Source organism: Loxodonta africana, chromosome 13 (genome assembly GCF_030014295.1).
Source record: "Loxodonta africana isolate mLoxAfr1 chromosome 13, mLoxAfr1.hap2, whole genome shotgun sequence".
Classification (NCBI taxonomy): Eukaryota; Metazoa; Chordata; class Mammalia; order Proboscidea; family Elephantidae; genus Loxodonta; species Loxodonta africana.
In genome coordinates this window covers 13136457-13424814 of record NC_087354.1, presented here as the reverse complement: position 1 = coordinate 13424814, position 288358 = coordinate 13136457, and the positions used below count along the sequence as shown (strand labels likewise).

General features: G+C 46.6%; 2 protein-coding genes across 5 annotated transcripts; both read left to right on the top strand.

Moving 5' to 3' along the window:
• Positions 1–51795: 51795 nt before the first annotated feature.
• Positions 51796–94218, top strand: ALDH1A3 (aldehyde dehydrogenase 1 family member A3). Its single transcript, XM_064296243.1, has 13 exons — positions 51796–51946; positions 57200–57304; positions 60502–60642; positions 65416–65545; positions 65843–65904; positions 68711–68839; positions 70683–70796; positions 74559–74661; positions 77585–77769; positions 83034–83198; positions 84970–85127; positions 85973–86047; positions 92022–94218. The coding sequence occupies exons 1-13, from the start codon at positions 51848–51850 to the stop codon at positions 92092–92094; spliced, it is 1539 nt and encodes a 512-aa protein (XP_064152313.1). The 5' UTR covers positions 51796–51847; the 3' UTR covers positions 92095–94218.
• Positions 94219–97003: 2785 nt separating this feature from the next.
• Positions 97004–258040, top strand: LRRK1 (leucine rich repeat kinase 1). Of its 4 annotated transcripts, none has more exons than XM_010593871.3 (34): positions 97004–97136; positions 104268–104491; positions 146201–146364; positions 158686–158857; positions 163788–163967; positions 165811–165959; positions 183598–183824; positions 185105–185232; positions 185326–185489; positions 187038–187175; positions 189621–189733; positions 190383–190459; positions 196062–196191; positions 196823–196935; positions 197728–197942; positions 200785–200949; positions 202479–202651; positions 203674–203794; positions 204045–204204; positions 205018–205294; positions 217981–218152; positions 220639–220802; positions 222073–222212; positions 223809–224058; positions 226364–226530; positions 237914–238111; positions 239442–239719; positions 240719–240913; positions 241680–241831; positions 247234–247351; positions 248747–248863; positions 253188–254041; positions 254672–254773; positions 257032–258040. In XM_010593871.3, exons 2-34 carry the CDS (start codon positions 104395–104397, stop codon positions 257207–257209), a joined length of 6048 nt encoding a protein of 2015 aa, XP_010592173.1. In that variant the 5' UTR covers positions 97004–97136; positions 104268–104394; the 3' UTR covers positions 257210–258040. The 4 variants fall into 4 exon arrangements, with proteins under 4 accessions (XP_010592173.1, XP_064152311.1, XP_023408838.1 ...); XM_064296241.1 differs by lacking the exon at positions 97004–97136 and adding an exon at positions 97363–97462; XM_023553070.2 differs by lacking the exon at positions 97004–97136 and adding an exon at positions 97491–97773.
• The last annotated feature ends 30318 nt before the right edge of the window (positions 258041–288358 follow it).

Below are 288358 nucleotides of genomic sequence, written 5' to 3'. Positions count from 1 at the left end.
GATACCTTAAAAATTGGGAAATGGGATATTGTAAGCTGATGACTGACTAGTAAGTGCCAGCTCTAATCCAATCTCGCTCTCTCTCCCTCCCTCCACCCAAGCACACACACAGACAACACATACAACTGAATTTAATTATAAGCTATAAAGCATTAGAATGCTTGATTTCTTTTTGGCTGATAATTATAAAAGAATATTAATTACTCTAAAGGATCATTATTACTATAGTACACTGACATCAAGTACTTATCAATACTTTCTAAAGAACATGAGCAAGCTGCACTGAAATCCATATACAGCTGTGTTTGCTCTAAAGAAGAAAAGCAGTAACGGAAAAAGAGAAAAAAAAAGGTAATGTACTCTATTCCCATAGCTGGAGCTGACTTGGTTGAGGGGACCCACACCATTCCCACCACCCAGCAATAGAAGGAACACCACCAGCTGCCTGGCTCACAGGACAATGTAGTGGCCTTAATGGGAAACATCCCTTGGCCCGATGGAACGGCGGCCCTCCATAGTTGATAGCATGTAATACAAAACACATTTGTCATTTTCCCTTATACCTAAGTAAATAAGCACCCAGGGGGAAGGGGAGCTCACTGCAGAAACCTAACATAGTGATGTATCTGGAGAAAGAATGCACACCCAAGGGCTGGCATGTAAGATGGGGAAAGCAACCAGCCAAGAGAAACAATGGAAAAGACCCACCACATTGGGATGGGGTGGAAAATGGCAAGTGATATGGGCAGTGGAACCAAATGAATCCCTCGAGAATTATATCATTTTCATCAGATTGAGTCACTGTGGGAAGATTTGGGGGAACAAGTCAAAATCCATTACTTAGGGAGCGTTCAGGGCTGAAGTCACAGTTTTATAGGTTGTGTATGCATATTCATGAAATCCATGTGGGGTTTTTATAAGCCACATTCCTGAATGATTTGAAGTAATGCCTTACCTTTGATTGTCTCAGATTGTAGAACTGTTAGAGAAGCTCTTGACCTCTGCGGTCATCACACAGAAAAGATGAGGGACGGGGCATGACCACTCTGAAGGCTGGGGGGGGTGAGGGGGGCAGCACTGCCTGTCTGACAGTGACGCTGTCACATGGGGGAACAGGCTTATCTGTTCTGAAGTTGTTGACTAGATTCTCAATTTCCCTAGCTGGAAAATGGGGCTGAAAATGCTGGCCACCCACTTAATGATGTGAGTGATGCTCTTCTGCATTGAAAAAAAAAAATTGGTTGCCATCAAGTTGACCTTGACTCATGGCAACGCCATGTGTGTCTGGGTAGAACCGGGCTCCGCAGGATTTTCAATGGCTTATTTTTTTGGAAGTAGACCATCAGGCCTTTCTTCTGATGGCCTTTGGATGAACTCAAACTGCCAATCTTTTGGTTATCAGCTGAGCGTGTTAACTGTTTGCAACACCAGGGACCCCTACATTGTACCAAAGGGCCCATATTATTTCCAACAGGGACTCAGGAACATCCTAAGGTACAGTGGAGACTGGAGGCACTTGGCTTCCTATAATATGAAATTCACAGTTTCAGGAGGATATTTCATTGCTTCTTTCTCCCCTTTGTGTCATATATGCCTCTATCATTATACATTTTTTCCTAAATCTTCATTGAACCTAAACTTCTAACCTACACAACCTCTCAAAATGACATGACCTAAATGTGTACTTATTTTCATTTCACTGAAAGCCTAGTCCTATCTCTGGTAAATTGTGAAAGTGAAATTAAATAAGCTTGGAAAAGGAACTTCAAGTTTTTAAAGTGTGGAGATACATGGCAGAAATGAAGACAAAGAGTTTTGCTATATCTGTTTCTGATTTATCATGAATATTCACAGTCTAATAAGAATATTCATGGAGAAAAAAGTAACCGTCGTTACTCAACAATAAGGACTTTTAATAAAATATAATCACTCTAACAAGTATTGTTTTTAAAAGCAAAAATTTCCTAAAAATTTTTAAGCTTTCTCTTAAAAAAAAAAGTCTGTCCCAAAATAGAAAACAGAACTGCAGACTATCTGAAATAAAAGTAATAAAGATGCATTTATGAGAAAAGATATGATACAGCTAAAGCAATACTCTGAGGAAAGTTCATAGTCTTAAGTACTTAAATTAATAGTACATGCACTCAACTCAAGAAATTAGGGAGAGAGCAATAAAATTAATCTGAGGAAATTGCAAGGAGAGATGTACAAGGGTAAGTCAAAAAGTATTCCTACTAGGGTTCCAGTTCATACATGTATGAGTTTATTCCAAATAAAAGGTATTTAAACATGTCTCTGCCATGTTCTCTCAGTAATACACTTGCCTTAGCCTTGTTAGGGTGCCTTCAAAAAAAAAAAAGGATACTTTTTATGCCATGGAAGAAAACGATTTTGAGGTCAGGCCTAATATCAAATTTTCAGCAAAACCCAAGTGGACAACTTCCCAAATCACTGAAGCTTTGCAATAAGTTTATGGCAGTGCTGCCCCACATAAGACAACAGTTTTTGGATGGATCAAGCATTTTAAGGAAAGTCGGGAAGACCTCAAAGATGAGCCAAGAGAGGGGAGACAGCTCAGAAGGTTATGGCGACTTTTTGGGGGGTGACTCCAAAGGGGTAATCTTGATAGATTTTCTCGAAGGACACAAGATAATCACCGGGGCTTATTATGAAGAAGTTTTCAGAAAATTGAAAACTGCATTGGTGGGTAAAAGGCCAGGAAAATTGTGCTGAGGAGTTTTTTTCCATCACGAAAATGCACCTGCTCATTCTTCGAGGGTAGCAAGGGCTGTCCTACAAGAATTTCTTTGGGAAACCTTACCCCATCCACCTTACAGCCCTGATCTTACCCCTTCAGTTTCTTTTTGTTCTCAAAACTCAAAGAACATTTAAAAGGAAAACGATATGAGTCTCTAGAGGATGCCAAAACTGCTGTTTGGACGTGGTGTAAATCGAAGAGGATTAGAGAGATGGAAAGACTGCTTTCAGAGCTGTATAGACCTAGATGGAAGATGTGCCAAGAAACAATAGCTTCACATTTTGATATTTTTATTTAATAAACTTTTCTATGATTTTGTAGCAATACTTTCGGACTTACCCTCATAGTAAAGATAGAAGAAAAAACCAGACAAATGGCAGGAGTGCCAAATAAGCCCAAGAGCTTGGTTTTTGGCAGAGAAATAAGCACAAGCTAAACTATACTGAACCTAATCAAGGAAAACAGGGGGAAAGAACACAAAAAGAAAGGAAGATGTGGAAACGGGACAATTCTCAGCTACAAAGGAAATGTTTTAATGATTTTCTAAGAAAATATAAATTACTGAAAATAAACACCAGAAGAGGTAGAAATAGAAGCAAAACCATTTGCATAGTAGAAATTTTAAAAGAAAATGTTAACATTCTAGAGAGCACTGAGCCCAGCTGGTTTTGTAGATGAAATCTATCGACAACCCAAGTAGAGATACCATCAAAAGCTCTTTAAATTCTAAAGAATCGTAAAGAAGGAAAGCCTCCAAATTACTTTTTTTCCCTTTATTTTAGAATACTTTCAGATTTAAAGGAGTTGAAAAGATAGGCACAGAGCTTCTATCTATCCTTCTAGCTTCCTCTAATGTTAACATCTTAAAAAACCAGAGTACATTTGTCAAAACTAAAAAGTTAACATTGGTACAAAACTATTAACTGAACTACAAACCTTATTCGGATTTCCCTTGTTTTTTGTTTTTGTTTTTTTCCCCACTAATATTCTTTTTTCTGTCCCAGGACCCAACCCAACATACCATGTTGCATTTAGAAATTATTTTTATAAGGCAAAAAAATTATATACAGGCAACATTCGACAAGACCTCCCAAAAGAAAAATACAGACAAATCTCACTCATGAATATAGTTCCAAAATGTCCAGTTACGCTGCAAAAGAAAAATACACCACAGCTGAGTGGAGTTCAAGATACGAGAATGTTCTATTTTAGGAAATCTGTTAATATAGCACAGAGTAGGTCAAAGGAGAATAAATTATTTTTCTACAGATATATAAAAGGTATTTAATAAAGTCAACATAATTCAAAATTTAATATCTTAATAAACTAGAAACAGGTACTCATTTAACATGATTTTATACACACATATGCACTCGCCAGCATTTTGCTTAATGAAAAAGCACTGGAAGTATTTTTGTTAAAATCAGGAAAAAGAAAATGATGCCCATAATTGCCACAATTATTGAGAAATTGTGCTGGAATTACTACCCAATATAATCAGAAGAAAGAAACAGAATGAAAAAAAATTGGGAAGTAAATTTTCATTATTTGCAGATGACATAATTGCACGCATCAAACACACACACAGAGGAATCAGCGAAAAACTATTATAAACAAAAGGGAATTTAGGAAGATGACTGGTGACAAACCTATGCAAAAAAATCAATAGTTTTCTTATTAGAAAACATAATGTAAAAAAAAAAAACTCATTACCATCGAGTCAATTCCAATTCATAGCAACCCTTTACGACAGAGTAAAACAGCCTGATACGGTTTCCAAAGTGGATTCGAACTTCGACTTTCTGTTTAGCAGCTGAGCTCTTAATGGCTGCACCACCAGGGCTCCAAAGCATGGTAAGAAACAAAGAGAGGGAGAGAATGGTTGCACAACTTGAAGAATGAAATCAATGTCACTAAGTTGTATGTGTAGAAATGGTGGAATTGGTGTGTTTTGCTGTGTATATTCTCAACAACAACAATAAAAGTTAAAAAAAGAATACCAAGGAACATAAAAGAAAACTAAAAAGCAGGAAAGCCTACGTTATTATTGGGTAGAAACACTCAAGGTTGTGAAGATGGCAATTTTCCCTAAACTAATGTGATCTCAATAAAAAATATTAACATGATCTCAGCTACACATGCCAATGATAAATCCACATAAAATTAAACATTTGGTCATCTCTAAAAAAATTTTGAAAAACAATGTTAGAGAGGGTCAGCCCTGCCACATATTAAAACATTATATAGCTGTAGCTTGATTTTGGAGTCCCTGGTGGTATAAGCCATTAACACACTCAGCTGCTAACTAAAATGCTGTTTTGAGTCCACCCAGAAATGTGTTGGAAGAAAGGCCTAGTGACCGACCTCTGACAAACCAGCCATCGAAAACCCTGTGGAGTGAGCGCAGCGCTACTCTGACACATGGGGGGTCACCGTGAGTTGAAATCAACTCAATGGCAACTGGTTTTTTAGTTTGGTTTTAACATGCAAATGGCCAAAACAGACCAATGAAGCCACACAGTGAGTACAGAAACAGGTCAAATGGGTACAAAAATTTGGTATATGATAAAAAACTGCACATTAAATCAGTGGATAAAAGGGTAGATTATTCAAAAATGGCATTGGGCCACTGGGGTAGCAATTTGAAAAATTATTAATAGAGATCCCTACCTTATTCCATTTAACTAAAAACTTTTAGATGGATGAAAGATTTAAATACACACAAAAGATTAAACTGCCATAATACTGGAAGAAAACTTGGAGACACTAAATATAAATATATATATATATATACTTTTAGAGTGTTTTTGGAAGGCTTTCTATAGAAGACAAAAATCCCAACACATAAAATGAGAGCTATGAGTCAGACCACTTAAAAATTAATCATTTCGTTTAGGAAAAACCAAACCCACTGCCGTCGAGTTGATTCTGACTTGTAGCGACCCTATAGGACAGAGTAGGACTGCCCCGTAGAGTTTCCAAGGAGCGCCTGATGGATTCGAACTGTCAAACTCTTGGTTAACAGCCGTAGCACTTAACCACTACACCACCAGGGTTTTTGTTTAGGAAAAGTTATCATAAGTAGGCTAAAAGAAAAAAAAAAAATGACATCAGAGACTGGGAGGGACAATAGGGAGTTGTTGCTTACGGGGTACTGAGCTTCTGTTTGGGGTGATGAAAGTCTTCTGGAAATTGGTAGCGGTAAATGAAATTAATGTCGCTGTATTGCATACTTAAAGGTAATTACAATGTCAATTTTTTTTGCTATATATGTTTTACCACAATCTGGGAGAAAACATTTGTCACAGATAGGCTAAAGAAAGGGATGATTTCCATAATATGTAATGATCTGTTCAGATCCAATAGGAAAAAACAAATAACAGAGAGAAATAAGTCAGGTTATTTTCATGTAAAAAGGAATACGAATGACTGCCCATCCTCAATCATAATTAAATAAATTTGATTTAATTTAAAAGTATAAAATTTTCACCTTTCAAATTGGCAATGATAAAGAAGTTTGATTCTGCACCCTATGTGATGAAGTGGGACTCATTCATCAACTGTGAAAGGTGTGATTGGTATAACTTTTGGGGAAGGAAACTTGGCACTACCTACCTTTTGACCCAGGTGACCTAGGATTTTACCTTTCAGGATATTCACAGAGAGGTGCAAAGACAAAAAGAGAAAGAGGTTCACTGCAACAACGTTGTGACAGACAGATGATCCAAGCAACCTAAATGGCCATGAGTTGGAAAGCCAGTTAAGTCAATTATGGTACATCCAGACGATGGAACACGACACAGTGGTGAAGGTGAATGAGGGAACATTACACCATTTTCATAAAGACCAAACAACAACATCAAAAATAACAAGTCAAAACTAAATAAGATATTGTTTAGAGGTTATTACATAAGTAGTGAAATTATTTTTACACAGCAAGCAGGTACATAGGAACCCCTACAGTGCAGGACATGGCCTGGTCAGTGGGGGGTGGGGAGTCCAAGCGTCTAGATTTTATTACTGTGCTTGATACTACATTCTCCTTATATATTCTATTGTATGTATCAAGTATTACATAATTTTTTTTTTTTTTAAGAGAGAAGTGGCTCTAGGGTGACAACATTGGTAGCAGTTACATACAGACCCTGAATTCAGAATCCTGGGTTGGCCGTAACAGGCTGGTGGCCTTGGACAAGTCATGTTCCCTTCTATGCCTTCATTTCCTTCTGCAAAATGGGTTGCATACTTGCTGCCACCTCACAGGGCTGTTGAGAGCATTAAGAACAGAAGCCCAAGCACAGAGTAAGACCGTAGTAAGAGTCAGTCATTATTATGGCTAATTTGACCTACAAAATGCATGGTTAAGTGAAAAGGGCAGGAGGCAGAAGCTGGTACATAGCTTGCACCCATTCATGCAGAGGTGAGAGAGGACTGTGCTTTGTAAACTTCTGGAATATTTACCCCACACAAATCCGGTAACAACGACCACTCTGGAGAGAGGGACTCAACCAGGAATTTAGACTTGCTTTCCATTACCCTGGTGGCATGGTGGTTAAGAGTTCGGCTGCTAACCAAAAGGTCAGCAGTCAGGTGCTGGCCAGGGTAGTAGGGAAGGGGTTTTGAGGACCATGGTTTCAGGGGACATCTAGATCAATTTCCATAACAAAATGCATTAAGAAAACATTTTGCATCCCACTTTGGTGAGAGGCTTCTGGGGTATTAAACACTAGCAAGCAGCCATCTAAGATGCATCAGTTGGTCTCAACCCAGCTGGAACAAAGGAGAATGAAGAACACCAAAGACATATGGTAAAGATGAGCCCAAGAGACAGGGCCACATAAACCAGAGACTACATCAGCCTGAGACCAGGAGAACTGGACGGTGCCTGGCTACCACTGACGGGTGCCCCAACAGGGAACACAACAGAGAATCCTTGATGGAGCAGGAGAACAGTGGGATGCAGATCTCAAATTCTCGTAAAAAGACCAGACTTAATGGTCTGACTGAGACTAGCGGGACCCTGGAGGTCCTTGTCCCTGGACCCTTTTTAAGCCCAAGACTGGAACCATTCCCAAAGCCAACTCTTCACACAGGGATTGGACTGGACTATGAGATAGAAAATGATACTGGTGAGTAGTGAGCTTCCTGGCTCAAGTAGACACATGAGACTATGTGGGCAGCTCCTGTCTGGAGGGGAGATGAGAAGGCAGAGGCGGACAGGAGGTGGTTGAATGGACACGGGGAATACAGGGAGGAGAGGGGAGTGTGCTGTCTCATTAGGGGGTGAGCAGCTAGGAGTACATAGGAGGGTGTGTATAACTGTTTGTATAAGAGACTGACTTGATTTGTAAACTTTCACTTAAAGCACAATTAAAAAAAAAAAAAAATGCCCACAGCTCGAATCCACCATCTGCTCCTTGGAAACCTTATGGGGCAGTTCTACTTTGTCCTGTAGGATTGCTATGAGTCAGAATTGACTTGACAGCAAAGGGTTTGGGCTTTTGGTCCCATTGTACAGTTTGACTTTTTCCCCTTATGTATATGAATTGCTTTTTTAATTAAAAAAAAAAAAAAGAGTATTAAGCCAGTAATAAGCTGGAAGTTTCTCTGCTCTGGCTGGGAGGAATTCCACATGCCCCCAGCCTTTCTCTCTGCCCACTGACGCTTAAGCTCTCCATAATCATAGAGTTTGATGTCATGCCAGTTCCCAGTGGTGCTGACAGACCCCATCTCAAAAGTCCCTTTATTAGAACTTGTCCCTCGGTAAAGCTTGCAAATTGCTCAGATCTGAGCAGACAAAGCCATCGCTCATTCTCTGGATCCCTGAGTATCCTACACAATAATGTAGGAATTGGTGAAAATTACCCGAGATAAAGCGTCCTTTAGAACATCAAAGACCCCAGTTTCCAGGCTGTAGGCTGCAGGTATGCGACAGGCCTGACAGGCCAGATGGACAGCAGAGATAAAGCAAAAAGTGAAATTCTCCAGCCAGAGAACCAAGACTTGGGTTTGGTGCTAGGGTTTCGTGAAGGGGATTAATGTTATCCTCGGAGGCGTGAGCACAGCATTTTGCTTTTACCTTCAAAACCAGGTAATCGACAGCAGATAGAAATCAGAGGAGGAAGCCCCTAAGCCCTCTCGGAGCTGCAAAGCCTTTCTCCTGCTGGGTTTGTTTAATTCCAAGCTGGGTCATCTCTCATGATATACCTGTTATCGCCCAGGATATGGCTAAATTCTTGTTTCTAACTTTATTTGGGATATCAGCGTCTTTCCCTTCCCACCATCGTCTTTGTGCTTTCAGCAGCAGCCTGGCCTGCAGTTTTGAAGCCTGGCTCTGGCCAACTTACCACTTTCCTCAATTGACATAAATAACACACATAAACGTCATAGCCAGAATGGAAGCCTGCACACATGCCCAAAATGTATACACACGCAATCTGAAATCAGCAACAGGTTTAGAAATTTGAATATCCCTTAGAGGGAAATGATGGTGTCTTAGAACTCCCTAGAGGTTGCTTAGCACCCCTGCTTGATCTCTGAGCTCCAGCTGTTGTTCTGAAAAGGAAATATTTTACTGTATAACAGGGAAGAAATGTGAAATGGTTTATATCAGACTGTTGGGCAATTAGCTTTACCCTGCATACTGCAGCATCAAGAGTTGTGTTCGTGAGTAGCATCTGGGTCCTTAAAAGCCTGTGAGCAGCCACCAAAGATACTCCACTGGTCGCACCCGTTCAGGAGCAAGGGAGAATGAAGAAAACTAAAGACATAAGGAAAAGATTAGTCCAAAGGACTAATGCTCCACACCTACCACGGTGTCCACCAGACTGAGTCCAGGACAAGTCTGATGCCCAGCTACTGCCACTGGCTGCTCTGACAGAGATCACAATAGAGAGTCCTGGACAGAGCTGGAGAAAAAAGTAGAACAATATACTAACTCACAAAAAAAGACCAGACTTGCTGCCCTGATAGAGACTGGAGAAACCCCCGGACATCCTTTTGGCTCAGTAATGAGGTCATCCCTGAGGTTCACCTTTCAGCCAAAGATTAGACAGTCCCATAAAACAAAATGAGACTAAAGGGGCACACCAGCCCAGGGGCAAGGACTAGAAGGCAAGAGGGAACAGAAAAGCTGGTAATAGGGAACCCAATGTGGAGAAGGGAGAGTGTTGACATGTCATGGGGTTGGTAACCAATGTCATAAAACAATATGTGTGCTGTTTAGTGAGAAACTAGTTAGTTCTGTAAACCATCTAAAGCATAATTAAAAAAAAATAGAGTTCTGTTCATGAAAACATTTCACCAATTCTCACATTACTGTGTGGGATACTCGGAGAGCCCTGGATGGAGACATGTTCTTCTTTCCTTAACGTGGATCATGGGACACCGACAAGACAGTGGCTGGTAATATGGACAGACAGACTGAGGGTTTTAGCACCACGAAGACCATCTGAAATAAAGTGAGAAGTAGAAAAATAATAATAAGTATGTTTTGGTTTTTTTTTTGTTGTTGTTGTTTGTGTGTGTGTGTGTGTGTGTTTGCTGAATCCAAAGTAATCTTAATGTGAGTATAATCCATAAATGTCACTGAAGACCAAAGCCCTGGGGCAGTATTTCCAAGGAAAGCAGAAGATAGTTCAAATAATTCTTGCACTCTGATCCCTGGCTGAGGTGAATAATCTACAAAATCTATCGTTTGGATAAACTCTACATTGTCAGAAATTCGTCTGGAAGTTGGAAGCAGCTGGGATGGCTGCCGGTGAGTCTGTGAGTAAACACGCAGACCAGGGTGGGCATCAGGGGATGGGTGTCTCTTTCAGAACGTAGTGGCCTTGGGGAAGTCTAAGGCACTATGATTAACACAGACCGGCTCCCAAACAGTCGAATCCAAACTCACACATTCAGATGGACACTGCCTTTTAAAGTCATCTCCTTAGGAGGCTGGACACTCACTCCCGTGACACGATGCAGCTTTGGAATATACTTGGAATTACTAGTCAATAAATCTCACCCAAAACGTGGTCTCATTACTTTTCTCATGGGCACAGATGGTATTACCCACTGTTATGGATGGAATTATGTTTCTCCAAAATATGTGTTGAAAATACTAAGCCCTCTACCAGTAGAAAGGAGCCCCGGTAGTGCAGTAGTTAAGCACTCAGGTACTAACCAAAATGTCCAAGGTTTGAACTTACGAGCTACTCCCTTGGGGAAAAGACCTGGCGATCTGCTCCATAAAGATTACAGCCTAGGAAATCCTAGGGGGGGCAGTTCTACTCTGTCCTATAGAGTCATAATAAGTTGGAGTTGACCCGATGGCACACAACAACATACCTGTAGATGTAATCTTATTTGGAAGTAGGTTTTCTTTGTTAGGTTAATGAGGCCATATCAGTGTGGGCAATGGGTCCAAAACGTAATCACTTCTGAGTTATAAAAAGAGCAGATTAGACACAGAGATTCACAAATATGGGGAGAGGAAGGGGACACGGATGTCATGTGAGGATCTTCTATAAGCCAAGGAACCCAGGACTGCCCAGAACTACCTAGGAATTGACACAGGTGAGTCTCTGATTTGGACTTCTAGCCTCCAGAACTGTGAGGAAATAAATTTCTGTCCTTAAAAGTCAACCCTTTGTGGTACTTTTGTTACAGCAGCACTAGGAGACAGACACTATAATTCTTCACCAGAACTGAATGACTTATAACTGTTTTCAAACATGAAGCCCACCCTCAAAGAGCAAAGATTTGCCACCCCTGAGGAAAGTCAGAAGAATATGCCCGCAGCCCTGAGCCATCTGGTTAAGCTTTAGCCAGGGCTGAATCACTGGAGTGAAATGCCATCTCCAGAAGAGCCTACTCTGAATACAACACCGTGTGAGGGTTGTGTATTCTCTAAGCACTGGCCTCAGGACCTCAGTTGTCATTTGAAGGGTACGTGGTCCCCACCATGATCAGCATGTTCCTCTGGTGTCAGGTCTCTGGAAACTGATCTAGCAAAGGGCCAAGTGGCCTTGGAATGTGGGAAGGAGCTTTGTTAGTCCACCTTACCTCAGTCAAGCCACACTTAGCCATTGCCCAAGGGCCATTTAGGGCTCTGTCCCAAGGTCAAATGGAGTCACTTCAGAGGGTTCTGTCTACTGACTGAGACTTACTTCCAAGAGGCCCAGGTCACAGGTGCCTGATTTTGGTAGCTCAAGGAGACCCTTAGGCAGCACAAAGGGAAGCAGGGGAGAGAGGTGTGCAGGGGGCACTGAGCGGGGCTCAGAAGTTGGCTTTGACCTACTTCACAACCTTCTCTAGAAGCAGAAGCCCCAACTGAGTGTTTCAGAAAGAGGGAAGGGCATCTGACATTACAAGACTGCTCTGCTTTTTGGTTCATGGTTGCATTCAGTTCAAGACTTTAATCAGAATAACTACTTATTTCCCTATAACTCTCAACACAATGGATAAACAACACAATGATGTGTTTTTCCACTAGAAGCCGTTTAGTTTTATGAAACAGCCTGACTTGGTAATGGTATCTCTCTTTTCATCTTCTCCAAACCTCTTGCTGCTGTCAGATCAGTTCTGACTCACAGCGGCCCCATGTACAAAAGAACAAAACACTGCCCGCTCTTTCGCCATTCTCGTGATTGTTGTTATGCTTGAGTCTACCATTGCAGCCACTGTGTAGATCCATCTCATTGAGGGCCTTGCTCTTTTTCACTGACCCTCTGCTTCACCAAGCATGATGTCCTTCTCCAGGGACTGGTCCCTCCTGACAACATGTCCAAAGTATGTGAGACAAAGTCTCGCCATCCTTGCTTCTAAGGAGCATTCTGGCTGTACTTCTTCCAAGACAGGCTTGTTCGTCCCCTGGCAGTCCATGGTATATTCAATATTCTTTGCCAACACCGTAATTCAAAGGCGTCAATTCTTCTTGATGCCAAATCTCTCAGGTTTCAGGAATTAACATCTCAAAATGCTTAGCAATGTCTTCCCTCATGGTTAAGGCATATGCACGTTTGGGATTTTAAACATATTTCTAAAATGAGAAGAGTGTGTTTACCTCAGGGCAGGGCAGGGGGCACTGGGCAGAAAGGAGCATGTTAAGTTATAAGCTATGCTTCATGAGCGGTCATCAGTATTATGCTTTACAACTAACCCATGTTTCATATAATCTTTTTACATAACAAGTATATTTTTCAAACTATAATGAAGGAGGAAAAGCAAACATCTTCAATCACTCTAAATTAAAAGCTGCTGTGTATTAATAGCCTGCCACTCACAGCCACACGACCTCCAAGGCAGGTACTGCTTCCCCCACTGCACAGGTGAGGAAAGAGAAGCTCCGGGTGGAACAGGCCGCGGAGCTGAGAGAGGTCCAGGCTGGGGCTGGGATCAGCACCAGCTGTCCAGGCACTGGCATGCTTGCTATTCAGTGGCACTCACTTTGGGTGAACCACGTGTTGGAAAAAACAGATTCACTGACTTGTGTATAGTCAGGGACATGGTCCTGGCTGCTTTTGTTTTTAGGCTCTTGTTGTTGGGGGCTCAGAAAAAGTAAATAACCCACTTAAGGAGGGTATTAAATGGAACACAAATGTGAATCAAACCTGGGACAAACCTTTGCTGTTGTTGTTATTGTTAGGTGCTGTCGAGTCGGTTCCGACTCACAGCGACCCTACGTACAACAGAACGAGACACTGCCCGGTCCTGCGCCATCCTCACAATCGTTGCTCTGCTTGAGCTCATTGTTGCAGCCGCTGTGTCAATCCACCTCGTTGAGGGTCTTCCTTTTTTCCGCTGACCCTGTACTCTGCCAAGCGTGATGTCCTTCTCCAGGGACTGATCCCTCCTGACAACATGTCCAAAGTATGCAAGACGCAGTCTCGCCATCCTTGCTTCTAAGGAGCATTCTGGTTGTACTTCTTCTAAGACGGTACTTTAAAAAAAAAAAAGGTTTTTAAAACATAAAAAGGTAAATAATACATAGAAAAAAGCAGCGGCATGCTTCCTGTCACTCCTTTTTTCTATTTTTGCAGACTCTCACCTATTTCTGGGTGGTGCAAATGCTTAAAACTTTCAGCTACTAACCAAAAGGTTAGAGGTTAGAGTCCACCCAGAGGCACCTCGGAAGAAAAGCCTGGTGATCTACTTCTGAAAACTCAGGCACTGAAAGCACTATGCAGCGCAGTTGCACTGACACACGGGGGGGCCGCCTCGAGTCAGAACCCTCTCGACAGCGGGTGGCCTATTACACGTACTCACATCATCGCACAGACACCCTGGTGGCAAAACGGTGAAGAGCTACAGCTGCTAACCAAAAGGTCAGCAGTTCGAATCCACCAGGTGCTCCTTGGAAACCCTATGAGGCAGTTCTACTCTGTCCTAAGGGTCGCTATGAGTCGGAATCGACTCCATGGCAACGGGTTTGTTTTTTTTTTTATTTTTAAATCACTGTAATTATAATGCATATGTAATTTTACTATCTTCTCTTTCAAAAATGCTCCCGCTAATATTTTCCCTGTTTCTAGCTTTTACGTAAATTTAAACTGCTGAATGTCATTCTGTCAATTTAACCTATTGACATGTTATTTTTAGCTTTTCTACTCTTGTGCAACACACTATAATACACTCATACAATATTTTTCCTCAGTTATCTTAGGATAAATTCTCGAGAGGGAGATATCAGTCAAACAGTATGGAATATTCTATGGTTCCTGATCCATATTATCAAATTTCTTTCTCAAAATTAGAGGATGAATTCAGAGTGCCACCACCAGTAGGTCTGCAGGTGGTACCAGCATTGTCACAGCCTCGCCAACCCAAGTGGCCAATCTTCCGAATAATATTAACTGATCTACGTGATCGCGAGCTATTCAAGATGCTTGTAAAATGCTTAAAGTAGAAAACAATAAAAAATCAAAAGACATATAAAGCTGCATGTAGGTATGGTTCTACTTACAGAATTACACAGCTCAGAGACACCTGGGGTGGAAAGAAAGGGAAAAGAAGAGACACTTCACCCTCGTTCTTTGCTTAACACATGAAAAGTCTGGCACTCGATTGCCCAAAGTCACCAACCAGGCTAGCAACAAAACAGGATGGATAAGGCAACTAGGCCCACCAAGGCCATGTCCTTGATGAGAAGCCCAGAGCACAAAGGAGACTCAACCCCTTTTTCCTTCTCAGGCAAAAGCCCTGGAGTGAGTCTGCCTCTGGAGTTCCTTGGTGGTACAAATGCTTAGTGCACTAGGCTGTTAACTGAAAGGTTGGAGGTTTGAGCCCACTCGGGCACTTCGGAAAAAAGGCCTGGTGGTCTACTTCTGAAAAACCCACCATTGACAACCCTAGGGAGCACAGTTCTGCTCTGACACAGGTGGGGTTGCCACGAGTCAAAGTCGACTGGACAGCAGCTGGTTTACCTGAAGTCTGCCTCCTCTGCCGTCCACCACCCTGGAGAGAAAGCTACACGCGGTGATCTCGAGTGACTCAAGACAGAGTGTTAGGAGCGTTCTCAGAGGAGATGCAGCCAGCGATGAGTTCCAACGAGTCATGTGTCCTGGACCCCTCTCCGCTGGGATCTTGCCTTTTCCCCTGGCTCCTCCACTCCTGCTTTCTGCTTTTAATGAGGACCTTGGAAGTCACAAGAGAGCCTGGGTGGGCAAACAGTTAAGCGCTTGGCCACTAACCGAAAGGCTGGTGCTTCTAACACACCTAGAGGCACTTCAGGAGAAAGGCCTGGTGCTCTGCTTCCAAAAAACTAGCCATTGAAAACCCTATGCAGCATAGTTCTGCACACATGAGGTCACCGTTAGTCAGAGGACATTCAATGGCAGCTGGGTTTTGTTGTTGTTGTTGTTGTTTTAGCTCACTAGTACAGACCCAAGTCATTTAAGGAATGACCTTTGAGTCATCTCTCTTAAGAAAATGGCTCTTAGTCTCCAGCCTTTATCTGTCATTACACCCTCATGCATTTCAGGGAAATTAGCAACCTGATTCTTTCCCCGGCTGTCATTTAACATAAAAAGCTTTCTTCTTTGCCATTCACAGAAAAGTACAGTAAACCTAGCAGCAGGCAGATGGGGGTAATGAGACCCAATTAACCGCATCAGCGGGTTCCCAGGATCATGTTCTCCTGCACGTTTTCCAATGCTGCAACGTGGTGACGCTGAGTATTTGCAGTTTGTGGTTGTGCTGCCCCAAAACATGCGAGTGTGTGTGGTACTCTGTGGATGATGGAGGGAGCGCGTGTCCCGCAGCGCAACCCCAGCACATAACCAGGCCTGCTCACACTGCCTCTTTGCTGAATACACAGAACCAGCACAGGAGATCCATTCAGCACTGGGCTCCAACAAAATCCACTGAGTTTGTATTTGGTCTCTTCACGAGGCCTTTGAAAGGTGCTTACACCTTCTGATGACTGAGGCTGTTTGGCTAAATATATGTTTTACCAAACCCCGCCTTAACTCTTTGTTTTGAACTAAATTGTGTACCCCAAAAAGATATGTTGAAGTCCTAGGCTGTACTTATGAACCGGACCTTGTTTGGAAATAAGGTTTTTCTTTGAAAATGTTATCAGTTAACAAGGTCCTGCCAGAGTAGTGTGGGTCCTGATTCCCTCTGAGTGGTGTCTCATAAAAGGGGGAGAACAGACATGGGGAGTCACATAGTGGAAGAAAGACACCACGCAAAGAGGCATCTATAAGCCAAGGAAGGCCAAGAAACGCCCAGGGCTACCAGAGGCTGAAAGAGACAAGGAAGGACCTTCCCCTATAGCAGACGGTGACAGCACGGCCCTGCCAACACCCTGGATTCAGACTCTGTCCTCCAGACTGTGAGGCAGTAAATTTCTGTTCTTTAAAACCACTTAGTTTGTGTATTTTGTTAGAGCAGCCCAAAGAGACTGAGACACCCCAGCTTTCTGGGCCTTACTATGTGCCGGACACTGCTGAAAGCACTGTCCAGGTATTAATTTATTGAATTCTCTCAACAATGCTATGAGGGAGATTCTGCTACTATCCCCAGATGATGAAACTGAGGCACAGAGAGGTACAAAACCCACCCAAAGTCAGTGGGGAGCCAAGGTTTGAAGCCAGGCAGTCCTGCTCCAGAGACTAGGCTGTTCCCCAGGGTGATGCTGCTTCTGCGGCGGGTGCGTTGCAGCTCAGCCTCTCAGCCGCCCGGAGCACCCAGAGATACGGGATAGCACGGCCTCATGTGGGAGCAGTTCCCATCAAGAACATTTAACCTGAATCTAATCGTGCCTTTAGACTTAACTTTAGAAGTACAAGTTAAAGGTCGCCATGAGGAAACTAGACATTATACAAGGTAACTGGCCTAATCTCTTAAAAAAGTCAACGTTGTGGGGAAAAGTCCAAGAGGGTGGGTGGGTGTGATTGTTTCAAATTAAAAGAGACTAAGGAAGGGGAAGGGAGTAAGGAGAGTTATTGCTTCACAGACACAGAGCTTCTGTTTGCACTGATACAAAAGTTTTGGAAATAAAACCTGGTCGTGATTGCACTATATTGACCTGGTCGTGATTGCACAATATTGTGAATACAATTAATGCCACTGAATTGTACAATTAAAAAGGGTAAAATGGTAACATCTTAGATGGTATTACAGTATTACAATATTGTAGTCAGATGATAGGACAGTATTGCTTTTCTTCAGTGTGATGACTGTGTGTGTCATGTGGAAGAACGTCCTTATTTCTAGGAAATGCAATCTGAGCTCCTGAGCTGCAAAGGGTCATGATATCTGCAACTTACTTTCAAATGGTTTGGCAAGAACACACATTAAAAAAAAAAACAAAAAAAAAAACCCAGTGCCAAGATAAAGCAAATATGGCAGAACGCTCATGACTGTTAACAGCTATTCATTGTCCTACTCTTTCACCTTCTCTGTATGTACAGAATTTTTTTATAATTAAAGTTGGAAAAAAGAAATAGATCTTGATAAAATTATTTTAGAAAGTATCTGACTAAAAAGAAACTTAAAACCAAAAGCTTAGTACATAAAATTTGAGGACCAGAAGGAACCTGAGATACCTCGTCGCTCATCTCCTTGCCTTGAAGATGAGGAAAGTGAGCCGATTTAATGGTTTCAAGCTATTTAAAGTATAAAACCCATTGTGTTAGTTTATTTATCCTTTTAATGGTCTTCATTATTTTGATCAAGTTGACAAAAATTAAATACAGTCCAGGCCCTGGAGAAGGACATCATGCTTGGTAAAGTACAGGATCAGCAAAGAAGAGGAAGACCCGCGATGAGATGGATTGACACGGTGGCTACAACAATGGACTCAAGCACAACAATGATCATGAGGATGGCGCAGGACCAGGCAGTGCTTCATTCTGTTGTACACAGGGTCGCTATGAGCACCTAACAACAATGACAACAGATATTTTGCTAGCTATTTTTTAAATGTTTAACAATTTTAATAATATTGATAGGAGTCCTGGAGTGACACGAATGGTTAAGTGCTCAACTACTACCTGAAGGGTTGGCGGTTCAAACTCACCCAGAGGTGCCTTGGAAGTAAGACCTGGCAATCTGCTTCTGAAAGGTCACAGCCTTGAAAACCCTGTGAAGCAGTTCTACTCAGCACACATCTGGTTACTGCGAGTTGGGATCAACTCAACAGCAAACACCACCACCAACAATAATATTGATAATCACATGGTATAAATTTAAGTGATTAGAGTGTTCAATCCATGTCACAAACGCAACTAAAGGACCAGAAAAATCCAGACTTTACCAGAAGAGTAAGTGGGACAGGCAGCATTTGTCTCCTGCAAAGACTTGAGTTTAGTTCTTCCCAACTCTAGGGTGCAAAGGTAAAACAAACCTAGAAAACTTTGGTTCCATCTAGGAAAAGGGGCTGGAGAGAGGGTGGAAGTGATGGTTTTATCGAGGACTTCCACTTTATTTCCACCACCATCTGTCACTTTGTCGTACTGTAGTGGCTTACATGTTGCTGAGACACCGGAAGCTCTGCCACCGGTATTCCAGATACGAGCAGGGTCACTCATGGTGGACAAGTTTCAGCAGAACTTCCAGACTAAAACAGACGAGGAAGAAAGCCGGATGACTGACTTCCAAAAACTAGCCAAAGAACACCCTATGGATCATGGCAGAGCTTTGTCTCACTTGCTTGCTTTGAACACATCATCAGAAGGGATAAATCACTGGAAGAGGACATCACGTTTGGTGACAGAGAGGGCCAGTGAGGGTAGGGAGACCCTCAGAGAGATGGATTGGCACAACAGCCACAACAATAACCTTGAACATGCCTGTGATCCTGAGGCTGATACAGGACAGGGCAACATCTCATTCTGTTGTACGTGGGGTTACCATGGATCAGAGTTGACTCAACAGCAGCTATCTAGCTAGCTACTCTATTTGTATCAACCAGGCAATGCTTCCAGCTAGAGTAACGAACTTGGGAAGCCAGATCCGACACGACTGGACCAAAGTGCATCTCAGCGGTCATTCGCTGAGCATTTCTAGCTGACCATATCTGCGACCTGCTGAGTGTGCTCTTCCCTGGACCCCTGTGGTATGTCGAATTGTCCACCATGATGTGTGCCCACCTTGAGGACGAGGGCAGAGATGGGGGGAGAGGAGCATCTGGAAGTCAACAGTAAATCAAAGTTCCCATACTCCTGGTTTCCATCCTCCTCCAGAGCCCCCATTTATGCCACCTCCCCAGCCCAACCCTCATCCCCCACCTCCAGTCAGCAGTAAGGCTTACCACCCATCAGCCAATTCCCCAACCAATGGGTTCAAAGGGGTGCAAAACAAAGAAATAATCACTAGAACAGTTAGCTAACCACAGTGCTTGTCACCAGGTATCTTAATGCTCTCTGATGTTGTCCCCGTGTTGCCTCGAAGAAACTGGCCATGGGCATTTCCTGGAATTGGAAGCAAGAGTGAATTTGAGGGCTTGTAGTGCCTGCTCCAAAAAATGTTCTTACTCCTTCAACTTTCGCTGCCTGGCCCTGGACAGCAAGAAGGAACTGTTCAAGAATGCTTAAATAAATGCCCTACCAGGTCTGGGCGGTGATAAAAACCTCATCTAATCACTCTCACGTTACATTTACATACTTCTTAATGCTTTTCATCTGAGATGAAATATATTCCAATAAATTAGATTTTAAGCCATTCAAACATTCATAAGGGGAATACCCATTCATTGCTACAGAGTCAATTCCAACACATGGCAACCCCGTGTGGCAGAGGAGAACTGCTCTATAGCAGTTCTACTATAACCTTTATGAAAGCAGACTGCCAGTCCTTTCTTCCACTGTACCAGTGGGCGGGTTCAAACCAGCAACCTTTAGGCTAGTAGTACTGTTGGTACCACCCAGGGACCTTATAAGTGAATTGTCAATGCAAATATTCAAATATTCAATTTACATTCAAGTTAATTGATACAAATCTTTACAATTTATATTATAGATTTCTTTAACTGATACAGCAGTAATATAAATAAAAACTCCTGGGAAGATATGGATTAATAGGTTTTTAAAAAACCTACAGGTACTCTTTCAGGTCTCCAAGGAATACTTTATAAAATTATTTTCTTCATGTACCAAATACTATATAGCATCTCCAGCAAATTTGTAGCAATTGGCATCTGGCACTCTGAAGCGCTGGGATTTGGTTCTGTTACATAACGCTGTTTGTTCAGGCTTCAGAGATGCACCTTAGCAATCATCAGAAAGACTGAATCAGGTGGAATAATGTGGATCATGGGAATTGTTCAGGGTGTTATACTTAGAGTAAGGCCAGCAAAACCTCCAGGGCTAAACCTGACCTTGGAAACTGGTGGGGGCCTGGCAGTCTCTGCACCAGGTTCCGCCCAGAGGGCTGAGCGCTGACCCCAGGGAAACTCTCGTTAGCTAGCTCGGGTCCCCACCCCACTCCCACCCGGCCCCCTGCTTGGAGTTTTCCCAGTGACTACATGAATCAAATTACGGGTACCTCTGCTGGGTTTCCTGTGAAATCACAGATCTTACTGTAACCAAATATTACCATCTCGGAAAAACCTTATGCAACTCGGGAGGACTCTTCATTCTCAGGCAACAGAAAAAAGCCTCTTTGTTTCCAGGTCGAACACCTGGAACACTTTATCCGGGGCGGCAGCCCCCTTCCGGGGCCATGGAGAAGAGGGGGCTCCGCGGGCCCAATCGCACCCCTGCCTGAGGAAGGCAGCCCCACAAGGGCTCAGCGCACCCCTGGCCCTGCAGCACGCCGTAGGCAAATGGCCCGAGAGGGCACTCCGTCCAGCCGAAGGACATCATTTCTCTCATAAGGACCAAGAACGCTGCAACAACTTCCTCCCCTCTCTGGATGCAGCCGGAGGAGGAAGGGACCAGAGCGCAGGGAGCTAGGAGAGCTGAGATCCTCCGTCCCTGCGCCCCGCAGCGCTCCAGGGATCAGAACGCTGGCTGTGTCTCCAGGAGAGCCGCAGGCACTGCCGCCTGGGGTCAATCCGCACGCACATCTGTGATGGCTTCACTGGGAAACCAGGACACTCCCTGTTTCCACCTTCATTTCATAACACGACTTTCCAGAAGAAAATCTTGTATGGCTTTTTTTTTTTTTTTAATCTTTGACCATGGCCAGCCAAGCAGTGCAGATGGAAATTCCGAGAAAGCAACGCGGAGCAGTTCAGAACCCATCGAGGCTCTTGGCGTAGGCGGCTGGTAGCTTGTCCTTCCTTCAGTCAGGCCGTAGAACCGTCACCTCAGTCCTCATTGGTGATGCGAGAGCAGGACCACACCTCATTGTGCACAGACAGGGAAGAGCCTTAGGACAAAGGCAAACTTTGGATGCAAGGTTTTTTGTAGTAAAGATTCAAACACCAATATAACTTGTGCGTGTGTGTGTTTTAAGTGAAAGTTTACAAATCATGTCTCTCATACAAAAATTTATGGACACCTTACTGTGTACTCCTGGTTGCTGCCCCATAATGAGACAGCACAGTCCTTCTTTCCACCCTGTATTCCCCACGTCCATTCAGCCAGCTCCCGTCCCCCTCTGCCTTCTCATCTCACCTCCAGACAGGAGCTGCCCACATAGTCTTATGTGTCTACTTGATCCAAGAAGCTCACTCCTCCCCAGTATCATTTTCCGTCTTATAGTCCAGTCCAATCCCTGTGTGAAGAGTTGGCTTTGGGAATGGTTCCAGTCTTGGCCTAACAGAAGGTCTGAGGACCATGACCTCTGAGGTCCTTCCAGCCTCAGTCAGACCATTAAGTCTGGTCTTTTTATGAGAATTTGAGGTCTGCATCCCACTGTTCTCCCACTCCATCAAGGTTTCTCTGTTCTGTTTCCTGTCAGGGCAGTCATCGGTGGTAGTCAGGTACCATCTAGTTCTGGTCTCAGGCTGATGTAGTCTCCAATTTATGTAGCACTTTCTGTTCCTCGGGCTCATAATTACCATGTGTCTTTGGTATTCTTCATTCTCCTTCGCTCCAGGTGGATTGAGACCAATTGATGCATCTTAGATGGCCACTTGCTAGCATCTAAGACCCCAGGTACCACTCACCAAAGTGAGATGCAGAATGTTTTCTTAATAGATTTTATTATGCCAATTGACCTAGATGTCCCCTAAAACATGGTCCCCAGACCCCCGCCCCTGATATTCTGGGCTTCAAAGCATTCGGTTGTATTCAGGAAACTGCTTTTGGGTTGGTCCAGTTGTGCTGACCTCTCCTGTATTGTGTGTTGTCTTTCCCTTCACCTAAAATAGTTCTTGTCAACTATTTAAGTTAGTGAATACCCCTCTCTCCCTCCCTCCCCACCCTTGTAACCATCAAAGAATATTTTCTTCTCTGTTTAAACTATTTCTTGAGTTCTTGTAATAGTGGTCTCACACAATATCTGTCCTTTTGCAAGTGACAAATTTCATTCAGCATAATGCCTTCCAGATTCCCTCATGTTATGACAAACACCAATATAACTTTTTGAAGATAAAAACCCATCTGGGTTCTTAATATTTACCATTTGCTGTCAAGTAAACGCCAGCTCGTGGTGATCCCATGTGTGTCAGAAGAGAGCTGCACTCCACAGGTTTTCAATAGCGGGTTTTTCAGAAGGAGATCACCAGACCTGTCTTCCAAAGTGCCTCTGCATGGGTTCAAGCCTTCAGCCTTTCTGTTAGTGCCAAGCTGTTAACAGTTAGCACCACCCAGGGACTCCTCATGTTTTAGTCTTAATAAAATGTAAGGGACCAGCTCTTGCTCACCTTTGGGCCCAGCCATCGTGTGAAAAGATCCCCCTGGGATTTTGATGAGAGGCACATTGCAATTCAACAATGGAATGAGGCCTGAGATAGCCCTTTCCTAACAAGCTCCCAGCAAAGGCTGGTGCTGCTGGTCCAGGCCACACTCTGAGTTACAAAGGGACGTCACAATGACAGTATTTGCTGCAGAGCAGGCAGTCTCCCACAGCCAATAAAATTCCCATTTCTCACCCTGAGTATCTAATACAGTCGTTTGAACGTATCTTTTTATCGTTTCGCCAAATGAGAACGAAGCATAATCGTGTTTGTGCTCTGGTTCTTGTTTCATCAGTCAGATCGTTTACGTGTGAATATTTCAGAATAAACCTAAGTAACTAAGCAGGAATCCACTCTCCTAGCATCTTAGATGACAGCTTGGGAGAACGGAGCGGAGAAACGCACACTTCCGCCAGAAAGGTAGGAACTGCGTTACCATTGAGCTATTGTTATTTTTAATAATTTTTAATAAATTTGAATAATGACCATTAACTTTTACTAAATACACAGATACGCTTTGGGAGGAACAGAAAACCAGTCGAAGCCACTCTCGAGTCTGTATCCTGTGCTTGGATGTGACTGGGATGTTATGCCTGGTTGAGCCTTTAAACATGTTGGTTTCTTTGTATAGGGCAGTGGTGGTTCCGCAGTGGAATTCTCACCTTCCAGGTGGGAGACCTGAGTTTGATTCCTGCCCAATGCAACTCACATGCAGCCACCGCCCCGTCTGTCCATGGAGGCTTGCGTACAGGATAATGCTGAACAGATTTCAGCAGAGCTTCCAGACAAGAAGACCAGGAAGAAAGACCTGGCAATCTACTGAAAATCAGCCAGTGAAAACCCTATGGATCACAATGGTCCAATCCAAAAACGATCATGGGGATGCCTCAGGACTGGCAGCTTTTTGTTCCTAGTTCTGCATGGGGTCATCGTGAGTCAGAGGCCAACTCGACGGCAGCTAACGACAACAGCAGTCTGTTTGAAGACTATTTCCTTTAAATGGCAGGGGTACTGTTCATTATTTCTTGCCCAGTGTTCTGTTTCAGGGAATCTAGTGTATTTTTTTTTTTAAGCTGACCTCTTCCACAAGACGCAATTGCACTGTTTCATCTTGCTTTAGAGCGAGTTTAGTTTACTTGATTAAAAGTATGCCCATGTTCAGTGTGCCTCACAAGAGCCAAGGAAAGACATTAATGAAGAGTTTCTCTTTGAAATAAAATATACAGATTTTGTTTCCCAGTGTTTCCACGTTTATCTTGCTTGCTTTCTTAGTTTTCATGGAGTATCCAATATCACAGAAGCTGGCAACAGAGCTGCGTGGAAAGGCTTCTGATGGGGGCCGGTGCTCAGGGAGTGTAGGCGTAACATATGTTTTACAAGAACAATGAGAAATCAGTTAGGGATTCACTTTTTGTCATCCCCTTAGAAGAAATGCTCTCTGGGATGGAAGTGGGGCGGTGAGTAGATGAGCATTATATAAAGCACTCAGCAGGAAGAAAAGTAAACCCTATTTCTTGGGATTTTCTGTCACTAAGAGCTCCTTCATTTTTTCTCCATCACAAAGTTTCTTTGCCTTGACTTCCCACAAACCTAAAAAATTAGTGAAGAAATATGAATCCTGTCAAGTAGACCTCGTTACACAATAAAAGAATTGAGCATTTTATATTTGTTCGTATATTTATATCTTTCAGTGGAAAATATAGGATGTGTATTATTTTTGCCATGACATGCAAAAGTTTCTTAAGCAAATATGTAATTAGGTGTTTTTGAAATATAAAAGGTATTTAGAGCTTACATCCACACATTTATTTTTATTTATCCAAATGATTTAAACTTGGATTAGTTCTTTCTTTGATTTATTGTTAAAATATGTAATTAAACAGATTGTTACCATGCAGATAGCCGTGAGGAGACTGAGCGTCTATCTTTTTGAAACTTTAAAAATATTGGTAGGAAGCTGTTCTTTGCTTTTTTTTCCCCCAAGTTCAATAGCTTAGCTATTCGTTTCCTGTTTCCAATAGCCAAGATAATTAGGCCATAATGAGAACTCTGCTTGGAAAATGACATCTGAAAGTTGAAACTATTTGAATGCTACGCAAACCTCAACACAGAGGAGAGGGGGCAGGGATCGCCTCCTCAGAGGTGGAAAGCCCTGCGACTGAAAGGTCACTTCCCCCTAAAATTATTTCTTCCTGGGGACACTCTAAAGCCCACAGGCAAAGTGACATCTGTACTGTGTTTCATGGAATGATCAGCTCTTCATTGTTAAGGAAACATGTCCGCATGGTCTGGAAAGAGCCAGAATGGACAGAAAACATGTTTACCACTTATTTCAACTTTTTTTTTTTAAGGTATAACAGACACAGCAAAGTGCACACGTCTCCAATGTAGAGCTTGATGAATTTTTCACTTATGCGTAAGCCTGTAACCACCACCCAGGGCAAGAAAGAACATTTCCAGCCTCCTGAGGGTTCCCTCCCGCGAAGGGTAGCCCCGGCCCTGACTTCCATCCCACAGGCTGGTTCTGCCTGTTCTTGGATTTCACGTAAACAGGATCGTGACTTTTGTACTTTTTCTGGCTGCTTCTTGTGCATATAGTCTGCTTTTGCATTTTCATTGCTGCATGGTTTTCCTCGGTCTGAATATACCACAACTTATTTATCTTTGTTTTATTTATCCATCCCGCCTTTGATGGACATTGGGGGTTTCCAGTTTGAGGCTATCAGCATTCTTGTCCGGGCTTTGGGTGGTGCAGCATTTGTTTTTCTCAGGTGTACGCCTTGGAGTGGATTCCTGGGGCATAGAGTAAGTGCAGGTTCAGCTTTGGTGGATACCGCCAAACCATCTTCCAACACGGTTGGAGCGACAACTGTCACTCCCACCGGGGTCCACTCACCAACTTTTGAAGGGCAACAAGGGGTCAGTCCCACAATGAAGGAGAATCCTCAGCTGTCCCCAAATGGGAGCACACAGATACTGAGCGACAGAAGACCTGTGGCCACCTCGTCCATTTAGTCCACCGCAACCCCACATGTGTCAGAGTAGCTGCGCTCCACAGGGTTTTCAACGCCTGGTTTTTAGAAGTAGATCGTCAGGCCTTTCTCTGAGGCACCTCTGGGTGGACTCGAACCTCCAGGCTTTAAATTAGCAGCCGAGCTCATTAACCATTTGCACTACCCGGGGATTCCAAGTGGCGGGAGAGGCAGGAAAAATATTTTTATTAAAAAAATGAGAACGGCCCCCCAGGGAAGGAACTGGCACAGGCTGACTGGGCTCTGGCCAGATCCTGGGCCTCTCTGGTGGAGAGTGGGAGCAGCGATGCTGGCTGGGCAGCTCACGCCCTCAGGACTTTTGGCCACGTACTCACGGCCAAGGGTTCCCTGGGCAAGCGAGCTTTCTGCAGTGAGGGCAGCTCCAGTTCCTGCAGCCAGTTCTCAGCCCCGTATAGTGTCACTTGTGGGACTTGCCTAGTTGATCCAGTAAGTCACCTTGAACCCTTCTCATGTGGGCCAAATTCTGCATGTTATCTCTTTCCAGAAATTTTTCTAATTATTGACCAAAAAGTAAATCACAGGGCTATCTACTAGTCCCAGCTCCAAGGAAGTCTGCTACTTTCATGGCCAGCAACACGCAATCTGCAGTGGCTTGCCTGCTGTCTTCCGATAGAACTGCCCCTTGCCCTCCCACTTACACTCAGGCCCTGAGGGGCCCAGGAGGGGCTTTCTGGCTCTGGACTCCAACTAGGGCAGAATTCCAGGGCAGGTAGGGTTTAGGGACACTCTAGAAATAAAGAAGATGGAGACCGTAATGGGTTGAATTGTGTCCCCCCCAAAAACATGTGTTGAAATTCTAATATACCTGTGGATATAATCCTGTCTGGAAATAAGCTTTTCTTTGTTATGTTAATGAGGCCCCCCATTCATGTAGGGCGTGTCCTAAACTTAACCACTTCTGAGTGACAAGCAAGCACACAGGGGAGAAGATAGATGCCACCTGAAGATCACCAAGGAAACGAAGAATGCTCAAAGAGACAAGGACCTTCCCCACACAGTGGACACAGAGGGTGCCTTCCCCTAGCGCCAGTGTCCTGAATTTGGAGTTCTAGCCTGTTGGACTGTGGGAAAAGAAAATTCTGTTCTTTAAAGCCACCCACTTGTGGTATTTCTGTTACCACAGCCCTAGGAAACTAAGACAGAGACCATTGTCCTTACTGACAACTTTTGTGAATCAACCAATGCAATGGCATTTTCTAAATTTAATATTCTTGCTGCTTCCTCTGCAAATTGGGAATCCTCCACTGACAAGACCTGTGTGGGCTGAGAGACGGTGACTTTGAAGGCCCTGTTACCCACAGCAGGCTGGAGCTCAGGATCAGCCTGTGGGTGCCACCCTCTGCCTGTCTCACGCCAGTCTCCGTGACTCCATCTGCCAACTTCCTGTTTGGTTTTCTCTCACAACTTCTGCATCTCCCTCTCTTCCTGGCACTGATTGGTTGAGGTCTGTGCTGGGAGCTTCACATATGCCAGGTGGTTCAATAGACCCTTGGCCCTGAAGTCTCAATTCGCAACTCACAGAGATAGAGTGCATAGTTGTTTTTTATCCTGTGGTGGCACAAATTTGAACCCGGTGCCCTGGGAAGCTTACATGTAGCCACTTAGCCAAGTCCCATATCCTGACAGTCAGCTGGAGAGCTTGTGGAGGTGTGGTGGTTTTAAGCTATGTCCCCAGGTTCACTGGCACGCCTCCCATCAAGAAGTGGAGTCTCATTCCCTTCTGCTTGAATGTGGCTTGATTTAGTGGCTTGCTTCTCGTGAACAGAATAAATCAGAAGTAATGGTGTGTGACTTCAAAGAGTAGGTCATAAAAGGCACAGAGTCTTCCTGCTTGCACTCTTTCTCTCTCTCTCAGATTACTCGCTCTGGGGAAAATGAGCTGCCATGTTGTAAGTACACTTGGGCAACCCAGTGGAGAGATCCAAGTGTTGAAGAACTGATGCCCCTAGGCAACAGCCATGTAAGTGCCCCTTCTTGGATTGAGCCTACAGTTCCAATGAAGCTTTCAAATGACTGCAGTCCTGGCCAACATCTTTTATTATTATTATTTTTATTATGTTTTAAGTGAAGGTTTAGAAATCAAGTCAGCCTCTCATACAAAATCTTATACACACCTTGCTACGCACTCCTAGCTGCCCTCCCCCAATGAGACGTGGAACCAGGGGTATCACTGCTGCTGTCAGATGGATCCTGGCTGAAAGCAGAGAAAACCAGAAGGATGTTTACCGTGTTTTATTGACTACGCAAAGGCATTCAACTGTGTGGATCATAACAAATTATGGATAACATTCTGAAGAATGGGAATTTTAGAACACTTAATTGTGCTCATGAGGAACCTGTACATAGATCAAGAGGCAGGTGTTCAGACAGAACGAGGGGATACTGAGTGCTTTAAAGTCAGGAAAAGTGTGCGTCAGGGTTGTATCCTTTCACCATACCTATTCAAACTGTATGCTGAGGAAATAATCCGAGAAGCTGGACTATATGAAGAAGAACGGGGCATCAGGATTAGAGGAAGACTCATTAACAACCTGTGTTATGCAGATGACACAACCTTGCTTGCTGAAAGTGAAGAGCACTTGAAGCACTTACTAATGAAGATCAAAGACCACAGCCTTCAGTGTGGATTACACCTCAATATAAAGAAAACAAAAATCCTCACAACTAGACCAATAAGCAACATCTTGATAAACAGAGAAAAAATTGAAGTTGTCAAGGATTTCATTTTATCTGAATCCACAATCAACACCCATGGAAACAGCAGTTGAGAAATCAAAAGACGCATTGCATTGGGCTAATCTGCTGCAAAGGACCTCTTTAAAGTGTTGAAGAGCAAAGATGTCACCTTGAAGACTAAGGTGCGCCTGACCCAAGCCATGATCTTTTCAATTGCATCATATGCATGTGAAAGCTGGACAATGAATAAGGAAGACTGAAGAAGAATTGACGCCTTTGTATTGTGGTGTTGGGGAAGAATATTGAATATGCCATGGGCTGCCAAAAGAACAAACAAATCTGTCTTAGAAGAAGTACAACAGAATGCTCCTTAGAAGCAAGGATGGTGAGACTGCTTCTTAAATACTTTGAACATGCTGTCAGGAGGGGTCAGTCCCTAGAGAAGGCCATCATGCTTGGCAGAGTACAGGGTCAGCGGAAAAGGGGAAGACTCTCAATGAGGTGGATTGACACAGTGGCTGCAACAGTGGGCTCAAGAATAACAATAATTGTAAGGATGATGCAGAACCAGGCAGTGTTCCGTTCTGTTGTGCCTAGGGTCGCTATGAGTTGGAACTGACCCGATGGCACCTAACAACAATAACAAGACAGCACACTCTTTCTTTCCACCCTGTATTCCTGTGTCCATTCAGTCAGCTTCTGTCCCCCTCTACCTTCTCATCTCCCCTCCAGACGGGAGCTGCCCACTTGGACTCATGTATCTACTTGAGCCAAGAAGCTCACTCCTCACCAGTATCATTTTCTGTCTTATAGTCCAGTCCAATTTCTGTTTGAAGAGTTGGCTTTGGGAATGGTTCCAGCCTTGGGCTAACAGACGGTCTGGGGACCATGACCTCTGGGGTCCTTCCAGTCTCAGTCAGACCATTAAGTCTGGTCTTTTTACGAGATCTGCATCCTACTGTTCTCCTGCTCCAGCAGGGATTCTCTGTTGTGTTCCCTGTTAGGGCAGTCATCCGTTGTAGCCAGATATCATCTAGTTCTTCTGGTCTCAGGCTGATGGGGTCTCTGACTTATGTGGCCCTTTCTGTCTCTTGGCCTCATAATTACCTTTTGTCTTTGATGTTCTTTGTTCTCCTTTGCTCCAGGTGGGTCGCGACTAACTGATGCATCTTAGATGCTAGCCAACAACTTGACTGTAACTTCCTAAAAGACCCTGAGCCAGAACCACCTTCCTAAGTGACTCCCAGATTCCTGACCCACAGAAACTAAGAAAGAAAATAAATGTCTTAAGCCACTAAATTCTAGGGTAATTTATTACACAGCAGTAGATAACTCAAACAGGAGGTTATTAATACTACTTACCAAATATTTCTTATTCTACCTTCCGGAAAAACGGTAGTGTGACATACCTCCCCTCCTTCGAAGTTAGGTGTGTATATGTAACTTGCTTTGGCTAATGAAGCGTACTCAGGAGTGATGTGAGTCTCCTCTGTGAAGGTGCTTCAAGAGCCAGCGTGCTGTTCACCATCTTTCTTTCTCCCTCTACAAAACCAGTCCACAGTGCTAATGGGGTGATGCTCCATCAGCTTTCATCCCTGCGTGAAGGTGGTGTGGAGGAACTCCCAGCTGACCCACCACGGACATAAGAATAAACTTGGTTGCTTTAAGCACCTACACTTTGGGTGTTTGTTACTGCAGCATGGCCTAAACTATACTGACTGGTCCAGGGAAGGATACGCAGGGATCCTCCATTCCTTCACCCCATCTCTTCACACTCTTGGGGCCCAAGAAACCAACATCTCCAGTGAGATCTGTAGGATTGCACCCTTAATGTGGAGCCCCTGTCATCCACACAGGGAGAAGCACACCCCCAGGTCCAAGCGCAGGTGAAAGTGTAGAACCTGGTGACAGGAGTGGGTTGGGGGCTTGGGCATTGTCCTCACGCTCTTGTTTAGGATCCAGTGGGTGAGAAAGCTTGCATGTGAGTTGGAGGATTTTAAGGTGTTAAATTAATGGCCCATACGATCTAGTTCTGGAAGTCACAAAGTAAACACTGATTGATCCTTTGCTTTCTTTTCTGGAACCGTACAGAATTTGGGGAAATTACTGTCTGGCCACCCAGAAAACAAAGGCCGGTTAGGATTTCTTTTACTTTATTTTCTTCCCAGATCAGTCCACAGCTCCCCCGGGATCCGGTGTGGTTTTGTGCTTCCTCTTCGCCTGCTCTGCTCTTCTTCACACACCACTCCCACCCAGCCCTTCCCACCCCCTCCGAGGACCCCTCCCCTCTCCACCAGGCCTCAGCCCCTAGCCTCCTCATTACAAAGTGTTAGAAAGTTGCTGGAGTGAGAAATGAGCCTGTGAAACCTCGTTGTCCTAATTAAACTTCGACAAGGAGAGTGACAAGAGGCGACAGGGGGGAAAAGGTGCCACCAAGGTCTCAGCCTCTGTCCAGGTCTGGAAAGCCTTTGTCCTGAAGAACAAAAGGCACTGTTTGCATGTGTTAAACCCTATCAAACTCCATCAGGCCCAGGTGCAAAACCCTACATCCCAAATGCCATCCAGGCTTATGCCACCTTCCCCAGCATGGACAGACCCAGGCCCTCAGCCCTAATCAGGGCAGGAGCCCCACATCAAAGCCGCACTTCCACCGTGGACAGATTCTGCTCTGAAACGCATTGTCCTTACAACTTCCTACACTGGATGAATTAGGGCAGAGTCCCCCGAAGGCATGGCTGCTCCTGCATTTGTTAATGAGCTAGGCAGGGCTCCTCCTTGCCTGGGACCAGCATAATCACTAAAGCTGTTGCTTTGGAACAGGCCAGGCTGCTCCAGAGTCCATTTCCCTGAAAGCAGAGCAGAGTTTCCTGGGAGAAGACACAATGCTGCCTATTGTCTCTGTCACCGCAACCCCCCACCCCCCAGAGTCAAAGCATCAGGCTTCCAGAGCCGCAGCCCTGTGCAAAAGCTGTTTGCTGAGGCCCAGCAGCGGTTTGCAAAACCCCCATGAGAAACAATTTCTCGCTGCAGTCATTGTTTCCAGACTGGCCGGCTGGGGAGGAGAGGCCAGGCCCAGAGAGGCTGTCCTCCTGGTCCTGGGAAGGGGCTGGGCTTGCGGCACAGAACCCCAGTGGTTCCTGGGATCCCCTGGTTAGGTGGGAGGCAGCAGACCCAGGCCCTGCTGGATTCGCCCCTGTACCCAGGCAGAGACAGGGCAGGGGGAGCAACATCCCCACAGTGGGTTCAGTTCTGTCCCACAGCGAGGCCCCAGAAATAGGCTCCCCAGGGTCCAACTCCTCCAGAAGAAGGCAAAGAGAGCAGATGATCAGGCATGTCCTCTAGCTCTGGTCCTCCGAAGGCCAGTGTGCATTCACCCCTAGGACTCCAGCAGTCTTTTCCACGTCTGCTTACTCAACCCCTGATCTGTGCTCAGTCTCAAGGGTGTAGGGTGTAGGGTAGTTTCCCAAAAGTGGCTGAGACTGGAAGGAAGTTCCCTCCACACCCGCCAGATTTCCCTATGTTTATTTGTACCAACCTACTCTTTGTTCTAGAGAACTGAGACAGGAGCCACTGGGCTGGGGGATCCCAGAAGTAGGTGGAAGGTGGAAGGAAGGCTTGAAGGATAGTGCAGTCAAGCAGGAAGTGCAAAGCAGAGGGACTTGGATGGCATGTGGGTGCTGGTCTGTGCTGAGCTCAGGGGAGGAGACAGGCTCTCCCCATCTTCCTGGATGGACTGTGTATTTGGGGCATTCTTTGGGGAGCTACAGGAGTCTTTGGGTGGTGCAGTCAACGGGTGTCTTAGTCATCTACTGCTGCTATAACAGAAATACCACAAGTGGCTGGCTTTAACAAAAAGAAATTTATTTCTTCACAGTAAAGTAGGCTAAAAGTCCAAATTCAGGGTGTCAGCTCCAGGGGAAGGCTTTCTCTCTCTGTCGGCTCTGGAGGAAGGTCTTTGCCATGAATTTTCCTCTGGTGGAGGAGCTTCTCAGCGCAGACCCCCCCGGTCCACGGATGCACACTGTTCCCAGTGCCTCTTTCTTGGTGGTATAAGGTCCCCTGTCTTTTTGCTTGCTTCTCTCTTTTATATCTCAAAAGAGATTGGCTCAAGACACAACCTAATCTTGTAGATCTTATCAATATAGCTGCCTCTAATCCAGCTCATTGACATCATAGTGATAGGACTTACAACACATATGAAAATCACATCAGATGACAAAATGGTGGACAGTCACGCAATATTGGGAATCACGACCTTTCCAAGTTGACAGATATTTTTGGGAAACAATTCAGTCCACGATGACATCCTGACTTCCTTCCCCTTTACACCTCGCTCAGGCCAACTTTTCCACCTCGGAAGTAGCCCTCAGTTAACTCTGCCACGGGTCATGGTTAGTCATTCACGTGATAGTTTCCCACAGGTGGTAAGAGTGGGACCATGTCTTGGTTGTCCTGGAATCTTGGTGGTCTTCCAGAGCCTTTTAGAACTTCCCCAAACTAAAAACCAAGCCAGTTGCTGTTACGTCAACTTCAACATGGCAACTCCATGTGCATCAGAGTAAACTGTGCTCTATGGGATTTTCAGTAGCTGATTTTCAAGAAGTAGATCACTAGGCCTTTCTTCTGAGGTGCCTCTGGGTGGACTCCACCCTCCAACCTTTCAGTTAGCAGCCTAGCATCTTAACTGTTTGTACCACCCAGGAACTCCCAAAGAATACTTTCTGATCCTGAAAACGAAGCTGTCCTGCAGGGCTCTTAGAAACCAAAAGGTCCTACTTAAGCAAATCACTCTTGAACGCTGGCAAGGGTGAAATCAGCAGATAGGTATTTTGTCGTGTGTTTCTTTTTAACTATACATAAAAAAAAGAGGGGGTGGATGTGCAAACCAAACCCAAGAATACCTTGGCTCAGGCTCAACTAGATGAAGCTCTAAAAGATGATTTAATGTCTTATAAGACTGTTGCATATTAAAGCCGTGTAATGCCTGCTAAGAGATGGGACTCAGATTCTGACAGGGGGTACCTGGGCACACTTAAAGAGTCACAGCTCGCTTCTCAAAGGAGCAACGATAGACACAGCTCACTCAAGGGAGCAGCCTGGGCCTTTCATGGAAGTATGGAAATACCCTGTTTTTTTTGAATTATGATTCTACTACCTTCTCCTTCCCCTCCCGAGACACACGTTTCTAAACAGCATCTGTGTGAGGGATGGGAGCTCGTGGGGGAGGAAATATTCCAGGCTGTGTGGTCACTGAATTGCAAAGTCAGAGCACTTCCCAGTAAACAGGAGTTTCCGATGGCACTCTGGCCGGGGCTGGTGGGGAGCTGAGCGGGTGTATGTGTTGGTAGGTTGCATCATGAGCTGTGCAGCTGTGGAGGCCTCTCGGTATGAAGGCAGCAACGGAAAACCATTGGGCACTCGGCCCACGGCAGATGTGATGGTGACTTGAGCCAGAAGGGGCTGAAGTGGCGCAGGAGGGGAGGGGATGTGGAGGGCCTGGGAAGCCTCGCAAGGTAACCACAGGCGGAAACATGAAAAATGAAGACGTTCCCACCGGCTCCAGAAAACGAAGCGAACTTAAAATGCAGCCCCTTTCCTTGAAGTGGGCTTGGCAGACTCAGTTGTTGAAAGGAAAGGGAGAAAAAAATCAGCATGTTTTACATTTGTCTGGCTGCAGATCTAGCTGAGTTCCCCACAGACCCCCTCACAGGCTGAACTCGTCTGTGGGAGCAGAACAAAAGGAATTTAGAGGAGTCATTGCGATAGGGCCCAGAGCTAAGGAGGTAATAATTTAAAAATATCATTTCACGTATCTATTATCAGCAAGCAGGTGGAAGAAGGCTGGATTGTCTCAGAAGCCGCCAGAATTCTCATGGCTGTAGCCTCTCTGGCCGCTGCTTTAGAGGCCCACCTGTTGCAATCACCCCTAGAGGTCACCTCAGGCCAGAAGGGAAGGCAAGGGGCATCTACCCAGGCATCAAGGATTCCCCCTTTTCCCTCCTGGTCCGGAGCCATGGTTCCTCAGCTTCTCTCGTAGTACGAGTCTGCCCTTGGGTAGAGAGTGGAAACCCAGTCTCCCTCAAGTATAAACAGCTGATGGGGAAGCTCGTGGTTTAACAAGTCTTGAGCTAAAGGAAGCTCCTGCTAAGCCCATGAGGGCACTATATTTAGGGGTAAGAGGCCGATCCTGGACGCTGTCAGTTCCTTGAAGGCTTCATGAGGTTCTTATCTCTGGGCTCTGTGGAGAGGTTGGTGCTCTTCGTTTGCAATCCTCTTTGTCTGATTGACCCCTACTTTCCTTCTGCTTAAAGATCTCACTTCTTGGGGATGGCCTCCTGAGGTTATGAGCAGTCCCTGAGGCAGAGGTTGCTATTTGATGCCAATACCTACTCCCCTTTTTTCTTTACTAACAGATCCCTATATTGTTGGGGGGGAGCAATGGGGCCAGTGAAAAAACTACATTTCCCAGGTTTATAGACATCTATGGCCAAGGAGATTTAAGAAGAGGATGGGGTGGGGGTGGGGGTGGAGGAGGGATTTTGGGAAAAGTTCTTCAAAAGGGGAATAATTAAGCTAGGAGGCAGGCTTTCTTTGACTTTCACCCTTGGAAGGTGGTCATGATAGCTGGCACTTCAGCTGCCATTTTGGCACCAACCTGAGCGTGGAAGTTACAGGCCAAGATGACTGAGCAGACAGAAGACATCAGGCTCTCTGATGAATGGCGAATGGCTCTCAAGCTGCCGTATCAGTCCTGGATTTCCCTCTCCACATTTCTTTTAGGTGAAAGTAAAATAAACCTCTATCTTCTTTAAATTGCTGTAGTTTCCAATCTGTTTCTAGCAAATGAACTCACCCTAGCCACCCCCTCTCCTCCCTGCACTTCTCCGTACAACTACTCACACATGCAGTTTCTCCTTCCCTGTTTGTTTTCTCCTCACCTCCATAAAAGCTGTGGGATGAACCACGTGTCTGTTGTGTTCACCACAGGACCCTCAGTGCCTTGCTTGGGCCCCCGCACATAAGGGCAGCCCTGTGAATGTCAGACGAGAGACCTCTGAACTATTCTGCCTGGGAACAGGCAGCTGTGGGGCACCTTTTCATGGATTTGAACAAGATTCCAAGATATAGGGATCCAGGGTCCATGACGGATCAGAGTTTAGACTGAATGGGGTTCAAGAGGGGAAGACCACCTATTTATATTCATTTATAATAGTAACAGCTTTTTTTTTTTTTTAGCACCTGCAGATGTTAAGCTTTCACCTGCTAACCCAAAAGTTGGCTGTTCAAATCCATCAACCAGCCACTCCTCGGGAGAAAGATGTGGAAGCAAAGATGTGGCAGCCTGCTCCCATAAAGACTACAGCCTTGGAAACTCTATGGGGCAGTTTTACTCTGTCCTATAGGGTCGCTATGAGTTGGAATCAACTCAACAACAACGGGTATATGCCAGGCACTGTATTAGAACTTTAACAGAAGACCATTCCAGTCCTCACAGGGGATACAGTGCAGGCCAGTGGTGTTCCTCATCCAAGGTACACCCATCCCTCTGTGATCTGTTGCTGCATCGCATGCCCCAAAACTCAATAGCTTAAAACAACAGACATTTTATTATTTCTCGTGATTCTAAGGGTTGGCTGGGCTTCAGTGAGAAGGTTCTTCTGCTGGTCTTCTTTGGAACTCTCCTGCAGCTACAGGCAGAGGGTGGCTGGGGTTTATCCAAGGTGGCTTCACTCTTGCCTGGAGCCTTGACAGGAATGGCAGGAGGCCGGGTTCAACTAGGACATTGGGATTGCTGGGCCTCTCCCTCTCTGGGTTTCAGGGCCTCTCCCTCTCCATGAGGCCTTGCCACATGGGCTCTCCTAAAGATAGCTGGACTTCTTACATGGTGGCCCGGGGCCCCCAACAGTGCAGAAAGAGAAGCCACCAGGCCTCGCACAGGGTTAGGCTCAGAACTGACCGTGTGCCACATGCCACGTTTTGAGGTGAATGCAGCAGCAGGTCCAGCTTGAGTTAGTGAAGGAGGGAACTACACAAGGGCATATACACCAGGGGACACGTTCATGGGGCCATCTGTGGAAACGAGCTGCCACTGCCCATGGGTCAGTGTGATTAGAGGAGGCTTGCATGTCGCTATGATGCTGAACAGGTCTCAGTGGAGACTAACAGGTTTCTAGACTAAGACTGACTAGGAGGAAAAACCTGGCAATCTACTTCCAAATATTAGCCAATGAAAACCCTATACATCACAGCAGTCCAATTTGCAACAGATCATGGGAATGGCACAGGAATGGGCAGCATTTCATTTTGTTGTGCATGGGGTCACCACGAGTCAAGGGCCAACTGGACAGCAGATAATAACAACAACAGGCCAGTTGGCTGAGACTGAGAGAGACAAAGGGGCTGGCCCAAGGCCACCGGCCACTGAGAGTAGGACTGAGACCCAGAACACTGCCTCCCCAGCCTGCCCTCACTCCTCTGCCTCGCCTGCCTCTCAACCAAAGGGATGAGCCCATAGGCACATCCAAGACCAGAGCCCTGCACAAAGTCCATAGGGTCGAGGGCTACAGGCACGGGGATTAAAGATGGTTCTTTCACTTGTATGGTTCGTATCTGCCATTGACAGCAGTGAGGCCCTGGGAAAAACGCCACTAAGACAAAGGGTGACTCAACAGAGGGGCTGACACACAGAAGGTCAAGCGTGTCCACACTCCGGTTCATCTACAATCACCAGCCCTGTCTGATCTCTTGCTCCCATTTCCTTAAGCTCTCTGCAAGGGCATCATTATCACAGACTAAGACATGCTCCCATGGGCTGCCTACCTCCCTCGCCCCCATCCTCCTCAACCAAGAATTTCCCACTGAGTCACTGCAGGTGCAGCTGGGCCCAGGGGTCTCCAGAGGTGACAGAGCTCGGCAGGGAGGGGGCACGAATCCAGGGCCCAGAACAAGCCCCTCAAAGCTTGAATGTTTCCTTCATCCATGCACATCAATTCTGCCCAAACGTGTTTTTGGACTCACAGTCCTCCAGGAAGAACAGGCCCTGCCCCCTGGCCCCAGAGCTCAGCCTTCAGGGTAGGGCAGGAAAAAGAATGTAATCAGAGTTGTGGCTTAATGAAGTGACCCGTGATAACCATAAACAGACAGTTTGGGATTTGGTTTGTTGTTTCATACAAGCCAGTACCTTTCAACAGCAACTGGTGTTAGGGTCAAGCTTAACATTTTTTGTGTCACCAACAAAAAAACAGTGATGTATTGTAACCCTGTACTTCCCCACCTTAAAATGGGATTGGTTTTGTTGATTGGGAAGGTTACCAAAAATAAGTTTCTTCAATCACAGATATTAACAGGAAGGAAGTTGCTAGATGGTTTTAAAGATGAGAAAGGGCAGTAGATGAGTAATAGCTTTTAGACAATGGTAGACAGACCACCTACACTCAAGCTTCCAACACAAGTTGGGGGGAAAAAGAAAGCTCGTCTATGGGTCCCTCTGTATGGGGTAGGAGCAGAAATAGCTACGTGTAATCACTCAGAGCTCGATGCTGTGTTTTAAGAAATTCAATAGTTAAAAATGTTTTCCCTCTTGAGAACCAACATCCCAAATGCGATAAACCTAGTTTGGGGTGCCATCCAGCCTTCTGAGAGCTGGGCCAGGACAGAGGGCCAGGTAGTACAGAAGGCAGCTCTCTAAACTACCTTTGGACAGGAGCTTGGCTATAATTTGGTGACCTTTATTTTGTGTTCAAACACATAAGCAAGACACTACCTAATAACAGCCAAAGTCATGCCTATATTGGGCACTCCCAGCACCTGAGGGGTTTGAAGCCAACTGGCACTCCCCAAGGAGTTTTTCCTCTTTACGGTACATACTACGAATGCCTTACTTGCCACCAGTGTTCACTGCGGCATTATTCACAATAGCCAAAAGGTGGAAACAACCCAAGTGTCTATCAACAGATGGATGGGTAAGCAAAATATGGTAGAGCCATACAATGGAATATTTTTCAACCATAAAAAAGATACATACTGCAACTTGGATGAACCTTGAAAACATCGTGCTGAGTGAAATGTCAGTCACAAAAGGACAAATATTGTATGAGCCCACTTATATTAAATATCTAGAATAGGTAAATGCATAGAAACAAGTTTTGTTAGTGGTTACCAGGGGCTGGGGGTGGGGGTTGAGGAGAGGAATGGGGCGTTGTTACTAAGAGAATACTGAGTTTCTGCTTGCAGTGGTATGAAAAGTTGGCCCTGCTTGCACAACGTGATGAATGTAATTAAGGTCACTGAATTGTACACTTAAAAATAGTTAAAATAGCAAATTTTATGTTATATATACTTTAGCACAATAAATTTTATTTTTAAAAGCCCTACTTGGGGAATGCTGAAGGGCAGGCAGAAACGGCAGGACCAGAAGACACTGTACTCAGGCGATAGGTTTGGGGCCCTGGCTCACCAGGTCTGTGGCCCAGCAGCATCCACAGAGGCCTTGCAGAGACGTGAACTTGGGACTCTCTGGCACTTTCAAAAGGTTGAGCCAATGCTGTCTGCTTCTAATTTGCCCAAGTTGGGTGATGACACAGAGGCCCAAGCACACAGCCATGGATATGGCTATTGTTAGTTGTCACTGAGTTGGCTCCAACTCATGGTGACCTTGTGTATATGAAACACTGCTCAGTTGTGTGCTGTTCTCAGAATCTTCCGTGTATTTGAGCCTATCGTTGAAGCCACCATGTCAATCCATCTCATGGGGGGTTTCCTTCATTTTCACTGTGGATACCAAAACCAAACCCCTTGCCGTCGAGTCGATTCCAACTCACAGCAACCCTACAGGACAGAGTAGAACTGCCCCATAGAGTTTCCACGGAGTGCCTGGCGGATTCGAACTGCCAACTTTTAGGTTAGCAGCTGTAGCACTTAACCACTATGCCACCAGGGTTTCCAATAGTTCTCTTAAAAAAAAATCTTTCCTATACCCAGGAAAAGGATCCCTGGTGGTGCAATGATTAAGCTCTTGGCTGCTAACATAAAGGTTGGCAGTTCAAACCCACCTGTGGATCCACAAAAAAAAAAAAAAGAAAGAAAGAAACTGGCAATCTACTTTCATAAAGATTACAGCCTAGGAAGCCCTATGGTGCAGTTCCACTCTGTCACATGGGGTTGCTACGAGTTAAAATCGACTCGACAGCAACGAACAACAACATACCCAGTAGTACTATCCCTTGTCTCCAACCTTTCCTCTCCAGAGGGTGTAATATCTTCAATTGATCACTAATCATTCTATGTTGACAGATGTTATTTTCCCAACTAAATTATAAACTCCTTAAGAGTAAAAACCATGTCCTATTCTTCTACGGTCATGGTGCTAGCCCATAAAATGTTTTTCAACATAGTAGAAAGCCCTTTGGCCTACCAGAAGCCCATTAGGATTGGCCTTTACTATTTCATAAAAGATACAAACCAAAAGGCTGCTTTGTCATGTGCCCAGGGATTATGGGTTTTCACAGACTGCAGAAGAAAGCATCCTGGACTGGGAGCCAGTAGCCTGGGATCCTCTGCTCCTAGCTCAACCACAACTATGTTCGTCTGGGCAGACACTTGCCCTCTGGTCCAGAGTTTATTTACCTGTGAAATAAAGAAATAGGTTTGGATGACCTGTAAGGAATCAAACAATGTATTGCATTGGGAAAATCTGCTGCAAAAGACCTATTTAAAGTGCTGTAAGGCAAGGGTATCACTTTGATGACTAAGGTGCACCTGACCCAAGCCAAGGTCTTTTCAATCGCCTCATTAGCATGCAAAGGCTGGACAGTTCCCAGTCCTAAGCCATCCTCACTGGTAGGCTGGAGTCCATTGTTGGGGCCACTTTTTTTTTTTTTCTGACCTAGGGGACTCGTCCTCCAGCACTATACCAGATGATGTTCCATTGTGATCCATAGGGTTTTCACTGGCTGATTTTCAGAAGTAGATTGTCAGGACTTTCTTCCTAGTCTGTCTTAGTCTGGAAGCTCCACTGAAGCCTGTTCACCATGGGTGGCTCTGTTGATATTTGAAATATAGTGGCATAGCTTCCAGCATCACAGTAAGACACAAGCCACCACAATAGACCAACTGACAGACAGGTGGTGGAAATACAACCTCCTCCTAATAGTATTGCCCTGATGTTTCTGGGCTTTGATTTTGTAAAACTGTATTAAGTTCTGCAAATCCATTCCTTTGCAGGTAGCTGTCAGTAGGCTCTGAGGGTGGGGGAGTTGGGACCGTAGGTGGGACTGGTATTGGACTTGCCTTGGGCTCACAGTGAAATAAGACATCATCTCCAGTTTAAACAAAGAGAACTAGGAAGAGAAGGACATGTTTCAGGCATCCTAAAGAGGTGGGCTAGAGGATGGCAATCCCAGCTAGCAGGGATTGGGTGCCCTTCACAGGAGGTCAGGAACAGCCAGACCAGAGCCTGGAGGCCCCTCTTATAGGACTTGCCTGGGGCTCTGGTTAACAGGGGATGGGGTGGGGCCTGGGCTTTTGCATGCCTAACAAGCTCCCAGGAGGCCTGAGTCTGCCAGTCTAGGGCCCACACTTTGAGTAGCTTGTTTGAAGTGTAGAATCCTGAGCCTCTTCTCAGCCCTGTGAGTTGAATCTGCATGTTCACAAGATCCCAGGTGATTTCTATGTACATTACGGCGTGAGAAGTGCTGGTTTTGAGGCTTGTCTCCATCCTATCCATGACCCATCCACCAGTTTGTCATACCGTGGTAACGTGCATGTTACTACGATGCTGGCAGCTATGCCACCAGTATTTCAAATACCAGCAGGGTCACCCATGGTGTACAGGTTTCAGCAAAGCTTCCAGACTAAGACAGACTAGGGAGAAATGTCTAGTGATATACTTCCAAAAATTAGTCAATGAAAAATCTTATGGAGCACAATAAAGCATCTTCGGACTCGCTAGCTTTGGACATGTTATTGGGAGGGATCAATGCTGTAGGAGGACATCATGTTTCGTGAAGTAAAGGGCCAGCAAGGGCAAGGGAGACCCTTAGTGAGACCAAAGTCCACAACAATGGACCCGAATATGCTGGCAATGCAGGATCAGGCGTTTCCTTCTGTTGTACATAAGGCTGCCATGACTCGATGGCAGCTATCTATCTAGCTATCTAGCCATCTATCTACCTGCATCCCATACCACAGCAGACATAGCTAATCAGTCCCAACATCCTGATGATGAGTCTATGAGCTTCAAGACTCTTCTCTACACAATGCTGCAAGGGCCCCAGCCAACCTGCAAGAGTCAGCCTGGGAGGGCAGGGGAGCGTCAGCCCTGATATATGGCTGTGAGACAGGAGAGGGAGAACAAGTCAGGCAAAGCTGGGTTTTCAGAAGCCCAAAGCCAGAAAGATTTTTAGCAGGAACCCAGGAAATATCTGTGATCTTGGGTGAAGCATAAATATACGTGAGGGGGATGTGTTTTGGGAGACTGGGGCCTGGAGTCCATGAAAGTAGGACCTCTCTCCTCAGGATCTGGAGCTACAGAAAGCCACCTGTGGCACAGACCAAAGAGAAAACCAAGAAACAGGTTCCAGGAGTGCTGAGAAGCTGCCCGTCAGGCTGGGGGTTCCCTCGACAGGGCTGAAGTCCATCTCCCACCTACCGCACACAGGCAGGAACTTTCCCTGTCACGTCAGGATCTCACTCAGGTTTCTCAGCCATGAGCAAGGTTGTCATTGGTAGCTGCCATTGAGTCAGCCCTGACTCATGGCAACCCCATGTGCAATGGAACAAAACACTGCCCAGCCCTGTGCCATCCCCATCATTGGTGGGTTGTAGATCAGACTGCTGAGATCCACAGGATTTTCACTGGCTGGTTTACAGAAGTGGATCTCCAGGCCTTTCTTCCAGGTCCGTCTTAAACTGCAAGCTCTGCTGAAACCCGTTCAGCATCATAGCAACACACGAGCCTCCGTATGGAACATGAGATTTCTACCACCGAACCACCACTGCCCTCAGTGTCAGGAAGGTTCCATTCCTCCTGTAAAGACGAGAAACTAAGGCCGAGGGAGTTTCGCTAATGAGGCTACTAAATGCTGTAGCTGGGTTCCCACCCAGTCTGCCTGCGAGACTAACCTCCCAGGCTCATGTATGTCCATTCTTTGGCATAAGAAACCATCTATTTCCTGCAGTCCCTTGGAACATTTCCAGGAGGAGGTCCTTGGCTGTCTTGCCTGTGTGAGGGGACGGGAAGGATGAAGGTCCCTATGGGCACCCAGGGTACAATCAAGCAGCCAGGTGGGGTGATGCCTGAGAACAGGCATCCTGCACCAGTGGCCTGAGGCAGCAGGGTAGGGCCCCAGGCAGGGCTTTCAGCCAGGCTAATCATGACAGGATGTCAGAGAGCCCTGATGTCTTTTTTGCTTTATTGCAAATGCACTTGGCACATCACAAGTGCTACTTTGTGACTCCTCAGACCCTCTTGTTGGGCAGAAATCATTGCTCCTGGTTTCAGAAGACAAAGGCTCACAAAGGCCAGGTATCAGCCCAAGTTCTCACTTGGGCTCACATTCGCACTCAGATCTGTCTGGTCAAAAAGCCCAAACCCACCTTAGGCTCGTTAAAAACGAGTGGGCTTTTGTGGGCTCACCTGGGCACTAGTCATCAATTCCAGCACGTGTCTAGGGTACGACTCAAGTTGGGGGAAATCTACTGTCAATAAAACTTTGCAAGGCCATTTATTTAAGTTGGGGAATGCTTCCCACAGTAGAAGAAACTTCCTACTCAACTTTGTCCCATGACATCTAGTGGCCCACTGCAGAAGTGCAATGTACTCAATGGACGATCGCCAACAGGTGCAAATGCTCGCACTTCCTGGAATAAAAAATGGGCCAAACTAACAATAACTAAAGTATTCGTGGAATTTATAAGATGCATGCCTAAGCTATGTAAGGTCCAGAATATTATGTCTTGTTCCTAAGATTTATGCTGATTTCCTGATACTGGGGGAAAATACACCATATCAATTCATTATCTCTTAATAAACTATATTTGCTATAATAATAACATAACATAAAGTAATATAACATAATATAAGCCATAAAAACCGAACCCATTGCTGTCGAGTCAATTCCAACTCATAGCAACCCTGTAGGACAGAGTAGAACCGCTCCATAGGGTTTCCAAGGAGTGCATGGTGGATTCGGAGTGCCTGCTGGATTCAAACTGCCGACCTTTTGGTTAGCAGCCAAACTCTTAACCACTGCGTATAATATAATATAGTATAATGTAATATAATACAATGTAAACTCAATGCTTGCAGACATACTCAATGATGAAAAGTATTACAAATGCGAAAATGCTGGAGTTCACTAAGTAATCCATGCCCCTGGTGGTAATGAATGTTTTGGGGTCACCATCCAAAAACAAAAAAAACCAAACCCGTTGCCATCGAGTCGACTCCAACTCATTGCAACCCTCTAGGACAGAGCAGAACTGCCCCCATAGGGTTTCCCAGGAGCAGTTGGTGGATTCAAACTGCCTACCTTTTGGTTAGCAACCAAACGCTTAACCGCTGTGCCACCGGGGCTCAGGATCACCGTAGTGCCATATTAAAACAACTAGATGAAGATATACATAATAAGCTGCCCATCCGTTACGCCCGAACATACGAAAGGACATGGTGAGCTTTATAGAGACTTCCTGATTACAGGAAACCTCAAGAGTGCTTCCTAAGTGACTTTCACACCACAAAGGCACAAATACAAGAGGAACCCCAAACGATCTCGTGAGAACACAGATTTGAACCACCTCTCATCCCCACCCCTGTCTCCACTCCAGAATTCAAGTCACGGCAAAAATCCAGGGGAATATTCTTCGGTGACTGACGCTCCTGTTCAGGGAGTCTGGGCGGAAAGGCAAGGGGAACATGGCGTCGCTGTGGGGCTAGGAAGATGAGCCCAGGAGTGGTTTGCCAAGCCTTCACACCATCAAATTGTTTTTCAGACATTAGGGTTTGTTAAGACGCATCTTGCTAAGCCCCTTTTCCCAATGTTTTTTATACCCATGTGGATTTCAAGGGAAATTTAATATGTATGTTTCTGATTCCCTTAGGCTTAACTCAACACCATTGTTTAGTGAGAGCCACTTTGTGTCCAAGAATCTTCCAGAACCCTTTCTTTCATAAGCCCCTTTAAATGATTTTCCTTCTAACCAGGAAGTAAGTTTTGTCTGGAGTAAACTGAACTCAAACACCACAAGATTCAAGTTGGATTCAAAACTCAGAATCTCTGAATTTTGAAGAGGGCTGCGAAGTTTGCAGACAATTTCTCGTGTCGCTGAGAATGTCCTGTGGCAGTATTGAGAAGTGTAGAGTGTTAGGAGCAAAGTGCAATGATTATATGGAGTGATATTTTGTATACATTAAAACAGGAATTCTGACTTCTTGGCTTCTTGCTCCCTGGATCGAGTGCGTGCACCTTTGCAATGAAAGCTATGGGTGAATCAATGAGCTGGCTTCATTTATTCCATCCTAGGATGAGTTTGGAAACCCTGGTGGTGTAGTGGTTAAAGAGCTACACTGCTAACCAAGAGGTCAGCAGTTCAAATCCACCAGGCGCTCCTTGGAAATCCTATGGGGCAGTTCTACTCTGTCCTATGGGGTTGCTGTGAGTCAGAATGAACTCGATGGCAATGGGTTGGGTTTGGGTGGGTTAGGATGAGTTTTGTCTTTGTTGTTTTACTTACTATGAAATTAGCACAGCATGTCCAGCACACGTCAAAATAGTAGAAACAGTGATAAGATTTTTTAAATGCGCTGCTCTGTATATATGAAGGTGTTGTAATTATTCCACCTGAGTTTAGGAGTTTGTTGTTTCTAGTCATGGTGACAGGGCAGAATTTAAACAGCCAGCTGTATCACTTAGGATTAGGTTCAGTCACATACAGCCAAAACCAAACCCAGTGCCGTCAAGTCGATTCTGACTCATAGCGGCCCTATAGCGACCCTATAGGACAGAGTAGAACTGCCCCATAGAATTTCCAAGGAGAGCCTGGTGGATTCGAACTGCCAACTCTTTGGTTAGCAGCCATAGCACTTAATCACTACACCATCAGGGTTTCCTCACATACAACAGAAAGCCCAAATACCAGGCTTAAATAAGACAAGGATTTACCTTTTGCTCATGTCAAAGAATTCCCAAGTGGAAATCCAAGACCGAAAGGATGGTTCCAGAACCATCAGGGACCCAGGAACTTTCTATGTCTCAGCTCCAGCTTCCTTACCATCTGACTGCCATTTTCAGACTTGCTTCAGGATCACAAGATGGTTGATGGAGCCCAGCCCTCTTGCCCAAGTTCCAGGCAACTGGAAGAAAGAAAGGGAAGAGCAATAGTGTTTGCCTCTCAGATGACTCAGTCCTATTTAAACAGCTTCTTTGGGGGCTCAAACCAAAGTCTTCTGCTTATATCTCATTAGCCACCCCTGTCTACAAGGGTGGGTGGGAAATATGTTTTATCAAGACACAGTGCTGCCCTTAATAATATGGGGTTCCACTGGATAGAAGTCTACCAGCCAGTGGTCAACCAGCTGTCTCCACCTCACCTGCTATGCTTTCGCCTGGCCTTGTCACAACTCTAACTACCAGGTAGAGCCAAGAGGAAAGTTCTTGCAGCCATGAATCATCAGGCTGTTTGTGCATAAGGCCTAAGCAAGGCCCGACACACAAATATTTTGATGTCTTCCCCTTTGCTTGTATGTAGTTCTCTATTTCTGCCTGGTCTAAATCTGATTTACCTCAGGCCAGTATTGTGTGTGGAAGATCTTCCCTCAGGACCAGAAAAGACCATCAGGGCTGAAAAGAACACAGCTGAAAGAAGTGGCGTAACCTCCACTTTCTGTTTGCCTCGCTGGGTACCAGCTGGCTCACCTTCTTAGGGCTGGAGTATTCTTGCCTCTGTGTTATCACTGATGAAAATTCTCAGAAAAACAGATTTGCTTGGGTGTTCCCTGAGGATGGAATGGTATAGTCGCATCTACTTCATTTATACTGGTGGGAAGGTGGAGTCAACCTTCCCTCACCTCAGCAGCACCTGTCACCCCATTTTATAGCCAAGGAAACTGAGGTTGTGCCACTTGCCTTGAGCCACCAAAGAGCCCACATCAGAGCTGCAGGATGAGGTGAGCTGCACTGGCTTCATTCACCTCAGAGAAGCACTCTTGAACGGTAAGCTTGGCTCTCCAAGAAAGGGCTCCGCACAGCTGGGCTCAGAGCCTCTGACTAAGGGGTCTGGGGGATACGAGCAGCCTGGGGAGGGGCAGCCTACAGGGCCCTGGGCTGGTTCTGCCTGCCAGAGCCAGGAGTCCAGAAGGTCTGAAGTTCTGCAGGCAGGCAACTGCTGGGAGGTCCAGCTCCCCTCAGCCAGGCTTAGGTGTTGTTGCTGCAGCTAGGTGCCATCAAGTCAGTTCAGACTCACGGCAACCTCACGCACAACAGAAAAAAATGCTGCGTGGTCCTATACCATCCTCACAACAACTGTTATGCTTGAGCTCATTGTGGCAGGCACTGTGTCAATCCCCCGTGTTGAGGGTCTTCCTCTTTTTTTCTGGCCCTGTACTTTTCCAAGCGTGATGTCCTTCTCCAGGGACTGATCCCTCCTGACAACATGTCCAAAGTACATGAGACGAAGTCTCGCCATCCTCTCTTCTTAGGAGCGTTCTGACTGTACTGCTCAAGAAAGATTTGTTTGTTCTTCTGGCAATCCGTGGTATATTCAGTATTCTTCACCAATGCCATAATTCAAAGGTATCAATTCTTCAGTCGTCCCTCTTCATTACCCAGCTCTCACATGCATATGAGATGATTGAAAATACCATGGCTTGGGTCAGGCACATCTTAGTCCTCAAGGTGACATCTTTGCTTTTTGACACTTTCAAGAGGCCTTTTTGTAGCAAGTTTGCCCAATGCAAGGCATCACTTGATTTCTTGACTGCTGCTTCCATGGGAATTAATTTTGGATCCAAGTAAAATGAAATCTTGACAACTTCAACATTTTCTCCATTTATTATGATGTTGCTCTTTCTTCCAGTTGTGAGGATTTTTGTTTTCTTTACATGGAGGTGTAATCCATAGTGAAGGCTGTAGTCTTTGATCTTCATCAGTAGTGCTTCAAGGCCCCTTCACTTTCAGCAAGCAAGGCTGTGTCATCTGCATACTGAAGGTTATTAATGAGTCTTCCTCCAATCCTGATGCCACCTTCTTCTTCATATAGTCCAGCTTCTTGGATTATTTGCTCAGCATACAGATTGAGTAAGTATGGTGAAAGGATACAACCGTGATGCATACCTTTTCTGATTTTAAACCACACAGTATTCCCTTGTTCTGTTTGAATGAATGCCTCTTGGTCTATGCTCAGGTTCCACATGGGCAGAATTAAGTGTTCTGGAATTCCCGTTCTTGTAATGTCATCCATAATTTGTTATGATCCACACAGTCTAATGACTCAGATAAACACCTTTCTAGTATTCTCTGCTTTCAGCCAAGATCCATCTGACATCATCAATGATACCGCTCATTCCACATCCTCTTCTGAATCTAGCTTGAATTTCTGGCTGTTTCATGCTTATTTTTACTGAGTTTTAATAAAACAAAATGTTCTGAAGCCAAGGACAGAGGATGGCAGCCCACAGACCTGAGTATGATATAAAAAATTTTTTCACAACAAAATCAACAGAATAACTACTGACCAGGGAGCTCCCATGAGGTGGAAAGAAGCAGGGGAAACTTACTGACTTCCACAAAGAGATACCTGCTAAGAGGGGCCAGTCTCCAGGAACAATAGGACAGTGAAGAAATGGCATTTATACAGCACTTTACAGTTTGTAAAGCAATGCTTCACACCATTATCTTGTTTGAGCCTCCCGAACACTAAAGTGGGAAGATATTTTACAGAAAAGGAAACCAAAGCTCAAAGAGATCAAGCGCGCAACCCCAGGGCACATAGCTGGAATCTAGGCCAAGGATGTAGTAAAAAGGGACTGGAATCTCTGTTATCTTGGATGCTCAGGCAACAGCCCACACCCCTGGCCACTCAGATACTCAGTGGCTGCCATCTCTGAGGCCCAGGCTGCAGGTTTGATTCCTATGAGTGGCACAGCCAGGAGGGATGCTGCTACCGTTTTGCATTTTGCCCCCACCAAGCACTTGGTACCTTCATTGTGCTCTAGGATGGCCCAGTGACGTGGGGTCTAGGACATGTGCTCACCTTGGTAAACCAGGATGCTGAGCAAGGATGCAGAGCAAGGGAAGAGAAATTCCTCCTCCCACACCCTGCACCACCCACACCCTACTGTCTGCCCTTGGTTCCTCCACTGACAGTGATGTCTGGGGCAAGAACCTGCATGCCTCTGTTTACTCATCTGTAAAATGGGACAATAACATCTTGCCTTCATCCCTCCCAGTGAGGTCAGAGGCCTGCTGAGTAGCAAGAAAAGGGCAACAGAGGTAGCCTGCTGGTCTGCACAAGCCCGGAGCCAGGCCCAGTCTGCTGACCTGCTCTCGAGAAGCCTCCTGCTATGACAAGGCCCATCATTGAGTGTCCCGCTCTGATCTCTAGCTCCCAGAATCACGCGGGTGTCAACAGGAGGAGCTGCCGGTGAGGCAGTTGGCACCATTGCAACATCCGCCAACACCAGATGCCAAGAGCCATGAAGGGTGTCTGTGGGTGTGAGGTGAAACAGTCTCCACTCCTGACTTCCTGGCCTGCAAGGTGGTGCCTGGCCACCTCTGAGCAAACAAGCTTCACTCCCTTGCTGTAAAGGAGCAGAGTTCTAAGCCCGTACCTTGTTTGCCCCCATTAGCCCAGCAATTATTTAATTAAAACACGTGGTTCCTCTACAACCCCTCCCCACCCGACCTGTTCCAAGTCCTGGCTCTGGTGACATAAGTGGAACTATCCAGGATCCCAGATAAACTCTGGAGATGGGAGTTCGGTTTGGACAGTTCCTCTAGTTGCAGCCTCACGGTGCTCAGGGTGCCCACCAGCTTTGAGTCCCTAACCCGCGTGCCGGGTAGCAAAGCTGCTGCCAGAGCCTGCAGGCCCTCCTGGGCCTTGGCACCCAGGTGCCGGGTCTCAGATCTGGCCGGGGGCCCTGGGATGATACATCTACCCAGATGTTTCCAGGAGGCCCAAGTGGGCAGAGAGCCCAGGGACCAGCAGGTGCATAGAGGGAAGCGGCAGCATCAGAACAGGCTCACTAGTGCTAGCGAGCCTGGCACTGCTGAGGGACTCACTGATCCAGGGACCTCACTGCCCCTTTCCTCTGCCTCCCTGTGCATTCCAACCCAGAAAGGCACAGGCTCCCCCAAGGCAGATGGACTGGTGAGGGGTTTCCAAAAGCTTGCCCCATTTACCCAGAACGACACCCTGCAGCACTGCAGTGATGGAGAAGAGAGGAGAGAGGGACACTGAGGCCTTCAAAACAGACAGAAGGAGCCTCAGGGAAATAAGGATTGCCCCTCCCCATTGTCTGTCAGAGAGAGATGTCTGTCATTAGGGGACTAAAAGGAGCCCTGGTGGCACAGTGGGTAAAAGGGCTCTGCTGCTAACGGAAAGGTGGGTGGTTGGAACCCACCAGCCACTCTGAGGGAGAAAAAACCTGGCAATCTGCTCCCTTAAAGATTAAAAAAAAGCCCAGGAAACCCTATGGGGCAGTTCTACTCTGTCCTATAGGGTGGCTAAGAGTCGAAACCAACCGCACTGCACACAACAATAAGGGGGCTAAAGAAGTTGATCCCATCTGTGAATTAAACCACTGCTTTTTTCAGCGAGGAAACCCTGGTGGCACAGGGGTTAAGTGCTATGGCAGCTAACCAAGAGGTCCCTTGTTTGAATCTGCCAGGCGCTCCTTGGAAACTCTATGGGGCAGTTCTACTCTGTCCTATAGGGTCGCTATGAGTAGGAATCGACTCGAGGGCAGTGGGTTTTGGTTTTTTTTGTTTTCCTTTTTGTTTTTTTGTCAGAGTTCATGCCCCACTCACTGTCCCAGCGACCTGACTAATGCCCTGCCTAGGAGCCGACTCCCCTGTTTCCGATGGAACCTGGGGCAAATCCCTGGGCTTGGTGGAGCTTCTGTTTCCCAAATGGCAAAATGGAAGGAGTTAGTCGTGCCTCTTGCTTTCCTGGGAAGTCATGAGAGATTCATGCGGCAAGTGTTTCAACTCTTAAAAAAATTCGCTACAAAGATCTCCTGTACTTTCTTTTTCTTCATTTTTAATAGAGGCGTAATTTATGCATTTTAAAAATCAAAATAATTGTATTCCAGGGGGCCTGGGCTGGAGGGCGGTGTGCAGCTGCGATGGATGGGCAGCTCAATAGCACGATGGAGAAAGGACGGAACGCTTTACCGTTGCCTTTCTGCCCTTGGCGGGTTAAGTTTCAAGGCCGAAGGGCAATTCCGGGCCAGCCAGGCAGGACCAGGGCGCGTCTGCCGGCGGTCCCGGGCTCGGACCAGGTGTGCCGCGGCGGCAGTGTGTCCTCAGAGCCAGGACCTGGCGGCCGGACTGTGGGCCAAGGCACGTGGAGCAGCGACGTGGGGCCTCCGGCCGGGAGCCTCAGCCCCCAGGCGAGTGCGCAAAGGTGGGAGGCTGCGCGGAGTGGCGGCGGGGAGGGGGCGGCAGGTGCCGCAGATGAACCTGCCTGACTGCGCACCCCATCTCCCTGCCCCGGCTGCAGGCGGAGCCCTGGGACTTCCAGGGCCCGGGCGGCGCTTCGGGGAGCTAGTCCTAGGGCAGTCTCCGGGTAGGGGAGCGCGCGGCACCTCAGCCGGCACCCGGGCCGGGGCGGGGGGTGGCCTGGCTCTCGCAGGGGCCGCGGGCGGGGTGGAGTGAGGGCGGGCGGGCCCCCTCTCCTCCCTCCCGCCCGCCCGCCCTCCTTCCCTTCCTCACTGTCCTGCAGCCAATTAGACGCCCCCTCGGGTGGGAGGCGTGGGGCGCTTCATAAAGCCGAGTGGAGCTGTCACCCCGAGAGCAGGCTGCGCAGTGCCCGGAACGGAACCGGCGCGCCACAGACTCGGGCGCCTCGGCGGGAGCGTGAGCAGCCATGGCCACCACCAACGGGGCCGTGGAGAACGGGCAGCCCGACAGAAAACCGTCTGCCCTACCGCGCCCCATCCGCAACCTGGAGGTCAAATTCACCAAGGTGAGGCGGGCGCCCCTCCCACCCGACGGCCGCCCGGCCCCGCGCTGGGCAGCCTGGCCCGGGAAGAGAGGGTCATGCGCTCCCGGGGAGACGGGGCAGGCAGGGCCGGGGGGCTAGCAGGCCGGAGCTACGCGCTCGGCCCCCGAGGCCGCCCGGGCTGCTGGAGGCGGTCCCTCGGCGGCCTCCTTCGGGCGCTGCAAGACCGGTGCCGAGCCCTTCGCCGGGTCCCCGCGAAGCCGCGCCCACGCCGGGCATCACGGGAGGGAACCCGCGCCCCGCGCGCCTACAGCGGTCCGGGGGTGGGCTCCGCGGTCTGCGCCGCAGGCGGGCTGGCGGGCGGCCCTCCAAGCCTCGCGGCGGGCGGAGGTGGCGCGGCCCGGAGGTTCCCCTAGAGCGCCGCATGGAACGCGAGCGGAGGTGCGCTGCCGGCGGGTGTCCAGGGCGCGGTGGTCCCCCGCAGGCCCCCGGGGGTGGTTTCCTAGGCTGAACCGGTCGGGCTTCGGGAGAGTCAGCGAAGAGCAGCTCTGAGAGGACTGACCACATCCGGAGCTGCAACTGGGATACTTAAGGGGCATGTCGTCTGGAGCGACGGGGAAACGTCGGGCACTTTCTGTTTAGCTTGGACCCAGGTTACCAGGAAAACTAGGGGAAGTGGGAAGGTGCTTGCGTAGTGAAACTGCCCCTAGCCGCTGAGGTCCTGATGTTTACGGACCAGGAGCGCGATCCCAGCGGCTGGAAAGGTCGGAGCGCCCGGGCCTATCGCGCCTCGGGGCCCTGCGGCTCTCAGTTTCTCTGCGCTGTGGGCTGGGAGGTTGAAGCGGCCACAGAGCAGTGACATCACCTGCCGGGGCAAAAAGGAAGGTGGTGAGCCCCGGCTCGGGGCGGTGGGTGAGCTGCACAGAGAGCCGAGGCAGTTCCGGTGCGCGCTGCTCGGCCCCGGCTGGGGATGAGGGCACTGACCAGGGCGCAGGCTGAGAACTGCTTTCGGACTCACTTTTCCCAACCTAGGCTCTTCTTGAGGTTTTGCATCTTATCCATGCCCCCCAATTCCGGCTGACAGCACTTAGAAAATTCTCGCGTCAACTTTACTTTCAAAAATAGCAATTATGTCTCTCAAATAGTTTTAATCAAGCGGCGAAAACGTCGCGCCTTTACGTGTGGCCTTCAGATTTTGATTACTTGGCACTTAATTCCCAAAGTCGGCCTTGCCACTGATCACATGACATTTCAATTAAGTGTTTTCAGCGGCCTCTGTAATTGACCGAGACACATTACAGCAAACTCTGGAGATTATTTTTAATGTAGTTTCTTTAGAGCAAAAATTCCAACACGAATTCTGGCAGCCTTGAGAATATCACCTTAATTTTTTAGACCGTAATGGTGGGAACGTTAGTAGGGAACACTGTTGGTGGTGGGTGTCTCTCCTGCCCCAACCCCTCAGAATTAAAAAGAACTGTATAGAAACCAGAAAGTTAATACGTTATTGTCCGTTTACTCTTCAGCTTCTTGGTCTTGGCAAGGTGATCAGCTCTGATATGAAATTGTTTCTGTCTTCTTTAAGACCACTGAGAAGTCCAAGTGCAGCCCTTATGAAGGAGGATCTCGGAAGGCTCGCAGAGCAATGAGTGTCTGCCAGCTTCATGCATCCCCCACTTTGCTAGTTGAGCAAAAAAAAAAAAAAAGATGTGTGTGTGATTAAAGCTGAGGAAAGGCAGTGAGGTGGAAGGGGCTGGTAAACCAGGATCCTTAGGGGGCTGCCGGAAGTGAGAAGGCCCTCCTCACCTGGGGTGTGGGCCACTGCCTTGCTCCTGGCCCACCTCTGCATAGGCCTCAGCATAGCAGGTTGTGGGATGGGCAGCCTCACAGTGCTTAGGGAGCCTCCGCCCACAGAGGGAAGCCAGAGGCCCAGAGAAAGAGTAAGTGGGAGAAACAGGATTGCAGAGTGGAGTCCTGGGGCAGGCAGCAGGGAGGGGTGGAGTGTATGAGTCTTATTTTTCAAAACTGACTCATGGTGCTTCTTGCTGGTGGAGGACGCACCGCAGATGGTCCATCCAGCCCAGCCTCGGCAGTGCCACTTTCCAGGGTGGCCCAGCTTCCAGAAGGAAGGCTTTGTCAGAGCCCCTTAACTGGTCCTTGCATTTTCACTTGGGACTCTGTAGGGTCATGCTGTGTGGTTCTCATGAGTAGGGGTTTCAGAGGTAGCAACCTTTTTTGCTTTATGGGGCCTCTTCCTTTCCCTATAAAATTTCTTCTAGTAGCATAGATTCTCTTTAAGGTTTTCTGGTTCATTAAAACACCTGCTTTATTTTCTTTCTTATGAAAAATAAAATTACCTAAATCTCCGTTTTTGAAAGCTCCTATATAAATACCCTGAAAGCATGCTTGCTTTTGAGTTTAGCTGAGCAGCCTGAGAGTTGGATGGAAGTTACTAAAAATGGCGGCCGCAGAGTTTACTCGTGTGGCTGCCATCATCATCTTCATCTCCACTCAGGCAGCTGCCACCTCACAATAGCTGTGGTGTTCCAACCCGACCTGGCTCCATGTCGCTCTGCTCCTTCTGTAAAATGCAAACTCCCTCTACATTATTATACCTCTGGAAGGCTTGTTTCATACAAACTCACAAGTCAAGGAGGACAGACCTTCTCCCGACCCTTTATACTAACTCAGGGTTCAACAAATAAAACATAATTGACAGACCACTGTCACTGATGCCCTCCTAATATGTGTTTTTGTGTTGTGTTATTGGAGAGAAAGTCAACAGCAAAAACCACTTATGGGATTCCTTTTTAGTATAGTATAAAGAAAAAAAATTTTTTTTTGCTAAATTGGAAATATCGTAATAGGAAAATAGGGTGAGAATCAAGCAGTCTGAATTTCTCTTTAAAGTTGCTGGTTGGAGAGGACTTATGAATCAATGTTATGAACAACCAAATAATGGGTTTTTTGGAGGCACATGCTTGGAGATGAAGTATAACAGACATCTGATCATTGCACTCTGTTTCTATCCCCCTTATTTATATTCTCTTCCGCGCCGCCTTCTCATTTTCCTTGCCTCCTGGAACTGATACCAAGAAGAACCTAGAATCAGCAATTTTCACTGACGGTCTATTATCTAACCCACGAAATTTCATCTTCCTCTTGCCTGCTGCACTTCCCTCCCCATGCTAACTGAATTCCTCTTCTCCACTTACTAATTTCTTGCTGTTACTGAGTGATTACTTGCTGGACGGCAAAAGTGAACTCTTGGATTTGGTTTCAGCTGAAAGAATAAACCTGTAATTGTAGCCTGGCCTCTCCCTCACGTGCTTCCCTGGGGGCCTGGCCTCATGTTATAGGTGCTGAGCTTTGAGGAGTCGGGTGAGCACATCCCACTTGGTCAGGGGTGCTCTCAGCTCTGGATCCCACACTGGGAGAGGGTGATCTTGCCCACCTGGCCACCCAGAGCCTGTCTTCTATATTGTACCCAATGGACATGGATCTCCTGGCTTTCCACTGAGAGCTAGCAAAACGGGGCTCACCAGTAGCTTCCAGCTGAGGCTTCCTTCCTGGTGTGCTTCGGAATCCATGCCGGAAAGCCTGCTCCAGGGAACATAACCAACCCACACATCTGACGAAACAGTCCCCTCTCTCATCTGTCATTGCTGGCAGTCGAGTGTTCCAAATGAATACATTTCACAATAATCTAAATTAGCCCTGGTAGTGACACAATTTAAAGAATCTGAAGAGGAGCAAGGGATATGGAAATGGGCTCTGATGAGATAGTTCCATACTTACAAATTACTGCCGGTATTTCATTTGATGGAAATGCTGCCGCTTGTTCTGTTTATTTAATTTTATTTTTGGTGAAAGTGTACACAGGAAAATCTGCTCTTGTTCCATGGCTTCTAGACATAATGATCATTGACATTGGTTACATTCTTCACATTGCGTCAACCTTCTCATTGTTTCCGTTCTAGTTGTTTCGCTAATATTTACTTCATCTCCCTGCCCCCCCACCCCAACTGTGCAATCTATGCTTTAAAATAGCGGTTGAACCTTCGGTCATTTATATGACCAAAGAGTCAACAGCTATATATATATATATATATATATATATTTTTTTTTTTAATGCAATACTCAGGGGTGAGAATCGTTAGTCTTTGGGTTAAACTGTTACTGAGTTTGGGATAAACTGACTTTACCAGGTAGTTTGAACTCAAGGCTTGAAGAGCAGCTCAGGGTGACGGAAGTGCTTCTGAAGCATCTCACGCGTTTCCGTAACTGGTGCCTTTCTCACCCTGAGTGGGCTTTGAGGACAAGGTGTTACAGAAGGGCTGTGTCCTCTCCCTGGACAGCTGGGACCACCACACCATCAGAATGTGTTTTATATGGGATCGGTCACCTCTCTTCCTACTTCTTTTCCAGAAGCCCTTCTCTCTATTGATGTGATCCTTTCAAAGCTGTTAGAATTTCAAGTCAATGAGGTGACTAGTTCATACAGATCAGTGCATGGACTTTGTGAATTCTTTTTTTTTTTTTTTTAATGTTCTCTTTCTCGGCTGTGTTCTGTGTTCTGGTTAATTCTTGGGTCTGGATGTAAATGGTATAAAAGGTTGTTTTTTACATCTCTTAATATAACCCAAAAATTTTGTAACCCACGTTTTTATCTTTGTCTTCCAAAACCAAAGTCCACCTTGCTTAATTACGCTCAATGTAAACGTAGACATTGTAAAAAGCGGGGAGAGGGTTCTGATGCGCATTAACGAAGACAAATGGGTTCTGCTAAGATCCTTGTGAAAAGTGGGTTCCTGGTGATCTCCTCACGGGTGGCGACAGGAAAGGGGAGAAAGGGAACGCTTCGGTGCCTCGGGGGCAGGCAGATTGTTTGGCGCTTTATATATGTATGAACCCATTTAATCTTCCTGCAAACTCTATGAGGATGTGGAATTCAATTTACAACCTTTAATAAATTAAACTATTCCTCTGCAAATCCATGGTATTGCTAAAAAAAATTTTTTTTGACCATTTTAGAAAAAAAATTATATTAGTTTTATTATGACAAAAGCTAATTCTCCAAAGATGTATTACAAGCTGGGAGACGTGGATTCAAATTCTAAGTCCACTCCTGGTTAGCCACAGAACTCTGAGCACAGGGGGGCAGGCAGGCAGGAAGTGGGGAAGGGTCAGACAAGACGTTACCTAAGGTTCTTCACATGTTAAAATAATATGATTTTGATTTAAACCTAATGCATTGCAACCTTCTTTCCTGGTTAGATATTTATCAACAACGAATGGCACGAATCCAAGAGTGGAAAAAAGTTTGCCACATATAACCCTTCAACTGTAGAGAAAATATGTGAAGTGGAAGAAGGAGATAAGGTGGGTGCTTTTTATTTTTTATTTTTCTAAGTAATTCAATTACAGACCAGTAAAGGATGAGGAAACGGTTTGGCTCAGCTATCAGACAGAATTGGCCCACACTCAGCCTGGGGCAGGGGCTAGCTGCACTCAGCAGACACATGGCCCAGAATGGGATCAATTACGACGCCTGCTGCAAACCCCAGCCCCTCTCCTCTGATAGATGTTTCTCCATCTATGAGGATGACCTCAGCTACCCTCATCACATGGCTCAAGGAAAGGTTTTTATCAATTATTTGAACCTGGAGGCATTAAAGAATCTTTCCAGAACGCATTTCCGGCTAACGTGTTTCACAAAACTGTAGCATTCTAGCAGGAGATACTTAAAAAATAGGCTTGAAGGAAAAAAAAAAAAAAAGACTCATTGACCAGGTGACGGGAGGTGATAACATCACATAACTGACAGATCTCTTTTCTACCTGAAACTTACATGATCATGTAAAGTAATCCTATTTCGTAGGGCAGGGCATATACTATAATGTAGAAATTAAGAAACTTGTGGGTGTGCTCTTTATAAATTTCAAGGTCAAAGTACATTTGCATATAAGAATTGTTGCAGAGAAGGACACTCAGCCGCTAGAGTGCTCCTTTGACATTCATAGCAAGTGTACTGTTCATGTTGAACTTAGATAGGGTGACTGTCAAATACAGAGTGTAGGCTTGAATTTTATTCCACCAGCGGTACTTTTATCAGAGGTGTGCAACACACGGGTTCCGTGTGTAGGGACCTATGTGCAGTGCCTCATTCTAAGCTCTGTTTACAGAGACATCAGGGCATGCGGGCAGGGGGAGGTGGCATGGTGCTGAGTGGGATTCCAAGCTAGAGATTCCAGGGATGGGGCTGCACAGGTGCAGGAGAGGAGAATGAGGCCCTGGCCCCAGCCGCCTGTTTTCCCTTGGTCTAGGTGACACCCCCTAGAGCACACACAGAGAGGCCACCCCCTCCTCTGCAGCTGCAGCTGGAGGGGTCCTGGCAAAGCTGGCCTCCAGGCCAGAGCCCTGACGAGGAATTCAAGGTCCCAATATCTCCTTTGCCAAAGCTTCTGCTCTCCCCCAAGCAAGCTTTAGAGGAGCTCTGGGGTAGGGTGGGGATAGACGCATTGGAAACTTTTTATTTTTAGTAATTATTATTTGTAAATTACTAAGTCCTGAAAAGTCTGTAATTAAAAAAAAAAAAAAACATTGCCATCATCGAGTTGATTCCGATTCATAGCAACCCTGTAGGACAGAGTAGGACTGCCCCACAGGGTTTCCAAGGAGCGGCTGGTGGATTCGAACTGCCAACCTTTTGGTTAGCAGCCAAGCTATTAACCACTGCACCATCAGGGCTCCAAGTCTCCAATAATAAAATAAATAAACCCATTGCCATTGAGTTGATTCCGACTCACAGCAACACTATAATAGTTATCATTAAAAGGAAAAGAAAGATTGGAGTAGGGTCTTGGGGGAGCCACTCCTGACTGTATGCAATGTCTGCTCCTGCTGGAGATCCAGAGGGGCCTGGAAGATGAGCTAATATTCATGATGGCCCATAAATAAAAATAAGATGAGTGACATTACTCTAAATAGCTCTCACTTCTTTCTTTTTAAGGAGACTCTACTGTAATTCTACTAGTGCAGAAAAGACCCCTGTCTATAAAATGGTGTATAACTTGGGGGGAGGCTGAGGGGAAAAGGGCTAAACAATAGCAGCTGTACTTACCTGTCTGCCAACTTTTCCAACCCGGCCAGCTCTCAGGTCCAGAGAAGGACTTACTCCCCTGTTCCCCCTGTTGGAACACAGTTTTCAGCAGGTATAAAATGTAAAGACAGATATTTCCCACCTATTTTGTGAACTGTGGGATTAGGGATTGTGTGTGTTCAAGTCTTCTAGTAAGTGGAAATCTTTTCCTACTTGGGTCATCCAGAAAAATACTTAAGAGATTTTAGAAGATTTTTATAGATATTTTACAGTATTATAGTATAATATAATACAGGTAGCCCCTGACTAACAACCAGGCTCCCTTCCCACTATTCCGTCGTCAGTCAATTCTGATATTAAGTCTTATCCTCATTTTTTTTAAAGTTTTCATTATTATTGTCTTTTATTATCAGTATCTTTATAAATCTGATCTTTATTTGTCTTTGGGGGTTGGAAACATTACATATAAACTTACGGATATGATGGCGTCAGCAAATTACATACTGCATATTGTACGTAGCATATATAACAAGTGATACGATGTAGAAAAACAACAACAAGAAAGATGGACAGTTGTAAGTGGTCATAAGTGCCATTCGTTGTAACTTGAATACAGCGTAAGTCAGGACTACCTGTTTGATATAATACAATATATAATTATTAAAAAATTAAAATATTTATTTTTTAATAATATACGATATGTAAAAATAACATATTTATAAGAAACACATATTATGTATAAAAATATAATATACATATCATAGGGAGCCCTGATGGAGCAATGGTTAAAGTGCTAGTTTGGCTGCTAATAGAAAGGTCAGTGGCTGGAACCCACCGGTGGCCCAGAAGGAGAAAAGACCTGGCTATCTGCTCCTGTAAAGATTTTTAAAAAACCAAACCCATTGCCTTTGAGTCCATTCCGACTCATAGTGACCCTACAGGACAGGGTAGAAATGTCCCACAGGGTTTCCAGGGAGGAGCTGGTGGATTCAAACTGCCTACCTCTTGGTTAGCAGCTGAATGCTTAGCCACTTCTCCACCAGGGCTCCCCTGTAAAGATTACAGCCTAGGAAACCCTATAGGGCAGTTCTACTCTGTCCTATAGGTCACTAAGAGTCAGAATCGAATCCACGGCACAGAAAACAACATACATATTATATTACGTTATGTATAATTTTGTAAATTATGATATATATTTTTGTATATTACATATATTATACTAAATTATATTTTATATTATAATAAAGGTATTTTACAATATTTTTAAATGCTTTTCTAATCAGAAAAAAGTTACTTCTAGGTCACTGTAGAATTTAACAAGTGGCAGCGGCTCTCCACCCACCTGCCTTCCCCCCTTATTGGGTACCTCCCAGCAGAGGCACAGGCGCTGCTGTCCTCTGTGACTGACCGCACAGACTTTCCAAGCCATGGTTACATTAGAAGGTGACACCCGCTGTCTGTTATTCTGGCCCCGCAGCCCGACGTGGACAAGGCGGTGGAGGCCGCCCAAGCCGCCTTCCAGCGGGGCTCACCATGGCGCCGGATGGATGCCCTGAGCCGGGGCCAGCTGCTGCACCAGCTGGCGGACCTCATGGAGAGGGACCGCACTGTTCTGGCCGTGAGTGCGCGCGCCCACCCCACTCACCCCACCTCACCCCACCGGGGCAGGCCTTGGCCGAGGGCGGGGGAGGGAACTCGGTGGAGGGCACTGGCTTTACGTGGCGGTGGGTCTGTTCGGTTCTTAGGCTGTAGCTCTCTGGCCATATCTTGGTACTACCTGTGCATTTCTGTACTTAACGTTTGTCTTTACGCTAACTCCCTTTTAAACTTAGATTTCACCTCACCAGAAGTGACAGGATTCATGAAATCACAGGTTTAATGTGCTACTTGTTTTTTCCCAATACTCGTTAAAATAAATACCACCACTTAACAGAAAAATTGTCCAGCATCAGCTAGAACAATCCCCGGTATCACCCCTGACCTGGGCAGTGGTAAGTGTGTGCGGCATGGTAGTAAGAGCAGGATAACCTGGTTACAGGAACCCTCAAAATGTGAAAGATCTAGGTTCACATCCCAGCTCTGCCACTTACTTACTCTGCGACTTTGGACAAGTTGCTTAACCTTTCTATGTAAAGTGTCACTAATAAAGGTGTTTAAGTGTTGCGAGACTAATACATTTAAAACCCTTGGGAGATTTAGTAAGCACGAAATAGATGATAGCTATTATTAATAAAATAATAAACCTAAAATGCTATCCTAGGTTCTAACTCCAGCTACATGCCCTCCTGGCTAGTAATTTCTAGGCACCTTAGTTCCTCAGCTGTAAAATAGGGAGATGACTTCAGCCCATCCCACGAGCTTGGGTGGCTTCCACACAATGGGCTGGCAAGGCTTTCATAAGTCGTAAACGTGTTCTTTAATGGGATCTCAGACCTTCCTTGGGTCTTGAGGTGGGTGACCAGAGGTGCCTTGAGGGCCTTTGCAACCTGCTCATCCAGGCCTGGAATCGCTCCTCCTTAAAATTACTCCCAACCTTTTTTTTTTGAGGCCAAGTTCAGAGAGGAAATCTTTTCAGCCTTGGATTTGGAAACCTGGTTCTGTCCTTTCTTGATCTGATGTGAGAACAGGCAATATTGTGACCATCCTGTGAAAGAACGTGGAGAGCAAGGAATCTAAAATTGCTTTTGTTCCGGAATTTATTTCTTAGGGGCCAAGGGTGGCGGTCTGACCTCATCTTGAGGAGCGCTCATGTTCTGCTCTCAGGTGCCTTTCTCTAAGGGTGCATTCGCACAGAAGCCCAAGTGCTCCTTCCTCCTGCCTTTGCCAATCTTGCGTGGAATGCTTGCCCACATCAGGGTGAGGGTAGCACCCGCCCAGAGTAAATGCTGTCTCCACAGAGCCTCTGGCTTCTTCCTGGCACGAAAGCCAGCCTCAACTCTCAAGCTGCCAGACTGGCTTTTTCAAAAACATTTCTGTTTTCACCCGGCATGAGCTCATTCATCTGCAATGTCCGTGTGGACTAATACCAAATGGGAGAGGATGTGCCCTGGGCACCCTCCCACCCTGTCCTCAAGGGTCGGTATCATCTTAGGAAACCGTGCACGAAAAGCCACCTTCCCGCCACTGTGTTCTGAAAGCAGACAAGCTGGAGGACCGCTGGACTCGTCCTAGCACCTCTATCCGCCACCTGGACCTTGTGCGCACAAGAAATCAGACCCAGCTCTCTGCCATGACATGAAAGGGACAAGAGAAGGCTGGCAAATATGGTTTTGAAAGCCCTTGACCACATCACAGGGCAAGGTGCCTCACTCCCCACCTTGATATGGTTTCCTGCGTTTTCATACCGGAAAGTGCCTCTTTGGTCATGTTCTCATGCTGGGCCATGGTTCCCACAGAGTTGGGTATTTGTATCTGTATGAGTGCTTGGGAACAGATGTGGGGGATCGGCAGCCCCGGACCTCTCTCCCTTGCTGAGGCCCCCTGGTCCTACATTTGAGCTCTTAGGCTATTGTTTGGGGCTCCCAAAGAGGAGGCTTCACTGTTTACTCTCTGATGTGAGCCCCATTCTGAGCCCCCATTTTTTTTAAGCCATGGCCATGTAGTGGGCAGGTTTCCACACACTTTTCCTTCATTCTTTAGCATCTGAGGGCTGTGACGTACGCATTTGTCCGCAAGTACATTTTTTTTTTTTTTCTTAAAATGTTGAAGGAAGTAAAGTAGGAGTGGCTGTGGTTTACTTATTATGGTTGAGCCACAGTCACGTTTTCAGAGGTGGCTGCTCCAAACAGTAGCTAACACCTGGTTTCTCAGGTTCAGCCCCATGTACTTCTGCAGTTTTGTTATTTTTTTTAAAAGACTTCCTTTCTAAACGTACTGTGACCTGAGTTTTGCTTAGACAGATTCCATAAGTCCAACCTGGCAAATTCATGCTGTCACTCCAAGAAGCAAATACGCCTGAGTTAATAATAAAAAAATAGCCATTGCTTACATGCGCCCGGCCTGTAGTAGGCACCTAACCTGTAGTATTTAATATCCCACTTCACAGATCAGGACACTGAGGCCCAGAGAACCTCTCTTACCCGGTGAGAGGTGGCGTGTCGGGCCTGGAGGCAGCAGTCAGCTGCACACCCGGCACTCACCCACAGCGCTGCGCCCCAGCCCTCTGCCCCGCTCGCCCTTGTCCCACCCAGAAAAGGGCAGAGAGCAGCTGAGGGAGCCACAGATACACAGGTACTGCCTGGAGTGGCCTAGTCTTGGAGACCATATTGGCTTATTTGCAATTGTTAGCTTTCCCCTGAGAAAACAAAGTTCAAACTTGGAATGTGAATCAATAGGACCCCAAAGTACAGTGTATTGGGTGTCAGATTGGCCTGACCCAGCCCCCAAGTGGTGTCTTCTGGGGGGTGGGTTGTGTCACAGATCCATATCAGCCTGTCACCTTTAGCAGCTCACAGCCCTGTTCCTTGGTGTCTCCAGATGAGGACTGCCAAGCACCTGTCTGCTGCCTAAAGGGAAGATGTAATATTCGGGGTAGCTATTACTGTCTTATTTTTAACACTTACCTAGCACTTCCTGTGGGCAGGCACTATTTTCAGGGCTTCGAGGGTACGGACTCATTTAACCCTTGCAGTAACTCTGTAAGGTAGCCAGTTGCCGCTGAGTCGGCTTTGACTCATGGTGGCCCTGTGTGTGTCAGAGTAGAGCTGTTTCCCGTAAGGTTTTCAATGGCTGGTTTTTCTGCAGTAGATTGCCAAGCTTGTCTTCCGGGACATCTCTGGGTGGGCCCGAACCTCTAACCTTTCGGTTAACAGCCGAGTGTGTTAATCATTTGCACCATTTGGACTCCTGAGGTAGGTACTATTATTATCCCCATTTTACAGATGAGGAGACTGAGGCAGGGGGGAGATTTTTTTTTCATGCAGCCCTCCAGGGGAGATTCAGGGAGCTGCCCAACACCACTTAGCTAAGGTCCATAGAAAGTTGTTGCCTCGTGTTTAGAGAACACTTGTCTAAGACCTGAAGAAAAGATCAAGCAGAGAACCCCAGCACCCAGCGTTGCTGTCCTGGAGCATGTCCAGTTGCAAGTGTGGGGTGACAGCAGCCCACAGGAAGTAATGTGCTAGCCGGAAGTTGAAAGCTGGAAGTTCAAGGGTGACCTTGAACAGGTCACTGGGCTCTGTTAGCCTCGGTTTCCCCACTCTAAAGGGGAATCGTGGTGTCACACTCAGCAGGGAGCACGGGCAAGCGTGAGCTGAGAAGGGTCCCAGTGCACTGTGAATTAAAGCCTTGCCCGCACAGTGGCCTTTCTCCTTTGTAGACCATCCTCCCAGTCCATTGATGCTGCTACAAGAATCCAGCCCTGGGCTATGTGTCAGGGCGGCCACTTCCTGCTGCAAGGGTGACTGGCAGGTTCAGTGCTGGGCACACTGGGGCTGCTTGTCTGAAGACAAAGGGGCCCTCTTAGACCCAGGCTGGATGTGGAAAAGAACCCTGCTATTGACCACCATTATCCAGTCCCTGCCCTGGGTAGTCACCTCCCTCACTCACCATCAGGGAATCTCAGCTCAGTTCCCACACTGCATCCAGCCTTTGCAGCGCAGATGGGGAAGAACACATCTCTGTGCTGTGATGCAGCCCCTGGGGGCTCTGTCACTCTCTCCACGGCCAGCCTGGCAGAGAAGGAAGAGACCCAGCCTTCCTGGGCTCTTTCATGAGAGAGATGATGGTCCTGAGAAGCTGGCCCCGGTGTGGCCACGTCACAGCCAGCTCACCGCTGAGTCTTCCCGGGAGTACGTGAGCCTCCAGGGCCAGGGCACCTCGCTGAGCCAATTCTCCTCCCAACCACGGAAGATCAAACGCTGAAGTGTACTCCTTCCTGTGAGACTTCAAATCAGCCCACATCCGAGCGGTCCCCAGAGGCACGTGTAACCAGAACCCCCACCCTGCCCCTGCCCAGCTCCGGGTGTTTTGAGGTACAAGCGGTCCTTGCCAACCTGGGACGGATCTCATTTAAGTTTTGTCGTCATTAGCTGCTGCGGAGTAGACTATGAGTCACGGCAACCTTACGTGTGACAGAATGAAACATCGCTGGGCTCTGTGTTATGGCCATTGTGACAATCCATCTCATGGAGGGTTTCCCTCTTTTTTGCTGACCCTGTACTTTACCAACAATGATGTCCTTTTATGGATTGGTCTTTCCTGCTGACATAACCAAAGTAAGCGAGCCGAAGTCTTGCCATCCTCACTTCTAAGTTTAGTGTCTTACTTTTTGACAGAGCGATATCCAAGGACTAAGTTCTCTGCCCCTCCCCACCGCACCTTTTACAAGCCGACAGTTAAAAAGAAAAGAAAGTGGTGTCTGAGAGGGTGGTTTGTCCTCTTATTATTGCAGACCCTAGAAACCATGGACACAGGGAAACCATTCCTTCACGCCTTTTTCATCGACCTGGAGGGCTGCATAAAAACCCTCCGGTACTTTGCAGGGTGGGCGGACAAGATACAGGGCAGGACCATCCCCACAGGTAAGCCACAGCAGGACACGGCCTCAATGGGTGGCTCTTCTGGGGCTCTGCCTTCCCCTCACCCCAGGGCACCCTCCCCAACCCCAAAAGGACATGACGCTGGTCTGGTTCTTCTTCTTTCTAATAAGTTTTACTTTTGAATTTGAGTTAAAATCACTTCTTGGTGTCAGGGGCAAGACGTGGAGTTGACACCCTTGTGGGCCTCTTGGTTCCTTTCTTGTCTTTTTACTACATACTTAGGGTTCGTAACCTAGGTTGATGTGAGTGTGCCTTTCTCCCTATTCACCTCTCTTCCAGATGACAACGTGGTGTGCTTCACCAGGCATGAACCCGTAGGCGTGTGCGGGGCCATCACTCCCGTGAGTATGGCAGCTTTTTGAAACATTCTAAATAGATCCCATGCCCCTCCCCCGGGAACTTTGGAACCAATTTCTACTGTGATTCAATTGCGGCCAGCATTAATTGAGTACATTCTCAGTGGCATAGAGCTTGGGGCTTGAGGGATATGGAGCTGACTTAGACCCCATCCCCCATCCCTACTCTCAAGGGGCCAGTTCAGGAGTTGCAATGAATTGGAATTGAGGAAGACAAGGGGACCCCAAGCCTTAGTGGGAAACCATGAAATAATTCCTGATATCATTTAATGGAGCACACAGACCCCTGGGAATAAGGCCCATGTCTGAGTCCAGCTGGATGGGTCAGAAAGGCCAGTGCCCCTAGGGAGATGGTCTCTTAACTGGGTCTTGAAGGGTAAGAAAGGCGTATTCTGCAGGAGAAAGGGTTTTCCAAGCAGCAGGAATGGATGGGGAAGGAGCAGAAGTGCCTGGGTGACTGGGAAGGCATGGCAGGAAAAGGGGCAGGGCCAGAGCTTAGTGGGGAGAAACAAAAAAGAGGGGAGCACCTGTGGCAGAGGGTGTGGCTTGGGCTGCCGAGGGCTGGGACTTTGCCCACTTGGCAGGGGAGCTGTGCAGGTGCCTGGGGAAGGCCGAGATGCTGCCATGTGTTTGGGGCAGGGGATGGTGAGCCAGACACATGAAGAGTGGGCTGGAGAAGAGCTCGAGAAGGTCCTGCCTTGTCTCTTCCAGCTTCTGGTAGCCCTAGGGAGCCCAGGCGTTTCTTGGCATTCATGGCTTTCAAATGTACCTTCACCTGGCATCTGTTTCCCTCCGTGTGACTGTGTCCCTGTGTCTGTTCTCCCCTTTTATAAGCCACCACTCAGAAGGGAGCAGGACCCACCCTGCTTTGGTATGACCTTATTACTTAACTGCTCACAAAAGAGAAGCCGTATTTCCAAATAAGGTCACATTCACCAGTACAGGGGTTAGGACATCAATGTATCTTTTGGGGAACGTAATTCAATCCATAAGAGAGACTCAATGGACATTTGCACGTTTGGGTCTGGGGCTCAAGAAAGTGTAGGGCTGAAAGTACTCACCAACAGTCCAGAGGGGCTCCTATCTGTCAGGTGGGTGAGGCAGTTGGGTGAGTAGGAGGGTTGCCCAGGGAGGGGTGTAGATTACAGAGCGAGAAGTGAAGAGGCACAGGAAACCATCCAGGGTCAGCAGCAGCCCAGTGGAGAACTGAATATATCTCCAGAAAGAGACTCTGGTCCGTGGGGTCAAATCCTACATAGAAAGTAAAAACAAGGACCGAAAAGCACCTCTTGGATTTGCTCACTGAGAGTATTTAGAGGGGGGTTCCAGGTGCAGTGGGAGCCACAGTGCTGGATGGGTGGGTACAGCTCTTTTAAGAAGTCAGGATGAGAAGAAGAGAAGGGAGTTTCTCGAAGAGTGAAAAGCCAAGAGAAGGTTGTATGTTTGCTTATAGGTTGGGAGATGATAGTGTTTATGAGCTAAACAGCTGGAGTTGGGGAAGATGAAGGAACCCCAAACCCTAGTAAGGAACCCTAAAATAATTACCGATATCATATAATGGGGAGTCCCTGGGTGGTACAAGTGGTTAATGTGCTGGGCTACTAATTGAAAGGTTAGAGGTTCGAATCCACCCACAGGCACCTCAGAAGAAAGGCGTGGCAATCTACTTCCAAAAAATCAACCATTAAAAACCCTATGGAGCACAGTTCTAGTCTGACACAATGGGGCCGATGACTGGATGGCAGCTGATCAATTACTGGGTATCACTTAACAGTGCACACGGACCCTTGGGAGCAGGGCTGTCGTCTTCGTTGTCTAGTGGTAGGAACTGCAGGCAGAGCTGGTGGGTGGGGGAGAAACGCACATTGGGGGGGTGCTGCCAGCTGTCCCATGAGGAGACCATCTTTAGTTGGCCCTGTGGGGCTGGGATTGTGTATTACCTTCTCTGTTTGGCCTCCTTGGAGCATAAGGAGACCAACAGATTCTTTTGGGGAGGTTCAGGGACAGTTAGAGTCAAGCGATCTGCTTCTCCTGGAAATTTTGTGGTTCATCCCGTCTCATCCAAGCTGACATTCTAAGCAGCGTGTAGCAGACAGGACCTGAGCATGGCTTGAGTCCTGGCTTTGCCGCCAGCCAGCTTGGACCTTGAGCAAGTAACCTCACCTTTCCGTGCCTCAGCTCCCCCATCTGTAAGTGGGCATGATGATAGTACCACCTCATAAAGGTTTGTAGGGATTAAATGAGCTAATTTTTTTTTTTTTTTGGCAAAGTTCTTAGAACAATGCCTGGCATACAGTGAGCACTGGGTAAGTGTTAGGGCTTGTTCTTTTTAACACCACAGTTTTAGAATTTCAGAATCCTTGCTTCTGTCATTGAGGGACGAGAAAAGCATTTCCTAAAGTGCCTTTCACCAAACACCAGTTCAGGGAGGCGTTAGCATGCATTTTGTAAGGAGAGAAAATGAACCTGTGGCATCCAGGGTTAGGAGACATAGGTCTTGTTCCTGCAGGACTTCTCAGAGCCTTTAATGGGCTCATAGCATTGTAAACCTCCAAGAGGGGAAGGCAGTGTTCATACAGCAGAATCCTCTTTGCAAAGACTACCTATTAACATCTCCTAGCATACAGTTTAGGAAGCGCTGGGCGGGAATACAGCTCTGATCGTTGTGCACTCCTATGTTACCCTTTATACCCTGAGCCTAGACCACGCAAGCCAGTGTCCTCCATGGAGGCGTCGCTGGGCACCTGGGATGGGGCAGGGGTGGGTCCAGGCCCCGTGTGCTCTGTTGCAGTGGAATTTCCCTCTGCTGATGCTGGTGTGGAAGCTCGCGCCCGCCCTCTGCTGTGGGAACACCGTGGTCGTGAAGCCGGCTGAGCAGACTCCCCTCACAGCCCTTTATCTTGGCTCTCTGATCAAAGAGGTAAGACGTCCAAAAAGAAAATACTATGTGTTCTTGATAACCGGTCCACTCCCAGGAACCAGGCCACTGCCACAAGAGAAAGCTGCCCCGTTGAACTGCCCTCTGTGTGGTGGTGCCAGCCTGTTCACGGTTGAGTGGGACGGGAATGGCTCCCGTGTTTTGCTTGGCAGCTGCAGCCTCTTTCTCTTTCCTGTGGTCGCTGAGCTAGAAGAAACTCCATCCCTCCCTGTGATCCTAATGAGAACACTTAATTCTTATTACAGGGTCAAACCTAGGGTTTAAGACCAAATGTTTTGTCTAAAGAATTTGCAGGAGGGTCACCCTAGAGGGAATCATGTATTTGGGAGGTTTTCTGGGCTTTGCATTCGTGGGGTATAAGACGGTCCCTTTTTCTCCTGGGGGCTAAGTGGCTGCAGCAGTGCACGCTCACACCAGTGCCTCTGCCCCAGGGTTCTCTGCTCGCAGGCAACTGTCTTCTCCCCAGGGGCAGCTACAGCTGGGGAAACAAGCTGCCAAAAGGGACACTTCCTCCCAGACACAATGGGCAATGTACTTCAGTCATTCTCTCTCCAGCTTGTATGTGGCAAAGATTTAGAAAAAGAGATAGAACAAAAAGAGAGATGGGAGAAAAGATATATTCATTTCACATCTGTTCTGGGCTGGTACGAGTGGGGGCACACCTTTTAGCCCTTTCTTGCTTAGCTGCAAGATGGGAACAGCCAACCAATGACCAGTTTCCTTTTACTAGTAGGACATGATTAATTCGCATTGATTTAACCCACAACTTCTAAAATCACCATTGCTAAAAATACAGTGGCTAGAAAAACCAAACACTCAAGCACCGTGTCCTAAAAGCTTGACTTTCTAAAAGAATGTGTTTAAGTACGTCACTGGAAATGGGAGGAAGAGCACACCCCCACAAATGAAGCTTGTTCATTTTGTGGTGTACTCCGTTAATAAAGAGTCCTCGTACGTGCAGGGCTCCAGGCCAGGAATGTGAAAACCAAAGAAGTAGCACTGCCTATTTTCTGGAAAAAGTGTCTGGGTGGTACAAACAGTTAACACGCTCGGCTGCTAAATGAAAGGTTGGAGGTTCAAATCCACCCAGAGTGCCTCAGAAGAAAGGCCTGGGGATCTACTTTTGAAAAATCAACAACCGAAATCCCTATGGAGCAGTTTGTTCTGACACACGGGGGATCGCTATGATTTGGAGTTGACTCCACAGGAACCGGTACTGGTATCTTCAAGAAGGGGCAGTTCTGGGGTGTTACAGGTTGAACGAGTGAAGAATTTTGGGGGGGTAATGTCTTTTTTTTAATGTCTCGTGGCCACTTGGAAAAATCAATGGGTCCTGTTAAAAAATAGAAATGGGAGCTTGGGAAGGATATATTTCAATGCCTTTTAGTGTTGGGGGCTGTGTCCAAAGGTTCTTCCTGCCGCCCCCGCAATGATGCTGTGCTGCGGGAGGGGTGCCGCCATCTTGTGACCTCACTGCATGCCTGCTCACAGACACTTCTGGGGTTGGAAGCACTGCCTGGCAGAAGGGCGTGTGCCTCCCCCTGGTTCAGCCTGCACACGGGGGTGGGAGGAGGGAGAGCAGGAGACAAGCCCTTCAGGAGGACTGAACCAGGACAGCCCCAGGGCGCCTGACCCAAGCAGACTCAGGGTCCACTGCTGACCTGTGTCTGGGTCATGAGGTGGGCGTGTTGCCCAGGCTCAGATGTCCTGGGGGGATGCTGCTGTGCTCGGTGACATCTGAGGCCAGGGTCTCTCCGCCCACACACAGCCTGTGGCCGCCTTGGTCTGTCCCTTTCCTCTGACCACCATCTTTATTTCTCCCCAGGTTGGGTTCCCTCCAGGTGTGGTGAACATCGTGACAGGGTTTGGGCCCACAGTGGGAGCTGCCATCTCTTCTCACCCTCAGATCGACAAGATAGCCTTTACTGGGTCCACAGAGGTAACCCTTCTCACAGGCTGCTGACAAAAGTGACAGTCACTAGATGGAGACTCATGAACCTGTCCTTTGAGAGGCTAAAATAAGATTTTTTTTCTTCTGAATTGGACCACTTTTTAGCACATAATAACCAGTAAAAAAAGTCATTGGTCCAGTTTTCAAACCAAATAAATATCTAAATAAATAGAACTCAGAAGCTTTAGAAGAAAAGATTGATAGATAAAATAAAAATGTAAGACATCCTATGGCAAGCAACATCATAGTCAAGGTTAAAAGTTAAGTAACAAGCAGGGAGAGGAGCAGGGGTAATGTCTGCCACTCTCCAAAGGTATAATAGTCATCATATTTAAAGCACTCCTACAAATCAATGAAAAAACAGCAAACTCAATGGTGGTGGGAAAATGGGCGACTCCAAGAGAAACACTGAATGACCAGTAAGCTTAACCTAGTTCACTGGTAATCAGGGAAATGCGAATTCAAATGGAAATCAGACCTCTCTGCTTTTGTCTGTTAGATTGGCGAGGACTGAAATCTGGTGTTGTTGAGAATATGGGGAAACAGGCACTGGCTTACATTGCTCCTAAAATGGAAGGCAACTTGGCCATTCCGATCAAAGACGGCAAAACTTGACTCAGAATTCCATTCTGAAGAAACTACTTACGGAAATAATCCCACGAGCACTTACCTGTACCTGTTGCCCTCAAGTCGATCCCAACCATAGCAACCCTACAGGACAGAGTAGAACCGCCCTGTAGGGTTTACAAGGAGCGCCTGGTAGATTCGAACTGCCGACGTTTTGGTTAGCAGCCATAGCTCTTAACCGCTACACCACCAGGGTTTCCCTGAGCATTTAAGGACATATTTTCAAGTATGTTAGCTCCATTCTGTGAAACATTTTTCAGCCATTGCAATAAGGGGTGTGTGGAATTCCAGCGAGGAAAGCTGTCCATGACCTATTGTTCAAGCACCAAAAAGTAAACTGAAGGAAAGCCTGTATAATAAGATTCCATTAGAAAAAGTGTGTGTGTGTGTGTGTGTGTGTGTGTGTAAATTGACTAGAAGGATTCCTAAGAAATATTACCCTGGCTTCTCTAGCCACCTCTGGGCCTGGTCCTGGGGCAGGGTGAGAAGATGAGAGGAGACAGACTTTTCACCCTTAAATTCACACACAGCTGTAAGCGGAATTATTTTTAATGAGAATGTACTTGTTGTGCACCTAAAAAAGAAAAGAACAGATCCCCTGATGCAGTCAGTGTACCCCAATTCCTTGCCAGCTTAGTCCATCCAGGAGACTGCACCCCTTCCGTAGCCCTGAGAGACCAGTGCCGCTGCTGCCCTGATCTGACAAGCCAGGCTGGGTGTCTTGGGGAATCAGAATCGGGTTCCCAACATACAGCCAGGGCATCACAAGTACGGGCATTAAAGTAGCAATGAGAAAATCAAACCACAATGAGATACCACTTCACGCCCAATACACGACTATTATCAGAAAAATGGAAAATAACCAGTGTTGGTGAGGATGTGGAGAAAATGGAAACCCTGTGCATTGCTGCTGGGATTGTAACATGGTGCAGCCACTGTGGACAGCAGCTCGACAGTTCCTCAAAAAGTTAAACATTGGAATTACCACATGACCCAGCCATTCTGCTTCCTAGGTATATACCCAGGGACACGACAGCAAGGGATCAGACAGATACAGGCACACGCGTGTTCACTGCAGCACTATTCACAGTAGCCAATGGGTAGAAACAACCCAATGTCCACCAACAGACGAATGGACGAACAAAATGCCCTATATTCGTACAATGGAACGTTGCTCGGCCATCAAGAGAAACAAAGCCCCGATACATGCTGCAACATGGATGAGCCTAGAAAACGTTATGCTGAGTGAAATAACTAGGACACGAAAGGACAAATATCGTGTGAGCCCACTTATATGAAACATCTGGAACAGGCAGATGCATAGAGACAGAGGTTTATTAGTGGACGCCAAGCGATTGGGGAGAGTAAGGACTTCTTGCTCAATGGGTACCGCGTTTCTGTTTGGCTGATGAAAGATTTTTAGAAACAAACCGTGAGGATGGTTGCACAGCATTGTGGATGTGAATAACGCTCCCAAGTCATATGCTTAAAAATGGTTAAAGTGGCAAACTTTTTGTTACATATATTTTACCAGAATAATATTTTTCCAAAGACAGCTGGTGTTGCTCAGCACACTGAACCGGTTAGCAGCTCCGCATCTAGCCCCAAAGATAGAGGCCAGGAGAAGCAAGGCAGGGCTCCTGCCCTCCAGCTGCTTCTGAGGCTGTGTCTGTCCTCTGGCCCAGCGTCCAATGGCCTCTCCCCTCCCTTACCACGCTTCTCTGCAGAGGCTCCCTAAGCCTCTGGGTGACTCTAGGGCTGCCCATGGATCCAGCCAGGTGGTAGCGCCCTTGGCAGCCAATGTCGTGGGTAAGAATGTGGCTTCTGTGTCACCAGGGATCTGTCCACTCGGCCAGCATCCGGGATGTTTTTCTACAGCTCTAAGCCCCTCAGCACCATCAGTAAACCTTGAGCCTGTGGCCATCTTGTTTGGCTTTTGTTGTTCTCCATGGAGGCAAACGTTGTCACTGTCTATTCCAGACTCACTCAGGCCATCACCCATGGGCTTGTTGATCTTTAAAACGCACTCGCACCTTACCAACTAGTTGCCATCGAGCGGATTCCAACTCATGGTGACGCCACATGTCAGAGTAGAACTGTGAGCCATAGGGTTTTCAATGGCTGGTTTTTCAGAAGTAGATCCCCAGGCCTTTCTCCTGAGGCATCCCTGGGTAGACTCGAACCTCTAACCTTTTGGTTAGCTGCTGAGCGTGTAAACAGTTTGCACCACCCAGGGACTCCAGACTCACACCTTAGTGCTGCAGAAATGGCTCCTGACTTGGAATAGCCCGGCCCTGCCTCTTTTTGCAGGGTGTCTGGCCCTAGCCTACGTGTCCACATCTGTAGAACAAGAGAATTTGAGGGGGCCATTTGCGAGACCCTTTTTAGCTCTGGAGTTCCTGGCTCCTGGTTTTACTTTTTGCCCAAGGTTGATCAGAGTGACATCTGGGCCAGCCCTACCACCTAGTGCTGCTTCTGGAGCTAGGAGAGGCCCCTTCAGGTACCTTCCAGAGGCTGAGCACTGCCGTTTGGTGAGCAGTTCTGTTACTTCACTGGGGCCCAATCCTCTCTCCCCCTTTTGTCTTTTCAGAGAATTGGTTCTTTCTTATAACACTTAGAAGTTCCCTTAGATTGCACTAAAGAGCACACAGGCAGGCCCACTTCCCCACTGGACCACCGGAATCTCCCTGTTAGAATTTCAGATGTCACTGGCCAGAGGTGGAAGAGCTGCCCCTTGGTGTCCTCGAACCCTGTAGGGACAGGTGGCTAGGACAGGTGATCCTGGACTCAGGAGCTCTTGGGGCAAAGGCTGGCAGCAGCAGGGGCCGCTCTGCCACAAGCCAGCTGTGTGGCCTGGGGTGAATCAACTGGCCTTCCATGGCTCCCATCCCACACCTGTAAGTGGATCAGACGGAACCAAGGATTCCAGGGAACAGAGTTCTGACCTGTGAGCAGATATGGGGAGAGGCCTGGGGAGTGGAGGCACAGCATGGGGTCCTGGGAGCTTGGGAGGGGACGGAGTGGCCCTGGACACATGGCTCTGCCAGCTTGTCCAGAACATGCACTGATGAAAACGCTTGGGCCAAGTTCAAGGTATAAACTTGCCTGTTTTTTATCCTGAAGGTTGGAAAGCTAGTTAAAGAAGCCGCCTCCCGAAGCAATCTGAAGAGGGTGACGCTGGAGCTTGGGGGCAAAAACCCATGTATCGTGTGTGCGGATGCCGACCGTAAGTCCCCCGTTCTGAGCTCTGCTGGGCCTCGGGGGTCCGTAAACCTCTTCCTGTCCCTGTGTGTCTCTCAGTGGCCTGGATTTGGGACCACTTGAGAGACACACACACTGTGAATGCTTTTTCCACCTGAGGTCATCCTGTCTGCATCACCCAGCCACAAATAGGCAGATGGAGATCAAAATGCCAGCTTTAGGGCTGATAAAAAGCTGCCCTGGAGGAGGACTTAGGTGGCAGCCAGAGGGCTGTCTGTTTCTGCCCCTCACAATTAAGTTCACCTTCCCCAGCCCAGTGGAGCTGGGGCCACAAGTGGCAGGTCCAGTTTCTTCTCCGGAGTCTCCTGGGGGCTGGGGAGGCTGGTGGGAGTACGGCAGTGGGGAGAAGGGCAGGTGCTTTGTGCTAATGAGCATTAATTATTCTGTCTCCCAAGCCAGTAATGTCCTATGGTGTAGTTCTCAGGTGCTCCAAACAATTGAGGTGTTTCTTCCTTCTTTGCTTCCAAAACCGGTTAGCACAACGATGCCGACTGGCGGCCACCTGTGTGTGTCCGAGTAGCACTGTGCTCTGTGGGGTTTTAAATTGCTGATTTTTTGGAGGCAGGTCACCAGGCCTCTCTTCTGAGTAACTCTGGACTGACTCGAACCTCCTACCTTTCGGTTAGCAGCCAAGAGTGTTAGCTATTTGCACTGCCTCCTTTGTGGCTGGCCTGCCAAATCAGAGGTTGGCAGTAAAAATACCCCTTGGTCTGGGGTACTAGCCTCTCCTCCCACCAAAAGTAGCCCTGTCTGGCAACTTGAGGGCAGCTGGTGTCTTGGTAAAACAGCATGACACAATATTAAAATATATGCTATCGTTGGCTGCTATGTCCAGAAGAAGGAAGAAGGGGCCGCACTGAGAGTTCATTCTTTTGCTGGCAGGGTCAACTATCCAGAGGTGTGACCTCCAGAGTACAAAAGTACCTTTGCCTTAAAGAGTAGCTCCCCTACCTGCCTACTTATGCCAGAAATTCCTTTCATTGAGAATAAAGCTTCCCATTCCACACTCAGATACGGTTGAAATTGCAAATATCACGGAGAAAATTCTCACTAAAGTGTAAATGACTGATATCAGTTCCTTGCCTTGGAGCTGGCTTTCAGTGAGACAGTGTACTGAAAGAGAAAACAAGCTCCAGAGCAGGAAGACAGGGTAGGAAAGCTGGGAGTGAGAATGGACTGCCCATTCCTTGCCTGAGTTAGTGCTCCCTTGTGGAAGCATCGTTAGTGTTGCTAATGGTTTCTGGAGCCACGTGGAGCAGTTCTGGGTATCCCCCACTGTCACCCACATTTGGAATCAGGAGCCAGGACCCCCGTTTTGTGTTCTTGTGCCACCACATCTGCGTGCCACATCTGCCCCTCAGGTCATCATTTCTCCCAGTAAGGAGGACTGCAGCTCAAACACAGGGCTTCTGTTGGGGCTGGTTTCACCAGGAGCCATAAAAACGCTCTGGAGCTATCCTACTCCTGATTTGGGCAGTGCCAGTGCACAAAATTAAATCCTGACGTAAGTGGCATCCCAGGCATGATATCAACTGCAGCACCACCGTTCGCTCCACTGCCGCTGCCGCACTGCCCCTGGCAGCCTGCAGGGAATCAGTTAGTTCTCCTGGAGGAGGGGCAATTTAAGTTGGCACTGGGCTGCAGAGAGCTTGGGGAGGTGCAGGAGCGGCAAGAGCCTGATGGTGCTCTCCCAGCATCTTACACACACCTTGCCCTGGGGGCTCTTGCCTTTGCTCCCTGCAAACAGAAGCTTCATTTCTCCAGCAAGCAGTGGTGGGGGGCGGTGGGTGGAGGAGTGAAGGAGGGCTGGAAAACTAGCCGTTGATTGAACACTGGAAGGCCCTGTTTAAATATAAGTGGCGTCCAGTTACCATTCTTACCGATATCCTCACAGATCTTACTTAATAAGCACCCTTCTATCTTGGTTTTTGTAACTGGTTTTAATTAAATGTCTGCTCTACAATTCATATTCAGCTCTTCTCAGCCATAATAAGTGCTTTTATTTTTTTTAATCCTTCTAAGTCATGCATGGAGCCCTGGTGGCATAGTGGTTAAGAACTTAGTTGCTAACCAAAAGGTTGGCACTTTGAGTCCACCAGTTCTCCTTGGAAACCCTACAGGGCAGTTCTACTCTGTCCTTAGGGTCACTATGAGTCAGAGTTGACTCGACAGCAATGGGTGGGTACATGTTGTTATGTTATTCAATAAGACCTTTCTTTCACTCAAGGTGGGAAATTCTGGGCTCCTTCAAAAGTTCTGTCCAATTGGCCTACGTCTATACTTGCAAAGTTTGTTCAAGAGAACCTTTTTGTTGTTAGTTGGTCCCAACTCATGGTGAGCCCATGCACAACAGGATTGGATCCCTGTGATCCATAGGGCTTTCACCGGCTGGCTTTTTGGAAGCAGATCACCAGGACTTTCGTCCTGGTTTGTCTTAGTCTGGAATCTGCTAAAACTTGTTCAGCATCATAGCCGCACACAAACTTCCACTGACAGATGGGTAGTGGCTGCACACAAGGTGCCTTGGCCAGGACTCGAACCCAGGTCTCCCGCAAGGAAGGCTGGAATTCTACCACTGAAGCACCACTGCACTAGTCCTCCAGAAAAGGGGGTGGGGGCCTCCATGGGCAAGTGACAATGGGGAATGCTACAACTCTGTGTGCTCATTAGCACATTAAAGGTACTGACAAGTCCTGCAGTCAAGGATATAACCCCAAACCTGGTTGACCTGAAAAGCCTTTTTCCATCCTCTCTGTTTGTGAAATACTGAGAACAAAATTAACTTCTGAAATGTGCCCATTTGGGGGCTACCTTTCTTTCATGGGCACTTAGAGTTGCAGCTGCCACCTGCCCTGCTTTCCTGACTCACCTGCTTCCTCCACCTGCAGTGGACTTGGCCGTGGAGTGCGCCCATCAGGGCGTGTTCTTTAACCAGGGCCAGTGCTGCACAGCGGCCTCCAGGGTCTTCGTGGAGGAGCAGATCTACGCCGAGTTCGTCCGGCGCAGCGTGGAGTACACCAAGAAGCGGCCCGTCGGAGACCCCTTTGATGCCAGAACCGAACAGGGGCCCCAGGTAACCAACTGATGGGTCTAACCCCAAGATGCCTGGTTGGGGGCTGGTGTGCTGTGATTCCATGGCCCCTCGAAGGGAAGGGGAGCTGACTTACCCTGCTAGTGAGGTTTGGTTTAGACGCCCATCAAGAGTGCAGTCCTTTGGGTCTCTGCAGTGTCAATGAAATGGGGCTAGGCTCACAGAGTCGCTCAGCTCTCTGCAGCAGGTGTGCAGAGCACAGGAGCTCAGGAGGAGGGCGCCCCTAGTTCACAGTGCTATCTGCCTTCACCTTCCTGCCCTCTCACCTTCTTCTTCTGGCCCACCCCCAACCTCAGGAGAGAGCCTTGGGCAGAGCCTACCTGGACGGCCTCCCTAAAGAAGGGTGGTAGAACCCTCCTTAGCCAGGAAGGGAAGGCCTAGGCTTGTGGTCCACCAGTCCCACTGGGCTGAAAAGTCACAGAGTACAGATCAAGTCTCCCGGACCCCACGTGCCTTATAGGAGCAGGTGACCCTGAAACCAAAGGGCCCTGGATGTAGGTCGGGGAGGCATCTCTGGGCAGTAGGAACACGTCTCCGGAGGCCTGGTCTGGCGAGCCAAGGGCGGAAGGAAAATGATCATAACCACCAGGCTTAATCACCTCTTTAAAAGGGCACATCCTGTATCACTTTCTTGCTAATTATGAAGTGAAGCAGATGGATAAATATTTAAAAGAGGGCAGCCTGACCATCCCATGCATTATTGAAATGGAGTGTGACAGCAACCCACTGTGCTTTTAGCCAAAGTTCTGCCCAGCCGTGGAGTTCCAAGTTAACATGTCTGTGAATCCTTGGGGAGAGCTTGCCTCTTGCCCACTTTCTCTGTTTGCATGGGAAGCCGTGGCTCTAGGTGCACAGTTGGCTCTGTGAGTTTATGAAGCCCCCCAAAATCTTCCTAAGCCTCAGTTTCCTCATCTGGAAATTGGGAATAATACGTGAATATTATGGGAATTTCATGGCACTTGGTAGATACTCAATAACCCAAAAACCTACTGCGGTCGAGTTCGATTCCGACTTATAGTGACCCTGTAGGACAGAGTGGAACTACCCCATAGGGTTTCCAAGGAGCAGCTGGTGGATTCGAACTGCTGACCCCTTGGTTAGCAGCCAAACTCTTAACCACTATGCCACCAGGGTTTCCAGACCCTCAGTACAGGGTAGCTTTTATTTTTAAAAGGGGAGCATATAAATGACCGAGGCTCCCCGGTCTAGGTAGTAAAGAATGACTGTGTGTGACTTCAGGTCCTGTCCATCAGGACTTGCTTAACTGTCTTGTGGGGATGCTGGGGCTGGTGGAGAGTTGAGGACCACGTGGAAGAGGGGTGCTTTCCTGGCAGCACTGCCAGTCCTTCCCCAGCCCCCATGCCCTGTGTCTCTGGTGCCACGTGGCCCTGTGGAGGAACACTGCCGCTGTGGCCGACATTCCTCACCCCAGTCACTGCCTGCCTGGCCTCCACTCCAAACCCAACGGCGGTGGTTGACTTTCAGATCCAAACGCAAACACGACCACAAGTCGTTATCGAATCCACTATGATTTTGAGAATTCAGAATCGGTAGGAAATACGTGAGACTATCCGTGTACTTAGGAAACCCTCTTTCTACATCATTATTTGCAAACCTCTTTCCAAAGCTCTAGTGTTGAGTTTTGAAGCCAGATACAACAGTGTCTTCCCAAGGAGCAGAGCCAAGCAGAACGGGTGTTGATTTCATCAGGACTTTTGATGCTGCTCCTGAAAGTCCTCATGAAAGCTCACTTAAGCTGTCTAACCTCAGAATATTATTTTAGGACACTGTCGGACTTCTTCCCCTCCAAAGTGCTTTTTCATCCACAGTAATAAGATTTTGCTCTGGGAGGCCTTACAGCTGTCTAAATAGCCCTGTCTGTTTCATGCCTGTAAAATAGCTAGCTGACCTAGATCCGTGTCCACTGGAGGCAAGCTACTCTCCTGAACGCCCCAAAGCCATTCAAGTTTATTTGGCGACTGAGCAACGAGGCACATAAACATTATGCAAAACACCTGGCCTGTGTGGAGTCTGGCATCCACTCTGCCCAGCCGAGAGCGCAGCCTTCGGGCCCAGTCCCTAGGGGACTGTATTTTTCGGTTTCTGGGGCTGTGCCCTGCGTCGTCATCTCACATCCTGGCAGCTTCCTCTTCCTGCGTAGAAGGCACCAGCTGAAACTTAATGGAGGAGTCCTAGATTTAAACAATATGTTCCTACGGACTCCCCATGGAGAGCTTAGTTAGGATGTGTAGGGTTTCTATCGGGGGCCTAGCGTTGCCGGAAGAACAGACGGATGCTGTGGCCTGGTCGTGCAGGGGAGATGAGGTCAGCAGCCACCCGGGACACATCACCTGTAGTTTGACGAAGCCACTCAAACTCTTCCTCCTCCAGGGAGAAGGAGGAGGCTCAGCAACACCTGGAACGTTTAACCCAAGACTTGGTTCACCCAGGGAGAAGTGGAGAAAGCCTTGGGGGATTACTGGATCTATTATGGTTATTATTTTTTTTTCTTTCATTTTTTGAGTGGAAGTACATTCACTTGGCTCAAAAAAACAAAATGCATAACAAGGAATATAGTAAAAAGGGTCCCTCTCACCCCTTCCCACACACTGGTTCTTACTGCCCCCCACCCACCAGGTAGCTCATGTTCTTAGTTTCTCAGTGTTCTTCTAGAGTTTCTTTATGCATATACAAGCAAATGCGAACATGTACCCTTATTTAAGCCACTGTTTTTAGGCAAAAAATACTATGACATCTATACCATTTTGCACCTTGCTTTTGTCCTTTAACAAGAAATTGGAAGAACTTTCCATACCAGTCCATGGGAACCTTTGTTGTTCTTCCTGTTTCCATAGAAGCCCGGACATGTGTGTGTGTTATCTCACACCATGCAACAGCGAGCACACAATGTTATACACGTGCAAGGGAATGCCCAGGACAGGGTCTCCAGAGTGGAATTGCTGAGTGGGGACACAGTTATGTGCTAAATTACACTCCTCCAAGAAGGAGCTGATGTATGCTTCTCCAACAAAGTCTTAGCTGGTCTGTTTCTCCAGCCATCCCAACAGAATATGTTGCCAACCTTTTGGATTTGTGCCCGTCTGAGAGTTAAAAGTGGTTATCTCGTTTAGTTTTAATATGCACGTGTCTTAGTCATCTAGTGCTGCTGTAACAGAAATATAAGTGGATGGCTTTAACAAAGAGAAGGTTATTCTCTCACAGTCCAGTAGGCTAAATGTCTGAATCCAGGGCACCAGCTCCAGGGGAAAGCTTTCTCTTTTTATTGGCTCTGAAGGAAGGTCCTTGTGATGCATCAGTCTTCCCTTGGTCTGGGAGCATCTCAGCACAGGAACCTCAGGTCCAAAGGACGCGCTCTGCTCCTGGCACTGCTTTCTTGGTGATCTGAGGTCCCCAACTCTCTGCTTGCTTCCCTTTCCTTTTATCTCTTGTAGGATAAAAGGTGGTATAGGCTGCACCCTAGGGAAACTTCCTTTACATTGGATCAGGGATGTAACCTGGGTAAGGGTGGTGTTATAACCCCACCCTAATCCTCTTTAACATAAAATTACAATCACAAAATGGTGGACAACCACACAATACTGGGAATCATGGCCTAATCAAATTGACACATATTCTGGGGGGACACACAATTCAATCCATGACAGCATGTATCTCTTATAATGTGTAAGGTGGAACATCTTATCCTATGTTGAAAATCCATTTGCATTTCCTTTTCTATCAGCTATGCGTTTTCTTTGCATATATTGTTGGTCATTTTTCTTGTCAATTCTAGAAATACACGTCTAGGTACATACTAGAGAGGTTAGCTCTGTTTCTATGATAGGGCTTGTCAGTTTTTTTTTCCCAGTTGATTGTGTTGCCCTTCAGCTTTGCTTAAGATGTTTTTGCCCTTTTTTTTTTTTTCATACTCAAATGTATCAACCTGCTCTCTTTTGGCTTCTAGATTTTGAGTCATGGAAAGTCCACCAGCACTCCAAGTTGGCAGAAACATTCTCCTACAGGAGAGAACTTGAAAATGTTTTGGCTTCATTTTTCACAGTTAGATCTTTGCTCCCTCTGGAATTTATCTTGGTGTAGGTGTGAGGTGGAGATCCAGCCCAGTATTTTTAAACTGGATCCACATCTTTGAGATGACTAGGCAAGCACTCCTCAGGCGCAGACGATTGTCCAAGTGTACCATCGAGTTTTGCTTACTTTTTCTTTAAAATTATTTAAGTGAAACCAGTATTTCTATCTCAATTCTCAGCTACAGTAAACCTATCCAAGCTCTGTCTCTTCCAGCCAAAGAGGAAGGGACCATTTACAGGGTATTGGTAAAGAATAGGGCTTCCACAGATTTCTGAAAGAAGGGTCAGGGAGGGGGAGTGGTCAGGAAAAGCACTTCTCTCTTTGAAAAGAGTCTCCTAAAAAAGGGTGCCCTTTCAGCAGCTCTTAGGTACCACGTCCACCAGCCAGGTGTGAGGCCAGTGGCAGAGGACAACCTCCAGCCACAAAGACCCTTAGACAAGATAGCAGAAGGCGGAACCTTTTTGATGAGCTCATTAACCACTAGCCAAAGAGCAGCCCCTCAGGCCACCTTCGGCTTACTCCACTCTGCTTCCAGCGGGTGCTGAGTAAAGTGACCAATGTTCCTGCTTACTTCTCCGTTCTACCATGAACAGACAGTTCTGGTAGCTGTTACCCTGGAGGCAGATAAGCAGAGCACGTGGGCGCCAGATAGGACTCCCAGTTAGATTCGAATTTCAGATAAACAACAAATATGTTTTCAGTGTAAGTATGTCCCAAACCTTGCTTGGGACATACTTAAGCTCAAAAGTCATTTGTTATGTATCTGAAATTCAAATTTAATGCCACATCCTGCATTTTTCATTTGCTAAATCTGGCAACCCAAGCTGGACGCAAAGAATCATGAAAGCAGAGAATGTGATCAACTTAGATCTCACTTCACCTAGGGACTGGCCTAACAGGGAGAAAGGGCATAGGAGGTATGAATAAATCGCAGACCTAGAGAGGATGAGAATAGCACATTTCCCCATCTCTCCCCTGTTCCAAAGAGCCTGGATCAGAGGGATACTTGCATACAAGGAACGTTTGGTACATGGATTATGACTTGGAAAATAGTCAAGGATAGGACAGCTGACAATTTGGAAGACCTTTGAAAATACAAAATGGCAGCCACTGCCCTAAAGGAAGCTTGGGTTCTACTTCTTGTTTTTGTTTTGCAGATTGATCAAAAGCAGTTTGATAAAATCCTCGATCTGATCGAGAGTGGGAAGAAGGAAGGCGCCAAGCTGGAATGTGGGGGCTCAGCCATGGAAGACAGGGGGCTCTTCATCAAACCCACTGTCTTCTCAGAAGTCACCGACAACATGAGGATTGCCAAAGAAGAGGTACCTGGGGGCTTCAGCAAAAGCTACTGGCCATGGGGGCAGTGGGCTGAGCTCGGGCTGGACCTTTCAAACAGGACTTCTTCTCAAGGGCCCAAGGGTCCCAAAACTCTTCATGAGGGAAGGGCTTTTCTTGTGGCCTTTATCATCTCCTTTGGGAGCCTTAGGGAAGCCATCTTGCCCCTGCTGAACACTGAGAACTGTATGGCAATTACAGAATCTGTTAGAACCCCCCACCCCACCCTGGTTTCCACACATCTCCCACTGTCTCTAGGGAGCAACAATCCCTCCCGTGTCTTCTGAGCACATCCCTGAGTTAGTCACGAGGCCTGGCAGGGAGGGCTGTGGCCACCTGTGAATCCTGTCAGGAATCAAGACTTGGATTCAGGGCCCGAAGCTGATTTCATTCTCCCCAAACCAAACTTAAACAACAAGTGTTAATTTAAAGAACTTATCATGGGTAGAATTTTCATTAAAGTTAAACAGTTAAAACAGTTGCCACCAAATCAATTCCAACTCATGGTGACCCCACGAGAGTTCAGAGTAGAACTGTGCTCCACAGGGTTTTCAATGGCAAATTTTTTTAAAGTAGATCTCCAGGACTTTCTTCTGGGGCGCCTTTTGGTTAGTGGCTGAGTGCATTAACTGCTTGCACCAGCCAGGGACCCCTTTCCATCACAGGCATCCTTAAAATGACAGAAATTAAGGAGACCCCCCCAAGAGTGTAAATCTAACTTTGTCTTTCAATTCCATCACTAGGCTAGATGCACAGTGGTCCTGCACAACATTTATGGAGAACGAGAACCTGGTTCTGGGTGGTTACCTCCTGGGAGGTGTCTTTTGAGATTCTCAACAGAGTGAATCACTGCTGAGGGCTTCCTGGTGGTGCGGGGACTTTATAGACTTCATCCTTGAGGCGTTTATGGGTTACTAACTGTACCACGATGGCGTGAAGCTCAGCTCTTTAAACATCCCTGTGACACAGAGTTCCTAAGGAACCTGGGAAAGTATCTTACTGGGCAGGGCACAGGCCTGAGGGGCTATCGTAGTGCCTGCCATTGAATCAGTTACAAGCTCCCTTCAAAATTACTTTAAATATTCAGCCGTTAGTGCTCTCCTTTCCCTTTCTTTGCTGTGGGGAAGGCTGGAATGAACAATGTCTTATCCTTCCCCTGGGAGTTACTATGGAACATTTCAGGGTATCTTCAGTGGTGAAAACACCAACATAAAGAGGCCCAGGCACTGAGTCTCCACAGCTCAGGCCGTGAACACCCTTCCCAAACCCGTTGCCGTCAAGTTGATTCCAACTCATGGCGAGTCCATGTATTGCAGAGTAGAACTGTTCTGTAAGGTTTTCTTGGCTGTAATCTTTATGGAAGCAGACCACCAGGCCTTTCTTCCATGACACTGCTGGGTTCGAACCACCAACCTTTTGGTTAGTAAACAAGCACAAACCATTTGCGCCACCCAGGGACCCTTCCCAATAACCTCCCAATGAAAATTCTCAAATGTTGTGTCGTCTGCACACCCCAACATGTATGGGTTACTCCAAGGCCGGGGGCCTAGGACAGTGAGAGACTTGACACCCTACATAGATTTTTTGTCTTTGTAAGTTTGAGTGCCATTCAAGGTTCTTTCTCCTCTAGTCATCGTATATCATGCATGTGTGTGCTTTGGGTATGTGAAAATGGACAAAACTAAGGAAAAGCCCGCTCAGGGCATAAATTTCCCATTTGAACATGCCTCTCACTGCCGTTCCTGCCATTAATCACAGATTTTTGGACCAGTGCAGCCAATACTGAAGTTCAAAAACATTGAAGAAGTGATAAAAAGGGCAAATAGCACTGAATACGGACTCACAGCAGCCGTGTTCACAAAGAACCTTGACAAGGCCCTGAAGCTAGCATCTGCCCTAGAATCCGGGACGGTCTGGTGAGTTGATTTGTGTGTATCGGCTTCCCCAAGCTGCCTTGGTTACTTGCTAGCTTCGTGACTCCTCTGTAACAGCGTCTAATGGCATGTAATGGGCCAAGCACTCTTGTAAGTGCCTTGCTCTATCCTCATGGCCCCCTTTTGAGATAGGTGCCATTATTAACTCCATTTTACAGACAAGGAAATGGAGCCAACGAGCGATTGATGACTTGCCCAGGGTCACACAGCTACTGCGTAGCAGAGCTGAGCACCAGCCCTCCTGTTCCAATGCCCTTGACCACCGTGCTGTACTGCCCTTGAACTTCACCCGCTCTGGCTTTAGCTTTTATTTTGATTGCAAAAGCAACACGTGCTCATCTACAAAGTATGGATAACAGTCCCTGCCTCACCAATATTCTACAGATTATGTATGGTTATCCCCAAAGATGATTGGATTGGGGCTCAGAGCGGTTAAGTAACGAGCCCAGAATTATACCGCCAAAAAGGAGGAGAACTTTGAGGTTAGGTCTGCCTAATCTCAAAGCTAATTCTTATTCTCCTATGCCATCATTTCTCTGTGTGTGTGTATGTGTGTGTCTGTGTGTGTGTGTGTGTCTCCCCTTCTCATTCCATTCCTATCCCAATGAAAAGCTCTATACTTAAATATGTTCAAACATTAGTTTCTGGTGGGAAGAATGCGAAGGCAGAAGCTGAAAGCCCACTGTGTCTGAATTATTGAAACTTAGACAAAAGGCCATTCGTTAGGCATGGTCTGCATTAAGTGCCTTCTAGCTGGTCTCCATGGACACCGTGGTCCAACTGGGCCTCATCTGGGAAATTATGATCATCTTTAATTCCTTCCCTAGGATCAACTGCTACAATGCCATCTATGCACAGGCTCCATTTGGTGGCTTTAAAATGTCGGGGAACGGCAGAGAACTGTAAGTGTTGCATCACTCAGCCTGCAGGTGGGGTGCATAAGTGGTCTACTAGACTTGCAGGGTGGTAACCCTTCACCCTCTGTCCTGCATCTCAGTCTGGATCAGCAGTGCCATGGAGGCTCATGGTCCATTCCCTCTGGGGCTGGTCTGGATCCCTTCCTTCCTTTTCCCCCTGCCACTCCCCACTTCTGGCCTTCCCTACCCTCTTTTTCTTCCCAACCTCCTTCTGGCCCCAGAATCCACCTGCAGCCTCTACTCTTCGTTTCTTCCCAGCACACTTCACACTTGGGATGTTCAGTAGATACGTAATGTCTGCTCACTGGGTGAGGACACAGGCAGAACTGAAAAGGTGCCCTTTTTTGCCAGGTGTAGGATGTAATTACTCATGCGAATCCTGGCCCTCAGCAGGGGCTATAGGCTCTCCCCAGCTTGGGCTCCATACCTCTATGGCCTAGCTTTCTGAGCCTAGCAGAGGCCCCGGGAATGTGCCATGAGAGACTCTGGCTCCTTCTCGATGTCCCTCTGGGAGGCATATTGTACCACCTCCTACTGGACCCGTGTAGCCTCATCAGTGTGTTCCCACTCATCTCAAACCCCTTCACATTTCCTTTCTATCTAGCCTAGTGGGAACATGAGCTGTGCAGGTTTATGCTAACTGACGGGTCTAGTATCTAGCCCCAGATGAAAGGCATGGGTACAGGGCTGTTTAGACATTCCAGGGGTGGATGGGCAGTGGTCTCCAGCCAGACACCGTCTTCTCTCCACATGTCCTTCTTGGTGGGGCTCAGGGTTCTATCACCCTTTGTAGACAAACAGCTCATGGATCAATCTTCCCACAGAGCCATCGGTGATAACATCCCCCGGGCCTTTCCTGGGACATCACTAACAGCTCAGAGTTCTCCCTTTTATTTAAACAGTTTGTCTTATGTGCATACAAATGCATCACCTTGTGCTTGCTTGTACATCCTCCGTGGGAACAGACTCTGAAGCTTCCTCTTGGCTTGGCTCCTCTGTGGCTGGGCCTTGGTGGGGCCTTCAGGCAGCCTCACTTTCAGATTCTCAATAAAGATGCTAAAACAGAATGGTGTGGCATCTACCCCTAAGCAAATGCTCTTGGCCATTTCCCTTCCCCCATCATGGTCCTTCTTTCTAGTCCATTCCTGACTCATGGCAAAACACCCCCATAACAGTCTGAATGTCTGAGCAGAGCGTGTCATTAGTCTCCCCCTATTCCTATCCCTGATCTCCCCTCCAGAGAACTTAGTAAATTCTTGGGCATGAAAGCCTTTTGCAGAACCCCAGCATCTTGTTTGTTTGCATTCTGGGAGCTTTTTCGTTGTTGCGTATTCATACCCAAATGCCCACTAGGGACATGAGAGCTGGGCTGGCCCCCTGCAGAACCCTCCAACGAGAACAGCACTAGCACCCACTAGTGCTCACTAAGCACGGACTTTGTGCTAGACCCTCTCTGCACGTGCTAACTCATGTTACAGCCTGTGAGATGGGTACTTACTGCTGCTTCTATGTTCAGGGAAAGGAATTGGGCCAGGGAGTCACATGACTTCCCCACGGGCATGCTGCTAGTGAGAGACAGGGGCAAGATTGAGCCCTGGCAGCCTGGTCCCTGGACCCACCACCACAGGGGTCACGTTCACAAGCCACCTGGTATGCAGCCAGCCAGGGCCATAGGCTCATTTATGTCCTCTGCAGGCTGACCCCTCTGATCTGCTGCCTCACCCAGGCAGTTCCTGGCAGCTGGGGAGTCAGGGTCCCCAGACCACACACAGTCCTCCCAGAGGCCAGACACAGCTTGTTCCATCAGCAGCATCCTCAGTCCCAAACTGGGGGGTTAAAAGGACAGAAAATTATTGTCTCATAGTTCTGGAGGCTGGGAATCCAAACTCAGGCTGTTGGCAGGGCCATGCTGTCCCTGAAGGTTCTGGGGGAAGATCCTTCCTGTCTCTTCCAGCTTCTGATAGCCCCAGACATTTCTTGGCATCCTTCAGCTTACAGCTGCATCTTCCCATGGCAACTACCTCTGCTCTTTGCATGTCTTCTCCTCTTTTCTAGAACACCACTTACATGGATTAGGATCCACCCTCCTCCAGTATGAGCTCATGTTAACTGATAACATCTTCAAAGACCCTGTTTCCAAACAAGGTCACCTTCACGGGTACCAGGAGCTAGGACTAAAACATATCTTTATGGGACACACAACTCAATTCATAAGTCCCCAAAGCAAATGTCTTTGGATGTAGAAGCTACCAGGAGGGTGGGTGGGGCCCACTTGATTTCTAGTGTGCAGTAACCTATACAGATTATTTGCCTTCTTTGTCTTCCTCACCTGAGCCACCTTTTTCCCTCTTCCCGACACCCAGACAGTGCTTCGACCCCTTTAACATCCCCTTGCCTGGCACGTGGCAGCCTTCTGAATATTCACTGAACATGTCCAATGTCCAATCCTGCCTGTTAGCCACAGTTGGGATTTTTTTGATTTTTTTTCCGACCCTCAGCACGTATTTTCCCAAGGCTTTTGGTAAAGTGTTTAACAATAATTCACAAGGAGCCCAGAAACTGACTTTACAATGAGTGTTCCTTTCAGTTGTCTCCGATTAATGTCTGCATGCTGCAGTGTGGTTCCCCTTTCGCGGGCTCAAGTGCTATGTGGTGCATTCCATGGTTTTCCCCGTCCTGGGCCACCCACCCACGGACCCTCCGGGATCCATTCCCATCCCGGCCACTCTGCTTCTTAGTAGAAATAATCATCACAGCAACAAAAGTTCCCCACAGGAGACATGTACAAAGTCAAGGTCTCCCTCTTGACCCTCAGTCCCATCTGTTAGAGGTAGCCACTATTCAGTCATTCGTTTTAGTCATTCACTCTTTTGGCAAATATGTATTGAACACCTTTGATATGCCAGGCATGACTAGGCTTTGAGGGTACGGCAGTGAACAACATAGACACCCATCCCTGTCCTCCTAGTGCTAACAACCCAGAGGTTTCACATGAGAAAAGTAGGGCTCGAGGATGGCCTTGAGCGCCAGAGCAGATGAGATGGGGTGAGATGCTGCAGTGGGTCAACTAAGGGCTGGAACTAGGGCAGTGGCTCTGGGACAGAAAGGATGAGGGATTGACGTAATTAATTTTGCAGGAATGATCTGGTACTAGATTTATTAGTTATATGCTAATTCAACACGATTTCATCACTTCGTTTGCTTTTCTTTAAATACCAATTGATAGGAAGTTGACCCTGACTCATGGTGACACCATGTGTGTCAAAATAGAACTGTGCTCCATCGGGTTTTCAATGGTTGATTTTCAGAAGTAGATTGCCAGGCCTTTCTTCCAAGGTGCCTCTGGGTGGAGCCAGGAGCTGGGACTTCAACATATCTTTTGAGGGGGACACAGTTAAATCAGTGTCCTTTGTTGATTTTTTTCCATTTGATAGTTGGTGTTTTTCTTATCGATTTGTAAGAATTCTTTATATATTAAAGGCAAACAGCACTCTGTCTTTCATACAGGATTAAAAATGTGCAAACGTGTTTTTTTAGTTTTTTATTTGTCTTTCGAGCTTTTAAACGGAGTTTCTGTTGAATTTAGCAGTATGTTTATGGCCTATATTTTGTGTTATGTTTAGAAAAATTTACAAAATAATTCACCCATTATCATGGATTATTAAACTCTTTTAGGAAACTGTCTATCTCAAAGACATATTAATAATAAAAAAATAGTAATACTTTCTACCACTCAGTTTTTACCTAGCGTATGGTAGGTGTTCTCCTGCAATTATCGCTAATTGTTATAACTGCGAGATGACGGTGTTCCCGTTTTACAGATGATGAGAGTGAGGTTCAGGGAAGATGGAGAACTTCCTTACATGACATGGTTCTAAGCCAGTGGTTCTGCGACTCGAGGATGTGTCCACATCACCTGGAAAACAAATCGCTGGGCCCTGCCCCTGGAGTTTCTTATTCAGTAGATGTATTAGTTTTCTATTGCTGCTGTAAAAAATTACTGCAAAATTAGTGGTTTACCACAAATTTATAATCTTACAATTCTGTAGTACAGAAATCTGACCCAGGCTAAAATCAAGGTGCCGGCAGGGCTGTGTTCCTTTCTGGAGGCTCCGAGAGATAATCCATTTCCTTGCCTTTTCCCACTTCTAGAGTCTGCCTGTATTCTTGGCTCATAGCCTCATCTTCAAAGTCAGCAGAGTGGCATCTCTTCGGCCATTCTTTCATAGTCTCGTTTCCCTCTGACTCTCTTCTTCTGCTTCCCTCTTCTGCTTTTAAGGACTCTCATGATTACATTGGAGCCCTGGTGGCACAGTGGTGAAGAGCGCAGCTGCTAACCAAAAGGTCAGCAGTTCGAATCCACCAGCTGCTCCTTGGAAATACTATGGGGTGGTTCTACTCTGTCCTTTAGGGTCACTATGAGTTGGAATCAACTCGACACCAGCAGGTTTGGTTTTTGGTGATTACATTGGGCCCACCTTGATATGGCTGGATAACCTCCTCATTTAAGGTTGCTCACTAGCAACCTTAATTCCGTCTGCTATCCTAATTCCCCCTTCCCATGTAATCTAACATATTCACAGGTTCCAGGGATTAGAACATGGACATCTTTGGGGAGGCCATTGTTCTGCCTACTACAGTAGGTCTGTCTGGGGCCCAAGAATTTGCATTTTTAGCAAGTTCCAGGGTGAAGCTGATGCTGCTAGCCTGGGGAGCACACCTTGAGAACCACTGGTCTAAGGGATCTGATAGGTTCAATCTGATATCTAAAGGGTCCAAAAATACTCAAATAGCCACTTCACTCCACTTCTTTCCCTCAGCAAGTATACATTTATACATTTTTATTGACTTAACATCAGAGCAAATGCTGTTGAGGAATTTAATCTATGCAAAGCCGCCTCTCAGTTCTGGAACTGAAAACTGCCCTGAGATGGCCCATGATGCCCAAGTAGGGCCACCAGGGCTCTGAGACTAAGAGAGAGGAGATGTACCAGGATGTGTAACAGAGGCGTAACTAGGGTATGACAGGTGTGGCAGGTATTGCACCGGCCCTGGCTGTGTGGCACCACTGAGAAGTTTCTACTAACCTGGTATGGCCAGCAGTGAATCTATGGAAAATGGCGCCTATGGCCCACACTGAAATTGTGCCCCATCCAAACATCTGACCCCTCTCTTTTAGATAACTTCACCATAATATCAGCTCAAGTTAATTAACACATTACCAGGCTTGAGGAAGGACACTGGGCTGTATTGGGTTAACAGAAACTGCTCAGTGGTGCCCCGCGCCCAGGGCCAGTGCAATACCCTAGATACGCTAGACACACTGTCTCCCTTGTGTCTGGTCTGTGGTGACCTCTCCCCTCACTGCCCCCGTCCGGCCTCCGTCTTCTCACAGCTGGTTCCCAGCTGTGGGTTCCAAGGCCAGCTTCAGGCCCCATGTCTTTGCTGCTCTTGAGTCCTCTAGCCACATCCGTGGTCAATAGCCGTGGGTCGCTGCCTCTTCTAGCTCTCCCAGTGGCTCCAAACTGCCATCCAAAAATTATGAACCCAGTGTAATTTCCATTCCCAGCTTCCTTTTGTTCCCCCATGCAGGCCCTCTCCTCCTCTGCTCTGCTCCTCCTACCCTGGGAATGTACCTCTCTCTGTTTTTAATTGCCTTCATTCTTCAAGGGGAAACCCTTATTCCTTCTGAATATTTGAAAGCATCATACACAAAAACCTTGATATTTAAACTTAAAGTTACATATTCAATCACTCAAACTGACTATTGGTGTTACTCTAACTGACTTATTCTATCAAGAAATCACATTTTGGCCTTTTGCATAAATTCCAAATTTATGCATAAATTTGGCCTTTTGTATAAACTCCCGACAGAGCCATAATAATGCATTAGAACAGTTTCCATGGAAAGGCTAAGGAAGGCTCTCCTTTTGAATCTTTCTCTTTTCCGTGATCACAGAGGTGAATATGCTCTGAGCGAATATACAGAAGTGAAAACCGTCACCATCAAACTGGACGACAAGAACCACTGAAGGGAAGGCAGGGTCCTTCCTCCAACATTTGACAACTGAATGTGGCGGATTACACTTGCCGAAGAAAAAAATGACATTTCTGACCTTTTTGTGACACTTTCTTCTGGAAGCTTTCAATCTGCTGGATTTGAATGACTCTTCTCCTCCCACGCTAAGTTTTATTGATCAAGCTGTGGATGCCCGTATGTTGTGCAAAATTGCGTTCCTGCCTGGGGATGGCGCTATTGGCCATTTCTGTTTTGCCCTTTAAACTGGGTACCAGCGGACAGTGAAGATGCTCAGGGCACTGTTAACAGGAAGTGGTATTTGCAGTGGCCAGCAGCTCCTGAAAAATGTGTTGCTGAATCTGACTCTAGTAAGAATTTGGAAAAACTCCCTGCATGTTCCACCAGCAGAGCCCTGCACCTACGGTCTCCTCAGGTTCACCTGTCCACAGAACAAGCCTCTCTTTCTCGGGGAGGGCTGACGGTACCATGCAGTGGGAAAAGCATTAACACTAAGTTAAAAAAAAAAAAGGCTGCAAGGATCTGATGGGCGGAGATTTGGGGGTTGTGGGCATGTGTGGGTGAGGGTCTTTGAGGTCTGCATATTTAGTGACCACGGCACTCAGCTTATAAAAACAATACTGCCTTTGGAATCTGACCAAATCGTAGCCCAAAGAGCATATTCTAAAAATGTGTCATTGTCTATCTTAACCAAGGCACTTTCTTAGGCAAAAAAAAAAAAAAAGTTCTATCGCCTTTGCTGCTAAGGAGCCAACGCTCTGACCCTCCAACAGCACAGCGAATCCTCCGGTAATTAAGTTCCACATTTTACAAACACACCAAAGCAATAATTCATTTTAGGAATTCTGCCTTTCTACTACACTCCTTAATGGTTTATGATAAGCCTACATACTTATCCTTTTTCCAGTTCTGTTACCCGGTTTAGATTAGGAAAACATACAGAACTGGAAAGACGACTGTCATAATATAGACCTGCTTTTTCAAAGTCCTATTTTGATGTTAATTTCTGAGTAATTAACAGATAAGACATGGGCTCCCTGGAGGACCTGGGTCTCCTACTAAATCCAAGTGGTCTGAGTACTTTATAACAGGTTGTGAAGTTTTCTTTTCCTCTTTGTGTATCCAAAGGGTGTGCAATCCCATCAACTTTGACTTGGAAAACGGAAGGTGTTTCCATAGAGCTTTAAAAAAACAAAACCAAACTTAAATTGTGTTATTCGGACACTGTTACTGTTACTAACTAGTCATTTTCTAATGGGAAAAATGGTGCTTGTGCTTGACAATTCATTGGCGTGAGCACAGTGATAAGATGAAGCTCCATGTCACAACCTGTGTGTATAAAGAAAATCACGCAGGAAATGGGGTTATCATCCTCGTGAGCAATATGCAATATGTACTTCACCTTCTCTCCATCAGTTAACACTTACATTAACAATTCACTTGTTAGGTCAGGATTAGACTTCTTACACTGAATCGTCAGGATTTTATCTCAACTAACTATAGACACTAACCTCGATAGTAATGCCTTGGAGGGTTCTTTTTCTTCCATTGTACAATAATGCCTTTAATATGAAACTCTACATTAATTACGATTGGTATAGGGTCGCTATGAGTTGCAATCGACTTGACACCAATGGGTTTTGGTATAGTTAATTATATCTTTTTATAGCTGTAAGTACACAGAGGTGGTATATTTAACCTTCTGTAATATACTGTATTTAGAAATGGAAATCTATATCCTGTTTGATTTCACTTTTTTAAAGGTTTACCACTGTGGTATGGTTTAAAAATGTATCAGCCTGGAAATTCAGCTCCTACCTACAGATTGAGCTCAACAATGCAACAATGATAAAATAAACTTAGGTATTTGAGAAACATTATGTTGTGTTTTGTTCTGTTTTCATTTGAGGACTCAATCCCTTTTAATTCTGTGGCTGACCCCTCTTTCCTGGGTCTTCTGTACAAAATGTCTTGTAACAAAGCAGGGTCAGTAACTGAGGCTACAATTCCCCTTGCTCAATCGATCAGGCCTAGTGCTTTGCCTGAGCGTGAAACCCATTCCTATCGGTTTTGGAGTCAACCAGGCAGGGAGCCTGGCTTCACTGTCTCTCTGTCTTAATTGGCTAACTTTAGACTGGTCACCTGAGCTGCCCGAGTCTCTTTTTAGTATAAAGTGATGAGGACATTTGCCATGAGTGTGGAAAGTGGTGGGGAAGATCACAAGAGAAATTTAGTGAAAATACCATGTCCTCAGTTGTGTGTCTAAGTGTCTGTTTTTGTCACTTTCTTCACAAGGATCTAGGTGCTTGTGTTTAATTTACCTAACGTTTCTAAGACTTCTAACCAAGAAGCCTCAATCACCAAGTCATGAGCTGTCACTGAAGTTGGATCAAGAACACTCCTTGTACTTGGTTAGGTCCCCTGAGCTCAGCCTGTACACATAATGTTGAAAATCTAAATCACTCTTGCCGTGTGTTGACAAAGCACAGCTCCTTTAAGAGAAAACGAATCTGATCCCTCTTAAAACACATATGCATTTAGAAATATCCCGCTTCTCAATCCAGGTGTGAGCAGAAAATTATGGTAAAATGACATTTTATTTCATTTTGGTTTACCAGTGTATTGCTCCCTGAAGAGAACCATCCTGGGGACAATAGGTGGGCCATGGTGCATGTGTGTGCACTTGTGTGCCTGTGGGATGAGTGAGGGGGAGGCACGTTCTCTAACAGTGGCCCCTTTGGCGTACCCTTGCTCCTCCTGATGGTATCTGAAGCCTTTTGAATGTCCTTGCTCTTACCCATATGGCTAACTTGAGTTTGAAGGTGACCGGGACAGTGAGGGACATTTTTTTAAAAGCATCCATGGAGAAACATCTGAGGAAACTGAGTACCACACTGAAGAAACATAGCTAGAAGACATGGAGGGAACAGCCTGCCACTGTGCCTTCAGAAGGCAGAAACCGAAGTTTCTGGAGGCAGCTTCCGGCTGACCCACCTTAGGCGGGCCATTCCATTCTGAGGTGCTGAAAATCTGGGTAGGATGCTGAGTACAAGCTAGAGGACACGGGCCAGTGGGATCCAAGAAGAAGCCAAAAGGAATCTTAACTGACCTGTAATAGCCTTCTATGGGAACCTATGACTCATGCCTAATGCATAGAGTTGAGTTGAATGCCCGGATATAACTAGCTCAAAATAGGATATCTGAGTGTCAAATGTCAGCTGCTTTTCATGTTGGGACCATTTTTTAGCCTGTCTCCAAGCTCATTTAAGAGGGAAGTTGAGTGGACCCTGCAGGTGTTGGCAGGGTGGATTACCTAATAGGCAAGGTAAGCACAGTATTTATCTTTCTTACCAGACCATCTGTAGTGAACAATTTCTCATGGGTTTCACCATATCTTTGATTGTTCACTACAGATTAGTAAGTAAACACAAGTAAACTGGTGCTTACCTTGCTTACTGGGTCATCCGACCCTGTCAGGGACTGTAAATTTGAAAAGAGGTTTTGATTCTGTGGGAAGGTGCTATGGGGTTGAAAGAGGGACAGATGCCAGCCATACCTGGAAGCAGAATCTTTGATGTGGTGAAAAAATGTGAAATAATCCTCCCCTGGTTTTTTTTTGGGGGAGGGGGGTGTTGGTCCAGTCCGCTCCAGGGTCACCAACTAGGATCGTGCGCTTCATCACTGCGTCGCTAGGTGGCGGGGCCTCGCCGGGGAGGCGCCTCCCCGCCTACGCCGGGCTCACTCAGCACAGCGCACGCCAAGTCCTGCAAATTATTAGGGACTTTTCGGTGGCAGTCATACTGATGACCTAGCATATGATACTAAGACCCCAGTGGTGGGGATAGAATTGCAAAACTGAAAAGGCGCCGCGTGGCCGTCAGTTCTGAAGGCAGTCTCCGGAGAGCAGAGCAAAGCTGACCAGTGGTTCCCTCGCCAACCAGGGGCCCCCACCAGCCGCTATAAGGGACCACTACGCGGGGTGTCCGTCACGTCGAGCCAGGGCCCTATGGCTGCTCCGGTTTCTGTGAAATGGCAGCGAGGGTCGTAGCCGTTTATCGTTGCGCTTTGCGCTAAATCCTGGGAATGTTCCCATCATTACATTACATGAGAGGAGCCTATGGGGCTGGCCCTTACAGGGCGTCCATTGATAGGTTTTTCCGAGCGGGCTTCTCCGCCCTCAGTGAACACGCAGAGCCTGATCTGAAGCCTGCGTTGGCGTGTGAGCCTCAGTGGTGTGACGGGCATCCTTACGTTAGGTTGAAAGAAAGTTGTCGTTATTCCACCACGTTTTACCTACAAACAAAATAAGCCATTAAAAACGATCCATCAAATAGTTGCGTGTTTGCATACATCCGTAATTAAATCAGTTAAATTCATGTAGGAGAGGAGCAGTTTGCAAAATATTAAAGCTTACAAAATACTCATCTTTGCCCTGTAGAAGGGATGTACACAAGGGAATTTCCGTATTTTTCATATTTACTGCCAGAGAATATGGCCAACACGCAAGTTAGAGTTAATTCGCCGATTTGGGTGCAGAGCAGAGTAGAGGGACAGGGCAAGCTGGGTGAAGCCGAGAACTAATTTTCTCTTCGCCTTCCCGCGTGCACCGGCGGACTCGGAGGAGGACTCCACCCTAGAAGGCTCCCCGGAGCCTGTCACCTTCCCGGGGCAGGGAGTAAGAAATTTGGCCACCTAGGTTTAACGACTAGGGAAACTGAGGCGGGGCACCCCGGGGCGCCTCGTCCCCACACCGTGAGAGCCAGCAGCGCCCAGACCCTGGGCGCGCGGCACCCTCTCCCTGCGCGCCCTTTGCGCCGCCGACGCCCGCCCGCCGGCCCGCCCTCCCGCCGCCCGCCCCAGCGCCCTCCGCAGGATTGAGGAAGTGCGTCTGGTCCCGGCGCGGCCGAGGCGCGGGGGCTGGAGGCGGTCGGACCTCCAGGCCCAGGCCCCCTAGTCTCCTCCTGGCTGCCCCGGGCGCCCCAGCCCCGCGTCCGGAACGACCGCGTCCCTCCTCTCCGCCGGCCGCTGCCGCCGCAGGTAAGCACTGCCCGGGCCCGCGCCGCCGCCCGCCCAGGGACCTAGCCGCCTCCTGCAGCCCGGCGGGGACCCGAGAGCCGGCTCCCACTCGCCCTGGCCCGTGCTCGGGCCTCTGCCTGCTTCTGTGCCCCTGGCCCCGCAGCCCGGCCCTGCGACCCAGGCGGCATCGTGGTCGGGGAGCGGGACACGGAGGCGCGGGCGAACCCCCATCTCTCGGCCCCGCGGCCTCCAGTGCGCGCGGACCCAAGCCAGCCCTCGGGGTGGGAGTGTGCGAAGCCCTGCACCGGACAGCGCCAGGGCGGACGGAGCAGCGGCAAGAAACAAAAGTAGGAAATTGCGCCAGGGTGTATCCACATTTCCTCTGCCTTTGAAGGAAACCTTCTACAGCTTGGAGCGGGGAATTTGTGTGTGCGCGCGCGTGTGCTTGTGAGGGCGTGTGCGCAGGGAAGGGGCTGTCCCAGGACTCTCTCTTCCTAGCCGCGGCCTCAGTGATGCGGGGTGGCTCAGCGCGCCTTCACCCACCACAAAGTCGGGGGCATTCTTCTCGCCCAAGGGTTGCGTCTCTGACCAGATACCGATTAAATCCGCTTTCTCTGTGGGCTTGGGCAACCTCCCCAAGCGTGCTGGGGTCGGCGAGGTGAGTGTGACCCGGGGGTGCAGGTGTTAGGGAGGGTGCTGGGGGTTGGAGAGAGATGATGATGGAGAAGATGAAAGATAGGTGGTCAGCCAAACCTACCCCTTAGCCTAGTGAGGCCCACACCAAGGTTTTCTCCCACAAACTTTCAAAGTGTGGCGCCTGCAGGGGTCTGAGAGGTGGAGAAATCAGGAGCGTGGAGCTACGTTCTTAGCCAGCCCCTCACCAAACGATTAGACGATTTTTAGAGTTTCCCACTCACATGGTATCAAAGTTAATGCTGTCAGTAGATGTCATCTAGTTGATTTCAACTCCTAGCAACCCATGTGACCAAGTAGAACTGCCCATAGGATTTTCTAGGCTGTAATCTTTATGAACGCAGACGACCAGGTCCTTTTTTTCCTGGAGCATATGGGTGTGTTCGAACTGCTAATCTCTCGGTTAGCAGGTTAGCAGCCAAGCACTTAACTATTGTGCCACGAGGACTCTTGTTGGTATCAAAGTATGAGGATCCTAAAGAGACAACTAGAATATGCATGATTTTGGAAAATGTTAAAGTTAAAGGCTTCATTATATTATTTTCATTATCTTTGCTTATGTCCTAGAACAAAAAAAAAAAATTACTGAGTTGATAACATACAAACCCCACACTTAATATGTCCCTAAAACAGGTCTTGGGATGAGCCAAACCTTTCCATCTCCTGGGGAAGGCCCCATAGCTCAGTTGCTCAGAGGGAAGCCTAGGAATTAACCCTGGGAACATCCCATTCCCTTGTCCCCGGGATTCTTCCGTTAGCAAGTCCTGCTGGGTCTACCTCCAAAGTGTGTCCTGGGTCTATCCGCTTCTTTCTCACACACCCTCCACTCTAGTCCAAGGTGTCAGGATCTCTTGTAAGATTCTTGAGTGATTTCCGTGATAGCTACATCTGATCATGTCACTATGTGCATGGAACCCTGTAGCGCCTTCTTCTTGTGATTGGTGTGAAATCCAGAGGAACTCCTTCCTCTCACCGCTCCCCCACTGTGTGCTCCGGCCACTGCCATCAATGTTATCCCCCGAACCTCTGCCGCCCCGTCCACCCTGGTGGCGCTTGTTTGCCAGCATGAGGCATGGGCGTTGCTGTTCCCTGACTTCACGTGGCTGACACCTCAGGAGGCCTTAGAAGGCCTTCCCCGGCCACCCTCTACACCCCTCCTCAGTCTCTCTTCCATCCCATCTCTGTGTTCTTATGCCCACCACTATCTGCGTATACCTTCTTTATCTCTTCAATTTCTTCTTTAATTAGCGGGCTCCTGAGGTCAGAGACCATGTCTGTCTTGCAAACCACCGTGTCCCCAGCTCCCAGGACTGTTCTTGGCGTAGGAGATGCCCAGTGCATACTGGGGAGTGACCAGATGGTTAATGTTGTTGTTGTTATTCGTTGCCCCAGAGACAGCTCCGACTCACGGCAACCCCATGTACAACAGAACGAAACGTGGCCCTGCCCTACACCATCTTCGTGATCGTTGGTATTGAGTCCGTGGTTGCAGCCAATGTGTATTTTGAGTCTCTTTGAACCTAGGGAGCTCACCTTCCAGCAACTTCATTGGCTAATTTTTAGAAATAGATATCCAGGCCTTTCTTCCTAGTCGGTCTTAGTCTGGAAGTACTGCTGAAATGTGTCTACGATGAGTGGCCATGCTGGTATTTGAAATACTGGTGGCATAGCTTCTAGCGTCGTAACAACATGCAGGTCACCACAGACAAACTGACAGATGGGTGGTGGAAATGGTGAATGACACCAGCCTTCACTAACTGGTGGTTTGGGACTCAAGAAGTGCCTCTGTGGTCAAATCCTTGGGTGCTCATTTGGGATCGAGAGCTATATGCTCCTCCAGCCTGCAGATCCATGGTTATTTTGATGTTCACAAACCTGTCAGATACATTTTGCAGGCAGACCAATATTGGTAAAGGGATCCTAGAACCATAGACCAGCCTTCTTGACCAGCCTACTACTATCAATTCAAAAAGAAGCTAGACTACAGGAACATTTCGAATATACTTCATTTGCCAGTGTCTTCCCACTCTTTGGTAAAGTCCCTGAGTGGCCCAAATAGTAAGCGCTCAGCTACCAACCTAAAGGTTTGCAGTTTGAGTCCACCCAGAGGTGCCTCAGAAGAAAGGCCTGGCCATCCCCTTGTGAAAAGTCAGCCATTGAGGACCCTGTGAGCACAGTTCCACTCTGACACACCTGGGGTCGCCATGAGTCAGGGTCAAATCCACAGCAACTGGGTTTTATTTCACTGTCTTCCCTTTACATTAACTGTAAGTTTCGAGAACTCATGAAGTCGACTCCTCACAGAGAAGGGTTACTAACTATTTGTAGAATGAATCGTAGGTTCCTTTTTTTCTTTTTCACCAAGTATTTAGGTTTATTCAATAGTGCAAGTATAAGGAATTAGCAAAAGGAAATTGGTGAGGTTTAAAAAAAAAAAAAACATTAAAACAATTATGATTTCTGAAAAGCGCCTGAAGCCCTCTTTAAGATGTATATACTGTAACAAAAAGAAAAAGTATTATTTGCCACCAGGATTTATTGCTTAGGTCTGAACCCGAAAGAAGCAGCAGAAGGAAACAAAGATCAGCTTGAGGGCAAAGACTGAGCAAAACTTGTGTTACCTCATCTTAAAACGTCTGCCTTTGAATGTAAGCCAAAATACAAATTACAGTTTAAAAACTGCTCCAGTGGCAAAATCCTCCATCGGTAAAGTGATTTTCAAAAGGAAACTGAAAATGAAAAGAGGAACAAATGTGCTGGGTGAAGGTTAGCCAAAAATATTTTTTTAAGATTTTTACTTTTTTTTTTAATTTAAAACCATTATGTGGTAATAAAGGAGCCCTGGTAGTGCAGTGATTAAGCGCTCAGCTGCTAACTGAAAGGTTGGGGGTTTGAACTCCCCAGTGGCTCCTAGGGAGAAAGATGTGACAGTCTTCTTCCGTAAAGATTACCCCAAAAAACTCAAACCCGTTGCCGTCGAGTTGATTCTGACTCACAGCGACTGTATAGGACAGAGTAGAGCTGTCCCATGGGGTGTCCAAGGCTGTACACTTTATGGAAGCAGATGCCACATCTTCCTCCCTTGGAGAAGCTGGTGGTTTGAACCACTGACCTCTTGGCTAGGAGCCGAGTGCTTTAACCACTATGGCACCGAGGCTCCTTCTGGGAAGTTACAGCCTTGGAAACCCTGTGGGGCAGTTCTGCTCTGTCCTATAGGGTCGCTGTGAGTCGGAACCGACTCGACGGCATGGGGTTTTGGGTTGGTTATCTTAGTAGCTGTTTTAGAGATTGTTTGGAAGCAAAGAGCAACTATGCTTCTCGGTATGGCTTGGAGCCATTATTTTTACTTTTTTTTTTCTTTTTATGTTTTTATTGTGCTTTAAGTGAAAGTTTACAAATCTAGTCAGTCGCATACAAAACATACATCTTGAGATATACTCCTAGTTGCTCTCCCCCTAATGAGACGGCACCTCTGCCCTGTATTTCTGTGTCCATTCAGGCAGCTTTTGTCTGCCTCTGCCCTCCATCTCCCCTCCAGACAGGAGCTGCACATGTAGTCTCATGTGTCTACTTGACCCAAGAATCCCACTCCTCACCAGCATCATTTTCTATCCCATAGTCCGGTCTGATCCCTGTCTGAAGAGTTGGCTTTGGGAATAGTTCTGTCTTGGGCTAACAGATGGTCTGGGGACCATGATCTCCAGGGTTCCTCTAGTCTCAGTCAGACCATTAAGTCTGGTTTTTTTAATGAGAATTTGGGGTCTGCATCCCTCTGTTCTCCTGTTCCTTCAGGGATTCTCTGTTGTGCTCCCTGTCATGGCAGTCATTGGTTGTAGCCAGACACCATCTAGTTTTTCTGGTCTTGGGCTGGTGTAGTCTTTGATTTATGTGATCCATTTGGACTCTTGGGCTCATACTTACCTTGTGTCTTTGGTGTTCTTCATTCTCCTTTGTGGAGCCATTATTTTAAAATGGAGATTCTGCCTGGTTTCTTTCTCTGGTCCCAGTCTCTAGGTAATTTTCCTAACCAGGCTTTGCAATTTATAAGGTTTTAACCATTATCCTAAATTTTGGCCAGATTGACCATATTTCCTGTCCGGCATAGAATCTTCAGGCTCCCAGACTTCAAATGCAGTGTTTCCCACCCACGTCTTCTATAGACCTTTTCCTCTTTGGTTGGGAAAGGTGCCAATCATAGTGAGCAGGCCTCTGGTGCAGGGCTCTCCAACCCTGCTTTCCCCTGGCTTAATGGGAGCTTCATCAGTGCAGGTAGTCCTAGGGGCCAGACAGCTGGGCCAGTGCCCTATTTCCAGGCCTTTAAATGAGCAAGCCCAGAGCTCTGGTAGCCTTGTTCTGTGCCTATTCAGTGCCCACACTGTTCAGGGCACCTGCTAGGACCCTGAGACAGGGCGCCCGGGAGATAGGTAATTGTATTACCAGCTTGTGAACCAGAGACAGGTGGGAGACTGTGCTCACCTCCTGCCCTCACAGAGTTATTGCAGGTAGTACCACTCCTAGCCCTCTGGTAGAAGATGACCACGGGAGCTTTACCTTTGCTGAATTCTCACAAAAACCGTGTGAGGTCACTGGGCGAGGGGAGGTATGTCTGTTTTTTACAGATGAGGAAACAAAAACATACATCATTTCCAGCTCGAGGTCACTCTGCCACCATGTGACAGAGATAATCCAAGCCTGTGACACCCAGATCCTGCTTTTTCCTTTATATGTTATCTTAAAAAAGTAAAAAAAAAAAGTTTCCCGTTGAGTCATTTCCGACTGGTGGCAACCCCACGTGCATCAGAGTAAAACTGTGCTCCATAGGGTTTTCAATGGCTGATTCTTCAGAATTAGATTGCCAGGTATTCCTGCGGACTTGAATTTCCAACCTTTCAGTTAGCGGCAAAGCGCAAGTAACCATTTGCACCACTCAGGGACTCCGTGTATTTAGGAATCATCTATATGGCCCTTATTATATGGCTGAGATATCACCACCCATTTTAAGCAGTCTGTCTCAGAATACGGACAAGGGTTTCTAAATATCTTGTACTTTGCGGACAGTATAGACCCTATACGAAGACTTACGGAAACCCACGCATTCCATATGGTAATACTCTTTCTGTCATCCAGTTGACCCCATGCCAGGCCTTAGCTGGGCCTAGGTCTTTCATCACATAGCAGGATGAACACTCACCTCAGGGAGCCCTCCATGTTCAGTGGGAGCCCAGCGTGGAAGAACAGTGCCTTGACTCAGCCGTCCTCATCACAATCTCCTTAGCCTTACTTGGTTAGTCTTAATCAAACTCAGGTTTTTCAGCCTTGGAAATGTTGACATTGAACCATTCTTTGCTGCCCTGTGCATTATAGGATGTTTAATAGCATCTCTGGCCTCTGCCTACTAGATGCCTATAGCACCCCCTTCTCGCTTCTAGTTGTGACAACCAAAAGTGTCTCTCCCGTTGCTGTCAAGTCAATTCCGACTCATAGTAACCCTATAGGACAGACTAGAACTGTCCCGTAGGGTTTCCAAGGAGCGCCTGGCAGATTCGACCTGCCGACCCTTTGGTTAGCAGCCGTAGCACTTAACCACTATGCCACCAGGGTTTCCCTTGCCAACCTTTAGACGTGGCCAAATGTACCCAGGGTAGTGGGGGGACTTTCTGGGGCTCCTGTCTATTTATGTCCGAAGCTCAAACTGACTTGACTTCATCTAAAACAAACAAACAAAAAAGTTACCATTGAGTTGACTCCGACTCCTGGCGACCCAATGTATGCAGAGTGGAACAGTGCTTCATAGGGTTTTCAAGGATATAATCTTTCGGAAGTAGATCACCAGGCTTTTCTTCTGAGGTGCCTTGGAGTGGATTCCAACTTCCAACCTTTCAGTTAGTAACCGAGTGCTTAATTGTTTGCACCACCAGTAATGATCCCTTCCATACCCTTCTGTTTAGGGTTGTTGCCTGACTGCCCCTTTGGGTTTAGAATGTCCCCTCTAGGTGTCTTGGAATGTCAGTTGTGGGGAAAGGGAGAGCCTTGTACTGTGACCAGCTGTAAGTATGTCTGCGTCACCCCAACTGGAATGTGAGCCCCTTGGGAATAGGGACCTCATTTAGTTGTCTTGGAATCACTGTGCCTCACCCAGGGCTGGCTGCCTGGCAAGTGACGATGAATATTTGTTGATTAAACAGTGAGTCCCTTACTGGTAGGTGTTTTACAGTTGTTTGAGGTTTCTTCATGGCTCTTCTTGAGTAGACATGCTCGGAACCCAGCAGTGAGGTCAGGTGGAAAAAGAGGTGTCCTTTCACGGCCCCAGCTGTTGGGGGCTTCGCTGCGCACATGGGACATGAAGAATGTTGCAAAGGAGAATGTCCATGAGTAATATAAATATGAATGTTTGCACGGGTACAGGAAGAGGCTTAACAATTAATTTCTATTTTTATGTTTTTTTTTTTTTACTACCAGGACAGCAAAGCTTTCTGCTCATCCATGAGTCTGTGTGTCCACGCCTTAACTCACCCCATAGGGGGCGGCGGCAGCGGCGGCGACAGTGACGGCACAAAGTGATTTTGAACAGTCACCTTGAGGATTGATGGCTGGCATGTCACGGCAGCCGCCCAGCATGTACTGGTGTGTGGGGCCGGAGGGGTCAGCCATGTATCCAGAGCGCACCATGGAGACCCATAACGGTAAGGGCGGGGCAGGCCATGCTTGTCTGGGCACAGTCTGTCTGCTCATCCTCTGTAAGAACGAGGGATTCCAACCAAACGGTTTTCATCATAAAACATATCTCAGGATTCTCACTGAAATTGTGAAAGTTGAGGGGCCATGGTACAAAATTTATTCTGGGCTCAAAGATCTTAAGAATCAGGGCATCACTTCATGTTTGTTAAAAAGTTTTTTTTTTTTTTAAATGGGGGTTTGATTTGGGTTTCTTGTTATAAAAATAACACGTTTAATAAAGAAAATTAGAAAAAAAAAAAAAAGAAGGACATAGGGAAAAAAATCGCCCAGACACAAGCACAGTTAACATCTTGGTATATTCTTTTCTAGTCTGCTTTTCTGTGCTTAAGGGTTTTTGTTTTAGCTTTTATGATACTTATGCAGTGTATATAATTGTGTATTCCACCTTTTTTCTCTTAAGCTTTGTCTTGGTCATCTAGTGCTGCTATAACAGAAATACCACAAGTGGATGGCTTTAACAAAGAGAAATTTATTTCTTCACAGTAAACAACAGGAGGCTAGAAGTCCAAATTCAGGGTGTCAGCTCCAGGGGAAGGCTTTCTCTCTCTGTCGGCCTTCTCATCAATCTTCCCCCGACTAGGTGCTTCTCTGCGCAGGGACCCAGGTCCAAAGGACACGGTCTGCTCACTCTTTCTTGGTGGTATGAGGTCCCCAACTCTTCGCTTGCTTCCCTTTCCTTTCACCTCTTGTAAGATAAAAGGTGGTGCAGGCCACACCCTAGGGAAACTCCCTTTGCATATGCTGCCTCGACAACTTCTACAGGTTCCATGCAGTGATCCAGTGTAAAGGGAGTACAATGCAGTGGCGTTGATTACGCTGTTCAAGTTGTGCAGCCGTTCTCACCTTCCTTTTCCGCATCTTCCCACCACCACTAGCATAACCTCAGTGCCTCCTAAGCCAAAGCTTCCCCTTTCTGCCTCCCTTCCTCCTCTGGTAACCATTAATAATCTTTGGTTTCTATATTTTCGCTTATTTCATATAAGTGAGATCACACAGTATTTGTCCTTCTGAGACGGACTTGTTTCACTCAGCATGGTGTTTTCAAGGTTCATCCATGTTGTGGCACGCATCAGGACCTCATTTCTCTTTATGGCTGTGTAATGTTTCGTTTTATTTTTCCATTCATCTGTTGGTGGATATTTCAGTTGTTTCCACCTTTTGGCTCTGTGAAAAGTTCTGCGATGAACATTGGTGGATAAGTTTCTTTTGCTTTCCTGTCTTCACTTCTTCTGGGTGTATACTTAGGATGGGAATTGCTGGGTTCTATGTTCAACGTTTTGAGGAACTGCCAAACTGTTTTCCACAGTGGCTGTACCATTTTGCGTTCCCGTCAGCAATGGCTGAGGGTTCCAGTTTTTCCACAACCTTGTCAACACCTATTGTTTTCCATGTTTTTGATCATTGCCATTCCAATGGGGGTGAGGTGGTGTCTAGCAGCTTTTTATGTGCTTATTTGGGCATTTGAACATCCTCTTCAGTGAAATGTTTATTCAAGTCTTTTGTCCATTTTTTTGATGAGTTGTTTGTCTTTTTGGAGTTATACAACTCTTAACACCCATAGAATATCATTAACATTTTTATTAACAATAAATATCTGTTAAGCCCTTAGTACGTACCAGGCACTGGGTTCAGTGCCTCACAAAATAATGAAGAGGTACCTTTGTCCCTGTGTTATATCTGAGGAACATGAGGGCAGGAGAGATTGAGTAACTTGCTCAAGGACACAGCTAGTAGATGGCAAGACTGGAATTTGAACCCTGTCTTAACTCTGGAACTCCCGGTCTTAAATCCTGGGCCATGCTGTGAACTTTGAGAGAGCCCATATGTGTGAACCCTCAGCCGTGGTAGTGAACGAGTGTTGTAACTGGTTCCGCAGACATTCTGTTCAGTCGCTTGAGTGTTTTTTCCCCATCTAAAGTGCCCAGAGGCTAACTAGGGTGATGTTTCTGGAAAGTTCCTGTGCATATAAATCAGATTATGAAATGAGAGAAAAATTCACTTTTTGATGTTGCCTAGCACTAAATGTTCCCAGTGCTCAATCTGCATCTTTTTAAAATTCCTTTTTTTTCAGACATTATCTTTTTTCAGTTGCTTATTCGGAAAGCCTGGCTTTATTAGTGTGAGATCCAGGTGCCATGTATAACAGAATGCTAAACTTGATTTTTGGACAGCATATCTACCTTCCCAGTACACTCCCTGCCCTGTTATCCCAAAGGCTGCTCCTCATGGCTGTCTTGAGGATGAGGGCGGGCTAGGGACTTTGGACCCACTTAAGGCTTCCTGGCTGGGATTGTGTTGTCTAGAAAGGCCCCACAAGTGACTCTGCCCCTTACCGTCCTGTTCAAGAGTTGGTGATCTAAACCCTGGCCCGCACTGGTCATTGGGAGCTTCTAAAGTGCCGATGCCCAGACACTCGAGTGTCATTGCTCAGATGATGGCTTTCCCAGGTCCCCAGTACCCCAACTGATTCTTACAGGGCCAGGGAGCTGAACACAGCCAGAACTAGCCCCACCTCTTGGCAGCAGGCAGGACAGATCACCAGAAAATGTTAGTGTGTGCCCACAGCCAAAACACTGACCTGCCCAGCCCCAGTTCTCTTCCTTTAAAAGTTTCTGTATCTGCTCCTGAGGCAATTCCTCTCTTCTGACAGCTGTGATTGCCACCCAGAACGAGTAGACCTGGGAGCCGCTGTCCCAGTGGGGTCTCAGGACTCTCCACCACACCTGTTTAAATAAACCCAAGGACACTCACAAGGGACCAGGAGCCTGATGGGAATGAAGGAAATTATGCAGTCCCCCACCCCCATACTGTTCTAGGTGCTGGGGGATGGAGTGGAGTTTGAGGACAGGGGAGGGAGTGACGGCCTGTGAGCCCCAGACCTGGGGTGAAGTGTTTATCCAGAGACCAAACATAAACCACAGAGTGGGAAAAGGTGAGAGGAAAGTGGTTTGAAATATGTGGAAAACTCCGTCCTGTGGCTCAGCATTTAAGGAAATTATAATGATCGTCCTCATAAGAAACCCTGTAGAGAAGGTACTGTGAGACTTTAAAAGTCCCGCAGGTGGAGGCTGAACCTGGGACCCCGGGGACTGAACCCGACAGCACCCTCCTCCAGCTAGAACCGGCTGCTCCCAGGGTGGCCAGGCGTGGGCCCCTTCTGGCCTCCTACAGCTGATACTCACCCCTGAGCCCAGTGGGCGAGTCAGGGCAGGGGAGAACCCCCTCCTGCTGGCCTGCCCCTCAGGGAGGACAACCTCACCTCAGCCCCCACCCCCACCCCAGGCACAGGAAAGCTGACTTCATTACAGCCGGCTCTTGTTTAAGGAGCCCCCTACTAAGTACATGCCAGATGGAGAGGTACAGTGATGGGCACTTCATGTCACTGTCTGTTTTAAACCCCATAGGTACTTTATGGCTGCGTTCCCTTTTGGTGGGTGGAGAGGGGTACGGAGAACCTTCTGGTGTTTTTATTGTGTAGTGGGGGCTCAAGAGCCTGCCTTCAGGGTTAGTCAGGCTGCATTCTGTTCTAGTGCTGAGTGACCTCACCTGAGTGGCTTAACCTCTCTGAACTCTGATTCAGACAGGCACAGAATCTTCCATGGAATACACCAGTAAACAGGAGGCTGGGGGTCCTGCTGCGTGCTGCCACCTGTGGCTCCAACCCAAGTGACTCCTGTCCTCCTGGGACGAGCAGGCTAACTCCCTGGCCGTGGTAGCGACATGAGTGGGAACATCGGAAGCTTGCGATGCCTCTTAAGGCCTACGCTCAGGATGGCATGCTGTTGCCTCTGCCAGTAGGCCACTGGCCAAAGCAATCACGTGGCCAAGCCCAAAGTCAAGGGGGGGAAACATACTCCCTCCATGGGGAGGCCATGTCCAGGCTGTGGATGGGGGCAGGGGTGCTGCAGGAACTGGAGCTGGTTATTCAGTCTAATCATGCAGTGTGCTGGTGGGTTTCAGTCCTTTCTAAAAATTGTATCTTATTGAGCTGAGTGTTAGGTTTATTTATTTATTTAAGCAGCCCGCAGAACCCTTTTCTCACATAAAGCCTTACCTGGAACCCCAACCCACGTAGCAGATAACAGCGGAGTTGCTCTGGTGAGCAGTGGTGTGGGGGTAGTGTTGTAAATCCCCCTTCCCGAGTTCCCCTGGACCCCAGAGCTCTGGGGCCCAATTAAAAACACTGTGTATTGGATCTCATTTTCACAAAACGTGAATGTATCCACCAGGACCAGAGCCAGGGGCCAGTGACACTCAAATGGCAGCGTGTAGTCATGCCTGTGTGTCAGGGTTACAGCAACTGTTTGCTCTGCATTTTCTACAGTGATCATGCATTACCTTCCTTTTTTTTTTTTTTTTTGCATTACTTTTGCAACCAGAAATATAATATTGCAATTTATTTTAAAAATGGTTACTTCATTAAGTACTGATGTGTGGGGGTTTTGCCCTAACTGGCCATACTTCATATATTCACACCCAAGTTCAGATTTACTGCAGCTGACCTCTTTCACCATAAGTTCTTTCTAGAACGAATGGGGTATCTTTGACCAGAGGAGCCTGGGGGCCTGCCTCCTGGGGGACACCTTCTGAGCTGTGTCCTGAGCAGATGAGCTGGACTTGTTCCCCTCCACCTTCTCCCGAGGCCTCCTGAGTCCCTGAGGAGCCCTGCTTTCCCTCAGCTCCCAAATCCACCAGCCTCACCCCACAGAAGACTGCTCCAGCCTGAATCCCAGCTCTGGCAAAGGAACATTGATGGCCAGAAGGAAAACAAATTATACTCAAAGAGAAACTTCTGATGTAAGGGCAGCTCTCTCACCTTTCAGAAATCATGGGACATGCATGTTTTTTCAAACATGCTCTGAAAATTGTACATTTGTTATTGTAATTCCAAGTATAGTTGAGAAAAAGATTCAAACTTTAATAAAACACATGTTTTACTTTTGGGTGTTTTGGTAGTGGTAAAAACCAGTTGTCACTGAGTTGATTCCAACTCATGGCAACCCCAAGTGTGTCAGAATAGAACTATGCTCCATAGGGTTTTCAATGGCTGATTTTTCGGAAATAGATCACCAGGCTTTTCTTCTGAGATGCCTCTGTGTGGACTCGAACCTTCAACCTTTCTGTTAGCAGTCAAGTGTATTAACCGTTCGCACCACTCCTATCTAGTGGCATCAGAAGTCAGCTAAACTTACAAGGTGGAATGAGAATCAAAATCAGCCCAAAGCTGATTCCTGTGAGGTAAAGGTCAGACATACCTCCATTCTTCAACTTTTTTACCAATTCTGACACCAGCCATCCTCCCCACGGTTCTCTACTTCTCTGCTGAGTTTGACGCTTCATTGCGATGGCCACACAGAGCTCACAGACCATACTCACGATTATGTGGTTTATTGGGGGAGTAACAGAATCAGGACCAACTTGGAGGTAACAGGATACAACTCAGGAGACAGGACACAGTTTGTCAGTCAGGAGAGCTTCCAGCCAAGACAGCTGTCAGGCTCTTCTCAGTCATGAAAACAGGCAGGCAGGTGGCCGTTTTGACCTGGCCTCTGCTTCTAGGCCTTGCACTCGGCCATGCTCCGCTAGGCAAGTGTTATATCTCTTTAGCTCCACCGACAAGTGTCTGGAGGTACCCCACTCCATCAGCAAGCCTCTGCCCAAAGATACTCAGCTCTCTCGTTCTGTGGGTCAGCAAGCCAACTGTTGCCATCTTGCTCCATGGGCTAGGAAGCCCACTGCAGCTGTCTTATGCTAGTCTCCTGGTTCCCACTGCCCGTGCTGTCTCACGCCATTACCACTGTTACAGATCTCTCTGTCACCTGGGTCTAGACGGTTCTCAGTGTAGAGATCCCAGATCCAAAGCTCTTCTTCTTGATGGTAGTGAGGTCCACCTCAACCACTGTAGGATTGGCTCCTTTTCTAAGCCTGCTCCTCCAACAAAGACCTCGAACTGACCAATCCCGCTGTAGGCCACAGTCACCTAATTTGCATAGTAATCTACCAATTCCCACAACAGTTTTTACATATTTTTTTTTATTTGCATAGTAGACTAACCAGTCCCTTTGAAGATTATGGCCTAGCAAATCATCTTGGCAGAACTGCAAACCCAGGGCCAGAAAGGCCACATATAAAAAGAAACCTGTTGCCCTGCAACTGCCAGGGACTCCAGAGTTTGTATTTTTAATATGCTAAAAACCAAAACAAACAAACAAACTTGTTGCCATCGAGTCGATTAGTGACTTGTTAGGGCAGGGTAGACTACCTCATAGGGTTTCCAAGGAATGGCTGGTGGATTCGAACTGCTGACCTTTTTCTTAGTGGCCATGCTTTTAATCTCTGCACCACCACAGCTCCATTGGTATACTAACCAAAAAAATCAAACCCAGTGCTGTCGAGTCAGTTCCAACTCATAGCAACCCTATGGAAACCCTGGTGGCGTAGTGGTTAAATGCTGTGGCTGCTAACCAAACAGTTGGCAGTTTGAATCTGCCAGGCGCTCCTCGGAAACTCTATGGGGCAGTTCTACCCTGTCCTGTAGGGTCGCTATGAGTAAAATGAATGATTGGTATACTAGGTGGGTTTTCTTCCTATGTCCCTACCTGTTCAATTTGCATAACCTCACCTTGTGCTTGTTCAGAATCCTTAACCTTTTCAAAGCTCATGAACAGGTGAGTGCTTCCCCAGCTGCAGTGTGGTCTCCTTAGCTTGCTTGCAGGGTCCATGATGGGGAGACTGCCGGGTGTTCCTGAAGCAAAATCAAGTCTTAGGTGGGTGTGGCCCACCTTGACCTCATTAGCACCGTCAGCAGTCAGCTCCCCTCAGTGCAGGCAAACATTTGAAAAGCTTGGATGAATTTAGGGTGTGTGAGTTGACAGGTGGAGGGTCAGATAAACAGAGGCTGGTGCTAGTGGGCAGTCTACTTTGACGACATGTCATTAGAAACTCTGTGCTCTGCGTATCTGGTGAATCAAAACACCACTCAGGGTGGAAGAACCTGTCCTGCCAGCTGAGGTAAGGCACCAGGGAAAAGTGGCCAAGTGAGGAAACTCCCAGATAGCTCAGGTCGAGAACACTTGAGCAAGACCTTTCTGGATGATGGAGGGTAAGGTGTGCTTGGTGGGTATCCCCAAGAGGTGGCTGGTGTTTCCCACCTCTCAGTGAGTGGTCACAGCCTCTGACGCTAGCTGCCTGCCTCTCAGAACACTGTCCTCTGCCGAATCTAGCACGCTGGGCCAGAAGCTGTTGAGACAGCAGAACCAAAGAAGGAGAAGGAACATTCCAGGTCTTCAGCTCCCAGGTTTTTATGCAATTATTTCCAATGTCTTTTTTTTGTTTTTGCTTTTTCAAACTTGTATTACAAATAACTCCGTAATCTATGAGCCACATAGTTTTCCCAAATGGGGGCTTTTCCTGCCTTCCAGAAATAGAAGTAGGAAATGGACTGAAATAGAAGTACCCCTTTACTGGTAGCAGGCTTTCTTGGTGGACAACTTTAAGGGGGTCCCTGGGTGGTACATATGGTTGATGTGCTTAGCTGCTAACCAAAAGGTTGATGGTTCAGTTTCACCTGGAGGCGCCTCAGAAGAGAGGCCTGGTGATCTACTTCCAGAAAACCAGCCATTGCAAACCCTATGGAGCACAGTTCTACTCTGACACACATGGGTTCACCATGAGTTGAAATTGACTCAACAGCAGCTGGTTACGAGGGACAGATCTACATTAATGAAAGCCGTTCAGAGTGTAATTGCCGGCCCCAGTCTTTAGCCTGTTCTGGGGTTGGTGTTCTGCTTGTGCCTGCTGGGCTGTGCTTACACCGTGGGGTGAGATGAGGTGGACAAGGACTTTGCTGGGAAGGAGGCCATGGTCAGCGAGCACTTTCCTCCAGCCTGGCCACTATGACCCTACAGGGAGCATTGCCAGTGTCCGGGAGTGAATCCCTAGGAGTGAGTGCAGGAGAAGGGGCTGAGTGGTGGCCTGAGGACTAGAGACATGGCTGTGTCCATCCACCCGTCCATCCATGTGTGGCAGTTAGAATAGCTGTTTGAATGGGGCATTTAACATTCATCCTTCATCCAAGGCCTTGATCTTCTATGTCCAGAATACGCTTGCCTGCTTCTAGCAACAGGGAACCGGCTACCTCTCCAGCAAGCCTTTCTGTGGACAGCTGTGTTAGGAGGTTTATGCCGTGGAAATCTGTCTTGTTCTCCTTGTGTCTAGCTCCACCCCTCCTGCTGATCAGGATCCCTAGCCCCTTTCTGGAGACAAGTGAGAGCAGAGGCTACCCCCTCCCTGTGGAGTCCTTTCTAGGCTGAGCAAGCCTCTACTACCACCCTGAGAGCAGCAGCCCATACCTCCACCCACTCCACCTGGTTATCATTTGAGCCTTTGCACTGTGTCATTAGGTGGTGATGGGCCCCGGGCTCAGAGTTGCCTCCCGCCTCCTCACCCTACCCTGCTGTGAGTGGACTCTCAGGAGCACCCTTCCCCAATTCTAGGTGGCCAGAGCCTGAAGGTGGTGCCTCACCCAGGCCTCAGCCCTCACCCCCTACCCAGCCTTCCCCTGCCCCACACTTGCCCCTGCCTTGCCCCTTTCATGTGGGGGATGAGGGGTGGTGGGAGGAGATGGGGCAGAGTAGCCTCACGTGGCGGTTCCTATACTTGCTGGGGTACAGTCCCGGCCTGCTGGGCATGTATTGAGTGGCCAAAAGAGGTTTTCGTACCAGCCATGCATCCTGGCCCCCATGAAACAGTCAGAAGGTTCAGCAGCCTGTGAGCACGGAGATGCCTGGGTAGACCTCCTCAAGTCCTGTAACACAAGCAAGGCCTGGACAGGGCCAGGATTTTCACCCATCTGCCTACTACCCATCTGTCAGTCTGTCATGCTGTGGTGGTTTGCATGTTGCTAGGATGCTGGAAGCTATGTCACCAGTATTTCAAATACCAGCAGGGTTATCCATGGAGGACAGGTTTCAGCAGAGCTTCCAGACGAAGACAGACTAGAAATTAAGGCCTAGCGATACACATCTGAAAATTAGCCATTGAAAAAACTCTCTGGATCACAATCAAATATTGTCTGATACGGTGCTGGAAATGAGCCCCCTAGGTTGGAAGGCAGTACACAATAACCACAGCAGTGGGCTCAAGCGTACCAATGAGTGTGAAGATGGCACAGAACCGGACAATGTTTCATTCTGTTGTACATGGGGTTACCATGAGTTGGAGCCAACTTGATGGCAAATATCAGCTAACAAAGCCTGGTTTCCCAGTCCACACAAGTCAACCTTGAAGGAGCCATACTTAGGAATTTTTCTGGAATTTTTTAGTTCTCTGGGAATGCCCTCCCCCAGCACCAGTAACAAATAAGTCTGAACTCTAGAGTATGAATTTCACGTGTATTTTCAGAAACCCTGATGAATGAAAATAGACAGCTACCAATATTCTTTAGAAGACTTGGTCCCTATTCCGTTCACCATCCCAGCTGCCCCATGTTCAATTTGTCCAGGCTCCACTTAACCATCTTCCCATTTATTGGGTGATTTTTTCAAAAAGAAGGTAAGAGTGGGTGGCCCATGGAAACCTCGAAGTACTGGCAGAAATACAGCTTTAATCACAGGGCCCTCATTCCTCATCTGTAAAACGAGGCCAAGGCTGCACATAGAATTACCTGGTGAACTTTTGAAGAATGTAGACGCTTCCTGTCTACCCACAAGGCCAACTAAATCAGAATCTCTGCGGGTAGGCTCTGGCATCAGTGTTTTTTTAAAGCCCCTCAGGCAAGTCTAATGTGCAGCTTGGGGTCAGAACCACTGCACGTGAAGATGTGGGAAAGGCCTTTGTAAACTGTAAAGTCCAGTGTAACTCTTGAGGTCCTACTATAAGCCATTAACCCATTGCCACTGAGTCGATTCTGACTCATAGTTACCATATAGGACAGAGTAGAACTGCCGCATAGGGTTTCCAAGGAGCGCCTGGTGGATTCGAACTGCCCACCTTTTGGTTAACAGCCATAGCTCTTAACCAATACGCCACCAGGGTTTCCAGGGTGCCATAGGAGCCTAGAAATCCCAGAGCTGTCCTCTGTGTGGCTCAGGCACAAAGTAGACAAGAAGAAATTTCTGCATGATTGAGATTTATTCTCAAAGACAAGAGGATGCTGTATTCATTGGACAAAAGTGGACAAATCTAGAGTTTGTCCAGTGAGAACGCTATCAGAATAGATGTCAGGATCAGCGCTTTGGGGAAATCCAGCCATCAGGACTCAAGTGAAGACGATACACGTTGAGATTTAACGGGCCCTGCCTTGGACTTAGAGGCTTCCTGAGAAGGTAGATTGCATTGTGTGAGGGTCAGTTATGAACAGTGAAAGCAAGACTTCCAAGGATTGAAGAAAAGAGAACAAAAGTAGAATAGTCTCATATATCACAAGGTAAATTCCAGAAAGTGGTCATCTCGTTAAATTTCCGTGCTGCTAAGGTATTCAGAGTTTAGTCAGCCAAAGCAAATTGCTTGTCACGGCCCGATCCTGGTCTCAGTGGGAGTTAGCCTACTTGGCATTCATGGTCTGGTGTGGGCTTTTATGGTGATGTGTGTAGATCATAAAGCTAAGCAAGAAAAACCATCCCCCTGCAGTCATTCCACTCCTTTTCCAGCTGCAAAAAAAAAATCATCTAGATATAATTTAGATATTTTGGGAAATATTATTATAAGTTCCTGGATTAAATGATTTTTTTTTCTATTCAAGAAAAACCTTCATGGCCTGTAAGACTTAGTTCCAAAAAATAAGTAACTTGAGAAATTTTACTAGGAGAAACTGACTCAGGAAGGAAAAAGGAAACCTCAAAACAAAAAACAGAAACAAGGACTCAGTCACAGAATGAGTAAGGAAGACCAAAGAACAATCCATACCTTTGAATTATGGTGTTGGGGAAGAATTTTGAACATACCATGGACTGCCAGAAGAACGAACAAATCTGTCTTGGAAGAAGTACGACCAGAATGCTCCTTAGAAGCAAGAATGGTGAGACTTCATCTCACTTCGAACATGTCAGGAGGGACCAGTCCCTGGAGAGGCACATCATGCTTGGTAGAGGGTCAGTGAAAGAGAAGAAGACCTTCAAGGAAATGGATTGACACAGTGGCCGCAACAATGGACTCAAGCATAGCAACGATTGTGAGGATGGTGCAGGGCTGGGCAGTGTTTCATTCTGTTGTATGTAGGGTCCATGAGTCGGAACCATGAGTCGGAACCAACTTGACGGCACCTCACAACAACAATCCTCCCAGAAAGAGTTTGCCAAGACTTCTTACCATGGTATCACTGGGTTGGTTTGAACCACCAAACTTTAGGTTAGTAGATGAATGCAAACTATTTGAGCCACCCAGGAACCTCGGGGATTAAAGAATAAGCACATTAAAAGTAATCAAAGTGATACACACTCATGGTTAAAGAAGCAGGTAGCCCAGCAGGGGCTAAAAGGAAAAGCAACAAGTCTCTGCAACAGTGTCCATCCCAAAGGATCTTTATTTCCTGTTTCTGGTTTTAGTTCTTTAGAGAATGACCATTTCACTAAAGAATATGCCTGCACCCCACTCTTGCCTGATCTATTGGGACGGTGTCTGTTCACTTCCTGCCATGGTAGGTGAAGATTTTGTTCACTTTTGGACCCACACTGCCTGCTGCCCCTCCACACTTAGTTATTTCACTGTGTTGACTCATCTCTGGGTTGTATTTGTGACTCTAAATGGTAGGTTTCAATCTCTGCAACTTGTGCCTAGAGACTCAGTGTCATCCTTGTTCTGTGAGACGAAGGATGGGAGCACGTCTTTTCTTCCTTCCACCTCCATCCCACTTCCACTTCCCACCAGGAACTCATACTTGGAGCCATTACATAGCAAGTCTGCAAAAAAATCCCTTAGAAAGGGTTCAGGGGTTCATGGGAGGCACGCGTAAGACTTCTTATGCTGAAAGCATCTTCATTTGCGCTGTAATCTAAGTTGGAGCCCATCTGCCTTTGGAACTTGGAGGAGCTTAGTCTGCTGTCTGCTGTTGTAATCTGATTCTCGTTGCCTTGTGGAGGACCTGGTTTTTCCTCTCTGGAAGATTTTAGGGTCTTCCCTCTATGCTTGCTTTTATGAAATTTTGTCTCGAAGGATCTGGGGGAGGGTCTTTTTCATTCATGCTGCTGGCTCTGAGTAAGCCAAGGCTTTCTTCTTTTCAGCCGGGGAAATTTCCTTGGATTGTCTTCGATAATTTTTTCTCCTCTGCTTTTTCTCTTGTTTGTTTTTCTGGAACTCCTGTTAGTTAAGATACATGTTGTATATCTTTTCGCTGTTTTCCAGCTCTTCTTTTCCTTCTTAAACTTTGAGAGATTCCCTTGACTTTCTCTTCCAGCCCCGCATTGAACTTTTTACTTTGATACTGATTTTTAATTTCCAAAAGCTCTTTCTTGTTCTTGATTGCTTCTTTTCATAGCATTCTGTTCCCGTGTTATATATGCACTACCATCTTGGACTCTTCTGAGGACCCTGACTGGTGTTTATTTTAGTTTGATGTCGATCTCATTATCTTCTCAGTTTATTTATATTTATATTTTACATGTCAGGGTAAAATATAAATGCATTTATTTATTAAAATGCATGCATTTATTAAAATCAGCATTTTCATAGTAGATTCCAGATAAACTAACAATTACATGGTTCAAAGTGTTATTAGGGAAATTTGTAACCAGCTGACTTTGTAGGCGGTGCCTGTACATAAATTACACGGAAAGCAGCTTCCTAAGATGCTAAGTCAACAAAACTGCTGATGGAAAAACATTTTTTCATTGGTTTTTTTTTTTTTTTTTTGAAGTTCTTTTTAGTGGCCCATGTTATCTATGTTTCCTCTAAGACCTGGCTTTTTGGTTGTCTTTTTTTTTATTAATTCAACATTATTATTTCAACCATCATCAACCATTTTTTGTGGTAGACACTGTTGTCCATGTGCAAGCTGTAGCAGAAATGGTCTCTGCTCTTAATTCCAGAGGGAAAATAGACAACAAAGAAGAGGGTAAATCAGAGAGCGCTGCTTGAAGTACAGAATTACAGCAAGGTCACGTCTTCAAGGGGCAACACATGGCTTTTTCTAATTGTTATTGGGTGAGACTTCTCTAAGGAAGTGGTGTTGAATCTAAGATGTGCTTGGTTGACCAGAAGGAGGGAGCCATGGGAAGATTGGGAAAAAGAGTGTTTTTCAAACAATCTGAAAACAACAGAGAATGATAACGCCTTCCTCCTCTTCTCTGAATGCTCTCATTCCCTCCCTGCTACACATGGGCACTGGGACACACACTTGTACTTGTGGCGCTTACATTCTGGGGGAAACACAGTAAATAAACATGTGCTTGTCACTGTGAGTCAGAATCGACTTGACGGCAGTGGGTTTGGTTTTGTTTTTTTTGTTTTTATTTTACTTCTGAAAAAGCAGTTGCCTACAAGTGGATCCTGACTTACGGGGACCTCCCATGAGTGCAAACGATTACCACGCTTTGCTACTAACAAAGTCTGGTGGTTTGAGCCCACCCAGAGGCACCTTGGAAGAAAGGCCTGGTGACCTACTTCTGAAACTTCAGCCATTGGAAGCCCTGTGGAGTACAGTTGTACTTTGAGTCAACTTGATGGCAGCTGAACTAGTTTTACTGTTAGGAGTGAAGAGGGCCAAGAGGAAATTCAGTCAGGGTTGGACTAGAAAGTGATGGGCAGTGGGCACTGTTTTAGATTGAAGGTCAGGGCCGGTGTCCATGGAGAGGTGGCATTTGAGCAGAATCAAGGGAATGGCATGACAGGTTAGTCCTGTGACCAAAAACCAAACCCACTGCTGTCAAGTCAATTCCGACTCATGGTGACCCCATGGTACAGAGTAGAACTGCCACGTAGGGTTTCCGAGGCTTTAATCTCTACAGAAGCAGACTGCCATGTCTTTCTCTCATGGAGCAGCTAGTGGGTTCGAACTGCTGATATTTTGGTTAGCAGGTGAGCACTTAACCACTGCACCACCAGGGCTCCTTAGCCCTGTGAAGGGCTAGTGAAATGACACTCCTGGCAAAGGCACCAGCAGTTGCAAGCTATGAAGTGGGCCTGGCTTTGGAATGTTTGAGGAACACCAAGGTGGCCTCTGGGGCTAGAGCAGAGTGAGGGAAGCTCCAAGCGGGGCGAGAGAGGCGATCCTCACGGCAGAGCATGCTGCAGAGTGATGGAAGCATCCAAGGAGCGAAGTAGTCTTGATTTGGGGATATTGAAGGCTGTTCCCAGAGTCCTGGGTGGTGGGGCTAGAGTGGGGAGAGAAGGAAGGACTGGGAATATGTTTTGAAAGAAAAGTATCAGGACTTGTTTACGTATTTATTGTTATGTAACAAACCACCCCATCACTTACCCATTGCTATCAAGTCGATTCCAACTCATGGCAACCCTATAGGTCTTATTGGCTTAAAACAACAGCATTTTATGATTTCCCAGGATTCTGTGGGTCAGGGATCTGGGCAGGGCTTGGCTGGGCGGTTCTTCTGCCCCAGGTGGTACCAGCTGGGTCACTCATTTGGCTTCATTCGGTTGATGACTAGACTAGGCTGAAGGTCCAAGGATGCTTCGCTCACGTGTCTGGTGCCTCAGTGCTCCTCCATGTGCCTTCCTTTGACCACATGCTCTCTCATCACTCGGCCTTCTAGCTCAAGTGTCTTTGCAGCATAACAGTCGTGTTCCCAGAGTTCAGAAAGGGAAGCTGCTAGGCCTTTGTACACTTAGACACAGAACTGTCGCAGCATCACTACCGCTGCCCCCTGTTGGTTAAAACAAGTCACAGCCTAGCCTATATGCAGTGCCATACAAGAAATAGACTCCACCTGTTGATGGGAGGACTAGCAAATAGTTGGTGGCCATCTTGAATGCACCAATGGGTTAGATGTGAGAAGTAAAACAAGAAGGAATAGAGGATGCACCCACCATTCAGATTTAATAAATGCTAATATTTTGCCATTTTTGTTTCAAAAAAATTTTTTAAAGAAGTAAAACATCACAGATTTAGCTAGAGCCCTATTTGGGCTTATCCCTGATTTCTCTTCTCCTTCAACCCCTAAAGGTGGCCATAATTTTGGAAATTAGTGTGAATCCTTTGCCATGTTTTTATGTTATTGTTGTTTTATGCATTCAAGTCAATTCCAACTCATGGTGACCCCATGTGTTACAGAGTTAGAACTGTTCCGTAGCACTTTCGTGACTATCATCTTTATAGAAGCAGATCAGCAGGCCTTTCTTCTGTGGCACCACTGGGTGGATTAGAACTGCCAACCTTTAGGTTAGTAGTCAAGTACAAGTCATTTGCGTTGCCCAGGGACCTATGGCCGTTATTCTGAAGTCAGTGCAAATTCTTTGCCATGTTTTAATACCCTTACTGAATATGCGATGTCCATAAATACATAGTATTATTTCTGTCCTGCCTCTGGGCTGCCACCTATTGTGCAGTGGGTTGGTATGAATTTCACAATGTCACCCATTCTGGGTTAAGAAGAGGTTTCATTGAAGAAAAGAGATCATAAAGCCTGGCTTTACCAGATGGAGTTGCTAATGAATCACCCCTAGTGTTTCGTCCTCTTGTAGGGTGGAATACCAAGGTGTCTGCTGGACAGGGCATCTCCTGAACAGCACATGGGTTCCAGTCCAGTGAAGGAGCCCCTTCCCTGTGGGCTAGCCTGTCAGTGGTATACTGGGTGCCAGACACATCTGGGTTATGTGTGCGGGCTGCTTACAGAGAGCACCTTGGGGCCTGTGTAATGTTACAGTCCTCCTTACTGGGAGGTGGGAGCCACTAGACTGATAGGGAACTGAACTTGGGTGTTTCCCCTTCAGATGGGAGAAAGGGGTGCCTCTCACGTCCCAGCTAGCAGCTGGGGTGGGAGAATAACCAGGTCATGTTCTGGCAGTCTTTCTTCTTGCAGAACTGTTTGCGTATTAAATATTTTTTATGCTATGCCAATCCTTTTGTAACTTGCATTTTCATTTGACGTTAAGTTTGTACAAGGTAGGAGTTATATTTTCCAGGAAGTTGGATGAAATCTTTTGCCTATAAAACCATCTAGGCCTGGTGCTTTCTTATGGGTAGATTTTTTTTTTTAACTAGTGATTCAATTTCTTTAAAGGTTTTTGAGCTATTTATATTTTCTACCTCTTCTTAAGTTAATTTTGGCAATATGCCTTCTAGAAAGTCATCCATTTCTGCAAGTATTGTCATAAAGTTTATAGTGACCACAGGGTTTTAAAATTTATTTTTAAATTATTTTATTCTGTTTTAATAGATAAATCCTATACTTGATATAAAATTCTAAAATACCAAAGGGAATACAGTGAACAGTGTTCCCTTCCACCATTGTTGTCAGACTCCTAGTTCCCCTCTCTTCCAAAGAATCAGGGAAAATTGTTAGTTCCTTTTTTTTTTTTTTTTGCCTCAGAAACCTCAGTTTCTTAGGCCAATATTTAAAATGGCTTTTTTCTTTTTATAAGCCCTTAGCCTTGGGAGAATTGTGGAAAGTTATGCTTTTGTCTTAGCTTTTTAATACATTTTTTATAGTATGAAAAATTTCAAACATCTTTTATAAGTAAAGAGAATACTATAATTGACTTCTTCCCTATTGTACCCATTGCCCCATGTCAGCAGTTATCACACATGGCCAGTGTTGATTTACTTACATCCCTTTTCTCCAAATAATTTAATAATCTAAATAATCTTTTCTTTCTAGATTATATAGAACCAAATTTCAGACTTTGTATTTTAAGAATTCTAGAAAAAAATCATAATATATTTAACATACATTGTTAGAATTCTTTTTAAAAAGTCATTAATAAATAAAAAAGACATTAATGACACCAATTATCTAAACAAAATGAAACAAAACAAAAACCCATTGCCATCGAGTCAATTCCGACTCCTAGCGACCCTAGGGGACAGAGTAGAACTGCCCATGGGGTTTCCAAGGAGCGCCTGGTAAATTCAAACTGCCAACCTTTTGGTTAGCAGCGGTAACTTTTAACCACTATGCCACCAGGGTTTCCACCAAATACCAAGTAAGTGTTTAAGTTTCCTTGATTGTCTCCTAATTTGTTTTTATAGTTGGTTTGTTTGAATCAGGATCAAACAGCTAAACAAGGCCCCTTCACTCTATTCGGTCTGTATGGCTTTCAAGTCTCTTAATTTCTATCTGTGTTTTTCCTTGCTATTTAATTGTTAATAAAACCATGCTGTTTGTCCTTTGCAGTTCCCCACGGTCTGGATTTTAGTGATTGCATTCCTTTATGTTGCATAATGTGTTCCTCTGTCCCCTGTGTCTGTAAACTGGGGGTTAGCTCGAGGCTTGATGAGACTAGATTCAGCATGAGTTCTTGGCAAGAGCACTCTAAAGATGGTGTTCTGTAATTCCTGCTGCATCACCTCAGGAGTCAAGAATGTCTCATTGTCTGTCTTTGATGTTAAGATCTTTCAGTGGTTTCAGGTGCTGTTAGCCTGCTCATTCATTATAAAGGTCCCAGTCTGCTTTTCAGCTAATGGTTTTATCAGTCATAGATCATTGAGTAGATCATTCTGTCATTCGTGGTTGTAAAGTGGTGATATTTTAAGCCTATTATTCCTTTTTTATTCCTTCTTTGTTTGCTGAAATCCGTCTGTAAAGAACGTTCTTCCATCAGCTCTTTGGTACTTTGAGTTAAAGTTTGTCTGGGGAAAGCAGGGTAAATGCTTGGTTCTTCCCCTCAATTTACTTGTTAATTTTTCTGAAAATAAGTCAGTTCCAAAGCATCTGTCAAGATTGACCAATGAGGGTTTTTTTGGTATCATGATGAACTCATAAATTTTTAACATATTTGACATGTTTTAGTCCATTAGCTGCTCCTTGGGAACCGTATGGGGCAGTTCTACTCTGTCCTGTAGGGTTGCTATGAGTCAGAATCAACTTGATGGCAATGAATTTGTTTTTTCTTTTTTTTTGTTTTTGGTTTAGCACATTACACATATTTTTGATGCTCAGATTGTCCATATTTGGCCAGTAGGAGCCCCTTCAGGTTGGTTCCTCTACCTTTTCACATTAACCCTAATGTCCTTGATTCCTGGTGTGACAAGTTATTCCAGGCCTATGTTTCCCATTTCTTGTCTCAGACCTACAATCTCCCGTCACCCCAAGGAACTCATAAGTTTTAATTCTGTACTGTGTCTATAGTTTTGTCTCCTTCCTTATTCTGGATATTGTTTGTACTTGCCTTTTTTTTTTTTTTTTTTTTTCCCCTTCATTAGTCTTACCATAAGATTATTTCATCAGTCCTTTGAAGGAACCAGCTGTGGGTTTGTTGTTGTTCTCTTTTAATTCTTTGTTTTTCTCTTTATTTTCTTCTTTTTTTAAATTTACCACCCCCACCCCCACTTTTAACTTCTTAAGAAGTATCCTGTCATTCTGAGAACAACTTTTTTCAGCTTGAGAATTTTTCTTTTTCTTATTTATTTGGGAAGTATATAGTTCTGGAATTCTTATTAGACACTAGTTGAAAAACTTGAAGAAGTATCTTCCACGGATGGTGCCACATCCTCTGCTTGATCTTCCAGATTACTGATTCATCCTTCAGCAGTGTCCATTCTGCTCTTCAGCCCATCTATTGAGCTTTATAATTAAACTCCTCTGGTTTTCATTTCCAGCATATCTAGATGATTCTTGTCTGTGAATTTCACGTCCTCCTTTACCTCTCCAGGATATCATGAATATTTATTCCGAGGTCTTTTTCTTGTTCTACTAACACTAGTCTGGGTAGAGATGATCTCCTGAGATGCTGAAAAGCTGGAGCTAAAGAATTTTCTCAGGCATGTTCAGGCATTACTTCGGTCTTTTCTCCTGATGACCATGGGGGTTACTGATATCGAGTTTCATCCTGAACCAGAGGAGCCCAAAGTTTGCCCAGCCAACCAGTAACCAGCTGCCATGAGGCGGGCTCTGACCCATTGTGACCCTACATGTGCCAGAGCAGAACTGTGCACCACAGGGTTTTCAGTGACTGATTTTTTGGAAGTAGATCACTAGACCTTTTTTCTGAGGTGCTTCTGGGTGGGCCCAAACTTCCAGCTTTTCAGTTAGCAGCCAAGCTTGTTAACCATTCGCACTACTCAGGGACTCCAAATCTCAGTGACTGGGTTACTTGTGTAAGTTTTTTCCCTGAGTAGTAAAGTAAGAGTTCAGTAAAAGATGCAGGCTCTCCTGTCTGGCAAGTCCCTGCTTTGCACAGACCTTGCCAGCACCAGCTGCTCGTTTCCCCTCAGGGACTCTGAGGCCCAAGAGTGCTGTCGTGAAATATGGCATCTCTTCTCCTGTACTGGGTGGTTACCAGGCGTCAGTGAGACTGCACCCTTAGCACATAAACAGGGAACTTCACTTTCTGTGTGTGAGGTGGGAAGGAGAAGTCTCTTCCTGCCAAACTGTAGCCAGCCCTGCTTGCTGGGTCTGTTGGTGGGGTTTGGTGCTTCTTCTTTATGCTGCCGATCTTCCTCATTGTTTTGGGGGTTCCTGGTTGGATGTTCATCTTTGTGTCTGTGATTCCCCTTAGCTATCTGGGAACTCAGCTTCAGTTACTGCAACTTGTAGAGAAGAGGGTAGAGAGGACTGAAGTGGGCTACCTTTGGGGGTCCTGGAGCCTGTGTTCTGAGCGGGGGCTCCATATTCCTCCTGATATCCCCCACCAGTTGAGGTCCAACTTCCTGTTAGGCTGGATGGGGCTGAACTGTGGCACTCCGCTCGCTGTGGTTCCCCTACCCCCAGCTCCCCTGCTGGTGACCCTGGAGGGCCTCTCGCACCCAGGGGGCACCCCAGGCAGCCTTGATTCACTCCCAGAGCCTTCTCTACTTGTACAAACCTTGGCTTCTGGCCCTCTTAAGATCTCCCTGTTTTCTTGTGCTAATGTGGCTTGGTATTTTTGTTACGTTTTTATAATTTCTAAGAATTCGGGGCAAGAGGTGGTGGACAGCTCCACCTGCTGCCTTGACCCCATCTTCCAGTATCTCCTGGGCATCTCTGAGGTACGCAATTTGGAAGAAAAACTGAGTAACAGTGTCAAAAATATGGGTTTTGCTGTTGTCAGGAGCTGGGTTCAATTCCTGGCCCTGCCACACAGTGGTCAGAAGACACTGAGCATGTCTTTGGCCCCTGAGGCCCAGTTTCCTCATCTGTAACACAGGCATGGTTATGATCTATCTGCAGAATCCTTAGCACCGTGCCACGTGCCTGGGCTAGGTAGTCAGTCCCTCAACATGTGTTCATTTCTACATCCTTCCCTGTGAATTCTGTGGCTTTGGGAAGTTATCTTGCCTCACCTGGACTCTATTTTTGTTAGTGAAAATGACAGTACTATTTTGATGATAAAAATGGGGTGTTTGGTTTTATTTGACTGTAAGCCATTGAAGGCATGTAATTTAAAACACAGTCATCCATTGACTTGTTTTCCAATATTAGCTGAAATGTGATGACCCCTAATCTAATCATTAAAATTAAATTGCCTCAATTAAACTTTTCATTTATAACTGTTTAATTAAAGTTGAAATCTTTCCTTGCCTCTTCTTCAGAGCACTTTTTTTTTTCCAAAATAGTAAAACATGTATGTCTCGTGGAAGAGAAGTCCTGGAAAAGTTGAAGTTCTAATATTCATGACTAAACAGAGCAGACAGTGTGGTGGACAGAGACCCAGAGACCCCCTCCGGTTCTGTCAGTAGCCAACGGTGTCACCCTGGAGAGTCCCCTGGCCTCGGACCCACAGTGTGTGAGGGGCGTGCTGGTCTAGATAATCCCTGCAGTTCATTTTAGCTCTCAAGTCTTATCCAGCCGTGCTTGCTGACAAACTGGTAGTGTTGTTAATCCCTTGTGAGTGAGTGGGAAAAAGTGTTTTCCCTCAGATTTTCACAGCATAAACCCAAAGTGACTTAATAAAAATGCCCACAAACTTTCTTGGTATGTCCCAAATTGGAACTTTATATGGAGAGTTCCAGCTCTAAAAAAAAACAGTATATGTGAAATGAATTCACTTTCCTCCTTCCAATAGAGACAAGATGGCCTGCTTTTCCTCAAGTATAATTTTATTCACTTCATCTTACTCCAGCAGGGTGCCACAGCTTGCTAGGTCATTGTTTTCTGCCCTCATGTAAAAACCACACATGGGAGGCAATGAAGAAGCTTAGAGTTCAGGACGGGCATTCTGGAGCCAGACCTCTGGATGTTCTTTTCGTAAGAACTCTGCCTGGTCAGTTACTTCGTCTCTCTGGACCTGGTTTCTTTACCTGTCAATGGGGATGATTCTGGTACCTGAGTAGATGACATGAGTTTATCTAACTGCCTCCTTGAACATTTGCTCACGGCCTTTGTAACATAATTTTCTATTTTCTTTCTTCCTCCCAAAGATTTCTGCAAAACAATGAATTTCTATCTTTGTTGTGATTGTCTACAAGTTTAAATAAATAGCAGTTTTAGGACGTGGTCCTGGGTGGTTTGCATTAGGCTATTAACCTGAAGCTTGGAGGTTCAAACCCACCCAGCGGTGCCGTGGAAGAAAGGCCTGGCAATCTGCTTCTGTAACAATTACAACCAAAAAAAACCCTATGGAGCAGTTCTACTCTGTAACATATGGGGTTGCCATGAGTCGGAATCCACTCGACGGCAACAGGTTACTGGGTTAGCTTTAGGAAGTTGTGGAGATAAGCTATCACAAACTTAATTCTTTCAAAGAATTTAATCTTAGAAAAATGTTACTTTTCTCTCAATTCTTTCATTTTTTTCTTGTTTAAAAATAGACTTAGTCTCATCCCACCCCCAGACCCAACACCTTGGCCTTTTTTGTAGCCATTTGGTTGCAAGCGATGGAAGAGAATCATGAGGCCCCTGAAATATTCAGCCCCAGGCTGTCCATAGTAAGTGCCTTGAACTGAAGCCATGGGCAATTGTGAAAGGGCAGGTTTCGGTGAGCAAGGGGCCTCGGTAACAACCTAGGCATTCTTGGGATGTTTGTGGTTACTGAGGAATCTTGGAGCGCCTCGCTTTAATAACCAGAATATCACTCAGAAGAGAAAAGAGACATGTTGTTGTCCAGCCAGGGTTTGCACTAAGCTAAAGAGATGGTGCTGCACAAGTGGGCATTTCCACTTAGGAGTGATGGCTGTGAAAGGCAGCCACAGAGCAGCCTTGGTCACCTCAGCCGCTCACGGAACACCAGCTGCTGAGGAGAAACTCTCCAGGGATGTTAACCGTCTCCAAAGACAGAACAGCTCCCCAGAGCTTTGGTCTTTGGTCAGAGAGGCGGGGAAGCAGGTTTTCAGATCTCTGTCAAACGTCTTCTTTTACATGGATGGGTGGACTTTGCTTTAACCTTTCTCACGTGACACTGTAATCACCTCAAATCCAGGCATTAAATACACCAGCTTACAACCGAGAGCTGCAGAGGAGCCCTGGCGCAGGGGTTTTACTTTCTTTTCATGTGTTCGCTTTTGGGTTTGAAAGGCAGACGCAGTCCCAGGACTGAGGCGAAGCAGCTGGAGTCAATTTTTACTGTTAGAACTTGAGGGTATGTGTCACATCTGCAGACACGCAGAGGAAAAGGAAGAGCAAATGACTCATATTCTTTTCCTTGCCAAAATTTAAAAAATTTAGTTGTTTGAATATGTAATACCCTCGCACAGCTCAAAACCCCTAAGTATTGAAAGCATGAAAAATCTCATGATGCCCTACAATCCTTAGATTTCTACATCCTTCCAGAATGTCATTATATTTGTACAGCAAAAAGAGTCCCTGGGTGTTGCAAATGGTGAATGTGCTTGGCTGCTAACCAAAAGGTTGGAAGTTCGAGTACACCCAGAGGTACCTCTGAAGAAAGACCTGGTGATCTGCTTCCCAAAAATCAGCCACTGAAACCCCTATGGAGTATAGTTCCTCCCTGACACACGAGGGGAAGCCATGAGGCAGAGTCGACTAGACGGTGTGGGGTTGGCTGGTTGGATACAAGCGAAACAGTCGTAGATCCTTGTTTTCTCCCCCCTTTTCCATAAAAGTTAGCCGGTCATACCCATTGTTCTATACCTCGTTTCTCTTAACATACTAGTACATAAAGGGTAGCATCATCTTTCCTTTGGACAGCTTTAGCGTAAGCAGTCTTCTCTTACTGGATGTTTGGGCTGTTCTTAAAATTTTGCTATAAGAAATAATGCTAAGATGTCTTTTCATATGTAGACATGTGTATCTGTGAGATAAATTCCCCCAAAATGATGGATCCAAGGGCATATGCATTTAAAATTCTGAGAGATACTACCAACTGCCCCTCCACCTGAGTTTTACCTGTTTATACCATCTCCTTCCCTGCAGGCCTGGTGATAATATTGTTATCAGAATTTTGGTATTTTCTGATCTGATAAGTGGAAAATGGTGTGTCCCTGTAGTTTTGATATGCATCTTCTTCCTACGAGTGATGCTGAGCGTGTTTTAGCATATGTAAAAGCTGGTTGTATTTCCTTTTTTGAATTCTCTCTTCGTCTCCTTTGCATATTGGGTGGTTGATCTCATCAGTTTCTCAGTGTTGGCGTCGTATCTCACAGATGTCATCACAGAATGTCGTGCCTTAAGACACGCTTGAGATCCCACAAAGCTGGAACGACACCTTTGAATGTCTGGGAGTTGTAATTAGAAATGTTCTGCTTTTTCCATCCTTAATTATGAAGTCCATATAAATATAAAATATCTAGGGAAAATAATGAGAATTATGCAGAGTCTATTGGAATAAAACTTTCAACTCTGAGCACAAAGAATATTTGAGTAAATAAAATGACGCATCTTGTCCCTGGATAGGAAGACAATATTGTCAATATGTCAGTTCCCTACAAATTGTTTCTGTGTGCCATGACAATTAAAATACCAACCGGATTTCTTTTTGGAGCATAAAAAAGTATAATAAAGTGTACAGAGAAAAGTAAACATATGAGAATAGCTAGGAAACTTCAAGGGGGAGAAGGTAAGTGGAGAAGAGGAGGGGTGATTAGTTGGGTCATTTGTTAGAATCCATGATTGCAAAACTACAGTATTTACACGGGCTTGAGACCAGAGGAAGAAAGGACAGAGAAATCGATGGAACTAAAAAATGGCCGAAAATGCTCATCGATTTTGCTTTACTATTTACAGTTTCAAATTCGTGAAGAAAAAGTTTGTTTGGTAAATTACATAAAAACCAGTTGCCGTCAAGCCAGTTCCGACTCATGGCAACCCCGTGTATGTCAGAGTGGAACCGTACTCCATAGGGTTTTCAATGGTTGATTTTTTTTGAAAGTGGATTGCCAGGCATTTCTTCCAAGGTACCACTGGGTAGGCTCGAACTTCCAACTTTTTGGTTAGCAGCAGAGTACCTTAACTGTTTGTACCACCCAGGGACTCCAGTAAATAGCACGGGGATAGATTAGTCATTTCCTCACTTCCACACCAAAATCCATTTCAGATGAATCAAATTTTTAAACACGCAAATGGAAACTATTTAAGGTCCAGGCGAATGATTAAATTAAAATGATCTTGGATCAAGGAAGGCCTTCTTTTCTAAGCACAACAACAAAACTAGAAGTCATAAAGAAGATTAGTAAATGTGACTACAACGCAATTAAAACTATTCTGCCTCAAAACCTCTCTTAAATGACAAACAACAAACAGGTTAAAGATGTTTTCAGCATATACCACAAAGAGCCGAGTTCCTTCATCTACGGTGAGCACTTGCGAACCCATGAGAAAAAGGACAGTCCAAGTTCAAATGAGCAAAAAAGCAGGATTAGGGAGCTTAGTTTCCACTTCACAGAAAAGATGAGACTGATCAATGAACATATGAAAACAGGCCACATCTCACATATATTGAAAGAAATGCAAATCAAAACCAATTTCACGATAATGTTATTTTGCTTTTCACATTGGAAAAAAATCAAAAAGTTTGATACTGCCTGACACAGGAAGAGTATAGACAAACAGTTCTACTTTTCGTAGGTATCTGATATTTAGCTTATATTGAGTTGGTAGTGAAATAAAGATATAATTAGTGTGACTTTTTTAGAAAACAAATTAGCAGTATTCATAAAAATTAAAGCTGAATATGTCATCTGTTCCTTCCAGGGCTAGGAATTTAACCTATAGATGTATTTCACAAGCAAGCAGAAATTCACACACAGGGATATCCGTTGCAGCATTGCAGGCAGTAACAAAAACTTAGAAATACCCTAAATGCCCATTAATACAAAAACAAAAACAAACCCATTGCCACCGAGTTGATTCCAATTCATAGCGACCCTATACAATAGAGTAGAACTGCCCCATAGGGTTTCCAAGGAGCGCTTGGTAGATTCAAACTGCTGACCTTTCGGTTAGCAGCTGTAGCACTTAACCACTATACCACTAGGGTTTCCCAAAGTCCATCAGTGGGGACCCAAAAAAACAGTTGCTGTCGATTCTGACTCATGGCGACCCCATGTGTGTCAAGTAGAACTGTGCTCCATAGCATTTTCAATGACTCATTTTTCACAGGTAGGTCACCGGGCCTCCCGAGGCACCTCTAGGTGGACTTGAGCCTCCAACCTTTCAGTTAGCAGCCAAGCACTTAACCATCTGCAGCACCCAGGGACTCCAGCGGGACCAAGGCACTACCATGAAAAGGGATTCACTCAGTCTCCACTTGCTGATATAGGAGAGGCCTTGTAAGTGGAAAAAAGCAAGTTGTAGAACATCATTGTAGTATAAGCTGTGTTTTTAAAAAGAAGAGAAATGAATAGATATGTGAGACCCAGAGAGATCTGAGCCACATCATGACTCTGTGAGCACACCTATGTATTCAGGAAAAATACCAGCCTGAAGCATTAAAATCAAATCAAAATGCAGCTTAAATCTTTACTGAGGTTTCTTGACTAGGCATCTGTTATGAATTGAATTGTGTCCTCTGAAAATGTGCATCAACTTGGCTAGGGCATGATTCCCAGTATTGTGTGATTGCCCACCATTTTGTCATCTGATATGATTTTCCTATGTGTTATAAACCTTGCCTCTAAGATGTTAATGGAAACCCTGGTGGCATAGTGGTTAAGTGCTATGGCTGCTAACCAAAGGTTGGCAGTTCAAATCCACCAGGTGCTCCTTGGAAACTCTGTGAGTAAGTTCTACCCTGCCCTGTAGGGTCACTATGAGTCAGAATCGACTCAAGGGCAATGTTTTTTTAAGATATTCATGAGGCAGGATTAGAGGCAGTTATGTTAATGAGGCAGGACTCAATCTACAATATTAGGTTGTGTTTTAAGTCAATTTCTGTTGAAATATAAAAGAGAGAAGTGAGCTGGGTGGGCGGTGGGGAACCTCATACCGACAAGAAAGCAGCACTGGGAGCAGAGCGCATCCTTTGGGCCCAGGATTCCTGCACTGAGAAGCTCCAAGATCAGGGGAGGATTGATGGCAAGGACCTTCCTCCAGCGCCAGCAAAGAGAGAAAGGCAGCCCCTGGAGCTGATGCCCTGAATTTGGACTTCTGGCCTACTAGACTGTGAGAGAATAAACTTCCGTTTGTTGAAGCCCTCCGCTTGTGGTATTTCTGTTATAGCAGCGCTAGATAACTGGGACAGCAGCCAAGGGGAATTCCATTTAAACCACATAGCCAAACTTTGAAACTCTTTCCGCTAGCATTTTCCCAGTAGCCTACAAAATACAGCCTCTGGCCTAAATCTCTCATCTCATTCCCTCAAAGAAGGCCCCAGGTCCTTCCCCCAAAGCCAACCTGTCTTGATGTGTGTGTATGTTTCTATCCATTTGTCTGTCTGTCCCACTTCTGCCATTTCTAATGCAGACATCAGCCCCTCGGCACTCCTACTCCCACAGCCCAAGGAGGTATGCTGGGCTCCATCTGGGCATGGCTGGGCGGTGGGGGTAAGGAGGAGACTGGGAGTCAGGGGCACCTCCTTTTGGGTTTTGTCCTCGCCATTTCTGTGCCGTGAACAAAAGTCACTGTGTGGTTGGAATCCAACCACAGGTGCTACGGCTCTGCCATGGCACCACCTGAGTGCATTTGGGGGCACGGTCCAGCCCCCTTGCTGGCCCTCTGCTGAGCCTCAGTCTTCGCAGCCCTAGGATGCGGTGAGCAGACCCAGCACACACAGCCCTGTGGGCCTGGGATTGCCTTAGTTTTTGAGTGCTGCTATAACAGAAATACCACAAATGGGGGGCTTTAAAGAACAGAAACCTATTTCCTCAAAGCTCTGGAGGGTAAAAGTCCAAATCAGGGTCTCAGGTGTGTCAGTTCCTTCCTGTCAGTAGCCCCGGATGTTCCTTGGTTCCCTGGCCATCCTCACATGGCACCTGTCTTCCACTGTGTGTACATATCTCTGTGTGTGATGTGCTCTTTTTATGACTCAAAAGGGATTAGATTTAGAACCCACCCTACGGGGATATGGCCTAATTAACATAAAAAAGAAAAGCCTGTTTCTGTGATTTTTGTTTTCGCAGAAGGATGGTTGTTTCTTCGCTCGGTCAGTTTTTGACTGTTGACCTTCCCAGTACTCTTGAGCATCCCCTGTTGGATAAGGGCCTGGCTCGTGTTGCAGATGTCCAGAAGTAAAATCCAGAACAAAACAGCATCACACTCTAGCTGTTCCTGCTTTTTCATCATGCCGTGTCCCCAGGCCCGAGCTCGGCACCTAGTAAGAACTCAATATTTGTGGAGGGAAGGAATGAGTGAATAAATAAATGAAATTTTGGAACAGGAAGTCAAATAAATCTAAGAAAGGAATCAATCTTTGTAGCTCTGTATTTCTGTGTTTCTCTTTTTCTGCTGCTGAGAGTTCACGGAGGAATTGCTTTCAGTGTCCTCTCTGGCTTTTCTACGTAAGGAGAAAGGACCATCTCACCTTTGAGCTCCCAGTCCTTGCCATGAATGTTGTCATTGTTTGTTGCCTCGATTCGATTCCATCTCATGGCGACACCATGTGTGCAGAGTAGAACTGCTCCATAGGATCTTCAAGGCTGTGATCTGTCAGAAGCAGATTGCCAGGCCTGTCTTCTGAGGTGCGTCTGGGTGAGTTCAAACCACCAACCTTTCATCTAGGAGATGAGCACTTAACCGTTTGTGCCATCCAGGGACTTCTTGTCATGAGTATTAGCTTCCTAATAACAGTCTCCTAGTTGGTTGTGAGCAAACAGCCCACAGGTGCTGGGGGCTTAAATCTCAGCTCTGCTGCTGGGAGCCAGGTGGAGCAGGAGGCCTCCCTAACCACTAACTACGCTGGTCCCAGTGGAAAATGGTGAGGAGAATACCTGCCTTACAGGGATGCCGGAGGAAGGCGGATATACGCATCGCACCTCCTGCTGCGCTTGGTGACACTCAACCCATGGCCCTAATTGTTGCTAGTTGCTGTTGAGCCAGCCCTGACTTATGTCAGCCTTACATGAGTGTAACAGAGTGAAACACTGCCTGGACCTGTGCCATCTGCACAATCACTGGAATGTCTGAGTCTGTTGTTGGGACTGTTGTGCAATCCATCTCTTGGAGGCTTTCCCTCATTTTCACTGACCCTCTACTTTACTGACCACGATGTCCTTTTCTAGAGATTGGTCTTTCCTGATGAGGGTACCAAAGTAAGGGAGCCCAAGTCTTGCCGCCCTCACTTCTAAGGAGCATTTTGTTTGTGTATTTCTTCCAAGACTGATATGTTCATTCTTCTGGCATGGTACCTTATGACACAGATTATAGGCACACTAGATATTATAAACCATTTATTTTATCTTTTAAGATCTGGAACACCTTTGCCAATTATTCTCCCAGCAGATTTCCTTGCTGTCTGTCCTCCTAGAGCAAAGAGTGTATCCAAGGTCAGAACGTGCTTCAGTTTAGATGATGTAATGTTTAAGAATTAGCACCTAAAGCCTAATTGAAAGCAGGCTTTTTTTAAAATTGTGCTTTAATTGAAAGCTTACAAATCAAGTCAGCTTCTCATACAAAAACTTATACACACCTTGCTATGTACTCCTAGCTGCTCTCCCACTAATGAGACAGCACATTCCTTCTCTCCACCCTGTATTCCCCGTGTGCATTCAGCCAGCTTCTGTCTCCCTCTGATTTCTCATCTCCCCTCCAGACTGGAGCTGCCCACATAGTCTCATGTGTCTACTTGAGCCAAGAAGCTCAGTCCTCGCCAGTATCATTTTCTGTCTTATACTCCAGTCCAATCCCTGTCTGAAGAGTTGGCTTCGGGAATGGTCCCAGCCTTGAGCTAACAGAGGGTCCGGGGACTGTGACCTCCGGGGTCCCTCTAGTCTCAGTCAGACCATCAAATCTGGTCTTTTTACGAGAATTTGAGGTCTGCATCCCATGTTCTCCTGCTCCATCAGGGATTCTCTGTTGTGTTCCCTGTCAGGGCAGTCATCAGTGGTAGCCAGGCACTATCTAGTTCTTCCGGTCTCAGGCTGATGGAGTCTCTGGTTTATGTGGCCCTTTCTGTCCCTTGGGCTCATACTTCCCTTGTGTCCTTGGTGTTCTTCATTCTCCTTTGGTCCAGGTGGGTTGAGACCAATTGATGCATCTTAGATGGCTGCCTGCTAGCATTTAAGACCCCAGACGCCACTCACCAAAGTAGGGTGCAGAATATTTTCTGAATACGTTTTGTTACGCCAATTGACCTAGATGTCCCCTGAAACCATGGTCCACAGGCCCCTGTCCCTGCTACTCTGGCCTTCGAAGCATTCATTTGTATTCTGGAAACATCTTTGCTTTTGGTTTAGTCCAGTTGTGCTGACCTCTCCTGTATTGTGTGTTGCCTTTCCCTTCACCCAAAATAGTTCTGGTCTACTATCTAATTAGTGAATACCTCTCTCCCTCCCTCCCCACCCTCATAACCATCAAAGAATGTTTTCTTCTGTGTTTAAACTTTTTCTTGAGTTCTTATAATAGTGGTTTCATGCAATATTTGTCCTTCTGAAAGCAGATGTCTTTTTGATGGACACTTTTCTTCCCCCCTTCATTTTAAAAAGCAATGCAAGCTCAGTGGGGAAAAAACTGGAAGACACAAATAGAAAAAAAAAAAAAAAAGTCTCAGGTTATCTTGGTCATCTAATGCTGCCTTAACAGAGATACCACAAGTGGATGGCTTTAACAAAGAGAAATTTATTTCCTCACAGTAAAGTAGGCTAAAAGTCCAAATTCAAGGCATCAGCTCCAGGGGAAGGCTTTCTCTCTCTATTGGCTCTGGAAGAAGGTCTTTGTCCTTAGTCTTCTCGTGGTTGAGGAGCTTCTCAGGCGTAGGGATCCCAGGTCCAAAGGACACGCTCTACTCCTGGTGCTGCTTTCTTGGTGGTATGAGGTCCCCAACTCTCTGCTTGCTTCCCTTTCCTTTTATCTCTTGAGAGATAAAAGGTGGTGTAGGCCACACCCCAGGGGAACTCCCTTTAGCTTGGATCAGGGAGGTGACCTGAGTAAGAGTGGTATTACAATTCCGCCCTAATCCTCTCAACATAAAATTACAATCACAAAATGGAGGACAACCACACAATACTGGGAATCATGGCCTAACCAAGTTGATACACACATTTTTGGGAGGACATAATTCAATCTATGACACCGGTCATTTCACCTGCTGAAGGCAAACTCTGCTATCATTTACACGTCTGTCCTCCAGGTCTTCTTTCTGAATGGAGAGCGGAGAGGGGCAGACTCAGTTTTTTACAATAAAAAATAAGACTCTACATACTTATTAGAAACCTTCCTTTTATCAAAGCATTCTTTTTAATTTAAAAGAAAATTTCACCTTGTTACGAAAAAAATTTTAATTTCACATAATCTACCAACCTGGAATAAATTCTTTGATTTTGCTTATTTACAGCTGACGGCAATCAGTGTTCTCTGTTTTGTATTTTTCCATGGTGCTCTGCATTCTGTATTCCATATTCTACTCTTTTAACTGAATATTATGTGGTAAGCATTTTCTGTGCTTCTTCCCATGTGTGTCAGAGTAGAGCTGTGCTCCACAGGGTTCTCGGTGGCTGTAGCCTTCTGGTTAGCAGCTGAACCCAAATCATTTGCATCATTCAGGGTTGGCAGTGGGTTTGAAGTACCCACAAGGTACCAGATTGGAGAGCAGAACGGTGGAAATGCTGTGGTTACAAAGACCTGGTTCCAGCCCTGCCTCTGCCACTTAAGCTAAAAACCAAACCCATTGTTGTCAGTTATTCTGACTCATGGCAACCCCGTGTATTACAGAACAGAGCCGAGCTCCAAGGGCTTTTCTTGGCTGTAATCTTTACGGAAGCAGATCGCCAGGCCTTTTTTCCATGGCACCACTGGGTGGGTTTGAATTGCCACCCTTTAGGTTAGCAGCCAATCACAAACTCTGTGCCACCCGGGGATTGTTATTTACTGGCTCCATAGCCTTGTGAGCTGATTGCCTTTGTCTTGGCCTCCCTCCTCTGTGAAATGGCCGTGGTAACACCTACTTCACAGCGTTGCTGTGAGCGTTAAATCAGACCACAGAAGTCAAGCACCCAGTACAGTGCTTGTCAGTGGGCACTCACGTTACCATAAGCCACTCCCAGCGCCTAATGTTGGCCAGTTACCTTGTTGGCAGCCACCCACTACCATAGGTGACACTGCGGGGCACAGTGCCATAGCTCAGGAATACGTCTGTTTGTACCATGTTATTCCTGCAGGTAAATTCCCAGGAGAGGAAACTCTGGGTGAAAGAGTGGAAGCCTCCCCAGGGGCTTTGGTTGTCCTATTGTCCCCTGAAGGAGCCATACCATTTCCAAGGCCACCAACGATGGCAAATGTGCCAATTTCACCATTCTGGCCAACACTGAATGTTCTGTTTATTTAAATGTTTCACTGTTTGGGGTGGACATGACATCTTATGATTAATTGTATTTTTTATTGTGAAAATATATACAACAAAACATAACAGTTTCCACATGTACAATTCAGCTACACTGATTGCATTCTTCAGGTTGTGCCACCATTCTTGATATCCTTTTCCAAATCATTCCACAACCATTAACATAACCTCAGTGCCCTCAGAAGCAAAAACCTCCCCGAACACATTGCCCTTGAGTCCATTCTGATTCATAGGACAGAGTAGAACTGCCCCATAGGGCTTCCAAGGAATGCCTGGTGGGTTTGAACTGCCTGCCTTTTGGTTAACAGCTGTAGTTCTTAACCACTGCTGTTTGCTTATTGCATATAAGTGAGATCACACCGTATTTGTCCTCTACAGTTGGCTTATTTCACTCAGCATAATGTTTTCAGGGTTCATGTCATGGCATGCATCAGGACTTCGTTTCTCTTTATGGCTCAATAATGTCCCATTTATGTGTATACCACATTTTGTTAATCCATTCATCTGTTGATGGATACTTCAGCGGTTTCCACCTTTTGGCTCTTGTGAAAAGTGCTGCAGTCAACACTGATGTATGATTAATTGTATTTTTTATTACTAAAGAAAATACCATTTTTATATGTGACCTCCCCCCGTGTGAATTGTTTGTATATATAACCTCCACCTCTATTATTAACCAAAGTCCATTTCCAGTGATTTGGTGCAGACATCCACAAAGAGCTGTGAGCCTGTTTGGTGAAGATTTTTATGACAAAGCGTGCCCGGCCTCTGTGGGTAGAACACCGTTTGTGTGCTTCCAGCAGGCCCCTTGTGGACGCTCCCTGCTCACTTCGCCTTCTTTTCTGATGCTGGTTGGTCCAGTGAGGGCTGAGCGGCCATCTGGAGCCGGTAGGAATTACCACCGAGGTCACCCTGAGGGCTCATGTTGCCGTCCCTCCCCTACATACCCCCAACCTCTGCATCTTCCCTGAAGAAATAAAGGCTTGGGTTTCACCATAATGTGACCCAGAGGTGAAAACTGCCGCCGAGGCTAAACCTCCAGAGTGATGCTGGGTGAAGAACGAGGCATCCTTCCAGCTGCCGGAGGCTGGTGAACCTGGGGCTGTGCAGGGTGGACACACCAGTGCTGAGAGGGCGGCGCCCCAGGAGGGACACCCCCTCCGCCGTGCTTTGGCCACGAGGACACTCAGAGGAGGATGGCGCAGGAAGGTCATTAGGCGGTGATGAGCAGGTCAGTAGCATTCTGAAGTTTAGCTCGGTGTGTTCTGCAGTGAACGGTGGGTTGATTTATCTTCACTTTCTTCTGCTGTACTGAGGGAGGGAGTGTGATCTTCCCACCCCTTATTGTAAATGTTTCTTGTATTCAGGCAAGTGCCAGTGAAAGGTCTGTCTTTTCTGGTATGTACAGAGAATACATACATTTTGAATCGACAAACAGTATTCGCCTTCCATCGAACATGTTTTCTTTTGTGGAAAATGAGGAAATTAAATATATATACCTGAGACCAACACTTAGAACGCACAGAGTTAAAACCCGTTTCATCTCCACTCGCCATTGTCCTGGATTTGTAGGCGGAAAAAACAGTAGAGAATTTTATTTCGGCTATTAGGTCAGGAGAGATGATATAAACATACTGTTCTAGAAGAAAAAAAGGAGCCCTGGTGGTGGTACAATGGGTTAAAGCGCTCGTCAGCTAACCAAAAAGTCGGTGGTTTGAACCTACCAGCCATTCTGAGGGAAAAGATGTAGCAGTCTTGAAAGCCCTATGGGGCAGTTCTACTCTGTCGTATAGGGTTGCTACGAATCAGAATCAACTTGATGGCTTGGTTTGGTTTGGGTTCTAGAAGAAAAGGTACAGATGTCTCCTTGGAACCTGAAGACAGAACAGACTCAAGGAATCAACAGTACAGGAAGAATCTTTCTTTAGATTTGCCTGAAGACTACAATGAACTGTTGGAGTAAGTGATAAGGTTTTCCAGGCAGGTGTTGCTCTCTAAGACTCATCAAGTTCTGTTTTGTGACAGCCTCAAAATACTAAACAGGGAGGATCATTTCTGTTAGAGTTTCTGTAGGCAGAGTAATTTGTTTTTCTAAAGCATGAATTATGGAAATGATATTTAGAGATTGAGTTATTGGTGACTAAAAACGTTTCTCCTAGAAATAGCTGAATATGTGAAACATGCAGCTTTTCTGTGAATATTCCTTTATAAATAGAATATTAAATTAAAAGTGATTATCCAGGACTAAATGGTGTTCTGGTTCTGCAAGTTTTAAAATATTTTACCTTTTTTTTTTAACCAAATACTTCTTCATATAATAAACCTTAATGTACCACGCAGCCCACATCTAGCACATTTAAAATCCAGGATAAAGTCGATGTTAACGTTTTTCACCAGCAAGGAATATATTCACTTATCTTCTCACACCTTACTGCAAATATTTCTTGTATTCCTGAAAACCTCCAAATGTGCTAAAACGGAACTGTAGCCCCCCTCAGAATTTTTATTTTCCCTCACGAGTTCCTACTTCTAACTGACTCTTTTAAAATCAAACAGGCAACATCAACCAAACCTTAAAAAAAAAAACCTTTCTTAGTTAAGTACTTAGTTAACCAGAGTAACTTCACATTGAAAGTCAGCAAAATGTCTGTCTGCGGTTTTATACGTATGTGTGTGTGCCTAAGTCAACACCCGTGGAAGCAGCAGTCAGGAGACCAAATGATGCACTGCATTAGGCAAATCTGCTGCAAAACCTCTATAAAGTATTCAAAAGCAAAGGTGTCACTTTGAGGACTAAGGTGTACCTGACCCAAGCTGGACAATGAGTAAGGAAGACCAAAGAACAATTGATGACTTTGAATTATGGTGTTGGCAAAGAATATTGCCAGAAGAACGAACCGGTCTGCCTTGGAAGAAGTACAGCTAGAATGCCCCTTAGGATTGAGGATGGTGAGACTTTGTCTCACAAGTATATTATCAGGACATGTTATCAGGAGTGACCAGTCCCTGGAGGACATCATACTTGGTAAGGAAGGGGGTCAGTGGAAAAGAGGAAGACCCTCAACAAGATGGATTGACACAGTAACTGTAACAATGGGCTCAAACATGGCAAAGATGTGAGGATGTTGTAGGACTGGGCAGTGTTTTGTTTTGCATAGGGTCACTGTGAGTTGGAACCAACTAGATGGCAGCTAACAACAACAACGCATATAAAACATTTAAGAAACACTTCCAAACCTCACATTGTTTTCATAAGCATCACAAAGTAGTGTGTGCATTTGTTATTGCAAACCATCGTATGTATTTAACTCAGATTTTTAATATAATAGGCTTTATGGCAGTCGGTCCTGAAGTTTGAGTTGTACATAAGTCAGACATTTGTAAGGGGTGGGGGAGACTGCCTGTACTATCGTTTCCCTACCGATGCTGACTATTTCTTTGGCGCGTTAGCGCTTTATTGAAATAGTCTAACTTTGGGGGAGTTTGATTTTTTTAATATGAATTCTAAACATGAATGAGGAAAATATTTACAGCTATGATGTTTTACTGTGTAACAGAATTATAGACAATGGTTGATGGATGGACACAACTAACTGGATAATCTCAAATAGTATGAATACATTCTCCTACATTTTAAGTTTAAATCAAAGGGCACCAATTCTCAATGCAGAACTGTAGTATCTTTCCTAGTAAGAAAAGCTACTGTGAAAGTTAAATATTGACCTCTAGGGAGAGGTATCTGATGGTGGGGAAGGGGAAGTTTCTGCCTTTTATATACTTCCATATTATTTACATTTTTTTCTCAATGAAAGTATGTACTTCTATTACTAGTAAAGGAGTCCTGGTGGCACAGTGGTTAAGTGGTTGGTTGCTAACCAAAAGGTTGTAGGTTCGAGCCCACCAGCCGCTCCATATGAGAAAAGACCTGGTGATCTGCTCCCATAAAGATTACAGCTTGGAAACCCTATGAGGCAGTTCCACTCTGTCCTATAGGAGTGCTACGAGTCGGAATCAACTCAAGGACAACGGGTTTGGTTTTTGGTTTGGTAATGCTGTCATTAACCCTTCCTCCATAATAACCGTTATAAGCATTTTGTTCTTTTTCTTTAAATTTAAATATATGTTAACTGCTTTGTCTATAATTTCAGGAAATTACATGAGGTTGGCAGATTAAATTAAATGCGTCTGCACTGATGTTTTTCCATCATGTACTTCTAACAATTTGATTGGACTAAACCCCCGCTGCCAGGGTCAGTGATGTAGACACTTGTTTCCGATGCAGGTTAAGAAACTCAGATTCAGCAATCAAAGCTGAAAAACGCGCAGCATCAACAAATATAAATAGAACTGGACAGATTCTTGACTCTTATATTTCAGTCTGTTATTACATCATTTACTCCATGTACATCGCAGTTTTTAAAAATAAATCTAAGCCCACCTTTGTAATTTCACACGTACCATATATAGTAGGGTCTACCTTCGCTATGTCATTTAATTTGGGTTTAAGGGTTTAACTGTTTTTATTTATGTTCCTAATGTGAATAGATTACTTGCTTCTACTCAGGTGCACGCGCGCATGCACACGCACACACGCACACACGCTTGCCTTTTCAAAGATGACTCTACTGGAATAAGGGAGATATTTATTTAATTCTGAAAGCTGAGTAGTGACATAAGTGCCCCTCCAATGGGCCACACTGCAGTTGTTCCTACCGCCTTCTCGCTCTGCTAATGGCTTGTCCCCCCTCCCACTGCTCTTAGATGTCTCAGGGTCTCTGCCAGTAAATAATGAATGGAGAGTATTAGTGTCTTTTGGGAAGGGAAGCTGCCTTACTCACACATATAACCACTTACACTAAGCTATTTTCTGATTTCTCTTTTCAAAAACACACAACCAAATGAGAATAATCTCCACTCAGGCAAGGCCAGCCTGCAGGAACGGAGCAGATTGTAATGATCATCCACTGACATGGATCTTCAGGACAGTTGCCTTTGAAATGGTAAAAGCCATGATGTAGCGTGAGTTATTAAGGGCCTTCTCTCTGTAAGCAGCTTGGCTCTGCCTTTTACAGAACAGGATTTTTCTGTACTGTTAGAGGAACTCACTCAGTGTGTCCTATGGCAGACCCTGCATTTGGGATATGATGTTATGAGTCACTTTCTCTTCTGATATTTTGTTATGAAACATTTCAAACATGAAGTTGAAAGAATTGAACCATGAACATCCGTGTACCCACTCCCTAGATTCTGTCGTCAACGTTTTCTAATATTGCCCTATCACGTTTCTATTCATCTGTCGCACCTCTATCCATACATCAATCCATCTTTTTTAATACGTTTCAGGTAAGTTGCAGACATCTGTACACTTCACCCCTAAATACTTTAGCATCCATATTATTGTCTAAGGTTCAATATTTTTTAGGTTTTTTTTTTTTATGATTGTTATTATTGTACTTTAGATGAAGCTTTACAGAACAAACTAGCTTCTAATTAAACAATAAGTACACATTGTTTTATGACATTGGTTACCAACCCCACGACATGTCAGCATTCTCCCTTCTCAACCATATGTTCCCTATTATCAGCTTTCCTGTCCCCTCCTGCCTTCTAGTTCTTGCCACTGGGCTCGTGTGCCCCTTTAGTCTTATTTTATGGGCCTGTCTAATCTTTGGCTAAAGGCTGAAACTCAGGAATGACTTCATAACTGAGCTAAAAGGGTATCCAGGGGCCATACTCTTGGGGTTTCTCCAGTCTCTGTCAGAGTAGTAAGTCTGGTCTTTTTTTGTGAGTTAGGATTTTGTTCTACATTTTCTCCAGCGTTGTCTGGGACCCTCTATTGTGATCCCTGTCAGAACAGTCAGTGGCGATAGCTGGGGACCATCTAGTTGTACTGGACTCTGTCTGGTACAGGCTCTAGTAGTTGTGATCTGCTAGTCCTTTGGACTAATCTTTCCCTTGTGTCTTTAATTTTCTTCATTCTCCATTGCTCCAGACGGGGTGAGACCAGTGGAGTTTCTTAGATAGCCACTCACTAGCTTTTAAGACCCCAGACTCTACTCACCAAAGTAGAATGTAGAACATTTTCTTTATAAACTGTGTTATGCCAGTTGAGCTAGATGTTCCCCTAGACCATGGTCCCTACAGCCCTCCAGCCCAGTAATTTGGTCCCTTGGGGAGTTTAAATGTGTCTGTGGAGCTTCCATGACCTTGCCTTGGACAAGTTGTGCTGGCATCCCCAGTATTGTGTACTGATTTTTTGCTTTTTAAGGTAAAGCTTATATAAAGTAAAATGCACAAATCTTAAATGAACTCTGATATGTTTTGATAAACGTATATATCTGTGTAATAAAAATGCCATCAAGATATAGAACCATTAACCCAGAAAGCTTCCTCAAGGCTCTTCTTGGTAATCCTCACTGTCTATCATTGCCTCCAGGAAGCACAGTTCTGATTTTTTTCACCATAGATTAGAACTTCATGTAAATAGAATCATCTTGGGGCAAGGTTTCTTCACACAGCATAATGTTTTTGAGATTCCTATTAGTCATTTCATGTATCAGTAGAATATTCCTTTTTAATTGCTGAGTAGCATTCCATTAGATACCACAATTTGTTTATCCAGTCTCCTGCTGATAGACACCTGGACTTTTTCAGGTTTACAAATATCATGAATAAAGTTGCTATGAACATTCTTGTGGTTTTTGTTATTGTTTTTTGTACGTAAGAACAGAATTTCTGGGTCATAGTGTAGGTATATGTTTGGTTTTGTAAGAAACTGCTCAACCTGTTTTCAAAGTGTTCGTGTTGTTTTACACCCTGACCAATAATGTCTGAGTATCCTGGTTGCTCCACATTCCCCCTGAGTATTGTCAGTCTTTTTTAAATTTTAGCCATTCTTGTGGAAATGTAATGGTGTCACACTGTCCTTTTAATCTACAGTTCCCTGATAGCTAATGATACTGAACCCTTTGTGTATCTTCCTTTTTGAAGCACCGTTTCAAATCCTTGCACATTTTTTAAAATTATTATTGAGTTGTAGGAGTTCTTTATATATTCTAGATGCCATTTCTTTTTGGATACATATTTTGCAAGTATTTTTCCTAGTTTATAAGTTTCCTATTTATTTCTTAATGGTGTACTTTGATGAGCAGAGTCCCATGATAAAGTCTAATTTAGCAGTTTTTCTTTTTATGGTTGTTGCTTTGTGTGTCTTATCTAAGAGATCTTTGCTTACTCTCAAGTCATAAAGATATTCTGTGTTTTCTTCTAGAAGCTTAATAGTTTCAGCTTTTATGTTTAGGTCCACAGTCCATCTCGAATTAATTTGTTAGATAGTGGGAAGGAGGGTTCAAGGTTTCCTTTTATTCAGTGTGGATATCCAGTTTTTCCATCACTGTTTGTTGAAAATATTTTGCTTTTCCCATTGTATTACTTTGGTACCTTTGTCAAAAATCAACTGGATATGTAAATGTGGATCTGTTTCTCAACTCTCTGTTCTCTTCGATTGATTTGTCTATGGCAGTACCATGCTGTTTTGATTACTATAGCTGTAGAGTAAGTCTTGAACATCTCTCTTCTTTTTCAAGGTTGCTTTGGATATTCTAGGTCCTTTAAATGTCCATATAAATTTGAGAATTAGATTGTCAATTTATACCAAAAGAAAAAAAAAAGCCTGTTGACATTATGATTGGGATTGCACTGACTCTATAGATTGAATTGGGGAAAACTGATCTTTTTACAATATTGCATCTTCTAACCCATGAACATGGGATGTCTTTTCATTTATATGGCTTTTCCTTAAATTTCTCTCAACATTGTTTTATAATTTTTAGTGTACGGGTGTTGTCCATCTTTCGTTAAATTTATTTCTAAATACATAATTTTTTCTGCTCTTGTAAATAAATTTACATTTTTTTAATTTTTCAAGTGTTAGCTGCTATTATATGATTCACTTTTGTGATACGCATATTTGGAAATCAGTCTTTCTCAGCATTTACTCTTTGTAAAAAGAAAGAAAGAAAGAAAGAAAAAGCCAAAGATTGTTTTATTCATCCATTCAAAGAAGCAGCAGAGAGATGGGGTGGGCTGAGCCCCTGTCTGAGAGCTGAGGGGCCACATTTCAATCCCAGGATGCCTCTTAGGCCGTGTGAACTTGGCCAAAAAAAAAAAAACAAAACAAAAGAACAAACCCATTGCGGTTGAGCTGATTCTGACTCATAGCGACCCTATAACACAGAGTTGAACTTCCTCATACAGTTTCCAAGGCTGTAAATCCTTATGGAGGCAGACTGCCATGTCTTTCTGGTAGGTTTGAACTTAACGACCTTTTGATTAGCAGCCGAGCACTTTAACCACTGTGCCACCAGGGCTCCTGTGGCCAAGAACGATAGAATTTCTTCCCTGTTTCTGCCATCACTCAACACTATCAGAATTTAACTCTTCATTCATTGCAGAGTTTTCTGTAATATCTATGGAGATAAAACTGGCTCACTAACACCTTGAATATACACACATACACACACACACAAGGTTTTACATATAATTTTAGGGTATTCAGGGGGCTTCTGAAGCCTGGAAAACCTGGTGGCATAGTGGTTAAGAGCTACGGCTGCTAACCAAAAGGTCAGCAGTTCGAATCCACCAGGCACTCCTTGGAAACCCTTGGGGGGCAGTTCTCCTCTGTCCTTTAGGGTCACTGTGAGTTGGAATCAGCCTGACAGGAACAGGTTTGGTTTTTGGTTCTGAAACCCGTTCATGAGCCTCTGGGTTCCACAGATGCCTAGTTGTGAACCGTGTTGTAGAGTGAGCTCCACGAGGGAGGGCTGCTTCCTTTGCTTTCGTGTCTCTGCGCCCAGCACAGTGCTGCCCAGTAGATGCCCTGCATGAAGGGCCCAGCAGTGCTGCATTGTGGCCTCCTGCCTGCTGGCCTTCCCTCCAGACAAGCACCAGGGGTTAGGTTGTCCTGGAGCACCCCTACCCTACCCCCGTCCCACGTGGGCCAGCGCCCACACTTAGTGGACAGGAGCACGTTCACAGCAAAGCCACGTTTCAGGTCACCTGTGATGTCAGAGCCGCTGGCACCCAGCGACACCTGTCCAGTCACACCAGAGGGCCAAAAGGATCCTGAGGCCCCGAGTTGCAGGGCATTGCCGAGATCATAAGGTGACACATTTGTGCAGTGGCAACTGTGGAACGAAGGCTGCCAGCTCAGCCTCATGCTCTTTGTGGTGTTTTCTAAGCAGAGAGAGGCTGGGGGAAGTGTATGGATTTCCACACCCCCGGAATCTGGCTTGCATGTCTTCTTCCACTCAGTGCCGTATTCCCCTGAGGGACTACAGCGGGACAGTTTATCCAAGCCCACTGCTATCCCACAGAAGCTCCTGCCACTCCATTGCTGTCACTGAGGTCAGCCTGGCAGGTCCCCACCAGGCGGCCATACCACCTGTCCTGTTGCTGCTCCAAGTGGCAGTCTTACTGAAGAGTCCTCCTGAGCTGTGCTTGGTGCTTGGTGCCCTCATAGACCTCAGAAATCACCTCTGGAGGAAACCCTGGAAGTGTCCCCAAGAAGTGCTACAGGCCCCTGGTCTGAGGGTGCTTGGTGGCAGTAGTATTGCAGGGTGACCCTGTTCTCTGCCTGCAGTTCCCAGGATCTCATCGTGGATGCCTGTCCCTCTGCCCCCTCTCCTGTCCTCACATGAGTGGTGCCAGCAGTGACAGGTGTCTCTCTATTTGCTCCCATGCAGGTGCCGGGGGCATGGGCAGCAAACCGTCCACGCCAGGTGGTGACTGCACAGTGCCGTCCCCCCAAACAGAGGGCATCTACACCGCCTACAAGCAGAACAACCCCAGCAGGGCCCGGGACCTGATCAGAGAGGCTTGTGACGAGAGCACATCCCAGCAGGAAAAGGTAGGCTGAGCACCATCCCCCAGGCTGTAATTGGGGGGCTCAGATGATTTTCTGGCTGTAGTCATAATTGTAATGAGGGTTTTTGATTGTGTTCTGGGAATACCTCACTTCACACGTAAACCACGGATAACTTCCTGTGGGTTGGCTTCGGCTTCATCTCAGCCCTCTTCACCTAAGCGGCCATTCGCCACCACCCTATTGGAGGCTTTGCGGGAGCAGGGAGGGGTGCTTAAATGTAAAGGCCAAATGCCAAACTGAAGGTTTAGCCTGCTGTACTCCTTTGCACTTTTCCATTGTAGAAATAGCACATGCTCAAAAAAAACGAATTTAGGAAATACGTAAAAAAAAAATCAACCATATTTCTGATATACCTAAACAACCCTGCTTAATAGTTTGATCTTTTTCCCTCCACCCTGCTGATCTGGGCTTATATTTGTTGTTGTTTTAATGTAGATGCAGTTATTTTGTGTACTATGTAGTTCTGCATATTGCTTTTTCTCACCTGATATTATATCAAGAGCTTTCTGTGTGATTTTAAATTCCCTGTAAACACTGCTTTCCATGGCTGCCTGTCATCCCATCTATTATAACAGATGCCGTTAATGACCCAGCCGCTCCCTTTGTTTGCGTATTTGGATTGTTTCTAACTTTAAGCTAATATAAATAATGCCGTATTGAATATTTCTGCATGATTCCTTTCTTAATCGTAGGGCTATTTTCTTAGCATAGCTTTGCAGGAATTGAGAATGTGGGTATGAACATTTGGAAAGTTAGAAAGACATGCCAAACTGGTTTTCAAAAAAGTTGTTCAGGTTAACCTCCCCACTGAGAATGCATGAAGGGCTAACGCCACATCCTTGCCCACGGGTGGAGTTATTATCGGATGTTATCATGAAAATACCTCTCGATGTTTTGTTTGCGTTGCATGGGTTAGCATGCAGGTTAACAGGTCTACACTGAGTCGTCGTTGTTGGCTGCCATCATATCAGCCCCCAACTCATGGCAACCCCATCCCTATGATCAGCTGGTTGCAGATTGAACCGTTGTGATCCTTAGGGTTTTCACTGGCTGATTTCAAGAGTAAATCTCCAGGCCTTTGTTCCTAGTCTGTCTTAGTCTGGAAGCTCTGCTGAAACCTGATCAGCATCATAGCAACATGCAAGCCTCCACCAACAGACAAGTGATGGCTGTGCATGAGAGGCATTGGACAAGAATCTCCAAACCTGAGTCTCTTGTGTGGGAGGTGAGAATTCTACCACAGAGCCACCAGTGACCCCCTTATTTCATTAATAGTTAAAAACCAAACGCATTGCCATCGAGTCGATTCCGACTCATAGCAACCCTATAGGACAGAGTAGAACTGCCCCATAGAGTTTCCAAGGAGTGCCTGGTGAATTCGAACTGCTGACCTTTTGGTTAGCAGCTGTAGCCCTTAACCACTACGCCACCAGGGTTTCCAATTAATAGTTAGAAATAGTAAATTTCCTAAACCTCCAGCCTGTTTTCAGAAGTGTCCAAAATTTCATTTTGGTAAGTATGACATGCCTTGAAAATTATTGTTGGGGAGGGCATTTTGGATTCCTCTGACTATGAGTTCAGAGAGCCACCCTTCTGTGTACAAGGAGAGCAGGTCAGAGCATTGGGCTCCTGGGGGATAGGGATTGGTGGCTCCAGCAGGGAGGGCCTATAGCCTGTGTTTCCTCTGTCCAGGTTAGTACAGTCTCCCCGGGCCGTGGTCTTATACCTGTGTGTCATGGGATGGTCACTTGCAAACTCTTTAGCATAGCTACCTCTGGTTGGCTGCCTTCTGTGAGCTGGGTTCTTAAAATACGAGCTCCCTTAATGCCTACCATGTTTTATTATCATCCCTGTTTTATTATAAGGGAACTGGGGCTCACTGCAGTGGAGGAACTTGTCCGTGGACTGGAAGATGGTGAGTGGCAAAGGAAGGATGCAAATCAGGGTTTACTTGGCATCCATGTCTATGACTGTTCAGTGGAGAGTCAGCTTGTCCCTGGACCTAGTTCCTGCCCTCTAGGAGCCCACAGTCTTGCTGAGGAGCAGGGACATGTATATATGTGTGGTGGGAGGGGGGGTACTTACAAATGCAAGATGGCTTTGGGGTAGTGAAAATAACCCAGATCTTGATTGTGGGGATGGTGACTGATTGTAGATATTGTCAAAACTCATCAAACTGAACCTAAAAAGGGCAAATTTACTCCTCTACCCATCTGTCAGTTTGTTCTACTGTGATGACCTTGTGTGTTGCTGTGATACTGGAAGCTATACCACCAGTATTTCAAATACCAGCAGGGTCACCCACGGTAGACAGGTTTCAGCAAAGCTTCCAGACTAAGACCGACTAGGAAGAAGGACCTAGAAATATACCTCTAAAAATCAGCCAGTAAAAACCTTATGGGTCACAACAGAACATTGCCTGACTCGCTTTGGACATCTCATCAGGAGGGAATCAATCACTAGAAGAGGGCATCATGTTTAGCAAAGTAGAGCCAGTAAGGGCAAGGGAGACCCTTGGTCAAGTGGATCAACACAGTGGCCACAACAATGACTCAAACATTCTGGCAATTGTGAGGATAATGTAGAACTAGACAGTATGTCGTTCTATTTTACATAAGACCACCATGAGTTGGAGTCGGTGGTTAATGTTGAGAATAACTTAACCTTTAGGACCTGTTTTTAGAAAAATCTCCAATATAACTTAAATTAACAAACTATTAATTTAAATTAAATTAAATTTCCTTCCAAGTTGATGGTGGGAAGATGGAGTAGCATATGTTTCCCTATTCTTCCTGCTAAGTACAGCTAAAAGCCCTGGACATTATATATAAAATAAACAAGATTCTGAAAGGTGGAGAGAAGAAGGCAGACCAGCTAAAGACCTTGGGACCCAAGGAAAAACACAGTGATGGGTTTTCTGGGTTTAGGATACTGTAAAATCTGGCCACTTGAAAACACCAACAAGTGTAGATTAAAAAAAAAAAAAAAAAGAAAGCCTACTCTCTCTAACTGAAGTACCAAGAAGAGGGATCCTTAGCAAGTTAGAAAGCTTTGACATAATCACCCTACCCCAGCCAAGCACCACAGAAAAATCTGTGGCCCATTCCTAGCCCACAGGCAAAGACTGACTAGACTTCCACCCTTCCACCCTTGCCAGACAGTAACAAAGGACCCCAACCTGCCCACAGAGATGATGTCAAAGAAAACCAGTGAGAAGCCATGATGTTCATTCCTGCTGGGTAGTAATGAGATTCCCTTCCCCCAAGGTGTCAGTGAAGAGCCTGGATTTCCTCACATTGCAATAGCAAGACCTCCTCCCCCTCCCAACTGAGTGATATCAGAGAATCCTAATGAGGAAACTGAAATCCCACCCCCAGTCAACAGTAACAAAGAGCCTCTCCCCACTGGATGTCAAAAGAGGCCTAATGGAGACCCTGGACTTCACCACCACCTGGCCACCACCTGGAAGTAACAAAGTGGCACCCCTGTTTACCCACCAGAGTAGAGTCAGGAGGTTTGCTAAAACTCAAGATTTAAATGAGATCCAGAATCTTATAATACCCAAAATGTCCAGGTTTCCAAAAAAAATCACTTGTCGTACAAAGAACCAGGAAGATCTCAAACCAAATGACAAATGTCATAATGTCAGTAATGAGATGACTTAGATATTAAAATTATTTGAAAAGAATCTTAATGCAGATATCATAAAAATGCTTCAGTGGGCATTTATGAACATGTTAAGGACAAATGAAAAAAAGAAAGTCTGAGCAAAAATACACTGACTCCTCATTTATCAACATGGTTAGTTTCCAAAGACCAGGAAAATGGAGGATGACCACATCAGATCATAAGATGCATAATAACTACATCATTACATAACTGCCAAATTACTTATTATATAACTGCCAGATTACATCATTACATAATTGCCAAACCACTGAGAATCATGGCCCAGACAAGTTGACACATAACCTTAATCATCACAGCCAGCATTACTCTCACCTTGCACCTCAGTGTTTGTTACTGCCAGACGTACATCATTAGTGTGCAAAATAGTCAGATGGTAGATTTTTTACTGTTGTTGTAAATGCGAAATATCATGTACCAAGACAGTCAATAAGTGAGGAAGAGGTATAGAAAGCCTGAGCCTAGAAATAGAAGATGTAGAGAAATACCAAATGGAAATTTTAGAACTAAAAAATACAATAATTGAAATTAAACAAACAAAAAACCCTTAATGGTTGGGCTCAACAGCAGAATGGAGAGAACAGAGGAAAGAATCAGTGAGCTAGAAGATAGAACCGTAGAAATTACCCAATCTGAACAGAGATAAAATAGCTGTAAAAATGAAGAGAGCCTCAGGGATACGTGCAACCATAACTGAAGATCTAACATTCATGTCAGCAGAGTCCCACAAAAAAGAGTAGAAAAAGGGCAGGACTGAGAAAGTACTCAAAGAAAAATGGCTGAAAACGTCCAAAATTTGGCAAAAGACAAACAGGATAAACCCAGAGAAATTCACGCCAAGACACCTCAGAGTCAAACTTTGGAAAACCAAAGACAAAACAAAATAAACAACAACAACAAAAAAAAATTTTAAAAGCAGCCAGAGGGGGAAAAAAAACAATTACCTGTGGGGGGAAAAACCAAACAAATGACAGCATATTTCTCATTAAAACCATGGAGGCCAGAGGAAGTGGCACAGCATTTCTCAGGTGCTGAAAGGAAAAAGTATATATATTGTCAGCCTAGAACTCTATATCCAGATAAAATATCCTTCAGGAACTAAGAGGAAATCAAGGCATTCTCAGATGAAGGAAAACTAAGAGAATTCGTGCCAGAAGATATAGCCTAAGAGAATAGCTAAAGTTCTCTAAATAGAGAGAAAATGTTAAAGAAGGAATCTTAAACGCCCAGAAGGAAGAAAAAGCATTCTAAAAACAAAAATGTAAGTAAGTAAAAGAGACTTTCCTTCTCATCTTGAGTTTTCTATCTTATGTTTAATGATTGAAACAAAAATTATAACACTGCCTAATGTGGCTCTTAATGTATGCGGAGGAAATATTCAAGGCAGTTATTATATAATTGGGGGAAGGTAAAGGGATGTGAGTTTTCTATGCTCACTTGAAGTAGTAAAATGTCAACGCAGGTAGACTTTGATAAGTTATGCATATGTAATTTGATACCTAGAACAAACACTAAAAGGTTACAAAAGAGATAAACTTAAAAAAGAGAGAGAGAAATAAACTCAAAAGCACTTCTATAGATAAATCGAATGAGATTTAGAAAATTTTACAAGTAACCCACAGGAAGACAAGAAAATTGAAACAAATGAATAACAGAACAAAAAAATAGCATGACAGATTTAATTCTTAACATATAAACAATTATATTAAATGTAAATGGTCTAAGTACACCAATTTAAAGACAGAAATTAGGAGAGTGGATTAAAAAGCATGAGACTATATGCCATCTACAAGAAACTCAACTCAAACATAACAATATAAGTAGCTTAAGAGTAAAAGAATGGAAAAAGATATATTATGCAAATAAGCAAAAGAAAAAAGTGGCTATACTAATATTAGATAAAGTAGTCTTCAGAGCAAAGAAAATTACCAGGGACAGGGAGGTACATTGCAAAAATGATAAAAGGTTTAATCGACCAAGAAGACATAGCAGTTCTAAATGTATATGCACCAAACAACAGGTCTGCAAAATATGTGAAGTAAAATCTGATATAACTAAAAGGAGAAATAGACAAATCCACAATTATAGCTGAAGTCATCAACACTCCCCTTCAACTACTGACAGAACAACTAGATAGGAAATTAGCAAGGATATAGAAGAACTCAATAACACCATTAACCCACAGGATCCAACGGACATTTATAGAACACTCCTCCCAACAGCAGCAGATGCACATTCTTTTTAACTGTCCCTCAGAATATATACCAGAATAGATCATATCCTAGGCCATAAGACAAACCTCGACAAGTTTAAAAGAATTTAAATAATATGTAATATGTTATCTAACTAAAATGGAATCAAATGAGAAATCAGCAACAGAAAGATAACAGAGAAATCTTCAAACACTTGGAAACTAACAACATACTACTAGATAGCCCATGAATCAAAGAGGGAGTCTTAAGAGAAATTAAAAAAAACTAAATGAAAATGAAAATACAACATCAAAATTTGGGGATGCATTTTTAGGGCACACTGTTCTGTATGATACTGTATGTGTATGACACATGACAATATGCATTTGTTAAAACTAATAAGACTAAAGAGTGAGTCCTAATATGAACTATGGACTTCAGTTAATAATTATGTATAAATATTGGTTCATCTATTTTCACAAATGTACTATACAAATGCAAGGTAATAATAATAGAAGGAGCAGTGTACAGAAGTAAGAAGGGTATATGGGAACTCTCTATACTTCTTGTACAGTTTTGCTGTAAACCCAAAACTACTCTAAAAATTAAAGTCTATTTTTAAAAGAAAATGAAGCAAATTTGTGAGATGCAACTAAAATAGTGCTGAAAGGGAAGTTTATAGCACTAAATATAGAAAATAGGAAAAGTCTCAGATCAGTAATCTAAACTCTCACCCCAAGATACTAAAAAAAAAAAAAAAGCAGAGTCAATGCAAAGCATGCAGAAAGACGGAAATAATAAAAATAAGCGTAGAAATTAATAAAATTGAAACAAAAACAATAGAAAAAATAGCAAGAAAGAAAGCATTGATCAATAAAATTTGCAAACTTCGCGCACGAGTAACGGATGTTTGCAGCTGTTTCTTCTCAGTTTGAGTCGTGTCAGTTAATACAACTGTGATTCAAATTTACGCACCAAGCACTAAGGCCAAAGATGAAGAAACTAAAGATTTCTACCAACTTCTGCTGTCTGAAATTGATCAAACACACAGTCAAGATGCATTGATAATTACTGGTGATTGGAATGTGAAAGTTGGAAACAAAGAAGAAGGATTGGCAGGTGGAAAATACGGCCTTGGTGATAGAATTAACGTCAGAGATCATATGATAGAATTTTGCAAGATGAACAACTTATTCATTGCAGATACCTTTTTTCAATAACATAAACGATGACTATACACATGGACCTCACCAGATGGGATACACAGGAATCAGGTCAACTACATCTGTGGAAAGAGATGATGGAAAAACTGAGTATCACCAGTCAGAACAAGGCCAGGGGCTGACTGTGGAACAGACCATCAATTGCTCATATGAAAGTTCACGTTGAAGCTGAAGAAAATAAGAACGTCTGTGAGAGCCAAAGTACATTCCTGAGTATATCCCACCTGAATTGGAGACCACCTCAAGAATACATTTGGCAAATTGAACACTAATAGCCAAAGACCAGATGAGTTGTGGAATGACATCAAAGACAGCATACATGAAGAAAGCAAAAGATCATTAAAAGACAGGAAAGAAAGAAAGGACCAAAATGGATGTCAGAAGAGACTCTGAAACTTGCTCTTGAATGTAGAGTAGCTAAAGCAGTTGGAAGAAATGATGAAGTAAAAAAGCTGAACAGAAGATTTCAACAGTTGGCTTGAGAGGACAAAGTGTTATAATGAAATGTGCAAAGACCTGGAGTTAGAAAAAAAAGGACGAACAGGCTTGGCATTTCTCAAGCTGAAAGAACTGAAGAAAAAATTCAAGCAAGTTGCAGTATTAAAGGATTCTATGGGGAAAATATTAAATGATGCAGGAAGCATCAAAAGAAGATAGAAGGAATACACAAAGTCACTGTACCAAAAACAATTGGTCAGTGTTCAGCCATTTCAGGAGACAGCATATAATTAAGAATGGATGGTACTGAAGGAAGAAGTCCAAGCTATACCAAAGACATCGGCGAAAATCAAGGCTCCAGGAGTTGACAGAATGCCAACTGGGATGTTTCAACAAACAGATGGAACAGTGGAGGTGCTCACATGTCTATGCCAAGAAATTCGGAAGGCAGCTACCTGGCCAACTGATTGGAAGAGATCCGTTTTTGTACCCGTTCCAAAGAAAGGTGTTCCAGAAGAATGCAGAAATTATTGAGCAATATCATTAATATTACACACAAGTAAATTTTGCTGAAGGTCATTCAAAAACATTTGCAGCAGTACATGGACAGGGAGCTGCCAGAAATTCAAGCCAGATTCAGAAGATAACATAGAATGAGGAATATCATCGCAGATGTCAGATGGATCTTGGCTGAAAATAGAGAATATCAGAAAGATTTTTTCCTGTGTTTTAAGACTATGCAAAGGCATTGGACTGTGTGGATCGTAACAAATTATAGATAACATTGCAGAGAATGAGAATTCCAGAACACTTAATTGTGCTTACGAGGAACCTGTACATATAACAAGAGAGGGTTGTTTGAACAGAACGAGGGGATACTGCATGGTTTAAAGTCAAGAAACGTGTGCGTCAGGGTTGTATCCTTTCATCATACCTATTCAACCTGAATGCTGAGCAAGTAATCTGAGAAGCTGGACTGTATGAAGAGGAATGTAGCGTCAGGATTGGAGGAAGACTTATTAACAACCTGCGATATGCAGATGACACAGCCTTTGCTTGCTGAAAGTGAAGAGGACCTGAAGCACTTACTGATGAAGATCAAAGACAACAGCCTTCAGTATGGATTATACCTCAACATAAAGAAAACAAAAATCCTTACAACTGGTCCAATAAGCAACATTATGATAAATGGAGAAAATATTGAAGTTGTAAAGGATTTCATTTTACTTGGGTCCATAATCAACACCCATTGAAGCAGCAGTCAAGAAATCAAATGACACATTGCATTGGACTAAGGTGCAGCTGACCCAAGCCATGGTGTTTTCAGCTACCTCATATGCAGGTGAAAGCTGGACAATGAATAAGGAAGACTGAAGAATTGATGCCTTAGAACTGTGGTGTTGGTGAGGAATATTGAACTCTAAAAAGAACAAACAAGTTTGTCTTGGAAGAAGTACAGCCAGAATGCTCCTTAGAAGCAAGGATGGTGAGACTTCATCTCACATACTTTGAACATGTTATCTGGAGGGACCAGTTCCTGGAGAAGGACATCATGCTTGGTAGACGGTCAGCAAAAAAGAGGAAGACCCTTAACGAGATGGATTGACACAGTGGCTGCAACAGTGGGCTCAAGCATAACAATGATTGTGAGGATGGAGCAAGACCAAGCAATGTTTGATTCTGTTGTACATAGGGTTGCTATAAGTCGGAACCTACATGGCAGCACCTAACAGCAACAAGAGTAAAAATGACAAATAGAGAGAAGATAAAAATCACGAATGTCAGGGATGAAATAGGGTATCTGACTACAGATCCTGAAAACATCAAAGGAATAAGGGAATACTATGAACAACTCTACACATACAAATTTGATGGATTAGATGAAATGGATCAATTCTTGAAAAGTACAAAATACCGCAACTCACCCAATATGAAAAACATAATTTGAACAGCTTTACAACTACTAAGGAAATTCAATTAGTAAATTAAAACCTCCCAAAAAAGAAATCTCCAGGCCTGAATGGTTTTACTGGGGAATTCTACCAAACGTTTAAGGAAAATTAATTTGACACAGTCTCTTCCAACAAATAGAAGAAGGAAAATTTTTTAACATTTCTGTGAAGCCAGTATTACCCTGATACCAGAACCAGCTAAAACAGTACAAAAAAACAAACACTGCAGACCAGTATCTGTCATGAGAACACATGCAAACATTCTGAGTGAATTATTAACAAATAACTCCAACAACATATAAAAAGAATGCTACATCATGGGTCAGTGGGGTTACTCCAGGGGTACAAGGCTTATTCAGTAAAAAAAATTCTAAACCACCATGTTAATACACTAAATAAGAAAAATCACATGACCATATCAATTGATGCAGAAAAAGCATTTGAAAAAATCCAACACCTATTCATGATTAAAAAAAAAAAATTCAGAAAATTAGGAATAGAGAAGAAGTTCCTCAACTTGGTAAGGGACATGACAAAAAAAACCTAGAGCTAGCATCGTATTTAATGGTGAAAGACTGCTTTTCCCCTAACATGAAGAACAAGGCAAGAATGTCCACTCCAGCCATTTCTGTTCAACATAGTACTGGAAGTTCTGGCCAGCAGGAAGGCAAGAAAAAGAATTAAAAGACATAGAAACCTGAAACAGAGAAGTAAACCAGTCCCTATTTGCAGGTGACATGATAGTCTACATAGAAAACCCCAAAGAATCCAAAAAAAAAAAAGACTCCTAGAATGAATTCGTAAACGAGTTCAGCAAGATTTGCAGGATACAAGACCAACATATAAAAATCAATCGTTTTTCCAAGTACTAGCAAAGAATTCATGGTAATCTAAATAAATAATATATACCATTTGAAGTCACTCAAAAAAAGTGAAATATTTTGGTACAAATCTAACAAAACATGTACAGGACCAGTATGCTGAAAACTACATAATGCTGAGGAAAGAGATCAAAGTATAAATAAGTGGAGACATAGTCCATGTTTATGGACTGGACTATTCAACACAGTAAAGATGCTAATTATCCTGAAATTGGTAGACATTTTTAATGCAATTTCTATCAAAATTCCAACAAGATACTTTGTAGATAGAGACAAGATTATTCTAAAATTTACATGGCAAGTCAAAGGAACCAGAATAGTTAATTTGAAAAAGAATAAAGTGAAAAGAATAATTCTTTAAATAGTTCTAATATCTCAAAACAGTATGTAGCTATGGCAATCAAGACTGTGTGTTATTGGTGGAGGATAAACACATAGGGGAATGGAACAGAATAGAGAACCCAGAAATTGACCTACACAAATATATCCAACAGATTTTTGACAAAGATGTAAAAGCAATTCAATTAAGGAAGGATAGCCTTTTCAACAAATGGTGCTGGACCAATTGGTCGCATTCCATTTATGAGTAACATGTAGGAGGGTCCTTCAGAGAGCCTGACTCTTCCTGAAGCCCACTCAGCATTTATTAGATGTTTATTAAGTTTACACAGTCCCTATCCTTGTGAAGCATATGGTGGAGAGAAGCACTGTCCAGTAGAAATATAATGGGAGCCACATACATAATTTTAAATTTCCCAGTGCCAATACCAGTTGCGTGGAGTCGACTCTGACTCACGGTGACTCCACGTGTGTCGGAGTAGAACTGTGCTCCACAGGGTTTTTAATGGCTGGCCTTTCAGGTGTACATCACCAAGGCACTTCTGGGTGAACTCAAACATCCAGCCTTTCGGTTAGTAGCCAAGCGTGTTAATGGTTTGTTCCACCTAGGAACTCCAAATTTTCCAGCAGCCACATTAAAAAAAGGTAAAAAAAGTGAAATGAATTTTAATGTTTTATTTAGCATGAATATATTTAAAATCATCCTTTCAACATATAATCAATATAGAAGAAGTTAAGGAGATATTTCTATTTTGTACGAAGTCTTCAAAACCACGTGTGCACCTTACACTTCAGTATATCTTACTTGGTCCTGGCCACGTTGCAAGCGCTCAACAGCCCCACGTGGCACATGGCTCCCCTAGTCCAGAGCTCAGCTCTAGCATTGTCCATCACCATGGCATTGGATTTCTAACCCTTTCGTAACTACATTTTTTCTCTTTATTTTTTTTTTGATGGCATGTGCTTTCAGTATTGGAATGCATACTTACTAATTGAGTGTGTTTAGATGTTTTATTAGTAATATGGATTTTGAGAAATATCATCTGGTAATATAAGCGGCCAATGAGGTGAGTGGTACTGTGGCGCCACCCATCTGTGGTATGACAATATACCGATGATAGCTGGACAGATAATTTATTGTGGGCACCTTTCCATTAGGTTACGTGGGGAACCTCTGGTTTTCTAAACATGACACAGAAAAACCAAAACAAACCCATCAGGGCTCCCTAACTGTCACACAGGAAAGCCATAATCATACTTGGAAGCTTTAACTCACAGAAATGAAGGGAAAAAAAGGCAAACATGTAAAAACTGACACATCCAGGAAGCGTCATCTCATAGAATACTCAACCTACACAATAATGAGGCTCCAGATCTGGTCTGCTGAGCTTCACACATTTCAGAAGGGACTCACCTTAACACCAGATGCATTAAACAAAAGCTGGAATAATGCCTGACCTCTGAGGTCCAGAGGCATAGAAAGTGGCTGGTATACCGTTAACCCAATGGTAACGAAAAGGTTTTAAAGTCCATTCTCTTGGCAGTTCCAAACAGAACTTGCCTAACCCAAGCCCTGCTCTTTTTCAACCAGGGTCAGCTTCTGAGCATCTCTGCAGCCTACGGGGACCTGGAGACGGTGCGGTATCTGCTCGCCCAGAGGCAGGTAGAGCTGCCCACAGAGCCCACCGACGACAACCCCGCCGTGGTAGCCGCACGCTTTGGGCACACCGCAGTTGTGCAGGAGCTTCTCGAGTCCCTATCAGGTGAGCCACAAGTGTGACCGCTTTACCAGCTCTCAGGGGACTCTCTTCTTAGGTTCAGGCAGGCTTTGGGGAACTTACCCCCCAAATGCTTGTTTCTTCAAGCTTTTCAATCACAGATCAAGAAATTTGGGACATCCAGTTGACAGTCCAAATAAAGTGAGCTCCTGGCCATGTTCCACATCTCACTCCCATGAGCTCACAAGGCCAATTCTCTTAGACCACATTTGACAAAGAACGTGGATCCGTGCTGCTTTTTCAAATAAAAATACCATAAGATTTACTTCTCGCTCACATGCCTGTCTGAAATGGGTCATCAGCTCCCCTGGGTGGCCTTTCTCCAAGAGTGACTCGGGGACACAGGTTCTTTTCATCAGGTGGCTCTGCCCTTTTGACCCTTCACTTCCAGATGCACACAGAGAGAGCATATGCTGTGTTTTTAGTACAACTAATTTTTTATCTGCTTCATCTTTTCAATTTTTTAGTTTTAAAATTTTTACGTTTAAATAACAATTTTTTTCTCTCCTTTAATTTCCCATGGTGGACTAGGTCAGTGATGCTATGCAAGTCCAGCACACATCGCTGCAGCTAGAGGTTGAGGCATTGCCCTAGCTGTGGTCTCTGGGAGTTGGGATTTTGCTTGAGTGCAGGACTGGCGTCATGAATGTGCAACCCATGCAGTCACATGGGCCATATGCTTGGCTTAATACACTGTAGTCACCATCTTGAAATTTTTAATAATGTTTTAACAGGGGGTCCCATATTTTAATTTTGCATTGGACCTCACCAATTATGCAGCCACCCTGTTTGGGACATCCAGCTGTGTGCTTTGAGATAGATCTCGGCTCAGACTTTGTTTGAACTGGGTGCCCTCCTCATGTGTCTGGAGGGAGAAGGAGGCCATGGACAGAAACTAGGGCGGATCAAGAGCCCTGTAAGATGCAGATTGGGTCAGGCAAGATGTGGGAGGGCAGGCAGGAGCCTGGAAACCATTGTGGCACCAAAGTTTGAGTCCCCCTTTTCTTGGATCCCCAACAGTAGCATCTGTTCTAGCTCCAAAGAGTCTACTACAGCTGACTCACCTAATTGTGCAGCTAACATTTCCTGAGCATTTTCCAAGTACCGGACACGCTGAAGAACTTGGGAGACACAGAGACTTTTTTAAAAGGTGGCCCAGCCCTTTTGTAGCTCGTGGTCAAACGGGAAACAGAGGTAGAAACGAGTAACTCTGTGTAAGGTAATCATGCTAGAGCTGACGCATTTACACAGTGCTCTGGGAGCAAACATCAGGGAATGGTCTCGTCTGGGTGCAGGAAGACAAGGTCTTTAGAGGGAGGTGACATCTAAGCTGGGCTTTGCAGAGTGAGTAGGAGCTTGTTGGCAGACAAGCAAGGGAAGAGCTTCGGTTGCCTGCTCTTGCAGAGCCGGAGCTTGGCTGGGTCCAGCATGGTTTCCAGCTGCTCCCAGTGGGATCCCATCTTCAGCACAATTCCGGGTAAAGTTGCTAAGGATTTAAGGAGTCCAGAACACTGTGGTGCACCCTGCCCTGCAGGAAGTACAAACATAGGCAAGCATTGTTGCCTTCTGGGAATTTCTAAGCTGGAGGGGAAGGCAGCCACTGTCAGAAGTAAGGTAAGACTAGAGGACCAATAAGAGGCAACTAGAGAATGAGGGCGTGTCCTGAGAAGAGGAAGTATGAGAGGTGGGCCTTGAAGGGAGGTGCCTATGTAGTGGTGTAGCTTTGAAGTACATCACTATGTAATTCCTAGCCTCTGTAGCTAAGCAGGAGCCCTGGTGGAACAGTAGTTAAGAGCCTGGCTGCAAACCAAAAGGTTAGCCGTTCAAATCCACCAACTGCTCCTTGGAAACCCTATGGGGCTGTTCTACTCTGCTATGAGTTGCTATGAGTCAGAATCGGCTCAATGGCAGTGTGTTTGGTTTGGGGTTTGGTAGCTAAGCAGGAGTCCCTGGATGGCTTAAAAGCTTAAGAACTGAGCAGCTAACCAAAACGTTGGTGGTTTGAATCCACATTGAGGCACCTTGGAATAAAACCCTGGCAATCTCCTCCCCAAAAATCAGCCACTGAAAACCCTGTGGAGCACAGTTTACTGTGACACATGTGGGGTCGCATGAGTCAGAAACAATTCCACAGCAACTGGTTAGGTTTGGTTTTGTTTCATATTTTTGGTAGCTAAACACAGGAATGGAGAGGATGAAGATGAGGAGGAACAGGAGGATAAAGAGGAAGGAGAGGAGGGTGAGGTAGGAGTCCTAAACGGGGCTCTGTCTGAGTGGCATTGGGTTTAGGCTTCACGTGCAGGGTGTGGTATGGGTAAGAGAGCCCAGTCTGGTTTCAGACACAGCAGAGTTTAAGTCTTGTCTTTTCCACTTACCAATTGTGGGACCTTCAGAAAGTTTCCAAACCTCTTTGAGGTTTGTTTCATCGTCGTAGATGTCAGCTAAATGATACCTGTATATGCCTTACCTGGATATCCTTGAAGTATATGAGTTATGGACCACTTAATTTCCGTTAGGTCCCTGGGTAGCACAAATAGTTTTCGCTCAACTACTAACCTAAAGGTTGGCAAAAAAAAAAAAAATTCTAACCCATTGCCATCCAGTCAATTCCAACTCATAGCAACCCTATAGGACAGAGTAGAACTGCCCTATACAGTTCCCAAGGAGCGGCTGCTGGATTTGAACTGCCAGCCTTTTGGTAGCAACAGAACACTTAATCACAGTGCCACCAAAGGTTGGCATCACAGAAGAAAGGCCAGGCGAGCTGCTTCTGTAAAGCTTACAGCAAAGAAATCTGTACGTGCAGTTCTATTCTGTAGCACATGGGGTCGCCATGAGTCGGAATGGACTCAAGGGCAATGAGTTTGGTTTTGGTTTTTAATTTTTGTTAATTTACCACTTTCTCTGAATCATTAATTCTGGTTAACAGCTGAGGGAAAAGAAGCACCATAACTTCGCAGCAGCTCTGGACCAGGCACTATGCCACGTGTGTCCTACAATGGATGGTAATTCCTGGTGTCCTGATCTCACCCCACTTGTGGGTCAATTTCCTGCCATGGAGGGGAGGACGGCTCTGGCCACACCTGGGAACACTTTGGCTCCCAAGGACAGTCTGCCTCTGGAAGTGAGGCAGCGTTATGATGCAGGTGGGAAGTGTCAGTGCAGAGGATGAGGTCATTTTACCATGGCAACGAGATCCAAAAGACACTGTGCTATTTTGAACTTGAATATACTGTAACACTCAGCGCAGGCAGCCCTATTCACACGGTGTGCTAAGTGTTAGATGGTCCTGGAATGAAGCAGGCAACTCCTCCAGGGAGTCAGTCTCAGAGTTTTAGGCAGGAGAGTTTAGATCTGTTTCTTTCATCAAAGCTCTTTTTTCTGGTAATGAGAGTAATATATGTTATTACAGATAATTTGAAAATGCACCAAGCGTCAGTACTCCAGGTAACATAATGAGGTATCACTTACTGAGCCAGGTGCTTGGCGTACATTATGTCATGTAACCCTGGCATTGAACTTGGGAGGATGGGTGCTGTGAGTGCCATCTTACCAATGATAAACTGGGGTGTAGACAGCTTAAGAAATTTGTCCAAAATTACACAGCTAAGATATTTTAGAGCCCTGGTGGTATAGTGGCTAAGAGCTATGGCTGCTAACCAAAAAAGTTGGCGGTTCAAATCCACCAGACGCTCCTTGGAATCCCTGTGAGGCAGTTCTACTCTGTCCTGTAGGGTCGCTGTGAGTCAGAATTGACTTGCTGGCAGCGGGTTTGTGGAAACCCTGGTGGCATAGTGGTTAAGTACTATGGCTGCTAACCAAGAGGTCTGCAGTTTGAATCTGCCAGGCGCTCCTTGGAAACTCTATGGGGCAGTTCTACTCTGTCCTATTGCATCACTATGAGTCGGAATCGACTCGACGGCAGTGGGTGAGATATTTTAACCCTAAGGTCTCTGTCCCCAGGAAACCCTGGTGGCATAGTGGTTAAGTGCTAGGGCGCTAATCAAAAGGTTGGCATTTCAGATCCACCAGGTACTACTTGGAAACTCTATGGGGCAGTTCTACTCTGTCCTATAGCATTGCTATGAGTCGGAATCAACTCTACGGCAGTGGGTAAGATATTTTAACCCTAAGGTCTCTGTCCCCAGGAAACCCTGGTGGCACAGTGGTTAAGTGCTAGGGCGCGAGTCAAAAGGTTGGCATTTCAGATCCACCAGGTATTCCTTGGAAACCCTTTGGGGCAGTTCTACTCTGTCCTGTAGGGTTGCTATGAGTCAGAATCAACTCAATGGCAACAGCTTTGGTTTTGGTTTTGTCTGTCCCCAAAGCCCTGCGTGTAACACCATTTTAAAGGTGAGGTCAGCACTGGGGGTGGGAGGTAGGGGGATGTTTAAAATCCCACTATCCAAAGATAACGCTTCAAAGCTGGGGTACTGCTATCTAGCCTTCTTTCCACACGTGTACTTTTTTATACAGATTGCACTGTATATGTTGTTTTGAATCTTGCCTTTCTTCACATGACATTATTTCACAAGCAGGTGGGTTTATACGATGTTGGAAAATGCTACACGTGGTTCATAGGGATATTCCAGAAAATGGAGGGTCCGGGTGGTACAAACAGTTAAGGTACTCAGCAGCTAACTGAAAGGTTGGAGGATAGATTCCACCCAGAGGGACCTGAGAAGAAATGCCTGGCTATCTCCTTCTGAAAAAAATCAGCCATGAAAACCCTATGGGGCACAGTCCTACTCTGACACACATGAGTCAGAACTGACTGTGGCAACTGGCTTACTGGTTATTCCAGAAAACACTAACGAGTCAACAGGGGTGATTTTGGCTAGATACAGGACAGCCAGAGGGAAAGTCAGTGTACGTACCCAGTACCCTTTCCCTTTGTTCCGCCATCTCCCACCAGGTCCCTGCAGCCCCCGGCGGCTGCTGAACTGGATGCTGGCCTTGGCTTGCCAGCAGGGCCACCTGGGGGTCGTCAAGCTCCTCGTCTTGACGCACGGGGCCGACCCAGAGAGCTACGCAGTCAGGAAGAACGAGTTCCCTGCCATCACGCGCCTGCCCCTCTACGCGGCCATCAAGTCAGGTGGGTCCCGCCTGAGTCATGCCGACTCAGGTGTTTGTGTTGTTTCCACAGCTAGTGTTGAAACCGTCCCAGGCTGGCGACATGGGACCAGGTCTTCACAGCCATCTCCGGCTCTCAAATTGTCTCTGCATGGAGACTTTTGCAGCCCTTACTCTTTGTTTCCTTTTCTAAATATCCTCCCCACCTACTCACTCCTGAAGGTGGATTTTAGGGACAGGGACCAACTATGGCAAGTGGGACCATTTTATAAGACCGCTGTATCAGCCAGGAAACCCTGGTGGCATAGTGGTTAAGAGCTACAGCTGCTAACCAAAAGGTCAGTAGTTTGAATCCACCAGGTGCTTCTTAGAAATCCTATGGGGCAGTTCTACTGTGTCCTCTAGGGTCTCTATGAGTCAAAATTGACTCAACGGCAACAGGTTTGGTTTTCTTGGTGGGTATCAGCCAGGCTTCCTGGGTGGTACAAACAGTTTGCACTCAACTACCAACCTAAAGGTTGGCAGTTCGAACCCACCCCGCAATGGTACAGAAGAAAAGCCTGGCAATCTGCTTTCATAAAAATTACAGCCAAGAAAACTATGGAGCAGTTCCATAACACAGGGGGTCTCCGTGAGTCAGAACTGACTCAGCAGCATTGGATTTGTTTATTTGTTAGTATGTATGAGCCAGGGCTCTCCAGGGAAATAGAAAAACAGAATTAATATGCAGATAGCCTCTTTGTATATTAGGGATATAAGGCCTTTTGTTTATCATACATGCTGCCAGTATTTCTCCCAATCCATTATTTTTCTTTTGTCTGTTACCTTTTGTGATGACAAAGATGTAAGAATGTGTGTGTGTGTGTGTGTGTGTGCGTAGAGAGTCCCTGTGTGGCACGAATGGTCAGTGCACTCAACTGCTAACCAAAAGGTTAGAAGTTCGTGTCCACCCAGAAGTGCCTCAGAAGAAAGCCCTGACAATCTATTTCCCAAAGAAAAATCAGCCATTGACAACCCACGGAGCACAGTTTTACTCTGACACGCACGAGGTCACCATGAGTCCAAGTTGACTTGACTGCAACTGATTTGTAGAGAGAGGGAGGGAGGGAGGGAGAGAGAGTGATTTATTTTAAGAAATTGGTTCATACAGTTGTGGGGGCTGGCAAGTCTGAAATCCGCAGGACAGGCAGGCTGGCAACTCAGAAGAGAGTTGACATTGCAGCCTTGGATCTGAATTCTTCCAAGGAGGTAGCAGGCTGGAAACTTGGGCGGGATTTCTGTGCCACAGTCTTGTAGAAGCCCTTCTTCTTCCAGAAACCTTAGTTTTGCTCTTAAGGCCTTCAGCTGGTCAGATGAGGCCCACCCACATTATCAAGGATAATCTCCTTTACTTAGAGTCACTGATGGTAAATTTTAATCACATTTATAAAATACCTTCACAGCAACATTGAGACTAGTATCTGATTAAATAACTGGGTACTGTCACCCTGGTGGTACGGTGGTTAAGAGATCGGCTACTAACCAGAAAGTTTGAATCCTCCAGCCGTTCCTTGGAAACCCTATGAAGCAGTCCTACTCTGTTCTATAGGGTTGCTGTGAGTCGGAACCGACTGGACACCAATGGGTTTGGTTTGGTTTGGTTTTTAGCCAGGGTGACACATAAAATTAACCGTCACACATTCCAAAGGGCAAAGTCTTACGAAGTTATCTCACTAATAGGAACTTGATACCTCAAGGAAAGTAATAGAGACATTTAACAAAAATGTTTTTAGTGTCTGTTTCACGTATCACATTCTGCATTTTGGACAGTTGGTGACATGCTCTGCGCCTCAGTGTTCTCACCTTTCCATGTTTTGTTCCTCTAGGGAATGAAGACGTTGCAATATTCCTGCTTCGTCATGGGGCTTTTTTCTGCTCTTACATCTTACTGGACAGCCCTGACACCAGCAAACATCTCCTTAGGAAGTATTTCATGGAAACCAGTGCCCTGCCCAGTGGTTGTCCGGGAAAAGCGGTAAGTAGGTCCTGCCTCTGGGCTGAGGCTCTGAAATCTGAGCTTCATCTACTTTATCAAAGTTTGCTGCGATTGTTGTTTTTCTCAAGAGTGGTTAAATATGTCATCATTTTTAACAATCTCTTTTCAAAATGTTCTTAAGTTTTCTTTATTACATTTAAAAATTACAAAAGTCCTATGTGCCCGTTACAACAAGTAAAACAAGAGACCAAATAAAAATTACCGATCTACCCCCTTGAAGTAAATAACAACCCAGTAAGGCTCTTTCCGGAAACCCTGGTGGCATAGTGGTTAAGTGCTAGGGCTGCTAACCAAGAGATCGGCAGTTTGAATCTGCCAGGCGCTCCTTAGAAATTCTATGGGGCAGTTCTACTCTGTCCTATAGGGTTGCTATGAGTCAGAATCGACTCGACGGCAGTGTGTTTGGTTTTTTTGGTTTTTAAGGGTCTTTCCACATCTTTCCCCATGCAAAAGCTATAAAAACATTTTAAACATATACAAGGTTTAGTTTTTAGTTTTTCACTATAATAACAAAAACAGTGTTCATTATATACGTTTGGGTTTCATAATGTCTTAGTTATGTAGTGCTGCTATAACAGAAACACCATAAGTAGATGGCTTTAACGAACAGAGGTTTCTGCTCTCGCAATCTAGGAAGCTAGAAGTCCGAATTCAGGGTGCCAACTCTAGGGGAAGGCATTCTCTCTTTTGGCTCTGTGGGGAGGTCCATGTCATCTATCTTCCCTGGTCTAGGAGCTTCTTAGCACAGGACCCCAGGTCCAAAGGACACGCCCCCCTCCTTCTTGTTCATTTTTGGTGGCATGAGGCCCCTACCTCTCTGCTCTAGTCTCTCTTTTATACTCAAAAGAGATTGACTCAAGATACAACCTAAACCTGTAGATTGAGTCCTGCCTCGTTAACGTAACTGTCTCTAATCCTGCCTCGTTAACATCCTCAGACCTGTTGCCATCAAGTTGATTCCGAACATCATAAAGGTTAGGATTTACAACACATAGGAAAATCACATCAGATGACAAAATTGTGGACAATCACATGATAACTGCGAATCATGGCCTAGCCAAGTTGATACATTTTGGAGGGACACAGTTCAGCCTATAACACATAAGAAGGTAATTTCCACCCCCAATTTTATATATTCTCCTAGAGTTTACTGTAATATTTTTATTTTTTTGTTTCTTGCATTTTAAGCTTTAAATTTTTTGGAATTTATTTTTGTATGTATGTGGTGGGGTGGTTTGCTTTTGTGTGGCCTTTCTCACCCTGGTCATGTAATTCCCACTCAGGTGACTGGGTGGGACTGTGCAGATAAGGTAATTGTGGCCCACCCAGGGGATTGGTCAGTTTTGCCATCCTGCAGAAGAGGATCTCACCATCATCAAGGAAGAAGGGCCAAGAGTGGTGCTCATCCTTTGGGTCCGGGATCTCTGCACTGAGAAGCTTCTGGAACCAGGAGTCAGAGAGAGAGAGACAGAGAGAGGGACAGAGAGACAGAGAGAGACACAGAGAGAGAGAGAGAAAGTGTTAACACTGAAGACAGCAAGAAGCAGCGGCAGGAGAGACTGGCAGGAGATGGTGCAATGGGCTTCCCAGCCTACAAAGCAAGACAGCTGAGTGCCTTCATGCAGGGGGCTTGCTGGCAGAATAACGTGCCTCTGGGCACTTGGTGGAGCTAGGTTTGTGGACCCGTGGAGCTAGGTTTGTGGACCCGTGGAGCTAGGTTTGTGGACCCGTGGAGCTAGGTTTGTGGACCCGTGGAGCTAGGTTTATGGACGCGTGGAGCTAGGTTTGTGGACCCGTGGAGCTAGGTTTGTGGACCCGTGGAGCTAGGTTTGTGGACCCGTGGAGCTAGGTTTGTGGACCCGTGGAGCTAGGTTTGTGGACCCGTGGAGCTAGAGCTGAGTGTCTTTGGGCCAAAGCTTACTGGCGGAGTCGGGTACCTCTGGGCACTTATTGGCAGAGCTAAAAGAGTTTTGTAACACTTGCTCGAGCAGAGCAAAGGTTAATTCAAGAGGCGTGCCTGTGGGCATAGCTGAAAAGAGGCTGTCCTGATGGAAGAACTCTATCCTCAGCGATCCTGAACCTGAATTGTAACCTGTTTTTTCCCTAATAAACCCCGTAATATAAGTATTGTCTCTGAGTTCTGCGTGGCCATTGCAGTGAATTAGCAAACCCAGCAGAGAAGCAGAAAATGCCCTGGTGTCAGAATTGGCAGAGATGGCAGAGGGAGGAGGCATGTCTGACCTCTGCCTCACAGGAGTCAGCCTTGGGTTGTTGATCTTGGGCCTCCTTCCCCTTTGTGAAGTTAGAGGAGGTTATACGCTGCCCCTGCACAATTCTTACAACGTGGTATGAGAGAGGGGGTCTAGCTTTCATCTCTTCTGGATGGATGGCCAATTGTTCTAGCACAGTTGTTAAAATAAAGCTTCCTTTTCCTCTGAATCAAAATACGCCATTGTCATTTTTCCCACTATATCGCCATATAATTTTTGGGTTCTGTGTACTGGTTCACTGACCTATTGGTCTGTTTTTGGGCAAATGACATACTGTTTTGATTACATGCATTTTATTTAAGTCTTAGAATCTGTTAACATGAATTTTCTACTCATTGTCTTTTTCAAAGATGTCTTGACTGTTATTATACATTTGCTCTTCTTTTTTATCCATTTTCCACAATGATTCTACTTGTGTAGCTTTTGTTTTATGTTCTTTAATGAGATTTTATAGTTTTCTAGTAAAGGTCCTGGACCTATCTTCTTTATTTGTGGCATTTTTATTGTTTTCACAACTATTTCAATATGTATAATTTCCCCCCCCCATTTCCATTTCCAACCTGATGTTACTGGCACAGAGAAAAGCTCTTTTTGTTTATTTATGCTTTGTCCAGTCCCTTTAACAGCTTTTCCTATTAATTCTAATAGTTTTTTTGTAACATTCCTTGGGACTTTTAGGTATATGATCAAATCATCTGCAAATTCAGAACAGGTTTGTTCCTTCTTTTCCAGTCTTTATATAACTTGTTTCATGTCTATCTTATTGTGTATCACTAGACATTTCAAAAGTTGAGTCATTGTGATGATAGTAGGTGTAGCTCTTGTTCCTGATTTTAAAGGTCTTGGTATCAGCAATTTATGGTCATTTGCTGTAGGTTTTTGATAACTAGACTATTGCATATTTAGGTAGTTTTCATGTATTCCTTTTTGCTCAGAGTTTTTATTAGGAATGGTTGCAGAATTTTGTTAAATGCTTTCTTGCCAGCTATTAATATAATCACATAGTGTTTCTACTCTAACTTGTTGATGTAATGAATGATGATGATAGATGTTGACCCAACCTTGAATTTCTGGAATAAACACCAATTGACTTTTTCACTGCTGATATTTTATTTACAATTTTTATATCTATTCTTACAAGTGACTTGTTCTATAGTATTCTGTTTTTATTGTTTCTATGAGGTTTTGAAATAAGAGTTTGCTAGCTTTACAAAATGACATGGGGAACTTTTCATATGATTATGGTCTGGAGAAGTTTCATAGGAATCATTTATTTTTAAAGGTTAATTAGATAAAGCAGTCTGAAGTGGTAGGTCTCTTAACAGTAAGTCTGTGTTTTCTGACTTCTTTTGAAGTCATTGGTCAATTCAGGTTGTCTGCTTTCCCTCTTGTGAAATTCTTTGATTATATTTTGGTAGGAAGTAGATTTTTCAATTGCTGTCATGGTGTTGCATTTATATTTTTCTTGTAATTTTTTTATTTGCTTCTGTATCTGTAGTTATGTTTCCCTTTCCATTGATGATATTGAATGGTTTTACTTTTTGTCTTTTGAACTTGATCAGCCTAAAAAAAAACCAGACCTAGCTAGAGATTTATATATTTTTGTGGTCTTTCTAAGGAACTTGCTAGATTTTACTTTTTCTGTGATTTGTTTTTATTGTTTCATTCATTTTTAGCTTTTACCTTTATTAAACCCCTCTTCATATTTTCTTTTTTTGATGAGTTTGTTATGTCATGATTAAAGCGAGGCTCTGGCATAAGACTTCATTGGTCTAATCTGGGCTCCAGACTTCACAGCTCTGGGACCTTCATCTGGTTACTTGCACTTCTCTGTGTTTGGGTTTCCTCATCTGTAAAATAGAAAGGGCAAGAAAGCTCCTGTGTCAGAGGGACGGATGATTAGCGATTACATGCGGTAATATTTGTAGCATGCTAGTAGCAATGCCAGACATGTGGCATGTGTCTAATATTGCCGTAGTTTTTTTTTTTTTTTTTTTGATTTCTTGAATTGAATATTTATTTTCCGTCTTTTTTCTAATTTTACCTTGTTGATTGCATTATTCAAGTCCTCTGCTGCATATTTGCACTGGCTTTATCAAAATCTGGTTGTTAAAATTCCCTGAGTGATTGCAGCGTGCACCCAACACTGAGAACCAGTGACTCAGATTTTCTCCGCTTAAAGTGAAAACTTTAAACCGGAAATGGTTGGCTTCCATGCCTATGACCTTTTCTGTGTGGTAGCTCCTCTTAATGCTTGTCAAGATAGCGTGGGAGTGGTTATTGCACTTGCAAGTGAGAAGGTAAAGCAAAGATCATAATGCTTGCTCCACAGCTCTTCCTGGTAGAATCAGAAGAAAAAATGAAAGCACAGCACACCTGAGTCATAGGGACTCCTTGGGCTCCCCCAGAGCAGTGAATTCCAAGGGCAAGTACCTTGGAGTGGGTGTGTCTGGCCGCCCTGTGATCTCGAATCTGAATCTCGAAGCACTAGGCATTCCTTCTGTGCTGCCTGCAGAAGAGAGGGTGCGGCCCAGAGGGGCCCCTAGCCAGAAGGATGACTCACGAACCAGAGGTGAGTGCTCCTATTTTCCAGCAGTCCAGTGGGATCAGAGTGACATCTTTGGTTCAGAACACTAGACATCAGTAGGAATTTAAAAGGTCTTTGCTGACATGTACTTATAGCCTGAAAACTCCCCTGGCTTTGAAGTTTGGCAGTAACCTTACTGAATTTGTAATCCCACTATGGCATGTGTGGCGTGGGTGGCTTCTCCTGCTGGTTCAGCACTTAGTCACGGCTGCACAGTGATGTTTTAGGGTGATTATCCCATGGTGCCATCTATTTTTTTATATGTTTGTGCCCTACCTCCCTGTTAGTCGGCTCTGTGTCCATGGCTCATAGGTCATCTAGAGACTTATTCTGTGTTTTTTGAATGCAATTGTTACCTTCCTGGAAGTCACAGCTGGTCCACATATAGCAGCCCTCCTGCCATCTGTGTGTCTAAGGAGCCACCTAACTCCTCAGGCTGCCAGAATCACCTCATGCTGGCAAAAGGGGCACTGCTGAGAAGGCCGCATTTCTCTCCCAGGGCCCTTTGTCAGGGCTGACTTCTTGGGTTTTGTTGGTGTTTGGATAAGGGCAGTTCATGAGGCCACACTGCATAGTCCAGAAAACAAAAGTGTAACAAAGTAAGACCTGGCTAGAGATGTTTTCCTGACCAGCCTGTGTTCCTCCCAGCTCTTGGAAACCGCCCAAATCTTGCCTTAACATTTAATGAGAAGACTTGAGTTCATGGTCAGTGTCCTGTCAGTGTTTCAGTTTGTTGCCATGAGAAATAATGTTTTGATGTTATCACACCAGAAAGGAGTAGAAAACCTTAGAAATGCCAGGAAGGAAATGCCGAATCAGGTCCTGGAATCACTGTGCTATTGTCCCCGTTCAGAGTTAGAGGCCAGGCCCAGGGGATCGTTGAAGCTGTTTGGAATGTAGAAAGTAGACCAGAGCTTAAACTGCTTTTGAAATGACCCAATGGTGAAATTACTAATATCCTGTTAAAATCCCCTAATGATTCCAAATCTGGAAGCTAACCTAAGGAGAGAGGAGAATAGTGTTATTACTTTTTGGATTAGCTTTGCTTACGTGGCCTAAAAGTTGCTGATGACCCACCGTTTATACAGTGTCTGTGGCTGTTTTAGTTTCTTAGTGCTGCTGTGACAGAGATACCACAGGTGGGTGGCTTTAAAGAATGGAAATTTATTTTCTAATAGTTCAGGAGACTAGAAGTCCCAATTCAGGACTCCAGCTCTAGGGGAGCGCTCTCCGTCTGTCAGCTCTGAGGGACGGGCCATGTCTCTTCCAGCGCTCTTCGGTTCCTGGCGACCTGGAAGTGGTATCTACCTTCCCCCTTTTGTGCTTGCCTGCCTCTGTGCCTGATATGCCCTTTTTATATTTCAAAAGTGATGAGGTTTAGGACGCTCCCCACACTGATATGGCCACATTAACATAACAAAGAAAACCCTGTTCCCAGACGGGATTACATCCACAGGTATAGGGGTTAGGATTCCAACACATATTTGTGGGGGTGGGGGACACAATTCAGTCCATAACGGTGGTCAAACCAGGGTTGGATTACCCAGGTTTCACAATCAAAAAATGATTGTGAAAATTCACATGGTAGAAAAAGTGAACAAGAACACCGCATGATATTTCACGTTGGTGTTCACTTTTCCTACTGGATTTTAAAACACAATACAAAGCAACCATTATATAAACCTTTTGTGTTTAGTTAAAAATGGAGAAAATTATTAATCTGAGATGCAAAATATTAAAACTATTACTGGAACTTACATGACAAACTAGAAAACAATAAGAAAAAGAGTAAGAAACATTATCAAATGTTGCTGAACTATCGGATATCAGCATAGAGAATCAGATTCATAATGGTGCGAGTAAATCCCAGACACGTAGAAGACAGAGGCATTGAAAAATTCATCAGAATATATATATATATACACACATACACCCCACTTAAAAAACCAAAACCAAAACCAAAACCAAACCCATTGCCATCAAGTCAATTCCAACTCAGAGCAACTTTACAGGACAGAGCAGAACTGCCCCAGAAAGTTTCCAAGGAACACCTGGTGGGTTCGAACTGCCGACCTTTGGTTAGCAGCTGTATCATTTAGCCACTACACCACCAGGGTTTCCTACTATAAAAGGGAAATGATTATATTTCAGATGTATAAAGATATATAATCAGATATAAAACTAATGTATTTAAATATTAAACAAAATTATATGTAGTAAAACATAAGTTTAAAAAGAAATACAAAAGCAAATTTAAAAAAAGAAATAGTATAAAAAGGAAAGCTATATAAAATATTGGGAAAAAAAGCCTGACAAAAACTTAAATCCAAAACAGATAATTGATACAATTACATGTCAGTCAGTAATTGAACTTAATTCAATGTTTATAGGGTATCTGCTAGACACCAGGGACTGGGCAGTGACTGAGCCAGACCCCTGGTCCCTATGTCAGGCTGCTCACAGATTCTGTTGGGTAAGAAGTCAAGCAAAATAAGCGGTTAATTTATATACACAGAAACACATAAATCATGGCACAGAAGCATATACAACCTTGTTAGCAATTAAAGGGATTCAAATTAAAACAACTTGAAAGCACTGCCACACACCTGTTAAACTAGCACAAACAATATGAATACTGAGTAAGGCCCATGGCTGCGTCATACAGAAATGGGCACGGCAGTGCTTTGCAGCTGGCACAGGGAATTGGTTCCATATGTGTGGAAAGTAGTTGGCATCATGCAACAAAAGCTGTAAAACTACCTTCTCCCAGTGAACTGTTTTGAATTTGATATTTCCTTTCTGAAGGATATCTCTAAGACAATTCAAATGGAAAAAAAGTAATTGCCACAAAAGTGGTCAAAACACTGCTATTTATAAGAAGAAGAGACTAGGGGAAAGAGACCCAAACATCCAGCCACAGGGAAACTATACCATCAGTGCAGGTCAGCAGGGCAGGCCCCACAGCCAGGGAAAGTGGTTCTCTCCTCAGGACTCTGCACGCCGCTGTTCCTCTCCTCCAGGACACCCTTCAGATTTCAACCCAACACAGCATCCTCAGGGGAGCCTTCCCAAGCCCAGACCAGGTCACTCCCCCACTTTTTGTCTCCCAGAGTTTTCTGTCCATTTTATCCATAGCACCTAATTAACACAGGTTGGGGTTGTCTAGGTGAAATTTTTGTTTAATTTCAGTGACCCCACTTGACCAAAAACTCCCTGAAGCAAAGGCTTTGGCAGCTTTTACTCTGCATTTTGCCCCTCAGTGCAGGGCCTGGAACAGAATGGATAGATGGATAAGTGAGTGGATGGATAGATGGATAGATGGGTGGATGGATAGGTAGAAGGAAGAAGACAAGGAGAGAGAGAAGAACAAAAAAAAAAAAAACATTGCCGTTGAGTCAATTCCGACTCATAGTGACCCTAGAGGACAGAGTAGAATTGCCCTGTAGAGTTTCCAAGGAACCCCTGGTGGATTTGAACGGCTGACCTTTTGGTTAGCCACCATAGCACTTAACCACTATGCCACCAGGGTTATCCAAGAGAGGCCCAGACCTGGGAAGGGAAAAATAGTTGATTGGATGAATGGATGGTCGAATGAATGGGTGGGTGGGTAGATAGATGATGGATGGATAGATGGAAGGAAGAAGGAAGAGGTAGATGGAATCTTGAAATTTCATACATGCGGTAATCTCCCTTCCATTTGTGTAGTTAACAAAGTACTTTGCCAAACATGCTTATTTAATCGCCTACACAGTTCTGTGAGGTAGAAGTTTTTGTCTTTATTTGAAAGTTGAATGGCGTGAGGGCTCTCTCAATAGTAAGTTAAGAAGTAGCTTAGTTAACTGCAGACATCTTTTTTTTTTTTTTTTAGCTTTTTGCAAAATCCTGAAATTGGAACTAGTGATGGGGTATTTGTTATAAGCTTCCTATTTTTTTAATTTAGTTGATTGATGATCAATTTTGTTATTTTTTTCAAAGACCCTCAAACTGGTTTTATATATCAACTTTGTTGTTTTTATATCATCTTGGCTTTTCTATTCTTAGTCTAATTATTTTCATTTTCTTGCTTTATTTTAACTTTCCAAAGAAGAATGGGTCTGGTTTATTGTGTATCACGTTTTTTTTTTTTTTTTTTTTTGTAGTGATGGCGATCAGAGTTGTGATGTTTTTGTGGTTCTAAAAAATCTGTTGTGTATTGGTTTTTCTCTGCTACCCAAATACTATTTAAAAGAGTATGTTTTTGGTTGCTGTTGGTTCAGTGCCTAGTGTCATCATCTGGGTGCCTTGGTCATCTCTCCAAATGCCTTTGAACTTCTCTGTCACCTTTTCCATGTCTGTCTAAACATGGTGGTGCAGAGGAAGGGAACGAGATTGAGCCCCAGCATCTGAATCACAGCCCTGGTTCTATCACCTTTAAACTGATCTCTCTGAGGTTCTTTATGGACAAATTGTGCCCAAACCCACAGAGCAAAACCAGAGTTACTATGGGGGTCACTTGAAAAAATGGGTGTGAAAGTACTTTGTGTGCCTTGCAAAGAGTTGCCAGGAAGTTGTTAACCATCCAATCACAGCTTGACTTCTAGCTTTTCCACCTACAGAGTCCGGGTTTTGAGTGTTCGCCTTGTATGCAACCTGTCCTTACGTTTTGACTGTTAACGTGCCCAGCCTTGTTTTTGCAGCAGCATTCACATGACTTACCTGTCACATTATAATACACCATCTAACGTTCGTCTTGTAAGTCATTTTTGTGTTTACATTTCTCATTTGTCTGGTCTTTATGGCAGTGTTTCCATTTTTTTTATTGCAATGACTATATATAACAAAACATTTGCCATTTCTACATATTTTATGGGTACAATTCAGTGACATTGATTATGTTCATTCACCATGTTGTACAGCCGTCACCACTGTTTGTAGATTTTTCCACCACCATTAACTAGAAGCCCCATGTGCTCCAAGCGATGACTTGCCCTTTCCCCCTCCCTCTCACTCATCCGTGGTAACCACTAAGCAACTTTGGTCTCTCCACATTTACCTGTTCTAGGTATTTCATATAAAAAAAACTACGTGGGGTCATACAATATTTGTCCTTTTGTGAGTGACTTATTTCACTCAGCATGATGTTTTCAAGGCTCATCCATGTGGTAGCATGTATCAGGACTTCATTTCTCTTTATAGCTGTGTAGTATTTCCTTTGTGCGTGTGTGCCACGCTTTGTTTATCCATTCATCTATGATGGACATTTAGTGTGGCCATTTGTTGTTTTAAATTATACTAGTAGTTAACCAGTACTAGTTCTATTAGTTACAATATTTTTAGCAGGAATGTTTTGTCAGGACTGATTTCTTTTTTCTCTCTTCCTGATTCCATAATTTTATAAACTGGAAGGAAGGGTGGCAGTCCCTTTTCCTGATGGCTTCCTTCCCTTACTTGCTTCAGTGTTCTCAAGTCCTTCGTGAAATTCTTCTTTTACACCATAGAGTCCTCACAGGCTTTTTCCTAGTTCAGTGACTGGTTTTACTGTCATTTTCCTTCCTTTGTATTATATTTGTGATCTCCTGATCTCTAATAGGCATCTTTTTTCTTCTTCTTTATTTACAAAGGGCAGGAAGGGGGAAGGAAGAGGCCGGGAGTTTGAGAAGGAGGGAAGATGATGGGGGCAGCGGTAGGAGAGAGTGGGAGGGTGATCTTGTCTGAGGATGGTGGAGGCTTGCCGGAGTTGTTGCAGACCCTGGTGAGAGTGGGAGGCGGGAGTTCACAGTGACCCCAGCCAGACTTGACTACTAAGTCAGCATGTGGAAAGCACACACAATAATAATAGACACATAAAACAAAGCAAAACCCTTTAAAAAAAAAAAAAAACAAACCCATAGCCATCCGGTCAATTCTGACTCATAGCGACCCTATAGGACAGAGTAGAACTGCCCCATAGTTTCTAAGGAGTGGCTAGTGGAGTCAAACTGCTGACCTTTGGCTAGCAGCCAAGCTCTTAACCACTGATCCACCAGGGCCTCTGTAATGAAACAACTGTAATGAACCAGTTGCCCTTAGATATTCTTGAAACGACCTTACTACGAAGGCTGAGAAGCACAGGTTTCCTAAGCCTCCCACTGTGCTTTCTGGGGAGAGTAGTACTTCCTTTTATTGGCCTAAAGTTTAATGGGGTGGAACTTGAAGACAGACATGAGCACATTCTCCATCTGCTTACCCCAGAATGGGTGTGACTTAGCCACTGCGCTGTTGAGCTGATGGGGTCTCTGTGACCAGCTGTCTCTGATTTTGCAATTCATCACTCATGGATTTAATTATACAATTGCTGGCTTCTCTCCCTAAGAATATTGTTTACTGTGATTCTTCCCGGATGAAGCAAAAGTAAGTAATGAGGGCTTCAGGGCTCACTGGGCTAGGTTTAGACGTCAAGTATACTGACTTTTGGCTCTTGTAATTGTGCGTTCTTCTTCCTTTCTCTCTGCCTCTTTGTAAACACTTGGGCACCCTTAATCTTTGTGCACAAAAAAGAAAATAATTTTTGTAAATGAAAGCTTTCAAACTAACCCAACCCATAAACACGTTGCCATTGAGTCAATTCCAACCCAAGACCAGGTATAAATCTTAACAAATTTTTCAACTTCCATCCAGCCCAGAAATCATTTTACAAACATGTCTATAATCTGAGGGTCTAATCATGATGTTTCCAGACTTCTGCTTTCTACTACTTCTCCTAGGGCCTGAGTTCATCAAACTCCAACCCTGAAGAAACTCAGGTGGGTGGAAGACCTAGACAGAGCTCAGTTCTAGGAGCTTGAGCCATCTGCTTCCTCCTCGTATCTAGGGAAGTTGGTGCCACACACAGCCACTTATATTTCTGGTTTTCTTCTGATAAAACACTTCCCCCAGAAGAAGCACACAAGGTTTCCCCACAACTCTTCTTTCTCGCTGAGTGGTTGCCGTCACATTCTCACCGTCCACGAAGATCAAGAAGCCATTGCGTTAGGGCAGCCAGATGCACAAGTTACACGTTCCTGTGCATGCACAGACCTCTCCCCTTGGAACCATAAACTCCCTGCAGAGGTGTAACTAAGGTAGTGCAGATAGGGCACATGCCCTGGGCGCCACTTGAGGAGGGGCACTCATGAGCAGTTTCTGTTGGCCATCGCTGTTTCCATCACCAGCTGTGAGAGATCATTCAGCAATTTAAGACTAATTGCCAGAGGCAGTATTTTCCATAGATAGCCCCTGGCTCCCTGAGCTTGGTTCCGTCTGCCATGCCATATCTTTGCACTCTGCCCTGTGACTACCACTGAGGGGAAACAAAGCCCCTCCAGCCTCTGCACCCTCTTTCAGTTTCCTCCCCCTGTAACTCATAGCCCTACTCCGCCTGTATAAATCCTACTAATCCTGCAAGCCCTGGTTCAGGGAGCACCTTCCTCACCGCAGACTCTCCTCTACCAACTAGGGCGCTTGTTACCATCCTCAGTTATAGAGCAGATGTGCCACCTTGCTTACCTTACGTCTGCACATTCAGCAACTTGTTCTTGAGTACTGCTGCGTGTGGACTGTGTGTCAGGCTCTGAGTGGCTGTAGTTTTGGGGGAAGCAGACCTCCAGGCATTTCTTCTCCAGTAACCCTGAGTGGGTTTGAACTGCCAACCTTTAGGTGAATAGTTGAGCACAAGCTGTCTGTACCACCCAGAGACCTCTGCCATCTAGAGATCAAAGTTAAATAATGGTTACCAGGGGTAGGAGGGGAAACCCTAGTGCCACAGTGGTTAAGAGCTATGACTGCGAACCAGAAGGTCAGCAGTTCGAATCTCCCAGACGCTCCTTGGAAACTCTATGGGCAGTTCTGGTCTGTCCTGTAGGGCCCCTATGAGTCAGAATCAACTTGATGGCAATGGGTAGGGGCAGAAGGGAGGGGGCAAGGGGGACTCATTATTTAGGAAACACTGAGTTTCTGTTTATGGTGATGGAAAATTTGGCAATGGATGTAGGTGATGATTACACACCATGATTGATGTAATTGGTGTCACTGACTTGTACGTGTGAAAGATGTTGAATTGGCAGATGTTCTGTTATCTATATTTTTACAACAATAAAATAATAATAATTTAAAAAAAAAAAGGAAGCCAGCAGTTAGGGGTCAGCTCTTGCAAAAGCTCTCTCAGCCACAGGCTCAATACCAGAGTGTCCTCCAGTCTTAGCTGTAACAACCCACATCCCATAGGAAGCATCTGCAGCCCCAGAGCAACCTGGGCAACCTGCCAGTCACAACACAATGCCACACCCGCCTGGCCCCCACAACCTTCGTATGAGCCCCCTGGTTCGTTCATGAATTCTGTATTTTAATTGGAACTTTCTCCTTGGCCTTGAATCCCCCACTTCAGGAATGATTCCCATCCCTCAGTTTCTTTCCCTAGAATGGTTTTTAACCCATAAGCCAACAGAAATGCAGAGGTGTCTCTGCAGGAGGTGGGACCTGGCCAGATCAACTGCACTTGAGGGAAGAGAGAGACAAAGTTGGAATGCTGGATTGGAGGCAGGTGGCAGAGGTGTGGGGCTGCTGGGGGTAGGAGTTTAGATGTTTGGCTGAAAGCAGGGGGCGGGGTTTAAGGAGTTTTGAGAGATCTTGCTGTTTTAAGATGACCAATGTTGGTTAAAGGTGTACAGAATGGGTGGATTACAGGTCTCAGTGGCTTGATTTTCTTCAACACATGCATTTATTTAGTGCTAGGCACGACGTAGGGCTTAGAAGGCAGTAGGACAGGGCCCTGAACCGGAGGCAGTCGAGTTCTGGGGCTGGGGGACGCTGTAGTGGAAAAGATGAGGCTGAGTCCCCATGGCAGAAGTCAGGGGAGCTTTAATATAAGAGAGGAGTTAAGCTGGACAGAGCCGAAGAAGGTATTCCCCTCCATGGCTGACTCACCCAAGGCCTTGCAGGGAATTACTTAAGCAGAACACAGCCCCTGTTCTTATGCTGATCAAGCTGTAGCTCTGGGCTCAGAGGACACTGAGGAGGTGCCAGGAGGGGGATAACCATTGCAGGTACAGCAGCAGCACCTAAGCTGATCTTTAGGGGCAGCCAGCGCCCCAGAACACATCTAGTTCATTTATACCATAATTGGCTTGTATAACAGTGACATTTTGATTCCTTTGTGTTGTGTTGTTAATTTCTGATGGCTGTACAGAATTTTATTTATAAGACTTTCAACAAACACCTAGGATTTGTTGTTTAAAATCAAAACCAAAACAAGCCTTCTTTTCATCTTGCTTTTGGCTGCCGTTTCAGTTCGTTAATAACCCCAATGGCCACGCAGGGTGAGTGGAGAGAGTCAGGTTGAATTATGGACTCCTGGCTTAGTGTCCAGCTGTCTGGCCCTGGGCCCCATGGACCTAGGTGGATCTCAGAGAGCCCAGGAAGAGACTTGGCATTGAAAAGATTCACATGGCAACCTTTGTCTCACAGGTTCTTTGATTGACTCTCTTGTGCTTCCCCCAAGGCTACCCAAGGCCATCTTCCCCTTGGCCCAAGGGGAGGCCACTGTCCTTCGCTAGACCATAAGCCCAAAAGAACTCTGGGTCCAGAGTTACCAGACATCATCAGGTCCAAACCACTTATTTAACAGATTAAAAACAACAATTACAAGGTACGGGATGATGCAGTTAAGAATTATAGGAAGGTTGGGAAGAACCCTGTGCGGCTGGATTTGAATTAGAGGTATCAGAATGCACTCTGTATACATATATAGCTATGTCTGATGAATAGCCCTAAAAGCAATGACACCCCATGACAATGAGCACACCTAATACCCAGATCTTGGTTTCTAAATACCATTTCCCACTAAAGGAATTCAGGGCTAATGCCAGGACTGGGTCTTGAAAAGCACAAGAGGAAGCTGGAACATTTTGTTTTGCCAAGAAGTAAGGAAGTACCCAGCTACTGATAGAGATATATCAAAGGAACTCAGGAGCCAGGTTGATGAAACTCCCACTGACCAAGTTGGGGACCACTTGTGCATCAAAAGGAATAATAATGAATTATAGTAGTTTGAATAAATAAAGAGTTTGAGTCCATTGTGATACTTAAAAAGGGAGAGGAGAAGCTCTTCTGTAGAAGAGAATTCCAAGTAATAGGTGTAGAAAAACCCTGGTGGAGTAGTGGTTAAGAGTTCAGCTTAGTAGCCAAAAGGTCGGCATTTCAAATCCAGCAGGTGTTCCTTGAAAACCCTATGGAGCAGTTCTGCTCTATCCTATAGGGTCGCTATGAGTTGGAATCAACTCAGTGGCACTGGGTTAGGTGTAGAAGGAATGATAGTTTTAGAAAACTCACCACTTTGCAATCACATTGATTCAGGCTGGGAACAGCAATGATGGATACTAAAACCACTGGATGAAACAGTGTTGGAAACAGGATTGTCACCTGATCTTAGAATATCACCCACAGGGTGCTTTTTAATGACAAACAATAAAATGCACCTTTTACAAAGGAGAGCTCTGACAGACATCACCTTAACCAAGTGGTGAAACTTTGCATCACCATTGATGGAATAACCTGACATCAGATGCCTTGGTGTGGAATAAAATAGGAAGGACTCAACATTGTCTCTGTGGGATTTTTGCCAAAAGTATTTAACTTGAATTTAAACTTTAGGAAACAATTGAGTAAATTCAGATTGTAGGATATTCTACAAGATAACTGGGCTGACTTTAAAAATGGAAATGTCGAAAAAGATGTAAAAAGGTACAAGGACTCTTCTAGATTAAAGAAAAGAAGAGACATGACAACTGAATGCAATGTGTGGTTCTTGACTGGATCCTGTACCAGGGCACAGAATAGTGATGAAAGACTTTTCTGGGGTGATTGGGAATATTTGAACGTAGATTGTGGGTTTGACAGTGTATCCAAGTTACATTTCTTGCAAATTATAATTACATGATTGTTATGTAAGAAGATACTCTTGTGCTTCAGAGATACATGCTGACTTACTTAGGAGCGAAGTGTCATAATGTCTGTAATTTATTTTCGAATGATTCAGCAAAAAATAAAAAGTGAGCATGTTTCACAGTACTGGGGAAGTTAGCACAACTTGGCCAAGGCAAAGTCATAGATACATCCACACTCCCTGAGGAACCGAATTACTGGGCTGAGAGCTGGGGACCACAATCTTGGAGAACATCTAGCTCAACTGGCATAATATAGTTTATGTTATGTTAAGAAAGTGTTCTACATCCTACTTTGGTGAGTAGCGTCCGGGGTCTTAAAAGCTTGTGAGCAGCCATCTAAGATACTCTACCGGCCCCACCCCATCTGGGAAAATGGAAAATGAAGAAAACTAAAGACACACGGAAAGACTAGTCCAAATGAATAATGGACCACAGCTACCACAGCCTCCACCAGACCGAGTCCAGTACAACTAGATGGTGCTCGGCTACCACCACCAGCTGCCCTGACAGGGATCACAATAGAGGGTCCCGGATAGAGCTTGAGAAAGATGTAGAACAAGGTTCTAACTCACAAAAAAAGACTAGACTTACTCATCTGACAGAGACTGGAGAAACCTCGAAGTATGACCCCCAGACACCCTTTTAACTCAGTACTGAAGTTGTTCCTGAAGTTCACCCTTGCACCAAAGATTAGACAGGCCCATGAAACAAGCAATAATACACGTAATTCAACCATGTATATGAGACTAAATGGTCACACCAGCCCCGGGGCAAGGACGAGAAGGAAGGAGGGGACAGGAAAGCTGGACAAAAGGAAATGGGGAACCCAAGGTCGAGAAGGAGAGAGTGTTGACATATTGCAAGGTTGGCAACCAGTGTCACAAAACAATATGTGTATTAACTGTTCAATGAGAAACTAATTTGCTCCATAAGCCTTCATCTAAAGCACAATTTTGTGTGCTGTGCAGAGAGAAGTAGAAAAGGCAAATGTCGTCACGTATTAACAGTTGGTAGATCTAGGTGAAGGATATATGGATACTCATTGGGCACTAGTCCAGCTTTTCTGCAGTTTTGAAACATTTCAAAATAAAAAATTGCAGGAGAATAACAGTAAAAACAACAAAACAAGCCCAGAGCAACAGAGTTGTTGGGGAAAGAAAAAAAAAAGACTAGTCGAGACTAAAACTCTATTCTCTTGACCCTAAATCCAGGACACTATCACCTGTCCCTCTTCATCCAGACCATGGTAAGATAGGCAGAGATAGACAAAGAGTAAGACAGAGTCTCTCCTCCCGTTGGTTCAAAGGCCAGAGCCCTGAGAAGAGTATAAACCCGCCTTTCAAAGGTGGAGGTGGCTTAGCTAAGATGAAGACAGTACACACAGCCCCACCTAGTGGCCAGATCAGAAAGACCATCTGCCACTGCCAACTTTGAGGGGAAAACTACCCCACCGCTGGCTGTTGGTGTCTTTCCCCCAGTCTCTGCTGCGTTGTTACATTTTCCCGAGCTCCGGGGGCCCCCTCTGTACCGCTGATGTCAGCTCAGATGGGGGCAACGCTGGGCTCCCTGTACAGACTGGGGGTAAGGTGCTGGAGCCTTGCAGAGATGACCTGCAAGACAGGTGCGGGGGGAATAGGGACCTCCTCTGTGCCAGCCCCTGCGGCAGGTGTAGGAGAACAGATGGACATGGCCCCCAACCTCTTGGAACTCCAGCTGTGATGGGCAGAGAGACTGTTATTAGGATAAAGTATTCCCTTATTCCAAATAGGCCTTGGCCCTGGGCTCAGGTCAGTGTGTGCTTTTCTCTTTCCCCAACCCCCCAGGCCCTTCGTGTGAAATGGTCCCATCTCAAGCTGCCCTGGGTGGACCTGGATTGGCTGATAGACATCTCCTGCCAGATCACAGAGCTGGACCTTTCTGCAAACTGCCTGGCTTCCCTCCCCTCAGTCATCCCGTGGGGGCTCATCAACCTCCGGAAGCTGAACCTGGCTGACAACCACCTGGGGGAGCTGCCGGGCGTGCAGTCCTCGGATGAGATCATCTGCTCCAGGTGCGTGTCCTGTGATCAGCTGTCTGTGCCCTGTGTGACCCTATCCTCCAGCCTGTGCTCCCTGATGGCATTTTGTGGTTTTGGAAACAAATGTCCTGCCTATAATTAGGGAGGGAAGTTCTGCATGCCTCTCTGTGCATGAGCTCTTGGGAACCAGCTTCCTGCCTCCTTTTCAGAGGAACACAAAGGTCTGGGGAGATGCTTCTCTGGCCCCAGGTTGCTCATTGGCAGCAGAGTGGAACTAGCTTTGCCTGAGATGCCGGGTCTGGGTCTGCACACGGGAGTCAGAGGAGGGCGGCCGGAAGCTGCTGAGCTGGGGTGAAGGGGGAGGGGTGGACAGGCAGGCCAAGGCCCCAGCTTGTGCTCCACCTCAGGGGGAAAGGGACAGAGTGGGAAGGCGCAGAGAAAGGGCTAGGAGCAGCAGCAGACAGTGTGGGCACTCCTGTCTCCTTTTCAGGAGGCCTAGGGCAGAGACCTCGGTATGAGGCCCAAGGATGCACAGGAAGGGGAGAGACCTTTCCCTCCTTGATTTATGTATGACACATGCATGCAAAGCCTTGTTCCATAAAGGATTTAAGCTGATTTCAAACATTCAGGCTCTGAGTGAAGAAAGAGCGGGGAGTATTGGAAAGAGCTTGGGATCAGCAGTAACCCATGGACCCTACAAGCAAGAATAAGAAAGACATTTGCACCAAAAACTTAAAGAGCTGTCACCATCCGAGCAGGAGTCTCTTACCTGGGCCGGATGGATGGGCTCCCTTGTTCCAAAAGGTTAACCACAGCAGCCTTTAGGACACCCCTGATTTTGCTATCACTCACATACTGCCGTTGATTCGATTCTGGCTCACGGCGGCCCTCTCTGTGTCAGAGTAGAATGTGCTCCACAGGGTTCTCAGTAGCTGACTTTTCAGAAGTAGATTGCCAGGCCTTTCTTCCAAGATACCTCTGGGTGGATTTGAACCCCTCATTTTTCAGTTGCACCACCCAGGGATCCCATCATATACAAGAGAAGGTTTTTAATCTCTACTGGTCAACGAGACTAGGGCCCACCAAAGAGATGCTGTCTATTGCTTCATTCTTGCTGAATTGATTATCTGCACAGCACACAGTAACTGTTAACCAAATGAATAAAACAGAGGTGCTACGTTTTCACTGCACACTGTTTAGCCTTATGAGGGGAGGGAAAAAAAATGATGCTTCCTTGTTTATAGAGAAAGTTTTAAAAAGTGTGCTTTGCTTCTTGGTTCTGATGACCTGACTTCCATCTTCCCCTCCCACAGGCTCCTGGAAATCGACATTTCCGGTAATAAGCTGTTCCACCTCCCTCCGGGATTTTTGCACCTCTCCAAACTTCAGAAACTGACAGCTTCAAAAAATTATTTAGAAAAACTATTTGAGGAAGAAAATGGTACATTTTATCACCAGTAGCCTGGGTTAATTTGTCGTTTTCCTCTTGATAGGACTATTTTTTTTAACCATTTTATCCTTTTTTTTTTCCTAGCCACTAACTGGATTGGTTTGCGGAAACTACAGGAACTGGATGTATCTGACAATAAATTGACAGAACTCCCTGCACTTTTCCTTCATTCCTTCAAGTCACTCACTTTTCTGAATGTCTCCAGAAACAACCTGAAAGCGTTTCCAGACCCCTGGGCCTGCCCTTTGGTTAGTAAAAAAGTACCACTCCAAAAGTCCTGTGAACCACAGCCCCCCCTGCGGGCCACCTTCACCTCACAGAGCACCTTTGGATGTTTGTCTAACGTCAGCACTTCCGCAGCTGTCTTAGTCAGGGTTCTCTAGAGAAACAGAACCAGTGAGATATATATAGAGAGAGAGATTTGTTTTAAGAGACTGGCTCTTGGGATTGTAGAGGGGTGGCAAGTCCGAAATCCATAGGTCAGGTGACAGGCTGGAGCCTGCTGCAGACTTGTGTCCCGAAATCCCTAGGTCAGGTGACGAAAGAGTGAAGAGAGAGAGTTCTGGGAAAATGTCTGATTTGTAGTCTGGAGGCAGAACATACACTAAGAAACCCCGTTTTGGCTCTTGAGGCCTTTAACCGATGGGCCAAGGCCCACCCCCACTAGGGAGGATCATCTGCTTTACTTGAGGCCAGCTGACTTAATCACATGTAAGTGCTTCATACAAACACTGAGACTGCTGTTGGCCCAAACAGCTGGGCGCCATAGCCCAGCCAGGTTGACCCATGAAATGAACCGTCACGGCAGCCGTGCGGGGTGACGGGATTGTTGTGGCGTAGATAAGCAGCCATCACTTGGCATCTAGCGACGCTCAGTGTCCCGGGCAGGTAAGTTGGTGGAAAGCCTGGCCCTGGGCCCCGGATCTCACACGTGAAGCGTCCACCGGACTTCCCGCAGGTACAGATTGCATGGCTAGCACAGGATGAGTTCTCTCCAAAACAGGCAGGCTCAGTTCTTTCAGGACAGCTGTGAGAGAAGAATAAGGAAAAGAAAAAGAAGTCATCTGCATTCGTAGCACTGCCAATTAAATAGGAGCTTGTTTGTTTGTGTGTTTTTGTTGTTTTTTGAGAATTTTGTTGTTAAAACAAATGGGGCAACGTCAGCAATATTTGTGTTTTATTGCTGATCGTTCTGAACCAGGAAATTCTTCAACACTAGTCTTAACATGGTTTGACCACCTGTGTCTGGAGAACCGGCTTCTCTCTAGAGCAAGGCCCTAAATTGTTCTGTTCTATCCAAACATAATGGGCCGGACGTTCTGGAATGAAGGAACAGGGCTATGGGCTGCCTTGGTCTCCCCTCAGGAAACTCCGTGCCCATCCCTTCTTCAGAGAGGGGTGGGGAGGTGGCACAATGAGAGTTCTAGACTCTTTAAAAAAGGAACTAAACCAATTGCCGTGGAGTCGATTCCAACTCATGGCGAGCCCACGTGTGCCAGGGTAGAACTGTGCTCCGTGGGGTTTTTGACGGCTGTGATCTTTCAGAAGTAGATCGGTAGGCCTTTCTTCTGAAGCATCTTTGGGTGGACTCGAACTCCAACCTTTTCAGTTAGTAGCAAAACGCCTTAACTGGTTGTGCCAGCCCGGGGCTGTTAATTAACATTAAGTGATACTTGTTACAGAACCTTTTCTTAATGGTTTTATCTTTTTACGTCACATTTGGAAACACCCTTATAGGCACCACTGCACGTAAAGAGCTAATTCACGTCTCATTCTCTTTCTCATCAAACACCTAGAAATGTTGTAAAACGTCCAGAAATGCCCTGGAGTTTCTGCCAGACAAAATGGCTATTTTTTGGAAAAATCATCTCAAGGATGTGGATTTTTCAGAAAACGCACTAAAAGAAGTTCCCCTGGGGCTTTTCCAGCTTGATGTAAGTTTCCTAGCACTTGCCCTCTGATTTTCAGCATTTGTGAGTAAACTCTCTTTACTGACCTCCACACATTCCCGAGACACAGAAGAAAGGGCTGTAATGCGATGTCCGCTACCAGGAGACTAAAACCTGTGCCGTGCAGTGATTTCAACTGTCACAATGTGCGTGGTTACCAGCAGAGATCAGGAGGAAATGTGCAGATGAGGACAGCTATGCCAGGGTGGTGGGATTATGGAATTTTATCCCCAGGCATTTCTGTAATGTGGAAAAATGTAAGCCAAGCCCCGCAGCCCCCTTGTCCTGCTGTCTCCTGCTGGGTCTCTTCTTGGCTTCTGCATGAGCCCACTAAGGCCAGCCCCCCCAGTGCCTGCGGCCAAGGGAACCCTGTAATGTGGGGCCTTTAGTGTACCTGCAGACTGGTAGTGCCACATCCTGCCCACACCTGCTCCCTTTGCAGTGTACCTGCCCGATGTTGTCCAGATGACTGTGCCTCGATGGTCCCTCCCGCTGAGAACATACCTGTTGAAGGGGCCTTGCTGCCTTTGAGGAAGCAGCTCTAGCCTTGCAGGGAGCCCCTGGGCTGCACAGGGTGTGCAGGCTGAGGCTTGTGCTGTGGGCCTCACCAGGCTGCCTGGGCAGCCCATGTGTCCACCACGGGGCCCTGCTGGGGGTTGCTCTGGTGCCTTCAGCAAACACCTGGCAGGCCCCTGCTCTGGCTGGCCCTGAGCTCCCAGTGATGGAGACAACCCATGTTCTGCCTTAAGGGGTTCCCATTTGAGTGGGGGAACCAGAGCCAGCCTGCAAACAACCTAAGTGAAAAAGAAGTCCAAGCTGGGGGTGGGCTCCAGGTTCTCAGAAAAGGCCCTTTCCTGAGTTTACTTCCAAAACAGCTGACTCCTTTGGAATCCTTTGCCACCAAGTCGATTCTGACTCATAGCAGCCCTGAGTATTAGGGTAGAACTGTGCTCTGTCAGGTTTTCAGTGCCTGATTTTTCACAAGTAGATTTCCAGGCTTTTCTTCTGAAGAGTCTCTGGTCCCCAGTTCTGCCACCTCTACTATCCCGTCTCAGTGGGGAGCAGCAGCCCCAGCCCCACAGTAAAAGCTGTAAGTCACGTGTGCCGCTCTGAGCCCCGTCCGTGAGGGAGAGCCCCCCGACGTCCCTTTCTAAGGCTATTCTCGCTTATCTCACCTACAACTGGCAGACGAGGTATCCTGACATCCACACAGCCAGAAGCAACAAACGGGGGGAGGAAGACCCTCGCCCTGGGCCTCTCTGCTCCACTGTGTGGGCATGAAGTGTTGGCTGGTGTTCTCTTCCTCCAGGGAGAAGGGCCTGGTGCATGGCAGGGCCTCCATAAAAATGTATTGATGTGCTGCCTAAAGGTGTCACCACGGGTTTCAGGGGCTGCATCACATGGTGAGGGGTGGCTGTCAACCCCTTTCACCCAGGTAGGAGGCAGAGGCCACATGGAGGCACTGTGGGCAGTACAGTCTGTTAGCCCCCCTGAGGCCACCTCAGTTGTCACGGCAACACCCGAGTCATTAAGAAAGCATTACCTGTGTCCCCGGTACTCTCGTTAAAGTAAAACATGCTGGAAGTCCGAGGGTAGAGCCTTGGCAGCACTTGCTGCCCCCAGGGCCTGGTCATCCCCATGGCTCCAGATCACAGAGGCTCACCTGCCCAAAGCACTGGGTGGCAGAGGTGGTTCCTGTGGTAAAGAGTGGTCACAGCTCCCCTGGCCACTCCCGGGGGCCTCAGGCTCAGCTGCCCTGCAGTGTCTGCATTGGCCAGCGGAGGGCGAGCAGACACAGGTGGGGGAGTTATCCTGGTCTGCCCTCACCCAGGGAGGCTGGGGGGCACCCAGCTTCGTACTGCGCCCCCAGTTGGTGACACTGTGTCCCCTGGGACACTCAGTCATCCCCTGTTCCCAACAGAGGCCCATGAGTGATCATCACACTTAAGAATCCTTAAAACTGAGAAGTACTTGGTCTCCTTTATAGAAAAATTACCCCTCGTCAATTTTGAGGGGAAAATTAACATCTTCTGTAAATTAACTGTCCTGTCTGGTTTGTTTTATATAATTTTTTGAGTATTAAACTATTAATTGGGGGCCGTGAGTTTACGTTAATGGCGGAGAAACGACTCAGAAAAGGAGGGTGAGAGTGGTTGTACAACTCGAAGAATGTGATCAATGTCACTAAATGGTACCTGTAGAAACTGTGGAATTGGTGTATGTTTTGCTGTGTATATTCTCAACAATGACAGCAAACTAAATAAAATTTAGAAAAAAAAAAGAAAACTACCGAACCCCAGACTGTTGGAGTCTTTGTAAAGGTGAGTCTGTTGTAATAGTTGTGGCTGCGCTTCGTCAGCACACAGGCCTTTCTTTTCAGTTTTCCTCCTTTTGTACCTGATGGCACCCTTGGCTCACTGTCTCTTTCAGGCCCTGATGTTCTTGAGGCTACAGGGAAACCAGCTGGGGGCACTTCCACCTCAGGATAAGTGGACCTGCAGGCAGCTCAAAACCCTGGATCTCTCCAGAAACCAACTTGGAAAGTAAGCAGAGGCTTTCTTTATCCTGCAAGTCCTAAAACGTCTGTGACCCAGCGTAGACCCTGGGGGAGGAGGGGGAGGTCCTTCCTCTCCTCATTCTTACAGACTCCTATCGAGTCTCCTTTCTAACTTCTGCCTGAACTACAGTTCTGTCCAGTTTTTTCCAGTCCCTAACAAAAATGTACATAGATTGAATAAAATACCTAAAAGTGAGCCTTCAAAGTCTCCCACTTGAAGGTGAAAAGATGGGGAAGAGCCCAGTTGGTCCTTGGGTCCCTGGAGACCAGCCACCCTGAGTCATTTGGAACTTCTGCCCCAGAGGAAACTTCCGTCTGTGAGCAACGAAAAGTGACAGCTGTGGGAACATGCGTTCTGCCAGGCGTGGGGATGCTTACACCTGCCTGAGGTGGAAAAGTTCGAGAATGGGAACTGCTGCCGGTGCCAACGTTAGAGTATCTTCTCTGAGGACTTTCAGAGCACAAAGATGCAATTAGAGACAGTGGCTGTCCACACTTCCCAGTAAGCTGTGGGAGGCCCAGACAGCCAGCTGACTGAATTTTCTCTGGATGGTTTAGCATTATAGCATCTCAGCCAAAATAGTAATGTTTTTGTGCTTTGCTCAATTTTTGACTTTTCCAAATTTTCCCTACAGAAGTGAAGATGGACTTAAAACAAAGCGTATTTCCTTTTTCACCACCAGAGGCCGCCAGCGTTCAGGGACTGAGACAGGTACGTTGGTGTCGGGAGATGAGACAGGTGGGTAGGCTTATTTCCTACCTTGCCAAATGGGGAATCGTCCTTAGCACTGGGCTTTCTCCTTCTTTGCCCCATTGGAATGCCAGAGATGGCCATGTTTGACTGAGAACCTGAGCTCATGTCAGACATGTAGCCCGCAGGTACCCTGACTCTCCGCCTCCTGTTTGGAGTCCGATGATTCTATTGGCTATCATGTGTGGCGGCCCTGCTGTGTGCCAAGTACTGGCCAAGATATTGGACACATGGTAGAGCCTTTCTTTAATCCTCACGGCGTGAGGTATCCCATTTTGCAGATGAGGAAGCTGAAGCTCTGGGTTGACTGACTTGCCCAAGGTCTGAGGATCTGCACCACTGGGGCCAGTGGGGCAGGCACGTTTATGTCCTTACTGCCACACCATGGGAGGCCATGCTGGCTGGGCTGAGGTTCTGGAGGGCTTGTGGTCTTTCCCCAAACTCAGCAGAAATAGGACTTTCCTAGTGGTCACACAACAAGGCCATTTAGTGGAGAATAAGTTAGGTTTCTAGGAAAAAGAAGTCCTTGTTTGTTATTTTCTATGAGGTACGAGGGAATGCGTGAGCCTCTCCCTCACATTAAACAAACAACCAGCCCTCCTTTTTAACCTGAAAAGCCAGCTACATGCACAGGATGCTGCCACATAAGACAGGAATCAATAGTAAGGTCATTTTCAATGTGATGAAGCTTTCTTCTTTGCCTGATCTGTGTTGGCAAGTGCTCTGTCAGTGAAGGTGGTGTGAAGTGGGGATAAGAAATGCCATAGAGGCCACAACGCGTGTGCAGGAGGTGAACCAGTCTGCCCACCTGTTGCACTTTTTAATCAAACCATGTGTGTCTACATATAATGTACATATGTATCAGGCACATACGAGTATGTATGTTTACATATGATTGAAAAGTAATACGTTATCAGTGAAACAGAAAAGGAGTCCAAAAATAGGCCTGAGTAAATACAGGAATGTAATATACATGGGACATGGGTGGTTCAGTGGTAGAATTCTCACCTTCCAGGCAAAACACCCGGGTTTGACTCGTGGCCAGTGCACCTCAAGCGCAGTCACCACCTGTCTGTCGGTGGAGCTTATGTGTTGCGGTGAAGCTGAACAAGTTTAACAGAGCTTCTAGACTGAGACAGACTAGGAAGAAAAGCCTGGAGACCCACTTCTGAAAATCAGCCAGTGAAAACTCTATGGGTCGTGACGGTCCAATCTACAACTGATCATGGGGAAGGCACGAGACTGGGCAGTGTTTCATTCCATTGTGCATGGGGTCGCCGTGAGTCAGGGCCAACTCGATGGCAGCTAACAACACTATATGACAAAGGGGGCATTTCAGTATATTGATAAAAGAATGTTTTATTGTTTTTAAATACGTAATTTTAGTATAGTTACCTATTCAGCTGGAAGGGGGAAAAAACAATGGTAGACCCTCTACATCAGTTAAAAAAATTGGCGTGTGGATAGCAGGTTTAAATGTAACATAAAAAGAAAAGAATAACATGTCAGAGAATGTGTGTACAGACAGTCCCCGGGTTATGAACGAGATCCATTCCTAACTGTGTCTTTAAGTCGAATTTCTAAGTTGGTAACAGGTGCATACAGTTCTTATTTAACATTACTTTAGTGCAAGAGGAACCCTGGTGGCGTAGCAGTTAAGTGCTGTGGCTGCTAACCAAAAGGTTAGTAGTTCGAATCCTCTAGGCGCTCCTTGGAAACTCTACAGAGCAGTTCAGCTCTGTCCTCTAGAGTCGCTATGAATCGGAATTGACAGCAACGGGTTTGGCTTTTGGTTTTGTAGTGCAAGAAGTGGCCCTGGTGGCACAGTGATTAAACTTCTGGCTGCTAACCAAGAGGTCAGTGGTTCGAATCCACCAGCTGCTCCTTGGAAACCCTATGGGGCAATTCTACCCTGTCCCATAGGGTTGCTATGTGTCAGGACCAACCCAACAGCAATGGGTTTGGTTTTTTGGTTCTAGTGCAAGAAGGAACCCGTGGCACAGAGGTTAAGAGCTTGGCTGCTAACCAAAAAAGGTTGGCGGTTCAAATCCACCAGCTGCTCCTTGGAAACCCTATGAGGCAGTTCTGCTCTGTCCTGTGGGGTCACTGTGAGTTGATGGCAAATGGTTAGTTTTTTTGGTGCAAGTCAAAGCCTTTTCAATGATTTAAAAGCTGTTGTGCAGCAAGCGAAGGTGATTTTAATGAAGAATTTTTTGCCAGCAGGGGTTCAGTTGTTTCAAAGTGAGGGCAGATTTACGTAACGTTGAAGGGCAGTCTAATTTGACTGTAAGTCTTAACCTGGGGACTGCCTGTATAATTGGAGGGCGGGGAGGACCTTTTTAAGCTAGCTGGGGAATCCAGAAATCACCAGAAAAAAAAAGAAACACTTGGGTTTGTAGAAATTTAAACCTTTTGTTCAGTAAAAGACATCATAAACAAAGTCATAGTGCAAACAGACTAAGAAGAGATATTTGCAACACAAATGGTTGCAACACAAATTGGCTTAAGGCCTTAATACACAAAGAATTCTAACAAATTGATTTTTTAAAAAAAGATACTCCGGTAGGAAAAGCTGGTAACGGGTATAAACAGTTCATAGAGGAGGAAGTTCAGACGGCCAAGAGACAAATGAAAAGGTCTTTAACCACACGAATAGGGGACTGCAATTATTGATTTCATAAATGATGGTATTTAAAATGAAGGGCCCTAGGACTTTAGAAATTGAGTCCAGACATAAGGATTTCACTTGGAGGGAAGGAGAAATAAACACTTCCTTCTTATTGATGCCAGAATGGGAAGATGGGTATGGAAGGAGGAGCCAAGTATGGACCCAGGCCATGCGTCCAGCAGGGATGGGCTGAGCTCCTTCATTTGGGCCAACTAGAAATGCATGTCAGGTTTAGAATGCTGAGGCCTTCCCAGGATCAGGGAGAAGGACGTGAGGAGGGGGCCACCACTCACTGCCACCAGCCGCTGCTGGGAGAAGGCCTGTCTAGCCTCATGAAACTGCCAGAGAGGAAGGTCAAACGTGCCCAATGAAATACGCAATAGGAACATTGGCTTTGGCGGTGGCCCGCTGGAGCATGTCTGCGGAGCTGGGCTGAGAGGCCACACCTCTTGGAAGGTTCCCTGGCAGAGAGGATCTTGGCTTTGGCAGATGACAAAGGCCTCTTGATTTTGAAAATTTAGAAAGTTGAGGCTCACACCCGAACCAAAAGAAGGGGCGTGTTGTGAACCGTTCCCCTCCGTAGGGTTATTCTCGCCAGGCTGTGGCCCTCGGGTAAGGAATTATCTATGAAAGATAACTTGTTTGCAGATGGATAATGAGATTCCAGGTAAATTCACGTACATTCAAGTAGTCGTGTTTATGCAGTGGGAACGTCCAAAAATAATTTGGATGGCTGTTTTTACGGTAAAATTCAGACCAGCAGTCATAAATAACTTATGAATAAATAATTGCAGTTCATAAATACCTCGCGCTGTGTTCTGCAGCCCAGGTTCTCATCATTTTTCCACCCTGGGCCAGGGCCCTATGACAGGTGCTGCCTCTGTTTGCAGCAGCCGGTCTGTATTCCCCCCACCCTTAACTTAAAGAAGCTTAATAAACACTCAGGCGAAACTTTAAAATTGGAAAGCACAGAGCCAGGTGTCCAGAATGTGTTCTCTGGGAAGAAAAGAAGCCTTTCTTGTTCTTTAATGCACGCATGAATCAGGATAGGCTAAAGCTGATCATCCCTTTTCATTGAAGAAGAAAAAAACAATCCACCTTTTTGAACATTTTCAGTGGAACGAGCTGTAGCACAAAGCCGTCTTTAGAAGTCCGTGGCAGCTTTGTCTCTACGGGGGCCATTGCAATGGGTTCCATCCACATTGCAGCTAGCTGGCAGGTTTTCCAGGAGCCGCTTTTGGTATTCTGTTATCGTCTCTCCCGGAACATTCTCTGAGGCCAGGTTACCCCATTACCATTGATACGGCAGCTACATCTGTGGAGAAAAGCCAGAGCTCAGGAGGAAGTCGTGATCAAGGGCAAGGGAACATCGCCTCAGCCCCAAAAAAGAACCCAGCTTCTCTATCTTTCGCTTCTGGCAGTGGGAGCCAGGAGAGAGGGCTTTGAGGCCATCGGTTTATCTCAAATTCTCCAGGCTGAGAGGGACCTGTGGGGGCACGCTGTCCTGCCCCACTCCCTCTGCCTCAGAAGGATAAAGGCATTTCAGAGATTCTGCTGAAATCCAAGCCCATAATTTCCATCAGGGTGTGTTTCCAAGGCTCTCAGCCGCATTCGTTTTCAACTCAGATGCTCCCGGGTCCGTGGAAACAGCAGATGTGATTTGGATTTAATGGTAACATCAAATTAGCCTCATTAATGAAGTCGCTGAAATGCTAAAAAGTGGCAGGTTTCTCAGAGAATGCCATTTTGGGAAGCATAACAACTTAGCCCGTGTTCTTTTTTTAATCCACTAGCTTCTTTGAATTGAAAAAGTCATACAAGGACATAGGAAAACCATGTTTTTGGGTAGCACCGAAGCAGTTCCCTTCCCCAGAGACAACTAGGGCAACTTCAGGTGTGTCTCTGATGGCACTCATGTCTGTGTATTATATACGTACATTACGTCGTTGTCATTAGCTGACGTCGGGATGGCCCACAACTCAAGGTGACCTTATGCACGAGGGCAAACAGCTGCCTGGCCTGTCCCATCCCCCATGATCAGCTGTGGATCAGACTGTTGTGAAGTAGATTTCCAGGCCCTTCTTCCTAGTCCGTCTTAGTCTGGAAGCTCCGCTGAAACCTGTTCAGCATCATGGCAGCACGCACATCCCACTGACACACTGCTAATGGCCGCCCACGAGGTGCATTGACTAGGAATCAAACCTCGTGGAAGGTGAGAATCCTACCACTGAACCATCCACATCCGTTCACGGCATGTGTATACACATCTATAGCATACGTACATGGATGTGCATATGTGGGGTTTGTGTGCACACGCATGTACACACCCTTTCTGGCACACAAATAAGTCTTCTCACACCTGATTCTGCACCTGGCTTTTGTAATTCACCAATAGCTCTTGGGTATCACTCCCATCTCCTTACATGTACACCCGGTCCATTCTTTCTAAAAGTTACACCAAACCAAAAGAAACCATTGCTATCAAGTTGATTCCAACTCATAGCAACCCTATGGGACAGAGCAGGACCACAGAGTTTCCAAGGAGCAGCTGGTAGATTCAAACTGCCAACCTCTTGGTTAACACCCAAGCTCTTAACCACTGCCCCACATATTATCCCATTATTCATTTCACCAGTCCCCGTGGATAGACGTGTAGGCTTTCCTCTGTCCCAGCTACTGCAGACATTGTGACACTGAAGTCCTTGTCTTCACATCTTTGCCACATGCACAAGGGTGTCTGCAGGATGATTTCCTACAATTGGAATTGCCAGCTTGGTGATAGCTTTGCCAGAATGCCCTCCCAAGGTTGCACCAATTTATACACCACCTCACCTTCATGTGATGATGGCCCGGAATCACTTTAAATGTACCACTGGCTGTGCCATCTCCCTGCAGGCTGTGTGCTGGAATTCCCGGCCTTCCTCAGTGAATCTCTGGAAGTCCTGTGTCTGAATGACAACCACCTGGATGCGGTCCCCCCATCGGTTTGCCTGCTGAAAAACTTATCAGAGCTCTACCTGGGCAAGTGAGTGCACTGAGAAAAGCCACAGTGACCCTCAGGGCCAGTGGGCAGCCCGCCCTCCCATCAGCCTGGAGACACAGGAGCCGGGAGGGAGAAGCAACCTCTTTTACGAGAAGCAGTGGTGGGGTTTTCAGGTCCAGATGTGGCCAAGGAGGTGGGAGGAGAGGAAGACAGGGCAGTGGTCCAGTGATAACATGGTATTTTTGTACTTCACTGGGGCTGTAACGAGGCGAACGATGCAGCTACTCACCCACTCATGGATGGAGTGGCTGCTGTGGGCGGCACTGCCAGGCTGACACAGGGCAAGGCTGGATGAAAGTACGCAGTCATTCAGATTGCACTGCCGTTCCGAGAAGATGCAGCAGCAGTCTTTACCGCGATGTCATAAGTACAGGAGACAGGGAACTTGGGTGGGGGACCCAGCTCGAAGCCCAGGGGATTCACAGGAGACGGTGCTTCCATCTCTACCTCTGACTTCCCAGGAAGAAAGGCTTTGACTTGCATATTAAAGTGGAACACTTGAGTCAAGGCCCAAGGTGTCGGGCTTGGGTGCAGGCTGTCTCTGTCCCTCGCAAGCTGTAGAGGCTGACAGGGTGTTGTGTGTGTGTGTGTGCGTACATGCGCGTGCCCTCAGCAATCCTGGCCTCCGGGAGCTTCCTCAGGAGCTGGGGCAGCTGGGGAACCTTTGGCAGCTGGACGTTGAGGACCTGCACATCACCAACGTGCCTGCAGAGATCCAGAAAGAGGGTAGGTGACTTTAACTTCCCAGTGCTGCCATAACACGGGTGCCACAGGTAGATGGCTTTGAAGAACAGAAATCTACTTTCTCACAGTTCTGGAGTCTAGAAGTCCAGACTAGGGTCTCAGCCATGGAGATTCCCTCCAGTCAGTAGCCCGGGGTGTTCCTTGACTTGTAGCCGGTCCTCAGGTGGCATCTGCCTTCCCTCCCCACCGTCGTATGGGCTTAGCTCTCCGTCTAATCTGCTCTTTCTGTAACTCAGGAGTGACTAGATTTAGAACCCACCCTACTCAAGTGTGATTACATTAACTTAACAAAGAATCCTCTATTTCCAAATAGGATCACATCCACAGGTATTTGGTGGGGACACAATTTAACCCAGAACAGTAGGGCTTCCGCAGCCTTGTTTCCTCAGCGTTACCTCCTAGGAAAGGCAGTTCCAGCCCAGCCAGAGTGACCGCAGAGCACGACTCCAGCTTCAGTGTTGGGGAAATGCTGTACAGCTTACTGTGGAGCGATAGTAACTGAGGTCCGTTGTATGGAGAGTGGCCAGGTTGTCAAACTCTCTGACCTCCTGGGCAGCCGGGATGTTTGCTTTTGGTTCTGGACTTCTAGATTTCACTCTTGGGGCAATTAGTATCACACCTTCTCTCTACCAGACCATTAGTCTCCAGCATTCTCTGTTAGAACACATCGGACGTGTTCCTTTATGGCAGGCTTTTGTTCCTGAAAGGGGTTAGCATATTCTTGCTGACACGCTGCTGTCAGCTGTGACTCTCCCTTTTGTGATTGCTGCGCAGGCCCCAAAGCAATGCTGTCCTACCTGCGTGCTCAGCTGCGGAAGGCGGAGAGGTGCAAGCTGATGAAGATGATCATTGTGGGTCCCCCGCGCCAGGGCAAGTCCACCCTCCTGGAGATCTTACAGACGGGGAGGGCCCCCCAGGTGGTGCACGGCGAGGCCACCATCAGAACCACCAAGTGGGAGCTCCAGAGACCGGCTGGCTCGAGAGCCAAGGTCAAGGATGGTCGGCGTGCAGAGTTCCTGGGGAGGGGGTGGGAGGACTTCCTATAGGGCTTTCTCAGTGGGGTCAGAGTCCCAGGATGCCTGTCTCCCAGAGGGCCTGGGCCCTGTTCTAAACCAGCACCCGCTCAGGGCAGTGAATAATTTCTTGGCGTGACTGTCTTAGTCATCTAGTGCTGCTATAACAGAAATACCACAAGTGGATGGCTTTAACAAAGAGAAGTTTATTTCCTCATGGTAAAGTAGGCTAAAAGTCCAAAAACAAGGCATCAGCTCCAGGGGAAGGCTTTCTTTGTTGGCTCTGGAGGAAGGTTTTTCTCATCAATCATCCCCTGGTCAGGGAGCTTCTCAGATGCAGGAACCCCAGGTCCAAAGGATGTGCTTTGCTTCTGGCGCTGCTTTCACAGTGGTATGAAGTCCCCAACTCTCTGCTTGCTTCCCTTTCCTCTTTTCTCCTGAGAGGTAAAAGGTGGTGCGGGCCACACCCCAGGGAAAATCCTTTTATACTGGATCAGGGATGTGGCCTGAGTGAGGGTGTTACATCCCACCCTAATCCTTTTTAACCACAGGCAGCGGTTATGACTTATACACATACACAGAATCACAAAATGGAGGACAACCACACATGGCCTAACCAAGTTGACACATATTCTTGGAGGGCACAATTCAATCCATTACAGTGACCTCATCACTTCTCTGTTTCAGTTAAATTGAGGCTCTAGTCCAGTGGTTTTTAACCTTGGCTGTTGGTTAGATTCCCCTGAGGAGCTTTTAATGATAGCAATGCCTGCCCTGCCCCAAAGATGCAGGTTCAAGTGGCCTGGGCTAGGGCCCCTCAGCGGGGTTGATGATTACCGTTGTTGCTAGTGAAGCCCACAAGCACCCTAAGGAGGCCGAGAAAGCACCCCTGAACTGAAGTCCTGTCCTGTCTCTGCTCCCCTCTACATTTTGGGAAGATCAAGTTTTTAAGCCCTCTTTAAAACGCATTGTTTGGTGAACTGTTGGTCATGCTGTTTTCCATTTCAGGGTCCTACCAAACCCACTGCCGTCAAGTCAATTCTGACTCATAGTGACCCTATAGGACAGAGTAGAACTGCCCCATAGAGTTTCCATGGAGCGCCTGGTGGATTTGAACTGTCGACCTCTTGGTTAGCAGCTGTAGCACTTAACCGCTACGCCACCAGGGTTTCCATTTCAGGGTCAGACAAGTGAAAATGGGATTTTTCTTGCCCTGGGAAGAGAGAAAAGTCACTGTAGAGTTTTGGCGAGACTTTGGCCCCTTGAGCAAGCATGGAGAGGCCGGCTTTTTGTGCGAGTTGGGCCGTGAGCACACAGGAAAGCTGCCTGCCTCTGTCCAGCACCTGTGTTCACACCCAGCCACACAGGGACCTGGATGCCAGGAGGCCATTGTACTGTGGGAAACCAGGGAGCCTGGAGACCATTTCTTGCAGGATTTTCCCAGTAGCTCCCACCACAGTGCCAGCTACAGATGGATTTCCCTGCAGAGTCCTTCACATAAAACCACCTTTCAAATCAAGGAAATCCAGACCAGTTGTCATCAAACCGACCCCAAGTCATGGCAACTCCATCTGTGTCAGAGTAGAGCTGTGCTCCAGAGGTTTTCAAAATGGCTGATTTTTGGAACTAGATCACCAGCCCTTTCTTCCAAGGTGCCTCTGGGTGGACTCGAACCACTAGCCTTTTGGTTAGCGGCCAAGTGCGTTAACCGTTTCCGCTGCCCAGTTACCCCTTAGGCATTTAAGCCAAGTGTATATTCTCACACGGCACAGTAGTTGCCCATCTAAAGAACTGAGCCCTGCCTGTTAGGCCAGAACAGACAAAACCACTTCTCCCCCTTCCTACCAGGCGTGCCCCAGAGCACACTAGGAGTGGACTCTGCTAATTCACGTCCAAAAGTTCTGTAATGTAACCAGAATCTTCTGAATTATCTCCTGCTTTGTTTTTTAAACAGTCATTTGATCTGACTTTCTTCCAGCTGTTATATAGCACATGTTTGTCCAGGGCCTAGGGTTGAGTTCATGTTTCTCTTGTCCTTTAGCCATGGTTAAGGTTTCTCCTTCTGTAGTTGGAGGACAGCCCCCTGGTCTGGTGGACGCTGACAGAGCTGGACTCTCTGCCCCATAACTCTGTGTGGCTGGCCTTCAGCCACTTCAGAACAGCTGTTCGTTCTCGTCTTTACACAAAAGCAGGTTAGCACACTGTGTCTCAGACGCCAAAACTCAGCATCGTGGAAAAGACTTTGTCCTACAGAAAACTGCAGCCTTGGCTCCTCAGGCCAGATTCTTACCTCATAAAATGATACAGAAACCACAGTTTACACAGCCTTTCCCGGCAGCCCAACAGCTAATCTTTTGTTTGATTCTCACATCCAGGAAGTTTCCCGGCATCCTTGGTGGGTGGCATTCTCTGACCCACACAAGCTGGGGACCTGCTCAGACCAAGGAGGAGCCTGAGTCCCCGAGAGTGAGGGTGACGTGAGGCTGGGGCGCTTCCTCCAGCAGGATGTCTGCTGTCTTTCTTGAGCAGTGCCCTCGGATGTTCCTCAGATTCAGAAAAACGTCTAGGGCTGGCCACACTGCTGCTCTGTGAGCAGTGGATAGAAACTTCTAGAACTCTGCCTCTGAGCAGCTGGCCCCCTTCGCTCCCTTTGAGTACTATCCCTGAGAGAAATCACAAGACCTGTGAAGCTTTTCTACTATCATATATTTTTAGGCCCCCAAGTAGAGAGTCAGAATATAGCCGTTATCTCTACTGGATGTATTAAAAGCTGGTTTTTTTAAATGCCTCACTGTTGCTGTTCTTGTTGCTCAAGTAGGTTGAGTCTGTGGAGTTCAACGTCTGGGACATTGGTGGCCCAGCCAGCATGGCCACGGTCAACCAGTGCTTCTTCACGGACAAGGCCTTGTACGTGGTGGTGTGGAACCTGGCGCTGGGCGAGGAAGCTGTGGCCAGCCTCCAGTTCTGGCTGTTGAACATTGAGGTGAGGAAACACCAGAGCACTTCAGCTCTCAGAACTCAGAGCATCAGGGGGCCAGGCCACTTCTCTGACTCATTCCCCTTTACTGAGAAAAAATAAATTATGTTAGGAAAAATCTCTTTTCATTCTGAGGAGGCATTTACAGAGGGCCCCGAAGGCATAGGTCCTGCTCTGTTTCCACAGTGAAGCACTTAAAGTCGTACCAGGCCTTAGCTGATCCTGAAGCTGACTTAGGGACTCAGCCTATATCTGAGATTCAGATTCGGCTTTGCTTCATGAAGACTGTCTTAATCGGGGTTCTCTAGAGAACCAGATAGAGAGACAATATGTATATTCATACACACACATATATAAAGAGAGTCAGAGCAAGATTTAATTTGGCTTACGTGATTGTGGGGTGCTTGTAAGTCTAAAATACGTAGGTCAGGCAACAGGCTAGAGATTCCTTAGTCTTATGTCCCAAAATATGTAGATCGGGTGATAAGAAGAGTGAAGTACCTCTGTCAAGATGTCATTTATAGTCTGGAGACAGTACACCCTAGGGGAACTCCCTTTTTGCTCTTCAGGTCTTCACCTGGCTGGATGAGGCCCACCCCCGCATGGAGGGTAATCTGCTTTACTGACGGCCAACTAATTTAATCACATGTGACTACTTCATCACAGCAACTAGACCAGTGTTTGCCCAAATGACTGGGCGTTGTAGGCAGGCCAGGTTGACCCATGAAATAAACCATCACAGAATTGCATCCATCCACGTGGCTGTCCACCATCAGGAGATGAGCAGTGTGCCTCATGCTTGCTTTTGTCTGCGGAGATGTGTGTGCCTCAAAAGGTCTCCAGAAAAGAATCTGTCCACTAGAAGGAGGGTGAGAGTATCAGGAAGTGTTGGACTCTCCCCTTTACCCATCACAACGTACAGAAGGAAGGTTCGTGCTTTGGGACCTTGTATGAGTCACAAAGAACTTGTTGACTTGGCTTTTGGAACTACTATTAATTATAGTAGCAATAACTGCCCTGTGTAACTCTTGTCAAGAGTTGTCTTGAAGTTAAAAGAACATATTACTTAACCCCAAAAAGCAAAAAATCCTACTACGCCTGATGGCTGTTAATGCCCTCATACTTTTCTGGTTTACCTTAAATTTAAGAACCCCACTCTGGCATCTGAAACGGGAGCAGGACTCACCTCCCTAGGTGAAAAGCAATGATGTCATGAAGACAGACCCACTGCCTCTCTGCTAACAAGATGTCGGAAGGGGTCAGAAATCCGTCCCCCATGGGCCAGAGCTCTGAGCACACCAGCAGCTCCTGGGTGGGAGGCGATTCCACAAAACCCTCATTCGTTAGTTTGTGGCATCTCAGAGAATGGGAAGCTGACAACGCCCTCTAGCACACTTCAGGGCCTCAGGGGTTTGCAGAGAGAGGAGCTCACACTGCCACAGTGACAGGCCTGTGTGCACTGCAGAGCTGTTCCCATCCTTGTCTGACACACCGGAGGTGGTGCTCAGCAGTAGGATTCTCTCTCTCTCCCTCAGGCCAAGGCCCCAAACGCAGTGGTGTTGGTGGTAGGAACACACCTGGACTTAATCGAAACCAAATTCCGAGTAGAGAGGATCGCGACGCTCCGTGCCTACGTTCTGGCACTCTGCCGCTCGCCCTCGGGGGCCAGAGCCACAGGCTTCCCAGACATCACCAACAGGCACTTACAGTGAGTGTCCTTGGGGCCCACCTCATCTACACCCTGTGCTCTGGATGCTTGCCAGCACATTTGTCTTCCCCAGGACCTGCCCTCAGAGGGCTTCTGAGGAGGGCCTCTGCTGGGCTGGGCCCCTTCCAGGGCCCTTGGAGAGGGAAGACCTTGTAGATGTTCACTCCGCACCCCATGGGCAGTGCTGAGGTGCACTGTGGGACCAGGAGACGTGAATACCTACATCCACCATGAGCATTTGTTACTGCTTATCAAGGTGCAAACCCAGGGTTGGTCCTGTCCCACGTGGGCTGGGAGATTGACCAGGCCTTGAGTAGGGAGGGGTTGGGCAGAGGGAAGGGGCCTGTCAGGTAGGGTTAGGGATAGGTGGTGCAGTTGGGGCCAGCGCCCTGGGCCTGTCGCTGACCTTGCCTCCTGTTGGGCTCCCACAGCAGACCTGTGGGATCTGGGGGTCGGTGTGTCCACTTTTCAGATGTTAAAACTGAGGCTCAGAGAATTAAGTGAACCTTCTGACAGTGTCCACTATGAGAGCAAACCATGCATTGCTGCAGCTGTGCCGGTGGCTCTTGGCCCTGATCCCCTCACTCTGGGTGGAGTCCATGCCCTTAGTGCCTGCGCTGATGTGAGGACACCTCGGCCTGGCACAGGATGCAGGATTGACATCCAGGAATTCTTTGTGTGCCCTTGAGAAGGCCCCAGGACCTATGATAACAGGAGCACTGGCCCTGGGCCAGAGGCCTGGGTCAAACCCAGCTGTATCCTTGGGGGTTGTTTGTACCTCTGAGCCTTTTTTTCCTTATCTGTAAAATGGGCATGCTGGGGACGGACTACAGGACACGCTGTGGGGTGCCCAGCACGGTGCTCTGCACAAAGCAAGTCCTCCACAGGCTTCTTTGTGTCCATTTCCACAGTTCGCTGGACTTGCCAGAGCTGGGGATGAAACACTTGGAAAAACAGAGATGCTAAAATGCATCCTCCCAGGGGGTTGGAGTCCTGAGCAAAATCGTTCTCTCTCCCCACAGTGAACTTTCTTGTAAGAGCCTGGAGGGCCAGGAGGGGCTGCGGCAGCTGATCTTCCATGTCACCTGCAGCATGAAGGACGTAGGCAGCCCCATCGGCTGCCAACGCCTTGCCGGTCGGCTGGTAAGCACTTCACCCCTCAGTCAAAGCGAGGGCGCTGGGTCCTGTTCAGGAAGCTGCACTTTCCCCTCTTGTTACTATAAAATGTGTCATAAGGCTGGGTCCCAAGTGTGACCAGTTTCTGGGGGAGGGAGTGGGTGGAAGGTAGTGGTCTAAAAGGTCGACCCCCTCAGAGCCTTGGGCAAGGCCGGGGAAGGTCTGGACCTGCCTGAGCTGGCCTGGGAGCCACACCTTGGCCACCTGCCACCCCCAGGTCCCCAAGAGCTACCTGAGTCTCCAGGAGGCCGTGCTGGCAGAGCAGCAGCAGCGCAGCCAGAGCGATGCCGTCCAGTACCTGACAGACAGGCAGCTGGAGCAGCTGGTGGAGCAGACCCCTGGCAATGACATCAAGGACTACGAGGACCTTCAGTCTGGTGGGTGGGGTGGGTGGCAGAGGGGCGGGGGCAGCCAGCAGGCAGGACTCCGGGAAGGTGGGCAGGGCATTACACTTGTGAGAAATGGAATCTTCTACACTAATAGCTCTAGCTTGACCCTGAGCACAAATAGGGTGCATTTTTTAATGGAAGTCCAAGAAACTCTCGCTTTCCTCCCCGCCTTCTTTCTTTCCCTTCTTCCACCCATTCCTCCTTCCCTTTTTTTTTTTATTTTCCTCCTTCCCTTCTTTCCTGTGAGAGAGAGAGAACCCCAGCATCGTGTTTGTCCTTTGGGATATATTTATAAGCCAACGCCACTGGTCCCTGCCCTCAAGGGTGACCATTCATTTGGGAAGACAGAGTCCAAACAACTAGTTACCCAGTTGGTTATTAGATCAGCTTATGAGGAGAAGGTACAAGGAACCATTGAAAACCACTAAACCAGTTGCTGTCACGTGATTCTGACTCAGGGCAAACCCCACCCATGTCAGAGTAGAACTGCTCTGTAAGGTTTTCAATGGCTGATTTTTGAGAAGGTGACCACCAGGCCCTTCTTCCAAGACATCTTTGGTTAGACTCGAACCTCCAATCTTTCAGCTACAGCCGAGTGCCTTAACCATGTGTACCATCAGGGACGCCCAGGTACCATTAGAGAAGCCTTCATCAGGCGGCTGACCCAGCCTGAGGAGCACAGTGGAAGTGTTGGCTGTGCTTCAGGAAGAGTTGTGTCTCAGTCCCCTGGGAGTGGTGTCGCCCACAGAGTTCCTTCTGCCTCCCTTCTCTAATGCTGAGCCCTTCCCATCTCCCTGGCAGCCATCAGCTTCCTCATTGAAACCGGCACCCTCTTGCACTTCCCGGACACAAGCCACGGCCTGCGGAACCTCTACTTCCTTGACCCCATTTGGCTATCCGAGTGCCTGCAGAGGATTTTCAACATCAGGGGCTCCAGGTCGGTGGCCAAGAACGGGGTGATCCGCACGGAGGACCTCAGGATGCTGCTGGTGGGCACTGGCTTCACGCAGCAGACCGAGGAACAGTACTTCCAGTTCCTGGCCAAGTTCGAGATCGCCCTGCCGGTCGCCAATGACAGGTGAGGCCAGGGAGATGGGATTAGTGCCTTCGGGGCCAGGCCAGTGCTGGGGAGGAGGGCCAGGTGCAGCCGGTCCCTCTGTTGGCCTCTCCCTCACTTTATTTTGAAAGAAACTCTATTTATTAGAAAGATGTAGGAACACATGCAAAACAGCCTTGAAAATAAATCTTTTGGGGATTCATTTTTTGGGGGGTGTCTTTGTTATCTTGTGCTGCTGTAACAGAAATACCACAAGCAGATGGTTTTAACAAAGAGAAATTTATTCTCTCACGGTCTGGGAGGCCAGAAGTCCAGATTCAGGGCACCAGCTCCTGGAGAAAGTTTTTTTTGTGTGTCAGTTCTGGAGGAAGGTCCTTGTTGTCAGTCTTTCCCTGGTCTAGGAGTGTCTCAGCACAGGAACCCCAGTCCAAAGGGTGCACTCTGCTCCTGGCTCTATTTTCTTGGTGGTAGGAGGTCCCTCTGTCTCTCTGCTCAGTTCTCTCTTTTATATCTCAAAAGAGATTGACTCAAGATAGAATTTAGTCTCGTGGATTGAGTCCTGCCTGAGTAACGGAGCTGCCTCTAATCCTGCCTCATTAACATCATAGAGGTAGACTTTACAACACATAGGAAAATCACATCAGATGACAGAATGGTGGACAGTCACACAATACTGAGAATCATGGCCTAGCCAAACTGACACACATTTTGGGGGGACACAATTCAATACATAAAAGAGTATTGATTGCTTGGTTATTAGAACAAGGATGTGCATGCTCGTTAAATGGTCCAGCTTCAAAATGCAGCTTGACATTATTCACTCACAGGGCACCAGCGTTACCCCAGACTCCAGGATGGATCATTGGAGGGTCCCGTGGAAGTGAAGAAGCACTCCGTGTAGTGGCTAACCATTCCTTCTTTCTGCAGACTTTTCCTGGGTCTGTAAGAAGCCCAGGTCTCCCCAGTTCTAAACCACAGCAAGACAAAATCAGTCTCCCCCTCCCCTTCCTCCTTTCCTTCCTTCCCAACACTCTGCTACACTCCCGGCCTCCTTATCTTCCACTAACCCCTTACGGCTCTGCACTGGCCTCCGAGTTGGCCCTTGGGGCCTCCAGCTAACCCTTGTCTTGTGCAGAAACTGCCCTGAAGGAGTCAGATTCTCAGCCCCTGGGTCTGACATGGTGGTCCCGCCACCCTCCTCGCCCACTTGTGTCCTCAGCCGCCCTCTCCCTGCACTGCAGCCTGGTCTCCAGCAGGAAGTGCCTCCAGAGCCTGGGCCTGAGCTTCCAGGAAGCTGGAAGGGCAGCTTAGCTCTCAGCATGGTGTGTGGGAGACACCACCTCCCCTTCTCTCCCCTCCTGTCTGGTCTCATTCACCACCCTTGCCCCACTGCCCTGTTTGGAGAGTGGCACTTCCAATCACCCAGGCTCAGATTCCTCCCTGTACCCCAGCACCCACTCCTCACCCCACCCCTCCACCGCGCAGCCCCACCACCCCCCAATTAAATAGTTCTGTTGATCGGTCCTTTCCTCACTGTGCCACTCATAGCCTTTTTTTTTTTTAATTGAGGTAAATTTTATATACACTGAAACGCACAGATTTGACAAACGTGTACAACTGTGTAACCAGCACCCATATTGAGATAATAGAAGATTTCCATCACCCCATAAAGTTCCCCCTTGTTCTCTTGCATCCTTTATGGGCAACCACTGTTCTGATTTCTGTCAACAGAGCTCAGTATTCCCTGTTCTTGAGCTTCGTATGAAGGGAAGTACACAGTACGTTCTCTAATCAGCTTCTTTTTTGCGATGCAGTCATGTTTGCGATGCAGTCATGTTTGTTGTGTGGGTCAAGTTCATTCTTTTTGGGGGCTAAGTAGTCCACTGCTGTATGGCTTTACTGTGATTTCTTTACCCATTCACCTACTGATGGGCATTTGGGTTTTTTCCAGTTTGGGGCGATTATGAATAAAGCTGCTGTATTGTTGTTATTGTTGCTCGTTGCCTTTGAGTTGAGTCCGATTCGTGACAATCTTATGTGCAATAGAACCAAATGTTTTGTGCCATCTTCATGATCATTGGTCTGTTTGAGTCCATTGCCGCAGCTATTGTGTAGTGCCTTCCAACCTAGGGAGCTGATTCTCCAGCACTGTATCAGACCGTGTTCCGTTGTCATTCATACAGTTTTCATTGGCTAATCTTCAGCAGTAGATTGCCAGGCCTTTCTTCCTAGTCTGTCTTAGTCTGGAAGCTCTGCTGAATCCTATCTACCATGCGTGACCCTGGTGGTATTTGAAATACGGGTGGCATAGCTTCCGGCATCACAAGAACGCACGAGCCACCACAGTACGACAGACTGACAGGTGGTTGAAAGCTGCTATAGTCTTAGTCATTTTGCAGACATGTTTTCATTTCCCTTGAGTAAATATTAGGGGTGGAATTGCTCAGGCAGAGAGTGTCAGTTTATTTTTATAAAAAACTGCCAAACAGCTCTCCCAAGAGATTGGACTCTCTAACTGCTCCATTTCCTCTCCAACATGTGTTGTTTATCAGTCTTTTTAATGTTCTCTCTTCTAATGGATGTGAAATTGGATCTCGTTGTGGTTTTAATTTGCACTTTCCTGACTAATGATGTTGAGCACCGTTGAACTTCTCAAATATATGATTGGCAAATATTTTCTCCCAGTCAATGACTTGATTTTTTACATTAATGAAGCCTGACTCATCCATATTTTTCTTTTGTGATTAGTGTTTTTTGTGTCTTCTCTAAGAAATAATTTGCTTACACCAAGTTCTTGAGGATCTTATTATATGGTTTCTATATTTTATTTGTATATTATAGCCATTAATCTATATATAGATTGGCTGATCTATATGCCTGTCCTTATACCAAAGGAGCCCTGGTGGTGCAGTGGTTACGTGCTCAGCTGCTAACTGAGAGGTCAGTGGTTCAAACCCACCAGCTGCTCCATGGGAGAAAGGTGTGGCCGTCTGCTTTTGTAAAGATTACAGCCTTGGAACCCCTATGGGGCAATTGTACTCTGTCCCATAGGGTCACTAGAAGTCGGAATCAGCGACAATAACAGGTTATCCTTATGCCAATACCAAACTGCACCAATGATTGTCGCTTTAGCATAAGACTTGAAATGAAATTGTATAAACCCTCTATGCTAATTTCCTATACCCTGCTGTAACAAATTATCACAAACTCGGTGGCTTAAGACAACGCACATTTATTCTCTGACAGTTCTGGAAGTCAGAAATTCAAAATCAGTTCCACTAGGCCAGAATCAAAGTGCCAGCAGGGCTATGCGTCTCTGGAGATTCCAGGGCAGGATCCATTTCATTGCCATACTTTCCCAGCTTTAGAGTTCCATTCCTTCTATTACTTGGCTCTATCCTCAAAGCCAGCAGTGTAGTATTTCGCTTTATTGGTCACCTTGACTTCTCCTGTGTCAAATCTCGCCTCTTACAAAGACACTTGTGATTGGATTCAGGGCCTACTTGCATAATCCAGGACAATCTCCCCAGCTTCAAAATCCTTAACTTAATTATATCCACAAAGTCTCTTTTGCCGTATAAGGTAACATTCATAGATTCCAGGAATTAGGAACTGGTTGTCTTTGGGAACCATTACCTACCCTACCACACACTCCAACTTCGTTCTTCTTTTTCAAGAATTATTTTGGCTATTCTAGGTTCTTTGCATTTTCATCTAAATTTTAGAATCGGCTTGTCTGTTTCTACCCACCCCCACCCCCCAAAAAAAAGAAAAACAGTGTTTTCAGTGTTCATATCCTGTGCATCTTTCATTAAATTTATTTCTATATAATTTATGGGTTTTGCTATTGTAGAGTATATATTTTTTATTTAATTTTCAATTAATTATTGCTGGTACACAGAAAGACACTTGATTTTTGTATATTTATTTTATATCAAGAAACCTTGATAAACTCATTTATTAGGGCTAATAGATATTTTACAGATTTCTGAAGATTTTCTGTATACACAATCATTTTGTCTATGAAAAAAATAGTTTTTCTTTGTAATCTTTATTGTTCCAATTTTAGTATTTGGACTGACAAATTGAGTACTTTCTAGTTTTTTGCATAGCTTATTTTCCCTCCTTGCCTAATTGCATTGGCTACAATCTCAAGTAAAAGCTTGAATAGAAGGGGTGCAATGTCCTTGTCTTGTTTGTGATCTCAGGGGGAAAAGACTTTCAGTCCTTCACCATTAAGTGTAATGTTAGCTGTAGGGTTTTTAAATAGATGTCCTTTGTCGGAGTGAGGAAATTCCCTTCTGTTTCTAGTTTGCTGAGGTTTTTATCATGAATTCGTGTTGAGTTTTGTCAAATAAATGCTTGTTCTATATCTGAGTTAAACATTTTCTTCCTCAATTCTTTTACTGTTAAATATATTATGTTGATTGATTTTCAAATGTTGAACCAATTTTGCATTCCTGGAATGAGTCCCCCTTGTTCATAATTTATTATCTTTTTTATATATGCTAGATTCCATTGGCTAGTATATTTTCTTAAGAATTTTTATGTTTATGTTCATAAGGGATAGTGGTCTGTACTTTTTTAATACCTTTATTAGGTTTGAATTATCAGACATATGCTGGCTTCATAAAATGAATGAAGAAGTTTTTCTTCCTTCTCTACTTTCTGTAAGAGTTTGTGTAAGATTGGTATTGTGTCTTTAATGTTTTGATAGACTTCATCAAGAAAATCATTTGGGGCTGGAGTTTTTTTCATGGAAAAGTTTTTAATTGCAGATTGAACCTCTTTAATGGGTATAGGGTTATTCACATTTTCTATTTATTCTTGTGGCAATATTTTGGTAAGTTTGTTTTTTAAGGAATTTGCCTGTTTATAATATTATAACCTTTAAATATCTGTGGGATCTGTAGTGATAATCATCTCTTTTCTACTATTAATACATCTTTTCCCTCTTTCTTTGGTCTTTTAGTCTTTTTTCTTTAATCTTGCTCAATGTTTATCATTTTTTAAATCTTTCCGAAGAACCAACTTTCGGCGTTATTGATTTCCTCTATGGTTTGTTTTTTACTTCATCTGTTACTTCTGGAAACCCTGGTGGCGTAGTGGTTAAGTGCTACAGCTGCTAACCAACAGGTCGGCAGTTCGAATCTGCCAGGCGCTCTTTGGAAACTATAAGGCAGTTCTACTCTGTCCTATAGGGTCACTATGAGTCGGAATCGACTCAACGGCAGTGGGTTTGGTTTGGGTTTTTTATTATTTCTGGTGGTGTAGTGGTAAGTGCTACAGCTCTACCAAAGGGTCAGGAGTTCAAATCCACCAGGCACTCCTTGGAAACTGTATGGGGCAGCTCTACTCTGTCCTATAGGGTCGCTATGAGTTGGAATCAGCTCGACAGCACTGGGTTTATTTTGGTTTTATCACTTCTTTTATTTCCTCCCTTTCACTTAGTGTTTAATTTGTATATCTTTTACCTTTTGAGAGAGAAGCTTAGCTCGTTGATTTTAAACCTTCTTTTCTGGTGTAATTATTTAAGGCCATAAATTTCCCTCTAAGCACTGCTTTATGTAACAAATACGACATATTTTATATTATGTTTTTATTTTCATTCAGTTTGAAATATTTTCTAAAATCCCCTGTGAATTCTCCTTTAACCCATGAGACACTTAGAAGTATGTTGTTTTATTTCCAAATATTTGGGGATTTTCTACTTACCTTGTTATTGCTTTTTAGTTGAATTGTTTTATTCATAGAATATACTTTAAGGTTTCATTATTTTGAAATTTATTGAGATTTATTTTATTTGCTGGTATATGATTGTCTTAGTCATCTAGCGCAGCCATAACAGAAATACCACAAGTAGATGGCTTTAACAAAGAGAAATTTATTTCCTCATAATAAAGTAGGCTAAAAGTCCAAATTCAGGGTATCAGCTCCAGGGGAAGTCTTTCTGTCTCTGACGGCCTTCTCCTCAATCTTCCCCTAGACTAGGAGCTTCTCCACACAAGTACCCTGGGTCCAAAGGATGTGCTCTGCTCCCGGCACTGCTTTCTTGGTGGTATGAGGTCCCCCCTCTCTGCTTACTTCCCCTTTCCTTTTTATCTCTTGAGAGATAAAAGGTGGTATAGGCCATACCCCAGGGAAACTCCCTTTACATTGGATCAGGGGTATGACCTGGGTAAGATTGTTACAATCACCCCCTAATCCTCTTTAACATAAAATTACAATCACAAAATGGGGGACAACCACACAATACTGGGAATCACGGCCTAACCAAGTTGACACATATTTTGGGGAGGGCACAGTTCAATCCATGACAGTAACCTTTCTTGGTGAACGTTCCAAGTGCACAAAAAATGAGCATTCTACAAGTGTTGCTTAAGTGTTTCATAAATTTTAAATAGCTCAAAGGGATAAATGTTGCTGGTTGGCATCATGTTGATTCCGACTCATGACGACCCCATGTATGCAGAGTAGAACTACCTCAAAGGGTTTTCAAGGCCGTGACCATTCAGAAGCAGATCGTGGGTTCAAACCAACTTTTCAGCTAGTAGTCAATCACTTACCCATTTACACTGCCCGAAGGCCTCAAAGTGGTTGATAATGTTATTCAGATATTCTATATCCTTATTGATTTTTTTTCTATTAGTTCTATCCTGCTATGATTATGGATTTGTCTTTTTCTCCACTGATACCCATCAGTTTTTGCTTCACGTATTTTGGAGCTTCTATTTTTTATTAGTTGCATACACATTTGCAGTTTTTACCATCTTTGTGGTGAATCAACCCTTTTATCGTTATAAAATGTCTCTGTTTCTGGTAATATTCCTATTCCTGAAGTCAAATTTGTCTGATATTAAAATAGCCACATCAGCTTCTTTTACTCTACCTGGCTTTTTCTATCCTTTTATTTTCATTTTACCTGGGTCTTCATACTAAAATTGGACCCAGGATTTTACAACCAGGGAAAACATCCATCAAAAATGAGAGTGAAATAAAGACATTTTCATGTAAACGAACATTTTGTCTGAAAGAGAGAGTTTGCTGCCATCAGACCTGAACTTTAAGAAATGCTGAGCAAAGTTCTTCATGCTGAAGATACCAGATGGAAGCTTAGAACTACAGGAACGGATGAACAGCGCCAGTCCTCTTTTTGTCCTCTGACACTTTCTGCCTTTTAATAGGAATATTTAATTCATTTACATTTAAGGTAATTAATGATGTAATTGGATTTAAGCCTATGTCTTACTACTTTTTTTCTATCTATACCATCTGTTTTTACTGTTCATCCTTTACTGTCTTCTTTTGGGTTAATCAGTTTTTTTTTTTTTTATGCTTTAAGTGAAAGTTTACAAATCAAGTCAGTCTCTCATACAAAAATTTATATACATCTTGCTATATACTCAGTCGACTCGACGCAGTGGTGGTGGGTTATATACTCCTAGGTGCTCTTCCCCTAATGAGACAGCACACTCCTTCTCTCCACCCTGTATTCCCCATGTCCATTCAGCCAGCTTCTGTCTCCCTCTGTCTTCTCCTCTTCTTTCCAGACAGGAGCTGCCCACATAGTCTCATGTGTCTACTTGAGCCAAGAAGCTCACTCCTTATCAGTATCATTTTCTGTCTTATAGTCCAGTCCAATCCCAGTCTGAAGAGTTGGCTTTGGGAATGGTTCCAGTCTTGGGCTAACAGAAGGTCTGGGGACCATGACCTCTGGTGTCCTTCTAGTCTCAGACCATTAAGTCTGGTCTTTTTACAAGAATTTGAGGTCTGCATCCCACTGCTCTCCTTCTCCCTCAGGGGTTCTCTGTTGTGTTCCCTGTCAGGACAGTCACGGCTGTAGCCAGGCACCATCTAGTTCTTCTGGTCTCAGGCCCTTTCTGTATCTTGGGAATCAATTTTTTTTTTTTTTAGTCTCTTTATTAGCTATTCTTCTTGGTATTTTTTTAGTGGTTGATCTAGGAATTAGAATATGCATCCTTAACTTTCACAATCTGCTTGGAATTAGTATTATACCATTTCACATAGAACACAGGAGCCTTAGAACAATATAATTACGTTATGCCCCCCACCATCTTCTGCGCTCTCCTACACATAAACCTCGCAATACAGTGTTAGTATTTTGGCTTTAAACCGTCAATAGCCTTTTAAGAAATTAAGAAAAAGAAATATGCTTACCATGTCTGGTGCTGTTCATCCCTTCCTGTAGTTCTAAGCTTCCATCTGGTATCTTCAGCATGAAGAACTTTGCTCAGCATTTCTTAAATTTCAGGTCTGATGGCGGCAAACTCTCTTTCAGACAAAATGTTCGTTTACATGAAAATGTCTTTATCTCACTCTCATTTTTGATGGATGTTTTCCCTGGTTGTAAAATCCTGGGTCAAGTTTTTTCCTTCAGTCCTTTAAAGACATCTTTCCATTGTTCTCTGGCTAGTCAGGGGTCTTCCTCACCCCTAGCCCCCTGAGGAGCCCTCTGACCCTGCCCCACACTCTGCTGTGGCCTGGACCGCCAGCCGTGGGCCTCTTTCCCGCCCTGCCCTGCTCCAGGCCAGGAACCTCTGAGTACCCTCCTGCCCCTCAGGAGCTCTCCTACTGCCCTCCTGTAGCTTTTGCTACTTTAGACTTACTGACTTATTACATTTTATCTTTCTACACGGATCCCCAAGCTATGGTGTCAGCCTCTGGAAGGTAGGCAGGATCAGAGGTGCATCTCTCTGCCTCCCCCAACCCTGGCACCTGTGTCAGCTCTGAGGTGGTCAGGGGAGAGGCAGCCATGGCACCTTGGCCTCATTGGCAGTGCTCTCTGCCTGGGAAATCAGTCTACCCTCTTTATAAGCTCTTATTTAAGTTTCCTTCCTTCGAATTCTTACTGTCGAGGCTTGGCATCCAGCAGCTATTTCATGTTGGCTTCTTCCCTTGCGCTATCAGATGCATCTTCCTAGGCTGCCAAACTGAAAAGCACCACTCTCCCCAGGGGGCCTGAGAGGGCAGGGTGTAGCGCTCGAGTCAGATTCCAGTCCTCAGTGACACTCTGGCTTAAACCAGGTTGGTACCCAGAACCCCCTTTCCCTAGCTTCAGCTTCCGTTACTTCCTGAGTCTGATGCTGATGTTGGCCATGAGGTAGCAACCAGGATCCTAAGTCCACATACCTTTGCCCACTGCCTGCCATAGAACACCACCACCGTCCCACAGCACCAACCATGGAGCCCCACGGAGATGACCAGCAGAGACTCCGGGGGAGCTGGCCTGGACTGTGTGGCCCGCCCAGAGATTCTTAGCCTCTTGGGAGTTATCCCCAGACCACCTTCCCCTCAGGCTCACTCAGCTTTACACTCGGCCTTCTAGATGTTGGAGGGAACCTCAGTCCCGCTTGCTATACCAGCCACGAGTGGAGTCCTAAAAAGGGAAGCCCAAAAGAGGAATTCACATGACCCTTCTACCTAGCCCAGGGATGTCCTTGGCTTTGATCCATGTAAGTTGTCACGTGGTTGGGGCAGTTGTGAGCTCCCCTAGGACACTGGGCACACAGTGAGTTGAAAGCATTGCTGAGACCTGACAGCTCAGTAGCCTGGAGGAGTGAGGATGTACTGTTTGTCACAGTGCCTGGCACTATGTGCTTATGAAGAGCAGATCAGTGAGGTACACATGCGTGTTTGGCCGGGTAGTAAGTTAGCCGGATCACTGCCAGCTCCTCATGGAGGCTCTGTCATGCGGTGGTTAGAACATGGAGCCAGACTGCCTGAGTATGAATCCTAACTCCCTTTTTTTCCTCATCTGTAAAATGGAACAATACTGTTACCTACTAGTATTATAGTTGTAAATTAGATAATACATATAAAGTACCTAAAACAGTGCTGCTTACATAGTAAGACCTCTAAATACATTAGCTATTGTTAATACTATCATCAGTGTTACTATTTCTTTGTGTTCAGTGCCCACAGGTGTATGCCTGTTTATAGATAGATGGATGGATGGGTGGGTGGGTGGATGGATGGGTGGGTGGGTAGATAGCTACCATCAAGTCAACTCTAACTTGGTGACCTTATGTACAACAGAATGAAACATTGTCAGGCCCTGTGTCATCCTTATGATCACTGTCACGTTCAAGCCCATCATTGCAACTATTGTGCCAATAAATCTCCCCAAAGGTCTCCCTCGCCCTTGCTGGCTCTCTACTTCACCAAACATGATATCCTCTCCCAGCAATTGATCCCTTCTGATGACATGTCCGAAGCAGTCAAGTTGGACAACATTTTGCTGTGATCCATGAGGGTTTTCACTGGCTAATTTTCATCAGTAGATCTCCAGGGCTGTCTTCCTAGTCTGTCTTAGTCTGGAAGCTCCACTGAAACCTGTCCTCCATGGGTGACCCCGCTGATACTTGAAATACTGATGGTATAGCTTCCAGCATCACAACAATACACAGGCCACCACAGTACGACAAACTGACTCTCTCGTCATCTCCTGGGACAGCCATTCCTGATTGTAATTGGTCTCAAACCAGATGCCAGGTGTCTTACCAGAAGGCTCAGCTCACCTTGAGAACTGGCCTTGATTGCCAGAGTTTGAACCTGTCCACACACTGTCCTGGCCTCTAAATCATCTCTGCCTCCAAGATAGTTATTGAGCAGAAAAACTAGATGGTATCCAGCTACCACTACCGACTGTCCCAACAAGGGACACAACAGATAGCCCCAGATAGAATAAGAAAAAAATGTAGAACAAAACTCAAATTCGTTAAAAAGGTCAGACTTACTGGACTGATAGAGATTAGATGAACCCTCAAAACTATCACCCTGGGATCCCTTTAAACTTGGAACTCAAACCACTTCCAGAGATCACCTATCAGCCAAAAGGCAGAGTGGCTCAGAAAATAAACAGTGTCACCCGTGAGTACTGTGCTCTTCTAAGCAATCATCTCAATGAGTCGTAGCAGTCAACATTTACCCTAGACCAAAGATGAGAAGGTAAGGGGGGACAGGGAAGCTAGATTAATGGAAACAGAACAACCAGAAGGGAAATAATGAGAATGCTGACATATTATGGAAAGTATAACCAATGTCACTGAATTATATGTATAGAAATTATTAAATGAGAACCTAATTTGCCGTGTAAAATTTGTCCAAAATCACAATAAAATATTAATAAATAAAAATTACATTTGAAAATTTTAAAAAAGACAGTTACTGAGCACCTGCTCTGTGGTGCCGTGTGCTGGGACATCTGGTGTAGAGATTGTTCGCTGCCCTCATGAAGCACACACCTACAAGGTGAGGGAGGAGCCTTAAGCAGAGAGCCCCAGGGCATGGCCAGGGTGAGGAAGTCCTGTGACGTGGGTGAACAGTACAACAGATCGGCACTAGGCACCCAGGAGAGGTCGGGGCAGGAGTGGCTCAGAGCAGGAGAGTTTTCACCTTCCATGCAGGAAACCCGGGTTTGATTCCAGGCCAGTGCACCTCATGTGCAGCCACCACCCATCTCTCAGAGGAGACTTTCATGTTGCTGTGATGCTGAACAGGTTTCAGCAGAGCTTTCCAGACTAAGACAGACTAGGAAGAAAGGCCTGGCAATCTACTTCCGAAAATCAGTCAATGAAAGCCCTACGGTCAGAGTAGTCTGAAATGAATGAAGAGGTGCTTACCTTCCCCACCCGCTCCAGCTGGGCCGTGAACAGGCCTCAGGACTTTCCCTACGCAGCCCTAGTTCATCCTCTCAACAGCCCTGTGAAGATGGGTTTCTTTCTCTTCCTGTTTCCTGGGACAGGAAACAGAGACTCGCCAGGAGAAGCAGCAGAGTGCTCAAGACAGAGCGTGCAAGTTCCCAGTGGGATTCAAGCCCTTGTACTTGGCCAACCAGGCTGTTTGAATTTTCCTTATAAAACATTTTAGGAGTATCTTCCAGAAAGTTCTAGAGACATTTATTGGGCCTAAGCTGATTTATTTTAAAGGGCTAGAAGAGGCCAAGGCAAAGCGGTTTGCATATCCCCAGGTTGCTGGGGTGGCTGCTCCTAGAGGGCCCCCCCCCCGCCCGCCCTGTACCCTCACCCCCTGTGGCTCCACAGGCACACAGACAGGCTGGCTTCCACACACTCTGAAGAACCGCCCAGGCTCCAGCTATAACAACAGGCATGAACACCTCCCCGACACGGTGACACAGCGTTTTTACGACGAGCAACAGTGTTCTCATAAAACATCCCTGTCCCGCACAAATGGCCTCATTCCCGCTTGTAAGGCAATCGTGTTGTCCCCACTGGCCAAGAACAATAAATAGCTTGGAAGGCTCTGACCCCAGCATCCCCGTCGTCCTTGGAGCTGAGCAGCTGTATTTGTTTTTCCTTCACCAACCCAAGGTAATTTAAGTGATTCTCCTATCATGGCCCTGTTTATGGAGAATCAGCTCCAATTTGCCGTGTCTGACATGTTTACAACCACGGATGTTTTCAAGATATATTTTTCTTCTGGTAGCATTGTTCTGGTCTCTCCTGGAAACTTCGGTGAATATGCCCAGCATGCCCATCTTCATTTTCCCTGGGTGCATTTGATCTCAGCACATAAGCCAGGCTCATCTGTGAAAATAAAATTCTGAAGGCCCTGATCTCAGATGTTTCCACAGAGCCGGTCCCAGAGCGTGTGGTCTGTGGTGCATCAGGGTCCTCGCAACCGAGTTGGGGCTGCACCGTTCACCTGTCCTCTTTGATGTGTTTCAGCTACCTGCTGCCACACCTCCTTCCCTCCAAGCCTGGCCTAGACACCCACAGCATGCGCCATCCCACGGCCAACACCATCAAGAGGGTGTTTAAGATGAGCTTCGTTCCCGTCGGCTTCTGGCAGAGGTTTATAGCGCGGATGCTGATCAGCTTGGCAGAGATGGACCTCCAGGTAGCTGCGTCTCTGTGTGCGGGATGCCAGCAAGGTGCCTGCTGAGGGAGGTGCTCTTGGCTGCTGGGAGCTATTGAAGACCAGCTCCGTCTCAGGAGCCAGTGCCCGTGGCACAAGGCTAGCTCAGCGGGCAGCCTTCTCTTCTCTAGATGGAGGGGCTCGTGCTTCAGCTAGTAGACCATCCCTCTCAGAACAGTGGTTCTGAACTTTAACCCTCATCAGCATCCCCTTGAGGGCATGTTAGAGCCCAGATGGCTGGGCCCACCACCACAGGTTCTGATGCAGGAGATGTGGCTTAGGACTCAAGAGTACACACTTCTGACCATTCCCCAGGTGATGCTGCTGGCGCAGAACCATGGCAGTTATGGGGACCCTGGCTGTACGCTAGTCATCTGGGGAGCTTTGAAACATAGCAGACACTAACCATGCTCCAATCCTTTTGAGTCAGAATCTTTGCGAGTCGCATGGGGGTCTTTAAAGCTCCAGGTGATTCCAAGGTGCAGCCAAGGTTGAGAACCGTGAGGGCAGCATTTTAATTTGGTCCACTGACAACAAAGACCTAATACGAGGAATTATTTTCTGTGCGGTAGCCTGGAGTTACTGAAGTGAGCCCCAGCTGTCAGTCAAACCGAACTTCATACAAGGCAGTATCACGTGTGTATTTATTATTTGCCTTGAGTGGCGGTTCTCAAAGTCTGGTTTCTCTGCCAGCAATGTCAGCCTCATCTGGGAACTCATTAGAAATGCAAATTCTCAAGCTCCACCCCAGACCCACTGCAGGAAAACTTGAGGTGAGCCCGGGGGGCTGGGGGACTCTTGACTTTGCACTTGGAGAAGCACGGACTGTTGAGTAGTTAACACAACATTCCATATGAATTGACTTTTGCAGCATAATCAACTTGGCAACTGGTTTTAATTAGATGACGTTTACTGGATTCGAAATTCTTGGCTAAATAAAGATATTCTTTGATCTTCCCGTTTTGCTGAAATGATAAAAGGATATGCAGGAGCCTGAAAAACTGTAAATGTTAGGACTCATATCAGCAGTGAGATTTGTTGGTAGTGCTGATTGAAGGGGGTGGGTGCAGGCGCTGGCCCTCCCGGCGATTCCGGGCTCCATCACCCTGCCCTCCCTTTGAACTCTCTGTCCTGCTCCAGCTCCAGGTGGGAGGTCACTGGAGCACCAGCATCCTGTGTGGCCTGAGCTCCGCGTGGGCTCCCGAGGTGGGGCACCTATTGAAATTCAGTTGGGTGACAGAAGGACAATGGAGTTTAGCCCCCATGGTAATCAAAGGAGTGCAAATTCAAGAAGAAGCCAGGGTCCACTTTTTTTTTTTGTAAAAGATACATGTAACACAACATTTGCCAGTTCAACACTTTTTACAAGTGCAATTCAGTGACACCAGTTACTTAACCGTGTTGTGTAGCTGTATCCGTTGTCAGGGTTTTCTGTGGCCAGCACAGACATTCAGTGGTTCCTCAATGATGGAGGGTCCACGTTTCACCCACCAAATTAGCAAAGCGTTAAACCATCATTGTACACCACCCCACCAGCCTGTGGTCAGTGAAATCATTTCAGAAAGTGATTCCTCGGTATATATCCAGAGCATTAAAGAGGTCAGACCCTTTGACCCAGTAGCCCTCCCACTAAAAATCTAAGGGCGTAATTTGAAGTCAGAAAAAGCTTTGTACTTTTTCATGTTCATCATGGCTTATTTCTTGGAGCAAGACATTGGAACCAATTTAAACATCCTAGAGTGGGGTAAATAACAACAATAATAATAATCACTAAATTATTAAAATACTAAGCGTTAGAAAAATGAATATTTATGATGAGTTCTTAACGGCCTAGGAAAAGTGAAGTTTTGAAAAGTATATAAATTTAGAAGGACAGTGGTACAAACAGTTAATGCGCTTGGCTGCTAATTGAAACTTTAGAAGTTCAAGCCCACCCAGAGGTGCCTTGGAAGAAAGGCTTGGCAATCTACTTCTGAAAAGTCAGCCATTGAAAACCCTATGGAGCACAGTTCTACTCTGACACACAGGGAGTCTCCGTGAGTTGGAATTGACTCAACGGCAGCTCATTTTATGGCCTCGGCTGTTTTTAAAAATACACAGACATAGAAAAAAATCTGGAAAAAAATATGCCAAGATCTTAGTGATCCCTCTGCTTGGTATTAAATCGGTATTTTCTTCCTTACATTTTGCACATTTTCTAACATGAATTTTTTTACTTGTAAATTCAAGGGGAAAGATTTAAAAGAAAAAAGCCTATTTTCAACCATTCGGCGAAAATATATTCCCAGAGTATCCAGGAGACTCTTTGGATGTGTCGCGTGATTTGGCAGCAGGGATGCCGCCAGGGAGCATGGTGGTGGGAAAGGCTGTGGTCATTTGTCAAGATGGGGGCAGACCAGCCTCCTTAGAGAGTTGCCGGGGCCTGTGCAGAGCCCGGAATACTTAACCAGGCCTTCTCTGTCTTTCAGCTTTTTGAAAACAAGAAGAATACTAAAAGCAGGAGCAGAAGAGTGACCATTTACAGCTTTACAGGAAACCAGAGAAATCGCTGCAGCACATTCAGAGTGAAAAGAAATCACACCATCTATTGGCAGGAAGGGCTCCTGGTCACTTTTGACGGGGGTGACCTCAGGTAGGAGCCATTCGGAGCCCCCCTAGCCAGGTCAGCATGGCGCTGTGGTGGCATCCCTGTGGTAGCCTCCAGCGTGGGATTTTTTAGCCACTGTTGTAGTTGTTAGCTGTTGTGGAGTCGACCACAACTCACGGGGACCGCATGCACAAGGGATCAGACGTTGTGATCCATGGAGTTTTTACTGGCTGATTTTCAGAAGTAGATAACCAGGCCTTTCTTCCTAGTCTGTCTTAGTCTGGAAACTGCTGTAGCCTATTTAGCATCATGGCAACATGCAAGCCTCCACTGACAGACAGGTGATGGCCATGCCTGAGGTGCATTGGCCGGAAATCAAACCCAGCTCCCCTACATGGAAGATGAGAATTCTCCCACTGGACCACCACGGTCCTCTTCCAGGATTCTGCTATTCAGAGCACCTTGCCATGACCATTCATAGAAATGAGCCTTCTGGAATGTTCCAGAGGTCCCCATCTCCTCCCCCTCTTATGGTCTTCTTACAAGCGAAGCCGTTGGTGACTAGAGGATGGACAAGGCGAAGGAGGGTGTAGTGGCCAAGCCCAGGACATGAGGGAGGTGGGCCACCCTGGGTTCAGGAGTGAGGGGTGTGTGTTTTCCCGGCCCCTCCCACAGGTCACTTAGGAGGGAGCTGGAAGGCCTCGCAGCTGTCTGCCCGGCTCCGCTCCCCGTAATCTATCCTCACCTGGTCCCACACTGCAGACAGAGCTGCACCAAACTCAGCTCCCTTCCCCCTGTCCTTTTTTGAGGTACATATAAAGTTAACTCGACAGATACAATAAGTGCTAAGCATAAAAAAAAAAAAAGCATAGAAGATACTTTATTCAATACTCACAATGAATTCTTCAAAATATTCTTCAGCTGTGTGAGAAGAGAAAGAAGGAAATTAACTTTTTTCATGGGCCTGATTTGGACCACTCTTGGTGCCTGGTGCTTCCATACTGTTTTTGTCCCTTAAACCTCACAGTTGCCACTTAACAGATGACAGAACTATGGTTCAGAAAAGTAAAGAAACTTCCCCAGGGTCATACCTAAGGGCCAGCGCCAAATTCCAGCCTGATTATCCATCCTCTAAAGCCATCCCGTTCACTCCCCCATGCCTGTGTTGGGGGCAGGGACCGTAGAGGCCAGACACCCCCTCAGTCCTGCACAGGGCCCTCTGGGTGCCGGGGGCTGGGCTGGGCCACAGAGGCAGGGAGACGCGCAGGCCTCGAAGCCACATGGTGATGTGCCTCTCTCTACGTCTGACTTCCAGTGTTGAGTCCTCTGACGTAAACTGGAAAAAGAAAAAAAGCGGAGGGATAAAAATCATCTGCCAGTCAGAAATGAGGGACTTCTCTGCAATGGCTTTCATCACGGATCATGTCAACTCCTTGATTGATCAGTGGTTTCCCGGTAAGAGAATGTTCTTGAACCAGGCCTTTGTGGTTGTTGATGTTTCTTCATAAATCAGGCGGGGAGCTCCGCCTTTGAAGAAAAGCAACCTCACTGGCACTCAGCCCAAGAAAACCGGAGGGATCTTCATGGCCCTTTGGTAGGGGTCCAGACCCCCAAAGAGGCCAGCTCTGGGCTTGAGTGGGGAACAGATGAGGGACTATAATCCAAGTGAATGTGCGAGAACTTCACCTCCTGGCTGCTGACATCTTAGAGAATAAAAGTTCCGTGTACCACAGCATGGTCCAGCAAGATGCTCCCTGTGAGCCAGGACACTTGCTTTATTTACGGGGTGAGAACAGGGCAGCTGGAATTTGGTGACAGCCTGATGGAGATGGAAGCATTATGGGTGATTGGGAGGGCGGGGCCCACCTGCACAGGGCCCCATCTCCTTCCCTGCCTGCCCCCTGTTTCCCATGGAGATGACACTACCCTCCTGGCCCTTGTCCAATGCTTTGATCAACTTCAACAACACTTCACCAAAAAAAAACCCTTTTGAAGTGAAGCAGTGTGGGTCCTCTTGTTTGTTTGGACACGAGGGGTGGAGATGAACCTACAGGTCATGTGGAATGGCCTACAAAAAGCGGGGGAGGTTGCAGCTGTGGCCAACAGTGAGGGTGACATGGGGGAGGAGGAGGTGCTTAAGAGCCAGCAGGACAGGCCGCGAGCTCGGGCCCAAGCTCTGCACCTGCTCTCGGAAGACCAAGGCTTGTTTTATTACAGGGGTGCACCTGGAGCCTTCAGGCTGGCTCCCCGGAGGTCCTAATGGAAAAAGAGGTTCAGAAACGGGCCTCAGAGAACATGGCTCAGTGTGTGAGCCATGGAGCTCCACGGGGGACCCCGTATGACCCTTCTGGCCTGTTTCCTACTCCCCACCTACCAGCGGTCCCCCCACAGGTGCTGGACAGCGTTGTCCTCCTTGTTTGGCTGCTGGGGCCTTATTCAGCAGTCACTGTGAGGTGAGGGGCACTGCCAAGCAGACAGACAAGGCCAGAGCTCCTCCTAGCATGCAGTGTTACACCCAGGCCTGGTGGCTGTCAGAGGGGCCCACATGGTTCTAGGCTGCCCCCTGTCCTGCCCTGAGGGTATCTCTGCACCTCCCCACACAGATGTGCAGAAAGGCCTGTGCCTTCTGCTCAGGGACCCCATGTAAGATGCCTGTTTTGTCTATTATAATCAGCCCTCCTTTTTTCCACTGCACTGCTGTTGTGGAAAAGGACACAAGTCTCCTTGAGCACTGGTGTGGTTCTGTGTTTGGAGTGTGGCGTGGGTCAGACCCAGCTGCAACGTCCAGTTGGGACCCAGCTGTGCAGGAGGGACCCCCACCTCCTTCCAGACCCTCCTTCAGCCTCTCCTCAGCCAGCATGCCTGGGATCCAGACCACCCAAAGTGTTCCCCAAAGAAGATCCCCGAGTACAGCGGTCATGTGTCAGCCCTCCCTGGAGGGTGAGGCAGACACAGCCCTCTGTGAAAGGCCCTGGCCTGGGGCTAGAGGTGGGAGCTCAGAGACCGCCTGCGCACCTCAGTGTGAGCGGTCTCCTGTTCTGACCCGGCTAGCCCTGACGGCCACAGAGAGTGATGGGACCCCCCTCATGGAGCAGTACGTGCCCTGCCCGGTCTGCGAGGCGTCCTGGGCCCGGTGCGCTGCCCACACTGAGAAGGCAGAGGGCGTGCACTACTTCGACATGGAAGACTGCGTGCTGACTGCCATCGAGCAGGACTTCATCTCCTGTCCCAGACACCCCGACCTCCCTGTGCCCCTGCAGGAGCTCGTGCCGGAGCTGTTCATGACAGACTTCCCAGCCAGGTAGGCTCCGATCACTCTCCTTCCCTTGCCATGAGGCCGAGGGGCTGTGTTTCTAACTGTGCAGCCTCCTAAGCAGGTACCAGGTGACCCCCAGCAGACAGCACCCGGCCGCAGCCACAGCACCACACTCCACAGCCCCCCAACCTCATAGTGGCAGCCCCTGCTCCAGCCATTGCTTCCCACCAATGTAGTACGAGGTTTCCTTTAGATCCCCATCCTGGGCTGCCTGAAGGACACCAGGTCATACTGGTGTTTCGTTTTTGAGGCTTTGCCTGCACTTCACAGGGAATGTTATCCTGGGACCTCCGCACTTTCTTTCCCTGAAATTAGCTAAAGCTCCACTCTTTGGAGCTGGCCCTCCTGATTCCTACTTTGCTGCCAGCTCAGGGAATAGGAGGTAAGCATGGCTCCAGCCCCTCATTCAGTATGGGGAAGAGTCCCAAACCTACAGCTTCGTTTTCCCTTTTTGGCAAATGCTGACACCTAACTCCTGCCCTAAGGCTAAGCATTTAAATCCCTTAAATCTTTTCTCCGAGTAGATTACACCTATACCAATCTAAGATAATAACTGGGAGAGAATTCTAGAGAAAATAGAAAATGTTTTGTAGTCCCATCCAACAAGAAATGGTCACTAAACCAGAGTTCTTGGCAGAAGACGGTGAAGACGGTGTGTCCTCTAGGTGGCGGGAACCAGAATCTAGAATTTGGTCTTCCTGGATAATGTGACATCAGTGGTTCCCACCATTTTTGGAGTTTGAAGTCCTTTTGTTTTCTCATTCAAATGAATGGTTTCTGTAAAGAAAATTAAACTTTTCTCTTTTTTTGTAAGAAATTTCTTTTCTCATTTTTCCAAATTTCTCCCTCAACCCCAAGAAAGTAGATTTAGAGTACTCTATAGTATTTTTTTTTTATATATAGTATTGGAGCCCTGGTGGTACAGTGGTTAAGTGCTCGGCTGCTAACCAAAACGTCGGCAATTCGAATCCACCAGCCGCTCCTCAGAAACCCTGTGGGGCAGTTCTACTCTGTCCTGTAGGGTCGCTATGAACCAGAATAACTTGACGGCAACCAGTTTGGTTTGGGTTTTGGTAGTATTGTAAAACGGGGATTCCAAAGCCTGCTTCTGAATGACTCTGTTAAAACACCTCCTGCATTGGGTAACTTCCCTCTATAGGTTGTGTCAACATCCCCAGTTACCTCATCAATGGAAAGGCCAAAACTGCTCTTCTGCAAACGCACTTCCATTTGTGCCTTCCCTCCTTCCTTCTGTTCTTCCTCCCTCCCTCACCCCTTCCTTCCTTCCTTCTTTACATTTACTTCCTTCTGTCCTGCCTTCCTTCGTTCTTTCCTTCCCCTCTCCCTTCCTAGCTCCGTGCATTGCCTTTTTGGCCGACTGTTTCTGAAGAGAAAAAGGGAGCCTCAGGGAAGAAGAGACAGGGTTGGAGGATCAGGCAAGGGTTCAGGGATGGTTTTCACCTGCCCAGAAAGCATGAGGAGTGAAGGAAATCCCCCAAGGCCTGAACCTTGCACACTGGCCCAATACCCCCAGGACCAGCGCCCAAAGATCCTACAATGCCTGACCTCCGAGCTTCCCAGAAGGCGCTAGGCCTCTCTCTGCCTCCCAAGCTGACCTGGGCTTCTTAGTCTACAGCCTCCAGGGCGGTGGGGGTCTGCAGAGAAGGCTGAGGGGTCCAGGAGCTACTTGCAGTATTTCCAAAAGCTGAGCAGAAATCTCACTTTCACCTAGGATTACATGCACAGACCAGCTCCCTGCTTCTGGTAAAATCCCAGCCTTTGGCTGTGGCAGCTTCTATAATTCTTTGCTTAACAAAAATAAGTAGGGAAATAACTAATCCGCAATAAACAAATGCAGTTTCCTGATGGATTCTAGCTCAAAGCATGGGACCTTTTGGAGGAAATACCCAAAAGGATCCTTTGTCTCTGCCCCCTGCTTACTGAGGCTCTACCCTGTGCCCGTCATTGTCGTCATCTATCAGCAAGGTACTGCTGCGAGCCCATTTTACAGGTGAAGAGCGTGAGGCTTGTGAAGCTGCAGAACCTGCCCAGGTTTGTGCAACTGGCAAGTGGCAGGGCCAGGGGTTAGCCCAGATGGGCCAGACCCCATAGGTGGCTCTGAACCATGACTGTCCCCAGTGGGGCTGGATGCTACTCTGGTTAGGGAACAAATGGCCAAGCACGGCTTTGCACCTGCTGAGTACAGAGCCCACCCCCACCTCCGCGGGCCTCCCCTGGGGCAGGAGCATTAGGCAGGTCAGTGCTGAGCCCTGAGCTGTGTTTCGTGCAGGCTCTTCCTAGAGAACAGCAAGCTGGAGCACAGCGAGGACGAGAGCAGCATCCTTGGCCAGGGGGGCAGCGGCACCGTCATCTACCGCGCTCAGTACCAGGGCCAGCCGGTGGCCGTGAAACGCTTCCAGATCAAGAAATTCAAGAACTTCGCCAATGTTCCAGCAGGTAACGGGGCCCTGCCGGCGTTCCTTCCAGACGTGTGCTCCATTGGCCCAAACTTCATGCCACTTTCAGGAGGCCTGAGGCCATGTAACCCCAGGACGGGAGGGGAGGAGGGCAGGCCCAGAGGCAGCCCCACAGTGTGCCTGCAGCTTGTGGGCAGGCTGGAGGGTCAGGCCTAGCTCGGTGGGTACCCTCCTGTCTGGATGTGAGCCTCCAAGAGCAGAGACCATCCTTACCATTTCACCCACTCCAGACCTGCCACATGCCTGGCACGTCATGGTCAGCAGTCTGAGCTCAGGTGGGCCCTCACCCTGCGGGACCCCCAGCCATCTCCACTCAAAGTAGGAAGGTGGGCACTCCAGGTAAATGGGTCGACAAGGCAGCGTAGGGGAGATTCTCCCCGCTGTCCACCCGCACAGGTGTGACCTTGGCACACTCAGGCCCACACGTCACTGGAGTTAGGAGATAATGGATTGGGAGGAGGAATTTACAATACATAAGAGACAAAGGATTAAAAAATAATAACTCCTGCAAACCCATTAAACGCATACAGAGAAAACCCATAGAAATTTCTAAAAGGTGGGGTGAGGGGTAAGAAAATGTACACGCTAATCCAGAGACAGGAAGTGCACTTGGCCAACAAACAATGGAAAAGACGCTTACCCACACTGGCCACCATGAGAGACCATTTTAGCTGTCAAAAATGGAAAGCAGCCTGACCATACCAAAGGTCGGTGAGTTTGTGGAGAAAAGGCATTCTGAGGCTGCTCGTGGGGCATCAACACTTAAAACTGTGAACTGCATAAACTATAAACACTAGTAATTTGGGTCAGAATTTGGCAATCTCTGGTAAAATGAAAATTTGCAGGCCCAACAGCCCACTTCTGAGTGTGACCGTGTTATGATCTGCAGGCATGCTCAGGGACACGGGACAAGGAAGCATGTCTCGTTACCTGTAAGTGCTGGAGACAGCCTAGAATAGTCCACCAGGATGAGAATGGGGATGTCACCTGCAATATAGGCATGGAACAGTTCCCACGATTGGGTCAGACCTATGTGTGTTCATGGAGCTGAAAATAACAATAACGGTTGAAAATAAGCTAGTTGCCAAACGGTATTTTGTTTTGCCATTCCTCATTCATTTTTTTCTTTAAACAAACTTTCTGTTTTTATTTCTAAAACAATTTTGGATTTTCAGAGTCGTTGTGAAGATAGTGCAGAGGGTTTCCATCTACCACACACCCGGTTTCACCCTTGTTAGCGTCTTGCATTAGCATGCTGCATTTGTCACAGTCCATGAACACATGTTGGTATATTATTATTAGCTAAAGTCCATGTGTTAGACAGGTTTCTTCAGTTTTTCCCTGATGTCCTCTTTCTGTTCCAAGATAACAGTGAGGACACCATGTCACATTTAGCTATCACACCTCCTTAGGCTCCTCTTGGCCGTGAGAGTTCTCAGACTGTCACAGTTTTTGATGACCTTGTCAGTTTTGAGGAGTACCAGTCAGGTGTTTTGTAGAATGTCTGTCAATTAGGATCTGTCTAATATTTTTCTCATCATTTTACTGAAGTAATGGGGTTTTGCCATTGTGGTGCAGAAAGTTAAGTCCTTGACTACTGTGATGGTTAAGGTTGTGTGTCAACTTGAGTAGGCCATGATTTGGCAGTTGTATAATGTTGTGATCACCTCCATGATGGGATCTGCTGCGAGTAGCCACTCAGTTGAAAGGGAGCTTCCTTGGGCATGTGGCCTGCATGGAATATAGGTGGACATTCTGGCAAGGCTTGTGGGCTTTTTGCTCTTGCTGGGTTCTGCAGCCGGCTCCTGTTCATCTGACCTCCAGTTCTTGGGACTTGAGCTAGCAGTTTACCTGTGGTCTTGCCTGCCAATTGTGAGATTTATCAACCTTCACAGCCTGTGGGCAAGAGACTTACTCTCTGCCAATCTTGGGTTTGCCAGCGCCTGTGGCTATGTGAATCAGGAGAGGCCTCTATCCTGACCCAGGAAATTGGGATGTTCTAGCTTCTACAACTGCATGAGCCATTTCCTTGATATAAATCTCTCTGTATATAGATTTATATGCTTCACTGGTTTTGCTTCTCTAGAAAACCCAGCCTAAGACATTTGGTACTCAGAGTGGTTCTAGAGAAACAAAATGGTAAGGATGAGTTTTCTAAATTGGCCCTCAACTGTTAGTCTTAAAGATGTTGATGACTCTGCTTCTAGTAGTAAAGATGTCACTGCTAATCCATGGTGTGAGGTGGCAATACAAATGCACAAAATATCACCACCAGTAGATTAGGTGTGGGTGAAAGGCAAGGCTCAGGGTTATTGCATGTGTGATACCTTTCTACAATTTTGTCATAATGAGAGATATAGGAAACCTGGTTGGTTGGTCGTACTTTCACTAGACAAACTGGTGAAAGAAAGAGATGTGCTCAGGGTTTCAGAGTCAAAGCTCAAGTGCCACATAACTGACCTCAAAGTTTCCACTTGTGCTTTGAAAGAGCCTTATTTCTTTTAGTAACAGAGCTGATATTGCAGAAAACCAAACCCAGAGTCTTATCCTAAGAGGGGCTGAATTACAACGCTAACTCAATTGCCAACCTCAAGAAGTGTCTGAAGTTAGAATGAGAGCATTGATTGGGAAGAAATGGGATCCTGAAACTTGGGATGGGGACACACGGACAGATAATCAGGAAGCTGGAGACACTGAGCTCCTAAATTCCGTTGAATCACTGCTGCCAACAGAACCAGGCCTCTCACGCCCATTTGAAGAGATTACTCCATGTTTGTCTGCTAAACCACCCTCCCCAGTAAAACCATTAGCCCCTCCACCCCCATCTAATGAGATTAACTCAGCTTCCTCTAAAGAACCCTTATCAGAGTCATTGTGTGGAGCATCTCCTAAGGCAGATGCTTTACAAGACAATACTGAATGTTCTCAAAACAGGCTTCTGGACCTATAAGTAGACTTAAGTCCCAGTGAGCCCCAAAAGGTGAGGTACAAAGTATGACCCAGGAGGAGTTACACTACACTGCAAAAGAACTACTTGACTTTTCTAATATGTACAAACAGAAACCGGGGGAATATGTGTGGGAATGGCTATTAAGGGTGTGGGATAATGGTGCAGGGAACATAAAGATGGATCAGCCTGAGTTTATTGATACGGGCCCACCAAGCACAGATTCTTCATTCAGTGTTTCAGTTCGAGAAGTTAGGAAAGGATCTGATACATTATTTGGTTGGGTCACTGAAGCATGGATTATGTCATGGCCTACACTAAATCAAGTTGAAGCACCAGACCTGACTTGGTATACTGTAGAAGGTATCCAAAGGCTTAGGGAAATTGGCATGCTAGAGTGGATTTATCAGGTTAGACCCACAGACCCACACATGGAATGCCCAGAGGACATACCTTTTACAAGTGTGAAGAACAAATTTGTGAAGGGAGCTCCATCATCCTTGAAGACTGCTGTGATTGCTATTTTATGTAAGTCAGATTTGACAGTGGGAACTGCCCTAACTGAATTAAGACACCTGACTACAATGGGGCAGATTGATACTCGGTCGACAAAAACAAGGTGGGTGTGGTTAAAGTAGTGGACATCGGAACCAAAGCAATAATCAGGATAGTTTGACTTGTATGGACTTACGGTGTTGGCTGCTTAGTCATGGTGTCACTAGGACTGAAATAGATGGGAAGTCTACTAAATATTTACTTGATCTGTACAAGTGGATGAATTCTAGATCAAGTGAACAGCAGTCTAACTCGAATCGCCAGAATACAGAGTCACAGTACGTCAGTCAGTCCGCAGACTTGACTGAGTTTAAAGATCCACAACCCCTTGAATGAAGGGTAGGCCAGGTCTGTTTGAGGAAAGACCTCACTACACTGCCAAAAATGTATACTTTTAATCTTTCTCCCAGTCTTCCCCAGAGGGATCTACAGTCTTTTATGGGAGTGACTGTTCATTGGGGAAAAGGAAATAATCAGACTTTTCAGGAATTACTGGATACTGGCTCTGAACTGACACTTAATTCCAAGAGACCCAGAATGTTACTGTGGCTCACCAGTCAGAGTGGGGGCATATGGAAGTCAGGTTATTAATGGAGTCTTAGCTTTTGTCCGCCTCACAGTAGATCCCGTGGGTCACCAATCCCATCCTGTAGTGATTTCCCCAGTTCCAGAATGCATAATTGGAATAGATACACTCAGCAACTGGCAACCCCCATGTTGGATCCTCGGCAAATAGAGTAAGGGCTATTATGGTAGGAAAAGCAAAGTGGAAGCCATTAGAACTGCCCCTACCTAGAAAAATAGTAAACCAAAAGCAATACTGCATACCTGGAGGGATTGCAGAGATTACTGCCACCATTAAGGATTTGAAGGATGCAGGGATGGTGATTCCCACCACACCCCCATTCAACTCACCTATTTGGCCTGTGTAAAAAACAGATGAATCTTGGAGAATGACAATGGATTATCGAAAACTTAAATCAGTTGGTGACTCCAGTTGCAGCTGCTGTTCCCAATGTAGTTTCATTTCTTTAGCAAATTAATCCATCTGCTGGTACCTGGTATGCAGCTATTGATCTGGCTAATGCCTTTTTCTCCATACCTGTTTCAAAAGACCGTCAGAAGCCATTTGCCTTCATCTGGCAAGGCCAGGAATATACCTTCAGTTACCTACCTCAGGGCTACATCAGCCCTCCAGCCCTGTGTCATAATTTAGTCTGCAGGGACCTTGATCACTTTTCCCTTCCACAAGACGTCACACTGGTCCATTACATTGATGACATTATGCTGACTAGACCTGGTAAGGAAGAACTCTTTGCTAGAGGGTGTGAAATTTGCTAGAGGGTGTGAATAGAGGGTGTGAGGCATGTTGAGATATTCCTTCTAAAGTGAAGGATAAGTTATTGCATCTGGTTGCTCCTACAACTAAAAAGGAGGCACAAGGCCTACTGGCCTCTTTGGATTCTGAAGGCAACATATCCTTCATTTGGGTGTGCTACTCTAGCCTATTTATCAAGTGACTCAAAAATCTGCTAGTTTTGAGTGGGGTCCAGAACAAGAGAAGGCTCTGCAACAGGTTCAGACTGCCATGCAAGCCGCTCTGTCCCTGAGCCATATGATTCAGCTGATCCAATGGTGCTTGAAGAGTTGATGGAAGATAGAGATGCTGTTTGGAGTCTTTGGCGGGCCCCTATTGGTGAATCATGGCACAGATCCTTAGGATTTTGGAGCAAAGCCCTGCCATTCTCTGCAGATAACTACTCTTCTTTTGAGAAACAACTTTTGGCTTACTGCTTGCCCTTAGTAGAGACTACACACTTAAACACGGGCCACAAAGTCACCATGCGGCCTGAGCTGCCCATCACGAACTGGATATTGTCTGACGCAGAATCATAAAGTTGTATGTGCACAGCAGCACTCCATCATTAAATGGAAGTGGTATATACAAGACGAGGCCCGAGCAGGACCTGAAGGCACAAGTAAATTGCATGAAGAAGTGGCCCAAGTGCCCATAGTCTCCACTCCTGTCATATTACCTACCATCTCTGAGTCTGCACCTATGCCCTCATAGGTAATTCCTTTTGATCAGTTGACTGAGAAAGAGAAAACTCACGCCTGGTTTACAGACGGTTCTGCATCATATGCTGGCACCACCCGAAAGTGGACAGTGGCAGCACTATGGCCCCTTTCTGGGACCTCCTTGAAGGACAGTGGTGAAGGTAAATCCTCCCAATGGGCAGAAGCTCGAGCGGTGCACCTGGCTGTTCACTTCGCTTGGAAGGAGAAATGGCCAGATATATGATTGTATACTGATTTGTGGGCTGTGGCCAATAGTTTGGCCAGATTGTCAGGAACTTGGAAGGAACGTGATTGGAAAATTGGAGACAAGAAGGTATGGGGGGACAGAGGTATGTGGATAGACCTCTCTGAATGGGCCAAAAAAGTGAAGATATTTGTGTGTCATGTGAATGTTCACCAAAGGGTGACCTCCACAGAGGAGGATTTTAACAATCAAGTGGATAGGGTGACGTGTTCTGTGGAAACCAGTCATCCTCCTTCTCCTGCTACTCCTATCATTGCTCAATGGGCTCCTGAACAAAGTGGCCATAGTGGCAGGGATGGAGGTTATGCATGGGTTCAGAAACATGAACTTCCACTCACCAAGGCTGACTTGGCTACAGCCACTGCTGAGTGCCCAACATGCCAGCAGCAGAGACCAGCCCCGAGTTCCTATATGGCACCATCCCTCGAGGCGATCACCCAGCAATCTGATGGCAAGTTGATTACATTGGACCACTTCCATCATGGAAAGGCAGTGGTTTGTTCTTATTGGGATAGACACTCTGGATACGGATTTGCCTTCCCTGCACACAATACTTCTGCCAAAAATACCATTCCTGGACTTACAGAATGCCTTATCCACCATCATGGTATCCCACACAGCGTTGCCTCAGATGAAGGGACTCACTTCACAGCAAATGAAGTGCAGCAATGGGTCCATGCTCATGGAATTCACTGGTGTTACCATGTCCCCTATCGTCCTGAAAATGCTGATTTGATAGAACAATGGAATGACCTTCTAAAGACACAATTACAGCACCAGCTAGGTGGCAATACCTTTCAGGGTTGGGGCAGTGTTCTCCAGGAGGCTGTATGTGCTCTAAACCAGTGTGTAATATATGGTGCTGTTTCTCTCATAGCCAGGATTTATGGGTCCAGGAATCAAGGAGTGGAGATGGGAGTGGCATCACTCACTATTACCCCTAGTGACCCACTCGCAAGATTTCTGCTTCCTGTCCCCACAGCCTTATGCTCTGCAGGTCTGAAGGTCTTAGTTCCAAAGAGAGGAATGCTCCCACCTGGAGGCACATCACCGATTCCATTGAACTGGAAGTTAAGAATGCCACCTGGCCACTTTGGGCTCCTTATGCCTCTGGATAAATGGGCAGAGAAAGGAGTTACCATACTGGCTGGTGAGATTGATCCTGACAACCAAGATGAAATCGGATTCATATTACATAATGGAGGTAAAGGAGAGTATGTCTGGAAAGCAAGAGATGCCTTAGAACATCTCTCAGTGTTACCATGCCCTGTGATTAAAGTCAGTGGAAAACTACAACAACCAATTCCAACATGACTGCTAATGGCTCAGACCCTTCAGGAATGAAGGTTTGGGTCACCTCACCACCACCAGCTGAGATGGCTGTTAGTAGCCACTCAGTTGAAAGGGAGTTTCCTTGGGCATGTGGCCTGTGTGGAATATAGGTGGACATTCTGGCAAGGCTTGTGGGCTTTTTGCTTACGCTGGATCCTGCAGCTGGCTCCTGTTCATCAAACCTCCAGTTCTTGGGACTTAGCTAGCATCTTACCTGTGGTCTTGCCTGCTGATCTTGGAGTTCATCGATCTTCACAGCCTGTGAGCAAGAGTCGTGCTCTCTGGCCTGCTGATCTTGGGTTTGCCAGCCCCTGCAGCTACGTGAATAAGGAGAATCCTCTATCCTGATGCATGGACTTGGGATGTTTCAGCCTTTACAACCACGTGAGCCATTTCCTTGATATAAATCTCTATATATATTTATAGGCTTTACTGGTTTTGTTCCTCTAGAGTTGTAGTTGTCTTAGGCTGGGTTCTCTAGAGCTGCAAAACCAGTTAAGTGTGTGTATAGAGAGAGATTTACTTCCAGGAAATGGTTTATGCAGTTGTCGGGGCCGGCAGGTCCCAAATCCATGGGTTAGGCAGCAGGCTGAAGACTTCTGCCAGCTCACATGGTTGCAAGGGCTGATGAACCCAAAATCTGCAGGTCAGGTGGCTGGCTGGAGACTTCTGTAGGGTTTCATCCCAGGAACTGGAGGTCAGGCAACAGGAAGAGTGCAGCGTCAAGTAAGAGAGCAAGCTTTGAGAGAACATCCGTTTATAGACGGGAGGCAGACCACACCCCCAAGGAAACTCCCATGTCAGTTGATTGGCTGATCACATCTTGGAAGGTGATTACATTATATTATGTTTTAGAAGAGCGATCAGTCTAATATCTGCCAAGCCGCTGAGAGTTACAGCCTAGCCAAGATGACACATGACATTAACCATCCCAGCTGCTAACCAGAAGGTTTGTGGTTCAAATAAAGGCATTTCAGAATAAAGGCCTGGCAGTCTACTTCCAATAGATTACAGCTGTTGAAAACCCTGTGGCACAAAGTTCTACTCTGAGACACATGGGGTTGCCATGTGTCAAAATCAACCTAACAGTAACCGGTTGTTTTGTTTTTGCTTTTTAATGGGTGTTTGGGAGGAAGACCACAGAGGTCAAGTGTCATTCTCATCACGTCATGTCAAGGGTACACACTAGCAATATTACTTACCACTGTAGATGTTGACCTGGCTTGAGGTCAAATGATAGGCTTTCATGCTTCCACCAACTGTGTGTGAGATGCCCTTCCTTACCGGGCCTTTCAGTGTGTCAGGTTGGTAGGTCAAAGAATGCCGTCATTGGCTGTTGTTATTGCTGCTTACTATGCTTTTCTTGAAGGTTCCCTCATATAGGTACTGGCCATATTTCTTCTTGCCATTTGTCTGTTTACACACTTTGCCCTTTTCTGTTCGGGAGCTTCTCTTTACTGAGTTGTGAGAGCCCCTTTTGTGTTACAGTCCATAATCTTGTCACACTTACTGCCAATTTGCTGTCTGTGATTTGCCTTTTGGTGCTGTTCATGGTTTTTGCCGTATCATTCATTTCTTCTCTGGTGCTTTTTAATTCCTTCGCACTCAGAAGGACCCTCAGCTCCAGAGGTCATGGGAGGGGTGCTGTCTGTATTTTCTTTGGCTTTTTATGTTTTCATGTCTAGATTTGCCTCATCTGTGACTCAGTTGTCCACATTTTGTTCTTGGCTTTAAAAATCCTGAATCTGGCCCCGAGTTCCACCCTACCACCTGGCAGGGCATCCCTGTTCCTTTATTTTTGGGCTTCCAGGGCATCAAGATCTCATGCTGTGTCAGCATGGGGAAGAGGTGTAGTGGGGCTGCCCCATCAGACCTCAGTCATCTGTCCCCCGCTCACTGGCCCTGCCGAGAAGCCCACCCGTCTGCCCACATGTTTGCTGACCCTCTGGGCCTGTTCCTGCTCTCCTCTGAGGCAGCCCTGGCCTGTAGCTTGGCCTTTTACAAAGACAGAAAATGTTCTCCTCTTCTCCTTGCTGTCTTGGAAACTGGGAAACACAAACAAATTAATGTCTCAGTGGATGATCCTGCCTTTGGGATTTATTTTATTGTATAGTATGAGGTGATCCCTGGGTAGCACAAATGGTTAACATACTTGGTTGCTGAGAGGTCGGAGGTTCAAGTACACCCAGAGGTGCCTCGGAAGAAAGGCCTGGTGATCTGCTTCCAAAAACTTAGCCACTGAAAACCCTTTGGAGCACAGTTCTGCATTGACACACATGGGGTCGTCGTGAGTCAGTTACGGTGTGAGGCAGGGGCCTACCTGGATGTTCCTCCCAAATAACCAGTTTCAAAGTCTGGATGTTTTTACATGTAGAGTGTGGCTCACATTTGTACAGTGTCAGAAAACTTCTGCTGCTTGACTTCCGTGGTGGGCTGAATCGATGCTAAAGGGGTAACTCTGTGACGGGGAATTCAGTGGCTGAGCTGAGCTTGGGGCTTAGGATGAGGGGGCGGGAGGATGTAGGGGCTGAAAGAGGCAGAGCCACGGCTCCATCTTTACTAGAATGCTGGATGTTGTAATCGGCAAGATTTTTCACGCTGTTTGACCTCCACATCCAACAACCCCGTTTTAGAATCTGACCGCAGGGGAGGGACAAACACAGGATACACAAGGACGGTAGGGCTCGGCCATGCACGCCTGCCCGGATAGGCACAGGAGCCCCTTCAGGGTGGGGTGCTGGCGTAGGCGACCTTTCGTGGGGTTGGGTCTCAAGGGCATTGGAGGAAGTGACAGCACAGGTTGGAAGCCACCCACCACCTATAGACCTTTCTTATCTGCCTGAGGTGGCTGGTCACAGGCTGCGGCTGCTCGAGATGGCCAGCCACACAGCCTCCTCTGGCTAATGAGAAGGTGGTGACCATTTCTAGAGAATTTAGGGGTGCAGAAGAAATAGGATACGATTGCAGTGCTCCGCAGCTGGCAGTGGGGTGGGTGAGGGCCTCGAGAGCTATGTCTGGGTGAGTGGGAGGCATCGCAAGCGAGTCTCCCATCCAGGGAGGTATCTTTGTTCTGGACGTTCAGGAAACGACTTCAGGATGGAGATGGCCGTCTCGGCTGCTCACTGGTTACCGTAAAGTGATTAAATCTGATTAATTTTCAGCTTCTCCTTCCCCTTTCCTGGAAGGAAACATTTTTCCCCCCGGTATTGTACAGCTCTCTGCTTTACATACAAAAGCAGCTCCGTACATAATACCAAATCGTAAAGCTCAAAGAGTTAGAACCAGCTCATAGTACCTTTTGAAAATAATTGATTTCCTCTTGTTTAAGTATAAAAACAGGTCTGATAGCAGCTGACTCTTTCCATACATTGTCCTACGTAGGAAGCCCAAGCCTATAAAACTAACGGAGTATACGAAGGATGTGAAAGATTGCCAGCCCCACCCAGCCCCGTCCATGTTGAACAGCTTAACCTGCCCATGAGTGGTATGACTCAGAGCGTTGCCGGCTCCACTTTCTAGGATTTTTTGATGCCTAAACATTGTCGGAGGTGTTGAGTGGTAGTTCAGTGACAGGGCAGTGTTCTTCCTGAAGGCCCTAGGGAAAGATCTTCCCTTTTTTCTTTCAGCTTCTGTAGCCCTGGCATTTCTTGCAAGTCCTTGGCTAGTAGACGGATCCTCGCACTGTCTTCCCCCTGTGTGACTCTCTTTGCATATCTGTCCTCTTTTATAAAACGCCACTCAGAAGGGGTTGGGGTTAGGACCCACCCTAATTTAACAGGTAATGTGTAAACAAAGTCTCTGTTCCCCCAAACAAGTTCAGATTCACCAACACAGGGGTGAGGACTTCATACATTTTGGGGGGACACAAGTCAATCCATAGCAGGTGTAGAGGCCCCAGTGGGTGCTCCGGACATGCCAAATGACAGGCCCTAGTTAAGAACCTGGGGAGGAGGTAGCTTTGATGTCTTGTTAAGTAAGGACCCAGCCCAGAATGCCCCAGTAATGCCACGTGCAAAATCCCTGAGACCCTGAGGAGTGCCATAACATTCCAATCCTAGCCTCGCCCAACCCCTCAAGTCTCGTGAGGTAGCCCTGAGTATGCCGGGAACCCCCATGTGGTCCTTGGTTGGAGGGAGCTGCCCAGCCAGGGGTGGGCCCAGCCCCCACCGTCAACAGCACAAGCCTGACCACATGCCCTCCCTGCAGACACCATGCTGCGGCACCTGCGGGCCACGGATGCCATGAAGAACTTCTCAGAGTTCCGTCAGGAGGCCAGCATGCTTCATGCCCTGCAACACCCCTGCATCGTCTCCCTCATCGGCATTAGCATCCACCCGCTCGGCTTCGCGCTGGAGCTCGCCCCACTGGGCAGCCTCAACACTGTGCTGTCCGAGAACGCCAAAGGTACCACCGCCGAGAACATTCCGCCAGGGCCCGGCCCAGCCTGGTGTCCTGAGAAACACAGTGAGGTCAGAAGCGCAGTAGGGGCTTGACGAGCAGGGCTGGCCCCAGGGGAGCTGAGGACAGGACGGGGCCTCTCCCCTGGCCCAGCTGTTACAGGCACAGGTTTAGAGTGAGGGGTTTCAGCAAGCCCAGGGCAAACCAAGCCCCCATGTGACATCTCCCTGTGTATGAAGAAAGGCACCTAACCAGGTCAAAATGCTCTGTTGGCCAGAGGAACTCAAACCTTGAAGTCAGACAGAACCAAATTCCCCTCTGGTCCTCTGTCATAACCCAGGAAGCTGCTTAATTCCCTCATCTGGTCAAAGGAGGGCAGTAATAGCCCCACTGAGAAGGAAGGCATTCCTGAGCCTCAAACGAGGCAGCCCCAGGTCACTCGTGCAGACCCGGTGCCTATAAACTCACGAGCCGTAAAATTGTCCCATGAACTCTAACAAATGGTCCGATTCTTGCCTTCCTTGTGAGAGACTTGGCTTCTACTCCTGGCCAGTGCACTTCAAGCACAACCACCACCCATCTGTTAGTGGGGGCTTGTGTGTTGCTATGATTCTGAACGGTTTCCAGTGGAACTTCCAGACTGAGGCAACTAGGAAGAAAGGCCTGCAATCTGTTACTGAAAGTCAGCTAGTGAAGACTCCATGGATCACAGCAGTTCAGTCTGCATCCCATCGTGGAAGTGACACAGGACTCGGCAGCATCTCATTCTTTTGTGTCTGGGGTGGCCGAGAGTCCGGAGCCGACTCAGCGGTAGCTAACGACAACAGCCAATAACAACAGTGGCCGTTGTTCAGATTCTGAGACCCCAGGGTCACTTTTATCATATTCCAATTTTAACTAAATTTTTAGTTTACCTTGAGAAAGGGAAAACCAACCTCCAAAGAGCTAACAGGGAGAGAGGTATCCGTCTTTTGACAAGAGAAGAAGAAACACTACGAAAAGCAATCATTCCTCCCCATAGAAGGAAGTTTGTTTTGAGATGGAGTTCTTGTACCTGCCACTCACCTGTTGACAGTAGGCAGCCTTGGTCTGAGATTGACTCTAGGAATTTTTTTTTTTTTTTTTAGTAAAAACACCAGCAACTTCAGGTATGAGGCTCATGGATGAAGCTGTAACAGCAAGCATGTTTATCGTAAATAACATTTCACTTAAGACCATTCTCTGTCCCTTTGGGTACCCAGTGTGGAGAACGACAGGAATGTGTCGGTACAATACAGTATTTGGGGAGGAAGACAGTTGTTATGATGACAACTTGATGGGTTTTTTTTCTTCCTAGACTCTTCCTTTATGCCCCTGGGACATATGCTAACCCAAAAAATAGCCTACCAGATTGCCTCTGGGCTGGCCTACCTGCACAAGAAAAACATCATCTTCTGCGACTTGAAGTCAGACAACATCCTGGTCTGGTCCCTGGACGTCAAGGAGCACATCAACATCAAATTGTCTGACTACGGCATCTCCCGCCAATCGTTCCATGAGGGTGCCCTGGGTGTGGAAGGCACGCCTGGCTACCAGGCCCCGGAAGTTAGGCCGCGCATTGTGTATGATGAGAAGGTACCTGCCCTGGCCCGGCCCTGTGGAGCCCAGCTCAGCCCCACCAGGCAGGAGCCCATGTCCGGTGTGAGGCCGGCCAGGCAGCCAGCTCCTGACCTCAGTGCCTCCTGAGTAGGCTTTCCTCCCTCCCCATGCTCAGTGAGGGTAGCTCTGGCTCTGACAAGAAGGAAGGGCACAGGAGTCTGCTTTTGTCTGGTAGTGACAGGTTGGTATCTCCTTAGCTTCAGAAACTGTGACTGAGCCTCAGAATTCTCAGACCTCAATTCAGAGACATTGTGGAGGGTGGAACAGAGTGGACAAAGAGTCCAAGACGTAAATGGTCTGGATTTGAGTCCCAACTCTGCCATTTCAAGGTGCCAAATGGGAACGTAGACCAGACTCGCAGGGTGGTTGTGGGAAGCAGACAGAATCAGGTTGGTAAAGCCTCCTGGGCTGAAGGCACTGATTGCAAGGCACCAGCTGGATCCAATGCCAGAGATGGCCAAGACGTTTATTGGATGGATGGACGGATGGACGGGTGGACGGGTGGATGGATGGTTGGATTTACAGGTGAATGGATGAGGAGATAGATGAGTGAGAGGGAGGGGAGGGAGGGAGGGAGGGAAGGAAGGAAGGAAGGAGAGGTGAGTAGATGGATGGTTGAATGGATGTATTTATGGGTGGATAACTGAATGGATTTATGGGTAGATGAATGGATGGGTGGTGGATGGATGAGGAGATGGATGGATGGGAGAGAAGGAAGGAGGGGGGAAGAAAAACTAAATAGGTGGATGGATAAATGGACAGAAGGACAGTCAGTCAGATGGTAGATTGGATGGTTGGTTGGGTAGATGGAGATGGATGGATGTATTGGTAGATGGATTGACAATGGGCTCCCTTTGGGCAGTGCCCATGTTTTCCTTGTCTGATTTTGTCTCCCTGCTCCATCAATGTCAGGGCTAGCTGGCGGAAACTGCTGGTTCTGGGCAGAGGACCTGACTTGCCTTGCTTTCTGCCCAGGTAGACATGTTCTCCTACGGAATGGTGCTCTACGAGTTGCTGTCAGGACAGCGGCCTGCACTGGGCCACCACCAGCTTCAGATTTCCAAGAAGCTGTCTAAGGGCATCCGCCCGGTGCTGGGGCAGCCAGAGGAAGTACAGTTCCACCGCCTCCAGGCACTCATGATGGAGTGCTGGGACACCAAGCCTGAGAAGGTACCTCAGGAGCACAGAGCCAGGAGGGCCTGGGGCCTTGTCTGCCATTCCACAGGCTGTGGGTCTGCAGAGCGCATTGTGTGGGGCTACACTTAGGGGCTGGAATAATTGTGGGGGACCTACCTCTTCTAGAAACAGGTATTTACTGCTCCTAAAGTAGCCAGTCTCATTTTTTTATGTGCATATCACGCTCAGGAAACATGAATTTTCTTTTCCTCTCCAACGTCCTGTGTTATGTCAATCACATAAACAAAATATATCAGCCACTTTTATAGCAATAGAATCCCCACGTGAGAGCAGAGAGAAGTGAGGCCTCTTTTTAAAGTAATGGGGAGGATGGTGTTTGCTCATGAGATGCAGGGGTGAGATTAAGTTTTTAAAGCTAGTTTTTTTTTTTTTTAAGACCAGCGGTTTTAGATTAAAGCTCATTTATCAAATTAGACAGTGCTAGTTGAATGTATGGGGTGTAAATGAAGTTGAGAATTCTTTACCAATGGTATGTCCTGGTGCATGGGCATTGGACAACTTGGGGTTTGGGCCAGGCTGACCAGCTGATTTCCAGTTGCCATGGCCATTTATGGCCTGGGTGGCTGGGAGGGTTTGTTTCTGAGATCTGAAGTCACTTCAGCCTCTTGTTTTGATCCAGTCCTGAGTGAACGATTCACTCATTCCCCCTCATTCCAGACAGCCAGTTTTATGGGCAGAGTTGGCCCTGATTAGGTTGTAAGTGACCTTTGCTCATGCCCTGGTGAACTCTTTCCCTCAGCGACCCCTGGCCGTGTCCGTGGTGAGCCAGATGAAGGACCCGACCTTCGCAGCCTTCATGTACCTGCTGCCCTGTGGGAAGCAGACATCTTTCTTCTCATCCCAGGGCCAGGAGTACACCGTGGTGTTCTGGGATGGGAAGGAGGAGACCAGGTAATCTCCAGAACTAGCACCCTGCTTGTATTTCAGTGAGAAGTCACCGTGGAATTTGGCAACGCAGAGTCAACAATGACCTTGATGAGAGGCATTTCAGTGGGTGGGGGTCGGACGTGTGATTGGAGTCATTCAAGAGTGTAGGGGCAGAGGAAACTGAGTCCCTGTGTGTAGACAACTTTCGCAGAGTCCTGCAGTTAAAAGAAGCAGAGAGATGGGTACCACCCCCAGGGCTTATGGGGTCAGAGGGGGTTTGTTCTAAGATGAGAGTTACCTGCAGCTTGATTTTAGGGGTGGTGAGTGATGGTGTAGGAGGAGGGGACAGTTACTGGAATGATGTCCCTGAGGAACTAAGAGGGGAAGGGGATCCAGAGCAAAGTGGGAGGCTCACCCTTAAGTAAGCGTTTGTGGGCACTCTCTCTAATTCCATCCTTTTCCTCCATGAAATGGCAGGAAAGGTGAACAAGTGGGGAGAGTGCCAGCTACTTGAGATAAAAGAGAAGGTATGAGATGGGCATGAAGGCGAGGGGAGGTCCAGGCTGGTTGCAGGATAGCCCTGAGGACTCATGTGAGGTCAGAGATCGACCCTGCTCACTGCACCAAACTGTCAAGCCGAGGTCGGGGTTGCCAGCACAAGCACGACTCCCAAAGACACTGGATGGACAAATGCTTTACTCACAAAAAGAAGAGACAGAGCAAGGCCATGGTTAGTAGGTCACCCCAAGAGCTGGTGCAGGGTTGGTGGTCTACACACACCCCTCTGTCACAGCTGAGAGGCCTCCTTCCCTCCCCACTAGGAACAAGTATATAAATGGGGTTGGCCAGGTACCAGTTACGGCACAGACAGCAACAGAGCAGAGAGTTTACTGTGTACAGGGAGGGAGCTCTCCAGTAAGAAGCAGGAACCGAGAGAGAGAGACTCAACTGCCAGCCTCCATGATGAGGTGGTCCAGGTGGGGGCTGGAATACTGTGACAGAGACTGTTTTCCATTTTCCCAGCAGAGGTCATGCGTTTGCTGGGAGACCAGTTAGCTTGGCTATGCATTTTTCTCCAGTCATGTCCTGTTGCCCCAGATGGTGGGATAGGCAATGGAATGGTTTTAAGCAGAGTTGGGTTTTGCTAGGAGGGGAAGAGGGGTACAGGAGTCAAGGGTATTTTCAAGGGAGGGAGTATAGAGATGGACAGTGGAACCTAAGTGAGGCCAAGTCGTGAGAGAGGAACAAGGGCAAGAATCAAAGGATCTAGGTGTTGGCAAAGTAAAAAAAGAGAAGTTGGGAGCTGTGGTACTAGAGGAGCCCTGGCAGCATAGCAGTTAAGAGCTTACCTGCTAACGAAAAGGTCGGCAGTTCAAATCAACTCAACGGCAGCAGGTTTGGTTTTTGGTTTTTTTTTTTAATGGTACTAGAAGGCGTTAGCCAAAAAAATAGGAGTTGGTGGTCAGATAGTAGAATGTTTGACACTGAGTTTGTGGGAGGGGTGCAGTTATTAGTGGAGACAGGCACTGGGGGGGGAGCCTTGGGAGGGGGCGACTGACAGAGATTGGGGACGGACTTATTGAGGAAAGAGTGAGAGGCCAAGGTTTGAAAAAACAGTATCAAAGACATTGAAATCACCAAGAAACCGCCATGATGACGAGAGCCTTCCGCGTTGGCCAGTGTACGTCGTCATCACAGACGAAATGACAGTTTGGGGATTTGCTTCAAAACAATCTGGGGAGAAGGGAAAGTGGGTGGGATATCAATGAAATCAAATTGACTGCAAGCTGATAGAATTTCTGAAACTGGGCAGTGAGGATGTGCATGGTCCTGTACCATCTTCTACTTTAAAAAGATGAAGGGGGGAGGGAGGGAAGGCAGGAGCTGATTCCCCGGGCCTGAGCCCTCCCGTTCAAATGACAACTCAGTGGTTTTCAGACTCCTTCAGAGCAGACCGTCCAAAACTCATAATGCTTTGGCTGGAACGCCCCAGTCTCAGGATACCAGGAAATATGGCCATATATTTTACCATGAAAATGAAGTACTTGCACAAATAAAAAACCTAATTGTACGTGTAAAACAAAATCAAGATGCCCACCAGTATACAAAAAATAAAGCTGAATACGTTTTCCTAAGTTCTCCATCAGTATTTACTAACTAAACATACTATGCAGACTATTTTAAACAAATATAGAAAAGTACAAGTTATTATCTTTTTTAATTTGGCAGAAATTTTATTTCAAGTCAGAACTGTCGCCTGAGACCGTAGAAACTGATTAAAGTACAGTATATCTTATAATGTGAATTGAAGCCCTCCCCCACAAAAAATAATGCCAAAAAGCATAAACTCAACCTGGAAGGCCTATATCTACAAGTCCCCTCTTGTCCATATCGTTTGATATCTGCTATAATATGAACTTTTTGCAATAGTTCTTTTGTTGTTGTTTTTGTTGAGAGTATACACAGCAGGACATCCACCAATTCAACAATTGCTGCACGTGCAGTTCAGTGAGCATTGAATACACTTCAAACTGTGCCACCATTCTCACCTTCCTTCTCTGAATTTTCCCCCGTTAACATAAACTTAATTTTTTTTAACATAAACTTACTGGTCTCTAAGTTTTCTATCTCTTCTTTCCAGTTGTTGTTATCAGTTTGATCCCATATAGATCTTAAAAGAGCACGATGCTCAAGGCAGACATTCTTTATTAGTTAAGCTAAACTATTGTTTGGTTTTAAGAAGATTTCAGAGAATGTTTTTAGCTTATGGATTAAAGATTATCTCAGGGCAGTAGTTTCAGGGGTTCATCCAGCCTCCATGGCTCCACAAAGTCTGGATTCCATGAGAATTTAAAATTCTGTTCTGCTTTGACCCCCTTTGGATCAGGATTCTTCTACAGAATCTTTGATCAAAACATTGAATAACGGTAGCCATGTACCATTCAATTCTGGTCTCATGGCAAAGGAGACATTTGTTCATGGACACAATTAGCCATACATCCCATTTCCTTCCCCTATTCCTGGCTCTCCTTTCTCTGTTGCCCCAGAAAGTTATTATCTTTTTATTTAAAGGATTCTTAACAAATCAATGAAAAAAAAATAATCTCAATAGTAAAATACTCAAGGACCATGAGTATTTTTGAAGAAGGTAAATAGAGGACAATAAACATATTGTTAACATTCAGTAGTAATCAAAGAAATATGAATTTGTCACTCTGCTGGTAAGCGTGCATATTTGCACGTATGTCTGAAAATTTGTCCTTATTGAGTATCAGTTGTCTTGGAGTCCCTGGGTGGAGCAAACAGCTGCTGCTAACCAAAAGGTTGGAGATTCGAGTCCACCCAGAGGCACCTTGGAAGAAAGGCCTAGTGATCTCCTTCAAAAAAAAATCAGCCACTGAAAATCCTGTGGAGCACAGTTCTGATCTGACACACGTGAGATCGCCATGAGTTGGACTCAAATCAATGGCAACTTTTTTTTTAATCAAGTGCCTTAAAGATGCTGTTAGTCTTTGACCCAGTAAGTCTAATTGTAGGAATGTTTCCTAAGGAAATACCCAGGGTTGCAGATCAATGTTGACCCCCAGGGATGTCCATGAGGCTTCGCCCACCTGCTGTCGCTTTGACTTGTCAGACTTACAGACTTACACAGGACAGCGAAGGTAGCCCTGTGCAGGGCAGAGAAAGCTCGTCTCGAAGAGAAGGAGGAGGCCTCTTTCTGGAACCTGTGAGGGCTTTTAAAAAGCCACCATCAGCTTGGAGAAGCAGCAGCTTCACAGTGGTGGTTCTGCCCAGAACTTGAAGGGCAGGGATACTGGGGGAGTGAGCATGAAGAGGTTTTCAAGATCAATCTGTAATTAAGGATAGAAATGAGAAGGGAAGAAATGGAAAATGAGCAGATAAATAGGATAACAAAATATGACAAAATTCGTGTGACTTTCTGTACTTTTAAAATTGTTCAAAATTAATGTTAAAGTCTTTGGTAGTGGTAGAATTCTCTCCTTCCATGTGGAAGACCTGGGTTCAACTCCCAGCCAGTGCATCTCATACATAGCCCCCACCCATCTGTCAGTGGAGGCTTTCGTGTTGCTGTGAAGCTCAGCTGGTTTCCATGGAGCTTCCAGACTAAGGTGGACTAGGAAGCGAGGCCTAGTTGTCTACTTCCAAAAATCAGCTAGTGAAAACCCTATGGATCGTAACGATCTGACCTGCAACCCATCTTGGGGATGGCGCAGGACTAGGCTGCATTTCATTCCATTGTGCGTGGGGTCTCCAAGAGATCGAGGCTGACTCCATGGCAGCTAATGGCAACACTATTTCTCAAGTTATAAATTGTCATTAACCCACATTCAAGCAAGAAGCATAAGCGATACTCAAAGTGCATTTCAAAAATATTTATAATACCCTAATTTTATTTTTTTTTAATGCATAGGAAAAAGGCTGAAAAAATGTGGAAAGATGTAACTACGAAAAAAGGTTTTGTTTGCCGTTTTTTCACTCATTTCTGTCATCTGCAAAGGCAGATACAAATATCATTTAATAATGACAACCCAAAAACCAAACCCACTGCCGTTGAGTTGATTCCAACTCGTAGCGACCCTTGTAAGACAGAGTGGAACTGCCCTATAGAGTTTCCAAGGAGCGCCTGGTAGATTCAAACTGCCAAGCTTTTGGTTAGCAGCCATAGCTCTTAACCACTACACCACCAGGGTTTCCAATAATGGCAAGTGTTTCCAAGATGTAATGGCTGGAGAAAATTAAAACCGAGAACTACTGTCCACAAACTTAACTTAGACTAGGGAAAAGCACTGTGTGGTTTAGGGTAAGCACCTTAACCCCCGACTCCGCCCAGCTTCAGTTTCCCCTTCTGTACACTGGGCACTGAGCTTAGAGAGCACTGGGCATGTGGGGGCCAGCAATGACAGGTGGCGGTGCCCGTAAGCCAATAGCCAGTGAGCCAACAGCCGGCTTTTGGTATACAGCAGTTTCCTGTTAGCCCACAAAGCACCCATGTTGGGGGGCACACTTTGAGGCCCCAGCTCCAGTCTACTCTGAAATTCACCCGCGTTGTCTTCAGCCTCGGCTTTGTCTAATTTTCTGGCAAGGGGCTCCCCTCATGCCTGGGGTGGGGAGGAGTGGGTGGGAGAGGCTATGGCCAGAGATGAGGGTAATGGGAGCAACTTTCTGAACCCTCCAAGGTCACAGAAAAAGATTGTTTCTTCCCTTGGGAATTGCATTTCTCTGCCCGCGCTGCGCAGGGACACCATGTGGCAGAACCCAGCCCTGCCCTGCCATGCCTGATTCTCTCAGAACGTGACCAGGTACTCCCAGTGGCCTGGGTTCCAGGTGTAGATGAGGCCTGGTGTCCTCCTGCGAAGCCATTCCAGACCACCGTGAACTAACCACACAACTGTCACCAACTGTAGGAACTACACGGTGGTGAACACAGAGAAGGGCCTTCTGGAAGTGCAGAGGATGAGCTGTGCCGGGATGAGACTGAGTTGCCAGCTCAAGGTCCAGAGCTCCCTGTGGACAGCAACCGAGGTAAGGTCTCTGGGGCCTTGTCAGGGCTGCATCTTCAGCAGGGGTAGCCAGACTTAGCAAGTAAAAACACAGGTCACCCAGGTAAATTTGAATTTCAGATAAACATCGAATAAAATTTTAGCACCCACCCCAGCTCATCACCTGTTAGTTCCTGGGGCAATGCCATTCATTTTAATGCAGAGCCAGCCCTGAGCTACCTGGCTGTTGGTGGCCAGGGCTCAGCCGTGATAATTATCAGGGAAGCAATCTCAGCAAAGGGCAAGCGCCCAGTAGGTTGGTGAAGTGACTTTGTTCCCAATAACCGTCTCCTGAGCAGTCCAGAGAGGTCTGCAGGAAGACAAGTGCTCAGAAGCTGCTCATGGGGCAGGAACGGGCACGACCTTTCTGGATGGCAGTCTGCAAGTACAGTTCAAGTGTGTCTGCAAAATCACAAACATGTTCATACCACTTGAGCCACGGTCATTTCCGTCTTAACAATTTATTCTAATAATCAAGACACACACAGAGAGAAGCATGTTTGTACGAATGTTTATCCCGGTATAATACGTAGCAGTGAAACTTGATAAGTCTGAACATCAAACAGCAGGAGATTAGCCAAATGCAGGAACGCTTGCATGACAGCCGGGTGGGAGGCTGAGGGTGTCCTCAGGTGACAGCCGGGTGGGAGGCTGAGGGTACCCCCACGTGACAGCCAGGCAGGAGGCTGAGGGTGCCCTCAGGTGACAGCCGGGTGGGAGGCTGAGGGTACCCCCACGTGACAGCCAGGCAGGAGGCTGAGGGTGCCCTCAGGTGACAGCCGGGTGGGAGGCTGAGGGTACCCCCACGTGACAGCCAGGCAGGAGGCTGAGGGTGCCCTCAGGTGACAGCCGGGTGGGAGGCTGAGGGTACCCCCATGTGACAGCCAGGCAGGAGGCTGAGGGTGCCCTCAGGTGACAGCTGGGTGGGAGGCTGAGGGTACCCCCACGTGACAGCCAGGCGGGAGGCTGAGGTACCACCGTGTCCTGGAATGGGTCAGGATGGGGGCTCTGCTTCCTGTGTACCATGACATGACATGGAAAGTGAGCACCAGCGTGGTGTGGTCCCACTTTTGTCTGTAATGCGCACACACACAAATGCCTCAGAAAACTTTCAAAAGGACATGCCCCCCAAATCCCAATAGTAGTCTTCTCTGGATTGTGGGTGATTTTAATTGTCTTCTATAGACCGTTCAGTATTTTTCAAATTTTCTACGAAAGAACAGAAATACTCGTAAACAGCAATCTAGAAAGCCTCAAGCCATGTTACTTTTTAAAGCACAAAGGGGACCCCCAAGACCAAGTGGCCCCCTAGAAAATTTCTCTAGGCATTTTTCAGACCTTTCCAAAGCCAGGCTCACACACATGCTCCCCTCTGCAGGACCAGAAGATCTACATCTACAGCCTCAAGGGCATGTGTCCTTTGAACATACCCCAGAGGGCCCTGGACACTCCGGCCGTGGTCACCTGTTTCCTGGCAGTACCTGTTATAAAAAAGGTGAAGTCAGGGGGAAGGTGGGCAGGTGGGGTGTTCCAGTTTGGGTGGGAACGGCCTGTGGCTATAAGGAGAAGCAGGGAGAGGGGGCAGTTGAGCCACACACTCTGGACCACCAAGTCTAGGCCAGAGTCACCCTTGGAAGGGAGGATGAGTCATAGCAGACCTGGGCCCTCACTTAGTGCCCTCCCATCTTGTGGAAACCAATGTGACCCTTACAACTAAGGGCTTCATGAAAAGCTTGCTTTCCACATGCAACCCACAGCCCTGGTTCTGGTGAGCCAGCTTTCCCCTGGGGGCAAAGAACAGGTGCCTGCTGGAGCAAGCTGAGCCCCTTCCCCACCTGCCCAGGTCCACTCCTCCCTGTGCCCAGCTAATCGCCAGGTCCTGCAGGCCCAGCTCCTGCCCAGTTGGTTGGCAACTGGGCCTCCCTCCCCAACAGCTCTGCCTCCTCCGAGTGCTCACTGCCAGTCCCAGGCCCACCTCTCTGTTTTCTGTGTCCCCGCATACTCCTTCCCTCCACCTTTGAGCCTTAACCTCTCATGGGAAATGCCCAGTGGTGCCACTCCAGCCCAGGACCTGGCCTCTGTGAGCCACCAGGCTCCCCCCAGGTGGCCCCTCGCCCCCTCCACATACCGTGCCCACTCTCAGCGTGGGGCCCTCAGGCCTCCCCACACACACTCCTGCCCCAGACCGCCTCCGCTCAGTTCTCAAGATCAACTGCAGGGTCCTGGCCCCTCTGTGGGGGCACTGCCACTGTGCCCCTCACTCCACAGGCCCTACTTGCACTCCTTCTTGCAGCTTGCACACTCTGTGCCTAGGGGGGCACTCCAGGAGGGTGAGTGAGTGAGTGAATGCTCACTGACTCTGAGAACTCCATCTCAAGGAACAGAGCATTGCTCCATTAAAATATGCCAACTACATCATCCAATCCCAGTTTTCCCATCTGTAAAGTGGGGCTAACAAGGCATTGTGAGAAGGATCTCGAGGCCTCACACACATGAGGCCTTTGGCCTGGTGCCTGCTTGAAGCTGGCCCTTGTTGATGAGAACCTTATTCTTGCCTCCTGACAGTAGCAAAATATACATGTTCTTCTCTCCACCCACCTCCAGTTCCATTTCTTAAAAAAAGAAGCAGCAGCTTATGAGGTTAGCCTTAGAGTGGTTTCTCTCTGGCCCACGGGTGAGGTGGGCAGCTCCAGACTGGCGCTGCTCCTGCACGCGGCACACACAAAGCAGTGTTGAAGGCCGTTGCTGGCCAGAGCCCGGGCCAGGGCTCCTCCTCGTCGCAGCAGAGGGGATAAAGCCGGCTCTGTGCGGGCCTACCTGTGCATGGCTGTGGCACCCTTGCAGGCGCACGTTCACACATGCCAGGACCCGGAGCTGGGGACCCCAAAAGAGCCTCTGCTCCTGTTTTCCTTGGCTGCTTTCTTTCCCTGAAATCCCAACGATGGATTTCGAGAAATTTTCTTAGGGTTTGTTGACCTCGCTGTTGAGCTGGAGGCTGCGGTGCCCCGCTACCCTGAATGGTCCCACCTCCCGAGCTCCCAACAAGGAGTCTTTCTGTCGCTCACCCTTGCTGGCACAGGGCCTGGCTCCCTGCTCACATCCAGGCTTCAGCTCTGCTCTTAGGGAACTCTGCCCTACCCCACACCCCACCCAGCTTGGCTGCCAAGCTGCCAAGCTACACTCTGTGCCACGCTCTGCACGGACACGCAGGAGCCCTTGGGATGGGGCCAGGCACTCAGCACTGTCCCTGCCCCCTCGGCCTCTGCCCGGTGACCTCTGGTGGATGTAGAGAGCTCATGCTTCTTGGGGGGGGAGAGGGGAGGCACGCCAAGGGCCTCATCAATGTCAGCTGGTCAACAGGCATTTCAGAGCTAATACAGTGAGTTGGGAATACAGGCACGGAGGGCTGGAAGTGCCACGTGCAAGTCTGTTAGGAGGTGGAAGCAATTCCTTGGTGAATCAGGTCAGCAAACACGTTCTGTCTACTAGATGCTGAAAACCACGTGGGGTCCTAGGTCACAGAGGTTCATGGGACTCGGTCCTTTCCTGTGCCAGGCGGGTACAGTGATGGGCACTGTTAAGAGGTGAGCTGAGTGAGCTGGGCTGCCAGGTGTCACCATAGCCAATGGAGACAACAGTCACGCCTTTCTGCACCCATTGTGATTGTATAAAGCAAGAGGCTAATCCAGAGAAAACACCTACTCCCCCTGTTCTATTTTCCCCATGGAACAGCGCCAGGTGAGGGCCAGGTGGGCCATTGTAGACAGGGGATGCCTCCATACCAAAGGAGTCCTGAACAAAAGGCTCCCATGGTTTTATGGACCCAGGGGTAATAGGGAGGGAGAGGGTGAAGGGCCAGGGTGGAAAAGTGCTGTGTATGAATCAGCATGGGGAAACGGGTCTCAGGGTTTCTCCTCCTCACAAGGAGGTCTCAGCAGAGGCGCCTGAGAAAAACCTCAGTCACGTCCCGTTAAGAAGGCCCTGTATGGAGGTGTCTGGGCTAGGAATGTAGACGTGCCTAAGAGCATGGCTGGGGGCCTGAGTCCTTGAGGAGCTCCCTTCAGAGGCAGCCCTACTGCAGCTGTGCACCCGGTCTGGTGCGGACGGGCAGCTTCTCCCCGAGGCCTGCCAGGCAAAGCCTTTGTAATTGCCTGTGGTCTGGCCTAAAACATCACATTTAGCCAGGGACGCCAACACAGTTCCCGCTTTCATGGAGTGCCCCGTGTCATGGGTGCTACAGACAGGAAGCAGTGGATGGAAGCGTCCCACCTTTGGAGGAGATCCCTGATGATTAGGTGACAGGCTGATCCCTTGAGTAGAAGGCAGCTCCCTGGTGCTTGTACTGCTAGGAAGCCAGCCTGGCCTGAGCAAAAGTGGCCCCAGGGCCAGGTGACACACACACCCTTCTTGGGGGCTGGGGCCAGGCTCTTCCAAGGCATGGTTTTTTTGTGCTCCCGGCAGGGAGGCGAGGAGCTGCTCTTCTGGGCCTTCTGCACCTCATTGGGAAGCACGTCCAGAACCTCCTATAGGCAGCCCCGACCTTAACAAGAGGCTTGCTGTGCCGCAAGGATGTGGAGAAACCAGCCCTTGTGCAGGGCTGGTAGGGCTCTAACATGGTGCGGCCACTGTGGAAAACAGTGTGGCAGGTCCTCAAAAACTTACACATAGAATTACCATATGACCCAGCAATTCTGCTCCTAGGTATATACCCAAAAGAATTGAAATCAGAAATTCAAACAGATTATTTGTACACTAGTGTTCACTGCAGCATTATTCACAAGCCCCTGGAAGCAGCAGTCAAGAAATCAAACGATGTATTGCACTGGGCAAATCTGCTACAAAATACCTCTTTATTAAAAAGTGAAGATGTCGCCTTGAAGACTAAGATGTACCTGACCCAAGCCATGGTATTTTCAGTCCCTTTATATAGATGCAAAACCTGAACAATGAGTAAGGAAGACCAAAGGAGAGTCGATACCTTTGAATTATGATGTTGGCAAAGGATATCGAATATACCGTGGACTGTCAAAAGAACAAACAAGTCTGTCTTAGAAGAAGTACAGCCAGAGTGTTCCTTAGAAACGAGAATAGTGAGACTCCATCTCACATACTTTGGACATGTTATCAGCAGGGACCATTCCCTGGAGAAGGACATCATGCTTAGTAAAGTAGAGGGTCAGCAGAAAAGAGGAAGACCCTCAACAAGATGGATTGGTACAATGGCTGTAACAATAGGCTGAAACATAGCAACAATTGTGAGGATGGCGCAGGACCAGGCAATGTTTTGTTGTTGTACATGGGGTTGCTATGAGTCAAAACCGACTCATTGGCACCTAACAACAATTATTCACAATAACCAGAAGGTGGAAACCACCCGAGTGTCCATCAACAGATGAATGTATAAACAAAATATACCATGTACATGGAATATTCAGCCATAAAGAGAAAGAAGGTTCTAATACCTGTTACAACATGGACGAACCTTGAAAACATTGTGCCGAGTAAAATAAGGCAGACTCAAAGGACAAATAGCGTACATCTCACTTACATATCTAGAGTAGGCAGAAGCATGGAGACCAGTGTTCATTAGTGGTTACCAGGGGTAGGGGAAGGGGAAAATGGGGACTTAATAAAAAATAATGAGTAATTATTTTAAAAAAGAAAGAAAAGGAAAATACCAAGCGGTAGTTAAAAAAATCAAAAGGCCTTACTCGGAATGTGTGTCTGGTGCCTCAGGTACGTGGAGCCGCATCTCAAGGCCACCTTGTTTCTGCCCTGGAGGGTGTGAAATGATCCGTTTCACTGTCCTCTCCCCACAGAACTCCTACCTGGTGTTGGCAGGCCTGTCAGACGGGCTGGTGGCTGTGTTTCCCGTGACGCGGGGTGCCCCAGGCGACAGCTTCTGCTACCTGTGTTCCCACACGGCCAACAGGTCCAAGTTCAGCATCTCGGACGAGGATGCGCGGCAGAACCCCTACCCCGTGAAGGCTATGGAAGTGGTCAACAGCGGCTCCGAGGTCTGGTACAGCAACGGGCCGGGCCTGCTGGTCATCGACTGCACCGCCCTGGAAATCCGCCGACGGCTGGAGCCCTATTCTGCCCCGTCGGTGGTCACCTCCATCGTGTGCAGCTCCGAGTGCAGGGGTGAGGAGGTGGTCTGGTGCTTGGACGACAAGGCCAACTCTTTGGTCATGTACCACTCGGCCACCTACCAGCTGTGCGCCCGGTACTTCTGTGGAGACCCCAACCCCCTGCGGGACATGTTCCCGGTCCGCCCCGCAGGCCCGGATTCCCCCGGCTGCCCCGCGGCAGGCCCGCAGGAGCTGGAGGGGGACGGCCTGGCGGATGTGAGCATCATATATAGCAAGGAGCTTGGCACGCAGATCCTGGCCCACCAGGACTCGCTGACTGACTACTGCTCCATGTCCTCCTACTCCTCCTCCCCACCCCGCCGGGCCGCCTGGTCCCCCGCCAGCCTGCCCAGCTCCCCGGTGAGCTCTTCCAGCGTGCCCGTCTCCTCCACTGACTACGAGGACTTGGATCAGCCGCACGAGCCTGGCGCTTGTTCGGATCGATCTGAGCAGGAGCTGAGCCCCGTGGACGGGGACGCCTTCAGTCAGCACCTGCAGGCCGTGAAGATCCTTGCTGTGAGAGACCTCATTTGGGTCCCCAGGTAAGTTACCCAACTTGACACACCTGCAGAGGCCACACTGAGCAGTGGGACAGAGTGAGGGGCCCTGGGGCTTCTTTGGAGTCCCTGGGTGATGCAGACATTTAAGTGCTTGGCTGCTAACTGAAAGACTGGCAGTTTGAGTCCACCAGAAGCATGTCAGAAGAAAAGCCTGGCAATCTACTTCTGAAAACTCACCCATTGAAAACCCTATGGAGCACAGTTCTACTCTGACACACATAGGGTCGCCAGGAGTCAGATTCAACGTGATGGCACTGGGAAGGCTTCTTTAAAGGTAGCATTGAGGCCCATCAAGCGCTGTTCTTCTACGAGGGCTTTACCCCGTTTTGGAATCTGGAGCAGTGTCTTGAGCAGATTTTATAATAAGGTGGCACCAAAGCTCATCTCCCTGCCAGAGCACTCAAGTACAACAAAACGAGAACCGCGGCTGTTGGAGATTAAGTTTCCTACTGGGAAACTTCTTCCCAGCCTCGGCTTCTGTGCCCTCTCGGTAACTCAATCCCTGAGCAGAGCCGGCACATTTGTTACATGCTTTTCTGCACACCCGATCCATTTTCCCTGGGAAGGCCGGCCGTGCACAAATGTTTCCCCTTTTCGGTTTCGGTTTCTTAGGCGTGGTGGAGATGTTATCATCATTGGCCTGGAGAAGGAGTCAGGCGCCCAGCGGGGCCGCGTCATTGCCGTGTTGAAGGCCCGAGAACTGAACCCACACGGGTAAGGCGGGGGCATCGGGAACCTGGAGCTCTCCTCCTGGTCCCTGCGGAACGGCCTCTCTGCCTTCTCATTCCCACGACTAAACGTCAGCAGCCACCAACTGGCCCCTAAGGCAAAGAGAGTGTGAGATGGGGCCACCTGGGCAGCTGCTAGGTCTCAGCAAATGCCAGCTGAGTCTGAGCATCCACCACCAGTCATAGGTACCTGTTTCTGGGGTGCTCAGTGCACCTGTGTACCAGGTGCCCCACCTGGAGCATGTCTCCAGGGCCCGAGTTTAACTGCAGTTGAAATGCGGATCCAGGTGATTGACTGTCCCTCGTTCCAAATAGGAGAGCCCTTCCCGAGGTGCCCAGACTGCACCAGGCGGGGCTCAGTCTGTACAGCACACCCCACCTGTGCCATCCCCAAGCCTGGGGCTCAGCCCCAGCTCTCTCCCCATCTGCTGGTGGATTCTACCAGGAGAGGTGCCAGACTGCACTGCCGGGGCTGTGCCGGGCCAGGACAGTCTGTCTAGGACACGTATACGAGGCTGGGGAGATGTGTGAGTCTGGGCGACGCATGCCCACAGGCAGCAGTTCCAGGGTCCTCAGCAGCCAGTAGTGTTTACTCCCTACCCGCCAGCTGCTGGGCCACATGCAGTAAGTCTTCCTCATGGAAAGCCCCGCAATGCAGACACGTGTGTCTGTGTGTTTCTCTGCCTGTGTGCATGTATGTGTTTGTGTGCATGTGTCTGTGTGTGCATGTGTGTGTTGGAGCACTTCCACATGACCCTGGGTCTGTTTCTTCATAGTGTGAATTCTCACCGTGTCTGCTAGTGAATCAGTTGGCTTTTATTTTAGGTGGAACCAAGGGGATTGGAGAAATCCCATGTGGCCATTTCCCCCAGAGCAAGACAATGACAGAGGGAACATACGTGGCAGTTCCACTCTCGCTGCCAGCAAGCAGCTTCCTAAGGGGGTCACTGGGGCCAGTGACCCTTGCCCAGGGTGGGCTTGTAGAAGCAAGATCAGGGTTGACTCCGAGCCCAGCTGAGTCTGTGGGTGGCGACCTGGGGCTGACGTACTCCCTGGTTGCAGGTGGGCACTCAGGAGCAAGTGCTTGGCAGAGCCCAGGTCTGTTGAGCTCACCCTGCCTCCCAGCAATGTCCCTGAATCGTCACCTGGTATTTTTTTCTATTCACTTCCCCACACTGGGTTTTACCAAGAGCCAGGCACGTTTGCTATGCCCAGCAAGAGGCCAAGCTGCCTGGCCAAAAAGCCTGCAACCTGGGCCCACCAGCTTTTTGAGACCTTCAAGCCCTCCGCTAATAGCTAGCAAGTGTCCACCACGTAAAGGTCCCTGGTGGCGTGAACAGTTTGCGCTCCACAACTAAATGAAAGGTTTGGCATTTTTGAACCCACCCAGCGGGAAAAAGGCCTACCAATCTGCTTCTGCCAAGATTACGGCAAAGAAAACCCTATAGAGCAGTTCTACCCTGTAACATGTGGTGTCTCCACCAGTCAGAATCAATTTCACAGCAACGGGTTTGGTCTGTTATATCATATGCAAGCTAGAGAGAGCCTGGATCGGGAGGCCAGGCTCTGCCACTGGCTATCACTCATACCATGATGTATAAGGCACCAGGCAAGGACACGTGGGCAGGCGAGGAGGGGTGGACCACGCGAGCTTGCTGGGCTTGGAGGGAGGTGGGCCTCAGGTCCCCGCCGTGGCAACACCTAGGCCAGGGAGGCTGAGGGGGGCTGTCCATTGGGGCCCAGAGGGAAATGGTGGTATACACATGTCATTCACAACATCCATGGCCTCCAAAAAAATGTAAATAGATGATGGCTTTTTGGCGGCAGGTGTGTCTGTTTTAATATGTTGCCCTGCGTTTCCTGAGCACATGAAGCTTAGCAAGGGAGAATGACATGGGACACAGTGGTAGGGGCCTGAGCTAAAGCAGCAGTTGTCAGGGCCATTTGTCAGCAGGCGGTCAAGAGGTGAGGTTTCTCATGGGCACTGGGTCACAGAGAATGCCCTCTGGTGGTGTCAGAGGCCTGACAGTCCCCATGAGTGTGAAGTGACACCCTTAGCAGGTCTATAGACCTCGTGAGCCTGCAGGCTGACCACAGGGAGGGCGGAACAGACCATGGACGCATCCAAGGTGCCCAGCGGGGCTGCACGGATGCCCCTTCCATGTGCAGCCCACCCCCACATGGTGCAGGGGGGTCCTGGCCCGGCCAGCCCTGCAGATTCACACAGACCCCTTCTCTCTGCAGGGTGCTGGTGGATGCGGCCGTGGTGGCGAAGGACACTGTGGTGTGTGGCTTTGAAAATGAGAACTCAGAGTGGTGCCTGGCTGTCTGGAGGGCCTGGGGTGCCAGGGAGTTCGACATTTTCTACCAGTCCTACGAAGAGCTGGGCCGCCTGGAGAACTACACACGCAAAAGAAGGTAGCTCCTGGGGAAGGCCAGCACGAGGCTGGCTGGCTGGGTGTAGCCTGACCACTCCAGCCAGGCCTGCAGCCCTCAGGGACCAGAAGATGGACTGAGTTCTCCCAAACCGCCTGCTGCTGGGAGCTGCTGGGAAGCTACCAGCCAGGCGGGGGCTCAGGGTGGTCCAGTTCACTAGGGCAGAGTCTGCTGGGCAGCCCTGGCCTCCCCCGCCGCCGCCCCCCCGACCCCGTTCCTGGTTTTACATCCCAAAGGGGAGAAGGTGGGAACTCGCCAGGGGTGCCACCACAGCCTCCCCCAGCCAGGGGCCTTGGGGAGGCCCTGCTCAGGACTGGGTCACAGCAGAGGGGGGCCCGGCCTTCATAGCATAGCTGGCCTGCCCAATTTTGTCCCCCAGGTCTGGGATGGAATTACACTAGAGGCCCTCAATCGGGTAGCGTTCAGGGCAGGGCAGGAGGAGGGCCATGGCCCCTGCCCCTTTCCCTCCATGGCCCCAGGGCTCTCAGCATGGTTCACAAGACTCCTATGTCCCCGGGGCCTGGGGGTCTGGCTCGGCAGTCTGAGATCGGATGTCCCTCGCTCCAGAGAGTACTGTGTGGGAAAGCCCCCAATGGACCCTTGGCAGGAGCACTGCCCAACCCGCAGATGAATGCATTCCTTTGACTGACACAGCCAGGAGGCCCAGAGGAGCCGGTGCCGGGGCCCCTCTCGGCTCTTTACATTCTTCTCCAGCCACAAAAGGCACAAGCTCTTTGTATACAAGATAAATGAGAACTCCGGAACGGGCCTGTGTTTATAGCTTTGAAAAATAAACTCGGATGCAGCTGGAACACAAGCTCTGTTTGTTTGCACGTAATAATCTTGTTTATCACTTAAAAAAATCAAGTAATAATCTCAGTGGTTGGGCCGCTGGTGGTGAAATCATGTCGTAGGGGGCTTAGACCAAATTATGCGTTTGGTGAAGATTTACTGCACACATGCACAGCGGAGTGTAAAAAGTGAAGTTGTTAACGGGGACTGCCGTGTATGACAGCAGAGAGTTTTTCTGAATCACACACACGTGCACACATACCCAGACCTTTAGCAGGGTTACCAGTGGATGCTTCTTAACCCAGACAGAGAGGCCCTGGGAGGTGCCAACAATATGTTCAGCTGCTAAATGAAAGGTTGGTGGTTCGAGTCCACCCAGTGGCACCTCAGAAGAAAGGTCTGGCAATCTACTTCTGAAAAATTAGCCACTGGAGCACAGTTTATTCCAACACACATGGGGTTGCCATGAGTTGAAGTCGACTCCCTGGCAACTGGTAACCTAGAACAGGTGCTTGAAGGTGAGATTGCACTATGGTTCCAGTTGTTGGCACTTTTCTAAGATTAAAATACAAAAATCAAACTTCAGATGTGACTCCATTTATCTGAAAATAAACAGACCCAGTAAAAATGGCATCATGGCCTCTATGCCACCCAAGCCCAATCTTGGTCCCAAGGTCTGAGTACAGACAAAGCCAGAGGAAAGCCCCCAGCACCCATCACCAGGATGGTCCACCACCAGGGCTGTCCGTTCAGGTTGATTAGAAGACAGTGACACTAGAAAAGCCACTGCCACGGCCTGCAGGCTTCCCCGTTCCCATGGGCAGAGACAGACACTGTTGATCACGGGCCTGGGGAAGGTGAGGCCCACCCCTCCTTTACCAGGTCTTGTCCCTCCTTGCCCAGGCCACCTGTGCTCAGGCCACCTGTGGACAGACCACTTTGCCCTCCCTCAGGTCACCACGATCCAGCTCAAGGGAACTTCATCCCTCGAAGATTAGAATCCATATAGGAACCAGTTAATGAACTTGACATTAGACAAATTAGAGACTCATATGGGGAAGTTACCCAGTGTAAGGTACACCATCCACTGAGAAAACGTATCAGCAGCACAAACAAGAGACCAACAGCTCGTTTATCTGGTACACAAAGAGCTCGTGCCTACTGCAGGTACTGCGCTAAAAAAGGGGCAGGTGGGAAGAGCGAAGGCAACAGCACGGGAAGAATCGGCACGAATCCTATTGCCGTGTAAAAGTGGACCCAGGCTTCACCTTCTCACTTCTCCATTCCTGGTTGCCAGCCACATCCGTGGCACTTCCTTACTCTGTCCGTAGCCACCTAGAGTCAGGTGGAAACACCCCTGGCCACTCAGGTCCAGGTCATTGCGGACCAGCTATGGGCTCAGGAGTCTGTGCAGCTCCCTGCACTTGAGACCAACCAGCCTCTCTCTCTCTCTCTCTCCCTCTCTCTCTCTCCCTCTCTCTCTCTCCCTCTCTCTCTCTCTCTCTCTCTCTCTCTGGCCCCCTGGGACTAGGTCACAAGCTTCATCAAGCACCCGTGCAGCCTTTCTCTGTCAGCCAACCACCCAGAGCTGGGTCTACGCACATCGACTCCATCCTGCCAGCCCCTGCTGGCTCATTGCCCCTGTGGGTTGGTTAATTCCCTATAACAACTCTCAAAAAACACAGAGACTATTAGCTGTACTACAGTTACCCATTGATTATAACCAGAAAGGACACAAGCAGAGACGCATCAGGCCAGGTCTGCACTCTCTCCTGGGCATAGATGAGAGAGGTCCAGGGACCCCCAAAGAGAGGCCATGATCCAGGGTCCCTTAGTCGCTGGGGTCTCAATGAATATGCATTACTGGGGCCTTCCTGCAGAGTTACGATCAATCCATTCGATGAATATGCATGATCAACTACATCGTGACCCTCCCTTCCTGAGGTCCTTTGCCAGGGTACCAAAAACCAAACCAAACCCACTGCCATCAAGCTGATTCCGACTCATAGTGACGCTATAGGACAGAGTAGAACTGCCCCGTAGAGTAGGGCCTACATAAACCAAAAAACCAAACCCATTGCCATGGAGTCCATTCCGACTCATGGTGAGCCTATGGGAGCCCCTATTTATTTACACATGTTTAAGTGCAGCCTGGAAACCCTAGTGGCATAGTGGTTGAGAGCTATGGCTGCTAACCAAAAGGTCAGCAGTTTGAAACTCTATGGGGCAGTTCTACTCTATCCTGTAGGGTCACTATGAGTTGGAATCAGATCGACAACAGCTGGTTAAGTGTAGCCTGGGTATTTTAGAAAAACAGAAAGCACCTTAATTCCCCAGGCTGTTGTAAACCAGAGACACAAGGCCAAATTTAATTATTTGTCCCAAACTCACCAATAAGAAAGAGGAAACCCAGTAGGAAAACAGGTAAAGGACAGGGATGGGCAATTTAACTGCAAAAACACACAGGCCCATAAACATCAACACCCAACAGTTAGGAAGACAGCAATAAAATGTCTTCTAGCCTCACGTCGGCGAAGATTTAACAGTCAGCAAGTATTTCTTGAGCATCTACTAGGTGCCAGGCACTGTTCTAGTCTCTGGGACACAGTGCCAATCAAACATACAAGAATCTCTGCTTTTAGGAGCTCACTTCTAGTGGGTGGAGATGACAGCAAACACAGAAACCACTGAGATAATAACAGAGCTAGAAAGGCCATAAAATCAGGAAGTTGGTGGCTAATGACTGAGGGGCTAAATGTAAGGAAGTCTGAGGAAGGCCTGCAGGCACAGGAGCACTGAGGCCTGGGTGGTGAAAAGGAGATATTTGCATGGAGGGCTGAGGGAAGGGCAAAGGCCCCGCGGTGGGACCGAGTCTGTTGTGTGGGGCACAGGCAAAAGGCTGGGGTGGCTGGAGCCTTGTGAAGAAGGGGAGAGCGGGGCCAGCCACACGCAGCAGGATAGGCATGGTCTCAGTGAAGCTACTGGCAGTTTTAAGCAGGGGTAGTAGATGGTCTAGGTCCCTGAGTGGTGAAAACATTTCGATCTGGACTACTACCCTAAAGGTTGTTGATTGAAAACCACCCACTGAGCCACAGAAGAAATGCCTGGCCATCTAGTTCTACTCGGTAACACATGGAGTTGTCCATCTGCTTCCGTAAAGATTACAGCCAAGAAAACACTCTGAAACAGTTCTACTCGGTAACACATGGAGTTGTCATGAGTTGGAATCAACTCAAGAGCCAGGGTTTTTGTGCTTGTTTGTTTGTTTGTAATTAAAAATATATATATATATATAAGCTAATTGTCTAAAAGTCACTTGAACTGGAGTGTAAAATGGTGCAGCCACTCTGGAAAACAGTGTGGTAGTTCCTCAAAAAGTTACACATAGAATTATCCTGGGACCCTGCAATTCCGCTCCTCGGCCTGTGCCCGGAAAACTTGACACCAGGAACTTGGACAGATACTTGTTTGCCATGTTCATTGTAGCACTATTCCTAATGGCCAAAAGGTAGAAACACGAGTGTGGGTCAGCAGATGTATGGTCAACAAAACCTGGTGCTGTATGCTTGTTGTTGTTAGCTGTCGTCGAGTGGACCCCCAACTCGTGGCAACCCCATGCATTACAGAGTAGAGCTGCTCCATGGAGTTTTCTTGGCTGTAATGCAACCCAATAGTACCCAGCCATAAAGAGAAATGAAGTCCTAATACATGCCACAATATGGATGAACCTTGAAAGCATATATTGAGTGAAATAAGCCAGTCACAAAAGGACTAGTACTGTAGGACCACACTTACATGAAATATCTAGAATAAACAAGTGCCTAGAGACCAAAGTCTATTAGTGGTCACCAGAGGCTGGGGAGAGGGGCACATGGGAGGGGATGTTTAAGGAGCATCGAGTTTCTGTTTGGGGGGATAAAAACCATTGGGTAATGAAAATGGATAGTGGTGATGGCCGCACAGCAGGGTGAATGTAATTAACGTCACTGAATTGTACACTTAAAAATGGTCAGAATGGCAAATTTTTGTTATATATATATTTTTTACCACAATAAAATTTATTTTAAAAAAATTAACTTGCTTAAAAAATAGGTGGAGTGAAAGAATTTCAAAAATTAAACCTCACTTGGTCAGCTGAGTGGAGGATGGACGAAGTGAGCAGTGGTGCGTTGGCTGCGGGAGGTGAGGGGACCGAAGCGCTGAAGCTGACCTGCCCCAGGGGCTGGTGCTGGTACCGGGTCCATAGCTGAGGGGCTGTAGGGAGACGGGAGAGAATGAAGGGTTCTGTTGGCGACGCTCAGCTTGATAAGCCACTCACCACCCAGGGCGGAAGGGAAGAGAGTCTATGTTGGGGCCTCCCCTCAGGGAGCATTTTCGTGTTATCTATCAAAATTTCAAATGCACACACCCTTAGACCTAGTGATTGCACTTTCAGGATTGATCCTGAAATACTCGCAAAAGGGCCCAATGAGAGAGGACGGGGCTGCTTCCTGCAGCGAGGCTCACAATGGTCAGTCAGTACGGGAAGCAACGGAGGCCGCTATCGGGGGCCGCTATCGGGGGCGGAAGTCATAAAATTCTTGTGCATTTCTGGAGATTCTCTTTGGCCCTGCCAAAGCAGGGGGCAGTGCTAACTGTGCTGATCTGGAATGTTCTCTGAGACAGAATAAATGCATTGTTTTCTTTTTAAAGCAACTTAGAGCGTGGTGTGTATGGAGATAAATGGCTGTACCACATGCTGTGTGCACATGGAAAATACCCAGAAGGCCACCCAAGAGTCTGGTAGACCTGGGTTGCCGCTGGGGAGGATAATTGAGGGCCAGAATAGAGAGGCGGGCCCTTTATTTTTCACTTGATGCCTTTCTTTCCATACGGGAGTGCAGGCTATGGAATGCCTTTGCCCCCGTACTGCCAGCAAGGGGCCCTGAGGTCTCTGGAAATGACACTGAGTCCCCTCTGTCCTCACTCCCAGACGAGGTAGGTGGGGGCCTTTCCCCCGCGGGCACCTGGCTCCCATAAGGGTATCACATCCCAAGGGTGGGGCCAATTCCCCAACAACCCTTTCATGCCCATCTGACCCTGTGGTCATTGCTGAACCAGACTCAACTTGGCTGCCTTTGGGGTGCAGGCAGAGAGACCCAGTGTAAGGTGGACCTGCAGACCTGGGGTGGTGCAAGAGCCTGGTCCTGGTTCACTCTCCCTGGGTTGGGAGGACGTGCCACCCAGCTGCAGGGTCCAGGCCCACTGCTCCCCAGCAGCCAGCATGGAAGGCAGTGGCTTTTCTGATGACTGGTCACCCGGAGGGCCACCTCCACTGCCCTCCAGGCTGCCTGCTTGCTCCAAGGTGCTAGGTCCCTGCTGGGGAGGTGGCCTGGGACAGGGTCTGGCCAGGGACACGATTGGGTAGGGCTTCAGGGAAGCACCATCAAAGGGGGCTGACTCAGCAGGGAAGTCCTTGGCCTGACCCTGTTCCGCCCTCTTCCTCAGGGTCACGAATGTGAGCCACACACCACCCTCCCACCCACCGCCCCACCACCACCCCATAGACCAGGGAGCTGCTGGGACTGTGCTGGCCTGAGAGCCTACACACAGGCCTGCTGCCACCCTGCAGTTGCTCATGACATCACAGAAAAGGAAGCCTAGTTCTTATTTAAGCCAGTAGTTAGCAGGCCTCTATTACTAGCAGGCAGGTGCCGTTTCTAAGTGCTCAGATGCACTTTGCATTAGCAACACCAGAGCACCGAGCATTAACTACCACCGTTCTCGAGCTGGCCAGCATAAACTTCTGGCTCACAGATTTCTGGTTCAAGTTTGGGCAGAGGGGCCTGCTGCAACAATGGCCTTGAATGTCAGCCCCCAGTGTGCCCCTGGGCTTCATGCGGACCGTGAGAGCTGAGCGTGGAGTGGCCATAGTTCTTCTCCTGGAGCATCAAGTAGCTGTTTCACACCAAAGCACAGTTACGGAGGGGCACGGCGCTCCTCCCGCCACCGCCGCCGAAGGCCAACACTTAGCATGTGATGGCTTTGACGTCCTGCAAGTTTACACCTTAGACCTGGGCAAGCAGCCTTGCCTGTGTGGGCCTTGGTTTCTCACTCTTGCAACGGTGATGACGATTCTTACCCCATCGGTGTTAATGTGTGACGCTGGTGGCTCAGTGGTAGAGTTCTTGTCTTCTGTCTGGGAGACCTGGATTCGATTCCCAGCCAACGCACCTCAAGCACAGCCACCACCTGTCTATCGGTGGAGGCTCGCATGTCACTATGATGCTGAACAGGCTTCAGCAAAGCTTTCAGACTAAGACTAGGAAGAAGGGCCTGGTGACCTACTTCCAAAAATCAGTCAACAAAAACCCTGATCACAAAGGTCTGATCAGCAGCCAATCACAGGGATGGCACAGGACCAGGCAGCATTTTGTTCTGTTGTACATGGGGGCCCCGGAGTTGGGGGCTGATGCAAAGACAGCTAACAACAACAACAGCAGCATGAGAGTAAGAACCGAGAGAAATCATGTGCGAAAGCCCCCACCCAGTCCCCAACCAGGGCCAGGACCCCCTGCCTGCACTCCAGCCGTGGGCACCCCCACCCCAGGACGGGTGTGAGGGGCAAGCAGAGGGTCCTCTCTGAGAATCAGAGTTGTCACAGATGGCTTGGCTCCTATGACATATTCCAGCTTATAAAATAAATCTCCCCTCTGTTTTCCTGAAATATCAGGAAAACTTTTACTGATACCATTACTTGAGAACTGAGTTAAGGTGTGGCACACATAGCTGCAAATGAAAACCTAATCTGTTAGAGTGAGATGATAGGAGTATTTAAGAATCCCATTTTGGAACATGGTCTGTGTGGGTTCAAAATATTGGCAGTTCGAACGCACCCAGCAGTGCCATGGAAAAAAGGCCTGGCAATCTGTTTCTGTAAAGATTACAGCCAAGAAAACCTTATGGAGCAATTCTACCCTGTAACACAGTGAGTCTCCATGCGTCAGGATCGACACAACGGGAACAGGTTTGGCTTTGATTTTTGGGGGGACATAGGTTTTAAGAAGTGAAGTAGGAATAAGGATCAATATACAAATAAAGTCTCTGCTTTGCCAGTTGTGGTATATGCTTATCCATTCGCCTTTGGTGGGCCCTTAGGTTGTTTCAGTCTTTTTGCTATCGTGGATAATGCTGCGGTGAACATGGGCCTGCATCTCTCTGTCCATTCACGTGACGACTCTTATTTCTCTAGGATCTATTCGTAGGGGTGAAATGGCTGAATCATACGCTGTTCCTGTTTTTAGCTTTTTAAGGGGGTGCCATTTCATTTTCCATAGTGATTGTGCCATTTTACATTCCCACCAGCATAAGAATTCTAATTTCCCCACAACCTATCCAACATTTGTTATTTTCTGTTTTAATTATTATTGTTATTTGTGCCGGTAATGTTGGGGTGAGATGGAATCTCATTGTAGTTTTGATTTGCATTTCTCTAATGGCTGATGATCGTGAGCATTTCCTCATGTACCTGTTAGCCGCCTGAATGTCTTCTTTAGTGATGTGCGGGATCATATCCTTTGCCCACTGTTTAAGTGGATTGTCTTTTTGTTGTTGAGGTGTTGAAGTATTCTATAGATTTTAGAGATTAGACCGTTGTCAGATATGTCATAGCCAGAAGTTTTTTCCCGGTCCGTAGGTTCTCTTTTTACTCTTTTGGTGAAGTCTTTTGATGAGCACAAGTGTTTAATTTTTAGGTGCTCCAGGTTATCTGGTTTATCTTCTGGTGTTTGTGCATTGTTAGTTATGGTCTGTATTGTATCTATGCCATGTATCAGGGCTCTAGCATTCTCCATATTTTTTCTTCCATGGTCTTTATCATTTTAGGTTTTACATTTAGGTCTTTGGCCCATTTGACGTAGTTTTTGTGTGTGGTGTGAGGTATGGCTCCTGTTTCATTTTTTTGCAGATGGACGTCCAGTTTTGCCAGCACCGTTTGTGAAACAAGACTGTCTTTTCCGCATTAGATGGACTTTGATCCTTTGTCAAAGATCAGCTGACCATAAGTGGATGGATTTACATCTGGGTTCTCGATTGTGTTCTGTTGGTCTATGTGTCTGTCATTGTACCACTACCAGGCTGTTTTGACCACCATGGCTGTGTAGTAGGTTCTGAGATCAGGTAGTATGAGGCCTCCTACTTTGTTCTTCAAAAATGCTTTGCTTGTCCATGACCTCTTTCCGTATAAAGCTGGTGATTAGTTTTTCCATCTTGTTAAAGAATGCTGTTGGCATTGGATTGGGATTGCATTGTATCTATAGATCACTTTGGGTAGAATTCACATTTTTCATAGTGTTGAGTCTTATTATCCATGAGCATGATGTGTTTTTCCATTTATGTAGGTCTCTTTTAGTTTCTTGCAGTAGTGTTTTATAGTTTTCTTTGTATAGGCCTTTTACCAAGGCTGTAATCTTTATGGAAACAGATTACCACATCTTCCTCCTGTGGAACAACTGGTGGGTTCGAACCACTGACCTTTTGATTAGCAGCTGAGCACTTAACCACTTTACCACCAGGGATTCGTTTTTAATGACTAACCCAAAAAAACCAAACCCCTCTGCCATCAAGTCAATGCTGACTCATAGCGACCATTTAGAACACGGTAGAACTTCCCTGTAGGGTTTCCAAGGGTGCAATCTTTTTTTTTTTTTTTTTTTGGCTTTAAAAAACAAATTTGATTTTAGAACCTGTTATACTGCCACAGTAGTCAAAACAGTCTGGTACTGGTACAACAACAGATACATGGACCAATGGAACAGAATTGAGAATCCAGACATAAATCCATCCACATATGAGCAGTTATATTTGACAAAGGCCCCAAAACAGTTAAAAGAGGAAAAGACAGTCTTTTTAGCAAATGGTGCTGGCATAACTGGATATCCATCTGCAAAAAAAGTGAAACAAGACCCATTTCTCACTTCATGCACAAAAACAAGCCCAAAATGGATCAAAGACCTAAATATAAAATCTAAAACAATAAAGATCATGGAAGAAAAAATAGGGACAACGTTAGGAGCTCTAATACATGGCATAAACAGTATACAAAACATTACTGACAATGCAGAAGAGAAACTAGATGAGTGGGAGCTCCTAAAAATCAAACACTTGCCCATCCAAAGACTTCACCAAAAGAGTAAAAAGACTACCTACAGACTGGGAAAAAGTTCTTAGCTATGACATTTCCAATCAGCACCCGATCTCTAAAATCTACATGGTACTGCAAAAACTCAACTACAAAAAGACAAATAACCCAATTAAAAAATGGGCAAAAGATATGAACAGATACTTCACTAAAGAAGACATTCAGGCGGCTAACAGGTACATGAGGAAATGCTCACGATCATTAGCCATTAGAGAAATGCAAATCAAAACTACAAGGAAATTTCATCTCACTCCAACAAGGCTGGCATTAATCCAAAAAACACAAAATAATAAATGTTGGAGAGACTGTGGAGAGATTGGAACATTTACACACTGCTGGTGGGAATGTAAAATGGTACACTTTGGAAATCGATTTGGTGCTTCCTTAAAAAGATAGAAATAGAACTACCATGCAATCCAGCAATCCCACTCCTTGGAATATATCCTAGAGAAATAAGAGCCTTTACATGAACAGGTACATGCACACCCATGTTCATTGCAGCACTGTTTACAATAGCAAAAAGATGGAAGCAACCAAGGTGCCCATCAACTGATGAATGGATTAATAAATTATGGTATATTCACGCAATGGAACGCTACACATCGATAAAGAACAGTGATAAATCTGTGAAACATTTCATAACATGGAGGAATCTGGAAGGCATTATGCTGAGTGAAATTAGTCAGTTGCAAAAGGACAAATATTGTATAAGACTACTATTATAAGAACTCAAGAAATAGTTTAAACAGAAGAAAATATTCTTGGATGGTTACAAGATGGGGGAGGGAGGGACGGCGGGAGAGGGGTATTCACTAATTAGGTAGTAGATAAGAACTACTTCAGGTGAAGAGAAAGACAACACACAATACAGGCGAGGTCAGTACAACTGGACTAAACCAAAAGCAAGGAAGTTTCCAGAATAAACTGAATGCTTAGAAGGCCAGTGTAGCAGGGGCAGGAGTTTGGGGACCATGGTTTCAGGGGACATCTAAGTCAATTGGCATAATAAAATCTATTAAGAAAAAAAAAGGTAGCAAGCACGGGGGGGGGGGGATCTGACTACCACTAAGAAAGAAGAGCCAGGAGCGGAATGTATCCTTTCCTATCCTTTCTATCCCAGGGTCCCTGTGCTGAGAACCCCCTAGACCCGGGGGAAGAATGATGCCAAGACACGTGGAGATCTCCAAGGAATGCCAGATGTTGAAAGGAAACAAGGACCTTCCCCCGGAGCCAACGGAGAAAGAAAGCCTTCTAGAGCTGGTACCCTGAATTCAGACTTCTAGCCTCCTAAACTTTGAGAGAATAAATTTCTGTTTGTTAAAGCGAAAAAGAAAAATTGTTTTGTCACAGTTCAGAAGGCTAGAAGTCCAAGTTCAGGGCACTGACTCTAGGGGACGGCTGTCTCTGTTGGCTCGGGAGGAAGATCCTTGTCTCTTCTAGCATTCCTTGGCTTCTTGGCAATCTTCACATGGCATCTGTCTTCTTGCGCTTGTGCTTCTTGTCTCTGTATATAGGCTGCTCTTTTTTTTTTAATTGTGCTTTAAGTGAAAGTTTACAGTTCAAGTTAGTTTCTCATACAAAAATTTATACACGTATTGTTATATGACCCTAGTTGCTCTCCCCATAATATGACAGCACACTCTTCCTTTCCACCCCAGGCTTCCCACGTCCATTCAACCAACTCCTGTCCCTTTCTGCCTTCTCATCTCACCTCCGGACAGGAGCTGCCCATTTAGTCTCATGTATCTACTTGAACTAAGAAGCACATTCTTCACGAGTATCATTTTATGTCTTACAGCCCAGTCTATTCTTTGAAGAGTTGGCTTTGGGAATGATGTCAGTTCTGGTTGAACAGAGAGTCTGAGGGCCATGTCTTCTGGGGTTCCTCCAGTATCAGTCAGACCATTAAGTCTGGTCTTTTTACTAGAATTTGAGTACTGCACCCCATTTTTCTCCAGCTCCATCAGGGACTCTGTTGTGTTCCTTGTCAGGGTGGTCATTGGTGGTAGCCGGGCACCATCTAGTTCTACTGGTCTCAGGCTGATGGAGTCTCTGATTTATGTGGCCGTTTCTGTCTCTTGGGCCAATATTTTCCAAGGCTATAATCTTTATAGTGTCTGTATGAGTTGGAATCGACTCAATGGCAACAGACTTTAGGCTTGGCTTGGGCAATCTTTATGGAAGCCAACTGCCACATCTTTCTCCCATGGAACGGCTGGTAGGTTCAAACCGTTGACCTTTCAGTTAGCAGCCAAGCACTTCACCACTGTGTCATTGGGGCTCCTTTTTTAATGGCTAAAGAGGAGTATTAATATAAATGAGTATTCATTCCTTCCAGTAAATGTGCAGTGTTAGCCTTACATAAGCTTCTTGTTTTGTTTTGTTTTGTTTTGTTTTGTTTTGTTTTGTTTTGTTTTGTTTTGTTTTGTTTTGTTTTAAATCTGTGTATGAAGGAAAACATGAGCACAGAGAAATAGTCTTGGAAGAAGTAGGAACTGTTGTTTCGATGGCCTCCCTCAATGGCCATGTAGAAGGAGGGCCAAGCAGCATGAGGACGGCAGACGCCAGAGCAACCAACTGCCCTGAGAAGAGGCCCCCACACAGACTCACACCCTCCTCTGCCTGCAAAAGGAAGCTTGGGTTGCTCCCCTCTGCCCCCCAAGAAGGTGCTAACAAGAGGTGCTTTTCATGATGCTAGCAGATCAGCTCAGGAAGGTGAAAACCGAAAGTGAAAGAATCCATTACTTTGGGGGCAGACATCAGATTGAAAAAACAACTCAAACTTTCATTAAAAAGTTTGAGCTTAAAATGTCCTATTGCTGCAGTCCGTGAGCTTCTCACGTAGTAAGTACACTTGGCCTGATGCCTGAGGCCAGTCCAGCCACCTCCAGGAGCAGCCAGGACCCCCCATGGGAACCATCCTGATCCATACTCCCAGCCCTTATCCACTTGGAGTCTGAGGTCGCTGGGGTCTGGGCAGACCATTGTAACCGATGAAGGTTCAGGAACCCTGGAAAGAACTATGTACACAGGATAAAGAAGAAATGTGAACCCAAGGTTTTAGCCTTGAGTGAAGCACTCAGCTGTGTAACCAACGTGGCCCTTTATGTGTTCTGTTTCTTAGGTGTCCCAAGTGTGGAAGATCACTTTAGACTTTGATTTTGTCTGTAAGTGGTATTCAATAAAAGTTTAAATCAGTGCTTCATTAGGAAAATTGTCAAAACTTGGGTTGTTACGTGTTATTTGTATAAGCAGTGTGTTGGTATTTAGAGTTGTGTTGATTGTTTCTTGAGCTAATAAAGCGGGCACCACACAGGAGCCAGGCAGTAATGCGGGAGCCCAACAGCGGCCCCACAAATCTCTGACCTAACTGAAGGTGGGGGGCAGGGTGATGGAGACACTCAGGCTTGCTGGCTTAAAGGGCTGCATCGTTCCCATCTCTCTGACCCAGGGGAGGCCAGGAAGACCCACTGGAGGATGGCACCCTATTCCTACTTTTCCAAAGGACACATCCACCCACTCCAGGCTAGAGCATCCCTCCCATCCCGTTCCCAGTTTTCAACTCATCCAGAAGCCCAGAGGACAGAGGCAGGGTCTGAGTACCTGGGAGAAAACAGCACAGGGGCCTTACAGGCACACCTGTGTGATTCTGCAAAGGCAAACATTTCGGGGAGAGGGGGACATAACCGATCACACTCAGGAGGCCAGGGGCAACTCGACCCCATCCCACAGGCCAGGCAACAAAAGGCCCCCTTCTCTCCCCCAGGGGCAGCAGAGTGGAGACCCCCTTGAAGCCCACCGTCGGCACCCGTGTGGTTGTGATCTTTCACCCTGGGGGTCTTGTGATTTTCTGGGGCTGTTGGGGGGAATTCTGACATCTATAATTCAGAAACTGCCCTCCAGTAACCCTAGCTTCCCCTCCCCACCCCTAAACCCCATTCCCAGGCTGAGAAAGAGGGGCACGGGAGGGGGAGCATCGGGGGAGGGAAGGGTTACTTCACCGCTAGGACTGTCAGAGGGCAGCTGCCCGAACTCCATATGGCAGACGTGTCCAGAGCCACTACTGGGAATTATTTATACCTCTCCTTGTACCAAAGGCTATAGTGGCTTCCGTTGCCTGTTGCTGTTGGGTCAGCTACCTGGTGGCCCCTTGTACAACAGAACAAAACATTGCCCAGCCCTGTACTATCTTTGTGATCGCTGACATGTCCCCATTGTTTCAGCCACTGTGTATTTTGAGTGCCTTCCAACCTAGGGAGCTCATCTTCCAGCACTATATGAGACAGTATTCTGCTCTGATCCAAAGGGTCTTCATTGGCTGATTTTCAGAAGAAGATTGCCAGACCTTTCTTCTGGAAACACTGCTGAAACTTGTCCACCATGGATGACCATAAACCAAAAAAAAACCCAGTGCTGTCGAGTCAATTCCGACTCATAGCAACCCTATAGGACAGAGTAGAACTGCCCCATAGAGTTCCCAAGGAGCGCCTGGTGGATTTGAACTGCTAACCCTTTGGTTAGCAGCCATAGCACTTAACCACTACGCCACCAGGGCTTCCTGGATGACCATACTAGATTTTGAAATACCAGTAGGATAGCTTCCAACATCATAGCAACACACAAGCCACCACAGTATGACAAACTGACAGACAGGTGGTAGATGGTGGCTTCTACAGGGGCATAAACCTAGCCAGCGAGCATGACCACAACCAGGTGGATACAGAGGTGTAACTAAGGTATGGCAGGTAGATACATGCCCTGGGTGCCACTTGAGGAGGGGGCACTAATGAGCGGTTTCTATGGGCCGTCGCAGTTCCATCGCTAGCATTAAGAGATCATTCAGCAACTGTAAACTAATTGCCAAAGGTGCTAGGCCCCTGGGTGGATGCTGTAATAAAAAGATTTAAAGGCACTCGTGATATACTAAGTGAAATAAGGAGGCCTCGAGACTGTCTTACCTATATGATTCATGTTTATAAAAACCATTTGTAGTATTTCATAAACAAAGAGACGAAAAGATGGGAAGGACATAGACTAAAATACAGTTAGGTCTGGCCGATGGGCTACCACTGATTTTCATTCTCTTTCTTCCGTCTTGTGTATATACAGAATCTCTTTTGCAGTAAGAAAAGCATCAAAGTTATAAAAGTATGCTTTTTTAATTGTTATAAAATGACTACTGGAGCTAAAAGTTCACGTCCTGGTTGTGATTGGTCCCCTGGGACTTTGAACATCCGAGCCGCCAAAGTCACAAAAGTACCTTTGTCAGTTACCTGACCCCAGAACCCGGAAACCGCCCATTAGTCAGGAACCGCACGCACAGTCATCTTTTTGCTTCCCCAGGCTGGGTGGGAATATCTTACTTCCCCTGGGGAGGAGGGGCGTGGGAGACATCCTGTGATGTGGAGACGCCCTCCCAGTTGACACAGCAGAAAACCCTGGAGCTGACTCTCTGCCCTCGACCGGGGCTGTGGCCGTCCCATCAGATCGCGGCATAGGAGGAACCCCGGCAGCACAGTGGCACAGGTTCCAGGCCTCGGAAGAACCTACCGCACCCAGCGGCACTGGAATCGCTAGAGAAAGAGTCACACAACCTCCGGACCCATGTCCAGGAGCCAAGTTTCTGACAGCAGGAAAGGCTGGGTGTCACAAGTGCCTACACCCTGGCAAGTCTGGAGCATGGCCGTCTAGCAATGCCAGCCAAACAGACCACCGTGGGTAGGAATGGGCATGCTGGTCATTTGGGGGCTGGCCCTGGCCCCCCAGCTGCATCGTTGTTGCCATGGAAAGGTACATTTGGGCTCATTCCCCTCTGGAATTCACCACCCCCTCTGCATTACAAATAACTAAGGAGCAGAGCCAGGATGCGCATAGCCACCGTTTCTCGGGTCTGTTACATCAGGATCACCTAGGCCTCTGACTCCTTCCCAACTGTGCACTCTTAGGAGGCCCTGGTTAAGTTCTGGTGGCCCAATCCATTTTGCCAGTTTTGCTGCCTGAGCTTAAGACTGTCATCAAAGTCCCCTGTCCACCCCTGTCCACACGTTCCCTTCCCGCCTCTGTTTCTCGGTGTCCTTTGGTCCAGACACATGGTCCCTGGCAGTCCTGGGATACTCCAGCTTACCATGGCCTCTCCAGGAGCCAGGCCATGTAAGTGGGGCCGGAGTACCCTCAGCCTGTGTTGGGGACCCCAAACGAGGCTGGGCCAGCCCTACCAATGTTCTGTCACAGTACTCTGTCTGTGTTCCTGTCCAAGTCCTTTGGCTCCATTGCCTCATAGCCAGCAAGTTTGAACCTGCAGCGTGCCTTGCCTATTTCTTCATATTCCCGAGAAACATGGTCATCATCTCAGAGATGGATGAGGTCCTTCAGTGGGGCTGGGAGGGACTGAGGGCCACAAGTACCACGTGGGCTCTGAGTCTGCACTCCCTGAGCTCAGCCCCATCTGGTGTCATCAGTCTCAGTGCTGTGGGGCTGGGGGGTACTGCCTTAGCCTCATGTTTTTGTTGTTAGCTGCTGTCAGGCTGGCCCCTGACTCTTGATGACCCCATGCACAACGAAATGCTGGCAGGTACTGCACTATCCCCATGATTGGTTGTGGTTCAAACATTGAGATCCATAAGATTTTCACTGGATGATTTTCAGAAGTAGATCTCCAGGCCTTTCCTCCTAGTCCGTCTTAATCTGGAAGCCCTGCTTAAACCTGTTCAGCATCATAGCAACACACAAGCCTCCACCAGCATCGGCTGGGAACTGAACCCGCATCTCGTGCATGGAAGGTGAGAATTCTACAACTGAACCACCTAGTGCTACTGTAACAAAATACCACAAAGCTGGTGGCTTTAAAAAAACATAATTAAAAAAATACCATGCTCATGGATAGGTAGGCTCAACATTGCTAAATGTCAATTCTACCCAAAGCAATCTACAAATACAATGCAATCCTGATCCAAATACGAATAGCATTCTTTAACAAGGTGGAAAAACTAATCATTAACTTTGTAAGGAAAAGAAAGAGGCCCCAAATAAGTAAACCACTACTAAAGAAAAAGAATAAAGGCGGAGGACTCACAGTACCTGACCTCAGAACCTACTGTACAGCTAAGCTAGTTCAAAAAGCTTGGTACTGGTACAATGGCAGACACATTGACCAGTGAAACGGAATTGAGAGCCCAGATGTAAATTCATCCACCTGTGGTCACCTGATCTTCTACAAAGGCCCAAAGTCCATAAAATAGGGAAAAGACAGTCTTTTCACCAAATGATGCTGGCAAAACTGGATGTTCACCTGCAAAAAAAAAAAAAAAATGCAATAGAACCCATACTTCACACCGTACACAAAAACTAATTCAAAATGGATCAAAGAACAAAATAAAAAGCCAACAACTATAAAGATCATAGAAGAAAATATAGGGTCAAAGCTAGAAGCCCTAATACATAGCCTAAACAGAATACAAACCACAGCTAACAATACACCAGAAGATAAGCTAGATAACTGGGATCTTCTAAAAATTTAAACACTTACGTTTATCAGAAAACTTCACCAAAGTATGGCCCAGCAAAGCAAAAAGAAAACCTACAGACTAGGGAAAAAAATTTGGCTATGACAAATCCAATGAAGATCTAATCTCTAAAATATACAGGAAAATCCAACACCTCTACAAGAAAAAGACAAATAATCCAATTAAAAAATGGGCAAAGGATACAAACAGACACTTCACCAAAGAAGATATTCAAGTGCTCACGATCGCTAGCCGTTAAAGAAATGCAAATCAAAACTACAATGAGTTACCATCTCACGCTGACATCACTGGTACAAATAAAATAAAAAAAAAAACAGAAAATAATAAATGTTGGAGAGGCTACAGGGAGATAGGAACTCTTATGCACTGCTGGTGGGAATGTAAAATGGTACAACCATTTTGGAAAATGATACGGCACTTCCTTAGAAAGCTAGAAATAAAAGTACTGTATGACCCAGCAGTCCCAGGCCTAGGAATACACCCTAGAGAAATAAGAGCTGTCACATGAACAGACATATGCACACCCGTGTTTATTGCAGCATTATTTGCAATAGCAAAAAGATGGAAAGAACCTAAGTGCCCATCACTAGATGAATGGATGAGCTACGGTACATACACACAGTGGAATACTACTCAGTGATAAAGAACAATGATGAATCTTCAAAACATCTCAAAACATGGATGAGTCTGAAGGGCATTATGCTGAGTGAAACAAGTCAATCACAAAAGGACAAATATTGTATGAGACCACTACTCTAAAAACTCATGAAAAGGCTTACACACAAAAAGAAACAATCTTTGATGGTTACAAGGGAGGGGTAGGGTGGGAAAGGAAAAACACTAGAAAATAAGTGGTAACTTTGGTGACGGGTAAGACAGTACGCAATACTGGGGAAGCCAGCGCAACTTGACCAAAGCAAGATCTTGGAAGCTCCATAGACATGTCCTAACTCCGTGAGGGACTGAATTACCGGGCTGAGGCCTGGGGACTATGGTTTTGGGGGACTTCTGGCTCAATTGTCATAACATAGTTCATAAAGAAAATGTTCTACATCCTACTCTGGTGAGTAGCATCTGGGGTCTTAAAAGCTTGTGAGCAGCCATCTAAGATACTTCACTGATCCCACCTCGTCTGAAGCAGAGGATGAAGAAAACCAAAGACATAAGGGAAAGATTAATTCAAAGGACTAAAGGACCACAACTACCACAGCCTCCACCAGACTGAGTTCAGCACAGCTAGATGGTGCCCAGCTACTACCACCGACTGCTCTGACAGGGATCACAGTAGAGGGTCCTGGACAGAGCTGGAGAAAAATATAAAACAAAATTCTGACTCACCAAAAAAGACCAGACCTACTGGTTTGACACAGACTCGACAAACTCCGAGAGTATGGCCCGCGGACACTCTTATAGCTCAGTAATGAAGTCACTCCCTAGGTTCACCCTTCAGTCAAAGATTAGACAGGCCTATAAAACAAAACGAGACTAAATGGGCTCACCAGCCCAGGGGCAGCGATGAGAAGGCAGAAAGGGACAGGAAAGCTGGTAATGGGGAACCCAAGGTCCAGAAGGGGAGAATGTGGACACATCATGGGGTTGGCAACCAATGTCAAGAAACAATATGTATGTTGTTTAATTAGAAACTAATTTGCCCTATAAACCTTCATCTAAAGCACGGGGAGGCACTCAGAGTGTCAGGAGCTCCAAGACCAGGTTGTAACTATTTGTTCAGAAACTGACCTCTGGCATTGTAGAGAACTACATGGGATCAGTCCCTTCAGGCGACAAAGGCCCTGGGAGGATCAGGAGGAGAGAAGGTGCCTCAGCACACGTCCAGGGTACCTGTGGGCAGCCTCGGAGTCTTCCCCGCCTACCCTCCTTGAGCAATGTCCTCGTTACCCACACACGTGCACACACACCTGTACACCTGCTTCACCTGGGCACCCCAGGGCCCAGGTGTAGGCCTCTGGTGGGAGAGGCTGTCCTGGCTTCCAGGAGCCTTTGCTCAGGCCAGGAGGATACTCTAAGCTGAAGGCTTGGCCAAAGGCCTCGTCCTCTTCCGCTTGCAAGCACATCCCTTTCCCCCCAACAGGGACCAGTGCCGGGGTCCTAACGTGGAACTCCAATTGCTCAAGGCAGGGCTGGCTGCAGCAAACCTCAATGGCCACTGCCTCCTCCTCATCCAGTCCTCAGGAAGGAATTCACCAAGGTCAGGACCTGGACTGGGGCCACACCGCGAGTTCCTGCTCAGGAAGGCCTGTGTATAGACGGGAGACAGGTGGTGACCCTGAGCATGGGGGATGGGGAGGCAGGGGGGACAAGGCTGGGGTGCAGAGGCCTCCTTGGTGCCCTGCAAAGTTGGCCCAGAAGAATACGACCCTCGCCCAGAAGCTAGTCCACCCCAGCCACCATTCACCCCCAGACAGTGATGGCGGCGCCCTTGGTAACACCCTGGGCTGGGCCCTGCCCCTCTCACAAGCAGTGCGAAGAGCTCGGACCAACCATGATGGCCAGCAGCTGGGCACTTGGCCAAAGACATGCTCTGTCTCCCAGAAAATAAGAGCAAGCTGCTCCTGGAGAGGCAATGGATACGGCCGGCCCTGGGGGCTCAGAGGTCTGAAGTCATTCCTTGCCCTCCCTGGAGCCCTAGGGGGGGTGGTGCTAGCCTCACCACCCACACTCCTCACAGCATTTAGCACCGCCAGTGCTCCCACCCATCTGGGCTGCTCCAGGAGCAGTTCTCACACCTGGGGACAGAGCATGCCAGCTCCCAGGAGCCCAGCCAGCTCCAGCCCTGCACCCTCCAATGCCCATTGGGCTGCCTGGCCAGCCTCCACAGCTGGACGAGAAATGGATGCCCCTGGGCTCTTGGGCCCTCTGAGAAGGGTTTGTGGGCTTGATGAGTTTACTTTACCAAGTAGTCCCAAGTATGATCCATCTGGGGAAGAAAAACCCCTTGTGGCTACATGTGGACGTATGTAAATACAGACACCCCAGCGGCCAGGGCAGGCCGAGGCCAGATGAGTTCTGCAGGTGGGGGAGTGAGGTGGGGGCCCTGGTTTTCTTCTTTGGCTTTTCTGAACTTTCCAATCAACATCTTACATTCCTTGTGAAACAGAAATTGTTTTTAATTTAACTTGGCTTTTCTGTATATGCCTCAAGCTTGGAAGAGTGTTCAGTGCATGTGTGTGTGTGTGTGTGTGCGCTTCAATCTCTCTGGCATGTGGCTCTGCAGCCAGGTGCAGGCCCAGGCAGGGCCCTGGCTCTACTCTGGGGGATTTCGGAGGTCTGAGGGTCAGTAGCACATTGGAAGCAGGAGAAAGAGTAAAGGGGGGTGCCGGGAAACCCAGAGAAAACTTTTCATGTCAGAGTCTCTCAACAAAAGTAGCTTCTGGAACTACAAAGGCCCCACAATTTTCACAGCTGGGACTTAGTAACCCTTGCTGTGTTCTCAATGAAACTTTTCAGAACTTCTTAGCCATCGAAGGCAGCAAGGAGCTTGTCTGCATGCACTTTTACCTCAGCCCCAAAGAAACCATGTTCCACAAAAGACAACTTGCCCCTTACACAAATAAGTGGGATGGTGAAGGTTCTGTCCTGAGGCCCCTAAACCTCAGCCACAGAGAGGATGCCATCCACCAGGGAATCTCTGGGCCACTGGGGTGTTTCTTAGACCCCAGACTGCTCTGCCTGGCTCCCCTCATTCCAGAACCACAGGTAAAGAGCCAAACTACAAGAGTCCGAAAGCCACACAAATGGCCGCGAATAGTGAGTCAGGCCCAGCCAGCCGTCAGAGATCCTCAGTTAACCCTGAACTTGCCTCTTGAGCCCACACCAAGCAAAAGAAGTAGAGGGACAGGGGCCTCCCCACAGTCGCTGGGACCAGCTCACCATTAGGCCCTATTAGGAAGCTGCCTAGCTGCTGTTAGGAAGGGAAGAGAGCTCAGGAGAGAGACCTGGCTGAGGCCAGACTGTGGGCTGGGGCAGAGTGGGAGTGAAAGCCAGGGCTGGGATGGTAAATTGTGTTTCCATCCCTTGTAACCTTGACATTCCTCCTGCCAAGAGGTGGGGTCTGCACCTTCAACCCTTGAATCTGGGGGACTGGTGACTTGCTCTTAACAAAGAGAATGGGGTAGAAATGATGCAATGTGACTGTCAAGTTTAGTCAGAAAAACAGAGAAGCTTCTGCCTTATTAGCTGGGCAACTGCCTTTGGAGGCCTGAGCCACCAGATAAGAAGTCTGGCAGTGACAGGGTTGCCATGCTGTGAGGAAGCCCAAGCCACATTGAGAGGCCACATGTAGGTGTTGTGGCCGACAGCCCCAGCTGAGGTCCCAGCCAACAGCCAGCATCACATGGGGAAAACATGAGGGAAGATGCCTTCAGATGGCATTTGGTCACTCCCAGCCATGGTGTCTTTGTACCTGAGGCCTCAGACATCATGAGGTAGAGGAAAGCCACCTGTCTTGTTCTCCTAGGGCTGCCAGAACAAAGTAGATGGCTTCTAAGAACAGAAATATTATTGTCTCACAGTTCTAGAGACTGGGAGCCCAAATTCAGGGCATCGGCAGGGCTGTGCTCTCTCTGTCTGCTCTAGGGAAAGGTCCTTCCTTGTTTCTCCCAGCTTCTGGTAGCCCCAGGTGTTTCTTGGGGCCATGTAGGTGCATCGTTACATGGCCACTATCCCTTTGTGTGTCTCTGTCTCTGTGTCTTGTCTCTTCCTTTATAAGGACGCCATTCAAATTGTATTAGGACCCACCATACTGCAGTATGATCTCATGTTAGCTAATTACATCTGCAAAGACCCTACATCCAAACCTTGTCGTGTTCACAGGTTCAAGGGGTTAGAACGTCAACATATCTTTTCAGGGGACACAGTTCAATCCATAACACCATCCCTGATGTGCCCTGTCCAGATTTCTGACCCACAGAATCATGAGGACAGGGAGATGGTTGTGCTATATACTAAGTTTGGGGGTAATGTGTTATGCAACAACCGTAACTGGGACAGGCAGCCAAGGAACGGGTTCAGAGCTGTGTCCACCAACCTCCCTGTGTTTTTCACATTCAGTGACGCTGCAGGGACCTACGAGGCCACAGGTCTTTTGGAGAAGTCTCTTTAGCAGGAAACACTCAGCCTCAGGGGTTGCAGGTGCTGCTTCTCACAGGGCAACTTAACCATGAGCCCCACAGCCTGGGCACAGGGAACCAAAGTTGGCAGGCCCTGCTAGGCAGAAAGCTGGCCCCTTTCTCCCCCTGCCTGAGGAAGATGCTGGGGCTGAAGACTGGCTGTTCACATTGGCTGACCTCTAGGGCTAACTGGCGAGGCTCATTCAATGTTCCTGGGCCTGATGGGTGAAGGTGGCTCGGAGGTCATGTGTTACCACAGCAACCCATTTACTCACCAGGAGCTGAGAACAACTACGGCCACAGTGGAATGATAAAGCCAGAGAAGAAACAAATCCTTCCTTCGCCCCTGGTTCCAGGCCTGGGCTCTGAGCACTGCTGCAGGAGACCTCTCCTCCACCAGCTGCTCTAACTCCTTGGGAGTAGAAGCAGGGACGGAAGTTTCCAGAAAAGGGCAGGGGGTGGCAGGACCCTGTGTCAGTGTAGACGGGCCCTGGGCAGAGGCTGGGCAGCCTGGACAAGTGCTCCTAGCTCAGGGCCCAAATGGCCAGGTGCAGAGAAGGCCACAGGACAGTCGGCAGCTGCCTTCTTTGGTCACCAGATTACCTGTCCCCAAGCAAGAGGACCCAGGGACCCTGCAACACAGACATCCTTATTCTCCCTGCTGAGACACTGGCCCAGGGACAGGGCAGGAGAGAGGCCCGGGGTGCGGGCTTGGCCTCCCAGAGCGTGGAACCCAAAACAAGCCTGACCTCCTCCCACCCCCCATCATTTACACGGGAAACAAAAGTCCCCAGAAGCAGCCAAACAAAAATGTGTTGTTACCAGGGGCAACCTGGCCACGGCACTGGGAGCCTGGGAAAAAGTTGTTGTTTGCCGAGGGGTTGGTGGTATTTGTTTTGTTTTGGTTTTTCAAAAGCCTGAACCAAATCAGCTTTTTAAAATGCTGCTCCAGAACTTGGTGACACACGCAGACAACGTAAAGCAGCAGAGCCAAATGAGGGGTGGCCACTCTGGAGCAGAAGCCTTTGTAGATTCCAAAACTTCTCTGCTCACACGGCTCCTGCAGTGCTGTTCACAATCCGTGCCCCAGACCAAACTGTTACGCTGAGGTTTGTCCATTTCGTTCAATCAGCAACTTTTCTGTAAAAGTGGAGTCAAAAGATGAAGTTCTATGCCCATGGTCAGATGCAGCAGTCATATTTTCTCAAGGCCACAAGCTAAGACATCGCCAAGCTGAAGAGGCCATTCGTCATGATTTAACACTGGCACACATAGCCAATTAATTGCCACATCAGACCAAATGCAGCAATCACCCAGCTCTGTGTGACGTGACACCAGACGTCTGTGTGAGGAATGGAAATAGTTATAACAGAAACCAAGCTTCCCTCATTTCAAAAGAAATCAGATCAGTTTTCATGAGATTCTTTCCAAGTAGAGTTGAGGCTCAAGAGCCCTTCCATTCATTGGGCCCAAAGTGTCTCAACCTGGAGCCTGGCTGGACTGAGCAGTGGTCACCTCCTGAGTACCCACCAGCATGTCCTGCTCAGGCTGGTCTCTCTCTAGGCCCCGATTCTAGCCTCACAAGGCTATAGTGCCCTTCTTGAGCCCACCTGTTCCACGTAGTTTGACTGGTGCAGTCCCCATGCACCCTGCACATGCCCCATGTGGGATTTGGTATCTGAGGAATGTGGGACACTTACCAGCATCTGTCCACAGGAGGGCTGAGCAAGAGAAGGGGACGCGGGCCACCGAGCAGTGGGAAGTGGAGAGCCGCGTGCTATGGGATCACATTGATTACTAGGTTAGCCACGTGAACCCAGGCTTTGGCTTCAAGAAGAGAGACGGAATTCAAAACAGATTCAGCCATTGCCACCAGAGATTCTCTATGTCCACTCCGGAGTGGTGATGGTGGCCTTCACGTGTTGATGAGAAATCCCTGGGGAACTCCCAAAAAGGGGTGACAGTGGAGCATGGGATATCGTTGCACCTGGACCCCATTTCTAACCCCTGGTAGATGAGGTCACGAGAGCAAGCTTCCACCTTGAGTCTGTATCTTACGAGCTATTCCTCGGGATTCACGTATGAAGCACCAGGTAGGCACTTCAGAAGATGAGACAGTCTTATGGATTGAATTATGTCATCCAAAAATACGTGTTGGAATCCTAACCCTTATACCTGTGGATGAAATCTAACGGAATGCAATCACGTTCCATAATACAGTCTAATACAATGTAATCAATGAGTAAATTGAGATCCTACCAGTGTAGGGTGGATCCTAAACTGAATCACTTCTGAGTTATATAAAGAGCTGTATAGACATAAAAAGTTAAAGAAGAGATAGAGAATTTGAAGGGGTCAATAGCGAAAGAAGAGTTTTGATAGGTAATAAAAACTAAAACCTGAAAAAGTCGTTGGGACCAGCCATTTTTACAGGCAAGCTCTATGTCTTTAAGAAACAGATCATTACCATGAGTTATAGGTTGATTTGTGTGTGTCCCCCCCTCCCCCCGCAAAAGGAGATATAGATATTCAAGTCCTAACCCCTGATACCTGTGAATGTGACCATATTTGAAAATAGGGTCTTTGCAGAAGTAATTTGTTAACATGAGGTCATATTGGAGTAGGGTGAACCCTGATCCAAAATGACTGGTCTCCTCATAAAAAGAGAAGAGATACAGAAAGGAGATGGCCATGTGAAGACAGATGCAGAGATTGGAGTGGTGCTTCCACAAATCAGAGAATGCATGGGACTACCAGGAGCTGGAAGAGACTAGGAAGGGTCTGACCCTGCAGCCTTCAAAGAGAGCATGGCCTGCCAAGACCTCGAATTCAGACTTCCAGCCTCCAGAACTGTGAGAGAATAAATTTCCGTCGTTTTAAGCTACTCAGCTTGTGGTCCTTTGTTACCCCAGCCCTAGGAAAATGATACACCGTGTCAGAACTGCTTCTGAGCAGATAAAAATCTAGAAACCTGTCCAGTGTATTTTCTGAGGATAGCAATGCTGATACCAAAGCTGGAGAAACATAACACAAGAAAGCAAACTAATGAGCATAGATGCAAAGATTCTAACTTACTAGCCAATCAAGTCTAGTAACATATCCAAGGAATAATACATTGTGTAGCAAGGCATCTCTCTTCCTCCATCTCTGCTTCTTTACCTTCTTCGATTAATCTCTTTTATATCTCAAAAGAGATTGACTTAAAACACTAATCCTCTCTCATTAACATAACAAAAACAGTCCATTCACAAATAGGATTATAACCACAAGCACAGAGGTTAGGACTTACAACACATGTTTTGGGTGGACACAATTCAATCCATAATGAGTAGGAGAAATTAGATAAGCATCTCAATAGACAGAAAGGAGGAGGAGGAGGAGGAGAAATGTTTAGCAAATTTTTCCTTACTAGGTTAAAAAATCCACAGGAAGCACCACAGGAAGCATCATACATAATGGTAAAGCCTTGGACCAAACCAAAACCAAACCCACTGCCGTTGAGTCCATTCTGACTCAGCGACACTCTAACACAGAGGAAAACCGCCCCATAGGGTTTCCAAGGCTGTGATCTTCATACGTGCAGATTGCCACATCTTTCTTCCCAGGAGCGGGCTGGTGGATTTAACTGAAGACATTTTGGTTAGCAGCCAAGTGCTTTAACCACTGCACCACCAGGGCTCTTTTGAAACCTTGAAAGCTGAATAAATAAAGACACCAGCCAAATGATTGTCAAAATTTTAAAGAGTGATCATCTCAACAATTAGTGAAGACACGAGGAAATTGCACACTTCATACACCACCAGCGAAAAGTAAATCAGCTTGGGGAGCAATTTGGAGCCCTGGTCGTGCAGTGGTTAAGAGTTTGGCTGCTAAACAAAAAGGCTGGCAGTTCAAATCCACCAGCCACTGCTTGGAAACCCTATGGGGTGGTTCTGCTCCGTCCTATAGGGTCACTATGAGTCGGAATCAACAGCAACAGATTTGGTTTTTGGTTTGATTAAACATTTAAATTCACGCACCCTAGAACCCATCTCATGTTCGTCACTGAAGAGTGTATTAAGACATTGCGTGTGTAATAATAAAAAAAGGATTAAAAAAAAAAAAACATCTATTGCCATTGAGTCGATTCCAACTCATAGCGACCCTGTAGGACAGAGTAGAACTGCCCCATAGAGTTTCCAAGGAGCGCCTGGTGGATTTGAACTGCCGACCTTTTGGTTAACAGCTCTTAACCATTACACCACCAGGGTTTCCAATTTAAAAAAAAAAAAAAAAAAAGGATAAGTAAGATAAAATAAGACAAATAAAAGCAATGTAAGGAGAATTTTTTTAATGAGGTAGAAAGGTTTTTTAAAGTTAAGAGGCATTCTTACTACTATAAATAAACATGCTAGGAAGCCTGGAGAAAGGCAACACGAAATAGTGGGCAGATTTGGCCGGGCACGCAGCTTTCACAGCCAGCTGCAGACGTGGCCCAACCTCCCTTCACTGCCCCCTCAACTGGGTTTGAGGTTGGTGCCAAAGACAGACCAAGCAGAGAGGTCTCCAGGTGCACTCTGGCAAGGCCCTGCTCCCTAGGTCCTCACCCCAAGAGCTCCCCACTATGCCAAGGAGCCAGCCTTCTGCTAGCACTACCTTCAGACCTAGGCGGTGAGCCCATCAGTTCCCTCGCTAGACCACACTCCTTCTACTTTGTGACAACCATGGTGGACCCTAGCACACCAATGGGCCCATAGTAGGGCCTCAAAAACTGGTACTTGTTGGCAGTGTAGCAGAATGCAAAGACCACAGTCTAAGGAGTCAGGCCCAGATTCAAATCCTGCCCCTTCTCTTACGGGTAGACTGAACTTGGCAAGTCCTGAGGCTTCTCAACCTCCTCACCTGTAAAATGAGTAAGATGGAGTTTCATAGGACGATGTGAAGAGTAAATAAGAAAATACGTGTAAATCACCTGGCACATAGAAGCTGTTCAATAACATGGTAGTTACCTTTTTGCTGCCCTTGTTGGTTGAATTCATGACACTTTAGCTTCATATGTGAAAGCCAGGAGGAATTAGTTTCCATTCCTGAGCCCCAGGAATGGAAAGAGCAATGTCTGCAGTTGAAGGGCTGGAGCTCTTGCAATAAACAGAATAAGCTAATGTGATAGATTGAATTGTGTCTACCAAAAGATATGTTGAAGTCCTAATCCTTGTACCTGTGAATGTGATCTTGTTTGGAAATAGGGTCTTTGAAGATGTAAGTAATTAACGTGAGGTCCTATTGGAGTAGGGTGGGTCCTAATCCAATATGAGTGCTGTCTTTATAAAAGACGAGAAGAGACACAGCGGGGCAGACAGAGGAAGGACAGCATGACAGAGGAAGACACATCTACAAGCCAGGAACACCTGGGGCTACAAGAAGCCAGGAAAGACAAGGACTGATCTTCCCCTAGAGCCTTTGGAGGGAGCATGGCTGTAAAAATGGCCTGGGAGAAGTGTCTGACCTCCTCCAATCCCACAAGGGGGAAGAAGAACCAAGATCAACAGCCCGAGGCAGTCAGGCACGCCCCCCTCTCTGCGATCTTTACCAATTCAGACATCAACCGTCCCTCCCATAGCACTCTCTACTGTCTGCTGGATTCAATAATTCATTCCAATGGCCACACAGAACTCACAGACAATACTCATGGTTATGAGGTCTATTAGCGAAGTAACAGGTTACAATTCAGGCACAGAAACACTCAAGGATACAATTCTTCCATCAGGACAGCCTCTTCCCGGGTGTATTCACAGGCATGTCTCTCCCTGGCCCTAGGCCTCTGCCCAAAGGCACTCAGCTGTCTCTTTGTGGACCTGGAAGCCCACCGTACCGTCATCTGCTGCCTGGTCTCTGATGCCGGTTCTCTCCTGCCACCACTTCTCACCGTCTTCAGGGTTATAGCTCGCTCTCTCAGTCTCCTGCTTCCAGGAACTTCTCAGCACAGGGATCCCAGGTCCAAAGGATGTGCTGGGTCCTGACTGTTCTTCCTTTGTGGTAGTAGGGTTCTCTCTTTCCCACCTCTGGGATGGCTCATTTCAAGCCCAGTGGAAGGGAAAAACTGATCAGTCCTTTTGGTGGGCCACAATTACCCTATCACACAGTCCCACCCAATCACTTAGGTGGGAGTTATAAGCCCGTGGCTAGAAAGACCAAGCACAAAAGTGATCTACCACAAGGCAATGGCCCTGCCGACATGTTGATTTGTACCTTAGCCCCCAGGACTGTGAGGCAAAAATTTCTGTTCTTATAAGCCACCCAGTTTGTTACTGCAGTCCTAGGAAGTTGCCATGAGGCTAGTCAGCAGTCCCTGGCATAGCCACTACCTGTCAGTTGCAATGGTTTGTTCTTATGACAATTAGATGCCAGAGGGAGGTGAACCCCTCATGCAGTCAGTACTTGACTTCTGGAAGTCGCTCAACATGCATTAGTTTCCTGTTGCCCTAGTTTGCAAACTAGAAAACTGGCTCAGTGGGGTTAGGTGCCTCCTCGTGATCACACGATGAGCGGCAGGCAGGCCCCAGGCCCAGGACCCTCTCCACACGCCCCAGGAAGAGAGTCCACGTGAGAATGGGGCCCTACACTCCAGGCTGGCTGCAAAGAGTCTCTCTCTTGGGATTCAGTGAAGTGCCTCAACAAGCCTGATTTGGCTTGAACTTCCAAGAAGAAAACTGGGCTCTTTCTCCCCCTCATGCCAGGCCTGGGCTGGGCAAAGACCCTTTCTAAGTGGATGGCACTGGGAACTGCAGACTCCTACAGCTGGGCCTGGCACAGCTTCCCCACCGGGCAGAGGGGGTAGCTCAGCAGCTGGGGAGCTGGACGCTGTCTCAGCCACTGCTGGCTTAGCCGCTGCTGCGCCCTCAGACTAAATGGTCACACTTGTCAGGAGGACAATCGAGGCCCACTCACCTCACCCTGAGGCCAACATGGGCACCAAGGACACTGGTGGCAATGCTGTCATCCTCCCCTCTCCTGGCTCTGGTCGGCCCCTTGGCCAGGAGATGCATCTGGCACGGACCCCTGGCTCCTTGCTCGGCGTGTCCTACAAACAGGGCTGGCTCAGAGCTCGGCCCCCACCCTGCCAGCCCAGCCCTGGTGCCAGGGAAGTGGGACAGATTCGAACACTTGAGGTCTTCAGGCGTGGGGCCAGAATCAACAGCTGTCCCGGGATGACTATTTACACCAAGGCCGTCGGAAGGGGCACGTCCATTCCACTCAGGTAGATTAGAGCCCAAGGGAAGGCAGGGTTCCACTGAGGGCAAGGGCAGAAAGGGAGGACGGGAAAGGCCTCAGGTCGCCCTCCTGGGCCTCCAGCCCTGCCCAGAAGAGACCTGCTCAGGCCAGAGCAGCCCTTCAGCCAAAGTACTAGGAGCCCAGTATGTCCAAATATTCTGGAAGTTTACATTGAAGCACCAAGACAATAGATTCCATATTCCAGATTGAAACCCTGAAGGTTCTTACACCCCCACCCACAGCGAGGGGTTGTTGGGGTGAGGAGAGGATTTTTAGAAACAGCTCTTAATGCTCTATGAATCTACTTTTACCTCCAAATTGTATCCCCCCAAAAGATGTGGTGAACTGAACGTTCTCGTCAGGAGTACAATAGATGAATCCTGATAAAAAAGGGAGAAAAATGTGGAACAGAACTTCAAATTCCCAAGGAATCCAGACTTACCGGGCCTATTGAGGCTGGAAGAGTCCTCAAGACCATGGTCCCGAGTTGCTCTTCAAACCCTGAATTGAAGCTACCTCCTGAAGTCACCTTTTAAAGTAACAGTTTAGCCCAAAAGTAAAGGTTCTCACCCTTGAGAACCTTTTTAAAAAAAAAAAAAAATTATCTATATAAGACCAAAGGGTCAACAGCTATTTTAAAGCATAGATGAGAAGATTAGGGGGCAGGGAGAGGAAGTCAATGCAGGTGAAACCACTAGAAGAGAAACAATGAGAGTGTTGACACGATGTGGAGAATGTGAACAATGTAGACTACGCTGGCGTCCTAGCCCCTAGTACCTGTGAAAGTGACCCTGTGTGGAAGTAGTCTTTTAAAGTGCTATCATTTAGGTTAACGTGAGATCAGGGACGGATTACCCAATAAGCAAGGTAAGCACGTGTTTAGGGCATGGACAAAACAGGGGCACCACTTGTCCAAAGCAAAGACTCATAGGTGCCAAGCAGACAGGACACAAGGAAAAGCAGTAGAAGAGAACTGTCAGGGCACTAAATGAAGCTGATACCAGCTAAGACGCGCACACACACACACACACACACACACGTATATATATCACTCACATATCCCTTTTGAATATGTGAGTAAGCAGAGGAGGGGCATCACAGATTATCGGTGTTTAGGACCCTCACATGCCTCAATCAGTCCCTGCATGAGGTCATACTTGAGTAGAGCAGGTCCCAATCCTATATGAGTAGTGTCCTTATAAAATAGTCAGACAGAGGAAGGACAGCCACATGAACATGCATCTACAAGCCAAGGAAGTCCA

What these genes read in the sequence shown, in the direction of transcription:
- ALDH1A3 (XM_064296243.1), top strand. Translation starts at nt 51,848, where the DNA reads ATGGCCACCACCAACGGGGCCGTGGAGAACGGGCAGCCCGACAGAAAA. An exon ending in TGTGCGGGGCCATCACTCCC is followed by an intron (nt 65,905 to 68,710) that starts GTGAGTATGGCA and finishes GCTCTGTTGCAG; the next exon opens with TGGAATTTCCCTCTGCTGAT. An exon ending in TCGGGGAACGGCAGAGAACT is followed by an intron (nt 86,048 to 92,021) that starts GTAAGTGTTGCA and finishes CCGTGATCACAG; the next exon opens with AGGTGAATATGCTCTGAGCG.
- LRRK1 (XM_010593871.3), top strand. Translation starts at nt 104,395, where the DNA reads ATGGCTGGCATGTCACGGCAGCCGCCCAGCATGTACTGGTGTGTGGGG. An exon ending in TGGGGCTTTTCCAGCTTGAT is followed by an intron (nt 187,176 to 189,620) that starts GTAAGTTTCCTA and finishes TGTCTCTTTCAG; the next exon opens with GCCCTGATGTTCTTGAGGCT. An exon ending in GATGGGAAGGAGGAGACCAG is followed by an intron (nt 241,832 to 247,233) that starts GTAATCTCCAGA and finishes CACCAACTGTAG; the next exon opens with GAACTACACGGTGGTGAACA.